The sequence below is a fragment of the Salmo trutta genome, chromosome 33 (assembly GCF_901001165.1).
Source record: "Salmo trutta chromosome 33, fSalTru1.1, whole genome shotgun sequence".
Lineage (NCBI taxonomy): Eukaryota > Metazoa > Chordata > Actinopteri > Salmoniformes > Salmonidae > Salmo > Salmo trutta.
In genome coordinates this window covers 10,528,171-10,816,528 of record NC_042989.1, presented here as the reverse complement: position 1 = coordinate 10,816,528, position 288,358 = coordinate 10,528,171, and the positions used below count along the sequence as shown (strand labels likewise).

Here is a 288,358-nt window from a genome sequence, read left to right as displayed (position 1 = left end):
CCGGGTTCGTCTCGGAATTTACACTTGAGGAGGTTGAGCCAGTCATCAACGACATGTTCAGGGGGTGAAGAACCATTGTCAAAGGGCCAATCCTGTTTGAGGAAAACATATGGTTGGTATTAGGCTCCATTAATGGATTAATTTATTAGGTAGCGTAATTGATAGGCCTAACGCTTTCATTCAACCTCCATCATTACGAAAAAGATAGACCTAGATGTCATGTAGATACAGTGAACAATTGGAACCAGAATGCTTGAAGCTCCAACCAAATCTGAAGGTCTCTGATGGGTTAACATCATGGCAGAAGAGAAAAATTACACACTCTGACTAGTGTCTGCACACCAAAAGCCTTGAGGTCTTGATTACAAATGAAGTGTTTTAGGTTAGTAATCAAGACACTGTCTGTTTTTCAGTACATTCCAATCTGGCTTGACAAAAGAATAAACTCAAAAACGCAAGCATATGGGGATATGTATTATAGGAGTTAATACTGTACCTCTATAAATTTCACCAGCTGGGAGTTGGTGGGGTTGTGGGTGATCAAAAACTTTATACACTCATAGGTGAACAACAGGGGACTGGCGATTCATCTTGACAGACAGTTGGAGAAGGCAGTCTTCCAGGAGAGGTTGAACAGTCCAGCAGTAGAGAAAAATACTACAAAATGGGTGAGTGATTGGGTATAAAGGTGGTTATTGAAAGATATAGGCTATAGAAAACGGGGTGAAAGTAAATAAAAAGTGGAATATGAAAAGGAAACAAAACATTCAGGAATGGTTTATAGTTGCTAAACGGCTGGATTAACTCAATCGAAGCCATATACTTGGGAGAAATATCAGCCTCTCTCTCTCCAGGAGTACTGGTCAACTTCAGGTGGGGTATTTCTTCATGTTTGGCTAAAGGCTGCTTACTTGTCCACAATGACCAGGTGCTGGTGCTATGCCTGGCAGAAGTCGCCACAGTTCCTCACCCTCACAAACGCCATAAATGTGCAGCCTCGAAAACACATTGATCACAGGAAGATAACAGTCACAGGGAGACATGGCTTTAGCAGCAACACAGCCCAAGTAAAACATATAGACTAGCTGTAGAACTAAATCAGATAGAATACAGCACAAGCAATTCAGGCTATATAAGTCCAACAGAAGTCATGTGTGTCACGTTGTATTACATGTGTCATGTAACATTGATTTGCAACAATAAAATAGGCCTACATGTTAAAAAAAAAACAATGAGAAAATCTATGAGTGAAACAAACCGTTGTGTGCTGAGTAACGTTGAGTTCATCCAGTGTGCACAAGGCAGTGTGACAGCTGCACACATTGATTCTTCTCTCTACGGTGGCTCAGCCTAGGGCTCCTGCTGCTCACAAAGGGCTCCTGACGTGGCTAAAACATAGCTTAAAAAAGCCCAATTAAGGAAAAATGCTGTGTAACGTTAGCCTAGTAAGAATATAATACATTTTACATTCCATGAATGTTTCATTCAGCTCATAGAAGAGGTACAATACAATTTATTTACACTGAAGAACAAAAAACGCAACATGCAACGAAAATAGTCAATTGAAATAAATTCATTCGGCCCTAATCTACGGATTTCACATGACTGGGAATACAGATACGCATCTGTTGGTCACAGACACCTTAAAAAGAAGGTAGGGGCGTGGATCAGAAAAACAGTATCTGATGTGACCACCATTTCCCTCATGCAGCACAACACATCTCCTTCGCATAGAGTTGATCAGGCTGTTGACTGTGGCCTGTGGAATGTTGTCCCACTCCTCTTCAATGGAAGTGTGAAGTTTCTGGATATTGACGGGAACTGGTACATGCTGTCGTACACGTCGTTCCAGAGCACCCCAAACGTGCTCAATGGCTGACATGTCTGGTGAGGATGCAGGCCATGAAAGAACTGGGATATTTTTAGCTTCCAGGAATTGTGTATAGATCCTTGCGACATGTGCCGTGAATTATCATGCTGAAACATGAGGTGCTGGCGGCGAAAAAAATGGCACGACAATGGGTCTCAGAATCTCATCATGGTATCTCTGCTCATTCAAATTTCCATCGATAAAATGCAATTGTGTTCATTGTCCGTAGGTTTTGCCTGCCCATACCATAACCCCACCGTCACCATGGGGCACTCTGTTCACAACGTTGACATCAGCAAACCGCTCACCCACACAACACCATACACACTGTCTGCCATCTGCCAGGTACAGTTGAAACCAGAATGAATCCGTGAAGAGCACAGTGGCCATCGAACATTTCCCACTTAAGTCAGTTACGATGCCACACTGCAGTCAGATCAAGACCCTGGTGACGATGACGAGCACTCAGATGAGCTTCCCTGAGATGGTTTTTGACAATTTATGCAGAAATTCTTCGATTGTGCAAACCCAGTTTCATCAGCTGTCCGGGTGTCTGGTCTCAGACGATCCTGTAGGTGAAGAAGCCGGATGTCGTGGTTACACGTGGTCTGCGGTTGTTAGGCCGGTTGGACGTACTACCCAAGTTCTCTAAAATGACATTGGAGGCGGCTTATGGACATGCAATTCTCTGGCACCAGCTCTGGTGGACATTCCTGCAGTCAACATGCCAATTGCACACTCCCTCAAAACTTGAGACATCTGTGGCATTGTGTTGTGACAAAACTGCACATTTTAGAGTGGCCCTTTATTGTTCCCAGCACAAGGTGCACCTGTGTAATGATCATGTGGTTTAATCAGTTTCTTGATATGCCACACCTGTCAGGTGGATTGTTTATCTGGGCAAAAGAGAAATGCTCAGTAACAGATATGAAAATGAATGTGTGCACAAAACATGAGAGAAAAGCTTTCTGTGCATATGGAACATATCTGGTACCTTTTATTACAGCTCACGAAACCAACACTTTACATGTTGTGTTTACATTTCAGTTCAGTGTACAAACATTACAGCTCTTTATCACTCTATCAGTCTGTCTCTGGGTGGGTACAATTTGTGGAACGTTCCAACAGGAATCTGTTTAAAAACTTCGTAAAGTACAACGTTGCCAACAAACGTATACAAGTAGCACGATCATCTCACCTAGCTAACTAGCTGCAGAAAAGGCATCAACTCACCACGTAGCTTATTCTTAATGTCTGTCCATAGGCTACCAGAGTGAGGACACACATTTTTAGGAATAAACGTGGTGAGTGAAAAATAATATTGAAAAAGCCCACTCCTTACCCAGTATCTTATTCTGTCGCTATACAACTTTGTATGCGTTGTTTGTTGGCAACCTTGTTATTTACGAAGTTTTTGGAACAGATTCCTGTTGGAACGTTCCACAAATTACACCCACTCTTTGTCTCTCCATGAAGTCTCTCCGTCTGTACAAACATAGCATAAATAGTACAATACAGTTCATGCAATAATATTAATATACGTAACTAACTATTGCTGATGAACTTGCATTTAACCACCGTGATTATCTAGCTATAAGCTAGCATTTGCCATACAGTATTTGGGGAGTCAAGTTAACACGTTAGAAACGCAGCAAATCTAGCTCGTAAATGTATGTGTAGTTAACTAGCTAGTTACTTACAAAAAGCTGTTAAATAAAGTATTCAATGACAATTCGGTGAAAGACAGGTTGACAAAAGCAACGTATCAGTTTGTTGACAGCAGTGCTAAAGTTTTAGCTTCTAGCGGCTTGGTGTATACCACGTGACTGACATGACGTCAATGTTTGCGCTTGAAAAACAACACAGTGAGCATTTTTATTCATATTCTCAACACCAGAGGGAGTCCTTGACCCACAGTTTAGTAACATTGATTTTGGGCGAAAATACATCGTTTTTTAAATTATTTCATGTTATTTCAATGATAGACATTGATGATGAAACATGATATTGAATGTTTGCCCAATTCTGACGGCAGACACCCATTAAAAAAAAAAAAAAAACATTTTGCCTTGACAAGAAACCTAGTAGACACATGAATTTCCATAGAGGTTATTCAGTCCTCATTCAGTGTTATATGTTAGGCCTACATAAAGTAATTGCAGTTTCATTAACATGGATACCACAGGTGTGAAATGCTACTATTACGCTTCTTCTTACAGTAAGCCTACAGCCCACAGCCATACTCTCTCATTGAGGTTGGGTGGGCTTGTAACAACATGTCTGGTCTTGTGTGGTTTCCTCATGAATAGATTAACACACACCCACACCCTCTGATCAACAGGTAGAAAAACTACACCACTGGCAATAGTATACACTCCTCATCACTCCCTCCTCACACACCTGGGGCAGGTAGGCTAGGCTGTTTGCACTCTGTAGTTTTCCAGGTGACAACAGGCTAAACCCTTGTTCAGGTTTGACAGGATTTCTGAAGTGGAACAGGGAGCTACTTGATAGAAGCTTCCAGCTGTGTTGTTCTGCTGTAATATTTCATAATATTCCAGGTAAGGTCATTTTGAGTCTACTTTAAGAAACACATGCCTTAACTATATTATCTTAGGGAAATGGAGGTAAATAAACTTTAAAATTTAGAAAACTGGAGGTAGGCCTACCACAGTATACGCTCTGTACAATATAACCACTCCTGTTTCCATACCTGTCTCTCAAATATGTTTATAATCTCTACACATGAAGTGTTCTATACTCAAGGTGCTTAACATGTCTTTAATAATACATTTTATTTGACAGACGGATACCATCCTTTAGCAGTACCTAAAATCAAATGCATCAATCAATGGTGTAATTTAAAGTAATACGGTTTTACACTCGTTAACACTTACCGTCACAAAAGTATTGTTTTAGAACCTGTTTAAAACGGATGAGGGACTAATGCATGTCTTACAAGAGTAAAAATGCTACAATAACTATGGTCGGAGCGTTAACTTGAACACTTTGTAATAAGATTTGACATTTCTTCTATTGTTACTCCTATCAAATGTGTACATCTCAATCTGCTTTTTTCAATGAGATGAACTGGTTTGTCATACTTTTATTTTAAAACATCTTTACACCGTCTGTTCAGTGAATGTTGCTTGTTTAGACTAATGTTGATTAGAGCCCGATGATGTGTTATGAATGTAGAGATAACATACTTTTGCTCTCTACAAACATAGCAATATCTCTGTACACATTTAAATGACAATTTACTGGCGAGTACTGTTGTTGCAAAGACTTCAGTAATAATAAATCATTCAATCAAATATAATCATGATCGGGAATGCTGAATACTTGTCAAATACTCTCTAACAGTTAATAGTCTGAGTGGATGTTGGAGGCATACAATACAGTGATATAGTTTTACATCATTACTGACATTATGGAAAAGTAGGCGTTCCATTTTACATTTCTCTAAGGCCTACAGTTTCAAAATTGATTGCTGTGCTTCGGAGCGCTAAAAGCATTTAGAGCTGATAAATCCTATCAGAAGGTAGATTAGTTTAATCTCCATGGACTAATTATATATGATGTAACACAAAAACGAATACACATACCGTATCCCATTTAGATCTAGTTTTATTTAGGCTTCCAATTCATGATGGATGAAATGACGAGTCAAGAATACAATTCTCTCATTTCTTTTCATCAAGAGTTTTAGAATACATATACTTCCAGTATTGTAAATGGGGTGTGGTTTCTTCATTTAGTAACCTCGTTTCCTAGACTGCTTTGTGGAAGACTCACAAAGTAGCAAGCGAGAGCTAATGCCATCATCAATGCCATCATAGTCTATTTTACAGCACTGAAAAGGATGGACGATTGGCTGTTAGTGTCTTTGTGGCCAGGTTAAGTCTATTTATTTAATTGATGACAGACTGATTGTAACCTTGTGTGTGACCATTTTGCCTTGTGACTGACTTCTGACTCTCTCTGTGTTCATGGTGCCTGTGTTGACAGTCCGCAGGGATGAACTGGTCAGCACTAGAGAGCCTCCTTAGCGGGGTCAACAAGTACTCCACAGTGTTCGGCCGTGTGTGGCTGTCCATGGTATTTGTGTTTCGTGTCATGGTGTTCGTGGTGGCCGCCCAGCCCGTGTGGGGAGACGAGAGCAAGGACTTTGTGTGCAACACCAGGCAGCCCGGCTGCACCAACGTCTGCTACGACAGCATCTTCCCCATCTCACACATCCGCCTGTGGGCCCTACAGCTCATTTTTGTCACCTGTCCCTCTCTCATGGTGGTGGCGCACGTCAAGTACCGCGAGGGGAAGGATTCAAAGTATACTGCCCAACACCAGGGCTCTCACCTGTACGCCAACCCAGGGAAGAAACGTGGAGGCCTGTGGTGGACCTACCTGGTCAGCCTGATCTTCAAGGCCGGGTTTGATGTAGCCTTCCTCTACATTCTCTACTATATCTACCACGGGTATGACATGCCACGGCTCTCCAAGTGTGCCCTGGACCCTTGCCCCAACACAGTGGACTGCTACATCTCAAGGCCCATGGAGAAGAAGATCTTCACCATCCTCATGGTGGTCTCCTCAGCCCTCTGCGTCTTCATGTGCATACTGGAGATGTTCTATCTGGTGGGCATGCGCTTACAGAAGGTGCTCAAAGTATGGCAGGCCAACAAGAGACTGCTCTTTGCTGAGCGCCATAAGGTCACCAACATTGCTCTGCCGAGGTCATCGTACATCAGGGTAGATCCAACTATTGGGAGCCAGCAGAACATCAACAGACAGAAGGCGGCAGAGGAGGCTGCTGCCACAGGCCTGTAGCCCTGATCTATATGATTTTGGTGCATATTGGGACTGTGCAAGAATCATGAAGAACAGAAGGACCTTACACAGGAATAAGAAGCTTTATAAATGGACTCCTACATGTACAGATAACTGTGGTGTGTGTCTGCTTGTGGTTCGTTGTGTTTTCTGTTTACTTTGGTTTGTTAACTTCTGTTGCCGTTTGTTTACATAGCTTACAATAGTTCATCTGTTTTTTATGTTTCAGCTCTGTAGCACTAATTATGTAGTACTTATATGATATTATTGTCATGGGTGTCGTAGGGTTTAGACCAAGACGCAGCGGGAAAATGTATACTCATCTTCTTTTATTAAAGGACGAAAAAACCAAAACGTATACAAAAAACACGACGACAAAGAACAGGCCGGTAAAGCAGAAAGCTATACACAGCAACAATCTCCCACAAAACCCCATGACAAAACACATACCTATTTATAGGACCTTCAATCAGAGGCAACAATAGACAGCTGCCTCCAACTGAAGGCCCCAACACCAATTAACTAAACATAGAAATACAAACGACTAGACTGAACATAGAACTAAACTAAAATAGAACAATAACCAAAACCCTGGACTAAAAATCACCCTTCTACATAAACAACCACCCCGAACCATATAAACCAAATACCCCCTCTACATGAACACATACACAAACACACCCTGAACCACATAAAACAAATACCCCCTGCTACATCCTGACAAAATATAAGAACTAATAACCCCTTTACTGGTCAGGACGTGACAATTATGTCATATTCATATTTTTTGTTTTAGCCATTTCATTGACTTGAAGAGTATTTCAAATCCCCAACCTAGTCAAGATAGAATTATATTACAGAACATCAACGTGCATTTTAAATAGCTTTCCCAATATTTAACATCCAGAGATTTAAGGGTTTATAGTAAAATGGCAAAAACAAATAGACTTTTTGCACAGTAATGTTTTATAAATGTTTAATATTCAAGAACCGTGTGAATTTTTGTCTTTTCTTTAAATTCTTTACAGATCACTTATACATCTTGTATTTCGGCAAGTAAAAGTCTGTATACGTGAAATAAATTACTGTATTTTTAAAGATTGAAAATCTATATTTTCAATATATTAAGGCACTGTCCAGAACCTCTATGTAGAGTGCTAGGATTAGTTTTGAGACAAGGCATTAGTAGTAGGCTAGGTCAGGTCTAGTCCCCAATGAAAATCACAGTATAGAATATCAGAATATTAATATTCAATTGAATATTTATTATGCTCATGACTCAGAGTCCGATGGCCATAACAAAAGCAACGACTCCTACTCTGTCACTCTGAAATGGGCAACACTCACCTCACTCACTCAGAAGACTATTTAAATCACTTCTAACTCTTCAACCGAACAGTATTTGCATTGCCACCACAAACAACTCAATACTACTTTTCCTACTGCATGCGTACATGATTCAAAGGCAACAACCTTTATACAATTCACAAAGCTACCACATTTTTTACACGATTCAAAGGTTACAACAACAATCATTAGAAATATAAATTCAAAAGCTCTACTTTTTCTGAAACCGTCTTTTTACTCTCTCTCTCGCAGGTTCTATCCCCCGTCTGGGTTCTGAAGCCACATCTCTCTCTCGCTCTCTCTCTCGCTCTCTCTCTCTCAGCTAAAGCACCTTTTAAAATAGCACACTCCATCCACAGTGCCCGCCTGCCCAGAACCTTAGCATTTACATAACGTTACATAAGCGACACCTCTTGAACTTTTACTTGTACTTCCCTCCTACCATTCTATCTATCCATTATCCTCAGACCCTCTCCCTCACTCTCGAGTTCTATTCTTCCCTTTGTCATCTAACCACAATAACACTTTTCCTCTTGTGCTTTCTCGTTGCCATGACTTGCACAGCTTATTGTCCCTCATTCATTTATCGTGGAATCTTTCTATTATTCAAACATCAGTTGACAGCAGCTGATAAGTAAGAGCGAGGATGTCAGATGCAGCATAATATCAGTGTTTTTTGCTTTTCATCTCAGTCAATCTGACCAGCTAGCAATGGCAGATATTCTGCTGCATGATTCACCCACTCAGCTACACCCACGCATGCAGCGTCCTAGCTGGCTACATTTCACACATACATACAGTACAATCAAGAACACAGACAGCATGCACTCCCACACACTCCCCTGTCAAACAATGCAGGGCCACATATTTTTTTGAATCCAAAATCTACAGAAAAGATAAATATGTTCAGTCTGAAATATGTTCATATCTGTATTCTCCAATGATAATAACGATGATGATACATAGGAGTGTCAGTTTGTTTGTGCTAAAATGCCAACTCCCTGTCAATCACTGTCATGCCAAACATGTTTGGCTTGACAATGACAGCAAATCAAATTGTATTGGTCGCGTACACATATTTTACAGATGTAATCGCAGGTGCAGTGAAATGCTTATGTTTGTAGCTCCAACAGTGCAGTATACACTATACAGTTGAAGTCGGAAGTTTAAATACACTTAGGTTGAAGTCATTAAAACTCGTTTTTCAACCACTCCACAAATTTCTTGTTAACGAACTATAGTTTTGGCAAGTAGGTTAGGACATCTACTATGTGCATGACACAAGTAATTTTTCTAACAATTGTTACAGACGGATTATTTCACTTATAACTCACTGTATTACAATTCCAGTGGGTCAGAAGTTTACATACACTAAGTTGACTGTGCCTTTAAACAGCTTGGAAAATTCCCGAAAATGATGTCATGCCTTTAGAAGCTTCTGATAGGTTAATTGACATCATTTGAGTCAATTGTAGGTGTACCTGTGGATGTATTTCAAGGCCTACCTTCAAACTCAGTGCCTCTTTGCTTGACATCATGGGACAATCAAAAGAAATCAGCCAAGACCTCAGAAAAAAAATCGTAGACCTCCACAAGTCTGGTTCATCCTTGGGAGCAATTTCCAAACGCCTGAAGGTACCACGTTCATCTGTGCAAACAATAGTATGCAAGTATAAACACCATGGGACCACGCAGCCATCATACCGCTCAGGAAGGAGACGTGTTCTGTCTCCTAGAGATGAATGTACTTTGGTGCAAAAAGTGCAAATCGATCCCAGAACAACAGCAAAGGACCTTGTGAAGACGTTGGAGGAAACCGGTACAAAAGTATCTATATCCACAGTAAAACGAGTCCTATATCGACATAACCTGAAAGGCTGCTCAGCAATGGATAACATGTATTTTTTTCCTCAGCAATCTACACACAATACCCCACAATGACAAAGCAAAAACAGAACAGAAATACCTTATTTACATAAGTATTCAGACACCTGTCTATATAAGGTCCCATAGTTGACAGTGCATGTCAGAGCAAAAACCAAGCCATGAGGTCGAAGGAATTGTCCGTAGAGCTCCGAGACAGGATTGTGTCAAGGCACAGATCTGGGGAAAGGTACCAAAAAATGTCTGCAGCATTGAAGTTCTCTAATAACACAGTGGCCTCCATCAATCTTAAATGAAAGAAGTTTGGAACCACCAAAACTCTTCCTTGAGCTGGCCGTCCGGCCAAACTGAGCAATCGGGGGAGAAGGGCCTTGTGCCAGCCACTCCTCAGTGACTGGCACATGACAGCCCGCTTGGAGTTTGCCAAAAGACACTTAAAGACTCTCTTTTTCAGCGGGAGGGACTGGGAGACTAGTCAGGATCGAGGGAAAGATGAATGGAGCAAATACAGAGAGATCCTTGATAAAAACCTGCTCCAGAGTGCTCAGGGCCTCAGACTGGGGCCAAGGTTCAACTTCCAACAAGACGATGCTAAGCACACAGCCAAGACAACACAGGAGTGGCTTCGGGACAAGTCTCTGAATGCCCTCGAGTGGCCCAGCCGTGGCCCGGACTTGAACCCGATCTAACATCTCTGGAGAGACCTGCAAATAGCTGTGCAGCAACTTTCTTCCCATCCAACGTGACAGAGCTTGAGAGGATCTGCAGAGAAGAATGTGAGAAACTTCCCAAATACAGGTGTGACAAATTTGTAGCGTCATACCAAGACTCGAGGCTGTAACCGCTGCCAAAGGTGCTTCAACAAAGTATTAAGTAAAGGGTCTGAATACTTTTTAATTTTTTTTAATACATTTGCAAAAAAACAAGTTTTTGCTTTGTCAACAATTTAATCTATTTTAGAATAAGGCTAATGTAACAACATGTGAAAAAGTCAAGGGGGTCTGAATACTTTCCGAATGCATTGTATACATATGAAGTGGGTAAAACAGAATGGAAACATATCAAAGTGTTCAATGACTACGTACATAGGGCAGCAGGGTAGCGTACCGGGTGGTAGCCGACTAGAAACAGTGACTAAGTTCAGGGCAGGGTACTGGGCGAAAGCCAGCTAGTGGTGACTGTTTCACAGTCTGATGGCCTGGCGATAGAAGCTGTTTATCGGTCTCTCTATCCAGGCTTTGATGCACCTGTACGGTTTCCGCCTTCTAGATGGTAGCGGGGTGAACAGGCCGTGGCTCGGGTGGCTGAGGTCCTTGATGATCTTCTAGATGGTAGCGGGGTGAACAGGACGTGGCTCGGGTGGCTGAGGTCCTTGATGATCTTCTAGATGGTAGCGGGGTGAACAGGACGTGGCTCGGGTAGCTGAGGTCCTTGATGATCTTCTAGATGGTAGCGGGGTGAACAGGACGTGGCTCGGGTGGCTGAGGTCCTTGATGATCTTCTAGATGGTAGCGGGGTGAACAGGACGTGGCTCGGGTGGCTGAGGTCCTTGATGATCGTCTTGGCCTTCCTGTGACACCGGGTTCTGTAGATGTCCTGGAGGGCGGGCAAACTTGATGATTGAGTTGGAGATTTCCGTGGCCATGCAGTCATGGGTGAACAGGGAGTACAGAATAGGGCTGAGTGCGCACCCTTGTGGGGGCAATGGAGTTGGCAAGAGCACAAACAGATCTGGGACCAGGCTAATATATAATTAATATTCACAATAATAATCTTCAGCGGAATCAATCAATTATGCAATAACCTCGTCTGGTGTGTTTGAAGTACCCCGAAGAAACAATCTACAAGCCTCTGAGAGATCGTCATAGCATGAACCAGCCGCTAAAGCAAAAGGTAGATGTCATCTGTGTCATTCAATGCTCCAGAGCTCAATATCAACTGTAACACTTACTTGGGTTAGGGTAAGCAGCGAAAATGTTTCTTTCTGCAACAACAACAAAAAAAAGTGGCACATATAGTGAGTGACACAGTAATGGTATTGGGAGATTAGTCACCCAGACACACTGTGGTGATGATGATGAAAGACCACTGATGTACTACTAACCTGGGTACTAGTCGGTTTGTGCCATCATGCTCAGACAAACACAACAGTTCGTCTGTCAGCCTCCTCAGATAATGTGTGTATTGATTCTCATGTGAAATATAGCTGACAATTACGACAGCCCCCCACCACACACACACCTACTGCCACCTCTCTGGCCTTGTTCACAATGATCTAATTAATTTGGACAGAAATAGACTGAGCCCTACATTTCTGCAAAAAAACAGTTCGGCTTTGGATGTATCTACGATGTAATACACAGAAGTCACAGTTTCTATTTTATAGGAAAATAAAAATATGAGACAGATGAAGAGCACAAGTAAAAATTTAAACAGACAAAATGCTGAAAATCTACTGTAAGGGGATGATGGCCAACACTTACAGCAGTAAAATAAAAATGTTGGAAAATAATATTGTGGGGCTTACTTTTCCCAATAGACAAAATGCAGGTGACACAGAATCACCAAGTTAAAATATTTATTTTCACATTTATGCATTTCAACAACAAGTTCTCATAATTGCACACAAAAGCTTTACAATAGATCCCTCCATACGCATCACTTAGTATTATTCACCATCAAAAACCAAGCAAGGTAGGCTACTGTAGATCAATAGTTAATTTCATCAAGACATCTTCAGGATTTCATAGCTTTACAATGCAAAATTAATTTCAGAGCACGTTATTATATATTTGGCAAAGATCAAATATACCACTTTCACTCATTTTCATACAACAACCAATCAACACTTTTCATAAATTAAATATATAACAAATGTGTCGCTTAAATTCAGAACCTTTCATTCTAACAATCAAAAGAAACAGATACTGTAGATGAAAATCCAACAGAATTTCCATATCAATCAACTTGACAAAGTATATATATGTAACTTATTTGATGCAACAAAAAAATACATTAAATAAAGAAACTAGAAGGAGAATTCTTACATTTTGCTCATATGGTAATATAAATTGATGAATTAAGCTGTTATTAAGGTAGCATTTACTGGGACTATCTTTACTGAAATTAAGCATGGATACTATAGTATATGACAGAAATTGGTAATTGTGTTAACCTAAACTCATTTGTAATTTAATCAAAACAAAGGCTGTCATAATCAATGTGAGATCAACAACTATGAAGCAGACTCCCTCTGGTTCTATCCCAAATGGCACCCTATTCCCTATGGGCCCTGGTCTAAAGTAGTGCACTATATGGGGAATAGGGCGCCATTTGAGATGCAGACAGTGTCTCTCCTCTCACACCTCTGTGTGGGTTGAGGAGTGTGAAGAGGATGAAGAGGAAGATGAAGAGGATAACGTGTCTTTTTTACTTGTCTGACGAGTGGAACCTTCAGCGGCCCTGAACTGCCAGGTAACCTTCCTCGGTTGCTCGGTTACAGGGACTGGAACTTCCTCTGTCACTGGCTCGGTCACTGGCTTCACTTCCTCACAGAATAGATAAGACAACACCTCCTGCTCTAGCTCCTTCCACAGATCCCATGTTGGTTGTTTGATTGGTTTAGATTTAGCCTTAGGACCAGACTCGGACTCATCAGAATCCCAGTCACTGTCTCCAACCATGGAGCCGAGTACAAAGTCCACTCCGGACCCGCTGTCATCAGAGGAGTCAGACTCCTTGGAACTACCAAGGAAAGAAGAGTGGCCTTCTGTTGCGAGCCGGTGACACTCAGGACCTGCTAGGTAAACAAAGCTATCTGTTGAGAGGAAGTCACTTTCCTCAACGTTGGGGCAGAGGTGTTTGGAGAGGGAGGTTGGGGGTGTAGACTCAGTCAGAGAAGGGAGAGAGGGGTGCTCCTCCTGTGCTGATGAGACAGCAGGGGGCACAGACACAGCCAGGTATACAAAACTATCTGTAGTAACGAACGGATCCAGGTCACTGCTGTCCAGGCCTGATTTATTCTGTGGTATCTCATGTCTGGAGGGGGATAAGGGGAGTGGGGAGTCAATGCCAGAAATGATTTGAACACTCTTGTTCCTCGGTTTCAATTCTGCCTGGTTGACAGGGGTGGAACTATCATATAGATCTGGATTATCAGGCCCTTCATTGCTGGTGGACTGCAGCTCACCCATTTCGGGTTTTTTCATCAAAGGTGATTCTTCCTCAAACCCATGCCCCTCACAGTGAGAGGAGCTCTTTAAGAGTGATGGGTAGCACCACTGGAGCTCTGTGCTCTCCTCCCTCCCCCAGTCTTTAAATGCCACCTCGTCTTTATCCTGGTCCAAAGACGTGTTGCTCCCCAAGTCTGACTCAGTCAAGGGTCTGTCACTACCATCTGAGGCGTTGTCTTCCTGGCTGGTCTGACTGGGGTTCGACATGAAGACTCCACTTGAGTCTGACTCCAAGGTCAGGTTGGAATCAGGCGAACCGTCTTCCTTGAGATTCTTTGTCGTCCCTGTTGAACACCCCATGGCAAGGAGTTCCAGGCTGGGTTGGGTACTGATCTGCTTAGGTTCAGAGACCCTTACAGAAACAACAGATTGCTCTGCTGTGAGCTGTGAAACTTTCTTTCTCAGAGAATCTGTCAGACATTGTTGTGCCACAAGTTCACTCTCTACTTCCTTGGCCCTTCTCTCCAGCTCCAGGAGAGAGAGTTCAGAAGCAGCACTAGAGGGTGGGTGAGATCCTCCAAACCCAGAAGGGGGTTTGAGCAGAGGCCAGTGCCTCAGAGAGCCAGTGTAAGACTCTGTGTCCCCCCAGCCTTCATCCCACAGTGTGTTCACCATACCGAGCACTACGTCCCACTCTTCCACCTCCTCCCCCTCTGCACCACCACCTCCTGCTCCACCCTCCTGCTCCTTGCTTTCTGGATCTCCCTCCTTCACACTTGACTCAGCACCATCGCTGCTTTTACATTCTGGCTCCTCTCCTTCTTCCCCTTCCTTCTCTGGTTTCTGGAGAGTTTTTTTTGCAGAGTAGACCCTCCAATTTTCCAGGTTTTGCTCCTTCAAGGAGTAACCCACCCTACCTACCAACCCTACCAATTTACCCTGGTGCTCAGAAAAAGGGGTGAGGCGAGGAAGATTTTTTCTCTCCATGGCACTAAGAACCACCAGGGAGGGCAGAGGGGGAAGGATAGGGAGGTTATGGAGTGCACCGCCTTGTCTAACAGTTCTCTTCCTTACAATCAGTCTGCGAGGCCAGGTGGATTCCATAGGCTGGGGGCTCACAGCACGAGCAGGAGCAGGTCCTGGGGAAATCTGATCGAGCATGAGGGGGGTAGTGTCACGGGTTGGCTCTGGGGAGAAGGGAGAATCATTGTCAATGGCTGAGTCCAGTGCCTTGGTCCTGGGCGTAAACCCAAAAACCCCAACATTCTCCTCTTGAGACATTGAGCCCACTGAGTGGGATACCTCCCTTTTTTTCTCAATCTCTACGCCTTTCTCTGTCGTTCTTTCTCTTTCTCGATCTCTTTCTCCTATCCTTCTGAGATCCTCTTGAACACATTGGAGGGCCGTCACAGAGAGCTGGGAGAGAGGGGGTTTGGGAGGCGGATGACGAGGCTGAGAGGGGGGTGATTCTTCGAAGATGAAGCTATGCTGCTGAAACGGCAGGGGTTTGGCTGGGGATAAGAACACAGGGGTGTGACAGCCTGAGGAGAGGGGTGACCCGGAGAAGGGTGAGATGAGAGGGGAGGTCATGCTGTGTTGTAGGTAGAGCGGATTTAAGAAATTCTTCTCCATTACATCACCAGATGATAGTTCTAGATGCTCAAGATTCTTGGGGGGTGTCAGGACTTTCCAGGACTGCCGGCAGTTGTCCCCTCTCTTGCCGCTATCATGCTGGTGTTGATGTCTCTTGCCACTGGAAGAGGAAGTTCCCTCAGGGGCTGACATCAAGGAGACACTGGGGGACACTGACCTGCCCCCAAACCCCCCTGGGGACCGGCTGCTCTGGCCAGCTTCAACCAGCTTTAGCTGGTCAAAGATCACCCTTTCATCCAGCCTTCTACCTACGGAAGGTATGGGAGTCGTGGATCGTGCCTCGAATGTGATCATGTCCACGCAGGCACCTGCTCCCACCCCTAGGTTGCCATTGCTGGAGAAGTTGTTGTCCTGGCCTCCCCTGGAGGTTATGGTGTTCTGAGCAGAGCCATGGTCAATGTGTTCATTGATACACATTGTGTCGTAGATGGAGCGCTGGGGGATGTAACCGTCCTCATTATAGCCATCCCCGTCTACACTCTTCTCCAGGCAGCAGGAGCTCTGCCTGCAGCAACCCGGTCGACTGAGAGGCTTCCCCATAGTGTCCTTTCCACTACCAGCAAAATGTTTTTTTTCTTCTTAATAGTCCAAAAAGAGATCGTAATTAAAATATACTAGATACACGAGAGGTGCAGGGAGACAACTTAAAAATGTCTAAGATGCAAATTAGCTTATTCCTTTTGATCATGCAATAGTCAACTATAAATATGAGAAATATTCAGATTGAGGAGTGCCATCTGTAAAATCTGTCAACACAGTCTCCTCTCAATAATAACAGTAGAGGAGCTTGGGAATTTATTTTTAGTCATACATACAGGAATATTAAAGAACAATTTTGCTCGCTTCCTCTGACTGCAGCCAACACAAAAACAGAGGAATTTAATAGTTGCAGCTTCAAAAAATAACATGACTTCAACAACATGATTCCGGGTAACTCACTGCTCTCTGTGCTGGTCCATTCAGAACCCCCAAAGCATTTCTCATCGTCTATCTCTGCATTAGTTTCTCCTCATACTTGTCTCTGCTGTCATCAACTTCCATTGTGCCCATCAATAAAGAAGTCAGATGCCAAACACTTGCTATTGCCATAGCAGCTGATCAATACATCCCCTTTCTTGCTTGCGCTCCAGAATAAAGCATTTCTGAAATGAAGAAATTCAGGTTTAGGAAACCATGTAAATCATCCTTGTCTGCTCACAGGCACAGATTATTTGACAAATATTTCAACACCAACGCAAACCGCCCCCCTCCTCTCTCTCGCGCTCTCCATCTCTCACACACACACACAATTAGATTCCCCTCCCCCATGTTTCTAAGGCTGCTTCAGGGTTTAAGAGGTTTGGAGCTGTTAAAGACTAACTTTTCCTCTTCTTTCTTTCTCTCCATCCCCTATTGTCTCCATTTAGGTTTGACTGCCATGGGCTTTGATTTCCTCTCCAGACATAAATCAGCAGGGGAAAAAATCTGACGTTTCTAAAGAGGTGAAAAGGACAGTCACAGCTTTGCGATCTCCATCTTATGTGACACTGACAGAATATCCTTGAAATTACATCATTCGAGACAAATCAGAAAATGGTATAGAAAACAAAACACGTTGTTATACAACCAGTTTCAATGTGCTTGGCTGAGAGATGCAGGAGGATAAAAATTCAGCCTGCAGTTTGATCTTTTATCCATCTGCCTCCTCTCTCCCACACAAACTCTTCTTCGCTCAACACACTCAATCCCTCAGTACCACTTCTCTCAGTACAGTCCCCTTTCCTCCCACTCATGCCCTTTCGCACATGCAACGACAACGTGGTCTGACTATCTTTTCTATTTGTCCATCAATACATCACGTACCGTACTACAACATGACTCTGCACTGCTAAAGCGGGAGCATCACAACACAGATACATAACCCCACCTTGAACCATCAGTCAGTAAATCATACACTGAAGCAGATGAAAGCAACTCTTCAGCTCCACTCAGATTTGCATACAAGACCAGGTGCAATTTACCATATCATTATTCATATCTAAATGCTGATGACTTTCACAGTGAAGGAACATTTTCAATCGGTTTCTGAGTTTTATTCTCAGAGTCAGAGGTTCTTTTAATCCCTTCAGAGAACAAACAGCAGAGCAGACAGAAATGTCCTTTGCATAATCATGTTGCTTATTCAAGTCCATAACAGATGGATCCATACAAAAAAAAAAAAAAAACTATGTACAATAATTACGTGATCACCTTGGTTTAGTTAGTAGTGTGGATGATCGAGACTGGAATTAGTTGTGTGGGCCCTTAGAATAAAAGGCAGATTAGTAGAAAGTAACAATAAAATGTTCAGCTATAGTAACAACTTAGAAAAAAACGGACACTAATGTAACATTAACAGTATTTTTATGTTTTGTTAACAATGATTCCATTCATCCTCTAAAACTAGAATCTAGAAACAAAGACATTATGAAAGACTAAATGAAGTATCTTATTGTAGTGTCTTTACATGATTGTGGATGTTTTGCAACATGTCCATGTTGGTCTGAAATGGCACCCTATCCCCTATATATAGTGCACTACTTTTGACCAGAGCCCTATGGGCCCTGTTCAAAAGTAGTGCACTGCACTATATAGGGAATAGGGTGCCATTCCATGAGTCTGTTATATCCACTACGAGCTATCATCGTTGTCGTCTGTGGAGGCTGATGAAGCTTCAGTAGAGTGATGATGTAGTGGAGGCTCATCCAGATGGACCTCTCGTACAGCCAGGATGCGTGTTAGCATGCTCTCCAGTGCAGCGCCTTCTAGTTGCTGGCCAGAATACCACAGCGAACTGTTGGAGAGGCATGAAAGCTCTGGCTGCAAGTAGAACAGGCCCGGCCTATTCTTCACAGACTCTGAGCTGGAGGAAAAAGAGGATTATATAATGAATCGATAGGCAGCCATTACAGAAATATTCTCCATTTCTCTTTTTCAGACTGCAAAACATTGAGGCATTAAAATGTTGTCAATATATAAAACAAGTCATATGTACAGTAAGAGTGAAATATAACAGGAATAAACATTTATGTAATCTCACCATTTGGAGATGTAGAACTCGTAGAGTCTGACAGGGCAGCGTAGTGGGTTCTCAGTGTTCTCAGGCATCTCCATGTCACCATCCTGTTCATCCAGCTTCCTCTTGGCAGGCAAAGCTAGAAGCTCTGGATACACACACACAAATCAACCTACAACCTAGCGCATTATGGAGCTTGTGGAGGATGTTATTGCTTGGGATACGGCAATGCATTTCTTAATTGCTACTAATGGGATAAATAAAGTATAATATAATGTGATAGCCTTCAACACCATTGAGGTCGGATCTCACCGGTGGTGTCCTGACAAGGCCTAAACCTCAGGAAGGCGCTCTTGCCGTTCTTAGTGACCCTGGTACAGTGGGTGAAGTTGACAAAGGACAAACGTCTGTGTTGGCTCTGGGTCTTGAACTGGAACAGCTTGGTTCCAAAGAAGAGCAAGGTGTTGAGCAGCACAAAGGGGGAGTGGGCCCCCAGCTGCTTACAGTCCCACAGGTATTCCTCCTCCACACGGGAATGCAGGTAGCCTAGAGACAGACAGAGGAGGAAGGGTCAGAGGTATGGGTCATCATTTTTTATGCGTTTCAAATGTCCCAGTGATATTAAAGGGATACAACAGGCATATAAGAAGACACGTTGGGATGGCCCTTTTTTTCTTTCAATTTTCGCCTAAAATGACATACCCAAATCTAACTGCCTGTAGCTCAGGCCCTGAAGCAAGGATATGAATATTCTTGGTACCATTTGAAAGGAAACACTTTGAAGTTTGTGGAAATGTGAATTGAATGTATGGGAATATAACATAATAGATCTGGTAGAAGAAAATACAAAGGAAAAAAACTTTTTTTATTTTTCTACCATCATCTTTGAAATGCAACAGAAAGGTCCCAAATCTAGCCATCACTGGTTGTAATTCCGATGGTGTCCACAAGATAGCAGCAGTGTATGTGCAAAGTTTCAGACGGATAACTTGAAGTATGAGCAAACTACATGACATTTAGTGTGAAGTCACCCAGGTACATTTGGGCAAATCGTGAAGGAGACATTTACATTACATTTTTCTGCAAGAATATCGTCAAATCTGTATACTTGGACTTTGATTTAGCTTTTCTAGTATTAGTAGCCATATTATAAGTCCAACATTTGCAAAACACTCAGTTTTCATAACACTCCATATTCTTGTAATTTTTGTCCAAAAGGAAAAGGCTTGCTGTCGCACAAGATTAGCAGCAACATTTTGCGACAGATACAGGGTTTCCGCATACTCACGTAAAGCCCAGCTCATTGGCTATCTAGCTAGCTTTGTTTGACAAAGTTACAGTCAATCAAGTGAAGACCGCCCACGTCATCGGCGCACCATGAAGGCGTCACTCTCTGACCAAATCTGGTGTCCTATAGGATATACTACACTCCTAATAATATAGTGAAGTCTGGTTACGTTCTAGGATCTCTGAGGAATAAATATGAACGTGATTTGACTGGTTGAAACAACTTTTAGGGTTAGATTTTCACAGATTCCTTTCTTTGCAAATTGAACGAGTGGAAATACAAAATCGATCGTGCATGCTATATGGACCTTTTTAGGATATGAAAAAGGATTTTATCTAACAAAACAAGACTTCATGTTATCTCTGGGACCCTTTGGATGATAAATCAGAGCAATATTTCAGAATGTAAGTACACATTTCACCGTCAGTTGAATTTATCAAACCTTTCGCAGTGAAAAGTGTTTAGCTGTTAGGAGCTCTCCTCAAACAATAGAATGGCATTTTTTCGCAGTAATAGCTACTGTAAATTGGACAGTGCAGTTATATTAACAAGAATTTAAGCTTTCAGCCGATATAAGACTTATGTAGCGACATTTGTTGTTTCTCTAAAATCTGCGATCGTGACACATGGCGCTGCATGATTTACAACTGCCCCGTTGACGGGACGCTTATTCCTAAGACGTTTTAAAGGGATACGACAGGCGTAGAAGAAACTTATAGAAGACTAGAAATATTCTTACCGCTGGGCAGCAGGGTAGGTCTCCAGAAATGCAGCATCATAGTAATCTCCATGGTGAACTTGTGATAGAGCACGTCAGTGAAGATATTCTCTATCCTTCCATTCTCAAATAGATACTGGTGAACCAAATGAGAGATGGTGAGGGAGAGAGGCATTAGGCACTGTATATCATATTTGGCAGAGGGGCAAGTACAATTGATGTTGCTGCCCCTGGGGAAGTTGCTATAGGAAAAGTCCAGATAATATTGATGGTAATAGTCTGCAAACAGTATTAGCTGCCATCACATCAGTATAACTGGGGCTTTAGACTGAACCGTATTTTAAGTATGGCCACTGACAGACAGAAAAGGTGGTACCACAGTGAATAACATAGTACGGAATAAGATAAACATGGAGGTTCAATACCTGCTGTATGCCCAGACAGAGGTAGAAGATGCTGTCAGCAGGGTAGGCCTGACCGTTGGGGCGACGGACCTCACTGATGAAGCGACAGAGGCCATAACTAAGCTCAGAGGAGTTACACTGCAACACGTCCTCCTTCAAAACCATGGACTTAGCTGCCGTAGGAGAGACAAGGGCACAGAAAACCAGATCAGAGAACCATGGATTTAGCTGCCATAGTGAGAAAGATGGCCACTGAACACCACATGAATACCGCTAGCATATTTTAAACTCATCTGGGCATGGCATCTAAGATGTTGCAAGGCACTTCAATTAACAAATCAATTAATCTACATGACAAGCAAAGACCTAAACAATTGCGTATGCAGTTAGGATTGACTCACAGGGATCTTTGGCAAATTCACAGTCAAACCGCTTGTTCCTCTGCAGGACCCAATTCTTCCAGGCTTTCACCCCGTACTCGTGGTGGAGTTTTGATCTGGCAGGAGGGAGTGAAACAGTTTGCGCCACCATGTCCATAGTCCCACTTTGCTTACGACTCTGCAATACAGAAAGGGAAAGGGAAAAAGGTTTGGACCAACAACGTAGTAGGAGGAGAAACGACTTGCTTTAACTATAATATCTCTGATATCATTATCTAATAATGAAACCCTATTGCAGTCAATAGTAATAATGGTGCTGATGTGACCTAACTAGTTATGTTACCTATAGCGTTAGACCAGTGACCCCACTATAAAATAAATAGGGTACCGTTTGGGACGCAGACTACAGTATAGACATACCCGTTTTCTGGGAGGGAAGCCATCTTTGGGTCTCTTGTGTCTTGTGGCCTGTACAGTCAGCCTCTGTCCCTTCACTGCCGCATGATCAAACGACTCTGAAACAGCATTGAATACACAGTTACACAGGGGATACAAATGTGATTTGTGGGAATTGGCAAGTTCATCGTTAACCACGTTTCCATCTACAGTTTTTATGTGAGTATCGTATAAAAATAAATCACGACAGCTGTGACGGAAACAGGAAGTGCTGATGTAATTTTAGAAATGCCGACAATTTGTTCGTTCGACATGGTGTGATCTTTTTGTGTCTGTTATATTAATTGACGGGGAATGTTGGTGGAAACGCCATTATGCGCAAATATTGATATAATAACCATCATATCGAAGTAAACTTGGAGTCACGCCATGATATGGTGTGGGGTCCTCCCACTACGACTCGGGAAACCATGCAGTTAGGCTACAGATGAAATAAGTTGTGAACTTCACAGGGTGGTGAAGATACACGGTGATGAGCTTGACGCTGCTTTCCAATAAATATTGAGGGTTTTATTCTGGTGACATGATGATCGATGCTTGACTGCAGTTTATCCATAATAATCTCTTGTAGACTAGACAACCTGCACAGCCTACCCGCACTGTATCTGAGAGATGTTGGCTAGAGAGCAGGTGCCAAGACCAGAGTAGACACATTTGCAATTTAACGCAACAATTTGTGACAAAACTATCGGTAGAGTTGAAAATGGGATGAAAAACAACTTTAGATTTTTATTCGGTACATGAAAACTTAAGCGAAAAATACATTTTGTGTGCACTACATCATCACGCACTAATTGTTTCCACAACAAGTCAACTTGGTAGAAACATACAACTGGTGGGAAAATGGGCATATTTTCTATAAGCAGTTTCTAGAATATTCGCATGAAAATCTGTCGCAAATTGGATGGAAACCTAGCTAGTGCAAATATAATTTATTCTTAACTGGATAAATAAAGGTTGGATAAATAACATTGGAACATAAATGTAGCTATGTTGTTTTTCTCAGAGCCTTTCTCACCAGGGGGGTAGTCAGCCTCCAGGTCCAACATGCTGGGGGAGGATGTTGTGCTGGGGGGTTCGACAGGACCCTCTGCCCCTCTCTGGGGGTTGGATGTGGACTCATCCTCTCCACCCCAGCTGTGGGGGGTGGACACAGCCTCAGACTCCAGGTCTCCACTGTAGGCGCTTCCTTGGTCTGTGGATAAACACCACACAGACAGACACCATGTTATCGAACCCTTCAGTAATATAACCCTAACCCTCCACCAGAGTGATTTTCATTTAAAAAGGTTGCTTTTCTAACAGTGTTTATCTATTAATACAGGTTAGTCTAAATATTGAGATAAATGCAAGGTTGATCTGTTCAAGAAAGCAGCAGCCAGCTGATGTGCCAAGCAACAAAGTTAGACAGTAACGTTCTCATATATACACAGCCACAGCTCAGAGTACAAACTTTTCTCTTCACCTCCATGGGAGACAGGTTTGTCTTTCTCCTCTTCCTCCTGCTCGGTCATGGTTTGAGATGCGACACCATCTTTCCTGTCCTTGAGCTCTGAACGGCTTAATGAGGAGGGTATTACCATGGGCACTGGCACCTGGACAGAGGGCACAGAGAACAGAACATGGTTTAACCAGCCAAGTTAACCAACCATTAACAGAACACACAATGAAACATGGTGGCGGTATTAGTAGGGTCCTCAGAAGAATAACAATCCAAGACACGAGGGTGTGTGGGGGGGGCATGTGAGTTTTTAGGCCACCAGGGATGGGTACTTCCTGGTAATTCCCTTTGAAAAGTGGAAAATAAAGTATATATTAAAGGCACATAAAGAGAAAGTGGATGTAGGCATGAGAAGAGGACGCAGAGCAAACGTACAGGCACGGGGATACCCATGGGCACAGGAGTGTACTGGGTGTACAGGTTCATGGGCACTGGGATGAAGACTGGCACTGGAACGGGCATCACAACCACCCGCACTTTCTCCCCGTTCTCTGTGTACGTGAACCCAGTCTCTGTGAACCCTACAACAACGAGAGAGAGAGAGAGAGACTTATTTAACCTTTTATTAAAGTCAGTTAAGAACAAATTCTTATTTACAATGACTGCCTACAATCAGAGACCCTTACTAACCCTTTAAACCAAGTGGTCGTACTATGAACATGTAGTGGAAGGTCGGATTTACAAATTCAGTGGAAGGGTGGGGCCATAGAAATATAATGAAGATATTATTAATACCTTTATGGACGGGACATCTTAAAAAGTAGCTAGTTTGTTCCAAAAATATGAAAATAATTTAATGAATTAAGATATAAAAGTTTTAGAGTAGGCATCAGCGACTAGGTTAGCATTTCTGATGTTAGTTTGTTGTTTTACCCATGGGTGCCATTGGTTTCTCTGCTGTCTGCATCTGAATCGGGCAGCTGGTTTCCTGGTCCAGCATGAGGGGTTTACAGATGATGGCCTTGTTCTTCATGATCCGACGGCGGGCTGAGATCCTCGTGGCGTCCGTCTGGGTGCTGGCATCGCCGAGGCTCTTGCCGTGAGAGTTAGACGTCGGAAGAGCTCCTACAAGCAAAACAAAAAAATAGTCTGAACTACAAAAGCTTATATTAGTCGACCACTTCTTCACAAATGTCTTAATCGTGCTCGGTGTTAGCCAGTGTTCTCGATGAGTGTACTAGCTACCAGTCAGGGCAGTGGCAGCCGTAGCATGGGGCTGGCCAGCAGGAGAGGTGGCCAACGAGACAACATCAGCAATGACAGGAGCCGGCTTGGAGAGGGAGAACAGAGGTTGGGACGGACCTACAGGGGGAGAAAGAAGGGAAGGAAAGAGGGGAGACATGTTGAGTAGTAGGCCTAAGGCAGTCATTAAACTGAGATGCAGCGATAGGTCATCCAACCAGGTAGTTATTTTCAAGAGAAACGTGTATATAATTTAGTAGTACCCTGTGTAGTAGTGGTGCCGTTGCTAGTCCGAGGGTGCAGCTGGAAGGTCTGATAGCAGTACTGAATAACACACTCCAGGTTACAGAAGTGCCTAATTGCCCCAAAACACTTCAGTTGCTCTCTCATCTTCCCTTGACGTCTGCAGCACTCACACTTAGCCATCTGGGTAGAGGAAGGACAACAAACAGTTCAGCAATTCAAAGGGCCATTTGTGGACTACATAGATATGTCCCAGGAAGTGGTTGTAAGGTAATCAAATCAAGAGAGTGAGAGATCAGGGCATGTATTCATAAAGCGACTCAGAGTAAGAGTCCTGATCTGGAATCGGGTCCCTGCAGTCTTATTCATTGTCGTCTTAAGGCAAAACTGATCCCAAATCAGCACTCCTACTCAGATGCATGCTACAGACAGCCCCAGAGGTCAACATGCATAAAGATTATTCTGGCTCTGACCTCATAGAAGAGAACAGTGTAGTTGGACATGCACGCGTCCCTGCAGAACTCTTGCATCCTGCCACCAAAGTGGTTGTGGATCATCTTGGGGCTGATGTCGGCACAATAGGCACACGTCCGCCATGGCCCCTTCATGTCGTGCTTGAAGAGCAGCTTACAGCCTGTTACAACACCCACACACAGACAGGTTAATGTACAATATTATACTCAAAAACAAATTATTACATCATTGTTATATTTATGGCATAAATTGTCAAAAAGGACTAGGAGAAAAGGAGAAAGGGTCTTTGGTACTGACTCTCACTGCAGAAGGGCCGGTCGATGAGGTCATATCTGATGACTTCTTTGACCACCTTCTCCAGTTTGCAGTATTCACACCTCACTTTGATATTACTCCGTTTCTTAAACTCAACACAGCACAGTTTGCAACAGAACTGCATGGTGCGACCCTGAAGGAACACAACACAAGCCCAGGAGGACAAAGAGCATTAGAGATAAAACTACAACCCCCATCGCAAAAGCATTATTAGACAAAACTACAATACCTATCACAAAACGACCATTCCCATAACACTTCAAATGTAATAAACAAGGTACAGGATCAAGAGAGAGGTACTTACATTGTACTCATAGAGCTCAGGTTTCCAGCGGAACTGCTGAGGACACTGATGGCAGGAGAGTTTCACAGGTCCACTGGGGGCGGAGGTAAAGGAGGAGGAGGGGGCCATGGGCGGCCCTGGTTGATGTTGCCCCACCCCGTAGGCCCTAGCCAGGCCTGGGGCGGCTCGATAGGGTAGAGGTGGAGCAGAGGTCTGGGTTGGGGCGTATGGGCGGCCAGTGGTGGGGACCCAGGACGGGGGGTAAGGATGGGAGTAGCCCTGGGGTGGTGCTGGAGGGGTCTGGAGGTACGGAGACACCATGGGAGGCGCAGTGGATGAGGAGCCGTTCATCTGGCCCAGTTGGGGGGGAAGCTGGCTGCCTTCAGCCTCCTACCACATTACATCAAAGGAGAACGCATTCAAAAACATGATGTATTCTGTACAATCCATTATATATAGGCTGATTGGTATCTTTTCAATTTGACCTGTATTGTATGCATTGCGTTTTATGTTTGGTACAATTGTCAAATAAACCTGAACCTAAATGCAGGCTGAAAAACACATAAAATCCCTCTCAAATCTACCTAACAGACTGAACAGTCTCTAATATGAACACACAGAAAGCACAGATCATATGTAGCATAGTCTGTTTTGATCCATTTAGCCAATTAATCAACGAATACCCGGAAAGTCTTGACGCAGGTGTAAGAGCAGAAGTTGCGGATGCTGCCGTCTACCATGGCCAGGTGGTACTGAGAGACAGCCTTCACTTTGCAGTAGGTACAAGGGAATGCCGTTCCTGTGTGTGACAACTTTTTTTAATACCACTGCAAATAAAATGTAAAACCAATTTCATGGCAAAATATTGGTTGAAACACAAAATTGTTTGCTGGCTAGCGGAAAATACATCCTGACCGAATCCACTGCAGGGTTTTTTCCACTCTCTGAGTAATAATTACTGGACTAAATCGACATGCAGATGCATCCCAGAAAAAATGATACCAGTCAAAAACAGATTTCAGACTATTTCAGACAACATATGGCCTACAATATTGATAAATGAAAAAACATTTGTAGACTTCCGCTTATACAATGGTAAAGTCAATGCTACCTGACAGGTCGTTCTTAGGCCAGCTGTTATTGACACAGATGGAATTGCAGAAGAGCTCCACCTTGCCATCCGTATCGGTGCTCTCCACCATGTCAGACATGAGTCTCAGATCACGACAGTGACCGCACGGCATCACCTTGGTGGTCGTCTGTCATACAGGAACAATGGGAAAGAGTTGATAAGAAGAAGAGATTTGATGATGGCGGAGGTGGGACAGGGGGACTCAGTGAGACAAATGTGTATAATATCAATAATGTATTCATAGAGACTCATTGAGAGAAACCAGACTCGGAAGGGAGGCCCATCCTCCACTGAATATACCTGATAGAAGTTAAGAGTACATATGACCATCAAGGCCAGACCGTTTTTAAAAGTGGACTCCAGTTTCTATGTCTGTGTGTACTACCTGCATGTGCGTACTTACCCGTTTAAAAGAGCTAATGCAGGTTCGACTGCAGAACTTCATGGTGACGCCCTCTACTCGGAGCGACCGGCAGTTCCTGTCAGTACTGGCGCAGTACTCGCCACAGCTCTCACACACATTTATGACCAGGTTGTGGGAGGAGCGGAAGCGCATGAAACACTCATCGCTACACAGTTTGTGCAAGGAGCCCTGGTGAGTCACTTCGTGCTGAATCTGAGATGGCAGGGGAGGGGGGGTTATCAAATCAGGCAGGATGATCAAGTCAAATCAAACATTTCCTCATGTAACCTCACCTGAAGTTGACTTAGAAATGAGAGTGAACTAGTCAAACCAGTGGTTGTCTGTTTTGTCCCTTACCGTGTCGCTCTTCTTGCACATACTGCACGTCGGGGCGGTGGGCTCTTGGAAAGAAGGCATGGAAATAGTCCCTGGTTTCCTCTTGCGGTTGAACACAGAGAGGCAGAACTGGCTACAGAAATCCTTCAGGTTATTGTCTGTAATCACACTGATTACATCCTTGGGGTCCTCGATCTCCCTGAAGAAGTTAAAAGTTATAAACGAGTTATAGACAGATATAATAGTTCTAAACAGCAATACAGCTATGAGCAACGGGGGAAGTTATTTGGTGCACCCCCACAGTAACTCCGGGAATCGGATGATAGCAGAACGATTGAAAGTTGGAGTTGAGGTGAGTCAGTAGCCGAGTGACTCACTTTAGGCACTGGTAGCAGGTTCTCAGTTTGATGGGAGGCAGGGTGAACCCAGTGAGGCAGACAGTGGAGCAGAAGAGCTGGGTGGACCCTTTCCGTTGGAAGGCAGTCTGACCGCGCAGCAGGATCTTAGAGCAGCCTGAGCAGGACACACGCACTGCGTTGGCTGGGTTGGAGCCACTAGGGGGCTGGGGCTGGGGAGGGGGTGGCTGGGGCACTGGAGCCAGGCTCCTGAGGGTCATCGTTGGCCCCTGTGGAACTAGACTTCTTCCTGGTCCAAATATGGAGGTGGGGGTCTGGGAAGCAGCAGTGGGCGAGCCATACGCATTTCCTCCACCAACAGAAAAGACAGAACTGATCCTCAGCACCTCCTGTAACATACAACAAATAAGAACAAAGAATTAATAATGATAATAATAATATAGCAGAAATAATATAGCATAACAGAATCATCATATCCATATGTTGTAAAAGGGGACATCTAAGGCAGGGCATGGGAGCCTTTGCTGACCTCAGGAGCTGTGTTGTCCAGCTCCTCCTTGATACTCCGTGTTGAGGGTAGAAGGGCGCAGTCATATCCTTCATCTATGGGCTCATCCTTGATGTTCATGAGGGGAGAGATGGGTGGCTCTTCTCTGTCCCCTACCACTGGGTTCTGGAACACACTCTCTGACCTCTGAAGGTCAGGGCAAAGGGACGAAATAGATGAATGAAGGCGACACAAAAAATAAATAATGTTCATAACAGCATTCCGCAAAAGGGAATTATCCTGAAATCTCTCACGCTCTCTGCCAGTTCTTTTTTGCTGCCCCTCTCCACTTACACTACTGGTATACTAAAGTCATACACTATACAGACCTCTTGACAGCTGGATCCCCCAGCAATAGACCGATTCTGTCTTAGTCCATCTGACAGAAATGGAGAAAAGGCCATTTAATGGAATCATCACAGCTCTAATAATGTGCATACCATGTGCATGAAGTGTAAAAATGTCCTAAATCATGTTCTTTATTGAAACTATAGTTATAACTAGCAGGGCAAGTTTGCTTGCAGTCTTACCAAAGCTGTTATCTGGTGAAGGGGACTGAGATAGGTTAGTTGAAAGATGGCTTTCTCCTTGCATTTGACTAGCCACCTCAGAAGCTGCCAAAAGAATGACTGTTGTTAAGCAATGCACAAGAAGTAGGCCTAAGTACAAGGAAAATGCCACAAAAAAAACACTATATTTTTGTTATTTACTTCATTAGTCCACTGTTGATCCAGTTTGCATAAAACATTTTGCTAATGTATCAACAGTGGACTAATTTTCCTTTAAGTAGTAAGAAATATAAGTAAGAAAAGTTATATTGGTGATGAGAAGTAATAAATGCATGAGGAGTAACGTCACAGGCCAACTCAGACTAGGCATAATGTTTTCATTCTAACCTGTTCTAATATTGGAAAGTGAGACTGCATCAAGGAATCTGTCAGTGGAATTTTGATCATCCTGAGTCTCTGCACGTCGTGTGTCAGGCGATCCAGCCGGCCGTCCGCCTGACTCTCTGTCAGACTCCACATCCCCCAGTGCCACCTTGGGCAGGGCTATGTCCCACTCCTCCTCCTCATCTGCCCCAAACACAGGAACCCCATCCAACTCATCCTCTGGCTGGCCCACCCCCAGACCAGCCAGGGAGAAGGTGGTACTGGTAGGATGAGAGATGTGAGGGAATACATTCCCCTCATCGTCACTGCTAAAATCATGGTCGACGTCAGGCCGTCCGTCTGGTTCTGGTGCTCCAAAGACTGGTCCGGTTGAGATGCTGCTCCAAAGAGATCTTGTTGACAGGGGAGTGTGTTGTCGCTGGGACTCACCAGCCGTGGGGGCTGAGAGCTTCACCGCCTCATCAAAAGCCTTGGACAGCCGGAGTTCATGCTGTGGGAGGAGACAACTGGTTAAAAAGTGTGGTCTTGGTGCCTCCCGAGAGGCACAGTGGTCTAAGGCAGTGCAGCTGTGCCATTAGAGATCCTGGTTCGAGTCCAGGCTCTGATGTAGCCGGCCGCGACCAGGAGACTCATGGGATGGCGCACAATTGGCCTATCGTCGCCGGTGTTAGGGGAGGGTTTGGCCAGCAGGGATGTTCTTGTTCAATCGCGCAATAGCGACTCCTGTGGCGGGCCTGGCGCAATGCACACTTGCCAGGTGTACTGTGTTTCCTCCGACACATTGGTGCGGCCGGCTTGCGGGTTAAGGGGCGTTGTGTCAAGAAGCAGTGCGGCTTAGCTGGGTTGTGTTTTGGAGGACGCACGGCTCTCAACCTTCGCCTCTCCCGAGTCCGTACGGGAGTTGCAGCGATGGGACAAGACTAACTACCAATTGGATACCACGAAATTGGTGAGAAAATAGAGTATAAAAAAATACAAATTAAAAAGTGTGGTCTTCTCTAGCCCAGTTGGTAGAGCATGGTGCTTGCAACGCCAGGATAGCATGTTAGATTCCTGGGACCAGCCATAAGGGAAAAAATGATGCATGCATGACAGTCACTTTGGATAAAAGCTTCTGCTAAATAGCATATATTCAAGCAATATGGCCCAAGGGGGTGTGGTATATGGCCAATATACTACAGCTAATGGCTGTTCTTAGCCACGACTGAACGCAGAGTGCCTGGATACAGCCCTTAGCCGTGGTATTTGGCCATATTCCACAACCCCTCGAGGTTCCTTATTGCTATTATACATCGGTTACCAACGTAATTATAACACTAAACAGAAATGTTTTGTCATACCCGTGGTTAGTCAATCAGCATTTAAGTCTCGAACCACCCAGTTAATAATTACATTTTAACCAGCGTAGAAAGCTATGACATTATTCGTACTAGTGCAGCAATAGAGGGGGAATCGTCTGGTTGGGTTTTGAACAAGAAACCATATTTCACACAGAGCAAGCACACTTAAGCCTGGACATGAGGGCCCAGACCTCTGGACAGTGGTGTAGTAGCTATACAAACAGCCGCAATGGGCCTTGGTTGAACCAGCGACCCTGGCCTGCCATACCGTTTCGGACCTCATGACATAAGCCGTTACACTCACACAGGGATGCAAACTCATAATACTTTTGACAGAACTGTGATATATCAATAAGGGGCTCCAGTAAAAATAATATGAGGGTTGATTATTCTACGAACACTACTAGCTAGCTAGCATAAAATAGCTAACCTAGCTACATGGCTTGCTAGCTCTAACTACTGTAACGTTAAGCTACATAGTCATGCACTTGAGGAAAATCTAGCAAGATAACCAGGAAGCTAGCTGCAACAAGGCTGAGCAGAAACAGATGGGTAGCTAGTTAATAAGATAATAATGCCTTCATTATTTCAAACATATTTTCACCTGAGATTTTTGTTTAGCCTCCTCTGACTCCGCCATGTTTTGGTCGCGCGCTGTTCTTCTCGGAAGGGGGGGTGGGTTTCTTTTGCAACTAACGTTAGCTAGCTAGATAACTAGCTAGGATGCACTGCACACAATGTTATTGTTAAAGACAGTGCAAAAGCGACTTCACGATGTGCATGAAAATATATGATTTGCAGAATGTGTATGAAATAATTGTCATTGAGGGGGCATTCTAATTTGTGTTTAAGTAGTTGCTAGCTTTTCAATGGGAAATTGCATGCACATCGAACTATCCCTTTCTGCTGGTATGGCTGTACCGTAAAGTTCCATAGATAGGCGCATTCTCTGTCTGTGTTCGTGGGTAATTTGATTCAGTAACGCAATACATTAAATGTAACAAATCAGAATATACACATTGTACATATTATCTGAATTCGTTCTCTTTTCTACAGGTAGATACCCAATGTTGACACCTCATTACATTTTCCCAGTTAAAATAAATTCTAATCTCTCGCACATATTTGGATTAGTTCGGTACCCTTCTAGCTTGAACGTTGCAGATAGAAATGTACAGTAGATTGGCAAACCCAGTGGGTCTGGGTTGTGATGGGCATTCCGAGTATTTTTGTCTCTCAAATGGCTCATCGTTCAAAATGCTTAAAAATCGACATAAAACCATGAACATTTTTCTAATATCCAGTGTAAAACCCAAAAGAGAGGCTGCCATTATGTCAGATTGTGAAATAATTGTAGACCAGATTGACGTGCAATGTTTATTGTTTCTGCAGTGAGGATTCGCCCTGTCATTTATTTGCTGAAAAACTTTAAACTCAAAAAGCAGTAGAAGCACTATGCAAATCAGGGAGACAAATGAACGGCTCTTTCGCCGATGCGATTCGGTTCCCAATGTTCACCAAAAATTTACGTTCAAAAAGAGCCGTTCGTTCGCGAACGATCCATCACTGGGGCCGGGGTTTATGCGTGTCAGTTGAAGTATGTTGTTTATTTCTAGCTGCATCGTTCAACGTTTCATACAGGTCAAATGACAAGGATCAAATAGTCAAGAAGAATCCAGAAAGGAGACTCGACATTGTCAAAGATTTTCTGTGATATTAACAATGTATTTGAGCTAATGCTCTAACAATGGAAAAACATGTCATCAAATATGGAACGCAGGAGGGAGGAGGAGAGATCAGGTGGGACCATTCTAGCCAATGAGATGGCAGATACGGGCGTGACCAACAGGCCATAGAGATATATAGAGGACTCAACTTTGTATCTGCATTATACCGTCTGTGGCAGCATGGGCAGCGTCATTGTGGCGCATCTCCATTTTAAAGTAGTACATTTTCTCCTTCTTCGTCGGCTGATTGCCCCACCCAGTGACTATTTTAAAATGGGGAAGCCCCCAATGGCCACGTCCATAAGAGCTTTGGATTGGGGGTGGATTGAATCCCGGAGCTGACAAGGTAAATATCTGTAGTTCTGACTCTGACCAAGGCAGTTATCCCACAGTTCCCCGGGCGCTGAAGATGTGGATGTCGATTAAGGCAGTCTCCGCACCTCTGATTCAGAGGGGTTGGGTTAAATGCGGAAGACACATTTCAGTTGAATACATTCAGTTTGACAACTGACTAGGTATTCCCTCCCTTTCCATGCTAAAACAGGGTATATCCATGATGAGTGCTCTGTCTATCTCTATCACAACAGGCACAACTCCGATATAAAGTCGTTTTTTGTAAAGTTGACGAAATTGCACGTGTCCACTTATATCAGTACATTTGTAACAATCTAACCGTTACAAAATATATATTAGATCAAATAAGCCTCACAATTAGCAATATTATAATTGCAAACCAACATGAAGTTAAGGCCACCAAAAGTAGAGAAGACATGATGAGGAATAAAGTTCCACATAGAAGTGTGTCTTCTTAGCAATTGTTTTATCCAATTGATCTTAAAAGTATTATTTAAGGTAGTAAAGTCCAGAAAATTCAGCCCACCATACTCATAAGTAATCATTACAACAGTTTTCCTAATGTAATGGGTACGGTTTCTCCACAGAAAGTTGAAAAGCACCTGGTCTATCTCTTTGCTTATTTTACCGTCAAGATATAAAGATAGAGCGGCATATGTTAGTCGAGAGATACCTTCAGCCTTGGTTACTAGGATTCTTCCTAATAAAGATAAGTCCCTCTGTAGCCATTGATTTAGCTTCTTCTGGGGTTTTTTAATATGAGGGTTAAAATTTAGTAAGCCTCTAGACTTCTGATCCTTAGTAATGGTTATGCATAAATATGTACGTTCTTCTTTCACTGGAAAATCATAATATGAGGGTGTCACACAATCGTTGACAGCCATGAGTTCACATTTATTAATGTTAAGACATTGACCAGATGCTTTGGAAAAGGATTCTATCACATTGATCGATATGGGAATCTGATTAGCGTCTTTCAGAAAAAGTATAGTATCGTCAGCCAGCTGGCTTATAATAATTTCTTTACCAGCTATGGAAATACCTTGTACAGGACTATTATTTAAATAATTTGTAAGAAATTGGGTGATTAATAAAAATAGATACGGTGAGATAGGACAACCTTGCCTAATTCCTCTCTTCAACTCAAATCTAGGTGAGGTGCCATGTTTCAGTTTGATAGAGCTGTTACCATTCGTATAGTTTTAATAGCCTTACAGAAAAATCCCCAATGCCACATTTATCAAAGGAGTGGAAGAGGAACTGATATTCCACTGTGTCAAATGCTTTATAAAAATAAAAAAATAATATGAAGCTATCCACGGTTATTAGGTCTGAGTAGTGAAGTATGTCTAATACTAGTCTGATATTGTTAGAAATATGTCTGTTCCTCATAAAGCCAGACTGTGTTTCATCAATGATTGCGTCCAGGACTTCTTTATTTATTTTTGCAAGTAGTAAGTAATATCTTATAGTCATTATTAAGAAGACGCATTGGACACCAGTTATCGATGAGCAGCACCTCTTTTTTAGGCTTAGGTATCAATGTTATTAACCCCGACTCATTGTAAGAGGGAGAACATTGTTTTTAATACTCTCTAAAAATACTTCAAGTAGGAATGGAGCTACTTTTTAAGAAAATAACTTGTACAATTCTGCCGTAATTCCATCAATACTTTACATTTTTTTTTACCTTTATTTAACTAGACACCTGGTGATTTATTGTTCTTTAGATGTTTGATAGACTCAATAATCTCTTCAACTATGATGGGTTCATCACACTGTTTAGATTCTATATCACTGATAGAGTGAACATTATTCAGTGAGTCAAAAAACATATCTGTCGTTTCCTGAGAGTAGGTAGATCTATACAATTTCCTGTAAAAATTGCTACAGTAGTTAGCGATTCATTTTTGGTCATCTGTAATAACACCATCAATGTTTATATTATGGAAAGTGTTATTTGTAGAGCGACATTTGTGTTTTAAAGTGACTTGGAAATACAATGATATTCAAAAGGAGGCAAATAACTAGTAGGAAGTTCTTTTGTCATCATTTTGATGTTGCCACATTGACTTTAGATGCATTATACGTTACCTAGCTAAAATTGAGGGGAGGCCACCGGACTTTAGCTAGATAACGTTAGCATTGCTAGCAATTTTTGATGAACTTTCTAGCTAATGACAACATTGCCATTGTAGTGGTCTGGGTGTAGCTGGAGTCAGGCGCAGGACAGCAGAGATGAGTAACGCAAGTAACTTTACTCAAATATTCCAATAACATGTCGTAATACCGAACCCACAATAACGGACCGAACATACATAAAACATTCAAGCACAAAAACCATGGGGAAAACAGAGGGTTAAATAATGAACATGTAATTGGGGAATTGAAACCAGGTGTGTAAAACAAAGACAAAACAAATGGAAAATGAAAAGTGGATCGGCGATGGCTAGAAGGCCGGTGACGTCGACCGCCGAACGCCGCCCGAACAAGGAGAGGGACCGACTTCGGCTGAAGTCGTGACAGCCATCTGTCTAAAGTAACTTTGATGACATGATAATGCTGGCAAAGTTGTTTCATACTAAATATTTGACTACTTTAGCAATGTAATCGTATTTCCAGGCAATATATTGTAATTTAGACTAAAAAGTAGTTAGCCTCTGATCAGAATGACTGGGTTTATCACCACTAGTATGGCGCCGCCGGTAGAGGGCGGCTTGAGAACGTTCATAACAATATTAATAATTTATTTTATTTTTATTTCACCTTTATTTAACCAGGTAGGCTAGTTGAGAACAAATTCTCATTTGCAACTGCGACCTGGCCAAGATAAAGCAAAGCAGTTTGACACATACAACAACACAGAGTTACACATGGAATAAACAAACATACAATCAATAGTACAGTAGAAATATCTATATACGGCATGTGTAAATGAGGTAGGATGAGAGAGGTAAGGCAATAAATAGGCCATGGTGGCGAAGTAATTACAATATAGCAATTAAACACTGAAATGGTAGAATGTGCAGAAGATGAATGTGCAAGTTGAGATACTGGGGTGCAAAGGAGCAAGATAAATAAATACAGTATGGGGATGAGGTAGATTGGATGGGTAATTTACAGATGAGCTTTGTACAGGTGCAGTGATCTGTTAGCTGCTCTGACAGCTGGTGCTTAAAGCTAGTGAGGGAGGTAAGAGTCTCCAGCTTTAGTGATTTTTGCAGTTCGTTCCAGTCATTGGCAGCAGAGAACTGGAAGGAGAGGCGGCCAAAGGAAGAATTGGCTTTGGGGGTGACCAGTGAGATATACCTGCTGGAGCACGTGCTACGGGTGGGTGCTGCTATGGTGACCAGTGAGCTGAGATAAGGCGGGGCTTTACCTAGCAATGACTTGTAGATGACCTGGAGCCAGTGGGTTTGGCGACGAGTATGAAGCGATGGCCAGCCAACGAGAGTGTACAGGTCGCAGTGGTGGGTAGTATATGGGGCTTTGGTGACAAAACGGATGGCACTGTGATAGACTGCATCCAATAAGTCACCTTGTCCTAGAGATTTACAGGGTTATCGCAAAGTCACGCCAGGGTAAGCCTACACGAAACACAGACCTTATTTGAAGTGTTTCTCAAATCCGCTATTGGGGAAATTGAATGATGGAAAAAATGATTGGAACCATTTCACTGTTTTACCGCTGGGTTTTATGGGTATTATTCATACTGTGGTACCAAAGATTTTTATAACTAAACCAATGTAAACCACAGCCTGTCGTTTCAAATGGGAACAAATGAAGCCATAGTGGCAGAACAAGCAAGAAGGAGGACAGAGCCAAGCATGAGCTAGCGAGATCCTGTTGGCCCATTGCAACATACATTTGAATATTTCCGTTAGGGAACGCCTACTCTGTGAAGTGCGCGTGTGCAATAACTCAATTCGCCTTTGCACTCCTGCACAATGCACTTTTTTTTTACTTTAGCAAAGGATAAAGTCTACAAAACTTAGTTCACTCTGTTCGTAACATAGTTTTGGGAACAAAAAACGGTATTAATATTAACTGTTTAATCGATGAGAAAATTAGCAGAATGTTGGCCAAAATCCATCTCGTTCCATCTTCTCACACTGCCAGGCACTTGGATTATTTGGTAGTGAGTGGAAATGCCAAGCGGATGCTTCACATTTATACATCCGGTGAAATATCGGTCTCATTGTTCTATCTGTGGAAAGAGAAATAGTGATGGTGTCTTTTTGTAGGCACTAACTCCTCCATTGTTTGTTGGACAAAGCCTATGAGGAAAATGTATGTCGTTTTTGTAGGGTTTTTGGATAAACGTCGACAATGAGGTCTGTGGTAAACACAGGCTTAGGAGAGCGTATACATTTTGTTTTATGAGATAATCTTCATCAGCAAAAGTAACTTTTTGTGAATTTTGAAAAATACATGTAATAATAAAAAAACAAATCAAATAAAGGCTTCATATTTCATAAAGTCGTTAACTGACTGCTATTATCTCACAGAACAAACCGTATAAGATCTAAGCCTGTGAAATGATCAGATTTTATTTTCTGCGTTTATTCCAAAATGGTATTCTTTCCCCATTCATTTTTTACAAGCTGGTGAGTTCTTAGCTACTGCACATGCAGCAGCTACTCTTCCTGGGGTCCACATAAATCATACAAATATACTGAACAAAAATATAAACAAAACATGTAACCATTTCAACGATTTTACTGAGTTACAATTCATAGAAGGAAATTATTCAATTGAAATAAATTAATTAGGGCCTAATCTATGGATTTCACATGACTGGGCAGGGGTGAAGCCATGGGTGGGGCTGGGAGGGCATATACATCCACTCACAGGGGAGCCAGGCCCACCCACTGGGGAGCCAGGACCAGCCAATAAGAATGAGTTTTTACCCACAAAAGGGCTTTAATACAGACCGAAATACTCCTCAGTTTCATCAGCTATCCGGGTGGCTGGTCTCAGACAATCCCGCAGGTGAAGAATCCGGAAGTGGAGGTCCTGGGCTGGCGTGGTTACACATGGTCTGTTGCTGTGTGGCCGGTTGGACGTACTACCATAATCTCTAAAACGACGTTAGAGGTGGCTTATGGTAGAGAAACGAACATGAAATTATCTAGCAACAGCTCTGACGGACATTCCTGCAGTCAACATGCCAATTGCACGCTCCCTCAAAACTTTAGACATCTGTGGTATTGTGTTGTGTGACAAAACTGCCCATTTTATTGGCCTTTTATTGTCCCCAGCAAAATGTGAGAGTAGAGTATTACTTTATTAATCACAGTTTGGGAATTGTTTTATCACAGCATGAACATCAATGTCTTGCAATGACAGAACACGCAACAATGACCAACACATGATAAAAATAAGAAAAATGAATAAATAAAATAACACATTAAGACAAAGGCACATGCACCAACCATAGTATCCATAAAATAATAGTCTTGTTCAAGTGCTGTTTTCTATCCTACTCTTGGGAAAACAGGCAACAACATTTTCCAATAGAATGACCTTATAACACAGTTAATTAATTACGCTCATTAAAAAGCCTCATGGCTGTGGGTAAAAATGACCGTCTAAACCTCTCTGTGGAACATTTGGGCAGGATGAACCTGCTGCCGAAGCTGCTCTTGTGTTGCATTAGAGTGCTGTGGAGTGTGTGTGTGTGTGTGTGTCATTGTCCATGATCGTGTGTTTTTACTTGCAGCCTTTTTATGAACATGTCCTGTATTGATTCCAGGCTGCAGCCAATTGTAGCACTGGCTTTATTAATGATTTTGTCAAGCTTGTTTAAGTCTTCCTTAGCTAAATTTCCTTTTCAGCACACAATGGCATAGGTCACTACACTCGCCACTACACTGCTATAGAACATACGAAGCATTTTGTCACATATATTAAAAGATCTAAGCTTCCGTAAAAAGTACAGTCTGGATTGGGCTTTTTTGTAGAGAATTATCCTTTCAGTTCAGTTTGTTGTCCACTATTACACCCAAGTTGTCACATCTGCTCTCACTACGCCCTCTGGTGTTCATCCGGTGTCATCTTAACCTGCAGTTCTCCCCCTGTACTCTCTCACTCTCCCTCTCTCTGTCTCTGTCTCTGTCTCTGTGTTTGTGTGGTTGGAGACAGGTGTGCTGGAGTCAGAGCAGATCCCTACCAGCTGCAAATCGTCCCATAAATCAAGACCTCTACAAATACTCATTCCTGCCACTTCCACTCTGCCAGATCGTAATCTCTGCTCATTACCGCTGGCTCCTGTACCACATCTCACCACCCAACCACCTTGCTCTGGACTTCACTCACCACCACTGCCTTGGATTCCCCTCTGGACCTGTTTACCCTGTTCAACTCAGTCAACTCCAACCTCACTCTACACTTCTGGGTTTTCTGCAACTTAACTGAGTTACCCCGGTTCTGCACTCCACATCTCTCTGTGTACAATAAACATTTTGGTTCATTCATCCCTGCATCTGAGTCCGCTCTTGGGTTCCCTTGTGTTTTCTCCGCGAAACACAAGTACTTAGAGTCAACAGGGCCAATCTCTGCACAATTAATAGAAATGGGATTAAAAACATATTTGTGTAAGTGGCTCAGTTCATTCTTGTGTGTGAAGTCATTTGTGTAAACAGAAAAGGTGACAGGACCGTCCCCTGCGGTGCCGTGTTTTTATATATCCGATCTGATACTGCCTGGTTCAGTCTTACTGTGGTCTATTGGTCAAGTAGTTCACAATCCATTTGATTGTGTGTGGATTTACGTGAATGTCCTTGTAGTGATCGTGCTGTGTAATGATGCACCTGTGTAATGATCATGCTGTTCACGAAACATGTATTTACCATACCAAAATCTTAATATTTTACATTACTTTAGAAATTACCTTAAGAACCAGTATATAAGGTTCAGATTTGGCTAAAATCATCAATATCAATTGTAATTTAATACACCTCTGCCTTAAAAATATGTACCATGATGGTAATAACTTAGCGTTGTGGTAATGACAGAGTGTGGTGGAAATGACATTTCAAATAAAACTGATGAAAAATACCATTAAACATTTTAATGTCACAGTAGTAGTTACTTGAACTCTGTGAATAATTTTTTGGGCCTGCAATTTCTGAGGCTGGTAACTCTAATGAACTTATCCTCTGCAGCAGAGGTAACTCTGGGTCTTCCGTTCCTGTGGCTGTAATGAACACGACGGGAGACAGAGAGCTGGTTTCAAGAGCAGGGCACAGCAGGTGTTTAAATGTAAAGGACCACAGGAGGAGGCTGGTAGCTGGGTCCAGGGGCAGGCACAAGGTCATACACAGGGGGTCCAAAAAGGCAACAGTACAGGCAGGGAAAGGGCTAGTAACTTCATCCGGGAGATCAGGCAATAGGTAGATAACAGGAAATCCGATAGGCTAAAGTACAGGCAGGGAATAGGCAAAATGCGTCATTAGTGAGGCACACAAAAACTATCATACACGGGTGGATTAAATTACAGGAACAACAGCGCTCTGAATAGAAGTGTGTCACAAAACAAACAATACCTCACAATGATGGGGTGCAAAGACCTGAACTAAATAGGGTGTAATAATGACATACAGGTGTGTGAACAGGTGATCAGAATTCAGGCGATTGGAATCTGGAGAGTGAGTTGCATTCAGGGGATCTGTGTGTTTGAGAGTGTGAGCTGGAAAGTGAGCTGCGTTCAGGGGATCTACGTGTTTGAGAGTGTAAGTCGGAAGCAGACGTTACAGTGGCGGTCCTCATGAGAGCCAGTTTCATCGTAGCGCTTGTTGGGTTTTGCGGCTGCACTTGAAGAAACTTTTAAAGTTCTTGAAATTTTCCATATTGACTGACCTTCATGTCTTAAGGTAATGATGGACTGTCGTTTCTCTTTGCTTATTTGAGCTGTTCTTGCCATAATATGGACTTGGTATTTAACCAAATAAGGCTATCTTCTGTATACCCCCCGTACCTTGTCACAACACAACTGACTGGCTCAAATGCATTAAGAAGGCAAGAAATTCCACAAATTAAGAAGGCACACCTTGTCATGCCTGCTCCCGCTCCCCTCGAGCGCCAGGTTCCGCAGCATTACGCACTCCTGCCACCATCAGTACTCCAGGCCCTCACGGTCCACCTGTGCTTACAGGGGCTTTGGAACTGCCACATGTTTATTAACAAACTCATGTTATAGATGGAGGAGGTGGAAGGAGAAGATGCTGCTCACAGTGACGCCAGAGTGTAAGTACTTACTGTCACACCCTGATCTGTATCACCTGTCTTTGTGTTTGTCTCCACCCTCCTCCAGGTGTCGGCCATCTTCCTCATTATCCCCAGTGTATTTATACCTGTGTTCTCTGTTTGTCTGTTGCCAGTTCGTCTTGTCAGGTCTTATCAGCGTGTTTTCCCGTCTCCCTGCTTTCTCAAGTTCTGTTTCCTAGTTTCGCCGGTTCTGACCATTCTGCCTCCCCTGACCCTTAGCCTGCCTGCCGTTCTGTACCTGCCTGACTCTGACTCGTTTACAAACCTCTGCCTGTCCTGAACTGAGCTTGCCTGCTGTTCTGTACCTTATTGACTCTGCCCTGGATTACGGAACTCTGCCTGCCTTTGACCTATCTTTTACCTGCCCCCTGTTGGGGTCAATAAACATCTGTGACTCTAGCTGTCTGCATCTGGGTCTTATCCTGAGTTCTGATAGTACGAACTGGCCATGACTGACCTAGCAGACTCAGACCAGCTCCACAATGCTGTTTGATTCTCCGTTGTCCAGGAGAGAGGCTGCTCGTAAGCTGCTCCAGCTAACTCAAGAATCCCGTAGTGTGGCAGACTACGCGGTGGATTTTCGCATGTTGGTGGCTGAGAGTGCCTGGAACCCGGAAGCATTGTTCGACATGTTCCTTCATGGATTATTGGAGGTGATCAAAGATGAGCTAGCAGCCCGAGAGCTGCCCATGGACCTTGACTCCCTCATAGACTTGACCATCCGGATCTATTGGCGGCTTCGAGAGCGTAGGAGGGAGAGGGAATCTGTGCCCTGTCGCCCTCGTTCACCCTCAATTCCAACCTCGCCCCCGCTCTATAGGCCGGGTCACTTACAATACCACCCCCATCAATCTACGAGTGTCAGGGAACCACAGCGAGGCAATCAAATTTTTGCTGATTAAGTCTCAGATTCCCGTGGTATTGGGATTATCTTGGCTCCAGCGACACAATCCCCTCATAGACTGGACTGCTGGTGCCATTATGGGCTGGAGCCCCGCCCATTGTCTGAAGTCAGCGCAGCCTGGGCTCGGAAGTTGCCCCGGACCTCTCTGCCATTCTCGCGGAGTACCAGGACCTCCGGGAGGTTTTCAGTAAGGCCCAGGTCACTTCACTTCCTCCGCACCGACCCTATGACTGCGGGATCGACCTTCTCCCAGGCACCACACTACCCCGGGGACGACTGTACTCTCTGTTGGGTCCAGAGACCAAGGCCATGGAGACCTATATCGAGGACTCCCTAGCTGCCGGGTGTATCCGTTCTTCTGCCTCCCCCACCGGCGCAGTGTTCTTCTTTGTTATATTATTTGTTATATTAAATTTACCACCTGCTTCTTGACTCCCAACGTCTACGTTACAGATAGCTATTTCATACATCCTCTTATTTCGTGGTCCTCCTTTTGCCATCTGTTGAACAATTAACGTAAACTCACTCACTTTTGTACATCGCGTACAATTGACCTTATTTTAGCGCCCAAAAAAACGTTAAACTTCCAGATCAACTGTAATATCAATACCAATGTAAAGCACAATTTCTCCCCTTTCCAACAAAATCAATGACGAGACCTTCATGATGCCCATCTCTGCATGATTCAAGAAGGCAATGAGCTCCGTCGGGTCTTTCTAAAAATGGCGGGTGGGGAAGCTAAACCTATTGCTTGATAGTGAGAAGGAGAGATGTCATGTGAGGAAACGGCTTTTTTCACCCGATCTGTCCAACTTATCAGCTTATCGCCTCTAAAATGTAAATAAAACACTATAAAGAGTTTATATAATGTGTCATTACATACCTATTTGAAGGTTTGTGTCGAATTTGAAATGGGTTTTTAGGGCGGTGCTAAAATGATCTTCAGAAGTAAACAGCACAAGAAGCACCTAATATCGCACAATATCACACAGATAATTAGATATTCCTCTTCTAACAATCCTCAGGAGTCGATGGACAGTGAACTTTCAGAAATTGATACAGGCTGACCACAACACTTGTCGCATGCGTTGCAAAATAAATTTAGAAATCGTGTAACACGGAAGCAAAACCGGCTGCTCGCGTGTGCCATCGTGCATAAATGTATTTTGTCCGCCCACACCAAACGCGATCACGACACGCAGGTTAAAATATCAAAACAAACTCTGAACCAATTATATTAATTTGGGGACAGGTCGAAAAGCATTAATCATTTATGGAAATGTAGCTAGTTAGCTTGTACTTGCTAGCTAATTTGTCCTATTTAGCTTGCTTGTTGTTGCTAGCTAATTTGTCTTGGGATATAAACATTGAGTTGTTATTTTACCTGAAATGCACAAGGACCTCTACTCCACCAATTAATCCACAAATAAAACAGTCAACCGAATCGTTTCTAGTCATCTCACCTCCTCCCAGGCTTTTTCTTCTCTTGACTATATTGCGATTGGCAACTTTCATAAATTAGGTGCATTACTGCCACTGACCTCGTTCGTCGAGATGGGAGAGGCAGGACTTGCAGCGCGATCTGCGTCAGAAATAGACCTGATATCTTTTTTACACACGTGAGCAGTGTGGGTGCAATAATTGAATAACAGATTTCTAAATGTATTTTGACCTGTGCTGTGTTAAAATACCCATACTATATACTGTTAGTTCATTTTATTAAACGAACGGTATCCTTTCAGTTGAGCGTACTAGCGCTTCACCTGTCTACCGGAAGTTGATGGTAAAAAAAAAACGGAAGTTGATGCTGTTGCAATGCAACCTCTAGCTAGCTTGTTAGCATAACAAATTACTAGCTAGACTTTGGGTGTGTTGCTAAATTCAATCTGGAGTGCCAGAGTGCGTTTCGCTCTCAGAGCGTTCAGTGCGCACACTGGATTCTCTGGTTGAGTAGGGTTGATCCAAGCGTTCTGACCTCACAACTGCAGTCAAGCACCTAAGCTAACTGGCTAACTTGCTAGTTGTTTCCAGTCACAAATGAGAGAACACCTCACTCTGACCATTTTACCCGCCCTAGCAGAGCTGGTTAGGCAGTTTTCATGTTATCCAGTGTTGGTGACTGTAACTGTGTTGCTGTCAACAATTTAATTACACTTTTCTGATACTGTTTACTGATACTGGCCACATTCAACGGGTGTTGAGCGTTCGTAAATTCATCACTTATTCTGCGCTCTGCCTCTGGCAGTCAGACGAGTGCTCTGAAATCGGTGATGCAGCCAAACAAGATGCTCTCAATGGTGCAGCTGTAGAACCTTTTGAGGATCTGAGGGCCAATGCAAATATTTTCAGCCTCTTGAGGTGGAAAAGGCGTTATCGTGCCTTCTTTACAACTGTGCTGATGTGTGTGGACCATGTTAATTCCTTAGTGATGTGGACACTGAGGAACTTGAAGCTCTCGACCCACTCCGCTCCATCCACGTCGATGTGGATGGGGGCGTGCTCGGCCCTTCGTACCTGTAGTCCAGGATCAGCTCCTTTGTATTGCTGACATTGAGGGAAAGGTTGTTGTCATGGCACCACACTGCCAGGTCACTGACCTCATACCTATAGGCTGTCTCATCGTCATCGGTGATCAGACCTCCCACATCGTGTCATCAGCAAACCTAATGAGGGTGTTGGAGTCATGCGTGGCCACGCAGTTGTGGGCCAAGTTTCAGGTGGCAAGTTCATGGTCATTTTGCACCAGTATGTAGGAGGGAGATTCCAACATGTGAGAAGAAGGTATGGGACAAAGGAGTGTGTAGTTTCAGTGGAATAAGTGTTTCATTTGTGGGGGTGGCCATATAGCTGGGGATCAGAAATGTCCTGTACGAGTGAGACAGTCTGAAGTTTCCAGGAATTCATGGGCCCATGTCAGGGCTGCACCGGTCATCGGAGGTAGCAGCAGACAGGTCCGGTGCTGCTGGAGGGTCCCCCAGTGCAGGGACAGGCAGGGAGTCGGAGGCAGGCAGGGTCGCTGGCGACAGCTCACCAAATAGCTCTAGCTGGTGCTGATCTGGTGACGGTGAGGAACAGGGTCTGATAAGCAACATAGGCTCACTACCGTTTGGCGATGCTGGGGAAACCCTCTCCCCGGCTCAGGCAGCCAATGCCGACTCCAGCAGCATCGGCACGCGATAGTGAGCACCAGAAATGCACCATAAACCGGTGCTTGTAGCAGTTGAATTCCTATATCTGGCGGCTGGTCATCTGTCGCTGGCTCCCTGAATAGGCCTCGTCTCGCCAGACTCTCAGTGCTTTCCTGAACAGACACTCTTTTGGCACATCTTTCCGTTCTAACTAGAATTTGCTCTTTCCCTCACAAAACAGACAATTCTTTCCACGTCATTGGCACTTCTTTTATATTTGAAAACCCATCACTCAGCGTGACAGGTCCCGTTATTTCTTCTAAAGCCAGTGTGTAGTCCAATCGCAATGAAGACGATTTACCTTGTAGAAGGTTGTGTTTGTCCCTGTTAGTCGTACGGTTTACCACAAACACAGCATACATGAACATATTTTGATGGGGTTTTAATCAGTGGTTTCACGGCCATCCTCACGCACTGTTGCACCTACAACACTAATCTAGTGAGTCCACCCAAGCAAGGCATTTGATTGGTTTGACGTGTTGCGAGTCGTCACTGATTTACACCGGGTTCTTACCCCCTTTTTAGCAGATTTTGTGCCATTGACTTCCCGTTTAGGAAAGCTTGGTTCTCAACGAGGCTACTGATGAGCTAGCAAACTAGCTACTAGCTCTGGTCCAGCTTCAAATGACATCATTGACTAGAGGTCGCTAGCTACATCCAGAGCCATATATTTCTAAATATATGGCTCTGGCTATACATCAATAGAACCAAAATGATAGCTAGTAAAAAAGCCGTCCTATGTCAGCTGGAGAATAATTTGCTGTTTTATTGCATCCTTTATCTATCTTAATATAAAATACTAATCTACTATCCATTACCTGGTTGTTAATAAACTACCACTTCCCATATATTTGGCCACACCAGACGCATACTAGTAGGCAGGCACACTCTTTGGCCAAACATAAAAATGTATTTTCCCCAGTACAAGGATCTGAGATGACCACTCCTGGCAAAAAGTCTCAGTCTACAGTGACTGGAAGTGCAAGAAAAGTTTAAGACAATGTAGCTGACTGGCACAATCTGATTCTGAAATGGGACCGACTGAATGATGAAGGATCCACCATTCCAAATAAAATGGTCAATCTAAGGTTGAATAAAGAGTAAAAACCCATGTTTTGCGATGTCTTGCTTGACAATAAATGGAATTGGGAGGAAAGTCATGCTAATGTTAAGCGGCAATCTTCCTCATCACTTAAAAAAAATCTGTTTACATAAAGAGATGGAAGTCATGATGGAGGATCAGGACACCTCCGCCACCTCTAATTCAGAGAATGTATTTGGAAACAGTAGTGAACTACAAGACGAGTTGCTAAGTGTCATGGACAAAATGGTGAGTCCATCATTTGTGCCATAATTGAACAGAACAATCAGCCAAATCTTGATTAAGGATTGTTCCACCTTTCTCCCTGGCAACACTAACAATTGTAGCCTGATTCCAGATCTGTTTGTACTGTCTTGCCAACTTAATGTTGTCACAACAACAAAAACTGATCTGAGACCAGTATACAATTGTGCTGTCAGTGTCATTACTGACCATTTTCTCTTTCCATTAGACACGTATTGTATACAAAATGAAGTTAGTTTAATCTGAGAAGGGGATCATCGACCTGGAGAAATTCCAATATGGAACAGGAAGAAGACAAACTCCTTTGTTTCAGACCTGGCCTATATCAGTTTGGTGAGACTTTCCATCAATTTAAGATACCTTGTGCTTTGAAAATACATGTATGACCCAGAATACACATAATTCTGGACTAAAAAAACGTTATGAATTGCTTTTTAGTTCAGGTGTAGGCTTACGTTTTTTCTGGGAAAACGATCCCTGAGGTGTTTTTATTATAAATCATGTAGTGCCTTCATACCCCTTAACTTTAATCTATTTTGAATTCAGGCTGTAACACAACAAAATGTGGAATAAGTCAAGGCACTGCATGTTCCATGACAAGTAGGTTTTGTGAAATGTCACCATTTTCATTGCAGCTGAGGTCTCCTCCAAGCTCTACGAAGCCTACAAGCGTGACCGGACTCTGAAGCGGGCCATTCTTCAGGAACTAGCTCACACAACAAACACAGACCTCTCAATGGTGCACCTCTCCTGCAGGCTGTATCAGTCGTACATAGAGAACAGTGCAAAGCTACTGTTAGAGGGTCTTCTTTTAGAGACAGGGCATAGACCAATCTAACAAACATAAATTGGAAGAAAAAAATCATATTTGAATGGGATTATATTCTGTGTATGGACTTGTAAGTCCAGTAGCCATACAACTACTGTATGGATGTTACAAAGGAACTCCCATGCACTGAATGAAGCACAGCAATGCTGCTGGTTTCAACTCTCCATTAAATAAAATGATTTGTTCTCACATCCTTTATTAAGAGGAAAATGAGCTAAACTGTACAGTATATGAAATGGTTGTACTGCAACAATGAATCACAAATGAAACATGGAAATGAATAAAACCACAACTTTTACGATTTCTTTTAAAGTTTCCCCTCCATTGAATAAATGTCCCATGGTATTACAAACCTATTTTATGTTTGGAAAATGTTACACCCAAATATATAAAAAGTAATAAAATAGTGCAACTTTTTTTAAACTGCTTTTGATATTTATCTACATATAAACATATAACAAACAACTAAACACTTTTAAGGAAGGGCTATTAATTTGTCTAAATATGAAAACACCACATCGAAAATAATGTTTACAAATTCATAAAGAACACTTGGAATACAATAAAATCCACCAGAAGTAAGAAATCAATATGGGTGAAGTTGAGGGGGTCGAATATGGAGAAACAACATCACTGCTGTGTTTTCCCCTCAGCCTCAATACCAAGCAGGGCATGGACTGCTTCCAGAGGGACTCCTTCAGGGGCGCGGATGTGCATGGTGGTGCCGTCAGGCCCGTTGACGATGACGATGCGCTCAGAGGCCATGTCGCCCTCCTGGCCCTCTGCTAGGTGCATGGTGAGCCCCTCGGTCTGGATGTAGATCTCCTGGCCTTCCTGGGTCTCCTGAACCACTACCTGGCCTCCACTGGAGGTGGAGACAGCCTGGGTCAGGCCACTCTGCTGGACCAGGGTACGGTTGGGCTGATGAGGCTGAGTGCTACTACTCCTGGGCTGCTGATCTACTGGAACTGGGTCTGTGGCCAAGGCCTTCTCTAACTCTTTCATCTGATCTGCTATGTCAGTGGTGCTCAGGACCTCAGTTGGTTCTGTACCAGACGCACCCTGACAAGTCTCCATGGCCTCTCCTCCCGCTGAGTCAACAGTCTCTGTCATGCTGTTGGATAAGTGATCCTGGATCAGTTCCATGGGTGTTACGTTCGTCTCTGGGTTAGATGAGACAACCTGTGGTTTGACAATAGCAGTCTGAGTGGCTTGAGGGCCCATGTCACTGGTGCTCAGGACCTCGGTTGGTTCCGTACCAGACGCACCCTGACCTGTCTCCATGGTCTCCTCTCCTCCTGCTGAATCAATCGACTCTGTCATGCTGTTGGATAAGTGATCCTGGATCAGTTCCATGGGTGTTACGTTCGTCTCTGGGTTAGATGAGACAACCTGTGGTTTGACAATAGCAGCCTGAGTGGCTTGAGGGCCCGCGGGGCTCTTGGTGGGTGCCTGAGTTTGTGGTGAATTGTCCTTCATGCTTGTTGATGCGGTGTTCTCTACTTTGGCCTCACTGGATTCTGAGAGTATACAGGGAAATGAAAGCAGAAAAAAAAAGTGTGTGATCTTCCATGAGTTCTTCCATGTTTTGGTTAGGACATATAGCAAATATCTATCCACAGGTTGTTAGTAGGTAAAATATACAACATACCTATTTTGGAAGTCTCAATGCCGTTCTGATGGATTTGAACACCAACCCGGTTTTCCATTTTAAATCTCTTCGTTGGAGGTAACATTTTAGAATTCTGGGTAAAAAAAAATATATATATAAAAAAAATAAGACTTTCATCAACCTAAGAATTACCTTTACATTTTTGCATCTCATAACAATTCATTACTATGAAAAAAATATATAATTCCATAACAGCAAGAGTAGAGTTAAAGTGTGCAGTCTAAATTAAATGGTGCTTACCTCCATGTAGCGGACATTCTTGGTTGCCATGTTAGTGACATTCTGCTGCGTTGGAGGGTTGAGGACTTTCAACCGGTTCACCTCATCGACGATGCCAAGAGATTTGGCAACCTAAGCAACAGGATGTACATTATGAACAATTTTACTCTGCACATTTTGTTTCCGAGACAGAATAAATGTGTTCAATGCATTTGAATACATTTCAACTCCCAGTGTAGTGATACTAATAACGAGATGTCTGTATAGTATTTTATGCATGTAGGTTCTTTAGTTGGAATCTGGCTATGACGTTATTAATTCCCCCCAAATGTATAGTTTTATTGAATTGAATAATATAGCTGTACTTCTTACATCTACATTGTGGACCTCCAAGGCCGTGTGGACACCCTGCTGAGGGTTACTGATATAGTCCTGGGCCATCTTCTTCACCTGGCTGTGGAGCTGCTCAAACTCCCGGTAGACATCCGAGAACTGGGCTTTGGGTTGCCGCCCCTTCTCCACCTGAGGGTGAATGGAATACAATTATTCAGTAAACAACAAACTACAACTGTGTCTTATTCTATATTTGCCTGTTGCTAAAATGTATGTTAAAGTGCATTCAAACATTATGTAGCAAAAACGATGTATTGTGTAAATAGTTTTATTGGCGTGCAACTGTTTGTTCAGTTGGTTAGCGTGGTGACCTTACCTTCATCAAGAGGAACTCCCAGACAGTCATGACCTTAGCCAGACGAGGGAGCACAGTCTCCATCAGTTCTTCATTATCACACTCGTGTGTCACCTAGCAAGGGAACAAGTGACATAAACAGTCAAACAACTTATGGTGTTCAGAGATTCATGTTATACTCACAGCATTGCTAAATACTCATGTGTTTTGCATTATAACAACTACATTTTGTTTGTATATTTAACACTTGTTTTTAACTTCATGTAGAAACATTCCTAGCAGCAACCGTTTGTTGAAAGTGTTCTGACTCCTAATTTGATGTACCTCTTTCAGCCGTGCTTTCCTTCTCTGGGCCTGCTGCTCCACACTGGCTACTCCCCCTCCTAGCTTTGGGGGTCGGCCCCGTCGCCCCCGTCTCACTGCTGGGTGTGCTGCAACCGTCGGCAGGCCTTTGGTAGGTGGTCTGCCCCGTCCTCTGGGCCTCCCTGGTCCCCGAGCCTGGACCACTACCTGGCCCACTGCCTGTCTGGTAGAAGCTGCTACTCCTTGGGCTGCCGTGGTATCCACCTGTGAAGGTGCAATCCGTAAAAACATTCTGGACTGGTTTCCCAGACACAGATTAAGCCTAGTCATGGGCTAAAAAGCCAGTTCAATGGAGATTCTCCATTGTGCTTGATTTTTTTGTCCTGGACAAGGTTTAATCTGTGTCCGGAAAAAACCAGCACTATAACAGACAGACATCACCATAATATTAGCTTTCGGCTAAATTAGCTGCAGGTTGTCAACATTCCAATGGTATTTGTTTGTTAACATTTGATTATACACAAGGTAACTCTCTAGCGACTTACTTTTTGTTGAGTGGTTGACGTTGCAGCAGCTGTTTTCTCTGTGGCATCACTTTTCTCAGGAACTGATGTATTTTTAACACTGTGGGCATTACTCTCTTCAGTCGGCTTCTTATGTTCGGCCCCAGCACCTGCTCTCTTACCAGGGCTGTCCGTTTTAGGGGTCCCTTCAGGAGGGGACTTCAGTTCACCGTGAGAGGGATTCAGCCTGTAGTGTCTGGACAGACCTCCGTGGCCTATGTAAGCTTTATCGCACGTTTCACATTGAAAGGCCTTCCGCTTGTGACTGTAACTCATAGATGCTGCTCCCTTTTTACTATCCTCGCCATCCTCATCTTCCTCCACACTGATCTCAGAGTAATCATCAGAATCTGACTGATGGCCCTCGGCCAAATCCTCTGTCTTGATGAACTTATAGTCCTTCACCTTGTACTTGGGCGGTCGGGACACCCTCCCGGAACGCGTTTTGATATTCGGTGCCTTCTTCACTCTGGCTTTGACCCTTTTAACTTTTTCCACTGTGGAGGCTGGGACAGAGACAGACGTGGTGGCAGCAGCAGTGGCAGGTTTAACTGCTGTGCCATTGACCGGGGCCTTACCAGAAGGCTGCTGGACTGGGGTCTGAACAGGTATGGGCAGTTTATGCACAATGGGAACCAGGCTGCCAACCACAGGGGTTGAACTCTGCAGAAGCAGCTGAATGGGAGGGTCTCCAGGGTTCTGCTGTAGGAAGTACTGTTGCTGTCCAACCATGGGTGTGATGTGGATGATCTGGGGGCTGCTGCTCACACTGCCATTTGTAGACACTTTGACCTGCTGGCCTTGACTCGTCAAAGCCAAGTTCTTCGGTTGGGGGATTGAAATGGTAGCCTGCGTAGGTCCTTTCACCTCCTGCTTTCCAGAGGGCATCTGGACTTGGATTCTGATGGTTTCCTGCTGGTAAAATATAAACAATACTAACGTCTGGATAGATTTCATAGCATCTGATTAAAGTGCTATGATCAAATGTTAGCTTTTCAAACAGAATTTGACAATTGAGCACATTAAATATCAGTGTAAGTCGCATGTGCAATCATTTAATAGAATAAACTAATCCAAAAACGAGTTACCTTTTTCGGGACCAGGCGCGTACCATTGTGGGACTGAAGTGCCACTTGTTTCGCAACCTTCTTCAGCTGCTGTGATGCATTCTGCATAGTGACCAGTGGATGTGGGGTTCCTACTGTAATCTCTGAAGCTGCAACAGTCGTGAACAAGCCAGTTGTGGGGTCCAGAGTGGTCACAACCTGCTCCGATTCCTTGGGTGTCTGGGCCATGGATTGCTGAGATTTGATCACTTGCTCTAGCACTTGTTGCAGCTCATTGGGAGCCAGTGCTGTATTTGGAATAGTATACTGTGTCTGTGATGAAGTAGTAGGGAGTGTTTTGATGACTTGATTTTGTTCAAACAGGCGAACAGCCTCACTCTCTGTCACTGTGACAAGCTGCTGTTTGGCCAACTGCTCCACTAGCTGTTGCTGCTCCTCTGCAGTCAGACCTGATCCCTCAACAAAACTACCATCCGGTTGCACATAAATAATGGTGGTTCCAGGTGCGAGAGCGTTTACAAAGTCAGCACTGACTGTAGAATACTCTGCACCATTTGCAATACCTGAAGTCTCAACAATAGACGTTATGTTTTCTTCAGGTTGTTGTTCATTTCCATCAGTTTGGCTGACAACCACTTGGGAGTCCTTTGCAACGAATGTCTCCTCTTTTGTGCAGCTTTGCAGGAAATCTGTCAAGCCCTGCGCTTCAATACATTTCTCGCCGACTTGGTTCTGGTTTTCCAATTCTGTAGAGGTTTCATTTCCAGTCAATCCAGAAACACATTGAACTTCATATATTGTACCATGATCTGCCCCTGTTGTTGTACTTGACACATCGCTCTCATCCTCGTTGTCCGCCATTTTGACTGTTGTAGCTAGCAGGCTAGCTAGCTAGCTAGATATTCATGTACAATCCCCGAAACAATCGATAGATTAGGTAACTTGAATTTCGAATATTTTTTTTTACAACGCAATGAGTTTGTAATAAAAACGACACAGAGGTTACTGCAATTGTAAAAAAGACATATATGTTCAGGATACTGTGAAACGATGCAATCATTAAACGCTACAGAAGGTAGCTAACGGCAAAGACAGACGTGAGCAGAGTGGCTGCTGGCTATAATTTTTTTTCTCTAGCGTGTGTCATTTCCGGAGCCGGTCATTTTCTTCTTCGGTGGGGTTTATCGGCAGTTGGCATCCAACGTTGTGGTGCATTACCGCCACCTACTGTAGTTGAGTGTGGGCCAGAGACACAAACTAAATCCTACCCGCCGGTTGGCGTTTCTCTTTAAAAAAGATAACAAAATATTTGAGGCTGTATGTAATGACGTTCTACTCAGTATGCTTTGAAACTCATTTCCTGTATCCCCTTCTTCCTCATACTGGATTTCAGCCTCTCTCTTTCCCTCTCATACTGCCCACACAGCATCAGTACATGCGCCACTGTTTCTGTTTCCTGGCAATAATCACACGTTCCTGTCTGATGATTTCCTATCATATTTAAAGTATTATTCAACCTTCTGTGACCCACTCTTAGTCGTGTAAAAATTGCCTCTCTTCTGTCTCTTCCTGCCGTCCTCCTCTCCCCGACTTTCCTATGTACTTGGAATAGATGCCTGCCTTTAGTGTCTCTATTCCACTGCTGCTGCCATATCAAATCAGGTGAAAAAAAACAGGTGTAGATCTTACAGTGAAATGCTTACTTACAAGCCCTTAACCAGCAATGCAGTTATAAGAAAATACCTACAAAATGTAAGATAATTATTGTTATTATTTTTTTAATAATTAAAGAGCAGCAGTAAATAACAATAGCGGGGCTATATAAAGGGGGTACTGGTACAGAGTCAATGTGCGGGGGCACCGGTGTCGAGGTAATTGAGGTAATATGTACATGTTGGTAGAGTTATTCAAGTGACTATGCATAGATAATAACAGAGAGTAGCAGCAGCATAGAAGGGGGGGGGGGGCAATGCAAATAGTCTGGGTAGCCATTTGATTAGATGTTCAGCAGTCTTATGGCTTGGGGGTAGAAGCTGTTTAGAAGCCTCTTGGACCTAGACTTGGCGCTCCAGTACCGCTTGCCGTGCGGTAGCAGAGAGAACAGTGTATGACTAGGGTGGCTGGAGTCTTTGACAATTTTTAGGGCCTTCCTCTGACACCGCCTGGTATAGAGGTCCTGGATGGCAGGAAGCTTGGCCCCGGTGATGTACTGGGCCATACACACTACCCTCTGTAGTGCCTTGCGGTCGGAGGCCGAGCAGTTGCCATACCAGGCAGTGATGCAACCCGTCAGGATACTCTCGATGGTGCAGCTGTAAAACCTTTGGAGGATCTGAGGTCCCATGCCAAATCTTTTCAGTCTCCTGAGGGGGAATAGGTTTTGTCGTGCCCTCTTCACGACTGTCTTGGTGTGCTTGGACCATGTTAGTTTGTTGGTGATGTGGACACCAAGGAACTTGAAGCTTTCAACCTGCTCCACTACAGCCCCGTCAATGAGAATGGGGGCGTGCTCGGTCCTCCTTTTCCTGTAGTCCACAATCATCTCCTTTGTCTTGATCACATTGAGGGAGAGGTTGTTGTCCTTGCACCACATGGTCAGGTCTCTGGCCTCCCCCCTATATGCTGTCTCATCGTTGTCAGTGTCATCAGCAAACTTTTTATTTTTACATTTTTTATTTAACCTTTATTAATGATGTGGTTGGAGTCGTGCCTGGCCGTGCAGTCATGAGTGAACAGGGAGTACAGTGGGGGACTGAGCACACACCCCTGAGGAGCCCCCGTGTTGAGGATCAGCATGGGGGATGTGTTGTTACCTACCCTTACCACCTGGGGGTGGCCCATTCGGAAGTAGTCAATGAATATCATTCTCACATAGATGTTCCTTTTGTCCAGGTGTGAAAGGGCAGTGTGGAGTGCAATAGAGATTGCATCATCTGTGGATCTATTGGGCGATATGCAAATGATCTGGTCTGCACCATCACTGTCCATATCAGGCTTTTGGATTTGCCTTGCTCATTGAAACTACAACATCCACATCCCACTACTAAGTGCTTGTTTAGCCAGTACATCAGCTGCCTAGTTCCCCTCCACCCCCACATGGACTGGGACCCAAGTAAATCTTGTCTGAATACCCATTTGTCTAACCATGCCATGGGTTTGTAGTACATCATACAGCTGGTCTTGTCTGCTACGTGAGCTAAAGGACTGCAGACTCATCAACACTGCACATGATTTAGAGCAAATAACTACATCTGGTTACTTTAGGAGACCATCTATGGTCGTTCCACAAAGTTTATAAACTCAAAGGCTTAACATCGCAAGATTTTTTGGGAACGCATGCGAAACAGACCAAGCAGATCAGGCTGGGGTTTGGGTTTTGAAAAGTCAATGAGAGAAGAGAAAAATTCTTCCTTAGTTGTTAATTTTCTTTAAATCTAAAAGCACAAACTAGAATCGAGGCAATGTTATTACTCCAACCTCATAAAAGTGACAAACGGACACGTTGGAATTTTTGTCAAGAACAACTTTATATCGAAGGAGTGCGTGAGACCAGATGAAGTGATTCTGCACATGCACTTAGCTAGCCAACGTCGCCATGACATTGTCTACAAGCGTTATCTGGAGAAGCAGTTTCTGCCCATCTTCCTACTGTACTGTCTTTGGTTTTTCTGTATGGAGCACCATTTGGATCTTTGTGTATGGAACGCCGTCAGGGTCTTTGCGTGTCAAAAAAGATACACATCAAATAATACTATTTGATGCATTAAATAAGCTTTTAATTTGACACGTCAAATAACATAATTCTATTATAGAAAATAAAATTTGAATTAAAAACAGGCCCAGCCCCTGGTTCGACCGTTATCTTGCAGAGTTACTCCATCTCAAGAATTGCATTTGGCGAAAGGCTCAGCACATGCACACTCAGGTTGACTGGCACTCATTCAGGCAAATTAGAAATAAGTGCACTCAGGCTATCCGGAAGGCCAAAGTTGGTTACTTTAAGGAGCAGTTCTCTCTCTGTGGGTCAAACCCCAAGAAGTTCTGGAAAACGGTTAAAGACCTGGAGAATAAACCCTCCTCCTCACAGCTGCCCATGTCCCTTAAAGTTGATGATGTGGTTGTTACTGACAAGAAGCACATGGCTGACCTCTTTAATCACCACTTTATTAAGTCAGGATTCTTATTTGACTCAGCCATGCTTCCTTGCCCATCCAACATTTCCTCATTTCCCTCCCCTTCTAATGCGACTATCCCCGATGCTTCTCCCTCTTTTTCCCATGCCCGAAGCAAAGTTTCTCCCTGCAGGCAGTCACTGAGTCCGAGGTGCTAAAGGAGCTCCTGAAACTAGACCGCAAAAAAACATCTGGGTCAGATAATTTAGACCCTTTCTTCTTTAAGGTTGCTGCCCCTATCATCGCCAAGCCTATCTCCGACCTTTTTAACCTGTCTCTCCTTTCTGGGGAGGTTCCCATTGCTTGGAAGGCAGCCACGGTTAGTCCTTTATTTAAAGGGGGAGATCAAGCTGATCCTAATTGTTATAGGCCTAGTACTATTTGGCCTGTTTATCAAAAGTGTTGGAAAAATGTGTCAATAATCAACTGACTGGCTTTCTTGATATCTATAGTAATCTCTCTGGTATGCAATCTGGTTTCCGCTCTGGTTATGGATGTGTCACTGCAACCTTAAAGGTCCTCAATGACGTCACCATCGCCCTTGATTCTAAGCAATGTTGTGCTGCTATTTTTTATTGACTTGGCCAAAGCTTTTCATACGGTAGACCATTCCATTCTTGTGGGCCGGCTAAGGAGTATTGGTGTCTCTGAGGGGTCTTTGGCCTGGTTTGCTAACTACCTCCCTCAAAGAGTGCAGTGTATAAAGTCAGAAAATCTGCTGTCTCAGCCACTGCCTATCACCAAGGGAGTACCCCAAAGCTCAATCCTAGGCCCCACGCTCTTCTCAATTTACATCAACAACATAGCTCAGGCAGTAGGAAGCTCTCTCATCCATTTATATGCAGATGATACAGTCTTATACTCAGCTGGCCCCTCCCCGGATTGTGTTAAATGCTCTACAACAAAGCTTTCTTAGTGTCCAACTAGCTTTCTCTACCCTTAACCTTGTTCTTAACACCTCCAAAACAAAGGTCATGTGGTTTGGTAAGAAGAAGGCCCCTCTCCCCACAGGTGTGATTACTACCTCTGCGGCTTTAGAGCTTGAGGTAGTCACCTCATACAAGTACTTGGGAGTATGGCTAAATGGAACACTGTCCTTGTCACGGTTGTCGTAGGGTAAAGACCAAGGCGCAGCGGGTTGCATGCTCATCATTATTTTATTTATAGGTGAACACGAAAAAACAATAAACAACAGTATAACAGTTTCACAGGCTGTACACAGCAGTGCAAAAACAATCTCCCACAAAGGGACAGGTGGAAAACAGGCTCCCTAAGTATGACTCTTAATCAGAAACGATGTACAGCTGTTCCTGATTGAGAGCCACACCAGGCCAACAAAGAAATACACAACATAGAAACCCTAGAATACAAAACAAGAACATAAACCAAAAACCCCGGTACACATAAATCCAACACCCCTCTACATAAAGACACACCGTGAACCATATAAAACAAATACCCCTGTACCTAAATACATAGCCCAAACCACATGAAACAAACACCCCCTGCCACGTCCTGACCAAACTATAATAACAAATAACCCCTATTACTGGTCAGGACGGTGACAGTCCTTCTCTCAGCACATATCAAAGCTGCAGGCTAAAGTTAAATCTAGACTTGGTTTCCTCTATCGTAATAACTCCTCTTTCACCCGAGCTGCCAAACTAACCCTGATTCAGATGACCATCCTACCCATGCTAGATTACGGGGACATAATTTATAGAGCGGCAGGTAATGGTGCTCTCGAGCGGCTAGATGTTCTTTACCATTCGGCAATCATATTTGCCACCAATGCTCCTTATAGGACACATCACTGCACTCTATGCTCCTCTGTAAACTTGTCATCTCTGTATACCCGTCGCAAGACCCACTGGTTGATGCTTATTTATAAAACCCTCTTAGGCCTCACTCCCCACTATCTGAGATATCTACTGCAGCCCTCATCCTCCACATACAACACCTGTTCTGCCAGTCACATTCTGTTAAAGGTCCCGAAAGAACACACATCCCTGGGTTGCTCGTCTTTTCAGTTCGCTGCAGCTAACGACTGGAACAAGCTGCAACAAACACTCAAACTGGACAGTTTCATCTCAATCTCTTAATTCAAAGACTTACTCATGGACACTCTTACTGATAGTTGTGGCTGCTTTGCGTGATGTATTGTTGTCTCTACCTTCTTGCCCTTTGTGCTGCTGTCTGTGCCCAATAAAGTTTGTACCATGTTTTGTGTTGCCACCATGTTGTTGTCATGTTGTGTTGCTACCATGCTGTGTTGTCATGTGTTGTTGCCTTGCTATGTTGTCTTAGGTCTCTATTTATGTAACGTGTTGTCTCGTCATGATGTGTGTTTTGTCCTATATTATACTTCATTTTTTATCCTAGCCCCCAACCCCGCAAGAGGCCTTTTGGTAGGCCGTCATTGTAAGTAAGAATTTGTTCTTAACTGACTTGCCTAGTTAAATAAAGGTTACAAAAAAAATAATATATATATATAGAATGTTGTGTGTGATGAATTTGCACGTGCAAGCCAAGCGCCACCATTACGATCATTGTCAAAGCTGTAACATTACAATACTGTTGGTAATAAGGCATTATTTGTTCGACCAAATAGTAAAACGTCTGTGTGAGCATTTAAAATTAGATCAGGATCAAACGAACAGGATCAAAAATGTATGCAAATATCTTTGATACAGATGTAATTATCAACTTCTGGGTTAGCTAGCTATCTCTCTAGCTTGGTACCTAGCTAGCACCAATGCAACTAGTCTGAAAACAATGACCAGTTGATACTGCAGTCATTTTCAATATTCTTAACAATGATTTAGGAATCCATGTAAGTATTAGCTAGGTAGCCACTTGTTGTTCTTCTATTGAGATAACTATCTAGCCAACCACTTCACCGTGTTGCCCAAAACTACCGTTATAAGCAGCCAGCTAGTGTCATCTGGCTAGTATAGCTTCACCGGACCGTTATGTGTTGTGAAGCTAACCACAATAAGGATGAGCCACAATAGTGGAATTTGCGTTTTGCCTTCAAAAGAAAAGTCCATCTTTGAAAGTGATGCAGAAGGTAAATTGGTGGAATCATGCCATATTTAGACTAGATAATGTTAAACAAGGTTGGAGTGTTGGAATGTGGAGCTATGAACTGGGGTATCAGTCTACTCGGTGACACCCAAAGAACACAATTGTGAAGAGTTTACGCAAATATTAGCGTCATAGCTCTTATTGTGGGACTCTGACTGTGGGAAATCACCACCCCAGTCATCCTATTGTGTGTATTGACATTCATATTGCACTGTACAGCCTGACAGTGCAATGCAATGGGGTATTAGCCTACTCAGTACCCAAGTGCTTTTTCCCCAAAGTCCTTCTCAGGAGTTATCAGGCTCCAAAACATCCACGTTGTATTGTTTTTCCTCTGGAATAGTGTTCAATATACATAGTAGGTTGACTGGTACAATAAATGTGTCTCAATTCACAGTGGTTTCAGAGTCCTGCAATAAGAGCTACGATGCTAATGTTCTCTGGGTGTCACTGAGTAGACTGATACACCATGTCATTGATCCACAATCCATAAGGCTGTACAGTGAAATAAGTATGCCCCCAATGCAATTCTAATACATCCAGTGGGATTTCAACAGATTTAACACATTGTCTTTTGTTGGATTTATATAAGAACATTCCAAACTCGTTTAGCATGATCTATTCCATTATGGCATGATTCAACTTTTTCTATTCATTTGCATCACTTTCTGTTAAGACTTTTATTTTAAAGGCGAACCGCAAATTGCACTAATGTGGCTAATCCTTATTATGGCTAGCTTCGCATAGGTGGGTCGACCACCATTTATCAAATAAGAACTGTCTTATAAATTAGGGGTATTTTAGATGATGACACCCAGCTAGATAGTTAGCTAGCTAACTATAGCTACTGAAACAGATTATATCGTTTTGCTATGCTTTTGGGGAAGGAAATTGTTTGCATCCATCAGCTAGCTAGCTTGTTCATGACCTGCTGTCCAGAGCTTGGGAAGTGTTCCTGCAGTCGTCTGGCAGCGGCAGGTGCGGGAAACAAAACTTGACCAGCATCATAGCATAAGTATCGGTGAATCGTGGTGACATGTGAAATACGAGTGACAGTGTAATCAAACTGTAATAACTACGTAAAAATGTAAGAACATGTTAAATTATTATGTGACGTGCAGTCATATTCAGGTCCTGATTGGTCAACAAGCTTATTTGATGTGTTATTTGATGTGTATCTTTTTGACACGAAAAGACCCAAACTGTGTTCGATATTTCTGTGTATTTGCAAAAATCTACTCAGAAGTGCATTTCATGCATTGAAATATGCTCAGCAATGCTAGAGGTGTACTGTAGGCATAGATTTCAATAACAACTTATTATGAGTTGACAGCTAAAAACCTGGGCAACCAGAGGCTTGTGCTCAAAAGCCAGTTTTAGCATGGGCAGCGTCAGTGAGGACTTTCACCATTTTGAAGTAGTCAACTGGGTGGGACATGGTTTAAGGAAGAGTCACATAATTTCATCCAGGTCACAAGGACGGATCATCAAATGAATTATACTCGTGAGGATTTTTTTCGTGATGATACATTCCACAACTGCAAGTGGCAGTAAATCGCAAACACTGGCTTTGTACCTATACAAACAGGCAGTGTGCACCCTTACAGTTATTTTGCCAACTCATAGAAGTTGCAGAAGAAGAAAATTGAATACTTCAAAATGGGAATCCCAAAAAACACGTCACTTCAATAGAAGTGCCTTTTCGTTGCATGATAGGAGACAATTTTCACTAACCGTAACCGAATTCTCCTAACCTGTTACGAAAAAGTCATAACTGTATAGAAGTGGTGTGTTTTTATGGAATCTCACGTAAAAATGGATATGGGGCACAATGGCGCTGCCCATGCTCTCACGGACGCCATAATGGGACAGCTACAAATAATATGATAATTGTGAATAGTCAGATTAATATAATAGTTAGATTTCAACGTTTACATGCTTTGCAAGAAAAATGATTTCCCTAATAACCCTGTTTACATGGACACATCTGAAATCAGGCTACCTGATGGGACATTGATAAATGCTGAAAATCGTAAATCAAAATAAAGTTTCCAACATTCTGAGTTCGGACATATAACGCTTTTATGTGATTTTTTTTCTTCAAACGCATACGTTCAGTTTTTCCGAACTCACTTCACTCGCGCAAAAGAAAGAAGCTCGCGTTGCTTGTGCTAGAACATGCGAAGATACACCGCTATAACTGTACAAATCCTAATAATTCGAAAAATTCGAAAGCAAGCATATGCTTAATTCGATTTTTACCTTAAGCCAATTAACATAAACGGAGTAAGGTGTTTCCATGACTACTACCATAGGTTTAATATCGAATTATTAGCGTGTATGTACACGTACAAGGCGATGTGTATCTAACGTTAAGTCTATGGATCCAACATATCTTTGCTTCATGTATTCTATTGAAATTCAACAATGTCCCCTTGCACATACAAATATGGATGCTGTTCACAGACTGTCCATGAATACACAAATATTGGTAATAATAAAGGTGCCTTTGACACAACAACAGAGAAAATAAACAATATTGATAAACCTGTCAATAAACTTCTCATCTGCCACAGCAGGCAACAGTCGTGCTTAATTGTGTTTTCCCGCGAGACACGGAAGTGATGTGGTGGGGTTTGTTGACGTTCATACTCCATAGCCCGAGACGGAAACATCTGCATGATAAGAGATGTTCTCGAATGATAATTCATAGAAGTGTGCGACAGCAATGTCGTCAGCTCTCTCTTTTATACATGCTTTTAGCGTAACGTATTTGCCATCTATATGATAATAGGATATAGGGACATAATCGAATGTAAGTCTGTAAACAAGTCTTGTATTTTGTTTTTGTAGCTAGCTAACGTTAGCTAGGCTAGCTAACGTCAGCTAGCTAGCTTGTCATGTCCGAAACGTCAACATTACTGAAACTGCTGTTAGCCTGGTTGTGCCTTAGTCCAAGATCGTTAGCTACCTAATATTTTTGGTTTCATGCGATTTCGTCTTGGACCTCCAAGTAATGTCACTGTATCTAGTTACTATAGTTAGCTAGCTATTTAGGGCCACTATGGAGAGATATTTGGTAAGGTTAGTTTCAGTTGATGTGGAGTTAGCGCTAACTGTGTTTGTGCTAGTTAGAAGTAGAAGCAAGGTGTGAAAATTGGACCATTGAGGATAACCCCACAGTAGCGACTAGCTAGGTACCTACCTTGCCTGGTCTCACACTGTATTTACCGTAGCCAAATATTCTATAATCATTGTATGCCATACATGTCGGCAGGTAGCCTAGATTTTATTTGATTTATTTCACCTTTATTTAACCAGGTAGGCCAGTTGAGAACAGGTTCTCATTTACAACTGTGACCTGGCCAAGATGAAGCAAAGCAGTGCGACAAAAAACAACAACACAGAGTTACACAAGACATAAACAAAAGTACAGTCAATAACACAATAGAAAAATCTATATACAGTGTGTGCAAATGGAGTAAGGAGGTAAGGCAATAAATAGGCCATAGTAGTGAAGTAATTACAATTTAGCAAATTAACACTGAAGTGATAGATGTGCAGATGATGATGTGCAAGTAGAAATATTGGTGTGCAAAAAAGTAAATAAAAACAATATCGGGATGAGGTAGGTAGTTGGATGGGCTATTTACAGATGGGCTATGTACAGCTGCAGCGATTGGTAAGATGCTCAGATAGCTAGTGGTTAGAGCGTTGGAGTAGTAACCGAAAGGTTGCAAGATCAAATCCCTGAGCTGACAAGGTAAAAATCTGTCGTTCTGCCCCTGAACAAGGCAGTTAACCCACTGTTCCTAGACCATCATTGAAAATACGATTTTTTTCTTAACTGACTTGCTTAGTTAAATAAAGGTGAAAAAAAGTAATGTCTATCATTCATGTGTTCCCATGTTTATGATTGCCATGCCTTCTTTTCCTATTCCACAGAGAGCAGAACATTGCCTGTCAACCATGGCAGCCCAAACCCCTCCACAGAGCGCCTTGAGGGAGTTCTGTCCCCTGTACTACCTTCTCAATGCAATACCTGCCAAGGTTCAGAAAGGCTTCCGCTCTGTAGTGGTCTACCTGACTGCTCTGGACACCAACAGCGATTACATTGCTGTGGGGAGCAGTATTGGGATGCTCTACCTGTACTGCAGGCGGATCTGCCAGATGAACAAGTACAACATAGAGGTGAGTATGCCACTGTTTCATGTATTGCTTATTTTATTCAATTATTTTGCACTTTCACCCTAAACCAAGTTTGTTAACAAACATCCAATTATTAGTGATTCTATGAACCACGTTTTTTCCCCCCAGTAAGTAAGTTTGTCATTATGTTTAACTGTTAATTCAGAAGGTTAAACCCTTAGGTTTTAGGCCTGCAGTAGGTTATGAAAACATTGTTTTCAAGTCCTAACCCTGGAATGGGTAGCACCATAGAAAGAAGTTGGCTTGATGAAATCTATGTCCATTTAATCTGTTCTAGGTAACTGTGTTAACATGTTACTGTATCTTCCCAGGGGAAATCCGAAGCGATCACAACAGTGAAGCTGCTCAGTTGTTTTGATGACTTGGTGGCAGTGGGCACAGCGTCTGGTCGGGTTGCTCTCTTTCAACTGGTGTCTCAACTTCCAGGCAGGAATAAACAGGTATGCCAACCAACCAATCAAATGATCTGTTGATACGAGTAAAGATAGTGTCATGTTTTGAACTTTTGTTGTTGTTGTTGTATTTTATTCCCTTTTAAAATGGAAAGGTGCAAGCTTAGCACATGCACTGCTCCAGCCTCGTGTGTGTGTGTGTGTGTGTGTGTGTGTGTGTGTGTGTGTGTGTGTGTGTGTGTGTGTGTGTGTGTGTGTGTGTGTGTGTGTGTGTGTGTGTGTGTGTGTGTGTGTGTGTGTGTATATTGGAGGGGTTCGAGAGGAAAAAAATCACAAGACAAATTTCCATCTCATATGGATTAAAGTATATTTTATCATATTATCTGCTTAGTAAATGTATCCCTTTGTGTAGCGAAACACTGAGGTCTCTCTCTTTTCTGTAGCTAAGGCGATTCGATGTGGTCGGTTTGCATAAAAGCACAGTCACTGCTTTGGCCTGGAGTGCCAATGGAATGAAGCTTTTCTCTGGTGATGACAAAGGAAAGGTTGTGTACTCTGCTGTGGACCTGGATCAGGTATAGCAACTTTCATTCTTTCAGTTATGTGCTGTTTGTTTTCTAACCAACTTCTCTCACATATTTGTTGTATCCTTATACACTCAGGTTGTATGTAACCCAGTATTGCGGTTGGAGCTTTGACCTGTGTTGTATGCTCATATCCTTAGGGTGTGTGTAACCCAGTGCTGCTGTTTGAGGAGCCCTCAGCCATAGTCCAGCTGGAGTACAGTCAGAAAGTCCTGCTCATCTCCTCTCATCAGAGATCCTTGCTCTTCTACACCCAGGAGCAGGCCCTGCAACAGCTGGGCACCAAGCCTAGGAAGAGGTAACCTACATGTTGTACTTATTAATTAAAAGTACCACAACTTCTACATCAGTGACTTTTCAGCAACAAATCAAGTATGCCCCTTCAGACAATTTATTGAGACATTTACATTTTCTCAGCTAAGCATCTTCATATTTTGATGATGTATTAAACCAGAGAGGAATAGACGGTGCAACAATCTAAGCTCTGAAGCTATGTGTATATCTTATATATGTCTCTTGCATTATTCTTTTCCTCGAAGCAATGGGAAGTTTGGTGCGTGCTTCCAGCCAGGCCTTTGTAAGCAGAGTGGCCTGCTGGTCTATGCAGCGAGGCCTGGCCTTAGGTTGTGGCGGACGGACGTGCGAGGACTGGTGGAGGACACGCGGGTCCTGAAGCCTCTGTTCAACCAGCAGGTGCCCCAGTTTGAGCTGTTCCCCAGGCCAGCCCCCACAGGGGGTTACCGGCCCCAGGAGAGGCAGCTGGGCCTGGTGAGCTGCTTCCTCAGAGAGGGCTGGGTCCTCAGCTGGAACGAATACAGTGTCTACGTGTTGGACTGCCTCAACCAGGTAAAGATGTCCTCAGGCAGGAATGGATACTAAACTAATAATACATGGATTTTATTTAGCACTTGTTACAATGTTTTGTTAGAGAGTAATAGCGAGAGGTGGTTAGAAGTGGATCAGTTGAGACTGCAAAGAATGTAGTAATTTAAGCCATCTTAAATTAGATTTCCTCAACCACAAGGTAATCAAGTGTGAATTGCATGTGTTACAAATTATATTTTGATGGAGAATAATGAAAGATAGTCAGGTAAGTGAATCAGCTGAGAGAATACAGGTACCGGTAATTGAAGCCATCTTTGTGTCCTGTCAGAGTGCTATCTTAAACGTCGCACACATCGCACCTAATGTGGATCTCCTGTTGACATCTGACTGCTGACATTTTCGTGCGATTCTACATTTAAAATAGTTTTTCACTCGGTTCGCAAGTACTCTCGGCAGGCAAACGCTATTGGTGTGTTCGAGCCCTTACAGGAAGTCGATCTGTCAATGTTATTTTGTCTTTGACTTTCAAGGTGATCATCGGTGCACTGGAAAGCTGCGGGGACATTGTCTCTGTATCATGCACTGAAAATGAGATCTTCATCTTGAAAGGAGATCGAGACATCGTTCGCATCTCCAATACTCCCGAGGGCCTGGCTTCCAACAGTAAGATGTCATATTGTATTTTGTTTGCTTGAATACATTGAAACCACTTTGGACTACAGTTCAAACCAACCAGATGGTGGAAAGAGAGACAGTCACGATCTACAGATAACTTTCTATAGTCCTTTAATTTCTTCTATCTCTATAGTCATTCCCTGAAAAGTCTTCTCTTAACCTTCTTCCCGTCCAGTTTCTGAGTTGTCCCTCCGTCTGACCTCTCCCCTGACCACTCCCACCATCCTGCTCCCGCCCACCGGCTCCGTGGAGACAGCCCAGCCTATCAGGACCATGGCCATCATCACAGAGCACGGGGAGAAGCTGGTGGATGAGGAGGAGGTGGAAGAGGTAGAGGAAGTGCTAGAGCAGGACCAGCTGAGTGACAACCCAGAGGCGGGGGAGGCCATAGCCCTGGTGGAGAGGCCTGAGGTGGGGGAGCGACTGAGCCACCAGAGAGGGGCCAGTGTAGGGGGCACCAGTGAGTCTCGTAGCCGCAGCAGCTCCATCACGTCCTGGGATAGCGTTCAGGGCACGATGCTCTCCACCCCCACCACCATGGAGCAGTCGGACCTCTCCTCCAGCCGCTACAGTGCCATCAACCAGGAGGACTTCCAGCAGGAGCTGGTGGTCAAGGCCATCAAAGTCAAGAAGAAGGCCAAGAGGAGGAGACAAGGTGAGTGGCAGTACTGACCAATTTGGTAAGGCTCTGATTTTCAACCAAGAAAACTTTGAGGTCTAGTGTTCTTTGCTCTGGTTGATCACAAAATGTTCCAAAACGGCTCCAAGTAGCATTTTAATAGCTTTAAAAAAGTGAATTGCTTGTCTTATATGGCTCTCCTTTCCCATATGAGTCTTGATTCAATACATTAATGTTGAAACTTAATTGCTGCTATGTTCTCTCTCTCTTTTTCTCTCTACAGAAAGTGGAAACCGCATCTGTGAGCAGCACAACAGCTGGTCTGAGAGCATTTGCAGTCAGGATGGAGGAGGGGGCAGTGACGGGGGGGCCAGCACCCCTATGAGTGAGCCTCCATCCGCCTCCGACCACACCAGTCTCATGTGCAGCAGTCTGGACCTACAGAGCAGGAGCAGTGGATCCCCAGACCAGGAGGAATCCATCAGTGGAGGTTCCCCAGAACTAAATAACTCTGGAGCTCAGAGCCAGGGTGGTGGCCAGGGACAGGACCCTCAGACTCAAACCCCTGGGACTCAGCCTCCCTCCTGCCCCACGTCCCTGCCTTTCCAGGACATGGAGTGTCAGTCCTACCCAGAGAATGGCAATGGCCCTTTGGCCACGAACAAACAGGGAGAGGCCCCTACCCCAGACGTAGACCTTCTACTGGAGTGCACCTTTGCCTACATGCAGACCTCAGAGGACCAGGACCCCATTGAGGAGCAGGAGGATGACTTCCTGAGCCCCCTCATTGGACCGGATGACTCTGAGGACCAGGACGACCCGTACCATCTGGAGCCTCCTAGCTGTGCTGATCAGATGTGTTATTCCCGGGAGCCTGAGCAGTGCCCCTCCAGTGACGAGGAGGACATCTACGCTGCCCATGGAGTCCCGTACTCAGCCTCCAGTGTCAGCCTTGGAGACGGCCTCAACGCCCTAAACCTCCAGGGCTCCAACATCGGCCAGCAGGACCAAGACAAGACAGTAATAGAACACACAACATGTTGTGTGATGTTTCGGCTTCCTTCCTCAGTGTGTGTGCTGCTACAGTACATTGCATTCAGTTTCGTTCTGACACTATATGACTAGTAGTGTCACATCAAAATAGAAGCATTGACTCATTTGATTGTTGTTACACGGTTGGATAGTTTTCACCATAGAATGTTATTCATCACCAGTACCAACAGTTCTGTCCCTGGTTGAACCCTCTCTCCTCTCGTCTCCTCTGTAGTTGGCAGAGAGCTGGATGGGCTACACAGGGCCAGGCTGTGGCATCCTGAACCTGGTGGTGACTGACCGATACATCTGGTGCCTGGACTTTAAGGGAGGCCTGTACTGCAGTGCTCTCCCAGATGGGGGGCTGAGCTGGCAGAAGTTTGAGGAGAACGTGCAGCAGGTGGCACTGTCACCTTCAGGTGAGGATGTCTAAAATATGATAATTTTGCGCCAGACGCTTTTATTCACAGTAACTCTGTCTATTATGCGTTATAGATAGAAGGTACTGTGGTACCTGGTCTACATCGTTGTTGCCTCTATTTGAGATGAGCATTCAATGTGTTGGTACTTTTGGGAGTTGGTAAGTTCATTACCCAAGATATCTCCTTTGGATGTAAATACTAGTGGTTTGTCCTGGCTGTTACATTGAAGTCTGATTTCATTTCAGGGTCCCTGCTATGGAAGGTGGAACAGAAGACCATGACGGCGTATGCATGTGGTAAAGTCACCATCAAAGGCAAGAGGCACTGGTACAAAGCCCTGGAGGATTCTGCCTTTGTGGCGCTTAGTGAAGACACAGCCTGGATCATCCATACCAGTGGAGACCTCTACCTGCAGACAGGTACAGGGAAGTAGTTTGTGACTATTCTCATGATGCTTGTTCTTCTTTACTATCTGCTTTAAGAATTAGATCACTTTATTGGTCAAACCACATTACAGGGTTCAACTGAAATTTGACTTCCTCTTTTAACCCAGCCCCTCCGAAAGACACGCATACATTTTTTTGGAGAGGTGCGGGGAGCTACCACGCTGGGCGCCAGGGGGGGTTACAATGGCAGACAATGGCATTTAGGGTTTGATACCAGAAACCCTTCAGTTGCCAGCTCACCTCCCGACAGACTTTTCCAATCGAAACCGGGATTCGAACTTGCAATCCTCCACTTGCTGTCTTGCATCTCTAACCGCTAGGCTACCTGACACCCCCTTGCTCATTCCACTATGGAGTAGGGATGAAGAGATCTGCCACTACATTTAACAAATTCGTTGCATAGAAAAGGTGCTCACAGGAAGTTTCTAAAATATGTTTTTTGTGACAAACCATTTTACTTTATTTTAAATGTAAGATTTGTTCATGTAAGCTATTTGGACTATTCAATTCACTCCTCCATTTAAAACAAGACTTCAGGGTTTCAGCAGCAGGTGGCCTCAGGGCATTAAGAATATTACATCATGACCCTGTTTATTGGCAGTCTCAAGCCGGCAAATAAGTTCCTGAAATTAACCAATCGGCCATTAGATGGAGCTGTTCAGGCTCCATAATAAATAGTATCATCAGTCACCGGTGAATTTGTTTCGAGGGAATCATAGTGCTGTATAGATGCCATATTTGGGATGAGAATAATGAAGGCGAATAAATCCCTAACATTCCAAAATAATATCTGTCCCTTGTATTATGATGGCTTGTGAACGACACCACTAACCCTGCTGGTCAAGACGAGTCATATGAATTCCCTGGTTGTGTAAGGATGTCAGTTGTATATGAAGCATGACTCTAGCAGCTGTTCTGACACATCCAGAGCCAACAGACACAGAGGCGTGTTCATGAAATTACATGCTGTGTCTGTCTGCCTCTGTCTAGCCTCAGAGAAACCCTCTGAAATTGGCAGGATTTGTCACAGAAATTGGGTGGTGGCAATGAGATAAATATACACTTTGGAGACCGACATCAAAGAAATTGAAGATTAGGGATTGGTGGGCATAGTGTTGCTGCAGGCTTGTAATTTCTAGTGGCACATTTAATTTCAATTTGATATGATAAACTAAGAAACTAATGGGAGACTGCTAGTATGGCTAGATGTTCTTTACTATTCGGCCATCAGATTTGCCACCAATGCTCCTTATAGAACACATCACTGCACTCTATGCTCCTCTGTAAACTGGTCACCTCTGTATACCTGTTGCAAGACTCACTGGTTGATGCTTATTTATAAAACCCTCTTAGGCCTCACTCCCCCCTATCTGAGATCTACTGCAGCCCTCATCCTCTACATACAACACCCGTTTTGCCAGTCACATTCTGTTAAAGGTCCCCAAAGCGCACACATCCCTGGGTCGCTCGTCTTTTCAGTTCGCTGCAGCTAGCGACTGGAATGAGCTGCAACAAACACTCAAACTGGACAGTTTGATCTCAATTTCTTCATTCAAAGATTCAATCATGGACACTCTTACTGACAGTTGTGGCTGCTTCACGTGATGTATTGTTGTCTCAACCTTCTTGCCCTTTGTGCTGTTGTCTGTGCCCAATATTGTTTGTACCATGTTTTGTGCTGCTGCCATGTTGTGTTGCTACCATCCTGTGTTATCTTGTGTTGCTGCCTTGCTATGTTGTTGTCTTAGGTGTCTCTTTATGTAGTGTTGTCTCGTCGTGATGTGTGTTTTGTCCTATATTTATATATATTTATTTTTAATCCCAGCACCCGTCCCCGCAGGAGGCCTTTTGTCATTGTAAATAAGAATTTGTTCTTACCTGACTTGCCTAGTTAAATAAAGGTTAAATAAAATAAAAAATATAAATAATAGTCTAGACTTGGCATGATTACCATTCTGTTTACATACAGACATGCACTCCCTCACTCACTCACTCACTCACTCACTCACTCACTCACTCACTCACTCACAAAAACATAAGAAATGCACAAAAACACAAGAAACTCACAGACTAATCCCTGACTGTGGTCGTGGTCCCGTCCTGCAGGTTTGAGTGTGGACCGTCCGTGTGCGCGGGCTGTGAAGGTGGACTGCCCGTGCCCAATGACCCAGATCGCAGCACGGGGCGGGGTGGTGTGGGCCCTCAGTGAACACAGGGCCGTCTTCTACAGAGAAGGCCTCAGCAGCTACTGCTCTGAGGGGGAAATGTGGAAGTACGACAAAATCAGGTAGAACCTTTTCTGTGTGTCATAGACGCCAGTAACAGTGATAGTTGAGTTAGCTATGCTTGCTTCTCGTGAAACTCCTACGGGTTGTCATGTGTTTGTTCTATTGAATTGTAATCCAACAATGACTCTTTCACCTCTTTTGAAAAGAGGAAGGAAGATGTGTCATACAGGCCTAGTAACAGTGAAAGTTGAGTTAGTATGACCAAGCTGGGTTAAAATCCAGCACTCCTGCACACCACAAGACTGTGTTAGCCTGCTGAACTAAAGGGAGCTAATGCACATCTTCAGGACTCACTCAGGCAATGTTGGTTATGCTTTCTTTGCTAATCATCACATATTTGTGTGTGTGTTTTTCCTCCTTCCAAAGTGAGAGTCAAGGTCTGGAGCCCATCTGTATAGCCCTGGGAGAGAACAACACGGCCTGGGCTCTGGACACCGGTGGAAGTCTGTGGTTCAGGACTGGAGTCACTGCCAAAAAGCCCCAGGGGGACGATGACCACTGGTGGCAGGTTGGTATCCTATTGGATTTGTGTTCAATGTTACTCACGGTGCTAGGGCTGTGGCGGTCACAAAATTCCATCAGCCGGTGATTGTCAAGCAAATAACTGTCGGTCTCACGGTAATTGACCGTTAGTTAACATAAACACATTTAGCATCTCCTGGCTTCCACACATAGCCTACAAGCCATTTAAAAAAACGTCTAATAAATCCATGTAATATAGCCTATACCTTCACAATAAATCCATTATTTATTGTAGACAGGTCTAAAGAAGCATGATATGAAAATGTAGTCTATTTCAGAAGAAAAGAATAGCATACTCTGAGTTGTCCTTATGATGTGGCTATGCCAAATGGCTGTGGACTTCGCTAGTTTATTTAGCAGACAAGATTTGCTTATAATTCCGTGGCATTGTTTTATAGTATGAAGAATTCAATTAAACAAAGCTGAATAAAATATAAATATTTTCCCCAAACGATTTGAGGGAGTGCGCACATGCGGCTATTCTGTGTTGAGCGATTAACAAAGAAATATGCTTACTTTAGAGTTATTAATGTAACTTTAGTTGACCTACACATGTTGGGCTATATGTTTTGATTTTTAATACATTCTAAGGCTGCGTGATGAGACTAATGATGATTTGAAAAAAGTTGCTTGAAAGGCATGAGCTCTGCTTTGTTTTTTGCACAGGTTGTACACACTCCAAAAGTCTTTCATTCACCATTTGACAAGCACTTGATAATGCCTCGAATTTCACAGCGGCATCACTTTGTGACCGTAATGCACCCTAAATAAAAAACTCCATGCCTTTTGCGGCCGGGAGTGCTGTGTTGTGCTGTTCTCCCTGAGTGTGCTGCGCAATCGGAAGCGCCTCTCACTCACATGGCTCGCCGTCACGTGATTGGGTCTTTCTCACAGGCTACAAGTGAAGACACACATCGGGGACGCAACTGCTCGCGTCCTTATCCAATTCCGAGGTGCATATTGAAGATAATGGAAGAACTGTCCACATTTACTTTTTGTCAGCCAACAAGATGAGTAGGCCTAACGAACAGCAAAAGCACTAGCCTATGTCAATCTACTGTCCCCCATAGTACAAAAGTCAACCTATTCTGTGCGAGAAATAAATATTCCAAACATAGTCTGGGACAGTTGTGGGATGCGATAGATCCCAAATGAATACAGCCACTAGCATCAAAAATATATTTTTTTATGCAATGTGGCTGACGCAACAGATCAGAACGTTTAGCTTAAAATGTTGACAAACTATTACATGCTACGCCACCGCACGCATGTTGATTTTGTCCCCCCCACACCAGACGCGATCAGGACATGCAGGTTGAAATATCAAAACAAACTCTGAACCAACTATATTAATTTGGTTACAGGTCGAAAAGCATTACATATTTATGGCAATTTAGCTAGCTAGCTTTCTGTTGCTAGCTAATTTGTCCATGGATACAAACATTGGGTTGTTATTTTACCTGAAATGCACAAGGTTCTCTACTCTGACAATTAGTCCACGGATAAAAGGGTAAAAGTTTGTTTTCTAGTAATCTCTCCTTCTTCAAGCTTCTTCTTCTTCTTTGGACTTTATATGGCAGTTGGCAACCAACTTTAAGGTGTGTTACCACTACCGACTTGCCGGGAGTGTGGACCTCAGTTCATCTTTCAATCACACACGTGGGTATATGCTCCTAAAAACCAATGAGGAGATGGCACGTGGGTATATGCTCCTAAAAACCAATGAGGAGATGGGAGAGGTGGGACTTGCAGCGTGTTAAGCATCACAAATAGAACCAAGTTCTATTTTAGCGCCTGGCTATGCAGACACTCGCGAGCAGTGTGTGTGTGCGCAATAATTGAATAACATGTATTTGTACATTTATTTTGCAACGCATGTTAGGCTATTTCTTCACATTATAAGCGCAGCAATGCGCACATGGTAGTAGGCTATAATGCTTTTATTATAAAGCTGCATTTTTATGGTGAAAATGATTTTCCCCAATCTTGAAACTCACGCGCTGCTTATATATGCCGGTTAGGGTCTACACCCCTTGTAAAGCAGATCAATGTGCTTAATTGGCCACTTTAGTTGTGATACAAACCTTTTAAAACATATAGGCCTATGGGCTAGGCTACATGAGGTGTGCTACTATGATTCAAACAAGTCGCAAAAAAAGCATTGTTTCTATGCTGGGCATTATTCACAAGTGATAATATATAATTCACAAGTGGTAGGCTAATATTGTCATCCATCAGACTATTATTGATTTAATCTTGTCTTTACATATACTAAATAATATACAGTTGAAGTCGGAAGTTTACATACACTTAGGTTGGAGTCATTAAAACTCGTTTTTCAACCACTCCACACATTTCTTGTCAACAAACTATAATTTTGGCAAGTCGGTTAGGACATCTACTTTGTGCATGACACAAGTAATTTTTCCAACAATTGTTTACAGACAGATTATTTCACGTATAATTCACTGTATCACTATTCCAGTGGGTCAGAAGTTTGCATACACTAAGTTGACTGTGCCTTTAAACAGCTTGGAAAATTCCAGAAAATTATGTAATGGCTTGAGAAGCTTCTGATAGGCTAATTGACATGATTCGAGTCAATTGGAGGTGTACCTGTAGATGTATTTCAAGGCCTATCTTCAAACTCAGTGCCTCTTTGCTTGACATCGTGGGAAAATCAAAAGAAATCAGCCAAGACCTCAGAAAAAAAATTGTAGACCTCCACAAGTCTGGTTCATCCTTGGGAGCAATTTCCAAACGCCTGAAGGTACCACATTCATCTGTACAAACAATAGTATGCAAGTATAAACACCATGGGACCACACAGCCATCATACTGCTCAGGAAGGAGACGCGTTCTGTCTCCTAGAGATTAACGTACTTTGGTGTGAAAAGTGTAAATCAATCCCAGAACAAACGCAAAGGACCTTGTGAAGATGCTGGAGGAAACGGGTACAAAAGTATCTATATCCACAGTAAAATGAGTCCTATATCGACAACTTGAAAGGCCACTCAGCAAGGAAGAAGCCACTGCTCCAAAACTGCCATAAAAAAGCCAGACTATGGTTTGCAACTACACATGGGGACAAAGATCATACTTTTTGGAGAAATGTCCTCTGGTCTGATGAAACAAAAATAGAACCGTTTGGCCATAATGACCATTGTTATGTTTGGAGGAAAAAGGGGGAGGCTTCCAAGCCGAGGTACATCATCCCAACCGTGAAGCACGGGGGTGGCAGCATCATCTTGTGGGGGTGCTTTGCTGCAGGAGGGACTAGTGCACTTCACAAAATAGATGACATCATGGGGAAAGAAAATTATGTGGATATATTGAAGCAACATCTCAAGACATCAGTCAGGAAGTTAAAGCTTGGTTGCAAATGGGTCTTCCAAATGGACAATGACCCCAAGCCTACTTCCAAAGTTGTGGCAAAATGGCTTAAGGACAACGAAGTCAAGGTATTGGAGTGGCCATCACAAAGCCCTGAACTCAATCTTATAGAAAATTTGTGGGCAGAACTGAAAAGCGTGTGCCAGCAAGGAGGCCTATAAACCTGACTAGTTACACCAGCTCTGTCAGGAGGAATGGGCCAAAATTCACCCAACTTATTGTGGGAAGGTTGTGGAAGGCTACCCGAAACGTTTATCCCAAGTTAAACAATTTAAAGGCAAAGCTACCAAATACTAATTGACTGTAAGTAAACTGGGAATGTGGGAAAGAAATAAAAGCTGAAATAATTAATTCTCTCTACTATTATTCTGACATTTCACATTCTGAAAATACACTGGTGATCCTAACTGACCTAAGACAGGGAATGTTTACTAGGATTAAATGTCAGGAATTGTGAAAAACTGAGTTGAAATGTATTTGGCTAAGGTGTATATAAACATCCGACTTCAACTGTATGTGTGACATTTGTTTTGATTTAGAATGGACCATTATCATGTACCTGTCTCGAAACAAGGGCAGCGGGAAAAAATGTATGTACTTAAATAGAGAATGGAGGATGCTTTTCCCCGTGGTTTATTTTCATGCCACCCAGGTAGGCTATACACCTGTTGTAAATATAAGCAATGTGCTTTATATTAGGAAAGTTGAGAAATAAATATTGGAGGCCTAGCCTATAGAAAGCTGATCCTGCTATTTTTAGTAGAGGCCATCATTCTGTTTTCTTGCACAGTTGCATAACCTATTGAAATGAGCTCAAGGGCTCTTATGAAGTGTGTTTGTTTAGATTATCAAATGCATTTGCATTGATGTCAGAGTGATTACAGGGACAATAAAGTGCTGAGTACCAGGCAGTTAGCAACTTTGGTAGGCTACTAATGACCAGCAGCCTCATCAGAGCTTGGAGAAGCCTAATTACGCGACTAAATGGTCATGTGGAATTTGACTGCCTTCATGACTCGTGACCGCCGGTGTGGCGGTAATACTGTCACCGCAACAGCCCTACTCACACCCATAATTTCCATCAGTCCTCTATTTTTCACTTCGATCGTTTTTTAAGAATGTCTATTTTTTAAGTCAAAGGGTTTGCATTACAGACTTCACCCTTCTAATGCTTATATATTTCTGGCCTTTTGTTCCCTCCCTCAGGTGAGCATCACAGACTATGTGGTGTTTGACCAGGGCAGTCTGTTCCAGACTCTGATCCAGGCCACTCAAAACGTGGCCACGGCCACCAAGGCCCCGGTGGAGCGGGTGGCAGAGTGCCTCCGCGTGGCCTTCCTCTCCCAGCAGTCCCAGTGCCAGCCCAGCCTGGTCTCTTCCAACACCACTGGCGTCTGGATTGCATCTGGCAGGAACGACTTCCATGTCGCCAAGGGCAGCCTCAGCGGTATGTTATTAGACCTCAATACTTTTTTGTTAGCTCACCAAGCTAATGCCTTGGCTTAAGCTTGGTGAGTTAACACAGATGTTCAGTCAGGAGCCATTTTTTAATTGTTGTTTTCTGCATTGGAATGCCATTTATGTAGTGCCCTTGATGACATAACCACTTCCCATAGAAACACAGAACTTCATCAGCTAAGCCTTCAGCCCAGTTCAGATACAACAGCCAGTCAAGATGAGACTAGATGGTTTTAAGCAGTTCTAGAACAACTTCTTTTTTTTTTATCTGAGTGGTGTAGTTTTAGAATGTCTCATGTTGGCTGCTGGAGTTTTCAATATTCAACATGTCAAATCTTAGCAAAAGACTTGAAACGAGACGGGTCCGTTTAAATAAGAACTCAATCAAATGTTATTGGTCACATACACATGGTTAGCAGATGTTAATGCGAGTGTAGCGAAATGCTTGTGTTTCTAGTTCCGACCGTGCAGTAATATCTAACAAGTAATCTAACAATTTCACAACAACTACCTTATACACACAAGTGTAAGGGAATGAATAAGAATATGTACATATAAATATATGTACAGTGGGCTGATGTTCTGTGTTTAGCCAAGCAGGTTAGCTAGCTATTTTGCTGCAGTTAGATACCCTAGCTTGCTGATATTTCTCTGACAAGTTGCAAAGTGTGCCCGGTTTCTGGTGCATGTATTTCATAGTACTCGTTTTCTACAGCACCGTTCCTACAGCACCATTCTACAGCACCATTTTCTTCAACACTGTTTTTTAAATACATGTTCTATTTAACCTTTATTTAACGAGGCAAGTCAGTTAAGAACAAATTCATTTGCTACAACAAGCGTCAACTTTTTCTCAAAGTTTCATCACATCCTTGTAAAGAGGCACCTTTACCGTGGAAACGGTCTCAACCGTGCATCCTATATTTTTGGTCTGAATGCCCCGTCTTTGGTCAGCTGTTATACAACACAAATGTCGTCTTTTCTCTCCTTATGTCGGCTGTTCTATCTGAACGGGCTTTAAGGCAAAAACTATTTGCATTTCTTTACTGACACCTTCTCAAAGGTCAAAGTGTGTTAAAGCAGTGTGATGGACAGTGACTTTTGTGATAATACTGCAGGGTGTTTAGTGTGACAGTGATGTTTTGTGACCCCACAGGCACGTTCTGGCAGGGTGTTGTACCCAGAGGAACCGTCTCTGCCACGAAGTGGGCCTTCGTCTACTCCTCGGCTTTACTCAGTAAAGAAGGTAGATTGGTGACCACTCTTTGTAAACACATAACATTATTACTACCACTCTCCACCTTATGGCAACAACCCATCTCAAATAAATGTACAGAAATAAAGAAGCCCACTCCTTTGACATTACATTTACATTACATGTTATCTGTGTCGCTCTGTGTTTTACATCACCAACATGTGACTGTGTTTGTATCTCTCTGTCTCTGCAGGGAGCTTCCTGTGGCTGGGCCAGAGCAGGAAAGACCTGTTCTGTGTTTGGGACCAGGATGGTCAGATGCACCCCACCACGGTCCAACTGCCCCAGGACATAGAGATGGTGCAGCTCACTGCCTGCCGCGATGCCCTGTGGGGACTGGACCACCACGGCCGTGTCCACATCCGCACCCTCTCCACCAGCTGCCCCACTGGCATGCACTGGAATCTGCTGGACCTCAGCCAGCTCGGTAAGACCATACTGTTCACACATAGAAATAACATTGGTTGCCTCATCAGACAGATCACAAGCTAGGGTAGCTAAGTTTTGGCTAGATGCTAAATGCAAAAATAACTTTGTGATTTTGTTTGCTAAATTGGTGATTTAGTGGCCTCACGGGGAGATTGATTGCAGTAGTTTTGTGGTATTTCCTCTCTGTTTTGTATGAAAACGATACTGAACAAAAATATAAACGCAACATGTAAAGTGTTGGTCCCATGTTTCATGAGCTTAAATAAAAGATCCCTGAAATTTTCCATATGCACAAAAAGCGTATTTCTCTCAAATGTTGTGCACAAATTTGTTTACATCCCTGTTCGTGAGCATTTCTCCTTTGCCAAGATAATCCATCCACCTGACAGGTGTGGCATATCAAGAAGCTAATTAAATGGCATGATCATTACACAGGCGCACCTTGTGCTGTGGACAATAAAAGGCCACTCTAAAATGTGCAATTTTGTCACACAACACAATGCTACAGATGTCTCAAGTTTTGAGGGAGCATGCAATTGGTATGCTGTCTGCAGGACTGTCCACCAGAGCTCTTTCCAGAGATTTGAATGTTCATCCAGAGGCGGCGCTCCTAGTGACCGGGGACTTTAATGGAGCAAAAACTTAAATCAGTTTGAACTAATTTCTATCAGCATGTTAAATGTGCAACCAGAGGGGAAAAAATTCTAGACCACCTTTACTCCACACACCAAGACGCGTACAAAGCTTTCCCTCGCCCTCCATTTGGCAAATATGACCATAATTCTATCCTCCAGATTCCTGCTTTCAAGCAAAAATTAAAGCAGGAAGCACCAGTGACTCGGGTCTATAAAAAAAGTGGTCAGATGAAGCAGATGCTAAACAAGACTGTTTTGCTAGCACAGACTGGGCTATGTTCAGGGATTCTTCTGACGGCATTGAGGAGTACACCACATCAGTCACTGGCTTTATCAATAAGTGCATCGAGGACATCGTCCCCACAGTGACTGTACATACATACCCCAACCAAAAGCCAGAAATTATAGGCAATATTTTCACTGAGCTATAGGCTAGAGCTGCCACTTTCAAGGAGTGGGACTCTAACCCGGAAGCTTATAAGAAATCCCGCTATGCCCTCCGACAAACCATCACACAGGCAAAGCGTCAATACAGGACTAAGATTGAATCGTACTACATCTGCTCCGACGCTCATCGGATGTGGCAGGTCCTGCAAACTATTACAGACTACAAAGCGAAGCACAGCCAAGAGCTGCCCAGTGACACGAGCCTTCCAGATGAGCTAAATAACTTCTATGCTCGCTTCGAGGCAAGTAACACTAAAACATGCATGAGAGCATCAGCTGTTCCGGACGACTGTGTGATCACACTCTCCGCAGCCGATGTGAGTAAGACCTTTAAACAGGTCAATATTCACAAGGCTGCAGAGCCAGATGGATTACCAGGACGTGTACTCCGAGCATGCGCTGACCAACTGGCAAGTATCTTCACTGACATTTTCAACCTCTCCCTGTCTGAGTCTGTAATACCAACATGTTTCAAGCAGACCATTATAGTACCTGTGCCCAAGAACACTAAGGTAACCTGCCTAAATGACTACCGACCTGTAGCACTCTGCGTCTGTAGCCATGAAGTGCTTTGAAAGGCTGGTCATGGCTCACATCCACACCATTATCCCAGAAACCCTAGAACCACTCCAATTTGCGTACCGCACTAACAGATCCACAGATGATGCAATCTGTATTGCGCTCCACACTGCCCTTTCACACCTGGACAAAAGGAACACCTATGTGAGAATGCTATTCATTGACTACAGCTCAGCGTTCAACACTATAGTGCCCTCAAAGCTCATCACTAACGTAAGAACCCTGGGACTAAACACCTCCCTCTGCAACTGGATCATGGACTTCCTGAAGGGCCGCCCCCAGGTGGTAACGTAGGTAACAAAACATCCGCCACTCTGATCTTCAACACGGGGGCCCCTCAGGGGTGCGTGCTCATTCCCCTCCTGTACTCCCTGTTCACTTATGACTGCACGCTCAGGCACGACACCAACACCATCATTAAGTTTGCTGATGACAGAACAATGGTAGGCCTGATCACCAACAACAATGAGACAGCCTATAGGGAGGTCAGAGACCTGACCGTGTGGTGCAAGGACAACAACCTCTCCCTCAACATGATCAAGACTAAGGAGAGGATTGTTGACTACAGGAAAAGGAGGACCGGGCACACCCCCATTCTCATTGATGGGGCTATAGTGGAGCAGTTTGAGAGCTTCAAGTTCCTTGGCGTCCACATCACCAACAAACTAACATGGTCCAAGCACACCAAGACAGTCGTGAAGAGGGCACGACAAAACCTAATCCCCCTCAGGAGATTGAACAGATTTGGCATGGCAGATCCTCAAAAAAGGTTTTACAGCTGCACCTTCGAGAGTATCCTGACGGGTTGCATCACTGCCTGGTATGGCAACTGCTCGGCCTCCGACCGCAAGGCACTACAGAGGGTAGTGTGTATGGCCCAGTACATCTCCGGGGCCAAGCTTCCTGCCATCCAGGACCTCTATACCAGGCGGTGTCAGAGGAAGGCCCTAAAAATTGTCAAAGACTCCAGCCACCCTAGTCATAGATTGTTCTCTCTGCTACTGCATTGCAAGCGGTACCGGAGCGCTAAGTCTAGGTCCAAGAGGCTCCTAAATAGCTTCTACCCCCAAGCCATAAGACTCCTGAACATCTAATCAAATGGCTACCCAGACTATTTGCATTGTCCCCCATGCACATTGAGTCTGTACCAGTACCCCCTGTATATAGCCCCGCTATTGTTATTTACTGCTGCTCTTTAATCATTTGTTATTCTTATCTCTCACTTTTTGGAGGGATATTTTCTTATCTGCATTGTTTGTTAAGGGCTTGTAAGTAAGCATTTCACTGTAAGATTTACACATGTTGTATTCCGCGCATGTGACAAATACAATTTGATTTGATTTAATTAGTCTACTATAAGCCACCTGAAACGTAGTTTTAGAGAATTTTGGCAGTACGTCCAACCGGCCTCATAATCGCAGATCACGTGTAACCACGCCAGCCAGGACCTCCACATCCGGCTTCTTCACCTGCGGGATCATCTGAGACCAGCCACCCATACAGGTGATGAAACTGTGGGTTTGCACAACCAAAGAATTTCTGTACAAACTGTCAGAAACCGTCACAGAAAAGCTCATCTGCATGCTCATCGTCCTCACTAGGGTCTTGACCTGCTTGCAGTTCGGCATCGTAACCGACATCAGTGGGTTAATGTTCACCTTCAATGGCCACTAGCATGCTGAAAAAGTTTGGTGTTCACGGATGAATCACGGTTTCAACTGTACTGATGTATGGTGTCTTGTGGGCTAGCGGTTTGCTGATGTCAGCTTTGTGAACAGAGTGCCCCATGGTGGGGTTATGGTATGGGCAGACATAAGCTACAGACAACAAACACAATTGCATTTTATCGATGGCAATGTTAATGCACAGAGATCAAGAGGCCATTGTCGTGCCATTCATCCGCCGCCATCACCTCATGTTTCAGCATGATAATGTACCGTCCCTTGTTGCAAAGGATCTGTACACAATTCCTGGAAGCCAAAAAATGTCCCAGCTCTTGCATGGCCTGTATATACACCAGACACACCCATTGGGCATGTTTGGGATGCTCTGGATCAATGTTTATGACAGCATTTTCCACTTCCCACCAATATCCAGCAACTTCACACAGCCATTGAAAAGGAGTGGGACAACATTCCAGAGGCCACAATCAACAGCCTGATCAACTCTATGCAAAGGAGATGTGTCGCGCTGCATGATGCAAATAGTGGTCACACCAGATACTGACTTGTTTTTCCGACAGTTAAAAAAAATAATAAAGATATCTGTGACGAACAGATGCAAATCTGTATTCCATTCATGTGAAATCCATAGATTAGGGCCTAATTAAGTTATTTCAACTGACTGATTTCCTTATATGAACTGTAACTGTATGAAATTGTTGCATTATGCATATATATTTTTGTTCAGTGTAAATGTTTTCCACATTTCATTATACAGTAGTAACTAAGCCATTTTGTTTGCAGATATTAAAGGAACATTTTATATATAGGCAATAAGTGTTCTTAAAAATTAAATGGCCATTTCATAACTGATCAGAGCTGAACATTTTATTCCCAGTGTGACATACATATCTAGCACATGCTGTATGTCTAGTCTGTCAAATGTCAGCCTGTCTTTTGGTGTCAGTTCCGTATAGCTGCATACTTTCACACGCCCATCGTAGTGTCCCCAACAGCTTACGTTTCGTGTCCCAGTGGTCGGCAATGGTACCCGCACCTCCAAACTGCAGTCTGACTCTGACCTAGTTCATGTCTCTATATGAGGTTGTCTCTCTAGTCCTAGTTACGCCCCTCAGGAATACAGGGAGAGCAATAAACTAGCAGTCCTGAAACAGAAGATCTGGATCTAGAGGCATTGTCTTGAGTTGGCTGCTGACACAGATTCAGCATGCAGGGGCTGCTGGTAGTCTCAGACATCACTCGCTTCCCCAGTTTTACTAGGGAGTTTTTTACTTATGTACAGGCAGGTGGTACTTACATAAGACTTTTTTGTAATAAGGTCCTCCTTGAGCAAGGTGTCAAAGTTCATGCCAGGCAGGGTAATTATCAGAGCAGTTCCTCCTACTACAAGTCAAGACCTTTCAATACTCCATGCTGAAGGAGTGTCTGCTAAGTTTACTAAAGAAATCCTTGTATTTTTTGAGGTGAAATGTTTACATTGCCTTTTAGACTTTTTTGGGATGTACCACGTCTCAAGCAGTAAGCTGACATGTCTGCAGAAAACACATGATTCTAAAGAGATAATAGACCTATGTATTACCGTCATTTGGCAATGAGTCCCTACCCTCCATTCCAAGAGGTTGGTGTCATTTACAATTCATGGAAAGTAAGTTATCTAACAGCAAATAGATTTCAACCCTTCGATAGCTGCACCAGGGTCTTGATAGAAGCTTCAGTGTTTGTTTATTGAAGAGGTTCAGGTTGTATATGTTCTGCTGCTGGAAAGTGGCTGGATGCAAATAGACAGCCATGTGACGACAGCAGACAGCTGTAGCCAGGCCGTATTGGGCTGTGTGTGCATCACAATGTAACATGAGAGGGGAGGGAGCTGAGAGTACACACATTTTTAGCCGTGTTCTGTTAGATCATGTGGTCATTGACACTAAGTCTCCGTGCTAGAACACTGCACATGAATCAGGACAGGGACAGAGTGTTTGACACCTTTCACAGTTCATTATAGTTCATGAAGTAAGTTTTGTTAGTTATCGCATAATGAAAAGACATTTGTAAGTGAAACTTATTTCATGTAAGACGCTCATTTGGTGTCGAACATTTAGGTTATTTGTTATAAAAGATTGATTTACTATATAATAAAATGATATTTTTGGAAGGGAAATAATCAAGACTGGGGAAATAAATCACAAAGCATTGGTCTGCCTTGTGTGGGTTCTCCATGTTTGACAAAGAAACATTTAACAATGTTTTATCATTTGTTTCTCAATTGGCATCTTGTCCCTGATAAAACTACTAGTACGCTTAGGGCTGTGGTGGTCATGAAATGTTGTCAGCCAGTTGTTGTCATGCAAAAGACTTCCAGGCTCATAGTAATTGAAAGTTAATTAACATCAATATGTTTCGCATCTCCAGGCCTCCACACATACAAGTCGCTGATGCGCCACTTTGGAACATCGACATTTAAAAAAGTATAATAAATCAATTTAATGTACACCATCACAATAAACCCATTATTTATTTTTAGTCGGGTCTAAAGAAACATTATTATATGAAGAAAATGTATTTCAGAAGAACAGAATATGAATTGGCCTACTGTAGGCCGATGTTATCTGGCTATGCGCCATGCCATAGGCTGTAGGCTTGTTTATTTAGCTGACAAAATAATACCATATAGTCCTGTGGTATTATTTTATATGATCTTATAGTAAAAATAATATAATTGGACTTAGCCTCTTCATATCCTTTCTATTTTACTCAGCTATGTTGAGTGTAAAAGTGAACATTTTGAAACAGGTCAGATACACTAGATTTGGAGTTATTTGGGAACTTTAGTTGTGAATGATACAAACCTTAGAATGTCTTAGAAATCAAGACATACGGTATATGGGCTGCAGGGTGCGACTATAGGCTATTGATGATTTGAGAAAGTAGCAAAAAAGGCTTGTGCTCTGTTCCTTGCCTCAGGCTGCACAGCTGTTCTCTCATCAAGTGATCATATTTTCACCCATCACACTACATTCAATTTAATCTTGTCTTGACTAATATGAAAATAGGCAGGAACAGGGGGAAAAAAGACATGTCATCTGTATGCACTCAAATAGCGAATGGAGGCCTCGCGCTTTTCCACGTGTCAGTTTTGTAGGCTACTTCGGGTTTATATCGGAGCATGTGCTTAATATGAGCTGCTGAGAAATATAAGAACACTTATTTCACTCCAAGCATCAACCACTGCTTGATGAGCACGCTCTTGCTGCCCTGTAGGTAATATTCTGCCCAAACTCTGTATGCCTTGGGCTGTCCCAGCTACCTAGTGCTTAATTTGGGAAACCAAGTGAAATCTGTTCCGGAACATCGATAGTGACATGTTTTCGCAAAACAAATCATATTTCACTAAACTGTTGACAGCCCGTCTCGAAAAAGGAATAAAGGAGAGAGAGGAGATGGAAACGCATGGTGGTGAGATATTCTGTATAGCTAAATGTAATGTATAACCCAATTAATTGTGAAAATATAAAACAATCCCAATTACTAGGCTATTCAAATACAAATGCACTGATTGTAAGCTAACTGTAAGCCACCCTGCACAATCAATGAATCAACAGCATCAGCTAGGGCTATACGTTCTCTCCCAGGCTCATGGATAGACATTTTGGAGCGTAGCATAAGGTAACCAGTCCATTCTGTATGCATTATAATACTGTCTACACTCAAAGGCCGTTACTCACATTTGTTTAATTTTGGAGTATAGGCTAGACCAATTATGTACCGAAGACATATCAGTTTTATTTAATGTTTTTCTACCATGCGTTATATGCCGTAGGCTATGTATTGTATTACAGCACAATCATAATTTTAATTCGGGTTTTTTGTTCCGGGCCTGGGCTCATAAGCTTATGCATATGCATAAGCTTTAATATGCTTATGGGAGTTTTGAATTAATCATCACCTTAGAAAGCGATGTCACGTAAATGTCGTGTTAGTCTTTGAAACAAAGACTAACTACACTGTTTCAACCTGCAGTTGAAGTTCTTTCTTCAAATTGATCATCACAGTGAGGTGAGTTTTAAAAGTAAGGTAGGCCTTCTGTTTTGATGATAAGTGTTTGGCTTACATAATCACATCAATGTCAATTGTCTGTATGAACACATATTTTCTCCACTTTCATGTGAGAATCAGTTGCTGCTTGAAGGCATAGTACACTAGTAATGTGTGCTCGTGTCTTACTGCTTGCCCTGTGACCATCTTTGGTCCTAGAGTAGGCCTAAATAGGGCTTTTAGTGTATTTTTCCTGGCCTGGTGACCTTGCCAGGAAAATTGTTTGGCTCATAGATCACCCGTGTCCAAACTTTTGACTGGTACTGTATTAGCCTATTATCAAAGTTCAAGGGTTTTTCTTTATTTTTACTATATTCTACATCGTAAAATAATAGTGAAGACATCAAAACTATGAAATAACACATATGGAATGATGTAGTAACCAAAAAAAGTGTTAATTAAATCAAAATATATTTTAGATTTGAGATTCTTCAAAGTAGCCACCGTTTGCCTTGATGACAGCTTTGCACACTCTTGGCATTCTCTCAACCATATTCATGAGCTAGTCACCTGGAATGCATTTCAATTAACAGGTGTGCCTTGTTGAAAGTTAATTTGTGGAATTTCTTTCCTTCTTAATGCGTTTGAGCCAATCAGTTGTGTTGTGACAAGGTAGGGGTGGTATACAGAAGATAGCCCTATTTGGTAAAAGACCAAGTCCATATTATGGCAAGAAAAGCTCAAATAAGCAAAGAGAAACGACAGTCCATCATTACTTTAAAACATGAAGGTCAGACAATCCAGAAAATGTCAATAACTTTTAACGTTTCTTCAAGTGCAGTCGCAAAAACCATCAAGCATTATGAAGAAACTGGCTCTCATGAGGACCACCACAAGAAAGGAAGACCCAGAGTTACCTCTGCTGCAGAGGATAAGTTCATTAGAGTTACCAGCCTCAGAAATTGCAGCTCGAATAAATGCAGACACATATCAACATCAACTGTTCAGAGGAGACTGCGTGAATCAGGCCTTCATGGTCAAATTGCTGCAAAGAAACTACTACCAAAGGACACCAATAAGAAGAAGAGACTTGCTTGAAACACGAGCAATGTACATTAGACTGGTGGAAATCTGACCTTTTGGTCTGATGAGTCCAAATGTGAGTTTTTTTGTTCCAACCGCCGTGTCTTTGTGAGATGCAGAGTAGGTGAATGGATGATCTCTGCATGTGTGATTACCACCATGAAGGAGGAGGTGTGATGGTGTGTGGGGTGCTTTGCTGGTGACACTGTCTGTGATTTATTTATAATTCAAGGCACAATTAACCAGCATGGCTACCACAGCATTCTGTTTGCACTTAGTGGGACTATTATTTGTTTTTCAACAGGACAATGATCCAACACACATCCAGGCTGTGTAAGGGCTTTTTGACCAAGAAGGAGAGTGATGGAGTGCTGCATCAGATGACCTGGCCTCGACAATCACCCGGCCTCAACTCAATTGAGATGGTTTGGGATGAGTTGGACCGCAGAATGAAGGAAAAGCAGCCAACAAGTGCTCAGCATATGTGGGAAGTCCTTCAAGACTGTTGGAAAAGTATTCCTCATGAAGCTGGTTGAGAGAATGCCAAGAGTGTGGAAAGCTGTCATTAAGGCAAAGGGTGGCTACTTTGAAGGGGGCATGACGTCACGTGATAGTTGCTAGTCACGTTTACCACCAGAGGATTCCCCAGTGAGGTCAGAGGTGAAAGGGTGATGTCAAAGGGTTAAAACATGAGCTTTGAAGCTTCAAATACAGTATATCCAATGTCTCTGAACACCAATGCATGTTGTCTGTAGTACCATATACGCTATTCAGAAAAATAAATACAAATACTTGTTTAGGCTAGACATGGCTGTAGACCCCTATGGCGTCAATGGGCTCCACATCCAAGTCTCAGGCAACATTTAGGACTAGGCTAATCTTTTCTTAGAATGTATCTTGCCCAGAAACTCCAGGAGTAATCTTGAATTGCAACCAATCCCTTTAGCGATCCCTATAGATTATAGGTTATTCATATAGAGGTCCGGGTTTTCATTTTTTAGGGATAGGTGGAATTCCTCAAGTAGCTATGTTCCAGATTTTTACCTTGTCAGCTTGGGAATTCAATCCAGCAACCTTTCAGTGACTGGCCCAGTGCTCCTACCCGCCAGGCTACAATGACAGCCACCTTATCAACAGTAGGGAGGTTTCCCTGACCCTGTCTCTCCCCACACAAAGTTTGTTACAGAATGTCAATAGCTTAATCTAATAGTGATAATGTGATGAATAAAGAGAGCAGTGATTCTGGAAGGGTTGACCATTAAAGGGACGCTCCCAAGCTTTTGTATAATTTCAGCCAGTAGTTTTAAAAGTAGTGCTCACGAGCAAAAAAACAGTTCCTTGAAAATGTTGCACAATTGTGTACCACGCCATCCATTTCATATAATATGTTACACCCTGCAACAAAAAAACATACATTTGTACAATCTGTTACGAAATTGTAAGTACTTAAGATCCCAGACTGCATCTTTAACCCTTTGACAAGAAAATACTAAGTAATACGTTATGTTTTGGTGTGTCGGTCCTCATATTTCATAAAAGTATTCACGTCATTCAGTCGGAAACCTCTTCTAAAGACTGAAATAAGTATTTGTTTTTAAGTGATGAAGCCTTTGAAAACACTGTAAGTGTTGTAATGTTTCACATTAAATAATAACTTGTCTTTTTTGCCTTATTGGCTTACAACCCCTTGGCCTTCATTAATTTGTTAAACAGAAGCTCAGAGAACCTTTTGCATCATCAACATTTTTATTTTATTTTATTTTCATTTAACCTTTTATTTAAACGTGCCATCTCCTGTTCTGGGCAATGTGCTTTTCCTTATCTGGCTTCGATTAAAGGGACTGTCATCACATCAATGCAATCATTGGATAGAGGAGCATCAAGGTTAGCAGGACAAACCAGTTCACTTTATCAACACCTTGCCCTGATGTGTCTGTGAGGACATCCAGGCATTTCAACTTATCCTCTCCCGGTGGTCGTTGTCCATCCGTATTCTCTGTCCTGATATCACATGCCCTATGGTTTAGTTTGGGAAAGGTATAACATACCAAGCTTCTACAGTGTCAGTTTTTTTACGCACGTACGAGACCATGCATACGTCACTCACTGAACATTTGAAGTGGACGTATATGTATGCAGTCTTTATTAGAATAGATTGACTTAATTTTTCCCTGAGCGAACTTGCAATTGTGTCATTTGGATTAGATAATAAACACAACAGCACAAGAAACAGGTGACAGATATACAAATAATACAAAGTCATTAACACAAAGTCAAGAATATTGCGGGCGAATGGGATTGCTTTATTTGGAGGTCATTGTTTGTTTAGAGGTCAGCCAACCCAATAGTCAGATTATATAATGTGTGAGATTACTGTGACATAATAGTGTTTTGTCACATGGGCCTCTAGTGTGCTGTGTTATATTGTGCCGCACAAAGCAATATCCATGTCTGTGGTTTCAGTTTTTCTTACTAAACAATGGTAAGAGAAAGTCGTACATACATATACTCCCAGTTAAAATTTGCCTATTATCAAAGTCTGTTACAATATTATGTAAACAATCTCTGCTATTATTAGGCCTATATGTCTGAACCAATGTTCCTGCACAATCGTTTCTTCAGTGTCATGAAGAAAGACTTCACAGAAGCTGAAGAACTGACATTGGTTTGGTTTGCTTTGTCTTGCAGGTCAGGTAAGGCTGATCAGCATATCATGTGGCAGTCAGAATGTGTGGGCGTGTGATGGCTATGGGATGGTCTATTTCCGCGTGGGCACGCAACCCCTCAACCCCAGCATGATGCTTCCTGCCTGGATCTGCATTGAACCACCAGAGCAGGTAAATCCACACAGTGCATCTGCTTAGATTATGAATACCATTTGATTGATACAGTGATAGTTGCTTATACGGTGGAGTCCGAAATTATTGACACCCTTGATGAAGATGAGCAAAAATGACTATAAAATAAGGAATTAAAATACGGAGCTATATTATATGCTCCAAAAAATTGGGAAATTATATTATTTTATACTAATACAATTGCTAAGAGAAAGATATATTTTTTTGACAAGTAATACTTTTTTTTCTCAACGGTAGGGGTTATAATTATTGGACACCCCTGTTTTCAATACCTCACCTTGCGAGGATAACGGAATTGAGCCTTTTCTAAAAGGTTTTATAAGTTGGAGAACACTTTGGGAGGGATCTTAGACCATTCCTCCATACAGAATCTTTCCAGATCCTTAATATCCTTCGTCTGCACTTATGGACTGCCCTCTTCAATTCAAACCACAGGTTTTCAATGGGTTTCATTTCCGGAGACTGAGATGGACATTACAAAATGTTGGTTTTGTGGCCATTTAACCATTTCTTTGTGGATTTTAATTTGTGCTTGGGGTTATTGTCTTGCTGGAAGATCCACTTGCAGCCAAGTTTCAGCCTCCTCGCAGAGGCAACCAGGTTTTTGGCTAAAATGTCCTTGTACTGGGTAAAGCTCATGATGCTGTTGACCTTAACTAGGGCCCCAGGACCAGTGGAAGCAAAATAGCCCCATAACATCAAAGATCCACCCCCATATATTACAGTAGGCATGGGGCTCTTTTCTGCTTATGTATTCTCATTTCGACACCAAACACACCACTGGTGTGTGTGACCAAACAGCTCTATTAACATGTCATCTGACCATAGCACTGGTTCGAATCCAAGTGCCAATGCCGTTTAGCAAACTCCAGACGTTCACATTTGTTGGATGACATAAAATAAAGCTCTTTGGCCACGCACACCAGTGGTGGGTTTGGTGTCAAAATGAGAATGTATGAGGGGGAAAAAAACATACCTACTGTAAAATATGGTGGTGGATCTCAGTTATGGGGCTATTTTGCCTCCGCTGGTCCTGGGGCCCTTGTTCAGCACATTATATTTCCAGTTGTGCTGTGTTGTTCACATCGTCATGGTTTCCTGCTCCATCAGCCAGTAGGAGTGCACTTGATAAGGATCCACACCAGTCCCAACGACCGCATGCTGTGGGCCATGGACAACAGAGGGAACGTACATGTCCGCACAGGAATCACAGACGAGATGCCTGTCGGCACAGACTGGGAACACATTCCAGGTAAATGACCTGATGATTGACCGTCAGTCAGACACCCAATGATATAACACCTTTTGTTCCCTATCCCTACACCTGTCATCCATTTTCGATTTTTACCCAGTGCGTCATTGTCTCTTTGTTTAAGTTAGACAACCACGTCTCCATAAGCGGAAGATCAGACACCCATTCATAAAACCTTCGTCCAAAGACGAGACAATCAACTTCAGTGTTCTATATCCAATGTGTTCCCAGGCCTTCAGGCCAGTCAGCTGGTGCTGAGTGTGAAGACAGTTTGGGTGCGCTGCCCCAACGGGGAGGTGGCGAGGCGCTACGGTATCACTGACAAGAACCCAGCAGGGGACTACTGGAAGAAGATACCAGGCCTGCTCAACTGGCTGACAGGTGAGTGATGAGATGGAGACTAAGAGAGAGAGAGTGTTCCAGTTGTGGAACAACACGTTTCAAGTTTTAATGTCAAATGCACAAGTACAGTGAAATGCCTTTCTTGCTAACTCTAACCCCAACAATACAGTAATCAATAACAAGGTAGAACAAGATATACAAATAGAAAATAAGAAGAACATGATACAGTAAGAACACAACTGTGTTCTAGTACGATAGCAACACCAAAGTGTTGGCTTCTGCTCATTCCCACATATCTTGGCCCACAATTCAAGCATGTTTTATACACAGGTCAGGGGCTTACTGTAGCTTAGAGTTAATACATTCTCAGGCATTGTTAATGTTTGGCTTGCTGTTCCTTTGTGCATGTTTGAGATCGACTCCACAGCCAGAATCACTGATCTACAAATCACCTTGCGTCCCAAATAAGTCCTCAATAAGTGATCAAGATTAGCGATTCTGCGCCTTGCTTTGCTCAATCTGATCCCTCCAACCTGCTGATTGTCCCACAGTGACACCCATGGACGAACTGTGGGCTGTGAGTTTGTCTGGAGGTCTGAGTCACCGGCTCACCAAGACCATGGTGCACACCGTTGTCAAGTGCCACGTCAACACAGGCTCCCTGAGCGGAGAGGACCTGGAGGAAGAGTGGGAGGTCATCTAAAGAAGACAGAATTAGCATTCTATTCTCTATATAGTGCACTACTTTTGACTAGGAACTACAGGGCGCATAGGGCTCTGGTCAAAAGTAGTGCGCTATGTAGGGAATAGGGTGCCATTTGCCATGTCTCTTCCCAACCGAAACAACCACTATTATTATTCTCTTTCACTACTGAAATGGGCTGCATTTCATTTATTAGTCTGTACTTTACTTACTGTGTATTTTTTATGTTAACCTCCTATGTACATAATATCTAAGATTTTATGGCAACTGCTATATAGTTATGAATCAGAACTGAGTGCACAATGGCTCTGGAGACAGACGGGACGGGATGATTTTGTGTTACCAAGGGAATGGGGTGTGTCGCCCAGCCCTCCTTATGCTGTGTTCAAGCATTATTAAGTGTCCAACCAGTGTTTACGTTTAACCTAACCCAACCAATCCCTATTGAATTTCAGTGAACTCATTTATTGATATATTAGTTATTTTATTATTTATTTTTATCTGATGACATTGTAGGAAGGCGATTTTGTTATATTTTTTCATTTTAGTTAGTTTGCACTTTAGTTGTAAGTGAGAAGGTAACCCCACTCAAGTACACAGCACTAGTCTAGACTTGCTGCCCTGAGACAGTTTATTTTTGTTTTCTTAGGAAACACCCTCTCCCAAAGGAACTTACTGTAGCTCTGGTGTTGTTTTTTACACATTGATCAATTCCGTTGAATACTGTATTTACCACAGCACACTCAAGAGCCTTCCAATAGGGTACTTTCGATTAGACTTCAAACTGTTAGACCTTTAGTCCAGTTTAACCATTGTCACCCAACTCAATGCCACAGGAGTTAGATAGGGCCATGGTCTGTGAAATTATGTTTGTATATTGTTTTAAAGGGAACTACGATGGTAGTAGGAAGGAGATCCATTATTTATTGTTATTTTTACTGTATATAATAACACAGGTGTAACATGTGAATGTAAGTACTTGAATGGAGAAATTGATTACGTTAGTCACCTTGCAAGGGTACCATAAGTTCATCTCTGTAGGTGCTTACTGTGCACAGATTGATTGATGCTTCCTTTTTTACTGTGGAATGCTGTGTGCCCACTAAGGAAGGGATATTACTTTGCAGGATTTTGAGCTGGGAAATTTCTAACGTGTATTTTGTATAACTACCAGAAAGGGAAACTAACCAATTAATTTATCCAGTCTTAATACAGCTACTGTATAAATATGGGAATCATGCATTTAATGGTTGACAGATACTTTAATCAAACATATTAACAACAGCTAAACAGCTTTGGAAATATAACTCAATCACTGACTAGTACATCTCATAGCTTTGTGAATAAGTTGGTTGTGTTTGTGAAAAGCTATTAGTGTGGCTTAACTAGTACTGTAGTACAATGCTGAATTATCTAGCTATTATATTAACATATAGAAACCAGGGTTACACATTGACATTAGGCACACTACATGGTATCATAATGCTGCTTCTGAATACTGTACTCTACATCAGTGCTACTTAATCATTAGGGGCTTGCCAGTTCAATTCACTTTGACAAAGGGTGCATCCCAAATGGCAACCTATTATTCCCTTTGTAGTGCACTACTTTGTTTCAACAGTGGGGGATCCTTAATAAAAAGTAGTAAATACTTTTTGACCAGAGCCTGCACCCTGGTCAGAAGTAGTGCACTTTGTAGGGGAATAGGGTGCCATTTGAAATGTAAAGAAAATCTGATGGGTCATCAAATGACCAATGTTTTGGAATATACTGGACAAGTTGAAGTACTGTAGCCCCTCTGTGTGTCTTTCATGGGATGCACAGTTCTGTAAGTCCACTGTATGAATCCATGCCTCTCAGTATGACTTCCTTAATAAAGATGTTTACAGTTAGTGACTCTATGTGATGATACTGTATGACCACCATAAAGCAGCGTTTCTCAACTCTATAGGACTGCACATTTTTGCTGAGCTGGAACAAAAATGTGGGCGCCCTAGGACTGGAGTTGAGAATGTTCTCCTTCGGACCACGAGCCAAGCATTTGTCAGAGAAAACAAAACCATGAATGTGTGTAAAGAGCTCATTCAAACCATTGTGCCATTTTATGGGTGGGTGATACCATGATGTAAAACACATGTTCATGCTGTCATATAGTTTTGGACCTATTCTATAGTTTATTCTGTTGTTCTGTAACTACATTGTCGTTCCATTGCCTGTGTAGTAACTGGGTAATTACTGTAGTATTAACATGTTCTCTGCACCCCTTCAACCCACAACTTCCAGATAATGGCCCTATAGGTGAAGCACGTTATAGATAAAAAAAAAAACAACAGGTTAATATATTTTATAGACAATAATAGTATTTTATTTACACATTGCAACATTAACACCATTAAATTCACTCTTTAGTGTCAAATATGACAAGTCGACATTTATTCTAAAGTGCATTGTTTTTAAACATCAAAATGTAAAGAACATTTTGAGTTGCTATTTACAAAGCCACATGCTGCATTTAATTCACTTTTATTGACACTGTTGTCAGTGTTCACACCATAGCCAAAAATAAATATTTGATTCCAGAAGTCAGTACAGTAGTTTGATCTGAGAGGTCTGAGAGAGTGTTCAACTGGCATACTGGTGTAGCCTGAAGTCCAGTGGTTTCAAAAAGTCTGGCAGAGGGTCCAGCTGTTCAACAGGTATGGACTGGGTCATCTTCTGCATAGCCTGAACAAAGAGAGAGGGGGGAGATAGTCCTGATAGCCACTGGAACGCCTGCTCTCCAATAAGACCCTGCCACAGCCCTGGATTCTTCTCCAACTTTCCCTTCATTTGAAAATGCAATTTTGGCATGAAGAGAATGAGATAACCAAGGCAGACGTGCTTGCGGCGCATGTCAGGTTCACCCTGGCGTATCTGATTTAAGAGGCAGTCCAAGGGGGTGTTCCCATCTCGATCTGTGACATAAGGACATGCACCGTGTCCTAGTAACAGGATCAAACACTCAGGGCGAACCAGTTCGCACGCCAGATGCAATGCGCCTTTGCCTCCCTCCATGTGAAAACATCCACGACTGTTAAAGTAGCTCACGCGCTCGCTATCGGAGAAGTCTTTCAGAGAGTCCAGAATCATTTTCAGGATAGTAATACGGTTATAGCGGACAGCTACTGTGAGATGCGGTGTTGCAGATGCTTGGCAGCAGCAGAAGCTTCGACTGGGCATCTCCAGTGCGCCGACAGAGTATCTGTTGAGCAGGTATCTGGCGTATTGTTGATGATCGTGCACAAGTGCATACAGAAAAGCCTCGGATGGAGTAAAAGCGCACGCCCGCCCGTCATCTTCCCAGTGAAACACCTCCATTGTCCGCATGTCCTCGAGTACCCATACTGGTAGCAGGTCCCGCACTGCTTGGTAGAAGGCAAATGAGGTTCTTTGGCACTGTTTCTCGGATTTATAATCCGCCCGGTTGTCAAACACACCCGCTAGATCGTAAGGCATGGTCACTTTGTTCTGCAGATACGTTTAATTTCGGAATATACCCTTTTTTTGTAAGGTATAAGCACCTCTGTGCCAGGTCTGTTTACATCAAGACAGGATGTCAACAGAAGTGATTTTTTTAGAAGATAAAAATAATCAATAGCTGAATGTAGAAAAGTTGCATGACACACTGGAAAATGTGTTTCAAAATAATAAATAAAAGCCGATAGCAATCGAAAACGTTTAGAGCTCTTCGGTCTCGCTGCTCTCTGAGTCTGTGTTCAGTAGCAAGGACCCTGCCTGAGTCTGTTCAGTACCGCTATTCGTGATTTGCTTCAAACCCCTTTTCGAACTCCATCGGCAGTTTATATATCCTAGCTGGTGGCGAACGATAGTGGAACTCCCTTCACGACTGCCCTCGTTGGTCGCTGACTGCGTCAACAAATATCCCCATTGGCTGATGACGACTTCAAGGTGAGATTAAATGTGACGTCAGTTCAAAGTGCCCTAACTTTTCCATATTTGTTGTGTGCCATGTGAGCGATTTGTTTGGGAGACGCGCTATCGCCCCCCTATCGAGTGTCACCACTGCATACAGTACATTCAGAACAGTCCGGTGTAGAGGATGTGTGTTGGGTTGTGGGTCGCCAGTGCATGTTATATAATTGCGCGTCTGGTGCAACGTGCTGCTACCAACACTCCCCACTGCTAAATTCTGACAGACATATCTGTTTTACGCGTTATAATTGTTTCTCGTTTGGGTCGTGATGTCTCATCAGGATTAGGCTAAGCCTATCAAGTGTAAGATCTATTGTAAGGATAGAATAAAAACCTATATTTACACCACATTACAATGGTCAGGCAACTATAGGCATTTGAAAGTGTTTTTGCAATGCATATGTCACAGCCTAACTTTAACATTAAAATTAACCTCAAATTAAGAAACAGCTTGTGAGTTCATGCAAAGTCAAATGTAGGCTATTGGTTTTAGTAGCTTCAGTATAGGACAGACCATAGGAGGCTTTTAGATAGTGGACCACGCCATCTGTTTGGTGAATATGTGTCATTACATGTCATGCATAACCTTGAATTGACAAAGTAGCCTATCTTCATCTTCTCCACTCATTTTCAAACTTACAGCAAACAGTATGTCCCCACATCATGATCAAACCTGATGTATTGAAATGATTTCTTATGAGCCATGAAGAAGTGGAAATGCAGTGTGAAATGGGTATAGAAGTGGGAGTTCAATGTAAAATGGTTAGGAATCTGCTAATTAAAAATGTCTAGTTAGGAAAAAAAGGACTGGTATCAATAAAACATTTTGGGGAAAGTGACATCCTGGTATGGAGTTGCATGGGCTTATACATATCCTCATTGAGCATGGTTGTGAGTAATAGCAATTGAGAGAAGCATGATCCAGCTGCAGGTGGCACTCTCATGTCCCAGTGACTATGATGCAAACAGACACTGATGTTTCACAATCATAAACCCCAACCCTAACCCTGCATTATGGCCTGGGTAATCTGTGTAGCCTATGTCATGAGAAATTGATGATCACAAAAGATAATATTTAGATTTAGTGTATATCAACATGACGTGAGCATGCCTGCTGCAGCTAGATAGGTAGGGTGGGACTATACTGTATAAAATAGGCCACTTTACAGTTCAAAAGAAGCATGATGGATGAGTCTTTTAGATTAAATGAATGTTAAGTGGAGAATGAAATCCATCACAATCTGTAACAACCACATCTCTGTAGGAACGACAATGGAAAAAGGAATAATAATTTTGTATCTTATTCATGTATCTGCACAGATACAGTGCCTTCCAGATGTATTTTGCCAGTGTAGTAAAAAGACCAGATACATTAACATCAGGCAATAGTAGCCTATAGAAAGTATTCCCAATGCCTATGGGAGGACCCCCATTTAGCAAGAAATGAGTCTAACTCAAGTGCAGTTCTTTGGGGGTATGATCTTTGTGCCTCTGTAAGCTTCTCACTCATCATTCATGATTATCCCTAATCATGGTAGCATCCACATTTAATGTAGAGGTGTTCAGAAACATCTTCTATTCCTATTTACAATAAAAGTAACTCAAATGACAAAATACATTATTCACCCTTCAGTTCCTATTGGTCAAAACAAACCGAAACACAACCAAAACAAACTGCAAATGCATCCAGAAAGTTTGTAGAGTCACAAGCTTGATTTAATCATTTTGTGCTAGGCATATGGAACCAAATAATACACTTTTGACTACTTTCATACAACCTCGGGAGGCTGAATAAATGTGGCTTGTCACCTAAAACCCTCACAAACCTTTACAGATGCACAATTGAGAGCATCTTATCGGGCTTTATCACCACATGGTATGGCAACTGCACCGCCCACAACCACAGGGTAGTCTACCAGGGGCAAACTACCTGCCCTCCTGGACACCTACAGAACCAGATGTCACAGGAAGGCCAAAAAGATCACCAAGGACAACAACCAGGAGCCGCTGCCTGTTCACCCCGTTACCATCCAGAAGGCGAGGTCAGTACAGGTGGATCGAATCTGGGGCCGAGAAAAAGAAAAACAGCTTCTATCTCAAGGCCATCAGACTGTTAGCCATCACTAACACAGAGAGGCTGCTGCCTACATACAGACCTGAAATCATTGGCCACTCTAACAAATGGATCGCTAGTCACTTTATTAATGCCACTTTAATGATGATGTTTACATATCTTGCATTACTCATCCCATATGTAAATACTGCTTTTATACCATCTATTGCATCTTGCCTATGCCGCTCAGTCATTGCTCTTCCATATATTTATATGTACATATTCTTATACCATCCCTTTACTTAGATTTGTGTGTATTAGGTAGTTGTTGTGGAATTGTTAGATTACTTGTTGATATTGCTGCACTGTCAGAACTAGTAGCACAAGCATTTCGCTACACTGGCAATAACATCTGCTAACCATGTGTATTTGACCAATAAAATTTGATTTGATTTATAAGTGAATTTGTCCAAATGGGGGGGACTAGCAGTGGTGGAAAAAGTACTCAATTGTCATACTTGAGTAAAAGTAAAGATACCTTAATAGAAAATGACTTAACTAAAAGTGAAAGTCACCCAGTAAAATACTACTTGAGTAAAAGTCTAAAAGTATTTGGTTTTACATATACTTAAGTATCAAAAGTAAATGGAGTTGCTAAAATGTACTTAAGTATTAAAAAGTAAAAGTATGATAATTTCAAGTTCCTTATATTAAGCAAACCAGATGGCACAATTTTCTTTTTTTCTTTTTATTGACGGATAGCCAGGGGCACACTCCAACACTCAGACATAATTTACAAACTAAGCATTTGTGTTTAGTGAGTCAGTCAGATGTTCTCTTGATGAGGGATGTTCTCTTGATAAGTGTGTGAATTGGACCATTTTCCTGTCAAAATGTAATGAGTACTTTTGGGTGTCAGGGAAAATGTATGGAGTAAAAAGTACATTATTTTCTTTAGAAATGTAGTAAAGTAAAGTTGGCAAAAATATAAATAGTAAAGTAAAGTACAGATACCCCCAAAAAACTACTTAGGTAGTACTTTAAAGTATTTTTACTTAAGTACTTTACACCACTGGGGACTAGACACATAAAGTGCCTTTTGTTCTAAAACAGATATGTATGAAAATACCCTCAAATAAAAGGTGACATTCTGTACTGTCGTCTCATATGAAACATTTCAAAATCCAAACTGCTGGAGTATAGAGACAAATTAAAATGTTTTAGCTTCACTCCAAATAAATACAGAGAGGAGTTTATATACTGTAGTCTACTCATTTTCAAGGAGCCCAGAAGTACCTTGATTGTGACAGTGCGAATGACACTGCTCCCTTATACGGCTTCTAAGGTTGGGGGCTTCTAAGGTTGGGGAACACGGGCCTGAGGTTGGGCCATGGGGGCACACATTTAGGATACTCTGATAGGCCTATGTATAATTTGTACATGGTCCCTGACATATAAAGAAAAAAGAAATTAAATGCAGTCCATATGATTTGAGGAATGTGTCCATTGTTGAATTAGATTATTTTAATTCGCCTTTTTGAATGTAAATTAATTCCATTAATTGGCTGTAGAACGTAGAACAACTTATTTAGTTTAATTGCATAAGTTCCCATCTACCTAATTAATTCATTAATTGTAGCCTCTAGTTTCCAGGCAAGAAGAGAGTTGGTCCACTCATCATTATTAGCTTGAGGGAGGCCTCTTCAGGGCAAACCTTGAAACATTCAGTTCCATCTGATGCAGCCAGGCACTTTATCAAGACCCCGTGGAGTGTCAACTAGCAACCGACCCACCTGGCAAGATTCTCGACACCTAGCTAGTAACGATTGTAATGGACAAAAGTAGCCAGCTAACTAGTCAAACTCTGTAGAATATCGTCGACAAATGCGTGTGTTAAAGCCACGTAGCTCTAGCTATGCTAATTGATTTCATAAATCAAGCTAGCTAGCTAGTTGCTACCGCAACTTTTATCCAAGTAGCAGCGAGCTAGCAGTCAAGCATCCTCGCGAACTTGGGGTATTTTTGCTAGCTAACTGGGGTGGCTGGTTAATATTGAAAGACCCATACAACACAGTTATTTGGCCACCCGTTATATTTTTGGAGCCAGCTATCTTAACAACTTTTATAACATAGCCGTCTTAATTGAGATTGCTGGCTAGTTGAACAGTTTAATCAGTTGGTCATCGCTTCGTCTAGCTAGCCACAGTAGCTTTTCTAGCCAACCTGCTAACGTTACTTTGTTCGCTAGCTAGCAAACTAGCGCCAGGCATCTAGCAAGGTGCTGCTGACTACAGACAGCCAGTAACGTTACAGTAGCTAGCTAGCCAAAATCCGAGTAGTTTTGTTGCTCTTTCTCCGTTAAAAAATCCCCGCAATGATGGAAAAGAGTGGTTCGGAAATGTCAGGGAAAAGAAGGGGTAGGAATACAGTTAATAATCCTAACAAAAGTTTAGCTACGAATGGAAATAGCAACAATTCATGGGAGGAAGGAAGTTCGGGCTCCTCCAGTGATGATGAGCATGGTAGGTCAACACGACGGTGGTAGCCTCGGTCACTCTAAACTAGTTCATACACTTGTACAGTGATAAAAAAAATGTAAATCCTGTGTTTGTTATATGTTCAGGTAGTGGTGGTATGAGAGTTGGGACTCAGTATCAAGCCCTCGTGCCAGACTATGATCCAGGTGAGTCATTTTACTGTTCAGACAGTCAAGAAGATGGAACAGGTTACCAGACATGATAGCCTCGAACAATTCCTGGTCGTCTATTCCACGAGCCTTGACTAAGCGGGCTACAGCTAACTACATCTTTATTATTTTGACATTCAGACTCCTGTCCACGGCTACATTGTTTCATGTTTGAACCGATTTAACTGCAGAACTATTGTCAATGTATCCAATATATTTCAGCATATTTAGCATATAACAAATCTGAGATGAGCCAATTAAAAAGTTTGTAATTTACATCTGTTATAGCTAGGCCCTAATTGTTGGTCGAACGACCATGGTTATAAACGCTTAATTTAACTATCTGGAGTGAGAACGGTTTTGATTGTTTCCCTTTAAGTAATGAATCATTATGAAATGAATTATTTGTAACATGAACTGTATTAATTGTAGCTGCTTTCACTAGCCTATATGATTAAGTCCTGACTTCTAATGGTCCATATTTTTTTTATTTTCAATTTGGTCTCCATGCAAGAATTGATAGGCTTGTGCTGCTAATAATACATGTTGTATTTTCCAATGGAACATGGAATTTCATTCTCGCTAAACTTGTATTGTTGGAAGTTGGTTTCACTTTCAACAGAGTTTCACTTTCAACATAAAAGCATTTAGGATAAAGGCCATGAGTAATTAAGTCACTGGTCCTCATTCGATCCTTTATCCCCGTGACAGAGATTGCCAAGGCGGCCGAGGAGAGAGACAACCTGGGCATGCTGGTGTGGCTCCCCAGCCCGAACCTGGCTGAAGCTAAATGTGAGAGCCATTCAAGCCATTTTCCTCATTATGTTCCAAATGTAAACTACTTGCCAAGTTTACATTTACAAATCTTACGTTCATCTGAAGCAAATTATTTAGTTAATGTAATAACTATGCAATAATAACAGAAATGGGTAGCTGAGTGTTGTGCAAGTGAGTGTTATGCCAGTCTTTCGGATCTATATATTTAGATGCACACACACACAGAACCAGTCAAAAGTTTGGACACACCTACTCATTCAAGGGTTTTTCTTTATTTCTACTATTTTCTACATTGTAGAATAATAGTGAAGACATAAACTATGAAATAGCTCATATGGGATCGTGTAGTAACCAAAAAAGTGTTAAACAAATCAAAATATATTTTACATTTGAGATTCTTCAAAGTAGCCACTCTTTGCTTTGATGACAGATTGGCACACTCTTGGCATTATCTCAACCATCTTCATGAGGTAGTCACCTGGAATGCATTTCAATTAACAGGTGTGCCTTGTTAAAATTACTGGAATTAATTTGTGGAACAATTTGTGGAATTTCTTTCCTTCCTAATGCGTTTGAACCAATCAGTTGTGTTGTGACAAGGTAGGGGTGGTATACAGAAAATAACAAGTCCCATATTATGGCAAGAACAGCTCAAATAAAGGGAAACGACAGTCAATCATTACTTTAAGACATGAAGGTCAGTCAATCCGGAAAATTTCATGAGGACCGCCACAGGAAAGGAAGACCCAGATATACCTCTGCAGAGGGTAAGTTCATTAGAGTTACCAGCCTCAGAAATTGCAGCCCAAATAAATGCTTTAGAGTTCAAGTAACAGACACATCTCAACATCAACTGTTCAGAGGAGACTGCAGCAATTTGACCATGAATTTGACCTGATTCATGCAAAGAAACCCCTACTAAAGGACATAAGAAGAGACTTGCTTGGGCCAAGAAACATAAGCAATGGCATTAGACCGGTGGAAATCTGTCCTTTGGTTGGATGAGTCCAAATGTGAGATTTTTGGTTCCAACCGCAGTGTCTTTGTGCAGAGAAGGTGAATGGATGATCTCTGCATGTGTGGTTCCCACCGTGAAGTGTAGAGGAGGTGTGGTGGTGCTTTGCTGGTGACACTGTCAGTGATTTATTTAGAATTCAAGGCACACTTAACCAGCATGGCTACCACAGCATTCTGCAGCAATATGCCATCCCATCTGATTTGTGCTTAGTGGGACTATCATGTTTTTCAACAGGACAATGACCCAACACACCTCCAGGCTGTGTAAGGGTTATTTGACCAAGGAGGAGAGTGATGGAGTGCTGCATCAGATGACCTGTCCTCCACAATCACCCAACCTCAACCCAATTGAGATGAGTTGGACCGCAGAGTGAAGGAAAAGCAGCCAACAAGTGCTCAGCATATTTGGGAACTCCTTCAAGATTGTTGGAACAGCATTCCAGGTGAAGCTGGTTGAGAGAATGCCAAGCGTGTGCAAAGCTGTCATCAAGGCAAAGGGTGGCTACTTTGAATAATCTCAAATATAAAATATATTTTGATTTAACACTTTTGGTTACTACTTGATTTCATGTGTTTCATATTTGAGGTCTTCACTATTATTCTACAATGTAAAAATAAAGAAACCCTTGTCCAAACTTGAGACTGGTACTGTATATTTAGATACAATGCATTTGGAAAGTATTCAGACCCCTTGACTTTTTCCACATTGTTACGTTAAAGCATTATTTAAAAATAGATTGATGACAGCTTTGCACACTCATGGCATTCTCTCGACCAGCTTCATGAGGAATACTTTTTCAACCGTCTTGTTGAGCTGTCGGCTGCTTTTCTTTCACCCTGCGGTCCATCTCATCCCAAACCATGTCAATTGCGTTGAGATCGTCTGATTGTCGAGGCCAGGTCATCTGATGCAGCACTCCATCACTCTCCTTCTTGGTCAAATAGCCCTTACACAGCCTGGAAGTGTCTTGGGTCATTGTCCTGTTGAAAAACATGATAGTCCCACTAAGCGCAAACCAGATGGGATGGCGTATTGCTGCAGAATGCTGTAGTAGCCATGCTGGTTAAGTGTACCTTGAATTCTAAATAAATCAGACGGTGTCATCGGCAAAGCACCATTACGCCACCACCTCCATGCTTCACCGTGGGAACCACACATGCAGAGATCATCCGTTCACCTACTCTGTGTCTCTCAAAGACACGGCGTTTGGAATCAAAAATCTCAAATTTGGAATCATCCGACCAAAGGACAAATTTCCACCGGTCTAATGTTCATTGCTTGCGTTGCTTGGCCCAAGAAAGTGGCTTCTTCTTATTGGTGTCCTTTGGTAGTGGTTTCTTTGCAGCAATTCGACCATGAAGGCCTGATTCACACAGTCTCCTCTGAACAATTGATGTTGAGATGTGTCTGTTACTTGAACTCTGTGAAGCATTTATTTGGGCTGCCGTTTCTGAGGCTGGTAACTCTAATGAACTTATCCTCTGCAGCAGAGGTAACTTTGGGTCTTTCCTGTGGCGGTCCTCATGAGAGCCAGTTTCATCATAGCGCTTGATGGTTTTTGCGACTGCACTTGGAAGAAACTTTCAAAGTTCTTAATGTTCTGTATTCACTGACCTTCATGTCATAAAGTAATGAAGGACTGTTGTTTCTCTTTGCTTATTTGAGCTGTTCTTGTCATAATATGGACTTGGTCTTTTACCAAATAGGGCTATCTTCTGTATACCACCCCTACCTTGTCACAACACAACTGATTGGCTCAAACGCGTTAAGAAGGAAAGAAATTCCACAAATTAACTTTTAACAAGGCACACCTGTTAATTGAAATGCATTTTTGTTACTGCATTATTCCATATGTGTTATTTCATGGTGTTGATGTCTTCCCTATTATTCTACAATGTAGAAATAAAGAAAAACCCTTGAATGAGTAGGTGTGTCCAAACATTTGACTGGTACTGTATGTAAATAAGGTATTTATTTTTAATATATTAGCCAAATTTCTTTACCAAATTTTTCTTTTGTCATTATGGGGTATTGTGTGTAGATTGATGAAAAATATTTCATTTAATCAATTTTAGAATAAGGCTATAACAAAACGTGGAACAGGTCTGAATACTTTCTGAATGCTGTGTGTGTGTGTAAATATATTTTTGTACAGTGGATGAATACATTGCAATTGCCAAAGAGAAGCATGGGTACAACATGGAGCAGGCACTGGGGATGCTCTTCTGGCACAAGCACAACATTGAGAAGTCCCTGGCAGATTTGCCCAACTTCACACCTTTCCCAGATGAGTGGACAGTGGAGGACAAGGTCCTGTTTGAACAGGGCTTCAGCTTCCATGGAAAAACGTTCCACCGTATACAGCAGATGGTGAGACTAACGCCTCCGAATTGTATCATTTTTGTCCGTTAACAGCAGACTACTCCATTGCCAAACATGGAACACACGATGAATTGAGACACTGAATTCTAATTTGGGGTGTTCATTGTGTGACGTCTCTAAACCACAAATAATGCACAAGACTGTGCTTTCGTTTGTTATTTACAAGTTCTTCTTGTTCTTGTGCTAGCTACCAGACAAGTCCATTGCTAGCTTGGTTAGATTCTACTATTCATGGAAGAAGACACGGAGCAAAACCAGTGTCATGGATCGCCACGCACGCAAGCAGAAGAGAGAACGAGAGCAGAGGTATGAAGTGTGTGCTTTTGTTTAAAATGCATGAACCACATTCTCTCAACTTTCACTCCACTTTGGAAAAACTAGTCCTGGGTGGTTTCAACCATTCCAAATTAGACAAAAACATTTTTATTATTGGAAAGTCAGGCCAAGAATACCATATTTTTTTCTATGTATTAAGTTTTTGCTTTATGTTTCAGTGAGGATGAGGCTGAGGAGACCAATGGAAATGCTCCAAGCGATGTAGAGTACGACCCAAATAAGGAGGAGAAGAAAGAGGTGGGTCTGTTCAGAGGCTCTTATCAGTTTTAATAAATGTTGTTTATTGAAGCCAACTAACATGGTCCTTTTGTGTTTTAGCTGGGCGCAGCACCTGAGAAACAGGAGCCAAAACCACTAGCAGTGGTACAGAAGGTAGCTTTCCAATTCCAAATATTTTCATTACCATTTCAATAGAAACCTACAACATTCATATTAAATAGACACTACTTTTGATGGTTCGACCTTTTAACCTAAATCTATTCCTTCACGTCTAGCCGACTACTGGCGTGGCAGAGAAACTGACCCACGTCAAAAAAGAACCACAGGGTCCTCCAGGGAAGAACCTGCACCGTGCTAAGAAGAAGCCTCCTAAAGGAATGCATCTGAGCCAGGGAGACGTAGCTGCAATGTCCACCAGCACCCCCGCTGCAGTCGGTGTGCTGCGGCAAATGGACATGGAGCTGGTTGGTATCAAACGCCAGGTTAGTGGACTGTCTTAACATTAATACATGCATCTCCTGTGACAGCATTTCCTATCCATTGATGAGTCAATTTTGTGTCAATCATGTATTGATGTCAATGGGAGATTTGTGTGGAAATTAAGAACTAAGCCTGTGTACCTAGAGTGTCTTTAGGGTGACGAGTTAACCTGGACATTTTTCCTTAATGAGTTTTATCCCCTTCTAGATCCAGAGCATCAAACAGAATAACAGTGCCCTGAAAGAGAAGCTTGATGTGGGAGTGGACAACTTCAGAGTACCTGAGGTAATGCTATTGCTGACCTAAAGTTCTGAGCATCTCATTTTACTGTCTCCATAGAATTAAAGGTGCATTATGCAGAAATGGCTCGTAACAGTTAGCCTAATTTCAGTTTGTGACAAAACAAGCAAGTATAGTGTGGAGAACCATTGTACCATCTAAACTGCTGTGAAATATATTTTTCAGAACCAAAAATATTGTATTTTTAGCTGTTTGAAGCTAGTGTGCAAAACCGCAAGTAAAAGACGCAATAACGGAAAATAAGAACGGGAAGCATAGAAATAGTGCATGCACATAGAAACATATCTACTACTTCTTAGACTTGCTTTCAATGACATCGCCCAAAAATGTACATATTGCAGCTTAAATGTTACTATTGTTTTGTATAGTGACGGGGAAAACAAATCTTTCTGAAGCATGGACGCTTTCCAGCCAATTGTCGAAAAATAGGTTTATTGCGCAAAGCGTTGATCACCCTAGTGGCATCTGCTGGTCAAAAGAATTTAGAGCTGCCAAATGATTATAGATTTCGTCACACATGCCGTAGCGCATAGACAGCGCTGAGATGTCTAGCAGTTGTAATGTTTTCAAATACTATGTATTTTAAATCTACATTATTCATTATGTTTGAAATTGGGTCCCATTTCCCAGCTCAATAGACGCTAGCGGCTCTCAAAATCCACCTACACACAACTTTCGGCAACCAACTCTCGAAATGAAAGGGGTTTCGCTTCCTTTTGTCTTCAACCAATGCCAAACCAATCAGGTGGTTTGCGACAAAACAACGTTTCGGATGTCGTTGGTGACATGCTTCGGATAAAGTGATATGGATATCGGCACACTGCTTTGACGTAAACTGCTTTGCGGTTTCAATGCATGCTCCGGTGTCAAACGTAACATCACTAGTTTTGTAATACATTTTGACCTGTCATGTTGCTTGTATGTTTGACCATTTTTATGTCTCAGGTGAACCAGAAGTTTAACACTCGCTGGACAACAGAGGAGCAACTGCTTGCTGTACAAGGTAATAGATTGCAAGTGCAACAGATGGGTTGGGATTTGAGAAAGGGTAGAAAATGGAACCAACTGAAGTCGGGCCCATGTGACAAGTCAGATGATAAAAAAAAAAATATATATCTTGAGTTCTGTTTCACTGGGGGGGCCTGGCACATAACAATCTCAATTTGTTCAAAATGTATTTTCACTCCATTGTAACCTCTTCCAGCCATCAGAAAATATGGACGGGACTTCCAGGCTATCTCGGATGTGATCGGCAACAAGTCTGTGGTGCAGGTGAAGAACTTCTTTGTAAACTACCGCCGACGCTTCAACTTGGATGAGGTGCTGCAGGAATGGGAGGCCGAGCACGGGATGGAGGGAGCAGCCAAGGGAGGAGAGGAGAAAATGGACACATCACCATCTCCCACTGAGGATGGAGCCACCAACCCTGTGCCGCCAGAGGACCAAAAAGAGGTATGTGACTGTCCACTCTTTGTATTGCAAATCGTAATTACAGATGTATTCTAATAACTCGAGACCCACCTCTCACATGCCCAGGTTCGGACCCATAATTTTTAAGAAACCCTGCTTTAAAGATCCTTAATAGAAACAATAGCAAGGCGGTCACCCTGCCTGTGTTTTGGTAAAAAGCTGAGGGGTGGGCCTTGACAAATGTAACCACTCTCAAAATCATAGACTAGCTATGGATGCAAGGACTGACCATCCATGATATAAAAATGATAGTTTTAACTGTGTTTTGAGGCTATACAATGTTTGTTTACATTTACGTTGTTTACAAACGTTGGAGTAAAACGAGCTTCTATTGTGGGTCTTGATGGGGTATGACAGTTGAACTTAGCTCATGAGGAATTTAGAAGTTATATTTAAGCAATAAGGCCTGAGGGGGTGTGGTATATTGCCAATATACCACGGCTAAGGGCTGTTCTTAGCAACACAACGCCGAGTGCCTGGTACAGCCCTTAGCTGTGGTACAGTATAGTGGCCATATACAACAAACCCCCAAGGTGCCTTATTGCTATTATAAACTGGTTACCAATGTAATTAGAGCAGTAAAAATGTTTTAGGTTTTGTCATACCTGTGGTATACGGCCTGATATGCTACGGCTGTCAGCCAATCAGCTTTCAGGGCTCGAACCACCAATTTATAATCTTTATGCATCAATGGTTCAATATCATTAAGTCTCTATAAGCAATTAAGGATTCCAGTCTTTAATTTGAGTTTTTTTGCAGATGTATTAAGTGCAAATACTCCCCAATGTTGTCTCTACAGGAATCCTCACTAGTGGAAGCACAACAACCTCTAGCATCCTGAGTGGCCAGCCATTTTGGATAATTCTGTTGGCAGAACTCCTCCCTCTGAGATTGTACGTCTGTTCTGAAGAGGCGATGATGAATCTGCACAGGTTACTTCCTGTCTTTGCGGGCCTGTTCAAGAAGGTCATTCCTGTTACCTCATCCCCGGTTCAAGGATGTTTTGCAGCTGCCCACCAATTAACTTACAGCACCAGTCTTCAGCCTGACTGACAGTCAAAGTAACCAGAATTATCTGACTGCACTTTATCCCATCCCAGAAAAATCTTCTGTATCAAATGTAACTTGTTTATGCATCTGGCGCCTTTTACCCTGCCTCGGTCACTCTCAACATTACAGATGATCCCTGTTACCCAGCCCACAATATCCGTTTGTCATTTTATCCTTCTGCAACCCTCTTTACTTTGTAAAGGCTGGTTTTTGTTGTGTAGTATTTAATCGCAGTAGGTCTCAGGTATGAACTGACCCTGTGGACTACAATTATTTAGAAAATATAAAGAAAAACAACCCAAGGAAATGCCATTGCAGTGTTGGAGATGGAGAAAAGGTGAGTCAGGTGATTTGCCCCCTGATACACACAGTGCAGAACAAGATGATGGCATTTCCACAGGGCCATTTCATACTGAGACCCAATGCAAGTTAATACTACACAACTAAAACTATTTATATTCTTCCTTCCAAAACTCTTGTCTTTACCCTTTACCCCCTAACTAACTTCATCCCCTAACGGGCACTTGTCCCCCCCATGGATTTACAAGGAACAGACTGGTGTATGAAGGCTTTAAATCCAGGAGAGGGAGTTAGTGAGACGGGTGCACAGTGTGGGAGTGAAATAGGAAATCAGAATGCAGAAATTGCCTTGCAGTATTCTACAAACTCCAATCACCATTGGGTACAAAGTAAACACTACAATCTCCCTTCCCTCTGCTTCTTTGCGTTACTTACGGCTGAACCTCAGCCCTCCCCTACTGATATACACGCAATGTTTGTCATAAAAGGTTGCTCTTACGGAATGGATGTGCCTCCAGCATAGTGCAAGTAGGATTCTGGGATCTTGAATTTGCCATATCCATGGCATGATGAATGTTGTGTCCCGTCCCGTCCTCCCCCCCCCCCCCCCCCCCACCGTACTGAAAAGACTGTACAGACTTATCAAAAACTGACATTACATATAGTAAGTGTAGAACTTAGAATCCCAACAGGCGCTTCCATTGAAGAAATAAACTAGGTGTTGAATTTTAAACGGTAGTGCACTTTTGGTGTTCAGTGTTCAATATTACTCAATTTAAACTAAAGTTAACATGTTCTGGTGCATATTTATAAATAATGCATTAGTTGTTCGGATGACAGGTTAAAGAGACATGTACAAATAATGTAAAACTTTAAATAGGAGCTGTTCATCATTGAGGGATGTCCATTTTCAGTTTACTAGTAACCTCAGGACACACAATAGGGTCAACACAATCATGTTAAGAATGCTTTTCAGTTGGAAGGAGAGTTGAGTGAGAAGTTCCTTAAGTTGATGAATAGGGAACAAGGCTAGAGTAAACATGTCCCCCCCCCCCCCCCCGGGCCAAATGAGATTGCTGTGACTAACAAATTTCAGTTAATTACTATAGCTCCCGCCTTGGGCCAATCAGTGTAATTTTGTAAATGCCAGGTATCTATGGCAAGACTCATCATTCGCCCAAGTTTCGTCAAAATCGGACCAGTGCTGTCCGATATATTGCGTGTGACTAACGGACAGACTGAGAGAGAGCCACAGTCCCTTCTCCGATTTTTCATCTTGGGGAACAATTTTTACATTTTAATTTAAACCTTTTTGAGTTCTGAAGTGTTTTTATTTGTCATTTCAAACCCTGTCCCTTTCACAACAACTGGCCTATGCTATTCTACCGTTTTTACTGTACTGGTACCATGATTTAGCATACTGTTTTGAAATCTTTTTATATATTTATGAAGAAATTGTGAATGCCTGAGGTGGGGTTTTAATGAGGTTGTGTGTATTGCTGTCATTTACCATTGTGTATTCAATTTGCGCATCAATTAACTAGACAATAAATTTGAAGGATTTATAGGGACATTTACTGGATGCTCATTTGTCTTTTCCTGCTATTTATTTTTAGCCTGTTTCCAGAACTGTTTTGTGCTCTTGCCAACTCTATTGCTCATTGTCAAGTCCAACATTCAATTTGGCATAATAGCACAAACAGACAGGCACTCTTGTTCTGTCTTTCAGCACACATTTTGTCATAAATATTTCAATTGTGTGGTTTAAGCTGTTTCAATATTGTGCCTGATGTGGGGTTATGCACCATACTATAAAAGACCAACAGTGAAAACCTTGTTGATTTTGTGATTTACAGTTCAAGGAATGGGGCTCCCCAGTGGTGCAGCGGTGTAAGGCACTGCATCTCAGTGTTAGAGGTGTAACCCTGGTTCGATTCCAGGCTGTGATTGGGAGTCCCATAGGGCGGCGCACGATTGGCCCAGCATAGTTAGGGTTTGGCCGGGGTAGGTCGTCATCGTAAATAAGAATTTGTGCTTAACTGACTTGGTTAAATAATGGTTATTTTTAAATAAATGCCTTTTCTGAAGAAGGATCGAGTATTGTTTCAGGACTGGAGGAGAAAATAAATATTTTACTGAATAGGAGGATATGACTCATGTGCAGTAAGTGATGGGTACAGACCATTACAAACAGTAAAATGTCCCACGTTTGTATATCTGACAGCAATTCCCGTAGTACACTTCACACTTGATGGTGATGACGACACTGCCATCTAGCGGAAATACCATACAACACATCATGGCCTACCACTGGCTGACTACAATTTTTTTCTTCTTGACGGGGATTTCCTGAGGAAGTAAGGCCAAAGCAAAGGGGGCTTTCCAACCACTAGACATCAAGACAAGAGCAAGTCAGCAGCGGCTGCTTTTTCTGCTATATTCCCGTATGGATTTTAGTACATTACCTTTTAACATTCTGTTTTTAAAATGTCAGCTACCGATCAAAAGCCTCTAGCTGCATGTTTTAAAACCGGCAGTGTTTGGTCGTTTTCATTGTAAGCGGTTACGTTGTGGTGTTCACGTTCATGAACGTGCCATTCATCGAAGCTCCATTTGTAACATTGTAGCTCCTGGAAAACGGCGTTGCGTTGGCCAACGTTATATCTGATTCATGTAAGTATTGTTGCTAGACGGGAAAGCTAATTATAATGTAGTGAATTTGACTTTTATGTAGCTATGTCTGTCTAGATTGCAACATGTTGAGTAGCCATGCAGTTGTGAGCCAAAACATGTGTGGAGCTAGGGAGGCTTCAAATTGGGGTATGATGTAATTTAAAACATCCATTGTGGTGCACTGAATTACCTACACTCAGCCATCTAAACCATGGTGAAAATATACCAGTAATGGCATATTCTAAAAATGTATTATTCCACATGATCACCTTGTCATGTCGTTTTACGTTGACATGACATATTATAAGATCTTCAGTTTTACACCAATGCATGTGCAATACATTAATTGCAGTTATGACAAATTGGTTGTCCAAAAATCTACCTCAAGTAATTTGCATGAATTTCTATTTTGGAGTGTGGTTTCTATTATCAGACATGGTGAACAGTCTGGTAATAGTAAATATTGGGTGCAAAAATATATTTGTATTGCAATATATGCTTATCATATGTCAATAATGCCTTCGAGACATGCCAAACGGTATGTCTGTATGCATATGAAACATTGAAAACATTATTTTAACAGAATCACATTACTGATTGGCCAGGTCTGAGATCACTGATCAGAAAAACATGAATCTGTTCTGGGAAGATTCACCTGTTTCCAAGTTCTCTTGCTTTCAGGTTATAGTGTTCCATGTAGCTAGAAACACGAGCATTTCGCTGCACCTACGATAACATCTGCAAATATGTGTATGTGACCAATACACTTTGATCTGATTTAGAGCAATTAGAGCTGTGACGGTCATGGAATTTTGGATGACGGTAATTGGTCAGCCAAGTGATCGCGGTTACTGTTATAACAGTTAGACGCACATTTTTTCTCATCCTCCGCTCCTGACTGCATGTGTTGCTGCTGGGAGGGAGGCATTGCTTAGACAACTGAAGACTCATTTGCTACAACACTTTGCTTGTTTCAGCAAAGAGCAACAATGTTTAATCATGTTGTGTAGTCCATGTTATAGCAGAAACAGACTCAACTGCCTGAATGCCCGGCCATCCCGTCTTCAGTCAGCTGTTCATTCCACACAATTAAAACAAATATATTTATATATGGTCATGATGACTGTTATTTTATTTTCATGATGGTCTTTATCCATACCAGTAGTTACATGGTTATGGTAATTGTGCCAAACCTAAGTGCAATGAAAGGTCACTCAGAGAATTCCCCTACTTGTTTCGTTTTTGTTTTGTGATGTCATGTTACTCAACCAGCATAACAAGACTTGGCTACATCTGTATAATGGGAGTGGAGAGACTGCCCTCTGTACCGATGTTGTCTGAGTAGAATAGATAGCTGGTGCATTTCATGGCCGTATGAGAGCTTCTCAGGCGAGATCCTATGACGTGTGACTAATTTCCCTCCTCTTTTCTTCATCCACTCACTGTTAGACACAATGTGTCCTTTCAGCATCGAGCATTATGACCAGGTTTAAATACTGTAAATACTACTGTTAAATACTATTGGGCCTCTTTCTCAAAAGATGTTGGACATTCTCCATGTAAACTTATCAGTGAGTGTATTTAACAGGGGAAATACCCAATTTTACATAATGCTCAGCGTTTCATCAGAAACAAATTTCCTGTCAAGGAAGATAGACCTGACTAATCTCGTCCCTGGCCCAAATGTACCCGAAACAATCTCAAATTTACTAGTGTGTGTAGGAGATAACGAAGATATCAATCTAGCCTAACCAATCTACATTTCTAACTTTTGCTGACAGCTTCTATCCAGCTGGTTCTGGAGTTTGTGTAGGCTTACACCTGTGTGTGTGTGTGTGTGTGTGTGTGTGTGTGTGTGTGTGTGTGTGAGTGACTACTAAGTTGTGTGTGTGTGTGTGACTACGAAGTTGTGTGTGTGTGTGTGTGTGTGTGTGTGTAGTCAGTCAGTGGTGATAGACAGGGACAGGCATGTGGAAAAGCCCCTTGAATATCCCAGGAAGTCCCTTGCGAGCCACATGAACTGGTCAGCGAATAGCCTAGGCCAAGTCCATTTGCTCATCCAGTGATGATGGTTGGATGGACTTTCAACGTTGAGGGCAGAGTTGTAGAAGTGGCCAGTCTTGATATCCTAACCAGTGTCAGTCTGAATGGGTTCAGTTGTACTATATGAATGAGCCAGTTGAACCATGTGTAACAGGATGTAGAGCTGATGGTTCAGTCATTAGGTCAGAGTTGATCTCTAGCTTCTTGGGAACCTTTCTCAGTTCTCCATTTTAACTAGAACCTACTAGTAGAAGTTCATGTTTTTCATGTGTATGCTATATTTACATGGGATTTTAGTCAAATTAAAGGATGTTCTAGCCGAGATTGCTTGGCCTCCTATGGCTTGCACTCCGAAAGTGAATAATGTTTTGGCAAGTCAATAATAAAGGCTTGGGTCAGTCTAGATTAAGTTTTGTCCTCTATCTAATTTTGGATATGTTTTATTCCAGTCCCAGGCCTTCCTGCTTGTGCACTCTGCTCCGAGTCAGAGCGGAGATAAAATTAGCCCCAGTTAGCTATGCCTGTTATAAAGGGGTTTCCCAAGGCTTGGCCTGCCAGTCGTGAGCTGTTGATGTGGCAATGAATGCTCAGCATTAACACACACACACACACACAGCCTCAGCTGAAACACCATGTTGTGTTTGTCCTGTATGTTGCAACTGTACATTTTATTAAACATCTCTGACCTCATGTCTCTCTGTCTGTGTGTGTGTGTGTGCCCTCCCCAGGTCATGTCAGCAGGGCGGAATGCGGACGGGCGGGAGCTGCAGATCCCCCTCCAGCAATGCGCTCTCTCCCTGGCCGCTCTCTCCCTGGCCCAGCGCCCCTGGCCCAGCGACCACGTGGCAGGCTTCCTACCCCAGCACGGGGGCTTCAGGGACCACTTCGTAGCCACCCCGGAACCCAAGTACTGCTGTGAGTCCTGCAAGCTGGTGCTCTGCAACCCCAGGCAGACAGAATGCGGACACAGGTTCTGTGAAACCTGTATCTCTGAGCAGCTAAGGTGAGGAGAAGAGATTTGATATTCATGCTGAGTGTGAGAATGAATGGGTATGTTTATTTTTTAGGAAATTACAGTTGAGAAATTACAGAAATTCTTGTCAGTGTGTTTGATATGTCAGCTGTCTTTCTGGTAAGATTGGTTTGTCATTCAATGATCATGTGATGATCATGTGATGATGATGATTGAGGAATAATGAAGTCATTGGCCACTAGTTGTTAATAGGATCCTTGATGGACATAAATTATTAGTTAAATCTACTTTACAGCAAACCGAATCCAGTATGTCCTGAAGATAAGGAACCTCTGTTCAAAGACAAGGTAAGACTATGAAAATGATTTGCATCACTATCATCATCCCTATATACCAGCCCCAATGATACAATTTTTTATAAAAAAATACGTATTTTTTAACTCAGTCAGGGTCTCAACTAACTGTTGAGAGTTAAAATAGTAGAATACACAAGGTACATTTCAAAATTTGGTTGTGCACTCAATTAACCCATATCAGCTAACGTTTTTTCGATTGATAAGTTAGTTTAGCGAGCGATCTAAACCCATTCAGTTCATTAGTTACTCATTCAGATATCAATTCAAATCTGCAAACATTTCTCTCCACCCTATGAGAGAATTTGTAGAATTGCAGGAAATTAGCTGTAAAACTGAAAATGTTTCTGTCTGGGCCTTGGAAAAATCAGTAGAATTGCATGAAATGAGTTATAAAATTGCAAGATCTTCTCTACGCCCATGGTGAAATTGCTTTAAAACAGCAACATTTTCTCTATGCTCCATGGCAGAATGTGTAGAATTGCACTAAATAACATTTAAAACATCATCAGACTGCATGTGTGGGTATGGATGTGGCTACGCAGACCCGTGAGCCACTGAGGCCCCTCATGATGAGTTCAGATTTTTGGTGGCCTCCATCCCCATCAAAGTTGCCCATCCCTGCTATATACCCATTCTAAATGGCCTTGAACACAATCAGTGACAATAGTGTTGTGTGTGTTTTGTCAGGTCTTCCGTGACGTATGCTGCAATAGAGAGATCATGGCTCTGAGAGTGTACTGCAGGAGTGAGAAGAACGGCTGTAAGGAGCAGATAAGTTTACAGCAGGTCATGGTAAGTGTCTGACTGGGGAAAATAAAAAGTCCCATTGTTGCACAGTGCACACCGTCGTTATTCAAACTCTGAACTGCAAAAGATCCACCCATTTTGAATGACCGTTTTAGAAAAGTGTTTTCTACAATTCTCCTTGATGTTCGTCACATTGGTTGAACATTTCCCATCAACTGTTATGAATTACTATAATAATATGTAACATTTTCTTTACACTCATGATTCCTTTTCCTTAAATGTTTTTTTTTTTTTTTTACCAGGATCATTTAAATGTGTGTCCGTATTTTGAGGTGCCATGCCCTTTGGGAAAGTGCAAAGAGAAGATGATGCGCAAAGACATTCCTGAACATTTGAGTTGGAAATGTAAACACAGGGAGACCACCTGTGAATTCTGCATGCAGAAGATGGCCATGACTGAATTACAGGTAACTAGAACCACTACTTGAGTTGGGCCGGTGCTCACCAAACCTGCACCTCCTATAAAATATTTTCTCTTTAAAGGGGCAGTTTAAACGTGAGTTTCCTGTTTTTTTTTTAATGATATGTACATACTACGAGGTCGAAATAACACCCTGACATTGTGAAAATGACTGAATAATGATAATGCCCTTTCTGTGTAAATAAAATGCCTGGAATTTAAGGCTGTTCAGGTGGTATGGAACTTTTGGCCCACATCGTGACATCACAATGTGATCTGTTTATAATAGAGCTCATCAGATTGTAGTCCTGAAACCCGGAAATGAGTTACCTCTGGTTTGTTCAGCCATCCCTATGGGAAATATGAATGGCGAAAGAATAGGGTTTTGGAATAATCGCCGAAAATGAGGTCTGAGGTTAACACAGGCTTTGGAGATCTTATACATTTTTTTATATGAGATTATAGCAGTCCGTTAACATGACCTTTTATCAATTATGAAGCCTTTATGTGATTACATAAATTATTCAAAATTCACAAAAAGTGGCGTTAGCTGATGAAGTTTATCTCCTAGAACAAACCATATAAGATCTTCTAAGCCTGTGTTTACCACAGGCTAGAGGTTGACACGGGAGTGAAAATTCATTCTCGCAACAGTTCTATAACCTCGGCAACTTTCTTGTCCCTTCCCGATTTAAAAATCACTCCTGCTAATTTTTGTGCACAGAAATATAGGCTATTGTGTTGGTTTAGGAAGTATTGAAAATCATTTCAGCAATATGCGACTGATATGTGGTTGTCTTACCTATTGTTGGCCTAAGTCGCTCTGGATAAGCGTATTCTAAATTACATAAATGTATATCGACTAAGGCTGAATAATGAGGACAGAGACCCCAGCAGGATGGTCTGCACATAACAGCACCAGCATAAATTTGAGGCCTACAGCTGAGCACTGCGCACATATGAACATTTACAACACATTGTCATTTACAACATGAACATGATTATTTATTTTTTTACCTGAGTGGCAGTACTGCATAAATCAATATTTTTCTTTCACTCTTTAAATAGAATGAGTACTGGCACCTAATTGTATTTTTATTTAACAAGGCAAGTCAGTTAAGTACAAGTTCTTATTTTCAATGACGGCCTACCAAAAGGCAAAAGACCTTCTGCGGGGACGGGGGCTGGGATTAAAAAAGAAATAACATATAAATATAGGCCAAAACACACATCACGAGAAGAGAGACAACACTACATAAAGAGAGACCTAAAACGACAACATACTGTATAAAAGGATATAAAGAGGACCGGCAGCCAAAATGAGTACTGCAGCGTTTCCCCTATATTCATTTAGCAGAGGCAGCCCAAAAATATGACTGCAGTTTGAAAGAAGTTGCTGACTAGCGTTTGCGCAATTACTAACTAGCATTAGCGCAATGACTGGAAGTCTATGGGAACAGCTAGCATGCTAGTGAAACTATCTCCGCTCAAACTGCACGCAGAGACATACACATGGTATCCATGAGTTCATCGGACTCTGGGTAAGTAGAAAAGGGGCTTAATTGCCAAATCTTGCACTGTCCCTTTAAGATCACGTTACAAGGTATATTTGAAGCAAACAGTGGCGTGAATGAGAGCCATGAGCGCACAGCCACTACTTGCTCCTCATCTTCCTACAGTGCAGCGGTGCACATCAGTTATATTTCAGATGTCAACGTCATTTACATTTTCATGAATTTTGGAGTAGAATGTATTTTTAAAAAGTCACCAGAAGTGACCTTCTCACTGTCGTTCTGGTACCGGCATGTATTTAAGTCCACCTTAATCACTGACTATAACAACACTGTTACTTCCCTAAACAATATCATTGATTGATGTTGTAGAGCCAGTTCAGTGTTTGCGTTCAATGTTTTTTGTGTGAATATTTACTAGGTGTATTTGCTTTCCATAGTGCCAATTTCTCTTTACTTGATAACTTTTTCAGAAACACAAAGACACCGTTTGTCCTTCATTTCCGGTGGCTTGCCCCAATCATTGTACTTTCCCCTCCATCTTACGGAGCAAAGTAAGGAGTTTATTTTAATGTTCGTAATATAAATTGTATTCATGCAAAACAAAAATGGTCATCTTTCCACTTATCAGATGGATAAACATAGTTTTAGATTTTGTGATGCAATGGTTGCTCATTTCATTGAGACCACATTGTACTGCAAATGCTTGATATAGAAGGAAATGATTGAACCTAAATGTGTGTTTCTATTCTCAGCTGACAAGTCATCAACATGAGTGTCCAAAGGCTCAGGTCACCTGCTCCTTTATCCGCTTTGGATGCAATTTCAAGGTCAGTCTTCATGTTACTATGACTGTTAAACGTTATTAATAATAATATGTTTAATATAAGTTGTAATAACATGGCCACTATGAACTCCTCGTGATGGCTCTCCTGCTCCTTTGTCTTGCTATTGTTATCATAAGAAAGTGGTGCTATTGTCCCACTGAACACCAACTCAGCCACATTTAGGAGAGCATACCGTAGTTTTAAGCTGGTATGTTACTGATATGATATTCCCTGTTACTCCTCTGTAGGGTCTCAACCAAGACATGAGGGACCATGAATCTAGCTTTGCCTCTGAACACCTGCGGTTGATGGCAACCAGGAACACTACACTGGAGGCCAAGGTACTGCAATTAACTTCATTTTTTTATAAACATTTGCCCTGCGTACAATTTAGAGGAAACATTTTATACAATCAGCATAATGAAAATGTTGATTCACACATTTATATGTAACACACTAACAACCAAATATATTTTGGGAAGTACCTGAAAGAAATCAATTGGGAGAAATGAAACTTAATGAACCACACAGCTAACGTCATAACAACAACTAACCCTAGAGCTGACTGGTTACTGTAGTTCAGGGTAACGAAGCAGTAATAACAACAACAGATATTGTTTATCGTCCGTCTAGGTGGAGGATGTTAAAGGAGAGCTTCTGGAGCGGTACAAGGTTCTGCCAGGCCTGAGCAGCCGTCTGTCTGAAACATTGTCTCAGTACGAGGAGATGAGGGAGAAGAATAGACAGCTGGACCAGAAGCTCAATACCATGCAGGTAAAGGTCCAATTCTGTGTCATTATCTAACCTTATAATAAAGACGTAATACTCGCCTTTGGCATACATAATAATACTTGTCTTTGACATGCATCATAACATAATGCACTGTCCTTCAGTCCCATTTACTGATTTCTCAGTTGGAGGTAAAGTCCTGTCATGTATGGAAGTAGGGCGGCACAATATATGCAAAACATTAATTATGATTTTTGTACCAACTATTGCAATTGCGATTTTACTTGCGATTATAGATCAAAACACTTGGGTGAACTGTTGGAAACGTAAAATTAGAATGATCATTCTATTGCTATGGTTGGAATACAGTGGGCACATGGAATGCAGTTTTGTTTGGCATGACAACGGAAGTAAGGGAGGAGATAGTTGTGACAGAGTAGGAACCAAAGTGTTGGTCAGTGTTTCCCAGGGGACCCTAATTCGATTTAAATAGATGGGTACATTCAGACAAATATTTTAGAATATTCTTTGCATTTTCTTCTCTGATTTTAAGAACAAGCAATTGCACAAACAATGGCTGATATACTCCACCACTGGTACGGGCCTGTATATTAGCAAAAGTTTGCTAGCAATATTTGCCCTATCTCAGTGGATTTAGCCAGAGATTTTAGAGAAAGGAGGAGATAAGAATCCTGGCGGAAAATGAATGGAGAAACGTATAACGCTTCGCCCAGCAGGCTCACGACCAATCATCAGCGCTATATTCGCACAATCGCGAAGATTCGTTTTTTGGTTGAGTGTTGACCGACATAGAGACCAGACCGTCTGATCAACAGAAACATAGCAATCAAATTGTAGAAATATGTTGTTAATTTGAACAATGATGAGTTTCTGAGTCGTAATTTGATTAAAAAAAAGGAGAGATGTTGAAGTTTGTCATCTATTTCGCAAAAGCAGTCAATTGTGTTAGTTGTGTGTTCGTATCGAAATGAGTTAGCTAGCTGGAAATGTAAATAAAACAGACGTGAGGAAGATCATGTAACATTATTTTTTTTAGTTATTCAGGTGTCATTGTTCTTGGTTTGGCAAAGCCAACATGGTTGGGTAATATTAGAAGGATGAGGTATGCAGTGGAAGGATTAAGGAACCGTACCTGCTTAGCAGTAGCTAAATCACCAGCAAATCATCACATTCTTTCTCAGTGGACACAACTATCTAAACATAGTAAGTACCAATGTAGTACTACATTTAAAGAAAACTGCAGAACTCTGATACTATGATAGGAGACCAGGTGATTAGGTTGGTGTGGGTGACGAGACATTACATTGTTCTTATAATATGTAACCTGTAATATGTTGAGCCCAAAGTCTCTTTGAGACCAATGACATCAGCAATAGTGCTGCTGCTGCAGATACAAAGTACCGTGCATGATAAGGAACCAGTGACTCTAGCTACAACAAACAAGGCAGGAGCATGAGAAATACAACAACACCAAAATATAAAGGATAGTCTATGTAATAAGAATGCTTATCAAGAGAACATACAATATGAGTATAATACAATATGAGTGATGCAGCTGATATGGTACGATGTCCCTGTCTAAATCCAGATCCGTACTAGGCATCAAGGTTGGAAGTTCATCAATGTTTCTAGCTTTTAAGCTACAATGTTAAACATTTCAGTTTTAGTTTTTCTTGGCTGCCTTTTGTCCTATGAATTGTTTCGGGTTGTCTGCGCAGCTCTGCACTGATTCGACAAATGGTGTACTACTGCTCTGAAAGCAGGATGTTATGCTTTGGCTGGTCTGTGTGTTGTGCAGTGAATGAGTCTGTGTGATTTTGTAAGTGTGCTTTTTATTATTTTATGTTTTTCTCTGCCAAATGTGTGTGATTGACTTGAAGGGATTTTCTATTTTATTTATAGTACCCAATAACACATTTGAAAGCCTGGTTTGCTGTGTCTGTGAATCGTTTGTGCTGTATGGATGTGCTCCTTGCTGGGCTGCATAGGAGACTAGGTCACCACGCCTGTCACAATTCCCTAGGTCTCGATCCAGGGACAGCTTCCGGGCCGCCCAACCAGCCACATACGCTTGCATCTCTGCCTCGACGCTGTCACTGATCTCTTCCTTTTAGAAGAGTGACATCAACCATATTCATAACATTCATTTTTCTCAATTGCTTTGGTATATTGTGGGGATAAAGGATCATATTCTCTAAATTAATCACTTTTTTTTATTTGACTTAGATTTATGTAGTTATTCATATAGAATTATTCATAGTCATATGAGTACAACATTACACAACAAAATTTGGTCAATCATTGCGTTTCTCGTTATCAACTATGTCACTAAATGATGTTTTAAGAGTAGTGTACTTTGTTTAACACAGAGTGAAATTAATTGTGTGTATCCTGCGCTATAAACTACTTTTACACACCTGTTCAAGTGGTGGTGTCAAGGGGTCGATGGGGGACAGTATGGGTTGTAGGTCACAGATGTTTAAAGTTTTGAGGGAGCGTGGAATTGGCATGCTGACTGCAAGAATGTCCAGAGAATATCATTTTAATTTCACTACCATAAACCGCCTCATGTCGATTTAAGGCAGCCCCCCCCCCCCCCCCCCCCCCCCCCCGCACCTCTCTGATTCAGAGGGGTTGGGTTAAATGCGGAAGACACATTTCAGTTGAATGCATTCAGTTGTACAACTGAGTAGTTATCCCCCTTTCCAACGTCATTTTAGAGAATTTGGCAGTACGTCCAACCGGCCTCACAACCGCAAACCACATGTAACCATGCCAGCCCAGGACCTCCACATCCGGGTTCTTCACCTGCGGGAATATCTGAGACCAGCCACCCGGAGAGCTGATGAAACTGTGGATTTGCACAACCGAAGAATTTCTGCACAAACTGTCTGTGAAGCTCATCTGCATGCTCGTTGTCCTCACCAGGGTCTTGACCTGACTGCAGATCGGCATCGTAACTGACTTCATTGGGCAAATGCTCACCTTCAATGGCAACTAGCACGTTGGAGAAGTGTGCTCTTCACGGATTAATCCCGGTTTCAACTGATCCGGGCAGATGTCATCGTGTGGGAGAGTGTTTTGATGATGTCAACGTTGTGAACGGAGTGCCCCATGGTCGCGGTAGAGTTATGATATGGGCAGGCATAAGCTATAGACAACAAACACAACTGCATTTTATTGATGGCCATTTGAATGCACAGAGATGACGTGATCCTGATGCCCGTTGTCGTGTCATTCATCCGCCGTCGCCACCTCATGTTTCAGCATGATAATGCACGGCCTCATGTCACAAGGGTCTGTACATAATTCATAGGATCTGAAAATGTCCCAGTTCTGCATACTTACCAGACATGTCACCCATTGAGCATGTTTGGGATGCTCTGGATTGACGTGTACAACAGCGTGTTCCAGTTCCCCCCAATATCCAGCAACTTCACACACTTCCATTGAAGAGGTGTGGGACAACATTCCACAGGCCACAATCAACAGCCTGATCAACTCTATGCGAAGGAGATGTGTCGCTCAGCATGAGGCAAATGGTGGTTACACCAGATACTGACTGGTTTTCTGATCCACGCCCCCTTTTTAAAAAAGTTATCTAAGACCAACAGATCCATATCTGTATTCCCAGTCAAGTGAAATCCATAGATTAGGGCCTAATGATATATGTGACTGAAACTCAGCAAAATGTTTGAAAATGTTGCATTTATATTTTAGTTCAGTGTAGATTGGTAGGTTATGCAGATGATCCAGTCAGCAACATTATGCATTACATTGACAGTGTGCATTGGCATTGTTTGATAAAAGAGATATGTGAAGGCCGACCTGCAGTAACAGAAAGGCTGAAGATTTGAGTTGCCAGTCCGAACCCTCATGTTGGCAGGTGGATGTGTCGGTCTGTTAGCTTAGGAGCTAGCTTCAAGCTGTTTGTTTTATCAATGTTAAAACATTCTGATGTGCCGCCACAAAATCTGATGACCAGACTCCTATTGAGACAGAAATATAGGGACAGAAGAATAGTGATTAGCCGTATTGAACAATTGAATCTCAATAAGCGATAATATAATTTAGTATTTCGTAATTTGCAATCATCTATTATATGAACTAAGCTGTATTTACTTCTAGTCCATGCTTTTTAAGTTTTTCTGGCATATTTAAAGAGATGAGGTACATCAAAGATGATGGGGATGAGTCGACCAATGTCTATGCAGTGGGCTGTGTGACAGCTGTCCTTGTGTTCTAGGGAAGCACCAAGATCCTTCATGGCCTTCACATTGTTGGACCCCTGATCACAAGTTACTGCTTTCACTGAAATTATTCCTGAATATTCATTAAGGTGTGATTAACAAGTGTCAAAAACAGAGGATCAAACAAGAGCTTTAGGCTATAGAGAAAGTGTTCCTTCCAGTCAGTCCAACTTCATCAAGGTGATGAACTGCCTTCTCCTATAAGGAGACTATACAGTCACTGGGCATGGTAGATTTTGTATTGATGATAGATAAGTAAAGAAGACATGATATAGGCCTACCTGTTTCCATTTTTCCGTTAGGCTTCTGATCTTTGAACACTAGCCTGTCTGGCAGGCTTTTTGTCTTAACAGACACCATCAACTCTTGTTGTAGTCAAGATGATCTTTAACTGTTATCTCATCAAAGGCAAGTATGCACATTCTTTCTTCAGTGGTCATGCCATGTGCTCCTCTTCATTTGGCTGAGGACACAAACACAAAATAATAATACAATTCCTAATAGCCGGCCTAGACTATGCATATAAGCACTGAAAAGTCTGTCTGAAACATTTGCACTTGACACACTTCAAAATAACTTCTCCAGGTCTTTGTTTAGTCTTTGGTGTTGCTAGGGAGAATGTCTTCCTCAGCTCTTTGAAGCACTTTGGGCTGTGGTGTAGTAATTGCAGGGAAAACTCCTTTATCTCTTTTGTGAATCTTCTCCCTCTTGTTTTTGAGCAATGCATGTCTCACTTGAGTCCTGCAGAACGCCTTTGCCTCAGGGCTCAACTGTTCGAAGGAGTCCCGCATTCCTGCCTCTTTAATAGACTCCTTCAACTTCTGCATCCTTGAAAGAAGTAATATATTAAATAATATATCACTCAGTTCAGTTTCTGAAAGTAGGTCTATAGGCTACGCCTAATAGTACTGAGTGTACAAAACATTAAGGACACCTGCTCTTTCCATGACAGACTGACCAGGTGAAAGCTATGATCCCTTATTGATGTCACTTGTTAAATTCACTTCAGTCAGTGTAGATGAAGGGGAGGGGATTTTTTAAAGCCTTGAGACAATTGACACATGGGTTGTGTATGTGTGCCATTCAGAGGGTGAATGGGCAAGACAAAATATTTGAAGTGTGTTTTGAACGGGGTATGGTAGTAGGTACCAGGCGTACCGGTTTGTGTCAAGAACTGCAACGCTGCTGGGTTTTTCCCGCTCAACAGTTTCCCATGTGTATCAAGAATGGTCCACCACCCAAAGGACATCCAGCCAACTTGACACAACTGTGTGAAGCATTGGAGTCAACATGGGCCAGCATTGCTGTGGAAAGCTTTTGACACCTTGTAGAGTCCATGTCCCGACGAATTGAGACTGTTCTGAGGGCGCAACTTAATATTAGGAAGTTGTTCCTAATGTTTTGTACACAGTGTATATTAAGCAACATATTTGTCTTCCATCGTGTTTATCCTCTTCCTCATTAGAAACGTAATTTGCCTCTTCCCTCTCTCTTGTTCAAACTCCTTTATTCTCTGAAATATTGTATTGCTGTATACATTTTTAGTATAGAATTCACTGTTGGGGGGTCAAGACGTAGTGGACCTAGGTTGAAATATATCCTTAAGTTGATCTAATTATTACAGGGTCATAATTGCCCAATCAGAGCCACGTCTGCATCTCCATAATCCCTCCCACTTGCACTTGAAAGTCAAGTTATCCTTCCTCTGTAGATTTAGCAATTGCGTGACAGCATGACAAAGTGAACGCTATTGGTCGACAGTCTGCTGGGTGGAGCGTTATGTTTCTCCATTTCCCGCAGTGATTCTTACCTCCTTTTCTAATATCTCTAGCAGAGTGCATCTCGAGCTTGAGGAACTCTGCCTGCTTGAGTGACAGGGGGCGGGGCTTGGTGTGTGTGTGTGGGATTGGGATTGGGAAGCGGACCAAAGAGGAGAGACTGCGAGAGAAATCTTTTTTTTTTTTTAATTGGCTTTACGGATGGCTATGTGGCGCTTTCTAAATATCGAAGCCTCGTGCGATATGGATATTGCACATGTCAACATCGCAGTTTTGATTAAAATTCGATTGATCGTGCACCCCTATATGGAAGTGTGTGTAACTGCATGTGTGTGTGATTGTTCCTCCATGTAGGAGTTGATGAGTTCCCACTCTGAGAAGCTTCTGGAGATGGAGCTGGAGCTGAGGTCTCTGAGGTCTGTCCGAGAGGAGGTAGAGACCCTCCGAGGAACTGTGGAGAGCATCCGCTCCAGAGTCGCCACTCTAGAAGGAGGACGGGGCGGGGCCAATCCAGCCACACACACACTAGGTGAGTTACCTTGAATTCTCTCGCAACACTTGTCTTGTGAATGCTCTTATTCTTTACCACTTCACTTCACTGCCACTAAAACCTGCAATCCTGTATAACTCTTTTAGGAGTTTCTCAAAGTGTAAAGTGACATTGGACCAATCTGATATGATCAAAGTCTGAAACGACATTATGAGCAAAGTAATGATTGAAAAAACTTGATCTCCACTGAAATAGCTTTTTAGTCCAGAGTGGTGCAGACAATACAGGGCTCTTATTTCATTGGCTTGCTTTTGTTTCTCTGCATGTTATTTAGAGACACAGCTCTCCCGTCACGATGACATGCTGAGCGTCCATGAGATCCGCCTAGCAGACATGGACCTGCGCTTCCAGGTCCTAGAGACGGCCTCCTTCAATGGGATGCTCATCTGGAAGATCCGTGACTACAAGCGGCGGAAACAAGAAGCCGTGGCGTCAAAGACCCTGTCTCTCTACAGCCAGCCTTTCTACACTGGCTACTTTGGCTACAAGATGTGTGCCCGGGTCTACCTGAACGGTGACGGCATGGGGAAAGGAACCCACCTGTCTCTGTTCTTCGTGGTGATGCGTGGCGAGTACGACGCCCTGCTGCCCTGGCCCTTTAAGCAGAAGGTGACCTTGATGCTGATGGATCAGGGCCCAGCCAGGAAGCACTTAGGGGATGCCTTTAAACCAGACCCCAATAGCAGCAGCTTCAGACGGCCCACGGCAGAGATGAACATAGCCTCGGGCTGCCCGCTGTTCGTGGCCCAGACTGTGCTGGAGAACGGTACTTACATCAAGGACGATACCATCTTCATTAAGGTCACAGTAGATACGTCTGACCTCCCTGACCCCTGACCTATGGTCTGTAGAGAACAGCAGATGTATCCAGATCAGTTTTATCTATCAGAGGGAGAGGTTCCCTTGTGTGAGAGAGATTGCAAGATGAAATGGAGTAAAAAAGAAGGAAGCAGAACGAGAAAACGAACAGAACAAGAAAGTTAGCAGAATAAGGTTTCTTTGCAGATCTCAGTGTGTAGCCTAAGCCTGCAGAAAGAGCTGAGTGGACCTCACAGCAGTAGCCTTTGGTCCCTGTGTTGCTCACCAGAGAGGTGAGGATTATTTTTCAACAAGGGAGATATGTCACAAGCAGGGTTGGGTAGGTTACTTTCTAAATATCATCCGTTACAGTAACTTTTGGATTACCCAAACTCCGTAACATAATCTGATTACATTCAGTTACTTTTAGATTATTTTCCCCTTAAGAGGCATTAGAAGAAGACAAAAATGTTGCAGGATAAATCAATGTTAAAGTTTACATAGCTGGCCATATATGGATGTTACTTTTTACTTTATGGGTTGGTTATGTAGGCTTCTTCTAACCCATCGCTTTCTACTACATATAATAATACGATTTAAATTATATCTTTACATTAAAAACCTAACTCTGTCAGATTTCCAGTCATTCCAATAAATGTTATACCCTTTGATCTTCAAGAATAGGACTTGGAAATATGGAATTATAGATTAGCCAAATAGTTTTTTCCTGAGCATAACCCCAAAACCAAGGACTTATTAGCCAGCCCTACTCTGTTGTTTGATTTTGTTATTGGGCTCATTGATTCGAGTTCAAAAATAAATGCTGCACTCATGGAATGGTATGCTTTGAGCACTACTGAAAAGTGCTATTTACATGTTAAAAATGAATGCCATTTGCTGTAGGCCAATTGTTTACCTTTTTGTTGGTGACACTTTAATATCTTGATAATATGCAGCTGTTTAAAGGGCACATCCACAGATGAATCAATAACAAAACGCTCACCCCGCCTCTGTTTTGGTAAAAAGCTGAGGGATGGGCCTGGAGAAATGTAACCACTCTCAGATTAATAGACAGAGCTATTGATGCAAGGACTGATCATCCATGATATGAAAATTGTTTTAACCATGTTATGAGGCTATACAGTGTTTGTTTACATTTATGAGGCATTTATAAGTTATATTCCTCAAGAATCAATGGATATTTTTTTTATCAGCATGAATTAGATTGAGCAATAAAAGACCCACTTTTATTCCATAGGCTGGGAACCGCACTAAGCAGCTGTTGCAAGAGTGCATTTTTCACTGGCTGTCCACTGGTTTCAAAAGCAATGATTGATATGCAGCTTAAACTTTTTGAATTCAACCATTATTGGGTTCAAATACCCATTTATATTTGTGAACAGCCATCCACAATCCATAAGTCGCAAATAGCTAAATGAGAGTGCAGCAGTGTGATTCACATCAATGCGCTACGTAGATATCAATTACAAGTGATATCCATATTGCTATTGACTACACCACTGCTGTCATCCTTACTTCCAAGCGTTTATTCAAGTTGGATAATCTTTGGATGCCGACAGCAGTTGCACCATTGGAAGACATAGCTTGGACTGTAGCATACAAAAGCCTATTCCTGTTCTTTTCCCGCGATCCATCAAACACATTTGGTGTGTCATCATAGTGGTCTCTGACTTGTGGTCAGACTCGATCAGGTGGAACAAACTTAAACTTGCACCTGTTAACTCAATGACATTCAAATCAGCATTGAAAAAATAAGTGTCAAAGATTTCTTTTCGCAAACATCCTTTCTGAATTTGTAAGTAATCCTCGAAATAATCATAGCGTTTTTCAAAAGTATCTGTAATCTGATTACAATATTTTTGCTGGTAATGGATTACAGTTACTGTTTTTTTTGCTAATCCCTTACATGTAACAGATTGCATGTAATCCATTACTCCCCAACCCCGGTCACCAGTGGCAGCCAGGCTGAACGTTAAATAGCGCAGTGGGCACGGTGGTTTAATTAAGTGCTAATACCCTCGAAGCCAGTGTTTGGAAGATATATTTGCATGGGTGTTGTTAGGCAAACCGTACCAATATGTCCTCCAAACACCGTCTTCGAGGGCCTTATCACTTTTATACAACGGGTTACCAACATATTCAAATAAGGATTGACATATTTTCATTAAAAACGTTATTTTGATTAATTTATTCATATTGTTTCCTCCTTCCACGAGATATTGTCCCGACAGAAATCTAGGGTTGCTACCCAAGCCAGCTGGTCCTTCGTTCTATTGGTTCGGTTGCCAGAGGCACGACCCAGTTAAGTATTTTTGTTCTAAATCTATGGATTTCGTTGATGGCTGGCAACTTTCTTATCCCTTGCTAGCTAGCCAACTTTAGCTAACACAGTCACGTCAAACAGTGCATCTAGAATAACATCAATGTAGCTGCATTTGCATTTGTTTAAGCTGTTTTCTAGTGACGTTATTTGGATACATCCATAACAATGAGCTAATGATGCTCAATTTCAACTGGCATAGAAAACGTGCTCTCTCGTCAGGGCACTTGTTCAGAGGAGCTAGCCAACAACACAACTAACCCAGTCACTTCAAACTGGAAAGACTGAACTAGCAGCCTTTTGTTTGACCTGTTTTCTATTGACATTTCTTTGTATATATCCATAAAAAATATGGTGGTTCATGATTTCGGCTTGCTGATAACAGCTGTCTGCCTGTTTGTCTCATCCCGACCCTACATGTTCATTGCTATGGGACAGCTGGAGATCGAATTTCAATATTGAAACAATGTTGCAAATGTCAGAGAGACAGACAGCAAGGTTTATACAAATCTCTGCTATTGAAAACCATTTGCTAGTCTAAAAGAAATGGGAGATAATGTCTAGATGCTTTTTACAGTGGAGAACAAGTTAATAAATTGTCTGGCAGGGCTGATGAGACAGTGGATGGCGCAGTGAGATGGAACTGAGTAAATAGGCATTTTAACATCACAGTTTTAGCCGGTGGTAACTTGTGGGATAGACACCGGCTTGAATGTGGTTTTAACCAATCAGTGTCCAGGATTAGACCCACCCGTTGTATAAGTCTAAAGAATGTCTATATTACTCAGAGCAGGGATAGGTATAAATGGCATGGAGAGTGGATCATTCTAAGCCAAGTTATCAGGATGTAACCATCATCAAACTACATGGACCCAATATATATGTATGTATGTATGTATGTATGTATGTATGGCAATCTACCAAAACTAAAGATCATATACAATGGAGATAGTGAATACATTTACTTTGACATTAATCATTTCTGCCTTGAAGAACATGAGTGGGACAGCGCATCATCCAACGCAAGTCGAGGTACAGACAAATATTACAGGAGACATCAAATATCACCGAGGAGAACTCCGACTTGACTTTGTTTGATGAAACGTTTCTAAATTAAAGCCGGAAGAGACAATCCCACGTGACATGTTGGATAAGGAGATACAATACTTTACGTTGTTGTGTTTGCATTGCTGGTGAAGTTTGGTCGTATTATTGCATTGTTAAAGTACAGAATGTAACGTGTTTCCGGTGTTGTGATGGTGTTGGAGAACGTTGTTGATCAACAAGCTTTTATTAACAGGCGTTGTGTGAGTAGTAGTGTTTTGTGTGCGGGCTCTTATTTCAGATTTGGTTTTAGTGGACCTGGTACTTAGGCAGTGTGCAAAGTCTGCATCTGAAACGGCACCCTATTCCCTATATAGTGCACTACTTTTGGCCAGAGCTGGACAAAAGTAGTGCACTACATAGGGATTCAGGTGCTATTTCAGACACAAATATGGCACAAAGGAATGGATACACAATGGTATAGAAATGCCACTGCTTCGTGGAGTTAACAGGAATAGCCTTTCATTTCTGAAGATCTATATAGATCTGTAAATTACTTCTATACCGCTTTTTGTACCAATACCTTACACATTGTTTTTGTAATGTTCAAAACGGATGCTGTGCATCATGCTAATTATTATTTTTTAACAGTTGGGAAAGCAAAATGCCTCAAACTCCAACCATGTTGATTGAGCTGAGACATAAAGTGACAAAGTGGACTTGTTTTTGTGATGGTTGGTGGAGAATGTTATTTGCACAAGTTGTTTTGAATGTGTAATATTAAAATTGTTAAAAAGAACTTGAATTTGTCTCTTGGCTGTGATGTTTGGTTCCTGTGGAGAAGGAGATGGATTGGCCACACACTGAAAGCCTCCTCCAACATCACCAGGCAAGCTCTATCCTGGAACCCACACTGGAAACTGAAAAGTGGGCACCAGAGAAACACCTTGTGGTGGAAGCTTGAAGCAGACCCCAAAAGATCAGGCACGGGATGGAACGAGATTGACAAGACAGCCCAGGACAAAGTGCGTTGGAGAGGTGTCGTCAATAGCTTAAAGAGTTGGGGTGGGAGATGATCCCGAGTGAGTTGTAAAGGCATAGGCAATGGGAGCTAAAATGTTGTGAGCGGACCAAGTCATTTGGTGTCACTCTAAAGTGGAAAGGTGGAATAAACGAGTCCAGAGTAGGTTTTCTTGATTCAACACAGTTCTCTATTGAGGGATTTCTGACAATACAAACACTCCAACACAGTCAATGAGAATCTCCAAAGGAACAAGATACATCTTCTTTAGATGACACAGGATCACATTACGATTATCTTCAAACTATAACAACAATCACATATTCATCACCGTCTTAATGGCTCTTCATGGATAGCACCTCTCTCTCCGTAGCCATTCCCCAACGATAGTTTATCTTCCTCCCCTCTTGCTAGTTCCATCCTCTCTCTTGTAGGGGAAAGAGAATATCTCATTAGTACCGTCAGCTGTGCTTAATTGACTCTGGTTACCTGGTCTCACATGCTTTGTTGGGCTACTATCCGTGAGCCCAGCCTGCCCTCTGGTGGTCCTTCCACAATGTGGATGTGTAGATGGAATGACTGCTTAAAGTTCTAATCACTATATATATATATATATATATATATATATATATATATATATATATATATATATATTGTGTGTGGGTTTTTTTCTATTTTTTTAATGTAACCTTTATTTAACTAGACAAGTCAGTTAAGAACAAATTATTATTTACAATGACTGTCTACACTGGCCAAACCCTAACCAGGACGACCCTGGGCCAATTGTGCGCCGCCCTATGAGACTCCCAATCACGGCCGGTTGTGATACAGCCCGGGATTGAACCAAGGTCTGTATTGACGCCTCTAGCACTGTGGTACAGTGCCTTAGCCCACTGTGTAATACCTACTTTGTCTAATTTTATTATATGACTGACACTGGTCTGCCACACTTGCCTCTTGAATCAAGAAAACTACAGTGAAGTTGGTTAATTGATATCTTGATGATATGTTTAGTGATGGGCGGGGAAAAGGTCTGTGCAGACTGTAGCTAGCTCTCCAGGATATGGTGACCACTGCTTCATTGGAAAAAAGGCTATCTTCTCCTTCCACTAGATGTCAGGATAGTACAGAAGCATAGGTCTACTACTGTATATTTTCCACCAAGGGTAGGCGACAACCTCCATGTGACTTTTCAAGAAAACCTGACAACGCAGTTACGAGACCAGACACCCTCAGTGAACTGTAGTGTTTAGATAGTTGCAGGTAGAAATATGTCATGTAGACACAATTCCACATGACCGGTCTGATAGAGTACATTCAGGTCATGCATTATGTAACCTTAATTTAACTAGGCAAGTCAGTTAAGAACAATGTTTTATTTACAATGACGGCCTACACCGGCCAAACCCGGACAACGCAATCACGGCCGGTTGTGATACAGCCATGATTCGAACCAGGGTGTCTGTAGTGACGTGTCTCAAGCACTGAGTTGCAGTGTCTTAGACTGCTGCGCCACTCGGGAGCCATTTCTGTTAAGTTGCACCCACCTGGATACTAAACCCCTGGCATTAGCCGCTGTCTGGTCATGTTATTCAGTGTATACATACAGTGAGCTCCGAAAGTATTGGGACAGTGACACAATTTTTGTTGTTTTGTCTCTGTACTCCAGCACTTTGAATTTGAAATGATCCAATGACTAAGTTTAAAGTGCAGACTGTGCTATGCTACCATGATTACGGCTATTCCTGAATGAATCGTGAATAATGATGAGTGAGAAAGTCAGACACATTTCAAACCCCCAAGACATGCTAACCCCTCAGACATTACAATTTTTGGGGGGGTATGATATTTATGCCCCTAACTTTCTCACTCATTATTCACAATTCATTCAGGATGATCTGTAATCATGGTAGCATCCACATTAATGTAGAGGTGTTTAGAAACATTATATTCTTATTTACAATAAGCGACTCCAAAATGACACAATACATTATTTAGCATTCATTTCTATTGGGGACAAAATAATTTGAAACAAAACCAAAATAAACAGCAAAAGCATCTCACAAGTTTGTAGTGACACAAGTTTGATGTAATCATTGCGTCCTAGGAATGTGACCAAATACTAAACTTTTGACAACTTTGATACACATAAGTGAGTTTGTCCCAATACTTTTGGTCCCCTAAAATAGGGGGACTATGGAAAGTGCTGTAACTTCTAAACGGTTTACCTGATATGGATGAAAATACCCTCAAATTAAAGCTGACAGTCTGCACTTTAATCTTAGTCATTGTGTCATTTCAAATCCAAAGCGCTGTCACTGTCCCAATACTTTTGGGGCTCACTGTATAAATCATGTTCGTATGTGAAGATATTGTATGATACCACACTTCTTTCTGATATTTGCATCTAAGCAACATAAATGTAGATGCCTACATACTGTATGTAGTACATGTATACATACTGTATGTAGTACATGTATTCTCATCAGACCTGGGTTGAAATACTATTTAGTATTTTACTTTCGAAGACATTTGGAAGTAAGGATTTTGATATTTTTTCTTTGAAAATACAAGTAAACTATTGGAATGTATTAGGAAATACACTTGGAAAGTATAGGCAAGTATTTGAAAATACTCATATACACAGACAAGTGTATTTTCAAATACAAATATTGAAATACTCCCATGCATGTGAACCCAGGGCCCATATCCACAAAGCATCTCATTGACCAACTTATCGATCAGTACTCCTACTCTGAGATGCTTTGTGGATACAGGGGTCTATTTGGTATTTGAAATAATGAAAATACTTTAGAATACATCCAAAGGAAGTAGTTGATTCAGGCTACATCATTTGAAAATACTCAAACAGAAAATAAGTATTTAAATAACAAATAATGAAATGCACATGTATTTGTTTAATCCAGGTCTGATTGCCATTGTCACTAAATATCGATTAAATTGTGTGTGTAAAAATTTGACAATATAAAACTCCTGTATTGTCCAACACGTTTGCATTGAAGACTTGGAAAACTACATTTCCCTGCTTAGGGTAGAGCAGGGCTGCCAAATCCTGATCATGAGATTCAGTCAAAACACGCCACTTTTTGTTCGTAGCAAGTTAGGAGAAAGGGTAATTAAATAAGGTTAGGGTTTAGCGAAAATGCTCTCCTAACCTGATACAAAAAGTCACTGCCGGTCGAAGCTGTATCGAAGTGTGATTTTTTTTTAGGGAGTTCCGAAACATTTCTGGTGTTCATCTTCTAATCAGGGACTAATTCAGTCCTGGGACACCAGGTGAGTAAAATGAACTACCAGGTAGAAACAGAAATGATTTTACCCTCCAAGACCAGGATTGTGAAGCCCTATGCTAGAGTAATTTTCGCTGTTGAATTCTCAGTCATGCCCATATGTCATTTACAGGAAGGGCGGTGCCGTTCAGGTAAGGCAGAGTCAACACTGAACCACTGCGCCGCGCAGAGGAGCTACTGTGAGGGACCAGTAATCCGTTGGAAAACAACCGTGGAATGCAGGTGCCAAAGAAGAACATATTTTATTGAAAGTAACAAGTGAGATATTCGGGTGCAAAGTGGATCGTTGCGCAAATCTTAAAAGCTGTGGAAAATAAGGAAGTCAAACGTTAGTTCTTGGTTTGGGAACATAGAAGAACAGCAGCATCATGTTTAGTTGGGTGAATAATGAACAAGGAGGCAGAAACAAGGACGGCGAGATGTACCAAACTGTGACGGAGGGTCTTCAACAACTTTACACCAAAAAAATATTACCATTGGAAGAAACGTACCTTTTTCATGATTTCCATTCTCCGGCGTTGGAGGCAGCAGATTTTCAGAGCAAGCCAATGGTTCTGCTGGTTGGACAGTATTCTACAGGGAAGACGACGTTCATAAGGTAGTCCACCCAGACATCTGCAACAGTTATGCGGCCTCGTTTTTTTGTGACAACTGTATTTTACCTACAGGGCCTGCATGTCAAATTATTGAGTTGATAAATAATCCCTAGGCAAGTACTTTGACAAGTTGAGCTGTCAAAATGTGTGTGTGGGGGGGAATTTATGTCAAAATGTAAATGAAGAAACAACCTAATGTGTAGTGCTAGAAAATGGTCTAACATAATGTTGAGGTTATAGATGGTTTGTTTATACATTTTTCTTTTTACCAATATTCCATATTCACATTCAATACAACATGAATTAGACTTCCCTTTGTCCTTAGATCAGGGGAGGGAGGTGCCACACTAACTGCTTCTTAGATATGTTTTTTTTTTAAATGTCACAAGGTAGTGACATTAAATGTGTGCTGTTGGGTGTACTCAAGGACTGGAGTTGGAAAACATTGCTTAGAGAGAACAAGTTAATCCACCAGCCTGTTCTTGATTGGTTGCTTTCGAGTTTCCGCCATTAATATCAATGACATGTCTGGTGACCATTGAAACTTAAGTCTTTTGTGCACTCCAGGTCTCTGAACAACCAACCGCAATAGGTGAGAAAGAATAGAACCATTATAAAAGTCCAACTTCTCAGTTTCAATGGCAATTTTGAACACATCATTTTTGACTCATCAGGCCTAGAGCGAACACTGTCAGTTTAGTAGCTTTGTGAACGGCATGTTCTGCATCAAGATGGGACATGCAGCTTCACTATCTTTAGGAACGGAGCCTCTGGTAGGCTAGCTGCTGAAAGTAGATGCACAATACTGAGAATTAGGTCAACACACCCCTTTTTGTCCCAGGGGTATCATCTCACATTGCAGATTATGTGCACACAAGAAGAAAAATGGTTTCAATTTAGTCAAATCCCTTTATCACTTGACCTTCAAGTTAAAAAAAAAAAAAAAAAGTTGCAAAAATTTTACTTTAGTGAAAACAGTTTCTTATCCTAAGCAGACTACACAATTACTTGGTGTTTGTACTGCTCCTAAACAATAGCTGATTTCATTCTTGCAGCGCTCAGTTACATCAGACAGAATCCCACCCAATTCTAAGGAATGTATTGATGAATCAGGGGAGTTGATCATTGCCTGGTCCTAGAACTGTTTGTGCTGTCTTGTCAACTCCTATGGTCATTGTCAAGCTGAACGTGATGTGTTTGGCGGAACAATGACCACAGGAGTTGGCAAGACTGCGCACAACGATATGGGACTAGACTAGGGTAGAAAGCCAGTAACAGTCCTCCTAAAGACATGTCTTCTCCTTTGAGTGGATGTGGCCAAGGCAAGCTGGCGTTCCTCTGTTTGAAGACCTTTGACACAATGTCATCCTCTCACAGGAAGGGCTGAGTACCTATAGCATGGCCAGAACTTTGTTTTTCCTGCAATGTTACTGTTTTTTTTTTGTCTTGGGGGGCATATATCAAGCACTCCGCCAGACTTTGAAGTGTCTTGTCTTGGGGGTTGAAAATGTGCCATCCAGTTAAGCCCATATCAAACGAAAAGTGTTTTTTTTTAACACGCTTGTACACGCTGAATTTGGAATGCACAGGAGCGAATGAGAGAACAGATGGGACGCGAGCATCTACGGCTTCATAGCGCGTCAAATTAGAAAACACGTCTATTTTTCTGGTGTCTATGCAGAGCAATGCTGGTAAAATAAGCAGATAAATTGCGTGGGTCGTTTTGTAGAAAAGGAATTCGAGGAATTATGATCTTCCCTATGCTAGACTAAAGATGTAGTTTAAATGTATGTAGCTTCAAATAAAAATCTTTAAAAGATGTAGCTTCAATGCCATACAACTCCCCTTCCGTGGCCTCCAACTGCTCTTAAATACAAGTAAAACTAAACGCATGTTCTTCAACCGATCGCTGCTCGCACCTGCCCACCCGTCCAGCATCACTACTCTGGACGGCTCTGATTTAGGTATTTGTAGTTGTCCACATATTCTAAGTGTCTGGTTAGACTGTAAACTCTCCTTCCAGACTCACATAAAACATCTCCAATCCAAAGTTAAATCTAGAATTGGCTTCCTATTTCGCAACAAAGCATCCTTCACTCATGCCGCCAAACATACCCTCGTAAAACTGACCATCTTACCGATCCTACAAAATAGCCTCCAACACCCTACTCAACAAATTGGATGCAGTCTATCACAGTGCCATCCGTTTTGTCACCAAAGCCCCATATACTACCCACCACTGCGACCTGTACGTTTTCGTTGGCTGGGCCTCGCTTCATACTCGTCGCCAAACCCACTGGCTCCAGGTCATCTACAAGACCCTGCTAGGTAAAGTCCCGCCTTATCTCTGCTCGCTGGTCACCATAGCTGCACCCACCCGTAGCACGCGTTCCAGCAAGTATATCTCACTTGTCACTCCCAAAGCCAATTCCTCCTTCGGCCACCTCTCCTTCCAGTTCTCTGCTGCCAATGACTGGAACGAACTACAAAAATCTCTGAAACTGGAAACACTTATTTCCCTCACCAGCTTTAAGCACCAGCTGTCAGAGCAGCTAACAGATCACTACACCTGTACATAGCCCATCTATAAATAGCCCAAACAACTACCTCTTCCCCTACTGTATTTATTTATTTATTTTGCTCCTTTGCACCCCAGTATTTCTACTTTGCACACTCATCTACTGTCAAATCTACCATTCCAGTGTTTTAATTGCTATATTGTATTTACTTCGCCACCATGGCCTATTTATTGCCTTTACCTCCCTTATCTCACCTCATTTGCTCACTTTGTATATAGACTTATTTTTCTACTATATTATTGACTGTATGTTTGTTTTACTGCATGTGTAACTCTGTGTTGTTGTATGTGTCGAACTGCTTTGCTTTATCTTGGCCAGGTCGCAGTTGTAAATGAGAACTTGTTCTCAACTTGCCTACCTGGTTAAATAAAGGTCAAATATAATCAGTCAAATAGGCTACATATTTGAAAACAATTGCAGGTTACCTGTGTTGATTTTGATCATAGGCATATAGCCTAGGCAGGCTACGGCTGGGAAACTCGAGGAACCCCGATTTCAAGAGAATACTGTTATGTAGACGAACGAGAATAGCTAAATTCTTTCTAAACTGCTCGGGTTTGCTAGCTACAACTCTCCTCACGTTCACCGAGGTAAAGACAGATTCAGGTTGGATATTCACCTGTAGTTTTCCTTATGTCCACCAACAGCTGTTAGGGACTGTCAACATAGTGACAAATCACATTTTTTAAATTTCAATAGCTCTTTAAGCATTACTCCTAAAACTTTAAAAACTGGTTCTAGCTAACCCGATGGCATAGATGCACATTGCGCACACTTTTTTTTTTTTTTTTCGGTTTACATCTCACAGTATTTTACATTTTATTTATTGTGATTTTTGAAATTCAATAGCGCCCTGGTCATGTGACCCACACCTCAAACAAGGTTCATAATGTACACTCAGTGGGCCTAGACATTGCACACCCTTTTGTTTGCTCATTTGTATGTCATGAGATTTTATGAGAATTTGTAAAAGATTTACATTTCAATAGCACCTTTTGTCTTATGACCTTATAACTTATAACTACTTTCAGTATATCCACTGATTAGCCTTATATGTAGCACAACCTTTTGTTTGTCCATCTTCATCTCACACAATTTTACATGAATTGCCTGCTCCGCTCCCCTGAAGTACAGTGTCACTCACACACCTATTCACTTGGCCTTCTCCCTGGGGCCCAGGCAGTCCCCCAGTGACCTCTGACTCCAGGCCTCTAGCCGTACACTCCCTGCCCGCCTGCCTGCCCTCTCCCTGGGCCTGAGAGTGTATAGCTTACTCCCTGGAACTATAGACCTCCAGGCCTCCACACCTACTCTCCCTACCCGGTCAACACTCCTCTCCCTTGGCCTTAGAGCAGGGTTGGGCAAACTTTTTTTGGCTCAAGGGCCACGTCGGGATTTTGAAATTCAATGGAGGGACGCATTTTTAGGGGACCAATTGTTTGGTAAAATCAATTTGCGGGGGCTTCCCGAGTGGTGCAGCGGTCTAAGGCACTGCATCGCAGTGCTTGAGGCGTCACTACAGACCTGGGTTCAATCCCAGGTTGTGTCACAGCTGGCCGTGACTGGGAGACCCATGAGGCGGCGCACAATTTGCCCAGAGTTGTCCGGGTTAGTAGAGGGTTTGGCAGGCCAAGATGACATTGTCCCATCGCGCTCTAGCGACTCCTGTGGCGGGCCGGGTGCATGCACGCAGACACGGTCGCCAGGTGTACGGTGTTTCCTCCAAAACATTGGTGCGGCTGGCTTCCGGGTTAAGTGGGCATTGTGTCAAGAAGCAGTGTGGCTCGGCTGGGTCGTGTTTCGGAGGACGCACGGCTCTCGACCTTTGCCTCTCCCGAGTCCGTACGAGAGTTGCAACGATGGGACAAGACTGTAACTACCAATTTGGATATCACAAAATTGGGGAGAAAAAAGGGCTAAAAAAAATAAGTACATGTAAGGTGAGTTAAAAGGAACACACAACAATAATTCACAAGGGGTGCATAGTGAACATATCAAATACAACTCTTTTCTTATGGATTCTCATGGCAATGAAGTTGGCATACGCTGTGCTGTGTATGTGAATTGACAGTTTCCTCGCACGTAAATTTTGATGCCGTTGATGGCGTCTCTGTGTGATTTCGACTTTAGGCAGATGGCCTAGCACTCCCATAGTAGTGTAGTATAGTATGTGGTATTTGCTCATGTGGCATTCACATAAATGTGCATATGCAAGTATTCTTTAGTAGTTCTGCCTAAACAGAAAGGCCTAGTAATATTAGACGTTGGCCTGGTGTTTGTGCAGATGTTTCAGTCAACAGTCAGAGAGCTTTGTAATCATGTTGGAGTCAGATGATCATTACTGCTGTTATATTACTTCATCAACCATCATGCCAAGTCCTGTGTTGTATTGATGTAACGTTTTGCTGATCTCAAAATATAAATGTCCACAGTGGTGATTTACTCTTACTCTGTTCTGTTCCAGGTACCTGCTGGAGCAGGACTTCCCGGGCATGCGGATTGGCCCAGAGCCCACAACGGATGGCTTCATCGCTGTCATGTATGGGGAGAACGAGGGAGTTGTCCCTGGTAACGCTCTGGTGGTCGACCCCAAGAAACCCTTCCGTAAACTCAACGCCTTTGGTAACTCCTTCCTCAATAGGTAAAGTGGACAGTTTTTTTTGGGGGGGGGGGGGGTTTATTACTGCTAACACTTTACATTAAAGGGGAACTGCACCCGCTGATTTGGCCTCGTTTTTTGGCTTGCTCGAGAAATGCTTGCGGCCATGCCTGAAGCCAAACGTGAGTTGGTTTGGGGGTGTGGTTTGATGTGGGTGTTTTTTGGGTGTGTCCTTGCCACCACCAAGACACACCCATTGTCAGAATTTTGCTCTCCGCTGTTTCCCACCATTCAATCACAACAAACAAACCTCCTGCAGGTTGAGTTCAATAACTATAGGCAAATGTATGTGAGATGCTAGAAGAATCTTTAAATAGGTCAGTAGCCTACAGATTAATATGAGAAGAATGCAATTGCTGATTTTATGTAGATATTCTAAACTTGTTTTTGTTACATTTTAAATGTAGTAACAGGTCCATGTAGAATAAACAAAACTTTACATAATACCATAGAAGCAGTGTTCTGCTAATATAACTAACAATGTGCACCTTTCATTGTCATTCCCAGCCGATACAGATACTGTGCCTATCTGCATTTTGTCTGGTGGTAATGGTACACTTGGCAAACAATTTGTTGGTCATACCTTCCTGTGCAGTGTCCCGTATACAACAGGAGTTCCCTGATCCTGGTGCAGAATACACAGGGTTTCTCCCTCCCCATATTGACTGAAGCCATTCAATTCAATAATAAAAACAAAACAATACAAGTAAAATTTGTCTAGTAAACTTTTAATGCCGAGTTCCAGGTCTCTTCATCCAGAGACATCAGTATCAAGCCTGTATGTCAGTCTGGACTTCATCACATCATTTTGCAAGTCTCCATGTGCTGGCTCCATACATGTTTCTGTGAACACATACACACATAGTCACTGTTCTAATACCAATGGCAGTTAGGATAGGTGATATCTGACAAACAAACATACTATGTTGAAGTTTGAACAGGTCAGACTAAACCTACTTAATTTTGGTCTACCCATCAACAACTGTTGGTGAGCAGCCGAGGTGGCTGGAGGTAAGGTCTTTGCCAGCTCCACATTGATGGGCATGGCAGCGTAGATCAGCTCCTGGCCCCTCATCAAATATACTGGTTGCACACACACACGATTACATTATCAATGGTTGTTATGATTAGCCTGATGCAACCAACCTGATCGCTGTGTTCACCTTTCTATTTCACTTCGGATATCATATGATGCGAAATGGAATAGTGAATACAGTGATCAGTTTAAGTTATGCCCTAGACATTATATGGATCTAGAAAGTAGAAAATAAACAACAAATAATATCAGTTTAAATAAATTATGTTTCACAATTGAGTTATCAAATGTGTCAAAATAATAAAGTGGGTTACCTTCTGTATTTGTACAAATGATGAGCCTGTGAACGCTGTTGCCGCTGACAGGTGAAGGTTGATGGCCGGATACTTACCAACATGTGTCTGACTGTTCCATTCATAGGAATGCTCAAAGCGAGAGCATGTCTGCATGATGCTGATGAGGGCCTCCTTGCTGGTCTTCTCTATGCTGCGTGTTTGGCTGCAAGCTGGACATCTCTCAAGCAGCTGCAGCAGGCAATCTTATGAGGTGGTGTTGACGGGGAAGGCCTGTGACAGGGTGATATAATAGACAGCCAAGTGGTAATTAGCATTTTCTTCTAAAGAAAGGACAAAGCTTTTTGCTAGTGCACTTCATGACCAAATTGACGACTAGTTATAACTGCTTGGCTGGGGAATAAGCCTACTAGTTTATTAAGCCAGGTATTTTTCTATACTACAATTCGCAACACACCTTACCTGTCATTGTTAATGGAGCCATCTTTGTCATCAGGGCAGTAACTCGGGTCACTATCAGAGGCCTCGTGATGGCGTGTCCTTTTCATAAGAGTCGAGGGAGATTTTGGCAACAATGGAGGAGGTGTCACAAGGGTAATTGTCTCATGACGCACATTTATTCTGAGGTCTTCCCTGACAAGCTGTAAAAATAGTTAGTGAACAGTGAATGAAATGATTTTTGGATGTCACTAAACAATTGCAATCATATTTCTGGACATGTTAATATACCCACCTTTGCTCCTTCTGGTAGGTCCTGGCATCCGTTCATAACCAGGGGATCAGTCTGGCACTGCACTTTGTCTAACAGAAAAACAGGGTCAACGATCGTGATCATCCCTCACTTATGCACATAGTTAGAGAAATAACGTGATCTCGTTTGGAAGCTAATTCTATGCTTTACCGATGTAGACTGACTGGCTCCAAGTTGGATTCAGGCCGGTGACGCCGTTACAGTATGCAACCAACTGTGACATGTTTTGTTATGGCCCTGGGTTGGTTTGAGTTTGTTGCTGCTAGTTCGAACACTGTTGTAGTCACACGGAGCGGCAGGTAGTGGTTAAAGCGTTGGGCCAGTAACCGAAAGGTTGCTGGATCGAATCCCCGAGCTGACATGGTAAAAATCTGTCGTTCTGACCCTGAACAAGGCAGTTAACCCACTATTCCCCGGTAGGCCGTCATTGTAAATTAAAAACAAATTCTAACTGACTTGCCTAGTAAAATAAAATAAACACATGCGTTAGCTAGTACCACCCTAGCTGCATCCAATATTTATTTGTGCCCTAGACATGGGCTGCACATTGTAGGCTTATTTGACTGTAAAAATAACTAATTGAATGACATTGCTCAAGTAGGCAAATATCTGTTGCCATTACTGTTAGCTAGCTAATATACGCTGGTCCCCTCAATCTTAGTTAGCTGGCTAAAGTTATAGCTACTGCATCTTAAGTCAATCTGGCGACATCACAATCATGACAAAAGGTTTTCCTACTAATTATTTGCCTACTTCTGTAAGGTTATCTTGTTTTCAAGCCAAATCCGATTTGTATTGAGGTAGGCTAACATTAGCCAGCTAGCTGGGTAGCTGTACTAGTGACCATTAGGGACCAACAAACTCCAACCACGTATTCCGTACGGTAGGGTCCTTCAGCAGGGCATGCAAACCATAGTTGGCTGTGCATCCTGCTGGAAGCATGCATTGCCGAGCCAGAGGCATGGTCATTCCATATAGGGCTTTTCAGTCTCAATGGCCATGATCCTTTGAACCCGTTGGGGGAGACGAATCAACGGAGCCCCATTTAATGAAGGGGGGCAAAGTGGGTGGAGGGGTGATTTTGTACGTGTAGCTTAGCAAAAGGGGGCATGAATTATTGACATTGTAATCTAAACCCAACCTTCATTTACTTGTGACGCATTCAGGTTTAAAACACAGTTTTAGACGAGGCTGAATTTATGACGACAAATTCCTATTTACACTTTGTAGTCAATTTTGACACTAAAATATATGTTGCTGACTCATATCGATGTGACAGGCCTTTTTCAAAGAGATTAGTTCAGGGGTGGGCAAACTTTTTGGCTCGAGGGCCACATCGGGATATTGAAATTCAACGGAGGGACGCATTTTTTCGGGGACCAATTGTTTGTTAAAATCAATTTGTGGGGGCCTCCCGAGTGGCGCAGCGGTCTAAGGCACTGCATTGCAGTGCATGAGGCTTCACTACAGACCTGGGTTCGATCCCAGGCTGTGTCACAGCTGGCCGTGACTGGGAGACCCATGACGCGGCGCACAATTTGGCCCAGCGTCGTCCGGGTTAGTAGAGGGTTTGGCTGGCCGAGATTTCCTTGTCCCATCGCGCTCTAGCGACTCCTGGAGCGGGCCGGGCGAATGCATGCTGACACGGTCGCCAGGTGTACGGTGTTTCCTCCGACACATTGGTGCAGCTGGCTTCCGGGTTAAGCAGACATTGTGTCAAGAAGCAGTGCGGCTTGGCTGGGTCGTGTTTCAGAGGATGCACAGCTCTCGACCTTCGCCTCTCCCGAGTCCGTACGGGAGTTGCAGCGATGTGACAAGACTATAACTACTAATTGGGGAGAAAATAAATTGTAAAATAAAAATGTCTTTAAATATTTGTTTAAAATGTCTCGCAGGCTGGATTTAGGGGCAGCCGTTTTTTAAGTTGCTTTCACAAAGCTGTTACAAGCTATGTAACAACAATATTGTAACAAGTACTACACAGGTATAAGCATAGAATTACATTACTTTCATTTGAAGGATCTATGGGTATAAGAGCAACTCCACATAGTGACAATTATTACTGAAATGCTGTGGCATGTGGAACTTTCCGTTACATAAATAGGCAGCTGAGCCTTGGGAGAGGCTTTGAGCAGAGATATGTGGAATTGCTAACAGCCCCCCTAGCCCCCCTAGCTGATAACTCAAGGTGAACACATTTTCTTTGATATGAGGATTGATTACAACCAGACACCACTGCCCCGTGATCTATTATCTTCTCTACGTTTACCTCCCTCTCTCACTTTGTCCTAATAAATCAGACATTAGTGACATGGGGGTCCCTGTTCATTATAACATCCTGTATAAGTCATTCTTGTGCAACGAGAAAACAACATATTTGAAATGTAATTTTTTTTCACATTCTAAACATGTTTTGTTGAGTACATTTGTCCAATCCTGCGTTCCTGCAGTGCAAACAAACAAAAAAAGATTTGGCTTTTCTCTCCCTGTGGTAGTCATGTTCTAAAAAAGCAGAAGTTAGCGATTTATTTTGGTATTGTCGTCCCATTTCTTCCTGTCAGCCCAGACCTTTTGGCATAGCTGTCATTTTTTTCCGAAAACAGTTAGGAGAGGGAAGTGACTGTTACTTTTCATTTAGTGTGTGCTACAACTACAATATCTTGGAAATCTGTTGTTGGCTCAGTCAAGAGGTTCTTTTAGCTTTAATTTTAGCCAAACGACACTTGTCTGAAGCATGTTTCCTATTTCCAGATATTTGTAATCCATGGGAAATGGTTAAGTACTTATATGACAGTTGGCCAAGTTAAGGTCAAAGACATTCCTGACAGGACAGAGGACATCTCCTCCTTTCCAGAGGAACTTCTGACAATGCACATTGTTTCCAGTGGACGTTAATGTGCGTCACACAAGATGTCACTTGGAGTATGTCGTCCCCCCCCCCCCCCAAACTCAGTTATTTTACATAGTGGAATTTATAGCTTTTAAGAAGGCGTAATGGTTGCATACTAGGCCTACATCATGTTTTTATTTTTGCAGTTGAATCCTTCCTGCCCAAGTGCCCAGACAAAAATAATAGACATTTTTTATTTATTTAACCGGGTAGGCTAGTTGAGAACAAGTTCTCATTTGCAACTGCGACCTGGCCAAGATGAAGCATAGCAATTCGACACATACAACAACACAGAGTTACAAATGGAATAAACAAACATACAGTCAATAATACAGTAGAACAATAGAAAACAAAAAGTCTATATACAGTGAGTGCAAATGAGGTAAGTTAAGGCAATAAATAGGCCATGGTGGCGAAGTAATTACAATATAGCAATTAAACACTGGAATGGTAGACGCACATTCATCTTCTGAACAAGTAGAGATACTGGGGTGCAAAGGAGCAAGATAAATACAGTATGGGGATGAGGTAGGTAGTTGGATGTGCTGTTTACAGATGGGCTATGTACAGGTGCAGTGATCTGTGAGCTGCTCTGACAGCTGGTGCTTAAAGCTAGTGAGGGAGATATGAGTCTCCAGCTTCAGAGATTTTTGCAGTTCGTTCCAGTCATTGGCAGCAGAGAACTGGAAGGAAAGACGACCAAAGGACGAATTGGCTTTGGGAGTGACCAGTGAGATATACCTGCTGGAGCGTGTGCTACGAGTGGGTGTTGCTATGGTGACCAGTGAGCTGAGATAAGGCAGGGCTTCACATCACTGGTGTTGGCCTGAATCTGCCAACAAGCCAGATTTACAGTTATCACTAATGCTATCTCTGTTACCATCACACGTGATCTGAATGGCTGAATCACTGCCCTTCCAAAGCAGAAACATACCAGCTTAGAAATGGGAAAAGATGGGTTAAAAAAGAGGAAGAAAACATCCTGAGTATGTTTTGACAACATGAGTTTAGCAGGGGTTTTTCTGGAGCTGCTCTTCAATTCATGTCTGTAACATGCATTGTGTTTTCTCTTCTCCTGTAGGTTAATCTGTTCCCAGATCCCTAACCAGGTCCTCCGGGGTATTAGTATTATTGACACACCAGGAATCCTGTCTGGAGAGAAGCAACGCATTAGCCGAGGTCAGTAGCTAGCTATCGAGCTGAGATGTGACATTGCTTGATACAAGAGGAAGGCCTGTATCAATCAAACTGCCCAACTTGGTAGTACTTTGCTTTAAGAAATAATAGTTATTTTGTTTATGATGAATCAATTTAACAAGTCTATGCTTGTTTGTATACATTTCACAGGTGCAGATATTTCACATACTGGCTTTGTATTCTAAAGTGCACTAATTTGATAAACTAATGGTAAATGGGTAGCTATCAAGTGTGATTTTAAAGTGTCAGAACTGTGTTAAGTGTGTTGTGTAGTTGTTGTCAACGGATAGGTCACTCTATGCCAGCTGTTTGTCCTAATTGTACCAATATTACATCTGATAATATCACAACATGATGCAATGCCTCCAGTGCCATAGTTATGTTTTCTCCATAATAGCCTCCACTGGAGACCCTGAGATATGAAGTCATACTGAAGTAAGTCTTACGACTCTGCTACATTGCAACCATTGGGCAACTGGCGTTGCAGTCAGACATCAGCCGTTGAGGGAATGCTTCCTTTAAAAATCAATGAAAGTTGCTCTGCTGCCCATGTTGCGCTCGTGTTGCGTCGCATCCAATTACAGCATCCAAGCTCAAGAATCGCAGAGGTTCAGTTCTTGATGCCTGCATTCGTTCTATCTTGTGAATTGAAATTGTGAAAAAAAACTTGATTTTGACTGCTTATTTTATTAGGATATCCATTAGCTGTTGCGAAAGCAGCAGCTACTCTTCCTGGGGTCCACACAAAACAGGAAACATGACAATACAGAACATTAATAGACAAGAACAGCTCAAGGACAGAAGTACATAAATGTAAAAATGACACACATAGCCTACATATTAATACAGACACACAAAATATCTAGGTCAGGTAGGGGAGAGCTGTTGTGCTGTGAGGTGTTGCTTTTAGGGCTGTCCCCGACTAAATTAAATCTTGGTCGACTTAGATTCGTCCTGTTTCAACCAATCGATTGGTGGAAATGTTTTTACTTATTTTTCCATATATAGACAAAATAAAATCAACTGCATATCCACTGAGCTTGTGTGATGCTTTAAGCACACTGTTTTAAATAATTAAGACATGTAAATTACTCAAAAGAGCCCGATGGTCACACTGTGTTAAAAGAAATGACAGCGAGTGCCTGTGTGACTGGCGCAAGTTGTGGCTCTCCTCCCTGCTGCGGTGAAAAGGCACCACAGCACAGCAAGTTTTTATCACACTGTCCGTGCTGAAGCTGTAACATAATTACAGCCATTTTAGTATCTTTCTTGTTTGTGACTGAAAAGTTCTGTTACCGAAATCACTTTGTTTAAGAAAGACATTCCCTATTTCCTCAACCCTTGCTCTCTTTATGTGAAACATGTAAGCATCGCATGCATGTGACCAATAGTCCTGCCCTATGGCCTATCATAATCACATCAATAAATTGGTTAAAACAAAATGGATGCGGTTGTTGAGTATCATAGTATCATTAAATGTGAAGACTGTTATTTTATCAAATAAATTCTCTATTATTCTGTTATTAAACTAAATCATGTAAATTGAATTAACTAGGATGTCGGGGCACCACGGAAAATGTTCAGATTACAAAGGTATAATTTTCCGAATATAACTCTTCAGGTATTTTAATATCTGATCAATTAGTCTTCTATTAATGAATTATTGTTATTATTACCTTCATCAGTCTCATCTGAATGTCGTAAATTGTTGGTTATCTGCACAAACCCAGCCTCTACTATGAATCATCCATACACCAATTGTCTTAATGTTTAGTTAGTTAGTCAATAAATAAATCACAGAAATACATAAGCAAACCGTAGATATTGGTTACTAACAATGATAGGAAAGAGTCCCTAGTGGGCTAAGCCGATATGACGGCTTGGTGGACAAAGGGAAAGGGGTGGGACTGAGAGAGAGCGAGAAAGACAAATGGATTCATTACACACAGTCGATAATTATATACATTGAAATGCTAATCCTTCGCACATGAATGGCTGCTCATTCGAGAATAATTGCAAGTATATATTTACGCCCAAATGTCATTGTTGTCTTCTCTGTTGGAATCCGGTCCATCTGCTGGAGCGTTCATCAGATTCTCTCTAGTTGCGTTTCCCCGAAGATCAAAGTATTTGGTAGTTAAAATGGATATTTCAGAGTACCATTCAGAAATGTTCTCATAGAATAGATTAGAGGTCGACCGATTTATGATTTTTCAACGTCGATACCGATTTATTGGAGGACCAAAAAAATCCGATGCCGATTTTTATATATATTTGTAATAATGACAATTACAACAATACTAAATTAACACTTATTTTAACTTAATATAATACATAAATAAAAATCTATTTAGTCTCCAATAAATAATGAAACATGTTCAATTTGGTTTAAATAATGCAAAAACAGTGTTGGAGAAGAAACTAAAAGTGCAATATGTGCCATGTAAAAAAACCTAACATTTAAGTTCCTTGCTCAGAACATGAGAACATATGAAAGCTGGTGGTTCCTTAACATGAGTCTTCAATATTCCCAGTTAAGAAGTTTTAGTTTGTAGTTATTATAGGACTATTTATTATAGGACTATTTCTCTCTATACCATTTTGTATTTCATATTCCTTTGACTATTGGATGTTCTTATAGGCACTATAAGAGTCAATTGGTGGATGTATTTCAAGGCCTGCCTTCATCTGTACAAACAATAGTACGCAAGTATAAACACCATGGGACCACGCAGCCGTCATACCGCTCAGGAAGGAGACGCATTCTGTCTCCTAGAAATGAATGTACTTTGGTGCGAAAAGTGCAAATCAATCCCAGAACAACAGCAAAGGACCTTGTGAAGATGCTGGAGGAAACAGGTACATAAGTATCTATATCCACAGTAAAACGAGTCCTATATCGACATAACCTGAAAGGCCGCTCAGCAAGGAAGAAGCCACTGCTCCAAAACCGCCATAAAAAAGCCATGCTACGGTTTGAAACTGCACATGGGGACAAAGATTGTACTTTTTGGAGAAATGTCCTTTGGTCTGATGAAACAAAAATAGAACCGTTTGGCCATAATGACCATCGTTATGTTTGGAAGATAAAGGCTTGCAAGCCGAAAAACACCATCCCAACCGTGAAGCACGGGGGTGGCAGCATCATCATGTTGTGGGGGTCCTTTGCTGCAGGAGGGACTGGTGCACTTCACAAAATAGATGGCATCATGAGGAAAGAAAATTATGTGGATATATTGAAGCAACATCTCAAGACATCAGTCAGGAAGTTAAAGCTTGGTTGCAAATGGGTCTTCCAAATGGACAATGACCCCAAGCATACTTCCAAAATTCTGGCCAAATGGCTTAAGGACAACAAAGTCAAGGTATTGGAGTGGCCATCACAAAGCCCTGACCTCAATCCTATATAAAATGTGTGGGCAGAACTGAAAAGCGTGTGCGAGCAAGGAGGCCTTACAAACCTGACTCAGTTACACCAGCTCTGTCAGGAGGAATGGGCCAAAATTCCCCCAACTTATTGTGGAAAGCTTGTGGAAGGCTACCCAAAACGTTTGACCCAAGTTAAACAACTTAAAGGCAATGCTACCAAATACTAATTGAGTGTATGTAAACTTCTGACCCACTGGGAATGTGATGAAAGAAATAAAAGCTGAAATAAATCACTCTCTACTATTATTCTGACATTTCACATTCTTAAAATAAAGTGTTGATCCTAACTGACCTAAAACAGGGAATTTTTACTAGTGTTGAATGTCAGGAATTGTGAGTTTAAATGTATTGGGCTAAGGTGTATGTAAACTTCCGACTTCAACTGTAATTAAGTTGGTTTCCTCTCACCTCAATTTTCTCAGACAATTAGGCTAAGGCAAGGGCTGTTTCCTTGTCTCTGCTGCAGCTGCCTCCGTCGCATTGTTCTCAATCCCAATATGCTGGTTAACTTTGCTATTATGCACATAGCAACATAGGGAAAGGCACCAATTCTATGGCACACTGAAGATTGTTTCAGATCCGTGGACAGCGACCATATCAACATGAAAGAAAGCACATTTTGTTTTAATATTAGATTTATTAGTTTTGCACCATTGTTTTAACCATGTGTGTGACTGCTTGACTAAAGAAATGTTGGTCGTCCAAACAATCGACCAGTGGGCTAAATGGGGTCAGCCCTAGTTGCTTTTTCTGTTTTTTTTAAAGCAGGTTTGATGTTCTTTTTTTCTTTTTTTACCTTTATTTATCTTGGCAAGCAGTTAAGAACCAATTCCTATTGTCAATGACGGCCTAGGAACAGTGGGTTAACTGCCTTGTTCAGGGGCAGAATGACAGAATTTGACCTTGTCAGCTTGGGGATTCGTGTGTGTGTGTGTGTGTGTGTGTGTGTGTGTGTGTGTAAGTTTACTAGGCAAGCGATTTAGAATTTTCAAAACATTGTTCCTTATAAAAGAAGTAATGCAGTCAGTCTCTCCTCAACTCTTAGCCAAGAGAGACTGGCATGCATAGTATTTATATCAGCCGTTTGATTACAATTCTGGGCCAGCTGCAGCTTAAATAGTTATTTCTTTGCAGCACTTGACCACATGACTGGACAATAATCAAGATAAGACAAACTAGAGCCCACAGGACTTTCTTTTTGGAGTGTGGTGTCAAAAAAGAAGAGCATCTCTTTACTATGGACAGACTTCTCCCCATCTTTACAACCTTTGAATCTGTGTTTTTACTGTGATGGTGTTACCCTAGATTGTAAACAAAGTCATTTAGTCTCAACTTGTTTAGCAGCAACACCATTCATTACCAGATTCAGCTTAGGGAATGATTTGTACCAAATACAATGCTCTTAGTTTTAGAGATGTTCAGGACCAGTTTATTACTGGCCATCCATTCCAAAACAGACTGCAACTCTTTGTTAAGGGTTTCAGTGACTTCATTAGCTGTGGTTGCTGACACGTATGCTGCGATTGAAATATATACATGGACACAAAGGCTTTGTTTAAAGCCAGTGGCATGTCATTGGTAAAAAATAAATAGAAGGCCTAGAGAGCTGCCCTGCAGTACACCACACCCTACATGTTTGACATTAGAGGCTTCCATTAAAGAAAACCCTTTTGAGTTCTTTTAGATAGCTCTGAATCCACAATATGGCAGTCTGAGGTTGAAAAGCCATAAATGTTTTATCAACATCCGGTTATGGTCAATAAAATCAAAGGCTGCACTGAAATATAGCAATACTGCTATATTCTCACAACTTATTATCAATTTATTTCAACCAATCATCCGTCATTTGTGTCAGTGTAGTACATGTTGAGTACCCTTCTCAATAAGCATGCTGAAAGTCTGTTGTAAATTTGTTTATAGAGGAAATAGCACATGTCCTCGACTATACATCACTAGTTATTTTTGAAGTCAAGACGCGAGCTAGCTACATTGACTATCTAGGTTCACAATGTAAACAAAAGCAACTTGTGTAACTAGAGGATCATTTAGTAAAACCACTATTTAATGAGTACTTGCAAGAGTCTGCTCCTCTCCGCTCTCAAAACTATGCAGTTTGTGTAGCAGGTAGAAACATCACATTGACACAATGCTGATGGCAAAGAAACGTGACACTTATAGAGGAGCTGAAAGTGTCAGGTATTAGCAGCCCAGCTCCAGTTTCCTCTGTCTTGAAGGAACGATAGTAACCTCAACCCTGTTTTAGATATCAGTCCGGAAGTTAAAGCTTGGTAGCAAATGGGTCTTCCAAATGGACAATGACTCCAAGCTTACTTCCAAAGTTGTGGCAAAATGGCTTAAGGACAACAAAGTCAAGGTATTGGAGTGGCCATCACAAAGCCCTGACCTCAATCCTATAGAAAACTTGTGGGCAGAACTGAAAAAGTGTGTGTGAGCAAGGAGGCCTACAAACCTGACTCAGTTACACTAGCTCTGTCAGGAGGAGTGGGCCAAAATTCACCCAACTTATTGTGGGAAGCTTGTGGAAGGCTACCCAAAACGTTTGACCCAAGTTAAACAATTTAAAGGCAATGCTACCAAATACTAATTGAGTGTATGTAAACTTCTGGGAATGTGATGAAAGAAAAAAAAGCTGAAATAAATCATTCTCTACTATTATTCTGACATTTTACATTCTTAAAATAAAGTGTTGATCCTAACTGACCTAAGACAGGGAATTTTTACTAGGATTAAATGTTTGGAATTGTGAAAAACTGAGTTTAAATGCATTTGGCTAAGGTGTATGTTATCTTCTGACTTCTACTGTATGTTGTACACTACTTTTGACCAGGGCCCATAGTGCTCTGGTCAATAGTAGTGCACTATGTAGCAAACAGGGTGCCATTTGGGACAAATACCATGGAGATATGGGCGTTCTTCTACATCTGTTGTTGGTTGCTCTCTGTGTACAGCTGAGGTTGCATTCCTCAAGCTCTAGCCATTTAAACATTCTTTCAATGACTCATCATTGCATCACGACATCGGTAGTTTTCATGTTGAATTATATTGTACATTTTTAAAGGCCCACTCCTCAAAATGAGTGGGCGTTTTTGAATATGACAAAAACATCATGGCCAAATGAAGTCATTCATGATTACTGGACTTGGTGAACTCGGAGTAGTTATCAGAATAAGAAGTGCTATTGATATATTTCCAAGTTCCAATTGATTCAAATTAGTCATACAGATTAAGTTTGTTTCATGAGTGTCTGTCTATACCGACGTCCTCGGAGTACTCTCTCTCACATCATTACAGCATTGACAATTCTCACACTATCCTCTCTCAGAACTCCTCCTAAATGGCTTGGCCATTTTTTAGGCTGCTCTCATTTTTTTATAGCCTTGTAATCCCTGCCATTTGTTTGTGTTAGCAACACACCATTAAAGGGAAATCGATTGCTGCTCGAAGGCAACTTTACATTTTCCTTTTGAAATTGAAGCACAATTATTTCAGAGGATTATTGCTCATTCAAGAAAATCACAATATGCCTCGTCTTCCAGGCAATCATTTGATTGTAATGTCCTTTGCACATGCATGTATGCACACTTTTTTTTTTTTTTTTACTGGCGACCGTCTACAATACTTGTCAATGGGCCAACACATGATACGCCTCCTGAAATCTACCAGACGATCTAGGTGTCTGTCTTTGTGGACCTGTTTTCATTACAACCTGACATGGTTCATTTAGGAAAGGAGTGCCACAGCTGCCACCTGCACATTTTTTTTTTAGCTGTACCTGTAGGCTAGTGTTTGAACCTCGATAGGGTGTATTTTGTCTACAGAAACATAAAGGATATATCTGTCATTCATATGTCAACCCTCATCCTATTTCAGGAGGCCCAGAGTGTAGTCACTGGTTGGCTGTTGGCTGTTGTATAAACATTAGTGGTGACTTTCAAGAGATGGTGCGCTCTTTTTCTACTTACCCAGTCAGATTAACTCGTGGATACTATTTGTATGGCTCAGTGTCCGGTATGAAAGAAGTTGAAGGTAGTTTCGCGAGCAAATGCTAACTAGCATTTAGCCCAATGACTGGAAGTCTACCGGAACAGCTCGCATGGTAGCGGAGACATACAATTGGTATCTATGAGTTCATCTGACTCATAGAAGTAGAAAAAGAGCTTAATTGACAAAATCTCGCACTATTCCTTTTAAGATGGTGCTTTCACCCTTGGGCCACTGTAGAGATCTTAGTTAGAGGATGTATACAAATCGGACTAGGTGTTGGATTTGTGTTTGATTATTTGTTTGTTCCATCTATGTTTTCAAGTGCAGGAAATCGTCACATTGCAATAGATTGTAAATCAGGTGTTCTGCAGACAAAAGACTATAAACAATAGCAGTACAGCTATATCAGTTATGATTGATGTTTATCGAGAGTGATACTTCTTCAATGTTGGCTGAGCGTCATGATTGTATTTTTTTTTTTAATCATTTTTTTTCACTCAACAGGCTATGATTTCTCAGAGGTGCTGCGATGGTTCGGGGAGCGGGTGGACCGCATCATCCTCCTCTTTGACGCCCACAAACTGGACATATCAGACGAGTTCTCTGAGGCCATCAAGGCCTTCCGTGGCCAGGACGACAAGATCCGCGTGGTGCTGAACAAGGCTGACCAGGTGGACAGCCAGCAGCTGATGAGGGTCTACGGAGCTCTGATGTGGTCCCTGGGGAAGGTGATCAACACACCCGAGGTGGTGAGGGTCTACCTGGGCTCGTTCTGGTCCAAACCCCTGCGGAACACAGAAAACCGTAGGCTCTTTGAGGCAGAGACGCAAGACCTCTTCAAGGACATTCAGGGCCTGCCTCGGAATGCTGCCTTACGCAAACTCAATGACCTCATCAAACGGGCTCGACTTGCTAAGGTAATAAGCTGCTACGGTAACGCTTACTCTTCTCCCCACTCTGCCCTGCCAAATCCTGTGCTTTCTGCCCTGCCAAATCCTGTGCTTTCTGCCCTGCCTAATCAGCTGCTTCTGCAAAAGCTAACAAGGATCTAAATAAACAAACAAACAAAAACAGGAATCCGGCAGCTCTCTGTATTCCTTCCTTCTATGCTGAGAGTGTGTGAGACCATGTGATGTAGTAAAGCACTCTACCCCCAGGTTGGCCCTGTCATTTTCGGTTGCCCCTTTCCCTGGTCAGTGGGGAATGTATGACGTCATAACCAAAAACTAAGACCCTGCTTACACACCCTCTCAACCTCTCCCACCCTGTCCCTGCCAGTCTGTCTGCCATGTTTACGCCAACCTTGTCTGTCTTTGTCCATCTGTTTGTCCATCCCACAATGCCTGTCTGCTTCCAAGAGGAATAAACATCATATGGGAACTAAAGGCAAAACCTTACCTTGTCCCCTGGAGCGAACTTCCTTCCCTTTATTGAGGACATGTTAGTGTAAACACTGGTGTGAATGTTCCCCTGGCAAGGACATCTTAAAAGGTGGAGTCGCACTTGCGAACACATTGATAACCCTGCTAGTCCAACAATGCTTGGAGAGGTTGAAGGACCCTGCTGAATGAATGCAATCAGCTTCTTTCTGATGTGTTCTATTTTTAACCCACCTTGTCATTTCCCCTCATACAATTTCAGTTCACACATACTGTGCAAGTCTCATTATGAAATCAGATGAAAATATCAAGCATGGAGGAAGGGAACCACACAGATGTAGACCAAGTTTGCTCGACAGCAGCATGACCCCATACCTACAGTGTAATAGGACCTTATTTGAATATGTGGAAAGCTGAAATCTGCAAATGAATTCAAAAGACAAGTGGTTCATGCTAAAACCTACTAATACTTTACCTCTCTCTCTCTCTCTCATAGGTGCATGCTTACATCATCAGCTACCTGAAGAAAGAGATGCCGTCGTTGTTTGGGAAGGAGAAGAAGAAGGAGGAACTGATCATGCGACTTCCTGAGATCTACACCATACTGCAGAGAGAGCACCACATATCCGCTGGAGACTTCCCCAACGTCGTCAAGATGCAGGTCAGCTGGGTTATACCATGGCTCCTGAGGATCATGAATGTGGCTGTGTCCCAACTGGCACCTTATTTCCTATATAGTGCACTACTTTTGACCAGCGCTATCTGTGCCCTAGTCAAAAGTAGTGCACTATGAAGGGAATAGCGTGCCATTTGGGACGCATCATAGGTTATCATCTAGGTGCAACTCAATGGCTCATCTGAAAATGCAGAGTATTGTCAAATATTTACCCATAATCAGTTTAGTTATCTTGAACACCTCAAGGGAGTTGTGAGACCGTACGTGTCGATTCAAGTAAAGGGGCAGATCATCAACAATGAATCAGAATGTCATCATTGCCGTCCAGTTGAAAGCGAGAGACGGCCACACCCCTAGCACCTCCCCAGCTCTTTGTGAACGCAGCTGTTTTCTGTCAGCTACACAGAAGAGAGAGAGCTAGGCCTTAGAGGTAGACTGAGCCTGCCTTTGGAAGGGAGTAGCTCAACTCGTTGAACCTAGAGAATCATCACAACACTTGGACGTGAGAGCATTGCAGCTGGTTATGAGACATTGTCTAGAGAGAATGCTCCACATTGAGCATGTTCTGGTATGTATGGGTCCCAGAGGAGCAGTGTTATGCCCGGTCCTGTTATTGTGTGTTGAGGAGAGGGACCACCCGCCATAGTCTCAAATTCCTCTGCATTTTAGTCATGGGAGATTTACTTAACAAAATGTTCTACACAGCACCTCAGAGACCTGTCAATCAGAAACAGTCAAACAATGAAATGTAACCGTAACATACCCTTTGGTCATCCCACCGTAATCTTAACCCTGATATGATTTTAGGGTCCATTAGACATAGGCAGCCAAATTCCCCATAATTTTCCAATAATTGGTGTTTTGACCGATCAGATCTTTTGCCCAAGTCTCTCTGGGTCAATATATCTATTGCCAAGAGTCTTTGTATGGTTTAAGATCTTACCTGCACCCTACTTATTGGTTGTGTGTAGGAAGCCTGTAATGTGTGATTTTGTGCCGCAACAAATTACATTGATCTCTGAACGTTCTTTGTGTCTTTTTGTTTTTACAGGAGCAGCTCCAGCACTATGACTTCAGCAAGTTCCCCTCCCTGAAGATGAAGCTGATCGAGTCTGTGGACAAGATGCTGGCCAACAAGATCTCCGGCCTGATGACCATGATCCGCGACGAGGAGAGCAAGGCGCCACCAGCCATGGTGAGCGGCGGGGCCTTTGAGGGCTCCCAGGATGGGCCCTTCGGCCAGGGCTACGGAGAGGGCATCAGCGCCGGGTCTGACTGTGACGACTGGATCGTGAGCCATGACAAGCACAAGTACGACGAGATCTTCTACTCCTTGAATCCCATCAACGGGAAAATTAGTGGAGTCAACGCCAAGAAGGAGATGATGAGCTCCCGTCTGCCCAACACAGTCCTGGGGAAGATCTGGAAGCTGGCGGACTGTGATAAAGACGGCATGCTGGATGACGAGGAGTTTGCCCTGGCACAGCACCTGATCAAGGTGAAGCTGGAGGGGTACGAGCTGCCCACTGAGCTACCTCAGCACCTGGTGCCTCCCGCTCACAGGAAGAACGAGGTCGCTGACATCCTCTACAACCACGACGCGGACTAAGGACGAGCCAAAGAAACAGCAGTGGAGGACACTCCAACTCTGTTGTGTCCCAATGCCCAAACTCATGCATTATGTAATATGACGTGATGTTTTGGCCATGCATACTAAGTAGTGTGCTAGTGTGAATATTGGGAAATAGGCAGTGAGCCAGTCTTAACAGGAAACAAAGCGGGGAAAAATATGACTCAAAAACAAGCAGTGACCTTACTAAAGTTGGAATTAAAAAGGTATTTTTTTGACCCAAAGCTTTTATTTTCATCAATGAAGGATTTATTTCAAAGATTGACACTGCACTTGAGTTAACATTAGTGAAGGTTAGTTGTATCAGTATCCAGGAACAGTGCTTACCATACAGTGCCTACAGTACCATTCTGCCACACAATTTCACAATTGCCTTAAGTATGTTTAGTCTGTAGTCAGAATGTAGAGGAAGAAAATATGCGGAATTGTTTTCTTAAACAAATACATCCTGGGAAGCTGTCTGGGTGAGATACAGAGGAAGTTTTCACATGGAGAGGTTGATGTGATAGACTGAACAAAGGTTAGAGTGCATCTCCTCATGTTTTAAGTGGCTTGGCCATTTTACCTACCGGAAAGAGATTTCTATTTTCAGAGAGCACAGTCTGGTTTTGAAAAATCAAGCATTGAGGCAGTGGCGATCTTTTTGCAGCAAAATAAAAAGTTTGGGTAACAAAATACATTTTGTCCCATGTTTGTGTGCTGATGACAGGAGTGGATTCCTTGAGGACACATCATTGATACTCACAACAAGCTTATGATTGTGCCTTTCCTATAAGTTCTTGTCTGTATAGTTAAGTTAAAAATGGTGCACTGTCTTCTTACCTGGCCAGCTTGTAGACGGCATATAGAGAAACTCAAACATTTTAAATGTAATAAAAAGTTAAAATGTGTTTTTGTAACGTAGTTATTTGAATAGTGTAAGTGATAGGCATGTTCATCTCTTCAGCCTTAAAGCGATAGTCTGACATTTAGGCAATTTAAGCCCTTATTTTCTACTTACCCAGAGTCCGATGAACTTATGGATACAATTTGTATGTCTCTGTGTGCAGTTTGAAGGAAGTTGAAGGTAGTTTCTGGAGCCATTGCTAACTAGTGTTAGTGCTATGCCTGGAAGTCTACAGGAACAGCTTGCTCGCTACCTTCAGCTTCCTTCTTTCTGTAAGTAGAAAAAATGTTGCGCTGTCCCTTTAAAACTTCTATGCAAATCATGTTTTATTTCACTTTATCCAGGTATTTATGATCAGAGATTTCTGCATTATTCAGCCACTAACCTATGTGTTCATTGTACACCACACAAAACAGACCTGTCCTGAGGCAGGATTCATGTTTTCAGAACATAGTTTGCGGAGCAGTGCAAAATAGTAAACCTAAGATCTCATGCATACAACACTGTCTGTGGCTCTTGGGAGATGTGCTTGAGTGTAAATTCCTGCCTGTCAACATTGAGTCTACAGTGAAAAAAAACTGTAGACAGAGATATTGTATAATTTCCTCTCTTGGGAGGTGGAGGCTCTGTTTGCTTTTGTTGTAAAAATATGTTGCGCATTCTAGTGATTTACTAATTCTAATGATTTATTTTTGGCTCACAAAAAATTTGCAATTAGCTGGAAAGGGAGGTGAGTTATGAATATACAGGAAACTCTGTCATATGGCTTTCTGTCAAACCACATGTGATGCACTGAAACCCATCTGAAACATTTAGAGTTCTCCTTTGTCAAGATAATCCATCCACCTGACAGGTTTGGCATATCAAGAAGCTGATTAAACAGCATGATCATAACACAGGTGCACCTTGTGCTGGGGACAATAAAAGGCCACTCTAAAATGTGGAGTTTTGTCACTCAACACTATGCCACAGATGTCCCAAGTTTTTGAGAGCACGTGCAATTGGCATGCTGACTGCAGGAATGTCCACCAGAGCTGTTACCAGAGAATTTAATGTTCATTTCTCTATCATAAGCCACCTCCAGTGTTGTTTTTAAGAATTTGGCAGTACGTCCAACCAGCCTCACAACGGCAGACCACGTGTATGGCGTTGTGTTGGCGAGCAGTTTGCTGACGTCAACGTTGTGAACAAAGTGCCCCATGGTGGCGGTGGGGTTCTGGTATGGGCAGGCATAAGCTATGGACAACTAACACATTTGCTTTTTTATCGATGGACATTTTTATGCACAGCGATACCGTGATGAGATCCTGAGGTCCATTGTCGTGCCATTTATCCGCCGCCATCACCTCATGTTTCAGCATGATAATGCACGACCCCATGTCGCAAGGATCTGTACACAATTCCTGGAAGCTGAGCATGTCCCAGTTCTTCCCTGGCCTGCATTCTCACCAGACATTTCACCCGTTGAGCATGTTAGGGATGCTCTGGATCAACGTGTACGACTGCAGTGTTCCATTTTCCGCCAATATACATTAACTTCGCACAGCCATTGAAAAGGACTGGGACCACATTCCACAGGCCACAATCATCAGCCTGAAACTCTATGCAAAGGAGATGTCGCGCTGCATGAGGCAAATGGGGGTCATACAATATTCTGACTGGTTTTCTGATCCACATCTCTTACTTTTTTTTTTAAGGTATCCCAGTCATGTGAAATCCATAGATTAAGGCCTAATGAATTTATTTCAATTGACTGATTTCCTTATAGGAACTGTAACTCAGTAAAATCATTACATTTTTTACATGTTACATTTATATTTTTATTCAGTGTACAGTGTATATATAGCCTTCCTGTATTTTGTTTCAATCAAAGCACATTCTGCCTAGTGGTACGTGTTGAGTTTTGGCTGCATTCATTTTTTTTGTGGGAATTTTCAGTTAACCAATCCAAAAATCTTAAAGAATAAGGTGGTGTTTTTGGTGTAGCAGTAAAATTTGATAATCCAGAAACGAGAGAGCCCATGTGTGGCTGTTTTTATGAAAATCTGTGAATATTTGGCCAAGGAAACATTTCTGGTTGGTCTCAGGGAATGTGAAACCATTAGGAAAGGAGACTTCTAAAACAGGGGTTGGGTGAAGTTGGAGCAAATATGTGGAATGAGCGTGGAGAGCCTCACAAATTTGTTGAAATGACCTTATCGTTCAGTCTAATACAGCTATTTATTTTTGAAGCTCTTCATCAGAAGCACGTTTTTGTAAGTTGTTTGGCCTAACTGTCCTCTCCAAGTTTAGCTGGAACTTAGCCCGAAAGGATTTGAGAAATATGATTGTTTGACCGATAGGCCTATGACATTGGCCTACGTCTCGTCTTCCACTGTGCAGATATAAGATCGCAACAACGATTGGAGAGACTGGTTCAAATGTCTGACTGAAATACGAGACAAATCTACTTTTTTTCTAAATTAGTGGCGTTTGAATTTGTTGTTACAATGCAGGACCTGATTGTTTGGTTCTGGGACAAGGGTCAAAATGCGGGATTGTCCCGCACAATCCGGGACATGTGGTCCCAACTACCAGGGGCCCCCCACCCAGAATTATTATTTTTGGGAAACCTGCTAAACTTCCTGTTATTCTACACATTTTGCCATGAGCTTGAGACAAAAGGTTGCAGTTTCAAAGCTAATTTCCTGCAATTCTACACATTTTGCCATGGATTATTACATGTTCATATGCTATCTGGGGGGGCCACGATCCTAAAATCCTACAAAAGCGCGGTCGGTAATCCTGCCCCGACTGTGCTTTAGATCAAATCAGATTCCACATCCACTTCCTTCTCACGCCCCCTTTCTGCAATGTAAGTTGCCTATTCAGCATATTACCAAATTGCCCTATAACGCTAGCCCTTTGCCTCCCATGCAGTCAGGTGAGTCAAGTGTTCATGCTGTAAATCCCTTACTCCAATGGTTTCAAAGTTCACTTCTGCATTACTGGACAGGAGAAGGATCCCCCCCCTAAAATCTGCGAGATGGGTAGAGGAGAGTCTCTGAGATTTATTCACATTGTGCATCAAAATCTCAATTGATAAGGATACTTTAGAAGGAAGGTAAGCCAAGAAGCCATATCTTTCTTCCTATGAGCTTACGATTCTCTCATGTTAACTGTATAACTCCAGATTTGTCTTCCGTGATTTATTTACATTATTCAAGAGATAATGCTTATTATACTCTATCTACTGTATGTGTTGACAACAGGTTCATGATAAACACTTGTTTACCTTACAAAAGCTTTCTTTTCCAAAACAAGGCCACATAATACTGCTACATTACTGATACTGTGTGATACCTAAAGTCTTATCATGCCAGTATTTAGTACGTCCTGTGTACTTCACAGTATGTATATTGTTTTTAACTTTGTTGCATGTTCAATATATATATTTTATGAGGTACTGCTCATTGTTGTAACTACAGTTAGTTAGTATGACCAGACACCAGTGTCTTAGCTAGTTACTGAGTAAGGTTTCTTTTTTTCATTATAACGGCTGTCACATGACTTGGCTCAGATGAAGGATTCCAATGTTGAGTTGAGACAGTTTTAACACTGAAATGTATTCTTCTCAGAGGACGGAGAGAAGGAAAGGTTTGTCCGGTATAGTGTCCAGTTTGAATGTATGTGGGAATAATAGCCTGTATTGTTACTGTAAAGTATAAGTAAGCACCAGCTAAAACCTACTACATAAAATGATGGATTTAGTTTATCTTAGTCCAAAAAGTACAGTTGAAGTCGGAAGTTTACATACACCTTAGCCAAATACATTTAAACTCAATTTCACAATTCCTGACATTTAATCCTAGTTAGGATCACCACTTTATTTTAAGAATGTGAAATGTCAGAATAATAATAGAGTGATTTATTTCAGCTTTTATTTCTTTCATCACATTCCCAGTGGGTCAGAAGTTTACATACACTCAATTAGTATTTGGTAGCATTGCCTATAAATTGTTTCATTTGGGTAAAACGTTCTGGGTAGCCTTCCACAACCTTCCCACAATAAGTTGGGTGAATTTTGGCCCATTCCTCCTGACAGAGCTGGTGTAACTGAGTCAGGTTTGTAGGCCTCCTTGCTCGCACACACTTTTCAGTTCTGCCCTCACATTTTCTATGGGATTGAGGTCAGGGCTTTGTGATGGCCACTCCAATACCTTGACTTTGTTGTCCTTAAGCCATTTTGCCACAACTTTGGAAGTATGCTTGGGGTCATTGTCCATTTGGAAGACCCATTTGCAACCAAGCTTTAACTTCCTGACTGATGTCTTGAGATGTTGCTTCAATATATCCACATAATTTTCTTTCCTCATGATGCCAACTATTTTGTGAAGTGCACCAGTCCCTCCTGCAGTAAAGCACCCCCACAACATGATGCTGCCACCCCCGTGCTTCACGGCCAGGGTGGTGTTCTTCGGCCTGCAAGCCTTCCCCTTTTTCCTCCAAACATAATGATGGTCATTATGTCCAAGCAGTTCTATTTTTGTTTCATCAGACCAGAGGACATTTCTCCAAAAAGTATGATCTTTGTCCCCATGTGCAGTTGCAAACCGTAGTCTGGCTTTTTTATGGCGGTTTTGGAGCAGTGGCTTCTTCCTTGCTTAGCGGCCTTTCAGGTTATGTCGATATAGGACTCGTTTCACTGTGGATATAGATACTTTTGTACCCGTTTCCTCCAGCATCTTTACAAGATCCTTTGCTGTTGTTCTGCAATTGATTTTCACTTTTTGCACCATAGTACGTTCATCTCTAGGAGACAGAACGTGTCTCCTTCCTGAGCGGTATGACGGCTGCGTGGTCCCATGGTGTTTATGCTTGCGTACTATGATTTGTACAGATGAACGTGGTACCTTCAGGCGTTTGTAAATTGCTCCCAAGGATGAACCAGACAATTTGTTTTCTGAGTTCTTGGCTGATTTCTTTTGATTTTCCCATGATGTCAAGCAAAGAGGCACTGAGTTGGAAGGTAGGCCTTGAAATACATCCACAGGTACACCTCCAAGTGAAATAATCTGTCTGTAAACAATTGTTGGAGAAATTACTTGTCTTAAACGACTACAGTTTGTTAACAAGAAATGTGTGGAGTGGTTGAAAAACAAGTTTTTATGAATCCAACCTAAGTGTATGTACATTTACGACTTCAACTGTAAATATGTTGGCAATAGCAGACTTCAAACACAGTTCCCAGTCCAGAATATGAGCTGGCATTGCCCTGTGGATACAAAGAGCATGCCATGATCCGGATTATATTATCTATAAAGCCAAGAATTTTTACAGTCCTGTTGAATGGGCCAGTAAAAGAAATGAGGCGGTATAAAACTATATGATCAGCAGGGTTAGGTTGGACCAACTGTGATAATCTCTTCAGATTCACCGAATTGACACAGTCCAAAGACAGAACTATTTCACTCTGGACTCAAACCATGGGGATCGGGAAAATCATGTTCAGCCACCTGACATAGACGTTGCTTTTCAGGCTGATTTACAAACGGACTACCTTACAGCAATTGCGAGTACTGTTTAGTGTTCCAACCAACAAATAGTTTGTTTTGAAGTGACACAAAATATGGAGATTGGAACGAATACTCAAAACTTTGCATTGAGCGGTGTACTGTAGGCTGATTTGACAAGGAATGGTAGTGAGGTTGATATTGCTCTCTCCCTACAGGTGAATATATATATGTGTGAATAGATATATATATAACCGTCAGGATGGACGGGGAGGAGTTCGAGACAGGCCGTATTCAGGTTCTTCAGGAGCAGCGTATGGCTGTCCAGAAGAAGACCTACACCAAATGGATGAACAGTGTCTTCACCAAGAACGGGGTAAGATGAATGGATGAAAGCAAATGGCCCTCTGAGACTATAGTGGGTGTCAACACCCACTGCTTCTCCCTCAACTGTTTAGGGTTTAAACAACGGCCTGGCTCACTGCCTAGTCCTGCTGCTTTTGTGGAAAACGCCTTTTGTAGTTGTTTTGGGGTAAATATTTTGCTGTCATTGTTCTTCATGCGTATCAGCTTTTTAACTGTCATGCCTTTTAAGTACCGTGCTTATCAAGTGTCTAAAAGTAATGTTATACACTAATCACATACTCTTGGTGCTGGTCAAAAGGTTCAACTTACCAAAGACCACACTTCACAAGTGTGCCTGATAACCTCTCCTTAGCAGCTGGCTGACCTCCGAGTCAGCCCTTACAAAAAATATTAGTTTTTAAACTGCAGTAAAAGTGCACTAACTGCAATCGACTCTGGTATTTTAAAGGCAGTAATTGCAGAATAACCTAAGTGTACTGAAGTTGAACTGCACTGTAACTGCAGTTAAACTGTAAAATTACTGCAGTAAAAAAAGTGTCATTTTGGATGCAGTATTTGCAGCATACTGCAGGTATTCTGCACTCTGTCTGCAATCTTCTTTCATAAAGGAGACCTCAAAGTGTCTGATTAGCCACTATCTGTGAAAGCTGTAACAACATGTTGAAGCTTAACAAAATCATAATTATCTCACAGACACTAATCAGCTGTTGGCTCTGAGGTAATATTGACTAATAGCAATGTAATAAGGAAATAGATCTGTGGTAGATCAGTGCCAGCAATATTTGATTAATCCAAAATTTGATTGAGATTTAACTGTGAAATTTGTTCCAATTCGCTACATTACATTCTATCCATTCCTCTGAGATGTACTCAATGTGAGCCTGATGGTGCAAAACTGAATGTAATTGGCAAGAAACTCAAGTTATTCAATTCAATACACCTTTATTCATCCCCTCAGGGGCAATTTAGATGGGTAGGGCTATGGCTTCTTATCGCCAAAACTGAGGATTGAACTAGCTGAGGGGACCGTCATGCTTTATGGACTCCAGACGGGTAACAGTGCTGATGCTTGGTTAATATGTAACCTCACTTTATCATCTATGGCAGGGAGGGGGGAGGGAGGGAGGGATGGGGAGAGACAGAGAGAATCCAAGATCTGGCATAAATATTGCACCAGCCAGACACACAGGAAGGAAAGAGACTCTTTTTATAGCATTAGCTTTGTTTAATGTTCCATTTCTAGGGTAAGATAACATTGTTATTCAGATCCCATCAAGTCAGATCTCTTCGAGGAACTGAAGGTAACATAATTGGTCAGAATATGGGCACTGTTCTTTCTTCTATGTCCCTCTTTTTCCTACATGGGAACAAGGCATATAAAGGTTGTTCACACCCACACCATGTGAGTCAGATGCATGGTTCACCACATGTATTTGAAATGCTTCCTCTTCCCTTTCCTCCTCTCTCTGTCTCTCTCCCCCTGAGTGTTGTTCTGTCGAAATCAGCCCATAAGCAACATTTGCCTTGCATATCACGGTAGTGGAAATGTTGCATGGCAGGCAGAGGCCTATAGATAAGCCTTTGACTGGACACCACTTTTCTGGAATTACCCATACATAAGCATTTCACTGTAAGGTCTACCTACACCTGTTGTATTCGGAGCATGTAACTACAAAGAGAACCGGATCACAAACACACCAAGTCAACCTGAATCTGTATTTACAGTACAGCATCATGTATTGCCAACTACTATGGTCATTGTCATGACATGGCCATAGGTATTTTGGTATTTTATTAGGATCCCCATTAGATGTTGCAAAAGCAGCAGCTACTCTTCCTGGGGTCCACACAAAACACTAATCATAATACAGAACATCATTAGACAAGGACAGAACTACATGCATTTTTAAAAAGGCACACGTAGCCTACATTTTTTATTTTTTTTATTTAACCTTTATTTAACTAGGTAGGCAAGTTGAGAACAAGTTCTCATTTACAATTGCAACCTGGCCAAGATAAAGCAAAGCAGTTTGACACATTCAACAACAAAGAGTTACACATGGAGTAAAACAAACATACAGTCAATAATATAGTAGAAAAATAAGTCTATATACAAAGTGAGCAAATGAGGTGAGATAAGGGAGGTAAAGGCAAAAAAGGCCATGATGGCGAGGTAAATACAATATTGCAAGTAAAACACTGGAATGGTAGATTTGCAGTGGAAGAAATTAGAAATAATGGGGTGCAAAGGAGCAAAATAAATACAGTAGGGGAAGAGGTAGTTGTTTGGGCTAAATTATAGATGGGCTATGTACAGGTGCAGTAATCTGTGAGCTGCTCTGACAGCTGGTGCTTAAAGCTGGTGAGGGAAATAAGTGTTTCCAGTTTTAGAGATTTTTGTAGTTCGTTCCAGTCATTGGCAGCAGAGAACTGGAAGGAGAGGTGGCCGAAGGAGGAATTGGCTTTGGGGGTGACCAGAGAGATATACCTGCTGGAGCGCGTGCTACAGGTGGGTGCTGCTATGGTGACCAGCGAGCTGAGATAAGGGGGAACTTTACCTAGCAGGGTCTTGTAGATGACCTGGAGCCAGTGGGTTTGGTGACGAGTATGACGCGAGGGTCAGCCAACGAGAGCGTACAGGTCGCAGTGGTGGGTAGTATATGGGGCTTTGGTGACAAAACGGATGGCACTGTGATAGACTGCATCCAATTTATTGAGTAGGGTATTGGAGGCTATTTTGTTAATGACATTGCCGAAGTCGAGGATCGGTAGGATGGTCAGTTTTACGAGGGCATGTTTGGCAGCATGAGTGAAAGATGCTTTGTTGCGAAATAGGAAGCCAATTCTAGATTTAACTTTGGATTGGAGATGTTTGATGTGAGTCTGGAAGGAGCGTTTACAGTCTAACCAGACACCTAGGTATTTGTAGTTGTCCACATATTCTTAGTCAGAACCGTCCAGAGTAGTGATGCTGGACTGGCGGGCAGGTGCGGGCAGCGATCGGTAGAAGAGCATGCATTTAGTTTTACTTGTATTTAAGAGCAGTTGGAGGCCACGGAAGGAGAGTTGTATGGCATTGAAGCTCATCTGGAGGTTAGTTAACACAGTGTCCAAAGAAGGGCCGGAAGTATACAGAATGCTGTCGTCTGCGTAGAGGTGGATCAGAGAATCACCAGCAGCAAGAGCGACATATCAATGCAGTCACAAACTATCTAATAGGTCAAATAGGGGAGAGGCGTTGTGCCGTGAGGTGTTGCTTTATCTGTTTTTTGAAACCAGGTTTGCTGTTTATTTGAGCAATATGAGATGGAATGAAGTTCCATGCAATAAGGGCTCTATATAATACTGTACGCTTTCTTTGAATTTGTTCTGGATTTGGGGACAATGAAAAGACTCCTGGTGGCATGTCTGGTGGGATAAGTGTGTGTGCCAGAGCTGTGTGTAAGTTAACTATGCAAATAATTTGGGATTTTCAACACATTGTTTCTTAAATAAAAAAAAGAGGAGTTGGCTATAAAGCACCAACAGATCTGGGAACAGGCTAAAGTGCTCTATGCTGTACTGTAAAAATCGACAAAGACCTGAGCCAGCAGGCGTGCATACTGTAACAGTGATGTATAATAACCAGTGTAATGACATAATGGATGAGCCCTGGCCTGGTACCCCTCCCAGCCTCCCACCACCTTGGATCCAGAAAGACCAGGGCAGACCAGGCCTACTTAGGCGCTCCGATAATTACCCCTCGAGGAGAGGCAGTCAGCAGACCTGAGTTCAAATACTATTTGAAATCTTTCAAATACTTTGAGCAATTGTTCTTGCCTGCCTGGAGTGGTGGGTTTTGCCGTTTTGGGACTAATGTATTGGTCCATTAAGCCAGGCAAGCTCAATCAATCACAGAAAGTATTTGAAATGAATTAGAATAGTATTTGAACCCAGGTGTGGCTGTCAGGAGGTAAAGCAATCTGTTCTGAGACATATGATTTCCCTGGCGTCTGGATTAGGGAGTGGCTGTCACACTGGTCCAAGAGGATAGGTTCAGGAAAGGGCGGGAAGGAGACAAGAGAGGTCGGGGGGAGGGAGGGAGCGAGGGGAAGGGTGCTTGTCTGAGTCACACTTTAATGGAGCACAGTGGCAGCAGGCCTAACTAACAGGCCCCAATGTCAGAGCAGAGCCTCATAGCCCTGGCTGCAGCTGGCTGACTGGGCTGGAGCCAAGCTAACATTTCCTGCACCTCCTAACCCAATGTCTTAAATTTACACAAGTCAGTGAAAATAGACACCCCAGTATGTATGAGAAAGTGAATTGGATTTTTGCAGAAGTGAAGGTGATGACGATTTGATCATAGTTTCCTTCCTGACTTGCACAATCTGTGAATAAAATGTTTCATCACATCCACTAATCATATTTCTAAGAAAGAGATGAGCAGGTTTAGAGCTTTACTCTAACTAGAGCTGGGTGATCAGGTGACGTCACAGAGGTGCAGTCTCATGACAAGTTTCGTAACACGGGTCATAAAGGTGTTCTGATAAACAGGAAGTGATTGTTCATCACCTATGTCAGTACATCTTCTATCATGTTACAAATCATGTTACAAATCTTCTATCGTGCTATGCTTCCAACTGAAACTACTACTACAATAGCAGGAAATTGGCTGGCTGGACTAAGCATGAATCATTTTACATTTACATTTAAGTCATTTAGCAGACGCTCTTATCCAGAGCGAGGGATGGGGAGAGACAGAGAGAATCCAAGATCTGGCATATTCAACAGTCCAGTATAGCCATTCTGTGCTGTCAACTAAAACTAATAGTATGGAATTGCTTGGCTGGAACATGTGACTGAATTGAAGAAACTATGCACACATATCATGTTTCCAAGTGCATGCAGAAAACAAATAACGAAAAAGGAAGAACCTCCAGCACTCTGGGGATCATGGATGCTCCACATACAGTACCAGTCAAATGTTTTAACACACCTACTCATTCAAGGGTTTTTCTTTATTTTTACTATTTTCTACATTGTAGAATAATAGTGAAGACATCAAAACTATGAAATGACACATGGAATCATGTAGTAACCAAAAAGTGTTAACAAATCAAAATATATTTATATTTGAGATTCTTCAAATAGCCACCCTTTACCTTGAGGAGCGCTTTGCACACACTTGGCATTCTCTCAACCAGCTTCACCTGGAATGCTTTTCCAGCCTTGAAGGAGTTCCCACATATGCTGAATATTTGTTGGTTTAGCAACCAATATTTTTTGGTTGTTAAATTATTCCATATGTGTTATTTCATAGTGTTGATGTCGTCACTGTTATTCTACAATGTGGAAAATAGTAAAAATAAAAGTTAAAATGGAAAAGCCCTTGAATGAGTAGGTGTCAGAGGAAGGCCCTAAAAATGTACGCTGCTGCTTTACGCTGCTGCTACTCTGTTATTATCTATGCATAGTCACTCTAATAACTCTACCTACATGTACATATTACCTCGACTAACCGGTGCCCCTGCACATTGACTCTGTACCGGTACCCCCTGTATATACAGTAGTCTCGCTATTGTTATTTTACTGCTGCTCTTTTAATTTATTTTTAATATATTTTTTCTTAACTGCATTGTTGGTTAAGGGCTTGTAAGTAAACATTTCACTGTAAGGTCTACCTACACCTGTTGTATTCGGCGCATGTGACAAATAAGATTTGATTTGTGTCCAAACTTTTGACTGGTACTGTACATACAGTATACAACAACTTAATGGACCTCACACCAATGTCCTTTTTTAATAGACATTCATCAGTTTGACAACCCCACCCCCATTTAGACACACATGTTGTCTGTCCCTCTCCAGGAGAAGCTGTCCCTTAGTGATGTGTACACAGAGCTGAAGACAGGGGTCCCCCTTGTCCGTCTGTTAGAGTTAATCTCCAGGGAGAAGCTGCCCAACCCCAGCCGACGCACCCTACGGGTCCACTGCCTGGAGAACAACAGCATCGCTATCAACTTCCTCAAGACTAAGGTACATTCACGATACAGAGTTTAGTGAACTGAAGGATTTAGAAATCCACAAAAATATCTTACACCAGGACACTTCGCATGATAACTAATTCTGCAAGGATCTTTGAGGTTCATTTTTAGGGAAACAGGCCTATGTTTCATGTGAGGTGTCATGGGGTAAGATGTTTTTTTGGTTTTACAGTTCTGTGGTTGTTTCTGAATTGTTGGGGGTATTGTTTTGCCTCTAACAGTAGTTCACATGAACAAGTATGCTTGCTTTTGTTTTGCAATATCAGAAACTAAAATTGGAATATTCCTTCTAGACTAGTCGCTAGCCATATTTATTTGATGTACTCTTGTACCCCTTTTACGATTGTACGTTTTGGATTTCTCCTGAGTAGTTATCAACCAGTACCTGCTGACCTTTCAGATTCGTGTGGATCTGATTGGCCCTGAGAACGTTGTGGATGGAGATCGGACCCTGATCTTGGGCCTGCTGTGGATCATAATCCTACGCTTCCAGATCGGAGCCATCAATCTCGATGAGGTATTTCCCATATAATTTTAAAGAGTAGAACAGGCTTGGAACCTCTGGCCAGAATAGTTACATTTCTATAATACACTACATGACCAAAAGTATGTGGATACCCGCTCGTCGAACATCTCATTCCAAATCATAGGCATTAATATGGAGTTGGTTCCCCCCTTTGCTGATATAACAGACTCTACTCTTCTGGGAAGGCTTTCCGCTAGATGTTGGAACATTGCTGCAGGGACTTGCTTCCATTCAGCCACGAGCATTAGTGAGGTCGGGCACTGATGTTTGGCGATTTAGGCCTGGCTCGAAGTCGGCGTTCCAATTCATCCCAAAGGTGTTCCATGGAGTTGAGGTCAGGGCTCTGTGCAGGCCAGTCAAGTTCTTCCACACCGATCTCGACAAACCATTTATGTTTCAACCTCGCTTTGTGCATGGGGGCATTGTCATGCTGAAACAGCAACGGGCCTTCCCCAAACTGTTGCTGCAAAGTCGGAAGCACAGAATTGTCTAGAATGTCATTGTATGCTGTAGCGTTTAGATTTCCCTTCACTGGAACTAAGGGGCCTAGCCCAAACCATGAAAAACGGCCCCAGACCATTATTCCTCCACCAAACTTTACAGTTGGCACTATGCATTGGTGCAGGTAGCGTTCTCCTGGCATCCGCCAAACCCAGATTCATCCGTCGGACTGCCAGATGGTGAAGCGTGATTCATCACTCCAGAGAACGTGTTTCCACTGCTCCAGAGTCCAATGGCGGCGAGCTTTACACCACTCCAATTGATGCATGACATTGCATGGGGATCTACAGTGGGGGAAAAAAGTATTTGATCCCCTGCTGATTTTGTACGTTTGCCCACTGACAAAGAAAGGATCTGTGTATAATTTTAATGGTAGGTTTATTTGACCAGTGAGAGACAGAATAACAACAAAAGTATCCTGAAAAACGCATGTCAAAAATGTTATAAATTGATTTGCATTTTAATGAGGGAAATAAGTATTTGACCCCCTCTCAATCAGAAAGATTTCTGGCTCCCAGGTGTCTTTTATACAGGTAACGAGCTGAGATTAGGAGCACACTCTTAAAGGGAGTGCTCCTAATCTCAGCTTGTTACCTGTATAAAAGACACCTGTCCACAGAAGCAATCAATCAATCAGATTACAAACTCTCCACCATGGCCAAGACCAAAGAGCTCTCCAAGGATGTCAGGGACAAGATTGTAGACCTACACAAGGCTGGAATGGGCTACAAGACCATCTCCAAGCAGCTTGGTGAGAAGGTGACAACATTTGGTGCGATTATTCGCAAATGGAAGAAACACAAAAGAACTGTCAATATACCTCGGCCTGGGGCTCCATGCAAGATCTCACCTCGTGGAGTTGCAATGATCATGAGAACGGTGAGGAATCAGCCCAGAACTATACAGGAGGATCTTGTCAATCATCTCAAGGCAGCTGGGACCATAGTCACCAAGAAAACAATTGGTAACACACTACGCCGTGAAGGACTGAAATCCTGCAGCGCCCGCAAGGTCTCCCTGCTCAAGAATACATATACATGCCCGTCTGAAGTTTGCAAATTAACATCTGAATGACTCAGAGGACAACTGGTGAAAGTGTTGTGGTCAGTTGGTATTGTACGGTCCCGTGTGGCTCAGTTGGTAGAGCGTGGTGTTTGCAACGCCAGGGTTGTGGGTTCGATTCCCATGGGGGACCAGTACGGGAAAAAAATGTTTATGAAATGTATGCATTCACTACTGTAAGTCGCTCTGGATAAGAGCGTCTGCTAAAATTACTAAAATGTAAAAATGTCAGATAAGACCAAAATGGAGCTCTTTGGCATCAACTCAACTCGCCGTGTTTGGAGGAGGAGAAATGCTGCCTATGACCCCAAGGACACCATCTCCACTGTCAAACATGGAGGTGGAAACATTATGCTTTGGGGGTGTTTTTCTGCTAAGGGAACAGGACAACTTCACCGCATCAAAGGGACGATGGACGGGGCCATGTGCCGTCAAATCTTGAGTGAGAACCTCCTTCCCTCAGCCAGGGCATTGAAAATGGGTCATGGATGGGTATTCCAGCATGACAATGAACCAAAACACACGGCCAAGGCAACAAAGGAGTGGCTCAAGAAGAAGCACATTAAGGTCCTCGAGTGGCCTAGCCAGTCTCCAGACCTTAATCCCATAGAAAATCTGTGGAGGGAGCTGAAGGTTCGAGTTGCCAAACGTCAGCCTCGAAACCTTAATGACTTGGAGAAGATCTGCAAAGAGGAGTGGGACAAAATCTCTCCTGAGATGTGTGCAAACCTGGTGGCCAACTACAAGAAATGTCTGACCTCTGTGATTGCCAACAAGGGTTTTGCCACCAAGTACTAAGTCATGTTTTGCAGAAGGGTCAAATACTTATTTCCCTCATTAAAATGCAAATAATTTTATAACATTTTTGACATGCGTTTTTCTGGATTCTTTTGTTGTTATTCTGTCTCTCACTGTTCAAATAAACCTACCATTAAAAGTATAGACTGATCATTTCTTTGTAAGTGGGAAAACGTACAAAATCAGCAGGGGATCAAATACTTTTTTTCCCACTGTAAGGCTTGTGTTGGGCAGCTCGGCGATGGAAACCCATTTCATGAAGCTCTAAGCGAACAGTTATTGTGCTGACGTTGCTTCCAGAGGCAGTTTGGAACTCGGTAGTGAGTGTTGCAACCGAGGACAGACGATTTTTACGCGCTGTGTGCTTCAACACTTTGCAGTCTCAGTCTGTGACCTTGTTTGGCCTACCACAATAACAGCACTTACAGTTAACCGGCGCAGCTCTAGCAGGACAGACATTTGACGAACTGACTGGTTGGAAAGGTGGCATTCTATGACGGTGCCACGTTGAAAGTCACTGAGCTCTTCAGTAAGGCCATTCTACTGCCAATATTTGTCTATGGAGATTGCATGTCTGTGTGCTTTATTTTATACACCTGTCGGCAACGGGTGTGGCTGAAATAGCCAAATCCACTATTTGAATGGGTGTCCACATACTTTTGTATATATAGTGTATATATAGCCTCTGTTCTGGGCGTGACCTGGGATACACCTCACTGAATGAATAGAGATTATACACTGAGTGTACAGAACATTAAGGACACCTGATCTTTCCATGACATAGACTGACCAGATGAATTTAGGCGAATCCAGGTGAAAGCTATGATCCCTTATTGATGTCACTTGTTAAATCCACTTCAATCCGTGTAGATGAAGGGGAGGGGATAAGTTAAACAATTCTTTTTAAGCCTTGAGACAATTGAGATATGGAATGTGTATGTGCCATTCAGAGGGTGAATGGACAAGACAGAAGATTTAAGTGCCTTTGAACAGGGTATGGTAGTAGGTACCAGTTGCAGTAGTTTGTTTCAAGAACTTCAACGCTGCTGGGTTTTTCACGCTCAACAGTTTCCCGTGCGTATCAAGAATGGTCCACCACCCAAAGGACATCCAGCCAACTTGACACAACTGTGGGAAGCATTGGAGTCAACATGGGCCAGCATCCCTGTGGAATGCTTTCGACACCTTGTAGAGTCCATGTCCCAACGAATTGAGGTTGTTCAGAAGGCAAAAGGGGGTGGGTACAATTCAATATTAGGAAGGTGTCCTTAATGTTTTGTACACTCAGTGTATACTGTATTATATGTCATACTATATTTGAAATCTGAACTTCATGTGGCTCAAAGAAATGTGAAAATGTTAATTAAAATTACAAGATGTGATACAGTGTATATTGTTCTCATCAAGTAAGTGCCAAAGGTCAAGCATAACCTCTTGGATTAAAAAACAAGAAGTAATACAGAGTTTTCTTTAAAGTAAGTGCCAGAAGTGCAGACTGCATACTATGTCTGGTCTACCGGTTTCAGGCAAGTGGTGGTGCCAGCAACGCCCGTCGTTCTGCCAGGGAAGCTCTTCTGATCTGGTGCCAGCGTAAGACAGCAGGATACTCCAACGTCAATGTGCAGGACTTCTCAGGAAGCTGGAGGAATGGGCTGGCATTCAACGCCCTCATTCATGCCCACCGGTACAGAGCAGCAAGGGGAAAATGGCAGGATAGTTCCCGAGGGGCAGTTTCTTAGATTCAGATTAAGCCTATTTTAATGGAGAATCTCCATTTTAAAAGTGATTTCTAATCATCCAGAAGTACATTTGCTTAATCTGGGTCTGAGAACCCCCCCTAGGAGTTTACAGATGTATAGTTTTTGTTCATGAATTTACTGTACCCATCATATTTTTTGAATGGAAAAACATTTTGTCGCAGACCTGACCTGTTTGATTATAATCGTCTGCGTGAGGAGGACCCTAAGAGGAACCTGGGCCATGCCTTCTCTCTGGCCGAGAATGAGTTTGGCATCCTCCAGCTGCTGGATGTGGAGGACATCGATGTTAAACACCCAGATGAGAAGTCTGTCATGACCTACGTCTCGCTCTACTACCACTACTTCTCTAAGATGAAGCAGGGACAGACCATCCAGAAGAGACTGGCCAAGGTCAGTAGAATCAGAATTCAAAAACTTTGTTACTAGGAATTTCTCTTGATGATGTACTTAGAAGCATCCATAGTCCTAATCCATCCTGTCTATGGTTATCTATAGTAAGATGTGTGAGGAAAGCATATCCTTGTCTCATATCCACGTCAGATCTAGTCAGGGATGGGCCCGCCTGGCCTGGTGGCTCAGTTGGGATGAAGATAACATCCATTCTCTCTTCAATGTTGACAAAACAATAGGCGAAGCCACTGTGCAGTGTACACAACACGCGCACACAACACGCGCACACACACACCACATTAACATATCCAGACCTAGGATTCAGGTGCCCTCTGTAGGCCATTAGTTGAACTGCACCTCTCCTAATCTTGAATGTACTGTCATTTCTAAATAAAGGCAACGCCTCCTCTGACTGACCTGTGGATTAGGCCGGGGATTTCGCTGTGGAGCAATGGGAGGACGGGTGGTGCTACTGCTAGAGCTAATCAGATCAGTACAAACACCGATCCTGTAATGCAGACCAATGACTGTCCGTTGTGGGGAGAAAGACACTGAGACGCACTGTAGCCGGAAGCTAGGGGCATAACCTGAGTTTAACCTACTACTCACTGACTGACAACTCCTGCAAGATTGGGCCCAGCCAGCAGGACTGACAAAGTGGAAGGAAGGGCTTAATCTGACCCAGTCAGTGAGAGAGACCGTGCAGTTAGTTACTCTGTAGTGGATCTGAGGTAGAGAGAGAGAGAGAGAGACAGGGAGCTCTGTCGGAAGGACAGTACGCTAGCGTCGGTTATGTTAGCACAGTGGCCAGAGTGACCTGAGCCACATGGAGAGCTGCAGCAGGACTAAGTGGAGAGCTGTTTGTTTTGAATGTACTGAGCCTGAGGACTGAGCCAAGCTGGGTGACACATCATCATCCTCTCATCGCCGCCACCATGCGAACACGTGGAAACAGACACAGCAACGTGTTTCTGCAGTGCTGAGGGGGAGAGTGAGAGTCTCTGTGGTGTGATCATAAAGGTGTATTACAGTACAGTAAATGATGACTGGCAGGTTGCGTGGGGGATAAGGCGGCAGTGAGAACTAGACACTATGATAATTTACAAAGAGCAGTGGGGCTGACAGGCATAACATGTCCTTCGGTGGCAGTTTGAGTAACCAATGGTTTAGATGGCAACACAGGAGGGAGTCCACCATTGGACTCCAAATGGGGAAACTGAGCAAGGTGTGTACTGGTCTAGTGTGTATGTACAGGTGTAGTGCGTGTGTATGTAGCCCACCGGTGTAATGTGTATGTACTGGTGTAGTGAGCAAGGTGTGTAGCTATGCCTGGACTTAGTTTGGCTTAGAGATCTAGCCATCTGCACTGTCGGTTTCCCACAAAGACAAAAATGTGTTTGAGAAAGCCCTCACTGCTGAATTTCTGAATGCCAATAAATGGCTATATGACAATAAACTTTCTCTTCACCTTGGAAAAACAGAGTCCATCTTGTTCGGATCCAAAGTGAAACTGAGGAAATCCCCAGATTTTAAGGTGGTAGTAGGTGACATAGTAGTCGCAGAAAAATACTCGTTTAAGTACCTTGGATGTGTGCTAGATAACCATCTGACAAGGGAGAGCTTGGCACAAAATGTTATCGCCAAAGTGAACCATAAAATTAGGTTCCTGGCTAGAACCTCCAAATATCTGGATAAGAATGCAATGGGGGCATTGTCAGGGGCTCGTGTTCAGTGCCACTTTGACCATGCGTGCTCTTCCTGGTACAATAGTGCCCCCAAAATAATACAAAATAAATGACAGACATCTCAGAACAAATTAGGATTATTCTTAAACTTCCAGCAGTTAAGCATCTTGACCATTCCCACTTTGAAAGTGGTAGGGGGAAAGAAACTTTTTTTTATACTCCGCTGCCTTTCTTTGGAATATTCTTCTGAAAAATGTGAAATTTATAACCCCCATAGGTAGTTTCAAGTTCTCACTGAAAAGAATAATTAAATAGTAGCATGTCTCAAAAGTGGGTCATAAGATTATAGTATGTGGCTGAGAAGGGAAATGCCCGGGATAGCATTTGGTCTGCCTTTTGGTGCCTGTTGTTTATCATATTGTGATTGTCTTGAATATATTAGGGATTGATTGTTTTATATATTAATGGTGTGTGAGACAAGGGAGATGTACCTGTCCATAGTTGTTTATTAGGAAAGGGAATTGTACTAATTATCTGATGTTATGAATCAAACAACAATTTGGTCTGTCATTGTCTGTTGCCACTACTATTGCCACTTAACTTAGTTGCATTTCCCCTTCCCTCTTCAAAAGGACCACAATTGAAATAAGCTTTTAAGCTTTATTGTGTTATCTTGATGATTTTTCTTAAATTGTATGTGGAGGCGTCACAGGCGAGCGCCCTTATGTATGAATTGTTTTATTTTTTGTTGTAAAATAAATTCAATCAACCTTAACCCTTTAAAACTCTGTTTGCAACTGCAGTGTATGTAGTAAACATTGTTTGACATCATTGAATAGAGAATAAAGAATGACTGATTGCTCCCAAGCAGCCACAAACTCTAAATTATGCAGAATGCACAGTACCCTCTAGCCTTCAGATTGAATGAAATTATATGAACTTTATTTCAATATGTCTTCATTATCTATAGGAGGTTCTACTGTATGTTTCATCTGTATCTTTCTGATTTGTTAGTTTAATAACTCCCTCTCTTCTTCCAGATCGTGGGTCTCCTGAAGGAGCTAGATGATCAGAAGATCCTGTATGAGAGAATGGTGTCTGACCTCCTGCGGTGGATCAAGACCAAAGTGGTGGAGCTCAACGATCGCTCCTTTCCCAACTCCCTGAGGGACATGCAGCAGCTGGTGGCCTCCTTCAAGACCTACCGCACCATGGAGAAACCCCCCAAGTACCAGGAGCGAGGGGCCATCGAGGAAAACTTCTTCAGCCTGCGCACCAAGCTCATAGCCAACAACCAGTGGGCCTATGTTCCCCCAGAAGGAAAGACCCTGGGGGACATCGAGAAGAACTGGGCCTTACTAGAGCGGGCGGAGCATGAGAGAGAGGACGCCCTCCAGAGGGCGCTGCTAAGGCTGGAGCAACTGGAGCAGCTGGCCCAGAAGTTTGGCAGGAAGGTAATGTTTTTTGTTTTGTAACTTATTTTTTATTATTAGGTGTTATTAGGTTTATCATTGAGGCCCACTTCGGAAATAAGTGTTTTATTTAATAATAATGCTTGCATGTCTTGGTCTTTGGTTACACTTTCTATAAAGCACATGCATATAATGCTCTATAACATCCTTTATAATGCCTTATAGTACACTTATAATGGGTTATGACACTGACTAAAATTAAATTCCATCCATTCAGGCAGGGCTGAGGGAGGGCTATCTGGAGGACACAGCCCAGCTGATCAGCAGACAGGACCTGAGGGGGTTAAACAGCTTGGAGGAGGCCCAGGCTGCAGCCCGGAGACTGGAGGCCCTGGGGACAGACACCCTGGCTAGGGAGCCTCGCTTCAGAGCCATCAGCGACATGGCAGCTGTCATCGAGAAAGGGAACTACCACAGCAAGGCCCAAGTCATCCGGAGGTAAGGCTTATAACTAAATGACCACGGCAAGGCCCAAGTCATCCGGAGGTAAGGCTTATAACTAAATGACCACGGCAAGGCCCAAGTCATCCGGAGGTAAGGCTTATAACTAAATGACCACGGCAAGGCCCAAGTCACCTGGAGACTAGCAGTTGGCGTTGGCTAATGGGGATCCTAATAAATCAAATCAAAGTCACCTGGAGGTAAGGCTTAGAACTAAATGACTACAGCAAGACTCAAGTCATCCGGAAGTACAGTAAGATTCAGTGCTGTAAGACAGTGAATGTAAATACTTAGTAAATACACCAACAATCAGTATGTTTGTTTCCCATTGGTCCAAATAATTAATCAAAACTGAAATAAAGCCTACATGATTGAATAGGAACAGAGAGCATGTAGGAAGCATACCTGCACTGGTGTTTTCCGTCCGTTGTTTCAGAGAGGTGAGCATCACAAAGCGCTGGAAAGACATCCTGGTTCAGTTGCAGCAGAAGAGAGAGCAGCTGGGGGACATTGTGAACACACTGAGTGTCCTCAGGGACATCGAACTGGTTGCCCAGGAGCTCCGAGATCTACAGGTACACAACTAATGGGCAGCAAACAACACAGTATAATGTGTAACAGTATTACGCTTAATGCTTCATCCTTCAATTTTCATACTTAATGTAGGTTTTAGCAGGGTCCTCTGACATTGGGAAGCAGCTCCCGGAGGTGGAGGCCCTGCTTCAGAAACAGGACCTGCTGGAAACCCAGATCTCTGCTCATGGAGAGACTCTGAGTGCCATCAGTAACAATGCCTTAAAGGGGACACACCGAGTTGCACAGCAGATCCAGACCAGGGTCAAATCACTCAATGCTCAGTACAACTCTCTGGTGGCCCTTAGTAAGAACAGGTGAGCACACACAGGACAACTTAGGCCCACATTTAATACATTATAGATAACGGCAAACCCCAGGTTTATTTATACAACTATTTTAAGTATAAGTGTGGTTGTACCTTAGTAATGACAATATTTGTGTGAGAAACGGCTTCATGGTGTGTTTGTGCCGGTGTTGTGCCGAAAATCTCCCCCCTGACAGAATTCCCCCACCCCCTTCGCGTTCTTCATTGCTGCGACTTGCTTGCGAGTTGAGATTTCTGCTCTTCACTCCGTTGTCAATTTAGCCTACATTCCACTGATCTAAGTAGCAGAAAGCATTTTTCGGTTTGGCTATTTGTTTCAAGTGTATGTGGTGGTTGTAGCTTGTATGGCGCCCTGGGCGAACCCCCCCTTCAGCGCCCGCCCCCGGCAAGATGACGCCCTGGGGGAACCCCCCCTTCAGCGCCCGCCCCCGGCAAGGTGACGCCCTGGGCGAACCCCCCCTTCAGCGCCCGCCACCCCGGCAAGGTGACGCCCTGGGCGAACCCCCCCTTCAGCGCCCGCCCCCGGCAAGGTGACGCCCTGGGCGAACCCCCCCTTCAGCGCCCGCCCCCGGCAAGATGACGCCCTGGGCGAACCCCCCTTTCTGCGCCCGCCCCCGGCAAGATGACGCCCTGGGCAAACCCCCCCCCCTTCAGCGCCCGCCCCCGGCAAGATGACGCCCTGGGCGAACCCCCCCCCCTTCAGCGCCCGCCCCCGGCAAGATGACGCCCTGGGCGAACCCCCCCTTCTGCGCCCGCCCCCGGCAAGATGACGCCCTGGGCGAACCCCCCCTTCAGCGCCCGCCCCCGGCAAGGTGACGCCCTGGGCGAACCCCCCTTCAGCGCCCGCCACCCCGGCAAGGTGACGCCCTGGGCGAACCCCCCCTTCAGCGCCCGCCACCCCGGCAAGGTGACGCCCTGGGCGAACCCCCCCTTCAGCGCCCGCCCCCGGCAAGATGACACCCTGGGCGAACCCCCCCCCTTCAGCGCCCGCCCCCGGCAAGATGACGCCCTGGGCGGCTGCCCATGTCGCACGTACCTAAATCCGCTACTGATTTTGTATTAGTCTATAAATAAATCTCTTTGCCAAAATTTGTCATCTCTCCCATGTCTTATTCAACTAGTATTTTTGAAAGTGTAAGGATAATAATTCAGCCATAGTTGTTCTGAAATGTTTATTGCTTGCCAACGTTTTTATTTATTTTTTCTAATCAAATTTTATTAGTCACATGCGCCAAATACAACAGGTGTAGACCTACCAGTGAAATGCTTACTTAAGAGCTCCTAACCAACAGTGCAGTTTCAAAAAATACGGATAAGATTAAGAGATAAAAGTATCATGTAATTAAAGCGCATCAGTAAAAAATAACAATATATACAGGGGGGTGCCGGTTAGTTGAGATTTTACTCCCTCTATGTTTAATATAACACACATACATGAATTATTCATTTCGGCTGCCTATCCTGATGTGAAGTTTGTTCTATAGAAAGTATCTGACTCTGATGTGTGTCACAAAGTATTTGACTCTTGCCACAAAATTAAGGAAATTAGAAGGGGGGGATTCTGACCACTAGCGGTTCTGGGGGGGTAACTGGCCCCTCTAACAGTACAACTGGCCCCAGCTTGGCCCCCCCAGTTGAAATGGTCTAGAACCGCCATTGATTCTGACGGGGAGATTTTCGGCACAACAACGGCAAACCGTGCCAATATATCCGCCAAACATTGGTTTCGAGGGCATTATAATTTTTATACAACGGGTTACCAACATATTCAAATAATGATTGACATATTTTCATTAAAAACGTTATTTTGATTAATTTATTCATATTATTTAATCCTTCCACAAGATAGTCCCTAAACAAATCTAGGGTTGCTACCCAAGCCAGCTATTCGTTGGTTCGGTTGCCAGAGAAGCGACTCGGTCTTTCAGTCTTTTTATTCTGTATCTATGGACGCGACCTAGTCGTTTTGTTCTAAATGTTCCATTGATAAAATCAACGTTCTTATCCCTTGCTTGCTAGCTAGCCAACCACGGCTAACTTACAGTCACATCAAACAGTGCAGACAGAATAACAACAGTAGCTGCATTTGTTTAAGTTGTTTTCTAGTGACATTTATCTGGATACATGCATAACAATGAGTTAAAGAGGCACTCTTGTTGGAGATCGAATTTGAATATTGAAACAATGTTGCGAATGTCAGACAGACAGCAAGGTTTATACAAGTCTCCGCTGTTGAAAACGAAATGTTAGTCTAAAAGAAATGTGAGATAATGTCTAGATGCTTTTTATAGTGGAGATCAAGTTTATAACTTCCCTGGCTGGGCTGATGAGACAGTGGATTGCGCAATCAGATGGAACAGAGTCAATAGGCATTTTAACTTAATAGATTTAGCAAATTGTCATTTGTGGAATAGGCTGGAATGCGCTTCTAACCAATCAGCATTCAGGATTAGACCCACCCGTTGTACAATTAAGCAATAAGGCCTGAGAGGGTGTGGTATATGGCATGTATACAACGGCTTAAAGGCCGCTCTATTGTGCATAAATGTATTTTGTCCCCCCACACAAATGCGATCTCGACACGCAGGTTAAAATATGAAAACAACTCTGAACCAATTATATTAATTTGGGGACAGGTCGAAAAGCATGAAACACAAACAGCCTTCCCCGTAGCTCAGTTGGTAGAGCATGGTGTTTGCAACACCAGGGTTGTGGGTTCGATTCCCACGGGGGGCCAAGTACGAAGAAAAAAAAATGTATGAAATGTATGCATTCACTACTGTAAGTCGCTCTGGATAAGAGCGTCTGCTAAATGACTAAAATGTAAATGTAAAATGTGAATTTATGGCAATTTAGCTAGCTAGTTTGCACTTGCTAGCTAATTTGTCCTATTTAGCTTGCTTGTTGTTGCTAGATAATTTGTCCTGGGATATAAACATTGAGTTGTTATTTTACCTGAAATGCACAAGGTCCTCTACTCCGACAATTAATCCACACATAAAACGGTCAATCGAATCGTTTCTAGTCATCTCACCTCCTCCCAGGCTTTTTCTTCTCTTGACTATATTGCGATTGGCAACTTTCATAAATTAGGTGCATTACTGCCACTGGCCTCGTTCGTCGAGATGGGAGAGGCAGGACTTGCAGCGCGATCTGCGTCAGAAATAGAACTGACTTCTATTTTAGCCCTTGGCAACGCAGACTCTTTTTGTAACAGTATTTTTTATTTGAGTTTCACAATTTTCACCCATATTAAGAGATACAACAACAAAGACAAGGCAAAAAAAAACAGCACTCGCTTACACATATCCGTATGTATGCACGCACGTACACACACACCCACCGTTTCCCTCTCCCCGCTTCTCTCACCCCATCCCCCTCATTGCATCCCTCAATACATACATTTTAAACAAACATAAACAGAAAAAATAACAATAAAGACATAATAAATAAATAAAATAAAATGCTCAGTTTAAACCAAGAAGTTGAGTTCCTCACACGGACCGTACAGTGTAATTCTGGAATACATAGATCACAATTCTAAGAGAATCCTTGCAGCATAATAGCTGATACTTCAGGTTCTAGGTAATTTAGGTAAGGTTCCCATACTTTGTAGAACTGATCTGTCTTGGAGTGCAATGTACATGTCAGATATTCCAGCGGCACCCATTGAAATAGTATCTTATGCCAATCTTTAATAGAGGGAACCTTATCACTAATCCACTGTAAAAGTATGTTTTTCCTCGCTGCGAAGGTGAGGATGTTGTAAAGCCTCCTCTTACCCACAGAAGTTACATGCCTACTAGGGAGACCTAACAGTAGAGAAACTGGGTCCAATTCTAGATCGACCCCTAGGATCTTTTCAATCTCTTGCAGAACACCAGACCAGCAACGCAGACTCTTGTTGGTGCGCGCGAGCAGTGTGGGTGCAATAATTTAATAATATAGATTTCTAAATTTATTTTGCAACGCTCACGCATGCGACACGAGCGATGTAGTCAGCCTGTTAACCGTATATTGGCCATACACCACAAACCCCCGAGGTGCCTTATTGGCATTATAAACTGGTTACCAACATAATTAGAGCATTACAAATAGATCTTACCTGTGGTATACGGTCTGATATACCATGGCTGTCAGCAACTCAGCATTTAAGGCTCAAACCACCCAGTTTATTATGTTGGTTATTGTCTTAATGAATCAACAGGAGGAAAATGCTGGAGGGCCAGTTGAAGCTGTTTGAGTTTTTCCACGACTGTGAGGAGGTGGAGGCGTGGATCTATGAGAGGTGGCTTCCCCTTCAGTCTGCCAGTCTGGGCAGAGATCTCAGCCAGATCCAGCTGGCAATTCAGAAACACAAGGTCAGACCTTGGTTACATCACAAATGACACCCTATTCCCTGTAGTGCACTACTTTTGACCAGGGTCTCGTCCAAGTAGTGCACTATATAGGGAACAGGGTGCTATTTTGGTCAGGCCTTCTTCAGTCACACAAAAGTGATTATTCCATTTCAAGTTTAATTAAGCTTACATAGCAGTCAATATAAACTTAAACCCATGACATGATAAATACTTTGGAATAAGCCTATCTGAATACACTGGCATTTAAACAAATGAAAATACGTAATGTCATAATGTGAACCAAACCCTCACTTTTATGTGTTTGTTGACCCGTCGCTGTTTTGGCAGGTTCTTGAAGCCGAGGTGCAGTCTCATGAGTCTCTGTGCTCAGGGGTCGTGAGTAGAGGTCAGGAGATGTGCAGAGGGAAACACCCCAGTGAGGAGGACATCCAGAAGTCGGTCCGGACGCTGAAGAAACAGTGGGAGCACGTGAAGGATGAAGTGGTCAATCGCAAAAACAGACTGCATGCAGCCATCGTTATCAAACAGGTTACAACTATTAAAACAATGCAGAAATAAAAGTCAGAGAAATAGATGGTTTGACAGAGGAATTACATTTAGGAGTATGTACGTAATAGGCTGGAGAAAGCTACCATAGCTAGTTCATTGACATTCTCTATTTATTTTATAGACCGTGATAATTGGAATGTAGAGGGGAGACAGAGAGGAAGGACTGATTCGTACCCACGTCACTATGTGTTTCGGAGTCTGGGGGGCTAACCACTACGCCAGACTCTGGCATGCGATATTCTCCTTTCCACAGAATTAGATGGAACACTAGAATGGACTTTAGCATCCTGGCAACATAACTACAGGACAGACATCTTGGTCAGGGAAACTTTTGTTTAAATTGTATTATATTATTTATTATCTGTTATTTTCCTCTTCAGTACTTTGCTGATGTGACCGAGGCCAACTCGTGGCTGAGCGACAGGAAGCCCCTCCTGATCAGCGAGGATTATGGGAAGGATGAGTCCTCCACCAGCGCCCTGCTGCAGCGCCACCTACGGCTGGAAAAGGAGATGGGAGCGTACGTTGTGGAGGTGAAACGTTTGGGAGAACAGGCCAAGGGAGCCTCCCAGCTGGCCCCGCTCACAGTAAGTTCCCCATCAATCACTGTGCCTTCAGAAAGTATTCACAACCCTTGACTTTTTCCTAATTGTGTTGTGTTACAGCCTGAAATTAAAATGGATTAAATATAGATTTTCTTTCACTGGCATACACACAATACCCCATAATGTCAAAGTGGAATTATGTTTTGACATTTTTACAAATTCATTAAAAATGAAAAGCTAAATGTCTTGAGTCAATAAATATTCAACCCCTTTGTTATGGCAAGACTAAATTAATTAATTAATGTGCTTGACAAGTAACATAATAAGTTGCAAAGTCTCTGTACTCCACACATACAATACTGTATCTGTAAGGTCCCTTATATTTAAAAAAAAATGCTATGTTTTTTTGTGAAATCTTTCAGTATTTTGTGAAGATCGTTGACAAAAAAATGACATTTAAATCCATTTTAATCCCACTCTGTAACAACAAAATGTGGAAAAAGTAAATGGGTGTGAATACTTTCTGAAGACGCTGTAACTACACCACAGTCTTTAAATGTCATTGTATCATGAATACATCCTCAAACACATTGGTTTTAATAATAAAGAAGTAGCTTACTATAAAATCCACCCCCATTGACTTCCAAGAGTTGCTGAGGACTTTCGTATTTTTCCACAGGCTGAGGCCCAGCAGAACAAGATGCCCCAGTACAGTGATTCCTCTGGTGACGAGGGGGGATTGACCACACCTGGGAGAGTGACCTCCCTCAGAGGAGCGAAGATCACTCAGACATCTACCCAGACCCATACACAGGAGGCTAATGCCAAGATCAGGTTTAAATACACAAGAGGTACAGATTCTCAACTTCAATAGAATATGGATTATTTATAGAAACAATGTTACTTTTCCACCAATAGGCTTAGTCCGGTTTCTAAGGTAAATAGTCTCTGTTTTCCAGGTGTGACGGTGTGGGACCGTGGGGAAATTGTGACTATCCTCAACAGAGACAATGAGGATATGTTTCTAGTGAGGGACAGCAAAGGCAACGAACAGCTGGTGCCAAAGACGTACCTCACAGAGCTCCCATCATCTACAGTAAGGCTCACTATTAGCTGTCTCTATGGCCTAGTAAAGAGCTTTATGGCACTTAACCCATTTGAGTCATCGCAAGTATAATTGTGTGCCCACATTAACTCATTAACCGGCCCGCAAATCTGGACCTCAAAGCCAGTTCCACTGTTTTTCCCCCTGTATTATTCTCCTCTAGTCAGGGACTGATTTAGACCTGGGACACCAGGTGTGGGAAATTAATTATCAGTTAGAACATAACACCAGCAGTACTCCGGACCTTGTAGGGTAAGATTTGAATACCCCTGGTCTACACAGTTTAAACTTCATAATTTTCCATTTTAAATAGAACACTCCCTCTACACCACCTCCATCCACCAATGGGGTTACTGAAAGCCCCACTAAGAGGGTGAACCGGGCGCGTCGCAGACGTTCCATGCGCCGGGGGACCGCTGAGATCCAGTCCTCTTCGATTCCTGATCCACATTACCAGAGAGAAACCATAGAGAGCACCCAGAGCAGTCTAGACCGGGACTTCAACAGCCTGCACAACCTGGCTATGGTGAGAAATAAGACCTGGGGTTTCAGATTCTCCTCTACATTTTTGGGGTGAAAAATGGTTTCCCATTGCATCACATAAGCAGTACAGCAATACAAATCATTACACTACATCTAAGTTATAACACTACATTTTGTTTTATGCTTTGACATTTTTGTGAAGACATCTTTGATGATGTAGTGGCAGCGCCCAGTACAGAGAATAGGACCCAGAGGGATCATCCTGTAGCACACGTGTAAGTTGTCACATACTGGCACCCAAATAGTGTATTTGTGTCAAATTTCTCCACCATACAGTCCAGGAGGAAAACTCTGGAGGAGACGGTTCGGTTGCACCGCTTCTACAACACCTGTGAGGAGTTTGAGTCCTGGATGGAGGACAAGGAGAACATCCTTAACACCTTCACTCCTAACTCCGACAACGTGGGAGTGGTGCAGGCCAAATATGAGGTAACAATCCAGCCTCATCACTGAGATTATTCCGTAACAATTTATTTGAAGGCCACCTACATAAGGACTTCATTACACATTCATAACACATACTTAACTCAATAATTAGCAGTACATCAGCGTTTGTCTCTAGTGCTATTATTTAATTGATATAAGAGTTGGAACTCCCCTTCTCATGAACTCCCCATGTTCCAGAACTTTCTGACAGAGCTGGCAAGCGGGAAGGGCCAGCTCGATGACATCACCAGACTGGGGGAGGAGCTTGTGAAGAGCAGACACAGTAAACACAGAGAGATACAGGCCAAGCAAGGACAAGTCACACGCAGGTAGGTGTACTAGCAGAAAACTATTTTGGAATAGTACTACTGACATCTACTAAGAATAACATGATAAACACAGTTTTTCAGATTAGATAGTTCTTTATTGTATGTTGTTCACAGAAATGTTTATTACGTACAGAGAATGCACTGCGTTTTACTGAGACGCACACACAATGTTTAATCATTGAAGAGAGCTGTTCATGTTGTTATTGTTGTTGTCACTGATGTTGGTGATGATATTGTTGTTCTTGCTAGGTGGGAGCGCATGCAGAAGCTGAAAGATGAGAAGGGCCATGAGCTGCTGAGCACGGCGGATGTGCAATCCTTCCTCCAGAGCTGTGAGGAGGCCCGGGCCCAGCTCATGGAGCAGTTCACCCAGCTGGACACTGTGGATGGTGTGGGTACTACCTCCACAGCCCTGGACACTGAGGAGAGGGCCCAGGCTCAGGCACAAAGAGACATACAGGCCCTGGAGAGGAAGATAGCATACCTCAAGAGTGTGGCTAAAATGTAAGGCACAATTGTAAACCTCTACATGTGTCAGACAACCACCACTAGTCCAAGACTTTATACTGTTTGAGTTTTGAGTTTGAGTTTATTTTATTTTTACAGGGACAGTGCACATTAATCAACGTTTCAGTAAAAGTGACGGTTTTAGCCAGCCGGCTAATTTTCAACCGCAGTCCCTGGGCAGGTTATTAAAAACAATTACAATATAGACAATCATTGAGCAGTGAGCACACGCAGAGCAACATAGGACAAGCAAGACGTAGCATACATACAGAGCAACATAGAATAAAAAGCAACAACTGTTGATGGTTTTGAATGTAATGCCAGATAGTTATTCATCCATCCATTCATTCACGTTCTACATATGTGTGTGAACCAGGAAGCAGGACTGCAGCCCAGCAGAGGCCGCAGCCATCATGGAGGAGGTGCGGGGCCTGGAGGTTCTGCTGGAGCAGGTGAAGGGCCAGGCATCAGAGAGACAGAGGCTTCTGGAGGAGGCCAAGCGGCTGCAGCTGTTTCAGCAGGAGACCAGGGACCTGCTGTTGTGGGCCGGGGCCGCCCAGGACCGCCTACTGGAGGACGACACAGCCTCGGACGTGACCTCCGCTCAGACCCTCCTGAATGACAACCAGGATCTTAGGATAGAGATTGACGCGCAAAGGGAGAGGTGAAACAGAATTTTGGGTTCTTTCCTTTCTGGAAAGTTTACTTATGTTTATACTAATATGATTTCCACCGGTCTAATGTACATTGCTCTTGTTACTTGGCCCAAACAAGTCTCTTCTTATTATTGGTGTCCATCTGAGGTGCAGTTAACTCTAATGAACTTATCCTCTGCAGCAGAGGTAACTCTGGTCTTCCTTTCCTGTAGTGGTCCTCATGAGAGCCAGTTTCATCATAGCGCTCGATGGTTTTTCAAATCAAATTGTATTTGTCACATGCACCAAATACAACACCTTACAGTGAAATGTTTACTTACAAGCCCTTAAACAACAATGCTTTAAGAGGTAAAAAATTGAAAATAAAAAATCTAAGTAACAAATAATTAAACAGCCGCAGTTAGAAGCTGTTAAGAAGCCAATTGGACCTAGACTCGGCGCTCCGGTACCGCTTGCCGTGCAGTAGCAGAGAGAACAGTCTATGACTAGGGTGGCTGGAGTCTTTGACAATTTTTAGGGCCTTCCTCTGACACCACCTGGTACTGAGGTCCTGCATGGCAGGAAGTTTGGCCGTAGCACTACCCTCTGTAGTGCCTTGTGCTCGGAGGCCGAGCAGTTGCCATACCAGGCAGTGATGCAACCAGTCAGGATGCTCTTGATGGTGCAGCTGTAAAACCTTTTGAGGATCTGAGGACCCATGCCAAATCTTTTCAGTCTCCTGAGGGAATAGGTTTTGTCGTGCCCTCTTCACGACTGTCTTAGTGTGTTTGGACCATGATAGTTTGTTGGTGATGTGGACACCAAGGAACTTGAGGCTCTCAACCTGCTCCACTACAGCCTCGTCGATGAGAATGGTGGTGTGCTCGGTCCTCCTTTTCCTGTAGTCCACAATCATCTTCTTTTTCTTGATCACGTTGAGGGCGAGGTTGTTGTCCTTGCACTACACGGCTAGGTCTCTGACCACCTCCCTATAGTCTCATCGTTGTCAGTGATCAGGCCTACCACTGTTGTGTCATCGGCAAACTTGATGATGGTGTTGGAGTCGTGCCTGACCATGCAGTCATGAGTGATCAGGGAGTACAGGAGGGAACTAAGCACGCACCCCTGAGGGGCCCCCGTGTTGAGGATCAGCATGTTGGATGTGTTGTTACCTACCCTTAACTCCTGGGGGCGGCCCGTCAGGAAATCCAGGATCCAGTTGCAGAGGGAGGTGTTTAGTCCCCGGGTCCTTAGCTTAGTGATGAGCTTTGAGGGCACTATGGTGTTCAACGCTGAGCTGTAGTCAATGAATAGCATTCTCACATGGGTAGTTCCTTTTTTCTAGGTGGGAAAGGTCACTGTTAAGTGCAATAGAGATTGCATCATCTGTGGATCTGTTGGGGTAGTATGCAAATTGGAGTGGGTCTAGGGTTTCTGGGATAATGGTGTTGATGTGAGCCATGACCAGCCTTTCAAAGCACTTCATGGCTGCAGACGTGAGTGCTACGGGTCGGTAGTCATTTAGGCAGGTTACCTTAGTGTTCTTTGGCACAGGGACTATGGTGGTATGCTTGAAGCATGTTGGTATTACAGATTCAGTTAGGGACAGGTTGAAAATGTCAGTGGAGACACTTGCCAGTTGGTCAGTGCATGCTCGGAGTACACGTCCTGGTAATCCATCTGGCTCTGCGGCCTTGTGAATATTGGCCTGTTTTAAGGTCTTACTCACATCGGCTACGGAGAGTGTGATCACACAGTCGTCCAGAACAGCTGATGCTCTCATGCATGTTTCAGTGTTACTTGCCTCGAAGCGAGCATAGAAATAATTTAGCTCATCTGGTAGGCTTGTGTCACTGGGCAGCTCGCGGCTGTGCTTCCCTTTGTAGTCTGTAATAGTTTGCAGGCCCTGCCACATCCGACGAGCGTTGGAGCCGGTGTAGTGCGATTCAATCTCAGTCCTGTATTGACGCTTTGCCTGTTTGATGGTTCGTCGGAGGGCATAGCGGGATTTCTTATAAGCTTCTGGGTTAGAGTCCTGCTCCTTGAAAGTGGCAGCTCTACCCTTTAGCTCAGTGCGGATTTTGCCTGTAATCCATGGCTTCAGGTTAGGGTATGTACGTACGGTCACTGTGGGGACGACGTCATCGATGCACTTATTGTTGAAGCCAGTGACTGATGTGGTGTACTCCTCAATGCCATCGGAGGAATCCCAGAACATATTCCAGTCTAGAAAAATAGTCCTGTAGCTTAGCATCTGATTTATCTGACCACTTTCTTATTGACCGAGTCACTGGTTCTTTCTGCTTTAGTTTTTGCTTGTAAGCAGGAATCAGGAGGATAGAATTATGGTCAGATTTGCCAAATAGAAGGCGAGGGAGAGCTTTATATGCTTCTCTGTGTGTGGAGTAAAGGTGGTCTAGAGGTTTTTTCCCTCTGGTTGCACAATTAACATTCTGGTAGAAATTAAGTAAAACTGATTTAAGTTTCCCTGCATTTAAGTCCCCGGCCACTAGGAGAGCCGCCTCTGGATGAGCGTTTTCCTGTTTGCTTATGGCCGTATACAACTCATTAAGTGCGGTCTTAGTGCCAGCATCGGTTTGCGGTGGTAAATAGACAGCTACAAAGAATATAGATGAAAACTCTCTAGGTAAATAGTGTGGTCTACAACTTATCACTCTACCTCAGGCGAGCATAACCTTGAGACTTCATTAGATTTCGTGTACCGGCTGTTGTTTACAAATATACATAGACCAGAGGCCGCTGTTCTATCCTGCCGAAAAAGCTTAAAACCCATCAGCTGTATGTTATTCATGTCGTCATTCAGCCATGACTCGGTGAAACATAAGATATTACAGTTTTAATGTCCCGTTGGTAGGATATACGCGATCGTAGTTCGTCTATTTTATTTTCCATTGATTGAATGTTGGCTAATAGGACCGATGGTAAAGGGGAGATTACCCACTCGGCGTCGGATCCTTACAAGGCACCCAGATCGTTGTCCCTGATATCGCCGTTTCTTTCTCCTGCAAATGACGGGGATGAGGGCCTTGTCGGGCGTCTGACGTAAATCCTTCCCATCCGACTCGTTGAAGAATAAGTATTCCTCCAGTATGGGGTGAGTAATCGCTGTCCTGATATCTAGAAGGTCTTTTCGGTCATAACACACGGTGGCAGAAACATTATGTACAAAGCATTTGCAAATAACGCAAAAAAACACACAATAGCACAATTGGTTAGGAGATCGTAAAATGGCAGCCATGTCCTCCAGCACCATTTTTGCGACTGCACTTGGAGAAACTTTCAAAGTTCTTGAAATTTTCCACATTGACTGACCTTCATGTCTTAAAGTAATGATGGACTGTTATTTCTCTCTACTTATTTGAGCTGTTCTTGCCATAATATGGACTTGGTCTTTTACCAAATAGGGCAATCTTCTGTGTACCTCCTCTACCTTGTCACAACACAACTGATTGGCTCAAACAAATTAAATTAACTTTTAACAAGGCACACCTGTTAATTGAAATGCATTCCAGGTGACTATCTCATGAAGCTGGTTGAGAGAATGCCAAGAGTGTGCAAAGCTGTCATCAAGGTGGTTACTTTGAAGAATCTCAAATATATAAAATATATTTTGATTTGTCGAACACTTTTTAGGTTACTACATGATTCCATATGTGTTATTTCATAGTTGTGATGTCTTCACTATTATTCTACAATGTAGAAAATAGTAAAAATAAAGAAAAACCCTGGAATGAGTAGGTGTGTCCAAACTTTTGAATGGTAATGTATGTATGTATGTATGTATGTATGTATGTATGTATGTATGTATGTATGTATGTATGTATGTATGTATGTATGTATGTATGTATGTATGTATGGATGTATGTATGTACACTGCTCAAAAAAATAAAGGGAACACTTAAACAACACAATGTACCTCCAAGTCAATCACACTTCTGTGAAATCAAACTGTCCACTTAGGAAGCAACACTGATTGACAATAAATTGCACATGCTGTTGTGCAAATGGAATAGACAACAGGTGGAAATTATAGGCAATTAGCAAGACACCCCCAATAAAGGAGTGGTTCTGCAGGTGGTGACCACAGACCACTTCTCAGTTCCTATGCTTCCTGGCTAAAGTTTTGGTCACTTTTGAATGCTGGCGGTGCTTTCACTCTAGTGGTAGCATGAGACGGAGTCTACAACCCACACAAGTGGCTCAGGTAGTGCAGCTCATCCAGGATGGCACATCAATGCGAGCTGTGGCAAGAAGGTTTGCTGTGTCTGTCAGCGTAGTGTCCAGAGCATGGAGGCGCTACCAGGAGACAGGCCAGTACATCAGGAGACGTGGAGGAGGCCGTAGGAGGGCAACAACCCAGCAGCAGGACCGCTACCTCCGCCTTTGTGCAAGGAGGAGCAGGAGAAGCACTGCCAGAGCCCTGCAAAATGACCTCCAGCAGGCCACAAATGTGCATGTGTCTGCTCAAACGGTCAGAAACAGACTCCACGAGGGTGGTATGAGGGCCCGACGTCCACAGGTGGGGGTTGTGCTTACAGCCCAACACCGTGCAGGACGTTTGGCATTTGCCAGAGAACACCAAGATTGGCAAATTCGCCACTGGCGCCCTGTGCTCTTCACAGATGAAAGCAGGTTCACACTGAGCACATGTGACAGAGTCTGGAGACGCCGTGGAGAACGTTCTGCTGCCTGCAACATCCTCCAGCATGACCGGTTTGGCGGTGGGTCAGTCATGGTGTGGGGTGGCATTTCTTCGCCAGAGGTAGCCTGACTGCCATTAGGTACCGAGATGAGATCCTCAGACCCCTTGTGAGACCATATGCTGGTGCGGTTGGCCCTGGGTTCCTCCTAATGCTAGACCTCATGTGGCTGGAGTGTGTCAGCAGTTCCTGCAAGAGGAAGGCATTGATGCTATGGACTGGCCCGCCCGTTCCCCAGACCTGAATCCAATTGAGCACATCTGGGACATCATGTCTCGCTCCATCCACCAACGCCACGTTGCACCACAGACTGTCCAGGAGTTGGCGGATGCTTTAGTCCAGGTCTGGGAGGAGATCCCTCAGGAGACCATCCGCCACCTCATCAGGAGCATGCCCAGGCGTTGTAGGGAGGTCATACAGGCACGTGGAGGCCACACACACTACTGAGCCTCATCTTGACTTGTTTTAAGGACATTACATCAACGTTGGATCAGCCTGTAGTGTGGTTTTCCACTTTAATTTTGAGCGTGACTCCAAATCCAGACCTCCATGGGTTGATAAATTGGATTTCCATTGATTATTTTTGTGTGATTTTGTTGTCAGCACATTCAACTATGTAAAGAAAAAAGTATTTAATAAGATTATTTCATTCATTCAGATCTAGGATGTGTTGTTTTAGTGTTCCCTTTATTTTTTTGAAAAAAAGAATCAATGTATATATATATATATGTGTATGTGTGTGTGTATATATATGTATGTATGTCTGTCTATGTATGTATGTATGTATGTATGTCTGTATGTATGTGTATGTATATTGTAAATGACTATTGTAGCTGGAAACGGCAGATTTTTTATGGAATATCTACATAGGCGTACAGAGGCCTATTTTCAGTAACCATCACTTCTGTGTTCCAATGGCACGTTGTGTTAGCTAATCGAAGTTTATCATTTTAAAAGGCTAATTGATCATTAGAAAACCCTTTTGCTATTATGTTAGCACAGCTGAAAACTGTTGTGCTGATTAAAGATGCAATAAAACTGGCCTTCTTTAGACTAGTTGAGTATCTGGAGCATCAGCATTTCTGGGTTCGATTACAGGCTCAAAATGGCCAGTTGCCAAGAAACTAAGGATCTCGTACAACGCTGTGTACTACTCCCTTCACAGAACAGCGCAACCTGGCTCTAACCAGAATAGAAAGGAGTGGGAGGCCCTGGTGCACAACTGAGCAAGATGACAAGTACATTAGTGTGTCTAGTTTGAGAAACAGACGCCTCACAAGTACTCAACTGGCAGCTTCATTAAATAGCACCCGCAAAACACCAGTCTCAACGTCAACAGTGAAGAGGCGACTCCTGGATCCTGGCCTTCTAGGCAGAGTTCCTCTGTCCAGTGTCTGTGTTCTTTTGCCCATCTTAATCTTTTCTTTTTATTGGCAAGTCTGAGAGATGGCTTTTTCTTTGCAACTCTGCCTAGAAGTCCAGCATCCTGGAGTTGCCTCTTCACTGTTGACGTTGAGACTGTTGTTTTGCGGGTACTATTTAATGAAGTTGCCAGTTGAGGACTTGTGAGGTGTCTGTTTCTCAAACCCGGAATCCCCACCGGCTAGGTACAAGGTCATCAAGGTTCTTGTTAGCAGCTTTGAGAAATTCCTTGTATATTATGCTCACCCATCTGGGGGCTCTGCCAGGCAGGCTCAGAATCTTGAAGGGCCGGTGCTGCTTTAGTAGGTCTCTGATCGCATTTATCTTTCTGTTTTGGCTGCCTATCAGCTACTTACAGTTGGCCCATAAAACAGATTAGGACTTCTCCTTAGTGTATGGGTCGTTCAGATCGGTGTCTAGGGTATAGGGTTGGAGACTGTTCCAGCATGATAGGACAATAAATAAATCAACTAATATTTATAATTTATTTTAAAATGTATATCCCATATCTGCACAAAATTGAAAGCTCTCTCTTATAACCCCTGCTATCAGACACACACAAGTCTCTTAACTTTGCACACAGTGATGGAGCACTGTGTTTTGGATCATTGTCATGTTGAATGACCAACTTCTTTTGCAGTTAGATTTTTGTGGTAGAGGGGCGCAGGTTTTTATCTAGTATGTCTCTGTATTGTGCGCCATTCATCCTCCCATCACTCCTGACAATATTGCCAGTCCCTGCTGCTGAAAAGCATGCCAGTAACATGCCGCTTCCACCACCATACTTTACGGTGGGGATGGTGTTACCTGGCTGGTGTGCAGTGTTTGACTTGTGCCACACATACCGCTTAGCGTTCAGGACAAAAAAGTCCACTTTAGTCTCTCTTTCTTTTGAAAGTCTCTACCATACTTTGGGACCATACAGAGAGAGCAGTATTTATCCTCACACTGCTCAAAAAAATAAAGGGAACACTTAAACAACACAATGTAACTCCAAGTCAATCACACTTCTGTGAAATCAAACTGTCCACTTAGGAAGCAACACTGATTGACAATACATTTCACATGCTGTTGTGCAAATGGAATAGACAACAGGTGGAAATTATAGGCAATGAGCAAGACACCCCCAATAAAGGAGTGGTTCTGCAGGTGGTGACCACAGACCACTTCTCAGTTCCTATGCTTCCTGGCTGATGTTTTGGTCACTTTTGAATGCTGGCGGTGCTTTCACTCTAGTGGTAGCATGAGACGAAGTCTACAACCCACACAAGTGGCTCAGGTAGTGCAGCTCATCCAGGATGGCACATCAATGCGAGCTGTGGCAAGAAGGTTTGCTGTGTCTGTCAGCGTAGTGTCCAGAGCATGGAGGCGCTACCAGGAGACAGGCCAGTACATCAGGAGACGTGGAGGAGGCCGTAGGAGGGCAACAACCCGGCAGCAGGACCGCTACCGCCGCCTTTGTGCAAGGAGGAGCAGGAGAAGCACTGCCAGAGCCCTGCAAAATGACCTCTAGCAGGCCACAAATGTGCATGTGTCTGCTCAAACGGTCAGAAACAGACTCCATGAGGGTGGTATGAGGGCCCGACGTCCACAGGTGGGGGTTGTGCGTACAGCCCAACACCGTGCAGGACGTTTGGCATTTGCCAGAGAACACCAAGATTGGCAAATTCGCCACTGGCGCCCTGTGCTCTTCACAGATGCAAGCAGGTTCACACTGAGCACGTGACAGACGTGACAGAGTCTGGAGACGCCGTGGAGAATGTTCTGCTGCCTGCAACATCCTCCAGCAGGACCAGTTTGGCGGTGGGTCAGTCATGGTGTGGGGTGGCATTTCTTTGGGGGGCCGCACAGCCCTCCATGTGCTCGCCAGAGGTAGCCTGACTGCCATTAGGTACCGAGATGAGATCCTCAGACCCCTTGTGAGACCATATGCTGGTGCGGTTGGCCCTGGGTTCCTCCTAATGCAAGACAATGCTAGACCTCATGTGGCTGGAGTGTGTCAGCAGTTCCTGCAAGAGGAAGACATTGATGCTATGGACTGGCCTGCCCGTTCCCCAGACCTGAATCCAATTGAGCACATCTGGGACATCATGTCTCGCTCCATCCACCAACGCCACGTTGCACCACAGACTGTCCAGGAGTTGGCGGATGCTTTAGTCCAGGTCTGGGAGGAAATCCCTCAGGAGACCATCCGCCACCTCATCAGGAGCATGCCCAGGCGTTGTAGGGAGGTAATACAGGTACGTGAAGGCCACACACACTACTGAGCCTCATTTTGACTTGTTTTAAGGACATTACATCAAAGTTGGATCAGCCTGTAGTGTGTTTTTCCACTTTAATTTTGAGTGTGACTCCAAATCCAGACCTCCATGGGTTGATAAATTGGATTTCCATTGATTATTTTTGTGTGATTTTGTTGTCAGCACATTCAACTATGTAAAGAAAAAAGTATTTAATAAGATTATTTCATTCATTCAGATCTAGGATGTGTTGTTTAAGTGTTCCCTTTATTTTTTGAGCAGTATATTACACCTGAGCAAATTTAGACTTGCAATTACAAAGGGTATGAATACCTTTTTAATCTGATCATTTCTGTTTTTCATTTTTAGTACATTGTTGAAAGCTTTTGGAATTTTTCTTTTGATTTGACATGGTGCTCTAGGTTTTGTGGATCAGTTGTGAAAAAATCTGAGACAACAAAATGTGGTAAAAGTGTTGTGGGGGTGAATACTTTTTTTTAAGGTGCTGTATGTGCAACACATTTTTTTTGTAAATCTCTCTGTAATGTACTTGTATTCTTCTAACTAAAAGGGTGAAAGACATGGAGAAACTTGGAAAGTCTCTTGAGGAACAATCAAGGGGAAACCGAGGTGTGAAGGACATCCAGCAGACGCTGGGAAAGCTGAGCCAGGAGTGGACCAAGCTGGACAAACTGTGGGGCAGTAGGAACAGGAGGCTGGAACAGGGGGTGGAGCTACAGAAGCTGAATCAGGAGGCTGACCGTATCGAGGCAGCCCTGTCTGGGCATGAGGCCAGGCTGAAGGTCAAAGACCTGGGGGTAAGATACAATATACTGTACACTGTTATACAATTAATGAAAGGGTGATAATAATAAGCCTTATGGCATGTGGCGATGGATGTGTATGTGTGTTTGTTCAGGTAAGACCACTTCTGTTCTCATCCAGTGTGTTTGTCTCGCCCTCTCTGTGCTCAGGACTCTGTAGACAATGTCCACAGTCTGTTGGGCAGACAGGAGGAACTGGAGGGCCTACTGAATTCTCTGGACCAACAGATCAGCCTCTTCCAAGACAAGAGCAAGGAACTCGTCAACAAACGACACTTTGCTGCCAAACAGTAAGGCTTATGTTGATGACCAGTTTGGAGACATTTCCCCCAAATGCATAGGAAATATGTAGCAGTGAACAGTGTATTGTTCAAATGATTCAAAAAAACATTGAAATGACGAAATCATTTTTTTTTATGACTTTTTAGAATACAGGAGAGGTCACAGAATATTCAAGAGCGCAATAAGAAGCTTGGAGAGAGCTGCAAACGAAGACGGACCCTCCTGCTTGATTCACATAAGTATCAGGTACACTTGATATAGAAACCCACATTTTGTGTACCTTTTACAATGGCAGTTAAGCGCTTGAACATTTTTTATGTGTTTGTCATCAGGAGTTCCAGAGAGATGCTGAAGAAATGCTGTTGTGGATGGAGGAGAAGTTCAAGATAGCTGAAGACGAGTCGTACCGGGACCCTACCAATATCCTCCGCAAGCTGAAGAGACATGAAGCAGCTGAGAAAGAGATGCAAGCTAACCAAGTGTGGCTAGACAGACTCACAAAGGTATCACAGGGCTTTCACCATTCTATCCTTTCTATACCTAATGGCTCATAATGACACCTTCTCTCATCTGTTCGAATCGTGGCAAAACTACAACAAAAAAAGCACTATAAAGAAGAAAAAAAAGTCTGTTCACTGTTTGTTGCTCCCACTTCTTAATAATGCTATTGGTGATACAGACGCAAAGTTTCAACCAACGTGATGGTAAACTTGACAAACATTCAGTAAAACTGGACCACTAAACCAGTTGGGGGAGGAGATGCTTGTGGATGAGCACTACCAGAGCCAAAGCTTTAGGATGAAGGCCTCCTACTGTACTGTTAAATATTGTATGGTAAGCCTAATCGCTTTCCATTCGTTTGGGGAGCAAATGCTACTGTTACTGTACTGCTATATTGTACTGTAAGTTAACCTGTTGTCTGGTTCCATCAGTTGGGAGAGGAGATGCTGTCGGAGGAGCACTACGAGAGCCAGAATATCAGGAGGAAGTCGACCCAGGTTAACAGTCGCTGGGTCAGGCTCCAGGGGAAGATGACTGAGAGAGGAGACAAGCTGAGACAGGCTGGACAGCAGGAGCAGCTCATGGAGCTACTGCAGGTAACACACTAACAACCTCAGTCTATACTACCTGGAACTACAGGTAACACACTAACAACCTCAGTCTATACTACCTGGAACTACAGGTAACACACTAACAACCTCTACACTACCTACCTGGATCTAGTTTGGCTATCGATTTGTGGGAAAGAATGCTGTAGATAAATGTGGGTAGCACGCTTCATTTTACGGTACTGTTTCCACTGGTATAAAACAAATAGGTCAATCAGGTTATTATTAGGATGTTATTATTATTTTACAAAGTCATTTTTCAGTATATACCTAGTTATTTCTTTACCATAAATTGAAATGTGTAGATGATGCTTATGATGCCTATCATAATTTGGTCTCGTCCACCAGCCAGCTCTCTCTCTCTGTCTATATGAGGTAGCAATTGAACCTGAGGACGAGGTAAATTGTAATCACATTGTTCCCAGGATGCCAAGCTGAAAATCGAGGCCATCCAGAGGATGTTGCAGAACGCAGCCAAAGGGCACGACCTTCGCTCCAGCCGCCAGCTTTTGAAGGAGCACCAGCAGCTAGAGGCCGAGGCCCAGGAACTGGCTGACAAGATCAACACCATCGTGACCCGGGCCAAGCACTTGGCCACTAACCACTTTGACTCCCAGAGGATCCTTCAGGAGACAGATACGTACATGAAGCTGTAAGTAGTAAGGACTGATTAATATGATCTGTAAATAGTAGCGTAAAGCAATCCACTGATCGATCCATTGATTGATCGATTCATTTATGCATTGAATTAGCTTACCTAGTTCTCTATCTAGGGCCCAGAGTTTTTCCAGTTCAGGTGACATGGTCAGAAAAAACATCTGTCCCCTGTTCAAAATCAGTGTGGATATTTTTGAGACATCATCTCTGTATGCAGGTTCAAGTCGCTGCAGAAGCCTCTGGATCGTCGCAGGGCCCAGCTGGAGGCGTCCGTGGCTCTGTTTGGCTTCTATCATGATGTAGACATAGAACTCTCCTGGATAACCGAACACTACCCATCCACTGGCTCCACCAACTATGACAAGTCCCTGGCAGGGGCTATCAACCTCATGCAGAAACATAAGGTATCAGTCTGGTAACAAGATAATAATGACAAAGTTTGATTTACATTTTATTTTATATCTAGTCATTTTGTTGCCTCTCTTATCCAGAGTGACTCTCATCCAGTCTTTTTGGTTAGTTTGTTTCCTGCCCAGGGTGGACAGATGTAAATGAGTTAAAGCTGGTGCAATATATGTGTTGTGCATAGTCCCTGACAAAAATCAAATGTGTGTTCTGTGATCAGGAGCTGCAGGCAGAAGTGAACGCCCACTGTAAACACTTGAACCGGGTCCTGGAGAAGGGGCAGAGCTTGGAGAAGTCCAGCCAATATGATGGAGAGGAAGTCCAGCAGAGGAATACACACCTGGCCACAGAGTGGGAGGAGCTAGAGGCAGCCTGTGACAAGAGGGCCATCCACCTGAACAGGGCCATCACTAGAGAACAGGTAGGGCCAACAGGAAAAGCACAATCCTGATTGTGATGGATCCAAAGAGGTTTTATTCATGATTATACAACAGGTGGTTCTAATCCTGAATGCTGATTGGTTAAAACCGCATTCCAGCCGGTGTCTATTTCACAAGTTACCACCGGCTAAATCTATGACGTTAAAATACCTATTTACTCTGTTCCATCTGACTGTGCAATCCACTGTCTCATCAGTCCAGCCAGGCAATTTATAATCATGATCTCCACTATCAAAAGCATCTAGACATTATCTCACATTTCTTTTAGACTGTACCTCTGAAGGACAATAATCATTATACCTCATCACTGTACTCCTTTGCTCCTAGATCTTGCTTGACTGTGCGGAGCTGGAAACCCGTCTCTCTGAGACTCTAGCTTTGGTCAGCACTGATGAGTATGGCAAGAACGATCTAGCCACCCAGAGCCTTATCAAGCAACATCAGGTACTGCAACCCCATTCTCCTGTTGTCTTGCGTTTGACTAGCCGTATTCAAACTATACGTCACTGTCAGAAGTTCTGTTGTTTGGATATATATGTTTTGGATAAAGCCATCTGCTGAATGGCCATAGTATGCCGTGATAATCAGAGGAGTTGGTTAAAGCATCTACAGATCTAGGGACCACTGTCTAATGCAGCTGCACGGTGAGGAGCATGGTGTCTAATGCAGCTGCACGGTGAGGAGCATGGTGTCTAATGCAGCTGCACGGTGAGGAGCATAGTGTCTAATGCAGCTGCACGGTGAGGAGCATAGTGTCTAATGCAGCTGCACGGTGAGGAGCATGGTGTCTAATGCAGCTGCAAGGTGAGGAGCATGGTGTCTAATGCAGCTGCACGGTGAGGAGCATGGTGTCTAATGCAGCTGCACGGTGAGGAGCATGGTGTCTAATGCAGCTGCACGGTGAGGAGCATGGTGTCTAATGCAGCTGCACGGTGAGGAGCATGGTGTCCAATGCAGCTGCACGGTGAGGAGCATGGTGTCTAATGCAGCTGCACAGTGAGGAGCATGGTGTCCAATGCAGCTGCACAGTGAGGAGCATGGATTGTGTAATGCTGCTGTCTCTGTTGTGTGTCCTGCAGGCGGTGGAGGGGCAGATGGAGGTGCTGGAGGCCCAGGTGGAGGAGCTGGGGGATAGCGTGGAGTCAGCTGTCCATGAGTGGAACCTGGACGAGGTCAACAGACCATACAGCCGCATCAGCAGTCAGATGAGCCAGCTGCAACACCAAGCCCAAGTCAGGTGAGCTCAAGCAATCAAACACATGACATTTGATACAAAGATGCCATGAGATCATGGTTTGATGCCCCCCCAAACAACAGGCACCACGAGGAGACATATATGTTATGGGTGAGTGTCTTGTGTGTAACAGAGGAGTTGTCTACCTTCTCTTAGGGGCCAAAAGCTGAGGGAGGCTCTCCACCTCCATGAGTTCAGACGGGAGTCTTCAGAGCTGGACGACTGGATCACACAGCAGAGACAGATAGCCTCCTCTGAGGACTACGGAAATGACTATGAACATGTAGTGGTGAGAAGTACCATCTACCACTACTGTCTATATATATTTGCACAGATATCCAAAATATTCAGTTGGAAAATATTATCCAGATTGTGAGCGTGAGTCATGCCTATTTCTTCCAAAATGTGGCATTTGTAATTGAAAACGTAAATTTAAACAAATGTTCTTGATTTCCCATGATAGCTACTGAATGGTAAATTTGAGGCCTTCCTGAAGCATTTGGACGTGGGTTTTGATAGGATGCGGAGCTGCAAAGAGCTTGCTGATAGGCTCATTCAACATAAGCATCCTCAGGCTTCCACCATCAGGGACACACAACATCAACTCAGGTATGGGCACCTAATCGATATTCTTTATTGCTCACACTACCAGTCCACTGTACAAATTAACAATGCATGTATCCACATTCAAATGACGAAATACAACTCAAATCTGGTTGAAATGACATCATTACATGCTTGTTAACTTGTTGCAATGATGATGTCATTTCAAGCAGCTATGTCTACTGGGATGAAAGTCATGTTAAAGAGATCTTACCTGATGACCTGAGTCGGTTGTTTTTGTCTTGTTTCCCTCCTGTTTGATAGATTGTCATGGGAGGAACTGCAGGACTTGGCCAAAGACCGCAAAGACCATTTACTCAAAGCCGAGGAGTGTCACAGGTTTTACAGAGATCTCACCGATGCCTTAGGACATATTCAGGTACAGTTTAAGCATAAATAAGTATATTTTGGATGAATTAGAGATTGCCTTGAAAGTAGGGCTCCCGAGTGGCGCGGGGGTCTAAGGCATTGCATCTCAGTGCTAGAGGCATCACTACAGACACGCTGGTTCGAATCCAGGCTGTATCACAACCGGCCGTGATTGGTAGTCCCATAGGGACTAGCGTCGTCCGGGTTTGGCCGGTGTAGGCCGTTATTGTAAATAAGAATTTGTTCTTAACTGACTTGTCTATTTAAATAAAGGTTAAATCAAATAAATACACTACCGTTCAAAAATGTATGGTCACTTAGTAATGTCCTTGTTTTCCATGAAAACATACATGAAATGAGTTGCAAAATGAATAGGAAATATAGTCAAGACTTTGACAAGGTTATAAATAATGATTTTTCATTCAAATAATAATTGTGTCCTTCAAACTTTGCTTTCGTCAAAGAATCCTCCACTTGCAGCAATTACAGCCTTGCAGACCTTTTGGCATTCTAGTTGTCAATTTGTTGAGGTAATCTGAAGAGATTTCACCCCATGCTTCCTGAAGCACCTCCCACAAGTTGGATTGGCTTGATGGGCACTTCTTACGTACCATACGTTCAAGCTGCTCCCACAACAGCTCAATACGGTTGAGATCCGGTGACTGTGCTGGCCACTCCATTATAGACAGAATACCAGCTGACTGCTTCTTCCCTAAATAGTTGCATAGTTTGGAGCTGTGCTTTGGGACATTGTCCTGTTGTAGGAGGAAATTGGCTCCAATTAAGTGCCGTCCATAGGGTATGGCATGGCGTTGCAAAATGGAGTGATAGCCTTCCTTCTTCAAGATCCCTTTTACCCTGTACAAATCTCCCACTTTACCACCACCAAAACACCCCCAGACCATCACATTGCCTCCACCGTGCTTGACAGATGGCGTCAAGCACTCCTCCAGCATCTTTTAATTTTTTTCTGCATCTCACAAATGATGTTCTTTGTGATCTGAACACCTCAAACTTAGATTTGTATGTCCATAACACTTTTTCCAATCTGTGTTCTTTTGCCCATCTTAATCTTTTGTTTTTATTGGCAAGTCTGAGATATGGCTTTTTCTTTGCAACTCTGTCTAGAAGGCCAGTATCCTGGAGTCACCTCTTCACTGTTGACGTTGAGACTGGTGTTTTGCTGGTACTATTTAATGAAGCTGCCAGTTGAGGACTTGTGAGGCATCTGTTTCGCAAACTAGACACACTAATGTACTTGTCCTTTTGCTCAGTTGTGCACCGTGGCCTCCCACTCCTGTTTCTATTCTGGTTAGAGCCAATTTGCGCTGTTCTGTGAAGGGAGTAGTACGCAGCGTTGTACAAGATCTTCAGTTTCTTGGCAATTTCTCACATGGAATAGCCTTCGTTTCGCAGAACAAGAATAGACTGACGAGTTTCAGGAGAAAATTATTTGTTTCTGGCCATTTTGAGCCTGTAGTCGAACCCGCAAATGCTGATGCTCCAGATACTCAACTAGTCTAAAGAAGGCCAGTTTTATTGCTTCTTTAATCAGAACAACAGTTTTCAGCTGTGCTAACATAACTGCAAAAGGGTTTTCTAATGATCACATAGCCTTTTTAAAATGATAAACTTGGATTAGCTAACACAACGTGCCATTGGAATACAGGAGTGACGGTTGCTGATAATGGGCTTCTGTACGCCTATGTAGATATTCCATAAAACATCTGCCAATTCCAGCTACAATAGTAATTTTCAACATTAACAATGTCTACACTGTATTTCTGAACAATTTAATGGACAAAAAAAATTGCTTTTCTTTCAAAAACAAGGACATTTCTGTGACCCCAAACTTTTGAACGATAGTGTATAATAGCTCAGTGCCTTGCAGAGAGGCTCAGCGTTGCTCAGAGTTCATATAGAGTTCATATAAAATGATCAGTCTTGACCTACAATGTTTACTGTGCTGCTTATCAATGTGGTGTCAGGACATCAACTTAATTTAAGGCACTGATCTGACTCATACAACCAGTCAGCTGTGTAATGCTCACTGAAAGAACACCATGTAAATTAAGTGTGAGGGTAAAATTGAATTATGTCTAATGCAAATAAATGTCACTACTGCTTAGCAAATGCATGCTGATAAATTATTATTGAGTTTGTGTGATTCATGCTCTGTCTGTGTCCTCTCTGTCTTCATCCATTCATCCACTCCACCCCCCCCCCCCTCACTCTCTCTCCAACCACTTCAGGAGAGGTACAAGAGCATTCCTGATGACATCGCCAGGGACCTGCGAGGGGTGCTGTTGCAGCTTCGTAAACACGAGGCTCTAGTCCACGTGCTTGCAGGGAACGAGCAGCAGGTACTGAACACAACACATCAATAGTTTACCCACAACTTTTGTGAACAAATGTTTTTATTGTTTTATTGACTCGCTTTCACAACAATACAATCAATGATAATCCGTTAACCCAGAATTTAGATGGGTTTTTTTGCCCTATATATTATACATTTTACATTTTAGTCATTTAGCAGACGCTCTTATCCAGAGCGACTTACATACATGAATGCATACATTTCATACATTTTTTCTCCGTACTGGTCCCCGATGGGAATCGAACCCACAACCCTGGCGTTGCAAACACCATGAGCCACACGGGACCATAAATTGTATAAAACTGTCACATACTCTTCCATTTTCTTTCGCTAACGATTGAGCTAGGGCTTTCTAAGCTGTTTCTTTGAGGATATTCCACTCAGTGGTTCCTGTTACTGTAATGGAAGTGGTTTTGTGAGCCACGCTTGTGTGATAAGTAACCTTGCCTGAGACTTGTCTAGGTTTTAGCCCAGCGGGCTAACACAATCTTGTGGCGCACAGGTCGCTCAAATTACCATCCAGGCCAGTTGTGGGGGTTGCCTGCATGTCTTCATTGTCCATCTCCTATGAATCTTCCTATCATATGGGTTGTTCTCAGCTCCAGGAGCTGCTGGATATGGCAGACTCCACCCTGGACCTGTGCTCCCCAGAGATGAGGGTTCTCCTGCAGGATCAACAGCAGGAGGTGGTGGAGCACTGGGAGAAGCTGCGCCTCCACATGGACCAGAGGGAGGGAGACCTCAAACGGGCACGCCAACGCTACCTCTTCCTCAACACGGTAACTAACTCAATAGTTACCGTTAGAGACACCATTTCCGTTTGCAAACTCTCTCTGAGCCTTTACCGGGACTAATAAGCATTGTCAATGGCGATTCTACATTGAACGTGCTTTTTAGTCCAGGGGTAGACTTAATTTGAGTCTAGAAAATCAGCATTAAGAGTTTCCTAATTCTTGTTACACTGATTTGATTTGGATATTACACGATGTATGTATTGCATGTTGGTTTTAACGTCAATCTATTTTGGTGTTCTAGGTCCAGGACTATGCTCTGTGGTGTGCCCAGGTGCTGAGTGGGATGACAGCGGAGGAGTCTATTAGAGATGTGGCCACCTGTGACCTGCACCTGGCCCAGCACCAGCAGCTGTGGGCTGAGATCGTGGCCCGGGAGGAGACCTACGACCAGGCAGTGGCCATGGGGCAGGAGCTGCAGGAGCAGGACAGACACAACGCAAGAGAGGTATTCAATTTAATAGATCTTTGTCACAGAAACACAATTCAGTTGCAGCAGAATTACACACCCTGTATGAGCATGTACACACTCTGTATTCCAATAAATGTCTCAATGTTTGTTTTCTGTGCAAATATTTTCTACTGTCCCAGCATTCTGAGGCTTGAATACATACAAGATGAGAGAGTTGGTTTTACATAAATGGTACCTAAATAAGCTGGTAATGTGTCATGTCTTCCTCCTACCAGGTCAAGGATAAGCTAAGTGGTCTACAGGAGGAGAGGAACTCACTTCATGGCCACTGGGAGAGGAAACAGAGAGGCCTGGAGGGGACCCACCTGGAACAGGTCTTCTACAGGGACACAGAGAGCATGGAGAAGATCACCAACTCACAAGAGGTCAGAGGTCAAAGCTGGTCAATTAAAGAATATATGCTCTGTTTCAAGACTCACATTGTCAGTGCAAGCCCCTGACGGTGCAATTACATCCATTTAGAAGCAAAACAAATGTTCTCCTATGCTGCAGTACATGTTCATATTTTGAATGCCCCCAACTTCTTGTTTTTCCTTCCAGATCCTTCTGAAGAACAGTGATCTGGGGACGTCAGTTGATGAGACAGAGGGACTCATAAAACGCCATGAAGCCTTTGAGAAACTCCTTAGCACTCAGGAGGACAAGGTCTGAATTCCTTCAATCCTCCGCTGTCCGTCTTTATGAAGTGCACTATCCCATTGTCCTTAACTTTGAAAGCGCCAACATCATTTTAGCTTAAAAGCTCCAACTGGGATAATTTTTGATAATTAGTAATGATTTCAAAGAGATACAATTGGTAGTCATTTCAGAGAGATACTGTCTGTCAAGCAGTAACACTTTATTTTTAGTAAATAGTTAAAATTCCCCCAAATAAGCATTTTATTTTTTTATTACACATTTATAGTCAAAATGTGATGTATCAAAGTAGACATGTTTGTATGTTTTTCATGATTTGAACAGATATTTTGATTAATTTCATCCATGGCCACTTGTTATGAACATTTGTCTGTTATTCATTCAAAGTGTTGTTTCTGTGGTACTCGGAGGCAGAAAAAGGTGGCAATTGAGCTAATCTGACATGTACGACGTAAAATGGCCACTGATATTGGCAATATGGGCGCCGGTGCCATCACACTTTTAACTCTAACTTTGGAACATTATGGGCTGTCAACTCTGTGTCAATTGCATCTGAAAGATGATAATCACAACTTGGTTATGTAGATTGTGTTATAGTGGCTGCTACGCCCCCTAGGGGCCAAATCTGGGGTTGCTCCATATCTATAAACGCAGCATGCAACTATTTCAACGATTTTACTGAGTTACAGTTCATATAAGGAAATTAGTCAATTGAAATAAATGAATTGGGCCCTAATCTATGGATTTCATGTGACTGGGCAGGGGCACAGCCATGGGTGGGCCTGGGAGGGCATAGGCCCACCGACTGGGAAGCCAGCCAATCAGAATGAGTTTTTCTGCACAACAGGGCTTTATTATAGACAGAAATACTCCTCAGTGGCATTGTGTAATGTGACAAAACTGTACATTTTAGAGTGGCCTTTTATTGTCCCCAGCACAAGGTGCACCTGTGTAATGATCATGCTGTTTAATCAGCTTCTTGATATGCTACACCTGTCAGGTGGATGGATGATCTTGACAAAGGAGAAATGTTAAGTAACAGGGATGTAAACAAATTTGTGCACAAAATTTGAGAGAAATAAGCTTTTTGTGTATATTTCTGGGATCTTTTATTTCAGCTCATGAAACATGGGACTAACACTTTACATGTTACGTTTATATTATATATATATATATTATTTATATATATTATTTATATATATATATATATATATATATATATATATATATATATATATATATATATATATATATATATATATATATAATAATAATATATAATAATAATATATAATATCATATAATAATAATAATATATATATTTAAAAAAAATTCAGGGTACATACATCTACCTCTGTGCCAAATTTGGTTTACATAGTTTACTACTGAGTCCACATTTTCAGGTTTGCAATACACCACTAGTATACAAAAGAGAAGAGAATTTTTCATTACTCCATATTAACACAAAACTCATGGTAAAAAAAATTGTCTAACTAGTTGCTTGACAAAGTCCTAAAATTTCAGAATGATAATTTTTTGGGGAAATAAACAAACAAACAAGGGAATTTAATAGTCTATGATAAAACATACACTGTCAAGTGTTCTGTGTATGTGTCTCAGCCTGTTCAACCACAGCACTGTCATTGCTCTTTAGATATCATCGCTGAAGGACCTTGCTGAGAGACTGAAGAAGGAAGACTTCAGTCGTGAGAAAGCCGGCCACATCCACAGCAAGCTGAAGGCCCTCCTGGAGAGGCGAAGCAGGATTAAGGGACTGTCAATCAAACGCAGAGAGGAGTTGGCCATCTCCAGGCTGCTCTGCATCTTCAACCGCAATGCTGCCGAGGTACAGTACCACACATCACTTGTGGGTTCAAATCCAGGGGCCTGGGTTCCGGGCCAGAAGCACGCTTTTGACTGCACTTACAATTTTGCTTCGGTACTGCAGTTTAACTGATGTTTGGCCCAGAAAGACAATTCCCGTAGATGGCCCCATAGAAAAGTCCAATTTGAAAATTCCTAAGAAGACACTTTAGTCATCACCTTTGAGTACAAACTATCCATTGAATTATTTAAATAATTGTAGCTGAGGCCAATTATTTTTCCATCACTCAGCTAAAGATATTAACATTTTATATTCATGCTCTGACGTCATGAGCCCAGCTAGCCAGGGGAAGTGTCGGTTGGCTTGTTTAGCTGTCCACGTGCTCAGCACGCTCTGACAGAGTTCCCAGAGCATGTTCGCGCAATACTGCTGTCTGTCCAGTGTGCAGACGTGGTAAGAAAGACGTAAACAACCACGAAACGGTGTATGCGAATGTGAGTAGATTACGTTGAAAACTACGGTCGGCCATTTTGGAAGCAGTCTAGTTCTTTTATTCATCAATGATTCAAATACTATTTGTTTTCTTTCAACTACTTTCACCCATTGAGCCTGGCTGTCCTGGAGTGCCAGATGGGCTTGCACTTCGAGACTAGTCCATTAGTTCCCTTGCGCCAGAAAAGCTCAATCAAGTGTAGATGGAGTGTTTAGAGAGAAATAATTATAGAAAATAATTACTATTTGAACCATGGTCTGCCTGTGGTAGATGAAGCCATGTTGTGATGTTGTCTGTCTTTGGCCCAGGCTGAGGAGTGGGTGTCGGAGCGTATGCAGAAGATGCAGGAGGACTCCAAGGTGGACCTGAGCAACCTGCAGACCAAGATGAAGCTGCTCCAAAAACATCAAGTCTTCGAGGCAGAGATTCTCGCCCACAGCAGAATCATTGACTCGGTGCAGCTGGTATGAGCTGTTATTAAACTACACTGGGGAGGGTTTCTTGTCAGCGATAACTACAGTACATAGTTCAGTAACACTTCATCCTTATAATCCTTTAAAACTTTTTATAAGCATGTAGGAGCCTTTATAATGTCATAATATGTCGTAGAGATTCATGCATCAATTTTTGAGCTGACTCAAACTGACCCCTGTGCTGGCCTAGGCTGGTGAGGAGCTGGTGTCTCTGCATCACCCTAAGTCCCAGGAGGTTCGTCGTAGTGTTGCAGCTCTGGAGAAACACTGGGAGGAGCTGAAGCTGGCGGTGGCCGCCAGGGGGAAGGTTCTAGAAGACAACAGAGACTTCCTGGAGTTCCTGCAGAAGGTGGACCAGGTGGAGGTCTGGATCAGACAGAAGGTAAGAATGGACTAGAACAATCGATGAAGGAGTCTTAGAAGAGCTATGAAAAGAAGTCCCTGCACACTTGAATCAGATGTAAGTTTGTGTTAAATGTGTTAAGCTTCAGTCAACAACAACCTTTTGTCAGAGCACACCACCTAGAAGAGCAATGTATGAAGGAACTTTCAAGAGTAGGCAGTATGGCAACGTGAGACTTTAGATGAGAATGCAACCACAAAACTTTGGATTCCAAGAAGAATGCAGGAGCTACCACCATACCAGTAGTTGTCAGCATGTCTCGCATATTGATAATATAAAACACAAACATGGAAATAATTATTTTTCACATAGCTTTGTTGTATGTTTTCTGTTATTTCTCAGGAGGTGATGATAAACATAGGGGATGTTGGCACAGACTATGAGCATGGGCTCCAGCTGCTGAAGAAACTGAATGAGTTTAGAGGATCAGGCTCTGGGGTGAGTTTGTTTCTGAACAAACGGCATTTACAGTACTAGCGCTTTCCAACGCTGCTGGTCTTGGAACTTTGGGTGAGTTTAGTGACCCTTATCAAGAAGGAGAATTGGAAAATGTAATTGAGTGCGTTTTATTTCAGGAAGTCACAGTGGACGATGCTCACATCAAGGCCATCAACAACCTGGCTGCTCGGCTGGAGCGGCAGAACAGTGACGAACTGGCCACAGTGAAACAGCGCAGACAGCAGCTTAATGACAGGTGACACCCAACCTACTGAGAAAATTAGTTGATGATGATGACTGTGGTGATGTTTGTTCTTCAAGAGGAAAACTGTTTCTACAGCTCACAGGTTCCATTGCCTTAAATTCAACCAGAAAAGTTGTAATGTACTGTACACATACTGTAGTATAATTATATATTTTTTGAACCTGCTCTAACACCTTTTCACCTCACCTTCCATCAGATGGAGTAAGTTCCATGGCAACCTGAGCAGCTATAAGAAGAAGCTGGAAGCAGCACTGGTGATCCACTCTCTCATCAGAGAACTGGATGAAGTCCGGGAGAGAGCCAATGAGAAGGTTGGAATGGCTTCATCTTAACCCTTCTCTATAAAACCTACTTAATATTAAGTCTCTTATGTATTACTTACTGTAACAGATGTCATAAGAAGATATCACAGATCTCAGTTTCAGAGTACAGTATTTGAGTATACACCTGTCGTGTCTTTGCTATGCCGGATTAAGTGATATGACATGCTATTTTATAAAATAATTTCTCTGTAATTAATATTACCTGATTAAACTAATCATGTAAATGTAAATAACTAGAAAGTCGGGGCACCACGGAAGAATGTTTATAGAGCTGTTGTCTTCCGAATAAACTCTTAAAGACCTGGTAATCTTTTATATCAATAGCAGCCAATTATTATTTAAAATGTCTTTTTCACCCTTTTTTTCTCCCCAATTTCATGGTATCCAGTTGGTAGTAGTTACAGTCTTGTCGCTGCAACTCCCGTACGGACTCAGGAGAGGCGAAGGTCGAGAGCCATGCATCCTCCGAAACACAACCCAACCAAGCCGCACTGCTTCTTGACACAATGCCCATCCAACCTGGAAGCCAGCCGCACCAATGTGTCGGAGGAAACGCCGTACACCTGGCGACCGTGTCAGCGTGCACTGCGCCCGGCCCACCACAGGAGTTGCTAGTGCGCGATGAGACAAGGATATCCCTGCCTGCCAAACCCTCCCTAACCCGGATGACGCTGGGCCAATTGTGCGCCGCCCCATGGGCCTCCCGGTCTGGGCTCAAACCCAGAATCTCTAGTGGCACAGCTAGCACTGCGATGCAGTGCCTTAGACCACTGCGCCACTCGGGAGGCCCTAGCAGTCAATTATTAATCGTCACCTTATTCAGTCTCATCTGAACGTTGTAAAATTCTTGGTTATCAAACCCTGGCTAACAAGTTGAATCAGCAATAAAAATGTGGTTTAATTATTTATTTACTAAATACCTAAATAATCACACAGAATTACATATACACAGGATGGATCATACATTGATTACTAATTATGTCATACAAGAAAACGTCCCTAGCGGACGGAACCGAAATAACGGCTGGTTACACAAAGAAAGGGGGTTGGGTTTGAATGAAAGCGCGGGAAGACTGAGGAACAGAAGGATTGGGTCTCTATCGAACCTTATGAAGCTATGCTATCGTAAATACAGAATCTTATGCATTCTAAATAACCGCCCATTTGGAGAAGGAAAATGCAAGAAATATTTACTCTGAGCTGCGCTTCAATAGATTGGTCGTAGATGGAAGGCTGGGTTGCCCAGCAGATTGGTCGTAGATGGAAGGCTGGGTTGCCCAGCAGAGATCTCTCTTGTCCTTTGAAGAATATGTCTTGTGGTGGAACGGTCACGTTGTAGTACCATCGTCGTGTGGTAGAACGGATAAGTTGTAGTACCCTGTCTTTCTGAAAAGATTGTCCGTCCTTTCCTAGCCCACGTTTACAGCTGCTGCTGCTAACTCGACGTCTAGGATGTATCACTTCTTTAGTGAATAAGAGTTCAAAGTTCATACCAAGTTGCCATACTATAAGCTCATGCTATATTCTGTCTGGTATAGTCGAAATTCATCCTTCCAGCGTGTCGATCGTCACCTCCACGTTGAAATTTGCCCCTTTAAACGTATGGACATCAGTCCTCACGTCACCGGGAACACAATGTTAATTTCGTTAGGTTGTAGTCGTTCAACCATTCACAACCAGAGCTCACGCTGAGGTTGGCTTAGTTCTGTAATTGATATTAGCCCTTTTTAAACGTATGGACAGCAGTCCTCACATCATCGGGAACACAAGGTTGACTTTTCGTCAACAGGCTTTTGTAGTGGTGGAGAGAAGGGCGCGTTTCATAGTTTACAACCAATGTCTGTTCACATGGACGGGGCCACTGAGTTGAGCATAGTTCACTTATGAAAACAATTCTCTCATTTAGAAGCTAAAGTTACATTTAATCTTTCCACAAATAGTTTCATATTTAAACATTTAAATTGCACAACAATTCCATGTGAATCTGATAACTAGAATGTGTAGACTTTCCAAGATACAGTTTATGTCATCCTATTTTCAGTAATAATGTCTCAGACGACAACTGATCTGACATCATATTCTTTAAGTACCAACGCATATTTTCAACTGGTTGGATTACCGAAATATGGTTCTGTTCCCCACCCTTTTGACGTTACCAGACTCTCTATGTTAACAAAGGGCTTTTCCAAGAGTCAAATCTGTAGAGTAGAGAGAGGAAAGGGGGAAATGTATTTATGGGGTCATAAACCTCACCAACAGGGCAACGTCATGACACCCTTGTTGTCTTGAAAGTGTGTCCACATCACATTGTATTTAATTCCTATCTGCTGGGATTCCTATTGTAGATGCATCTGCTGCAAGGCCAGGACTGTGGCTGGGATGTGGAGAGTGTGGAGAATCTGATACGACGCCACGAGGAGACTGAACGCGAGGCTGGAGTCATACAGGAAAGAGGCAAGGTGAGAAGAAGCCACAACATGGCCTGATATACTGTAATGCGTTTTACAGTGAAACAGAAAAATATAGTTGAATTGAATCGAATATTTGAAGACCAACTAATCGCATCCTGGTCTTGTGTTGTTTTGCCAGGCACTAGAAATGGACACCGCTGACCGCCTGAAAGCTCAGTCTGTGATGGCTGACAAACTGAGCAAAAAGCAGAAAGAGGTCAAAACCGGCCTTGTGAAGCTGGAGAAGGACGTTAAACTCAGGTGTGTTGCAAATAATAACTGAAATATCCTGAAAATATGTACTCTTTCCCAATGTGATACACTACATGACCAAAAGTATGTGGACACCTGCTCGTCGAACATCTCATTCCAAAATCATGGGCATTAATATGGAGTTGGTTTCCCTTTTGCTGCTATAACAGCCTCCACTCTTCTGGGAAGGCTTTCCACTAGATGTTGGAACATTGCTGTGAGGACTTGCTTTCATTCAGCCACGAGCATTAGTGAGGTCGGGTACTGACGTGGGAGATTAGACCTGGCTCGCAGTTGGCGTTCCAATTCATCCCAAAGGTCTTCGATGGGGTTGAGGTCAGGGCTCTATGCAGGCCAATGAAGTTCTTCCACAATTATCTCACAAAGTTGTAAGCTCAGAATCGTCTAGAATGTCATTGTATGCTGTAGCGTTAAGATTTTCCTTCACTGGAACCTAGCCTGAACCATGAAAAACAGCCCCAGACAATTATTCCTCCTCCACCAAACTTTACATTTGGCACTATGTATTGGGGCAGGTAGCGTTCTCCTGGCATCTGCCAAACCCAGATTCGTCCGTGGGACTGTCAGATGGTGAAGCGTGATTCATCACTCCAGAGAACACGTTTCCATTGCTCCAGAGTCCAATGGAGGCGAGCTTTACACCACTCCAGTCGACGCTTGGCATCAACTTACAGTTGACCGTGGCAGCTCTAGCAGGGCAGAAATTTCACGAACTGACTTGTTGGAACGGTGGCATCCTATGACGGTACCATGTTGAAAGTCAATGAGCTCTTCTATAAGGCCATTCTACTGCCAATGTTTGGCTATGGAGATTGCATGGCTGTGTGCCTTATTTTATATACCTGTCAGCATTGTTTGTGGCTGAAATAGCCAAATCCACTAATTTGAAAGGGTGTTAAACATACTTTTGTGTATATATAGTGTACTTTGATCTTGCAAAAATGACACAATGGAATCATTATTCAAGTCATTATGACAGTATAGATGTGTGTGCTCTATTAGGACACCATCTATTTCCTCTTGTATTATTATGGGGTATGGGGAAGTGGCAGAGAGACTAACAGGAAGTGATGTTACAGGAAGGAGAGGCTACAGGAGGCTCACCAGCTGCAGCTTTTCAAGGCTAACCAGCGCCTCCTACTGGACTGGACCCTGAAGCAGAGCTCTGAGATGGGAGAGAAAGGCCTGCCCAAGAGCAAGAACGAGGCAGAGCGATTCATAGTAGAACATCAAGACTGGAAGGTGACGACTGATTATGATATTCAAGTTGTCTTGGCTCTCTTTCTAGGTCTCCTTGCTGTTTATCTTTCTAAGTCTCACTACGAAAGGAGGTTTTCAACCTTGTGATGTTTTAAAAAATCCCCCAAAAATGTCAACCTCCCATAAGACCCATTTTTTAAATTGCAAATGTATGTTTCCGGAAGAGATTAAATGTGTTAATGTGTTCTAGACTGAGATTGATGCACGGGGGGAGCGTATTGACTCTGTGAGAGACTTTGGCCTGAGTCTGGTAAAGTCTGGACACAGCTCATCATCAGAGATCAGTAAGTCTTTGACCAAGCTGGAAGAGGCCAAGATGGGTCTGAGCCAGACCTGGCAGAACAGGAAGAAGACTCTGGATCAGGCTCTAGGCCTACAGGTAACCCTAACTTAGAGACATTTGTACAATTTATGTTGTGAATGCAGCTCATCAAACATTAGGCATGTTTTCCAGCTTATTTAATGCTAATTGGCAGTCAACGCACCTAATAATATAAGGGTAACATACATTTTAAAAAGTTACATATCTTGTTTTCATTTCAGATATTCTTTGGCTACATGGAGCAGAGTGAGAGCTGGTTGAGTAACAAGGAGGCCTTTCTAGCCAATGAAGACCTTGGGGTAGGAACTCAATGTATTTGCTCATGAATTATGTGTGAAGAATTTATGTAGGCCTTTTAAAGGACTTATGAAGGCTGCATCAGATGTGTTGTTTAAATTGTGACATTGATTGATTATTGCAGAGTTCTCTATCTGATGTGGAGACCCTCCAGAGAAAGCAAGCCCTGTTTGAGAACACTCTGGATGCTCAGATGGAGCAGGTGGAAGGAGTGGAGCGGTTCGCCCAACAGCTGATCCAGCAGAAACACTTTGACTCGGACAATATCAAGTGCAAGAGCAAGTCTGTGCTGCTCAGGTAGAAGCCAACAATGAACTATGAGCCAAATATTTCCCTGTTTTCAAAGACTGCCCAAATACAAAGATATTGTTTGGTGTATGAAATGATTTCTTCTGCCTTTTTTTATACCTGACTCAAAAACCATGCCTCTCTCCAGAAAAGGAAAACTGTTGGAAATGAGTAAGGTTCGCCGGAAGGCTCTGGAAGAATCTCTACAACTCCAGAAGTTCCTGGGTAGCAGCTATGAGGTATGAGAGCTTGGGTCTGCTTGATGAGCCCGCTTTAACCAACTCAATGTTAGTGTGGGTCTATGAGGTTGGTATGCAAGACTAAAACATAAGTATACCCCTGAGTCAATACTTTGTAGAAGCACCTTTGGCGCCGATTACAGCTTTGAGTCGTCTTGGGTATTTCTCTATCAGATTTGCACTTCTGGATTTGCACTTCCCTGCAGATTTTCTTAAATTCTGTTAAATTAGATGGGGAGCGGCAGTGAACAGCAATCTTCAAGTCTTTCCACAGATTTTCAGTGGGATTCAAGTCTGGGCTTTGGCTGGGCCACTCAAGGATTTTTACATTCTCGTTCTGAAGCCATCCCGTTGTTGCTTTGGCTGTATGCTTGGGGTCATTGTCCTGTTGGAACGTTAATCTTCGTCCCAGTCTAAGGTTGTTTGCATTCTGAAGTAGGTTCTCATCAAGGATTTGCCTGTATTTGCCTCCTTTCATTATTCCCTCTATTCTTTCAAGTCTCTCAGTCCCTGCCGCTGAAAAGCATCCCAATAGCATGATATTCCCACCACCATGCTTTACGGTAGGGATGGTGTTAAATGGGTGACGAGCTGTGCCTGGTTCTCCAGACATAGCGCTTTGCATTCAGGCCAAAACTTTTTGTCTCGTCAGACCACTAAACCTTTTGCCTTATCATCTCAGTCTTTCACATGTCTTTTTCCAAACTCCAGGCGGGCTGGCGTGCCTTTTTCTCAGGAGTGGCTTCTGTCTGGCCACTCTCATAAAGTCCAGATTGGTGAAGTGCTGTAGAGACTGTTGTCCTTCTGGCAGGTTCTCCCATCTCAGCCAAGGAACTCTGTAGTTCTGTCAGTGTTCATTGGGTTCTTGATCATCTCCTTGACCAAGGTCTTTCTTGCCCGGTTGCTCAGTTTGGTCAGACGACCAGCTCTAGGCAGAGTCTGGGTAGTTCAATATTTTTTCCATTTCCCAATGATGAAGACCAGTGTGGTCTTGGAAACTTTAAACACTCTAGAAATTGTTTTATACCCTTCCCCAGATATATGCCTCATCACAAATCTATCTCGGAGATCTACTGACAGGTCCTTGGACTTCATAGTATATTTTCAGCTCTGACATGTTCTGTCAACTGTGGGACCTTATATAGACAGGTGTGTGTCTTTCTAAATCATGTCCAAACAGTTGAATTGGCCACAGGTGGACTCCAATCAAGATGTAGTGACATCTCAAGGATTATCAAAGAAAATTGGATGCTTCCTGAGCTTAATTTGGAGGTTCTTAGCATCAGGGTGTGTGAATACTTATGTAAATTAGATATTTCTGTGTTTCATTTTCACCTTGTCATTATGGGGTATTGTGTGTAGATGGGTGAGAACTAATCTATCTAATCAATTTTGAATTTAGGCTGTAACACAAAATGTGGTTATAAGTCAAGGGGTATGAATGCTTTCTGAAGGCACTGAAAGTAATGTGTGATAACTGAAACCTGCAGGTGTGCTCGTGGCTCAATGAGAGGAATGCAGTGGCCCTGGATGAAAGCTGGAGAGACCCCATCAACCTCCAGGCTAAACTACTGAAACACCAGAGCTTTGAGGCTGAGATCTTAGCAAACCATAACCGAGTTGACACTCTTACTAAGGTATGTGTGAGTCTGAAGAAGTGCTTTCACTGCACATTAATCACAGAGTAGTATCTCAGTACTTGCCTATGGCTTATGACAGCTCAATACACATTAAGATAGAATAACATAGCTCTCGGACCTTCATTGAATCTGCAAGGTCCTCTGTTCTGAGAACAGTGTCTCGGCAGATGTTACCCACAGTACAGTTAGTTAGCAGTGACTGGTCTAGGCAAGTGTTATTGAGTCAATGTTCACCCACAGGAGGGGGAGAGAATGATAGCAGCGGGTCACTCCACTCCTGGGAAGATCAAACCGTGGCTGAAGGACCTTAACCATGGCTGGGACCAGCTCCTCAACAACTGTAAAGAGAAGAAATCTCGTCTGCAGCAGGCCTACCAGGTATTTGCACCTCACAGATGTATTGTACTCATCTTTGATGATAGATACAGTAGATGATACTGTGTAAAAGAGAATGTAACTTTTATGGATGAAAACTAAAAATCAAATTTCATTGGTCGCCTACACATACAAAAGTATGTGGATTCGGCTATTTCGGCCACACCTGCCATTGCTGACAGGTGTATAAAATCGAGCACACAGCCATGCAATCCCCATAGGAAAAATTGGCAATAGAATGGCCTTACTGAAGAGCTCAGTGACTTTTAACGTGGCACCGTCATAGGATGTCACCTTTCCAACAAGTCAGTTTGTGAAAGTTCTGCGCTGCTAGAGCTGCCCCTGTCAAGTGTAAGTCCTGTTATTGTGAAGTGGAAATGTCTAGGAGCAACAACCCCTCAGCTTGTGGTAGGCTACACAAGCTCACAAAACGGGACCGCTGAACGAGACCACTGAGTGCTGAAGCATGTAACGCGTAAAGATCTGTCCTCGGGTTGCAACACTGCCTCTGCAAGCATTGTCAGCACAATAACTGTTTGTCGAGAGCTTCGTGAAATGGGTTTCCATGGCCGAGCAGCCCCGCACAAGCCAAAGATCACCATGCGCAATGCCAAGCGTTGGCTGGAGTGGTGTAAAGTTCGCCGCCATTGGACTCTGGAGCAGTGGACACACATTCGCTGGAGTGATGAATCACGCTTCACTGTCTGGCAATCCGACGGATGAATCTGGGTTTGGCGAATGCCAGGAGAACGCGACCAACTGCGAGCCAGGCCTAATCGCCCAACTTCAGTGCCCGACCTCACTAATGCTCTTGTGGCTGAATGGAAGCAAGTCCCTGTAGCAATGTTCCTGCAGCAATGTTGTAACATTTAGTGGAAAGCCTTCCCAGAAAAGTGGAGTTTGTTATAGCAGCAAAGGGGGGACCAACTCCATTTTAATGTCCATGATTTTGGAATGAGATGTTCAACGAGCAAGTGTCCACCTACTTTTGGTCATGTAGTGTATTTGCAGAGACAACATCCCCACCAGGTAAAATAATCAAGTAATAAAGCGTTCTGCTTTAAAGGCCCAATGCAGCAGTTTTTATCTCAATATCAAATCCTTTCTGGGCAACAATTAAATACCTTTATAGTTTTCCATTAAAATGGTTGAAAATAAACAAAAATAGCTTTTTAACGAAAACATTTCTCAAACAAGAATTTAGCTAGGACTGTCTGGGAGTGGTCTGAGTTAGACTCTCTTTGTTATTGGTCTATATTAACTTATATCGGCTGCTGATGTCACACGGCAAGCCAAAACTCCACCCATGCAAAACCTGCTGAATAGAAGGTCTTGTGTAGATTGTACCGGCAACTATTAGGAAATAACACTGATCAAATGCTTTCATACTTTTACAGTGTTAGTTTCATCAGCTGTTGTGCAATATGATATAAAACACAGGAAAAAACACATTTTGACTGCTCTTGGTCTTTAAGTAAAGTGTTAAGCTATAAATATTCTATGAATTTGTTCTTTCCTACCACCAGGCTTTACAGTTCCAACGTTCTCTGGACGACATCGAGGAGTGGCTTGAGTCCGTAGAAGTTGAAGTAACCAACGAGGACTGTGGCACTGACCTCCCATCAGTCAGCAGGCTGCTGAAGGCTCTACAGGACCTGGAGGAGGTAGTGGATGGCTATCTGGAGAGGGTCCAGGGCCTGGTGGATACAGCCAAGGACTTCAGCTCCAAGGGCAACTTCCTGGCCCGGGAGATCCAGCAACGAGTAGGCCAAACTGTCAATAGGTAAGTTGTTGTTTTTTGTCAAAGATATATAAATAATACTGGCAAAGCATATTTTGTCTTTGATTCTCCCCAACTACATTTAAATATTAGTCAGAGTACGAGACATTAACAAAACACACGTTTATTACTATGTAATAGAGCACACACACACCAATACTGCATGGCTATGAGACTGCGCTTGTGAAAGGAATTGTAAGGGTTTTGCACTGTTGTAAGTTTTGGGACTTTTTTTTTCATGGTCCTTCGAGACGGATTTTAACCAACTTTCGTTATTGTAGATATAACAGTCTGGCTGAGCCATTGCAGAACCGACGGGAGACCTTAGAATCCTGGCAGCTGTTGTTCCAGTTCTACCGTGACATGGAGGATGAGCTGGTCTGGGTCCAGGACAAACTGCCCTCTGCCTCCGCCAAAGACTGGGGAACCTCCCTACAGAGTACTCAGTCTATGGTCAAAAAACATCAGGTCAGAGACAGGGATGGTCAATGTTCCAGTTTGCATTTAAGATACTAACAACAACGTTGGGCTTGGGTTTCTGTCAAGAACTTTGTGAGAAATGTATTTGTAAAAAGTGTTATGCATGTATTGGTTGATTTGATTGAACCTGTGTGTGTGTGTGTGTGTGTGTGTGTGTGTGTGTGTGTGTGTGTGTGTGTGTGTGTGTGTGTGTGTGTGTGTGTGTGTGTGTGTGTGTGTGTGTGTGTGTTTGTGTGTGTGCAGGCTGTGGTGCAAGAGATAGCGAGCCGTACCCCTCTGGTGCAGGCTGTCCAGAACGCAGGGCAGAACCTGGTGAGGGGCAGACACTTTGCCTCGCATGAGATCAGCGAGAAGCTGGCTGAGCTCAAGAAGATTTTCGAGAGCCTGAGGAGAGAGTCAGAAAACAAGGGCCGACTGCTACAGGAGGCTCTGAAGATACAGACCTTCCTCTCTGAGGTAGATAACTGTGACCACTGACCATACTCTCTATATACATTCTCTTTGGACACAAACACAGGTTCCACAATCCACAAAAACTCCCAATACATCTTTCTACCCAACTTTCTACAGTGAGGGACTTTTATGTGCCACCCAGATATGATGAAGAACCTTTTATAAGCTTCCGTGTCTCTTTAGGTTTCAGAACTAGAACTGTGGCTGGATGAGCAGAGACCGATGTTAGAGTCCAAAGATTTTGGGAAGAGTGAGGAGGCCACCGAGGTCCTCCTGAGGAAGCTGGACTCTGTAGACCTGGACATGGAGAACCAGCGGCTGAAAGTAGAGTCTCTTCAGGAGACTGGCGCTAAACTGGAGCACTGTGGCCACCCCAACAGGTACAGTATACAAACCTTACAGTATGTACATTATTCACTTTATCTGTTATCATTGTCATGAATTAACATATGTGGTCTCACAAATATATTCTATATTCACATATTTAACTACATTCACATATTTGAAATATGTCCATTTAGTGATTTCTAAATCCATTTAGTTCATTTCTTTGTTTGTCTCTCATTCCGAATGTTGTAAGCCCATTGACATTATGCCATTTCTCTCATACCACATCAGCCATTTAGTGAGTAAGAGTCTTCCAGACGTGCTGGATGAGTATGAGAGTCTGCTGCGTGTCTCTGGCTCGCGACGGGCAGCTCTGGAGGACCAGCTGAACCTTTATGTGTTTGAGAGAGAGGCCCGGGAGCTGCAGAACTGGCTGTGCTCCCGCAAGACCCTGGCTGAGTCAGAAGACTTTGGACAAGACCTGGAGGATGTGGAGGTATAGATGCAGAGTGGACTATTCCATTGGTTCCATTATACAGAGCAAATTAGGTGCAGCTCAAGTGTTTACAATTTTTGACCCATGTCTTGGGGGATGGGAATAGGGCCAGTATGGATAAGCCAAGTACTGGACAGTTTGTATCAGGTGTTGGGTGTATGCATCGTTTATATATTGCTGTAGCGAAAAACAATCTTTGTGAGATACAGTGTTGTTAAAGTAATGATCGATATCGAATGCATTTTAGTTTAGAGGCAGGCCACGCTTTTCTTAATGAAGTGACTTTCTTCCAGATGTTGCAGAAGAAGTTTGAAGACTTTGTGGCTGAGGTGAACACGCTGGGCCAGAGTAAACTCAGCACTGTTCAACAACTACGACAGGAGGTGAAGTCTGCTGAAGGCCCGAGACGAGAGGCAGCGCTGCACAAATTATGGGACGACCTCAACCAGAATGTGAAGATTAGAGCGGAGGTAAAATTCTAAGTCCAGTTCTTCTATCAATAATAGAATAATAGAATAGAATATAAGTCACGACTTAAGTGGGACATTAAACGGTAGGGAAGAAAGGCAACATCTGCTTATAATTCTATACTGGCCCTATTTTTTTCCCCAGCTCCTGTACCAAGCTTGATGTGCGTTAAGCACTCACCTTCTGAGTATTATTTATATATTACTGTGGGTAATTGACCTGAGCCTTGGTGAGTTATCAGCCATTTTGTGTGACAGAACCTGAAGTCTGCCCGAGAGGTGCACCAGTTTGACCATGACGTGGACGAGCTGAAGGGTTGGATGAGTGAGAAGGAGGTGGTGTTGGACTCTGACGACCACGATCATGATCTACTCAGTATCCAGGCACTCATCAGACAACATGAAGGACTGGAGGTACAGTACACAACCAAAGTTTATTTAACATGTTTGACTGAGATGGTAGCAGAGCAGTTTCATTGAGGCAGACTCCAAAGATTTACCATTTCATTAGCCATCCAAGACCTGATGACTTGCTTTAGCTCCCTAAACGAATGCCTTTACCTCGGTGGGCTAACAGCCGGTTACACTAACTCACCCATCAAATAACTGTTTGTTTCCAGAGAGACTTGGCGGTCATCGAGGGAGAGGTGTCTCGGACCAAAGAGGAGGGGCGGGGCTTAACCAGGAAGTACCCCCAGGTGCAGGCCAGTCTGGGTGAGAGACTACAGGAAGTGGAGGCTAGCTGGGCTAGTCTGCATGCCAAGGCCATCCAACGCAGGAAGAGACTGGGGCAGGCTGAGGCTATGCAGAGATACCTCACAGAGTGGACAGAACTCATGTAGGTCTACTTCTTTTGATTTCATGTAATTAGGTTTAATAAGATGAGACCCAATTCTATAATGTCACATTTATGATGTGCTTATAGATGTGTAATGTATGCTTTATGAACGCATAATTATTGAGGTGTGAACTGGATCTAATTTGAACATTTTAAAGTAAATGGAAGTGCTATTATGTTTTCAATCTTGAGGTTGTTTTATTTTTCCCTGTGTTGCCCAGGGCATGGCTGAAAGAGACCCTGTCCCTGGTGAGAGGGGAGGGGTCAGGAGGGGAGGGTGCTGACCTGGAGCAGCTAATCAAAAGACACGAAGAGTACCATGTTCAGATTGACAAGCAGCTCAACAAATCACAGGCTGTGAAAGATGAGGGCAGATACCTCGTGGAGGAAGGCAACTTCATGTGCCAAGAGGTAATAGCACAGTGCTTAACAATTTAGACATGATGTCAAAGAAACCTAAACATCAATGTAATGGCAAGATACGGAAATGTTACGTTTCTCTTTTGCTATTGAATTTTCTGCATTATTTTAAGCATTATTGTCCTTGTTTCTATGACTATGTCTTGTGTCACAATGTTAAATATTGTTATAGGAACATTTAATAAAGCTATCTATTGCTGCCAAATTGCAGTTGGAGGAGCGTCTTCTGGAGCTGCAGGAGCTGGAGACGCGGGTGCAGGAGGTCTGGGAGGAGAGGAGGGTGTTGTACCAGGAGGAACTGGAGATCCTACATCTACAGAGGGAGCTGGAGCAGGCAGAGCACTGGCTCAGTACCTACGAAGCTACTCTGAGGGTAGAGGAGTACGGGGTGAGTCTTTTAACTGGTGGACAGCCCGTTTAAAAGCCTAGGGGTTAACATAGGATTGTGGCACAGGAGACCAGGGTTTGAACCTTGTCACTTATATAAGTCATCATGCTTTCTGACAATAGTATGAAATAGTGAATATTATCTTCAATTCAAGATTTTTGATGATACTGGTCATTGGTTTTAGTGCTATGTATTTTCCTTTTCGACCCACTCAGTGAACGTTGGTTAAGCCTGGTTAAGATGCTCAGTGATGTCTCCTTTCCCAGGACTCTGTGTCAGACGTTCTGGAGTTGATGAAGAAACAGGAGGACTTGGAGGCTATGATTCAAGCCCAGAGTGACAGGTTTAGCACCTTACAGAAGAAGAAAACACAGGTGAGTGAAAGATGAGAGGACGCTATTCACCTTTCCTGACAACTGATGTTATGGCTGTTGAATTTTGGCTAACTCCATTAAACCATACAACTCCTTTTGGTTTTCTTTCAACAATGACAACCCAAAAGATGGCTTTGGCATGGATACAGTAGATTACGCTCACATGTAATTTTATAATATATTTTTTAGAGAGAGCAGAGATTACAAAGCCTCCATGGTGATGATGGAGACAATTCCAGGAAGAAGCTTTCCAGGGTGACCTCCCTGAAGAGGAAACCGTCTGACCCGAAGACCCCCCGACCCACTGGCCCTAAACCCCTAAAACCCACAGACCGGGTCCGCAGAACCAGCACCGGCAAAACACCTGATCCAGATTCATCGCCCTCCATCTCCAGTAGCCCCCCTCCCAGCCCCGCCCCTAGGGCCGTGACCACCCAGAACCCTGCCTCTGTGGCCCCCTCTAGATCCCCACGCTTCGCCCCTCCAGTCAACCCTCCTCCATCCCCTCCATCCTCTCCCACTACAGAGAGCAGTAGCCACTCCTGCTACAGACCCCATAGATTGTCAGTGAAGGAAGAAGAGTTGCTTCCCACAGATAGACCATCTATCGCCCCCAAGCCAAGGCTCTCCCTCATAGAGAAGTTAGCCAGGCATGAGGAGCTGGCCCCAGAAACACCTGTGTCGGCCCCAGCCCCAACCTCACCTGAGCCAGCCTCACATGCATCTCCCCTACCCTCACCTGTATCTGCACCTGTCCTCTCTGAAAATCCTGAGCAGCCAGAAAACGAACCCACCACACCCCCTAAACTCCCTCCCCTCTCCGGAGATGTCCCTCCCCCCTCCAGAGACCTGCCCCCTTCCCCTCTACTGCTACACCACAGGAAACTAGAGGACCTACCAGAGGAGATGGCTACGCTGTCAGGCTCAACATCTGATGTGAGATCAGATCACTAACTAATTAACAAACTACACTCTGAGTCTGAGTGGATACCACATGTTTGTATATGTTTTACACTACGTCTACTGTTTTCCATCTTGAGAACTGTGTTGTTTACATCTGTGCAGGTCAGTGGTCAAGTGCCTGCCAGAATGGATGGGATGTTGGAGATCAAGGTGAAACAAAGCGGAAACAAAGTAAGACCCTGATATACTTTCTCAATGTGGAGGACCGAAACATTCTGACCTAAAACAATTGTTGATGCTAGGTCATCTCCAATGTTTTTTTTATGATCAAATGATCATTCATGATTTACAGTTAGATAAAGCAGTAAAACTGTGAAACTGTATTGGTTTTCAGGGTTTGGAGAACTGGGATGCTGTCTATGCATTACTGGAGAGGGAGACACTCAATCTTTTCAAAGACAGAGACGCAGCTACAGAGGTACTGCTTATTCATCAAGTCTACAGAAAAAGTTAAAGTTAAATTCACAGGTGCTTTTAGGGAGAACAATTACTTTTGAACGTACAGTATGTCACTGCTTTTTTTTTTTTTTTTTTTTTACAGAGGTCTTCCCTATGGCCCCCCATCAATATGGTTGGAGCAGTGTGTAAGGAAAACCCATACTATAGGAGAAAGGACCATACCTTCAAACTAACGTGAGCCTTTCACATTACTGAAAGAGAATCCATGCTTTAAGTGGAAAATTAAGCTATTTCTAAGTACTGTATAAAACATGCCATGTTAGAAGTTTGAGGACTTGTAATAAAGTATACAAAGACTGCTCCTCTGACTAAATGTATGTGACCGTCTGTTCTGCTGTCTGTGTATGTCCTTTAGTCTGGATGATGGAAGTCAGTACCTGTTCGCTGCCTTTAGCCGAGAGCAGCAGCTCAAATGGGTAGAGGAACTTCAGAACTGCACCAAGTCTAGAAGCTCCTCTGACTCTGAGGATTCTGTGTAAGACAACTATCAAACAGAAGGGCCATTTCTTAAAACGTTGTTATTATAAATTAATAACACATCTTTTACCAGTGCCTTTACCGAATAGTTTGCCAAATAAACAATTTATTTGAATCCTGGTGTTTTTGAGTGATGTTCTCATTATAAAATTGAGTGAATATAGTATCTTGCTTTTTGAAAAATGTGCCAATTCCCATTTCTTTCAGGAACTCCTCAAAGGACACAGTAGATCACCAGTACTCCAAACAGGTCAACATCAATGATGCTTCTGAGAACGAAGGGTTTCTCAGAGTTGGCTCCAGTGAAAGTGTTGGTTCCAGAGTTGGCTCCAGAGAAAGTGTGGTTTCCAATGAAAGTTTTGAGAGCGATATAGGGCCACCACCAAAGCCCCCCCATACCTATTACAACAAGCACCGCTACCCTACAGGAGGGGGGACCAAAGATGAAGGTGAGACTACACATGCATTAGTTTCCCACAACTTGAAATATTACAAAAACAACCATTTTGAAAATGAAATAAATTCCAGGAGAGACTGCATAACCAACACAATGGTTACAAACAACCATTTTTGTACAGAAAGAAATTAAATTCTTCACAAAAATGTTGGTGAATGTTAACATTGTAATATTATTAATAAATCCTTATAAAAAAAACTCTGAAATACTTTGATGCCTCATAACATAATGTGCGGTCTTGTTCCAGGGACTGTAATAACTCAGAGCCTGAGTTCCTTACAGAGGAGCCAGCCCCCCACCGCCCAACCTCCTCTACCTCCACAAAGCCTCGATGACCCTGAGACCAAAGACAAACCCAAGAACAAGAGTGTCTTCAAGAAGCTCTTCAGAAAGTGATTTGGGATATTTCCTGTGTTATTAGAATAGAGTCATCTTAACAATGTATATCTTAATATTACCTTTACAATGGTCAAATCAAATGCCACAATCTTTCTGTTGTTAACCATTAGCATTGGTTTATGATATGTTAGCAACAATTTATGTTAATTTTCTCCTTGTGTTGATCTACTCAGGATGGCTGCATGCTCATGAGATTTTATGCCAGTGCCTATATAAAAAGCGAATTTATTTATTCAATAGAAATAAGTACATTCAGTTGGCCTATTTAATTTTAAACATTTCAAACCACAATCATTTTCGAATCACCACATTTGGTAATTGAACTAATATCTCGTATAAATAGATCATCCTTACCATGCTCAAACGAAGTTTCACGTTAATTATGCATTATGCCAATGACAGATTTGCCGATATTAGAATTATACATTTGTATTTTAAGTAAATATGTCACCGATATTTAATTGTATGGATTATAGGCTGCCAATCTTGTTTTGAAAATGTGAGAATATTTTTAACAGCACATTGGGTGAGAAGGAAATACATGATATGAAGTGTATTCTTATCTTTAAATATTTTAGTCAAACGAAATGAGAGGACATTTTTCAAAGTTAGTATAATTTTTGCAATTCATTTTCATGCCATAATTTAATGACCTTGTGATTAGGATGGGTGTACTTTTACCACTTTTACATTATACATTTTGCAAAAGTCATTCGTATTTTAATTATTTTCGGTTTAGACTGCAACTAAGAATCAACAAAATGACATATTTCAGATTGAGAATGCGTTAGTATAATAAAAGCCTGCATTCAGATAAAATTAGGGGACCATTTTTGTCATCCGATATTCCACATGTATTACGCTTTTTTTGTGTAGGCCAGTAGCCAAAATACCTTCACTTTTGATCATCTGATTAAACGGTTATGTATGTTTTGCGGATTCTGTAAAAATACATGTCTTTGTTGGAAATGTTCAATTTCACTGGAATTGAGAAATGCGTAAAGAATTGGACTACAACATACAAACCTACAATAAGTGTCAGCAAAGTACATGCCACAAATGAATGATCATTCAGCATTTTCGATCCTAGGCCTTCCGGACTATGCCGGATATGCCTTCTTGAATAAGCAACATTTGCTACCGCTTGATGGCGTCAGAGACAATAAAGCAACAAGACAGTCTATTCCTTGCAGTTCAAAAGTTAATTCGAGATGTTGCCTTTGATTTAACATCTTGAGCTTTGTCTATTTGTGATTGTTGCATTTAACTTGTTAAACAATTTGGGTAATGTGCCATGATATTTCAGGGCATGCGTTTGATTACTCATTTGGTGTCATTAGGCTAGACGTGTGGGTAGAATAAAAATCAGAAAGGGATTTCATATGTGGGCTCTTTTATTGCCTCAAACACAGTGATTGTAATGTATAGAGGTTATGGGCAAGATCATTTATTTCTGGATCATTTCTGTGCGGTGGTTAGTATTTATAGTAGGTTTATTTATTACATTTACATTAGTTTGAGGTTTTCCAGTAGGCCTAATTAAAGGACATCGGGTTTTGAACTCGATAGCCTTGCGTTTGAATTGTAATTGAAAAGAAAACGAAAAAAACAGCCCAATTATATAGTAATAATAACACATTTTACATTTTCAACAATTTAAGGCATAAGAAGGCTTATACATAGATTCTTTAGAAATCATTCATAAGCAAATGTCATGCTCTACCATGTAGCAGGGTGGAAAATGGCTTATTTGTCAAAGCACCAGATGTAGCCTTACAAATTCTATTGAATATTAACGGAATATATGTGCCTGTATTTCCTCTTCTACAAAATCACATCATTCGGCTTGCTTGTAAGAATATTTCATTGTAAACTATGTTGGTAACCCCAAGCAAATAGAATTGTCTTCATTCGATAGGTTATTTGATCAGAAGCCAGTCCCTAGTTGTTATTCGGATCACGCGCCTCCCAAAGCAGCTGCAGCTTATTTAATGAATCACCACACAGCTCAAAAATTTAACAATGTTGTTCTCGGCCAGTAAAATCAGTCAAATAAATCGGAATAGATTATTCTTGAGAAACGAATTTTAAAACTCAAAATAAACGGCTTTTTCCCAAAATGACAAGATTGTAAAAGGGACACGTCTCTTGTCCTCAATTCTGTTTTGTTTCTAATTAATTCAAAAGACCTATACACGATAGTAAATTAAAACCTGTTGTGTATTAAAATTGGCTATATATTTACCGTTACTTCTCATCTTTAAGATTTGTTGCAGGATAAAACTATATGCCACACACACATACCCAATTTAAGCCTGGTTAAATTAGGCTCCCACTCCTTGATTAACCAATACGTTCATAAAATAGCCGACTGTACATTTAGGGAAAACGAAAGGCAAATAGTCTCTATTCACCTTTTGAAGTATTGTTCAAATATCCACACATTACCAGTCAAAATACTGTAGACCTGTCTATTATATAGTCATACAGATTCACAATACCGTAACACAGCAGCACCTCTAAACGACAAACAGCATTGTAAAGCCTGCCGGTAGGTTAGGTCCATAAAATGAATCCACAACCAGACCAATTTAATAATCAAATGTATGATCAAATAATATCGAATAATGATTCATTATTATTTATCAAGTTTATAAATAAATATAGACGGTTTGCTGTGACAACAGTTGTACAGATACTTTATCTTCATACCTCAATTAGCAAATGCTTCTAAGTTGCTTATAAACTGCAGGGTGAACTTGTTTTAATTTTACATTAAAACACATGCAGGCAATAGTTTGAGGTGAATTTTATTTAAAGTCCCGATCAAACATTGAATTTTCATTGAATCAATTTAATCAAAATTCCTTTCTCCAATAAACAATAAGATTCCCTGCTTTTTACGCCTGCTTTTTAAACCAAAAGCCCTTCTCTCCTCTACCGCTAGGGGGCTCTCTGCTCTCACAGATGTGCGCCGGTCTCCATCGGTTTTATAACGGAGTTTTGCGGTATGTCTGCTTGCCTATCGTCTTATTTCCACACAACACAATTTATTTGTGCCCTAAAGTGAATAATAATGTGTTTACATCAACGGCGTGTTTATAAATATTTTGCAGTAGCCTATGTGTTGAGCAGCCCTGTCATTCTATTTAAACAAATCCATGCCTACACTCAATTTATTATAAAGATTAAACTAGTACTTTCAATAAATTATGGTTGTCAGTCTGAGATTAAATTGTAAACGTTTTGTTTTAGGTGTGCATCTTTTTTTATACGTGAAACATAACATTGGAATTATTGATAGAATTCTACTTTTATGGCCGTAGTTGTGTTCTAAATCAAGGATGGGCAACTTTGGGGGCTTCAAAAAACCACACACTCAGTCAGGGCCGGCCCTAGACTTTTGGGGGCCCTAAGCCACATTTTGTTGATCATTACAAGTTTAGATAGCTGGCCGCTAGACTAATTTACCAATCTAAAAAAATCTTAGCGGACATGAGCTAATTGAGTGACTGTCAGTAACCAGGTTTACATGCAACCTTTTTATGCCTGTAAAGTAGGCTACATGTAGGATAAAACACGTCAGGACAGACCTGATGGAAATTGAAAATTTGTGCCGGTAAACTTTTAAAATGTAAAAAAAGATACTAAATACACTAGACAAGGTAGGATCTCTTTATGTCTGTACAATTAATTATATGAGAAATGCTTGGCTGCCTTTTGACAAATACAAATAATCTCGCTATTTTGCCAATAATAATCTCATGTAGGCTATACGTTCTTGGTAAACTTTCCAAATATCGACAAAACTAAATATACTAGACAAGGTGGGATCTTTTTGTGTAGGTAAAAGGAATTCTGCAAGAAAGGGCGGTGTCAACTGTTTTATGCGCAAATATTGATATAATAACAATCATATTGAAGTAAAACTTGAAGTCACACGGTGACATGTTGTGTAGTCCTCCCACTACCATTTGGGAAAGCATACCGTTTATTAGGCTACAGATTAAATAAGTGGCTAGAGCTCACGTGCCAATACCAGAGTGGGCACACTCGCTATATAAAGCAACATATTTAGTGAAAAAAACATCAGTAGAGTTGAAAATACGACGGGATTTATGTATTTTTGCTACATGGGAATTGAACAGCAAAAGTTATTTTTATGTGCACTATGTCTTCACGCATAGACATTGACCCGCAACAAGTCAATTTGATGGAAACATCTCTGGTGTATAAATATTTTATTTATGCAGATTTTTGAATATTTGCATGAAAATCTGCCGCCAATTGGATGGAAACCTAGCTACTGACTGACATAACAAGAGAAAAACTTCTGATGCACAACCAAATTGTACCTTGTGTATTCTACTATTCTAACTCTCAACAGTAATTTGAGACCCCAATTGAGTTCCTAATACAGTACATACAGTATATTATATATATTAGGAACTCTGTTGGTGTCTCAACTTACTGTTGAGAGTTGAAATAGTAGAATACATAAGGTTCAATTTCGAAATTATATGTGTGTGATATATATATATTTCTTTATTTATTTTCGTTTTTGGAAATTGATCCACTGGCCTATAAAAAGGTTCACTTGTTCTAAACCATTATTATAGTTCTACCATTTGTTTAATGTAGGTTCCCTTATGGAAATACGGTTTCTATAGTATAAGAATAACGTTTTATTTAAAATAGGCCTATATCACTGTAAACCCCAAGGCATTTTTAACTCTAATACTTCTAGTAAATTGTACTCAAAGTCAATGAAAAGTAATTATTACTAAAAATGTTAGTACCACAAACTCAAAACTAAATGAGAAGTCACACCAACATTCTTTTTTTAAAGATATAACAGCATGCTCTAATGCAGGTAGATTTTTCTGGAATTGTTTTTAATATGTGTATTTTTGCATGTACATTTAGTGATTGATTGATTAAATGTTATACTACACAAAGATAAAACAATTCTAAACTAATCCAGTCATTTCATTGTTGCGCCTGTTACTGAAATGGGTGTTCCAGTTTAAATGGCTTAGGCTATCCAACAGTTGAACTACCTAACACTGGCTAGAATCCAATAGGAATTACACATCACTTTGCAAACCAGCATAATGTGATTTACAGATTCTGGTAAATTTCCCAGGTTTTCCAGAAATCCTGGTTGGAAGATTAATATATATATTTTTTTTTTAGGAAAGTTTGTGGAATTTTGCAACCCTACTTGTAGGCCTGATGTGGCTTGTAAACTATGACTTTCAGGCCACTGTGTAAGGCCTCATGATATATGTAATGGTTCAATTATAATGATAATATTCGCCTAGGAATTCACTTGGTGAAGGCCACAGACTTGAAAATGAATTCAACAACTATGTCTCTGTTACAAACAAATACAGTAATGGGTGGTAACAATTGAATCGAAAAGGCAAGGCACACCGGGAAATTATTGGAGGCGTGGCTTAGTGGGGGCGGGAAATGTAAGAGTCCCTTACAAGTAAAATGCATTTGTATTACTCATGTGAAGCTAGTACTGCTCACGTCAGCTATTTAAGTTTCTTAACTTCATTTGTTTTAGGTAATCGGTTTCCTCAAATGTTTGTGTAGCCAGAATTTATCCGGATTTACAGTGTAGGCAACCATTGTAAATCAGAGATTAATAAAAGTATTTTATCATGCGTTAGTCGCAAGAAATGCTACTTTCCTACTCTTGGCTATTAATCCTCAATAGAGATTTGCTGTGCATCAGGCCTGTGCATGGGTTATTGTAGTATGCTAGGTTAGAATGTAATATATTTATACACCTTATTATTCACTTTCAGTTGCACTCCCAAAAGTCATCATCATCATCAGTAGCTGCAGCATTTCCAACTGTGCTAAACCCTATGATTGTGTTTATTAAAACAAATGGCCTTCAAACATACACTCAACAAGCGATTCGGCACCTAATTTGTAAAGTGTAGAATTTTCGGATGCTTGCACGTGCTTGCACACCACGGGCACAGCACATGACTATAATTGTCTTTCATCCTATATTTCAAATATATTTAAAGTATAGGCTACTACTGGTAGTTTTCTACTCATAGAAATGGCATTTATTCGTTACATTTATTAAATCATTTATTAGTGGAGTGCAAACTCCTTTGCAAGAACAAAAGAGAGGATATAAGTTGCGGAGATAATACCAGCCGCTTATGACCTTGTTTGTTAACTCGCTGAAAGAAAGCGTTGACAACCAGTCCATTCCTTTTAAGTGATGCGATAATGCTGTTCAGGAGTATCACATTCTTTGTACAACAGCTAGTCTCTGGGATAGTTGGACTCATGACCACCATGAGAATGCAAGACAAACCATCCGATTGCGCATAGATGAGATATGAGCGTTGCTAGTGCTTGTAGTCCTACACAGTTTACCTTTCTTTTGCAAACCGGAAAAGAAATTACAGGACTAAATAAATCGTTTTCACTTGACAATTATATATATCTTACCAAGGGTGTAGTTGAAATTGAACTTACCGATCATATTTGGAAGAATAGGCCTACTCAAATAAACTGCTTTGTCCCATGTTTTTGGCCAGTGTTTCTCCATTGACAAACTATTACGTCTCCAGAAATGTGATAAAAATGAAGTGCGTTACAATAACAATAACAGCATCACTATTGTTATTATTATTATTACGTAGGTTATTGTTGTGGTTATTATTATTATTATTGTGGTAATAATAGCAGCCAAAAGTATCCATGGTAGCCATTCGTCATAGCACTGTCTTGAATCATCCGTGACTAACCACAAGACGACATATTGGATATCATAACAACATAATGAAATGACCAAAATAGGCTAAATAACATGCTGTTTTTTGTTTCATTGTGTTGTTAAAGGAAAACGAACTATGACTGTTATACAACTATGTGTTATTTTTGGATATCTATGCGTATATGTAATCACTGTTTTAACATTTCTTAAAACACATGATGTTGGCTTGACATTTTTAACGAATGCCACTAATATTTACATGAGTGTGCATCAACAGTAGGTCGAGCCAACAAAAGTCACCTTGTGGGAATTCACGAGGCTCTCTGTTTGTATCTCTCCTTCCTATCAGTTATTTCTCTCCTGTGCGCTTGTGCGCTCTCTGCTTGGTGAATTTGTCTCTGCGTGTGTGTGTGTGTGTGTGTGTGTGTGTGGGTGGGTGGGTGTGTGTGTGTGTGTGCGCGCGTGTGTGTCGCCCATCCTGACAAATATCCATATGAGTTTACCTAAACACACAAATAGAACAACACAAATAGACAGCTATACTATAATGACCTGGAGCTGGTCTGAGCTGAGCTATGTGAAAACCTATGATGTCCAACATTTAGGCGACTCGTTCTCGCAAGGCTGTTACGCACCTGGACTAAAGTAATACATTTGTGTTTGAATGTAATATTTCAGATGAAGTCAATGGAGGATGGGTTATGACCATTGACTCGAAGGTGCAAAGCTTGTTTCTTGGAGCGTTATGACCACTGGGGCCACATATTTGTAGGCTAAATATACCAGTACAGTTCTCCCCTATCGATAAATTCCCACTATGACTGAGAACCCTTCGTAAACAAAAGTTTAAACCGTTTTTGTGTTTATAATCCCGGTAATAACGGCTCACCCTTGATCTCTAAATTGTAATATCCCTCGTTACCTTGTTACCCGTCATCGTGATTTACTATTATGGTGATAATTATTGTTATTATAGGCCTAGGTATTATGTAGTAGCCTACCACCAATATGAATACTAGGCCCATAGGCTACTATACTAGGCATACAACTATTAGCAGGAAAGCCTACTACAACTGCTAGGCGAGTTATAGTAAGCCGAACAATTCTACTAATAATGATATGTTTGTGATGTTTGCAACGCCGCATAGCCTATTGGATAAAATATATGGATTACTTCTCAAAACCGTAACTCCAAACCATTACGCACGAGCGCACGATGGAGATCTTGGGCTCCAAGTAGCGGTGGGCCGAGGGTTGAATTTACTTGATCTCTAGAAAGATGGATCGTAAACACACATCATTAATTATGAATTAAGTATCATCTTTAAATGCTACCTGAACATTTAATAAGGACCACCGTGCTACTGTGGAGCTCTCCATATAAAACCCCAAAATGAATGTCCATTCATTAACGTGTAATCTAATATCCACATTTTAATAGTAGGCTACTTATGCTTGAGACAAAGTAGTACCTCTCCTCGGTCGCTACATTTATGTGTCCCTCTTGTGTTTATTTCCATGGGAATGCACACAAACTTTTGAAGACGCAGAGATATGTTGAATCAGCAATCTGGAAATATCAAGAGCAGTGAAATGGATTAAGGTTAGCCATATGTGGTATATTTTCTTGGTATGATTTTTGTCCGAGAAAGAAAACCTTTGTTGATGGGGATGAGCCCATTCTGCGTTGCATTGGTGGATGTGTATCCTTGCGCACTTCAGCAACAGCTAAGAACTGCTCTGTGATTGGCTGGAAGGAGGGAGGACGCGTTAATACTTATGGTGCTGTGGTTGGCTCTCAACTGTAAAGGTTCAACCATTTTTTGTTTACATCTTAGTGTCTGTGGCTCCATAATTAATTGTAGCTATCTGTCTCCTATCGATGTGCTGTAAAGAACATGAAATAGTTGTTTTTTATTAGCAGAGTTGCAGGCGTAAGAGATTGAGACACAACTGTGCTGCTGCTTGTTGTCAATTTTACCTTGCGTGTGATGTTGGATATGGGAGAACGGAAAGAAGTGAAAATGATTCCTAAATCATCGTTCAGTATAAACAGTCTGGTGCCTGAAGCCGTCCAAAGTGACAACCACCACAGAACCGTCCACGAGGAAGAGGAGAAGATTCCTTTACCTACCCTGGTGCAGGACCCAAAGTCGGAGAACATTTGCACCAAAATCGAAAATTCGTCCAATGAAACGACTTGCACTGACGAGAAGGAAAAACAGGAAGAGAAGAAGGATAGCAAAGAGGGGGAGAGCGGTGGGAAAGATGGTGAAAAGAAAAACGGCAAGTACGAGAAACCACCATTTAGCTATAATGCTTTAATTATGATGGCTATTCGGCAGAGTCCGGAGAAACGACTAACTCTGAACGGTATTTACGAGTTCATTATGAAGAATTTCCCCTATTACCGGGAGAACAAGCAGGGTTGGCAGAATTCCATCAGGCATAACCTTAGCCTAAACAAATGTTTTGTTAAAGTCCCGCGGCACTATGATGACCCGGGTAAGGGGAACTACTGGATGCTTGACCCCTCGAGTGACGATGTGTTTATCGGTGGGACAACCGGCAAACTTCGCAGGAGATCGACCACATCCAGGGCAAAGTTGGCTTTTAAGCGAGGCGCTCGCCTTACTTCCACGGGGTTGACCTTTATGGATAGAGCCGGCTCTCTATATTGGCCAATGTCACCGTTTCTTTCGCTTCACCATCCGAGGGCCAGCAGCGCGTTGAGCTACAATGGGACATCATCGCCATACCCTAGTCATCCTATGTCCTACAGTACAATGTTGACTCAAAACAGTTTGGGGAACAACCATTCTTTCCCTTCTTCCAATGGCCTGAGTGTTGACAGACTTGTGAATGGAGACATTCCCTATGCCACTCATCACCTAACCGCGGCGGCGTTGGCGGCCTCTGTGCCATGTGGTCTATCGGTGCCCTGCTCCGGGACTTACTCTTTAAACCCATGTTCGTCCATAAACCTCCTTGCAGGACAGACAAGTTACTTTTTCCCCCATGTCCCCCATCCATCAATGACCTCCCAGAGCAGCACTTCGATGGCGGCCCGGGCTGCCTCCTCTTCCTCCTCCCCGCAGGCGCCCTCATCTCTACCCTGTGAGTCCTTAAGGTCTTCTCTACCAAGTTTCTCTTCTGGACTTTCTGGAGGACTTTCTGATTACTTCACACATCATAATCAAGGGTCAACTTCAAATCCACTTATACACTAACAAAACATCCCACGGGAGCAAGACTGTAAGTGAACATTTTACACCCATTTACATTGTAAAATATATAAAGAAAAGCGAAATGAAACAAAGAGAAAACAAAATGAAAGCAGCCCGAACTGAAGCCCAGGTATTTTTTATTAATATTCTGCATTTATTTCTCTGTACATAATGTAATGTGTCGGGGAGTTGGTTATTATTCCACTGTCAGCAACGTGCAATGTGATACGGAAAAAAACGAAGAGAAAACGTAGTTTTTGGACTGAGAGGCATTACCTTAGAATGTGTATTTAAATAGTGTCTGCAGATTTGCCTAATTTTAATATTAAGAATCTTGTGATCTAATACCATCACATGAACCACCAGTCTCCATGTTTGCAGTATTATCACGTATCATGAGTGCGCTGGTGGAATATGATTGTTGCAAAGCAATTCAACACTAATTTTAATTGTTTCTTTTCAAATAAATGTGTTTTTAAAATGCAGAATAACCATACCAACCCATGGCTCTTTGTTATTTTGTCCTCTCCCATAATGAACAAAGTAGTAGGCTACTTTATACTGACATTACATTTATATATAGGCTAATATTTTCAGAATGTTATTATACTTTATAGACCAAAGAATGGGTTTAGAAAAAATACTCGAGAATTTCACAATTCAACACCAGAACAGATTCAGAAGGGGACAAAATGAACGAATGCCTTTTAACTTGTGTTGTGCATATTGTACTGTATGTGGTCACCACCTGGTCACATCCATTTTGTAATTAGTCAAATGTCAATATACCTATTGTAATTATAGGTTAACTTTGCGAACGTGTAACCCGTGTTGAGCAAATGCCTCATAAAAATATGGAGTGATTGTTTATGTCGTCTTTAAATTTCATGGTTGTGATATTGTGGTCTTATTCCCGTGTTTGTCGCTAAAACTGTTTATCGAACAAAATAAAATAATAGGTTACGTCCATATCTGATGAAAACTTTGTCTTTTTTTCCATTCGTATTACAATAGTAGTACGTTTCGGTTGTGGTGTTGTATGTGGTTGTTAATTGGATGGCTGCGCAGGCAACATTGTGCGGGTATAGATAGGCCTTCTCGGTTCAGAGTTTGGCTTTGACAACCAACTGGCACAGAAATGTTTCAGCGTCCTTTGCCTCCCTTATTTAGACCACTTGGTACTTAGCATTTGTTAGTTAAAAACAAACCAGTCCTACCCATGTTAAATAAACTACAACCACAAATTACAAATAGTGTTCTAAAGTGATGCGTTTAAAGTTGACACATCTAGTAGTGGGCCTACATAATGCCGAGACTAATCACGGTCTCGTGCGGGCTGCTTAAGGTTTTGGATACGGTTTGAACGCTTTAACCGCTGTTGTTTGTGTGGTTTTGTATTTGGCCTCCTTCCATCTCATATCTTCTATTTGATGAGTAATGATGTATTAGCTTCGGGGGCATGAATTGTTTAAAAGTGAAGTGTTATTGATTGCAATGCAGACTAGGTCCTACATGTTTTCCTAAAGGCACTGTGTTTTAATGTAGCCTACATAAATAATAAGGAAATGCCTACTACGACCTATGGAATAATTTCCACTTCCTGGTTTCTTTTTTTTATTTTATTTTTTATTCCAAATGATAGTAAGGCCTAATACAAATGAAACACAACAGAAGCGTATAACTTTCAATACTGTGCGGTCACTAATTTGTTCATTTCCTAAAGACCATCGTGTTAAATGAGTCTGAATGTAATGCAATAACCTTACTGCTTTTCACAATGGACTAGTGCAACTCAATATCTCCTCGCTAGATGTTATCGTTCAGATGTTAAATGGGGTGACCACTCAAAAGACAAAGACTGAATGAGGTAGGGTTAAATCTTGAAGAAATATATCTTCTTAAACTACGGAAATATATACGTGCTACTAGAAATAATATGATACATTCGAAGCAGAAAATGTCGTTTCTCACCCATTTCTAAAATAGTATTTAGATGTATTCGTAGTTTAATAAGACATTTAAAACAGCGAATTCTGTTAATATTCTTATTTCAAATTTAGGCTACGCCTACAGGGAATAGAATAAAAGAAATTGCAACTGGCCAAATAATACTTGTTAGGTTTAAATTTAATATGACTATTATACTTATGATTATCACTATGATTATTATGTTTTATTTAACCTTTATTTAACTAGGCAAGTCAGTAGAGTACAGTATTTGTTTATATATCAATGTGCGAGTTTTTCGCTTGCCCCTGCCTTCAGTCTTCCTCCTGACTTTCAGCCACAACAATTAGTAATCAATATACCTGAACCATAGAGGACTCATATTTATGTATTATATTTAGAACAAAGCAACAACTGAAGGATTGCGTGCCAAGCGTTGGTCTTTTATGACTGGGTTGCTTTATGCTATACTGTGTGGATGATGTAACAGCTAATCAAGACGGAAATATAGGCTATAGGTTACTGTCTGTCAGCAAAATAGTAGCTATTTTTAAAGTGAAGAACTTCAAGGGATTGGGTAAGGGCGTGGTTGTACCTCATAGCGATAGCATAGCGATTTGAGGACATCCTCCTGCCTTGTAATCTCCCTATTTAGGCTATGGTTCAACCCAGCCACCGGCTACTGAAGAGGCCTAGGGCTACTACAAAGCATATTACCACCGGAAGTGACAAAATCGATTACATATCTAGACCAACATCTCGACCTTTAGGCCGTGTTAGACAAAATAAACATTTTGAAGTAACCCACATAGGCCTATGCCCAATCAACTCAACAGCCTACGACAAACACACATGTTTTTTTCAAATGAATGATACCACTGATTTTAGAATAACGCCATATCACACGGAATGACATGGACCTCAAGACATAGAAACCCGCCGCTTAAGGTACTTAACAAACAGACACATTTACGAATATATGCCGACGCAGTCACGTATTGATAACAATTGACAGGGCATTTTTACGCACGTTTAGGCACTGATGGGTATAGCGGGCATATCGTGTGTATTTGTTGTCCAGTAAGACGCTGCATGCACCAAATCCTGCTTTACTGCATGCAACTAACAGCTGTATGGCAGGGCACGTGCAGTTCACATACTTGATCCCAACCGGCTTCAGTATACACGTAGAGTAACAATCCTGAGGCTCAGCGCGCACGGGCCTCAACTGACAACACTCTGAACACAAACATTAACGTCATCAACATGAACAACAAGAGCAACAACAGCCACTGATAATAATAATAATACTTACTTTAATTTAATTCATTCATTGCCTGTGTGTGTGAAGAAAGCTCGCGTTGGCCATTGTCTGGAATACATTGTAGGTCTACGACTCGCAGATTGAGGGCGCTAGAATCTTTTCGAAGGCAAGAGCAGATATGATATATCATGCTTTGGGTGTCTTTTTTGATAGCCACCTTATCCCTGCATGGCTAACAATGCGTGCTGTGATGTGGAGAGAAGCGTTAGGGTTATGATAGGGAAGAGCAAGTGCAGGAAAATATATTTTCAGTTATTCTTTATCCCCTTCCAGTAATAAACAAAGTAGTAAGGTGCTGGTCAGAGGCGTTGATGTAAAAAGTCACAATATGAAGTAAACATCTGTCCATTATATGTAGGACTGTAACATACTTACAACACATTGGGGAAGTAATTAGTTGTAATAGTATTATTGTTTGTGGGGGGTGGGGTGTTTAGGTCGCGGTTAGTTTGTTCAAGCATGTCACGCCAAGGCCCACACCACACCAGCAGCGATTAAATGTTGCGGAATGCTGGTTCAACGAGGTACTTATTTTGCGGTAGTCTGGCAAACTTGTCCCCAGCTTGTGAGAAGCAACAGGCTTCTATCAGTCAACTAGCCACACAAGCAATAATAAAATATTTGTTGTAGTCTCTGACTGTATTGCTTGGCTAGAGGTTCGTGTGAACGAAGTAGAAAACATTCGACAGATCGTGAATAATCGTTTTAATGAGCGTGTAAAGCGTGCGACTTTGAGCACGGAGGTGTCGGGTTAAACAAACAGCCCCCGTACCCAGACGAAATCCGATTGTGTCATTTCAATTGACGTATTCTTTCCGTAAAACTACAGATCCTACACGGTGCTCCAGTCGTATGAAATAACAACTATTTCTGAAACCGATGTGATCTCTATTTCTTGTTATTTTTAGCCTATTCATGCTCGAGCACTTTCTTTCAATAACCTATCGATACAGAAACAAATAGCTGGCCTAGTCAAAGGGCTACTGGCCCGATTTGATTTTATAATGCATTTCATTAGGATACCATTATTCGTGTGTGCTTTGAGAGTGCATCTCTGCATTAAAAAAAACACTTGTTGTAAATCTTATTTCCGTATAGATTTTTTGTATAAGGGGATGAACTCTTCATCTTGCATATTAACTTAATAATGGGCCGTAATTAATGAAACAACTTGTGATATCCTTTTGTTCCCGCAGGCTACAAGTTAGTTATAGGTTACATCAATTGCGCTGAAACTAATTCCATAAAGTTGACTAAATAAAGGATCGTGTGTGTGTGGTTTTGCAAAGTAATTATCTGCTTGTGTAATTGACCAGTGAAATGCTGGCATAGCATATCTCAATTGCTAATATTTGTATTATTAAAAGCCGTTTTTCTTATTATCTGCCTCGAGCAAATATTAAAGTTTTAGATATAGGCCTATATAATTGCAGATGCCTACAATGATGCGAAAAATTATTTGGGATATTGATAGGTGACAGTGACAGAAAGTGGCAAAACTTCGTGTGTGTGTGAGATCACCGCCGGTAGGTTAGTATCCTGTGACCAATATGTTTGTGCACACGCCTGTATTGGTATGCACATGTTGGGGAACATAATGCCGTTGCATACAACACAGTTTTATGAATTTGTCAACAAGCAGATTCATCCACAAACAATGAATGATTGCTTCACTTCTGCCTTGTGGAAATTAGAACAACGGGAGGGTCCGTGTTTTGGCTAGGCGATATGTATCCTCGATCAAGCTTCACGTTTAGACTAGGGTCTACTTGACAGATTCATAAAGCCTACAAAGTACCAACATTCCTGTTTTATGGTAAGTTTCAAGTTGTATTTGTCACATGCACAAGTACAGTGGAATGCTTAACTTGCGAGCCCTTCCCAACAATGCAGTAGCCTATTCAATATCAAAATAACCAGAAAAATCAAATGGAAAAATGAGAAAAAAGATATAAGAAAAGAATACAAAATGTGTAGGTCTTTAGACGAATTTACTTCATTTTGATTCATGGTTGAAGGCTGTTGGAAGCGTACTTATTGACAGTGAGTTTCGATATTGAGACATTATTATGTCCTTTGATTGATCAAGCCGGGCGCTCACCTGAGGCAACTTGTCACACTCAAGCGCATGTTGCTGACCTGGTGCTCAAAGTTTATTGTTTAGCTCACATTTGGTGTTGGAGGTGCATCGTCGTAACTTTTTATATATTAAGCTATACTAACGTCCGTTGCAGGGTTGTTGCTGTTGTTTATGACGCTGTCCTATACCCAGGCATATACATAAACTAAACCTAAACATTTAGCAGTGCGACCAAATTATAACCATAGTCTGAAACGTCTGCGCTCGTCTAAGTCCCCAATTGACAGCGAATAAAATTATGGACAGATTTGAAGAACAATTAAGCCTACGAAGCGTGAGAGCTATTTTGGAGAACTATTATTTTTACAATTTGGCAAGGCTTGAGGTATAAGGCTATACATGGCCAGGTCCTTTGACATAATCCCGCAGAGTGGTGTTCATTCAATAGAGGCCCAAAGACTATTTCAAAGAGTTTTCTTTCTACACAGACGGCATGGTTAAAACCAACATTTGTCTGTTGAACGTGGTCACAGAAGGGGGCACCACCTGGGTGATGGCAACCAGGTGATGATTGTGTATAATAATAATAATCATCATTGTAATATAGCTTTTGGAATGATCAATGATCATGACAGAATATTTTTTTAAATAATCAAATATTTGTTATTATTAGGCTATTGTTTAATTTTATTTTTCAGTATTGTATTATTATTACTTCACTACTAAATATAATACTAATGTTGATAGTAGGCCATTTCTCTTCGCGCTAAATGTAACTATTATTTTGGTTTAACCCGCTGCAATAGGCTACGCGTTCACACATACATTTCCTTTGAAGACACCTGGGTATATAGCCTAACCATCAGAAGTGTAGCATATTCAAGCGATGGCTTGGATTCACACCTCTGATGGTTTCATGTATCAAACTCCATCTATACAGAGCCACAAAGCGTTGTGGTTAACATGGATGTTTCCAATGTAGGCTACAGAAAAAAACATAAAAGATATCGACGATTTATTAGAGGCAGAGTAATAGCGATAGTATGAAATATATTCACTTTATAATTCAATTTGTAGTTTTAATTTCAATATCTTAGCTTTAGTTCAATGTATATTTTATATTTTCGTTTTGTCAACTTCTGCGAGAGAGAATGATTTGCCTTGCCATGTTTATACTCTGTAGACTTTTTTAATGAATATTTAAAAAAATCTAATAATATAAAATGTTTATGATGATGATGATTATTATTAGGCCTAGTAGTAGGCTAGTAGTAGTAGTATTATTAATTTGATAAGAGCGTCTGCTAAATTACTAACAATTTAGTAGGCCTAGTAGTAGTGTAATAGTATGCCTATTCCTAGTGGTACTGGTAGTAGACTAGCCCTATACGTGTAATAGTATACAGTAGTAGTGTAATAGTATGCCTATTCCTAGTGGTACTGGTAGTAGACTAGCCCTATACGTGTAATAGTATACAGTAGTAGTGTAATAGTATGCCTATTCCTAGTGGTACTGGTAGTAGACTAGCCCTATACGTGTAATAGTATACAGTAGTAGTATAATAGTATGCCTATTCCTAGTGGTACTGGTAGTAGACTAGCCCTATACGTGTAATAGTATACAGTAGTAGTGTAATAGTATACAGTAGTAGTATCTTGACAGCAGTTGTGACTGAAGCACTCGCACGTTTTGCCTGGTTTCGGTTCTTCGTGCGCTGTAAGATGATATTTGGAAACGAAAAGCAACTAAACCGGTTCATATACTACCCCAACCACCGGATAGTTGATATGCCTACAACTTACTGACATTTCTGTCTATATATGCATTGTTATAAATGCCGGAATGAGCTCAGTACAACCACACCTTTACACAATACAACTACTACTGATGTAACCTCCTCACCTTCCGAGAACAAGAGGTCCAATTGGTGAAAATGCATCTGAAGGGTAGGTCTGCAGCAGGCTTTATAGGCCTACTTTGAACAAATATTTTATTTCATACCGTAAAATAATTTTATAAACATATTTCTGGTTTTTTTATTACGGTATTTTTAACCATTAGATCCATAGGTATTGTGTGAAAATCATAGCCTACTGACGGCATCTTCAATGGGGTAGCGGGTGTCGGTCTCTACTGCTGAACAGGCTAACTAAAACCATTCAAGTTTGAAGTGTTTCAATTCTTTGCTCTTTAAAGTAAAAATGTTTGATATATCTGACATATATATAGGACAGCGTTATATATATACAAGATGCCTTTTAAACCCAATATAACTATTGCCACTGGCCCATTATAACGACTAGGCTACTTCATGGCCTATATTCGAGTGACTGGCGCTTTGATGCATTCTCAATGAGCTACAATAAAGTTCGAATTGATATCAAGAGAGGATGTGAGAAAAGATTTTTGCTCTTCATTGTCGATATTTAAGCAAAATCAATACATTCGATTGAATTACCTCTTGTATGTGTGTTCAAAGAGATGTAATTTGTTAAACACTTCCATGATTTTGTTGGACATTTAAACAATGTCATATGAATCTACAGGAATTCAAATATAGGCCTTAGCGTTCGCACTTTTTTTGTTCAGATCGCTTGTGCTAATTAGTTGGAAATTAGATTGCATACAATTATTCATATCCCTTCCACATGTTCAGCACTGCCTAATTTCCTCCCTTGTTGCGTGTAGAGAGATAGTGGAATGGATTATTCTCCGATGACAAAACAGTCTGCGCGTAATGGCAGGGATTAAAGCCGCAAACAAACATAATTAGATTGCTGCTGTATTAAGTTCTAAAATATTTTTCACACATTGGACTCAGTTCTCAGCTTCTCACCCACTTTTCTTTTGACCCCTGAAAAAAGAATGAAGATTTTTTTTTATCCCGTCTTTTGGGGGTGAGGTAGGTTGTCTGTCAGTGAGGTGTAGGCGACAGTCTGTCTACAAGCCGTAAGCTGATCTGGAGACTGCTGGAGGAAAACGGGCAAGATTCCGGGCTTGCAAGTCGAGATATCGATCTACCTCAACCACCTAAACAAAGACTCACCTGTTTTCCTTGTCCATACTTTATTTTATGCAGTCTAATGCTTGTTTTGTTTGACTTTTCTTTTATTTCCATGGATCTGAGCTTTGATACACTTTTGGGAGTACATAAACACCGTGTTGTACCTGGACATCCCCATCTCCCGTGGAGCTCCGGTGGTTGAAAGTCAAGACCACCCCTCTCTATCTCTCTCTCTCTCTCTCTCTCTCTCTCTCTCTCTCTCTCTCTCTCTCTCTCTCTCTCTCTCTCTCTCTCTCTCTCTCTCTCTCTCTCTCTCTCTCTCTCTATCTCTCTCTCTCTCGTCTTTTCTCTCGCCAGCCTCACCCACTCATAGACCGGAACAGAAAATTACTCTTCGTTGTATTTCGAATCAGGCCGGGCATAAAAGTTTTCATTCAGCCGACTTGTGTCCAATGACAATCAACGCGAGATACAACTAATTACTCCATTATGGCCCCCCAGTTAATATTTCATAAATTGGATCCACTAAAGGGTCGTTTATTATTTATCACCCTTCTCCTTGAGCTGCCTGTTAAACATATCAAGATTAGTCTCTGGGGCTTGTATGACTATTCAGCCCCAGTAGTGGCGCGCAGATGCCTTTATTCACCATTGACCACCCCTTTAAAACAATTACAATATGACTGTGTAATGTGTTGTGGTGGGATGTTTGTTCTGAATTTTCTTTGTAAATAAATAATCAACAGTCAGTGATGCTCCACAAAGCAAGGATATTGCGTTTCCAAACCGTTAGAGGTTGAAAGATGATCAAAAACTGTTGATAGTGCATGTTTTATGAGGAGGCTGCATGCCTCTTGGTAGTATAGGCCTACCAAGACTATAAATGTGAGTCAATAGTCTCAAATATGAGTCTATACTTAAAAAAAAAAATCATAAAATATATTGGGAGATCGCATTCCCACCTGAAGCCATTACAGAAATCACGTCTATAAATTGAAATGAGAATATCCACTCTCTTACGCACCATTACGCTCGGACTCAAAGACCCACCCCAACGACCATATGATGCGGGGAGTCAAAAAATCTCGATTTCTATTTTAATTTCAGCGTTCTTATGACAAACGTTGTAATTGCATGACAGATTGAATTAACCCCTGTGTTATGCAGACCTAGCATATCCTGCTGACATTGTGCACTCCCACACCGGAGTAATAGCGGGCTAACTTATTTAGCTGCTGTGTTTTAACAGGTTGGGTCATTGCGTGCTCTGGTGATCTATAAGCCAGCATTATAGATCCGTAAAGTGGATATCACATGTAGCCTATTAGTGCCAATAGTGAGGGTAATAAGTCTAACCGTAGAATGAGGGAAAACCCTCTCCACCAAACACACTAAATTATTATTTTGTAAGTGGTTTTGAACTGTAATTAATCTTCTCATCAATACGCAGCATGAAGTATACTGATGGCTGTATCTTGATAAAGTAGTATGCACTACTAGAGTTATAGTGTGTGAGTGTGTGTGTGTGCGTGTACGTGTACGTGCGTGTAAGGGGCTGTTGTGCTGTGCATAAGTTGTGTTATGTGGAAACAGGGGTGTTTGGGGTGCCCTCTTCCTGACCTGAGCCCCTAGCGCTCTAATAGTTTGTGCATGAGCCCGTGACTCTCTGAATAGTTTTCACTACTCATCCCTCCCTGCCTGACTGAGTGCCTGCTTGAGAGAGAGAGATATTTTGGATTTCATTTTCAATTAAAAGCATAAAAGTCATACATGCACTTTAACAAACAATAAACAAGCAATTATGCAAAGAATATGGTATGATTTTCTGTACATTTGGGATGTAGGCTATAATCAAAACAAGTCACTTCATACAGCATCTATGTCGTTGATAACATTATTAGGACTTTTGTTTTGGATGAAAAAACACTGTATGAAATAAAAACATCAACTGAAAATTGTTTTGTTTTATTTTAACAAGTAATACAACAACGACAATATTGTCACCCTGTTTTCAATGCCCCAGCACTCGCCCCTATCTAGGATTACTGCATTTAACCTTTTCCCAAAATGTTTCATGAGTTGGAGAACACATTGGGAGGGATCTTAGACCATTCCTCCATACAGAATCTTTCTAGATCCTTCATATCCTTCGTCTGCGCTCATGGTCCCTCTTCAATTCAAACCACGAGTTTCCAATGGGGCTCAAGTCCGGAGACTGAGATGGCCATTGCAAAATGTTGATTTTGTAGTCAATTAAGCATTTCTTTGTGGATTTTGTTGTGTGCTTGTTGGCACCCCTAAAGAAGATCCACTTGTGGCCAAGTTTCAGCCTCCTGGCAAAGGCAACCAGGTTTTGGCTAAAATGTCCTGGTACTTGGTTGAGTTCATGATGCCGTTGACCTTAACAAGGGCCGCAGGGCCAGTGGAAGCAAATCAGAACCATAACATCAACGATCCAACACCATATTGCATAGTAGGTATGAGGTTCTATTCTGTATATGCATCCTTCTTTCGAGGCCGAACCCACCGCTGGTGTGCCTGGCCAAATAGCTCTATTATTGTCTCATCTGACCATAGCACCCAGTTCCAATACAACCTGCCAATGCCGTTTAGCAAACTCCAGTCTTTTACATTTGTTTGTTGCTCTCAATAAAGGCTTTTTTTTATGGCAACCAAGATGACCCCAAGATACAACCAAGTTCTGTAATTCTCCCACTGTGGCCCTTGGACTTTTCTTTGCCTCCTGAAACAACCATCCTCGCTATGCGTGGGGACTAGATACACTTGCGTCCAATACCACTGTTCCAGTGGTTTTAAACGTCTTAATTGTTGCCTGAATAGTGGTAAGTGCATATTTATTTTTTCAGTAGGTTTTTTTGAACCCATTGTCTGATTTATGAACGTCAACAACCATTTGTCTCTTTTTATTCGTGAGTTCTTTGCCTTTCCCCATGGTGATGGATGACAAAGGGATTTTACATGAGTGTTACCTCATTTTTATACCCCAGTGAAACAGGAAGCCGTGACAGTCCACAAGACAGTTCCCTAAGTTGAGATTCATTTTACAAAGTAGAATGTTAATGCTAATATAATTTTGTTTGATTTTATTAAGTCTTTGGAGTTCACAATAATTCCAATTTTTTGTTGCTGTTGTACTTGTTAAATAAAATATATTTCTCTGAGCTATTGTATTAGTATAAAAGGATATAATTGTTATGTCTTGTTGTTGCATATGATATAGCTTGGTATTTGTATTATTTATTTTATACAGTCTTTTTTGCTCATCTTTATCAAGGGTGCCAATATTTTTGAAGTTGACTGTACACTGAATCCCCAAATGTACAGCTTCTGTCCTATTGAGAGTCTGTATGCCCGGTTTGTAGTCTGCCTTATATGTTGTCTTGGGCATAAGAATATTTTGGCATCCACTGCATCTCTCTGACAGTCCAATCTGGTGAGACATGTTTTGCCAATATTAGTGGTAAAAATGTTTCCTGCTGCTAGCCATAATGCATGTCCGTTAACAACATTAATACATTCTCTGCAAATGACAAGTAGGTTTGTATGCCATCAGTATACTGTTAGAATGCCTTATATGGATGGTATTTTCTTCTTCTATTTCAACAGATAGTGGCCCTGTGCTCTAACAATGGCATCCCCCTGAGCTTTGTTTTAATGTTACCTTCTCCCCTGTCAGTCAGGCTAGTCGCTAACTAGATCTGCACTGTTGGGAAAATGACATAAAATCCACAGATGTGCAGGTCTGTTAGTTTTGGTAACTTTACACACATGAGGCTCCTGAGGGTATCCTAAACATACACTAATGTTACCTTGACAACAATAACAACAGAGCTAGGTTATCAGTTGGGTCCTTCCAGCCATGATTCCCACAAAATAAAGATAACCATCTCTAAAGATGTCTTTTTGTTGTTGAAAAAAAAACAAAAAAACGTTCACCTAATTCATCAAATAATGTCTTGCCAATTTGAATTACCATTCGTCCACCAACATTGTGCTGCTGGATGTGCTACTGTACTGCCCTTTACAAAACACTGCAATTCAAAGTCACTTCAACATCAACATCATCATCCCGTGATTCTATTTACCTCTCCCCTTCCAAAACAATCAAATGATGTTTTATGGTTTTGACAGTAGTCTAGTGCAGAGCCAATACAACTCCTTAGGTTTGTTATTGTCTTCCTCCCAGCCTCTCTAGCAGTGGGAGCAGCAGTAGACTGCATCCGCCCCATGATGTGTTGCTCACCCATGCTGAGAATGTTTACTGTTGTAATCAAGGTCCATGTAACTTGTTTGTGAAATGTTTTGCCTTTATGTTTTAGAGGTGCTATATAATTTGCAAATAGTGGGGCATGAAGTCACAGTTTGATTAAATTGCTGTCTGCAAAAAAACGAAAACAAAAGAAGCGTTCTACAAAGTGGAGATGTGTTTGAGAATAAAGGAATTTCCTGCTTCCGAAGACAAGCTGATCTAATATTCAGCAAATGTGAGAGTGTGAACGTGTATTTTCATAGGTGCCATTTATATTAATATTTAAAGGAACAATATGGATATATAATAAAAAGCATGATCGTTTCATGTGACTTAGTTTTAACCTTACAGATGATTTCTCTATTCTGTTTCATTTTTGATTCAAGAAGCTATCTATTCTTTACATTCATTAACATTATACGTCAGCTTCTATAAATAATTGCACATCAATAACAATATGCCAGCTTGTGACAATAATAAAATGACTAGCTATCAGAATTTGTACATTTTGTAATGATACCATGATGCATACGGAGTTTCAAACATATGTGGTGTCACTATATTGTTTTTAGACGATGATGTAACCCCTCTGAGACGTTGCATGGAGCTCCTGGGTTACTAGCTATGTTTCCCCAACTTTTCCTCAAGTTTGCTGACAGAAAAGAGACTATGGCTATAAACAGACTCCTCTGTGTGCTTAAAAGCTCTCGGCCCCTGGGATCCCCTAACAGCGGTTTGATCTATCTGAGACCTTTCCAAACATGCTCAGAGGACTAAGGGGAATAAACATTGACAAACACTTGATTATGCACGGTGTTGCTGGTATTGTAGTTCACATTTTGCATACAATCTTTTCCTAAGGTCAAGGTGGGTCTGTGGAGTTGAAGTTTGTGCGGATTCAGGTTCAAGCCCTTTGTTCTAGATGGATCTGTCTGTATTTTTTAGGGTAAAAAATCCCCTCGACTTTTTGGTATTTTAAAAGTAAAAAATTGGTTGGTGCATCTGTCTTGCTCTGTGCTTTTTGACACCTTGCCAGGACTGTCTCATTTTAAATGTTGCAAATGACAGAAATGTATTTTTTCTTCACTTGCTGATAACAAATTCAATAAACATTTAATATGCCTAATTCTCTTTTTCTTTTCTTTTTTTACAGTGGGTGAATCAAAACACACCTTTTGGTGTAATTTAATTATGTGTTTGCATTCCCAAACGTGTTTGAACTAAATACATGTGCTATGTTTCTTTCATGTTGTAATGTTTGTTTCAGTATTTATCCCATTGTGGATTATTTCAACTGTAATGCAAATTGTGCATTACTACAACATCAGATCAATAAGGCAGAATACAACGAGGCCAGGTGGTATAGTCTAAGGGTGAGAACCCCCCAGCTGCAGCTCACAACAACTAATAGCTGATTGTGAAACTGGTGAACATGTTGTGTAGAGGATGATCAAATTCACATGGGATGACATTTGCTGTTTTCCCCAATACCCAGTGCAACACATTAAACCTTGTCACTGTTGTCATGTCTGCCACTCCTCCAGTACAGCTCCCAATGTAACTTTCTTGTCAATAATGAGCTTTTCTGGAGTCCCCTCCATCTCCCCCATCTCCCTTGCTCCCCAGGTACAGCCAGGTACTGCCAGGTACTGCCAGGTACTGCCACCTGAAAACGCAACAACAGAAAACATTTTTTTTAGGGTTGGTGGTCTCGCTGTGAAGTTTTCTGAAATTTGTGAAAATCAAAAGGGATGTAGCCCCCACCAGCTGAGCTGAACATGGAACCTGGGATGCCCCTGCCACCAATTTTACAGACCAATTATCTACTTGGAATAGTGGGAGTTGAACAAACAAACAGCAGCCCTGCTGAGCGCTGGCAGGTCTCTGGCTGGTGGGAGACCTCTGTGCCTCTCACGGGGCTTTTACACCAGATCAATTCCTCATCACAAAGCAGAGGCAGCGCCAGCCATGATTCTCCCTGCTCATCCACTCACCCGGTCGCATGGGCTCCACACCAACTACCAGCCACTTTTCATTCATTGATCACCTCTGTGTCATCATCGTGAAGGAAGGAAAACCTGGGAAATCTATGCATGTATTTATTTACAGTATCACAGTTTTTAATGATATACTTACCACAAACTGGGGTTTGTAATGGTGCTCAAATAAAGTCCTGTTTTGTTTAGTCTGTGAATAAATATTTTCTCTTTTCTTTTTTGTTTGTTTTGGAGAGATAGAGGCTCTGAGTGCATCAGCAAAGCATGGTTGTAAGCTGACCGTGACAGTGACAATGGTCAATTGCAGCAGGCAGCAGCACAGACAGCTAGCTATTAGTCAGCCACAGCAGTACTACTGCAGAGTAAAATCAATGGCATCCTGATTAGACTGATGACAGCAAATTCACAGTTTCAGGCGAGAGTGTCCAGACAGAGGCGAGTTGTACAGCAAATAAGCTCTACTTGTCTGCATACAAAGAAAATCCACCCACTTTGTTTATCAGGTGTAAAGATTTGGAATGATTGCTGCGAATAGGAACATTTCAGTTGTTATTCTCCAATAGGGACATTTCAGTTGTTATTCTCCAATAGGGACATTTCAGTTGTTATTCTCCAATAGGGAAATTTCAGTTTTTTAGCTCCAACATTTCAGCACTGATCTGTTTTTCTTTTCTTGCCAGCAATTTGAATTTAATTGTGCACCATGGACTAGAGTCACACAATGCCGCTGTTATTATTATTACCTGAATATTCTGACAAACAAATTTCGATCAAAAAAGAAGGCGCAAATGGTTATAGATCTCCCATCTGTCTTAGTAAAAGGCTGGGATAATGTGATGGATAGACAATGGGTTGATTATATATTGATTACGGTGATATTGAATCTGCCGTGACCAAGTGTGCATTGTTGCTAGAATATTCATGTTAATTCCTTTTTAATCATTCATTAAACTTGCATACTAATCTCCATTTAATTGACTCTCTCTGGTCGTGAGTTTTAGTGTTTCATTGCTGACAATAAAGGCTTATTAGCGTCAGACTTAGATATAGGCCCATTTTCTACGGTGCCCATAATAGGAAGCCCATGTGTTACTGTACAGTACTCATATACTTCTAATTTATTCTCACTACCTTGCCGCCAACATAATGTTGAGATGTTTACTTTGATGCTGCTCCATTTGTTTTCAAACTCAACACTGCAACATTTCTCCAGCCTCCCACCAACCCTTTGAGTGCCGGTGCCCGCAGTCTCCTTTATATCTGAGACGAGACTGCCTTTGTGCATAAATTGCAGCAGTTACGTTTGTTGTGAGAAGCTCGGAGAAAGAGAAAGGAGAATTTTTTTTTCTTTCTACTCCACATCTCCAGATCAATCTGTGAGCAGTAAATGGATATTATTAAACAGCATGGGGCTGCATGGAGCGCTAGGTTAGAAAGAGGCTCATCTCTCTCTCTCTCTCTCTCTCTCTCTCTCTCTCTCTCTTTCTCTTTCTCTCTCTCTCTCTCTCTCTCTCTCTCTCTCTCTCTCTCTCTCTCTCTCTCTCTCGCTGCAACAGGGCAATTGTTGACACGCTTTTCCTGCCAATCTACAGCCTTCCTCCAACTGTGGCTGCCATGGCAACCTGCTCTTGCCCGTTGTGGTAGCTGGCAGCCCCACACTTACAGAGTTGTGCTGCTTCCGTGATTGACGACTCGTAAAAAAAGAGAGGGAAAAGAGAGGGGAAAACAGGTCTCTACAATACGCATGGCTACTCAGTACCCCAATGATTTGTCTTGGTCTGGCTGGAGTACAAATAGCCCTGACAAACACCATAGTGATTTGATTTCAGATCCCATACAGCGAGGAGAGGGAGAGCATGAATTTCTTTGGTCTATCAGTAGGCCTGTGTGTGTGTGTGTGTGTGTGTGTGTGTGTGTGTGTGTGTGTGTGTGTGTGTGTGTGTGTGTGTGTGTGTGTGTGTGTGTGTGTGTGTGTGTGTGTGTGTGTGTGTGTGTGTGTGTGTATGCTGTGCAGTAACACAATACTGTGATAAAAGTATGTCTCTCTTCAGCTACACTACAGGCCAACTCTGTCAAAACTTAATTCCTGTATCAACACCAAGGCCTTGATTTTATTTGACAACCATGCAGCCTTTCCCTATCTGTCACGATCTAAGATAAAAACACAAAAGGTTTTGTATTGTGCTACTATAATACATGATTCCCCCCCCCCCGTGGTACAATTATTTCCCCCCTCAAAACATGAGGCTCTTGCGGCACAGCAAGTCACACCATAGTCATCTCACTATCTTAATCTGTTCCTTTCACTTGCAGTGCAGCGCAACCTGGAATGTTCTCATATGTCAACCTCCTGGCTGCATTGAGCTATCACTTTTGACTGGGGGTAAGGCTTCCCAGTGGTTCACACAGCTAGAAGGAGGAAAGGAGAGGAGCGGGGAACAGAACAGGAAGGATCTTTATCTGAACCAGATGTGATTAGATATACAGCTCCAGCCATGTGTGTATGTTTTCAGACTAATCTGTGTTTAAAGGGAAACTCAACAGGGTCCACCTTTGAGGTCATGGAAAAGTCATTGTGTTAGAGAAGACCACCACACATGTTCTCAACAGATAGACGTGTCCCAAATGGCACCTTTTTCCCTAAAGGCCCTGGTCAGAAATAGTGCTCCGTATAGGGAATAGGGCACTATTTGTGAAGCAACCAAGATTAGGAATGATACTCACTTTCGTTTGACCTTATGTAAAATTCCTTTCTTCAATACAATGTTTGACTTTGTTTTATTGTTGAGAAGTGAGTGAGGAGCCAATGTACCAGTCTGGGACATGGACAGTATCATTATCCTTCCTCATGATTATGATGTGCATTGTAGACTTTGTATGACCCCTATCAAAAGGTCGCTTGTACAGGTAGTGTTCTTGACAGATGAGGAATAAAGAATATGTCAAATAACCTTTTTGTCTTCATGGTTTATTCTTTAGTAGAGTAACAAACAGCAATACTTCTACACAAACTACATGATTGATCAGGTGCAGAATGTCATTTTATCACAATAATACATTCCACCTACTTGGGGGGTATTAGGTATTTGTTGAAAATTCACTTGACTCTGGTAGTAGGTAACCCATACGGAGAACGCCGATGTCGTTCTGAAGGCTTTGACATCTGTGGAGATTGAACAGAGCAGTATATCTGACATGAAATATCTTTTTAAAGATAAATATGTTGTGCTATTTCAGAACGCCATTAGAGACATTTTGTATTGTTACGCTCCATTTTAAACATCTCTGTGTGAGTGAAGAGGGCAGAGTAGAGCACACATTAACATCATTTTAGGCTTTCAGCTGTCATGAAATTGCTGCAGAGAAATGTCTTACATGCCATTGTTGAAAATCTGTAATTTTATCATGTTTCAGGAGTTATCTATCCTGTGAAATTGTTAACTGGGTGCTACAATTGGCTTGTAAGTATTAGGACAATAGCAATTCCGGAACAACTGGGGACTTTGTCAAGGGATGTTGAGTAGATTTTTCCCCTCTAATTCTTTGAAGTACTTTAGGATTGTTTATAACCGGTTGAAGGGTATTTTAGCACATGGAAATGCTTTGGAGTCGACATGTTTAAAATACAAATATAGTCCCTCTGAGGAACTATGGAACTAGAAAATATGCAGGTTCGTAGTGGAATTTCATTCATGCAACGAGACAATATTCTAGTTGTAAGTGGAACTTCATTTCAATCTTGTAGTGTGTAAATTTGTTCGTGCTGCATTCACACGTTTGCCCACATTCCCAGTGATCCGGTTACTGTACCGGCTACAGCGGCTCAGCCTTTACTTTACTAAGAGGCTTTGGTGGCTGGGAGATTGACCTATGACTCTGCTCCTACTCCTCCTCTTCTCACAAATCCCTCTCTCATCCAGAGTAGGCACCAATCACGAGGGCCCTCACCATAACGGAAATACACTACATGACCAAAAGTATGTGGACACCTGCTTGTTGAAGATGTCATTCCAAAATCATGTGCATTAATATGGAGTTGGTCCCACCTTTGCTTCTATAACAGCCTTCTTCTGTGAAGGCTTTCCACTAGATGTTGGAACATTACTTTGGGGACTTGCTTCCATTCAGCCAGAAGAGCATTAGTGAGGTTGGACACTGATGTTGGGCGATAAAGATTTTTTTGCAGTCGGTGTTCCAATTCATCCCATAGGTGTTCAATGGGGTTGAGGTCAGGCTCTGTGCAGGCCAGTTCTTCCACACTGATCTCAACAAACTGTATGGACCTCACTTTGTGCACAGGGGCATTGTCATGCAGAAACAGGATAGGGCCTTCCCCAAGCTGTTGCCACCAAGTTGGAAGTATAGAATCGTCTAGAATGTTATTGTATGTTAAGATTTCCCTTCACTGGAACTAAGGGGTATAGCCCGAACCATGAAAAACGGCACTATGCATTCGGGCAGGTAGCGTTCTCCTGGCATCCCTCCAACCCATACTTGTCCGTCGGACTGCCAGATGGTGAAGCGTGATTCATCACTCCAGAGAACGCATTTACGATGCTCCAGTGTCCAATGGCTGCGAGCTTTACATCACTCCAGCCGACGCTTGGCATTGTGCATGGTGATCTTAGGTTTGTGTGCAGCTGCTCGGCCATGGAAACCCATTTCATGAAGCTCCCGACGAACAGTTCTTGTGCTGATGTTGCTTCCAGAGGCAGTTTGGAACTCGGTAGTGAGTGTTGCAACTGAGGACAGACAATTTTTACGCGCTACACGCTTCAGAACTCGGTGGTCCCGTTCTGTGAGCTTGTGTGGCCTGCCACTTCGTGGCTGAGTCGTTGTTGCTCCTCGAAGTTTCCACTTCACAATCACAGCACTTACAGTTGACCGGGGCAGCTCCAGCAGGAAGAAATTTGAAGAACTGACTTGTTGGAAAGGTGGCATCCTATGACAGTGCCACGTTGAAAGTCACTGAGCTCCTCAGTACGGCCACTCTACTGCTATTGTTTGTCTATGGAGATTGCATGACTGTGTTCTTGATTTTATACACCTATCAGCAACAGGCGTGGCTGAAATAGCCGAATCCACTAATTTGAAGGGGTGTCCACATACATTTGTATATATAGTGTACTTGTCAGTGAAAGTGTATGATGAAACTTTGAACCTGACACAAAACATCTCAAATTATTTTATCAACAGTCTTTCCCAAAATGAATCAAATTGGTTTAATTGTTGTAAATATGTAGTTTCAGTCTGTAAATATATGACAAGGCCCTTGTGAACCTCCCTGTGAAGTGTTGAAATTGCAGTTAACCAGCTGGTGTTCATTCTGACTCGAAGGCTATAGGGCCTATCCTTCCCTTCTTTAAACATGTACAGATCACAACTAGACCCTTGAAGTTAGCTAGCTGCAGAACTGATCATGTGTTGACTGGACGACTATTTTAGCATTTTCAAGGGTTAGCAACCTAAATGATGAAAGGAAGACGAAGAAGAGTTACGCAGCTAGGGAATTATTTTATTGTGAAGTGCAGAGAGTGGAGGAAGTCAAGGGGGGAGCTAATAGAGGGAGAGACAAAACCCAGCTGGGCTGTGGATAAAGACAGCACCTTTACATAGCTTTTCATTAGCCAGGCATATCCCCTTTCAGACTGACGTAAGCTAGCTACACTACAGACTGTATGTCTCATTCATTTCTCTCTACTTTATCTCACTTCCTTTACCCTTAAGTGTACTGTAAGTGTTTGCTTAGAGAGTGACTCTGGTAAAGTCACCTAAAAATGGCTGCTATACCATAACACAGGGGTGTCCCTCCCTTGTAGATATAAAGGCCTTTGTGTGAGCTACCGTGGTCCACTGAGGAGGATTGGGTCAGGGTGCATCCTGAAGCTTAGTCGAGGTAGAGGTGAAGAGGTCAGCCTAATGTCTTGACTGAGAGCTCAGAAGTCACACGCCTCGCCAGGATCTCTTTCAAGGCGGCTTAAAATGTTGTCTTCCTGACTTCAAACACTGGTGAGCATCAGGGTTGGCGTCAATTCCATTTCAGTTCAGTCAATTTAGGAAGTAAACTGAAATTCCAATTTCTTTTCAATGAGGACAACTGCTGGGCATTAGAGTTTAAACCAGCGAACAAACGTCAACCGAACCCCCAGCTCCAACAGATTTAGACTCCTCAACTTGAACTTTCCATGTATACACAGTACACAGTTGGATATTGCCAACAGGGCACACCTTAGGTCAAGCCAGGGTTTCTCTGTGTGTGTGTGTGTGTGTGTGTGTGTGTGTGTGTGTGCGTGCGTGCGTGCGTGCATGCATGCGTGCGTGCGCGTGTGTGTGTGGCAGTGCAGGGGTTGAAAGAGATGTGGGAGGCTAGGGTGCACTGAGCAATCAGTGACATATTGCTTTCTAATTGGTTGAACAAGTGGCTGTTGAGAGAAGGGAACAGAATGTTGGTAAGAGATGTGTGTTAAGAAAGAGATGAATGGGAGAGATCCCCAGGAGGAGGATACGTAAGGGACATGGTGAGGGAATCTTGCACTGGGTGAAGTGCGATACAAAACATTTGTATGTTAGAGATTAGGGAATGATAGGAGGAAAGTTCACCATACCAGGAGAGGAGTCAATTTCATGATCTGTTCTCCAGGAAGAGACAAATGTTGGTGTTGTTATTTCAGTTTTAAGAGTCAGAAGTTCGTCATTCGTAACACAATTCGTATGCAGCCAGCCATCAACTTGATATGAAACTACTATTAGCAGTTGAACATACCGTATCTTCCCTAAACACAACGTTAGTGATTCCAAACATTCCATCTAATTGGAATGTGCGAAATGGGGATCATCGAATACATTCCATCAGGACATGACGTTCCTGCTTAAACAGTAACACTGCCATAACAGGTTAGGATCAGACTGGTGTATGACAATATAAAATATATTGTATATATTTAGCACCTGTTCTCATCAACCTTTGTGTCATTTTCCCTTAGGCTTCTTTCTGTCCCCAGTGAACGATTTACATTTATACACATTTCATATCACATTTCACTTCATATTTCTCCTCAAATTTAACCCAGAATCCATCGACAGAATCAGAGTGTTTTCAATCAATCTCATTAACCAAGCTGAAATTAGAGATATGGTAAAACTCTTTATTTAACCAAACCGCACCACATACTGACACCAATTTCACAACAGACTGTTGGTTAACGTCAGTGTGAGAGTTTTAAATGTGTGGCCTATGACCTTACCGTGTGATCATCACCTCTTGGCCGTGATCCACATGAACTTTCTGTGGTTGGCAATATCAGGACTCGTTGTTCTCTTCACAGCTAGTTCACATTTGAACCCCAACCAGTAAACTGAACTTCAAATCATGATTAAATCATGATTATACATATAAAAACGTATAAATAGTTCCCTCAACTGGACAACTGTTTGCTGTTTGAATACAGTCTGATAATGCCTATGGTATTTCATTGTAGCTACAACAAAGGGGCGTTCACCACATTCAAGGATTCTTTCCTGTCGCCTGTCTGGTTTCTGGTTGTGTGTTTGGGTTAAAGTGGACATCTTCTCAATGCGCTCCTCTTCTTTTCTCACTATATTTCCGCAGCACCAATCTCCTTTATGAATTGAGGCAACAGAAGCAACGTCTGAATAAATTGACACTGGTGAACAGAGCCCCCCGTGGGAGCTGAGGATATGAGTGTGTGGTACTTTCCATTTTTGATATTTGCACACATTTTTCTCTTTGCACACAATCCCCTGTGCTTTACCCTCGTCTCCCTATCCCTCTCTCACTCTAATTTTTTAGATCACTTTCTCTCTCTGTCTCTCTGTCTCTCTCTCTCTCTCTCGCTCTCTGTCTCTCTCTCTCTATGTCTCTCTCTATGTCTCTCTCTCTGTCTCTCTCTAGTAAAACAATAATCTGCTGCTGTGATGTTGCCCACTTTAATTCAGTCTGTCTCTGTTGTGCGACGACTGAGGATCAGCCACGCTGCATATTAACAGTATGTCATGCCCTCACTGTGCCCCTCATCCTCCTACAAAATGACTGGGAACCAACAAGGTATATAATATTCTGTTGGAGATGTTTTGTTGATACTATCATTAGCCACACTATATAGGCAGACAAACTGTACTGTATGTGCTCTGACTACACACACTGGAGTGCTTATTGAGACCGAGTTGAACCGTAACAACACATTCTCAATTTCATTGAAGACCACAGACAGCGCCTACCTCTCAGTGACTCAAACACATGTTGTCTTTCAGGTCACTTAACCACACAACGTCAATTAGTCACTTGTCTCACGTGTTCGTCCTGCACTGTAGACAGGTGTTTTGGCAACATCGGTGATGCAAGCAAAGTATTGTGGAGACTGTCTCCTGGGAAATATATGACCACAATGAATCACTGAAGAACCTACCACTCTGGTAGATATTGCAAGCAGGAGCTTTGAAACCAGTGGTGGAAAAAGTCCTCAATTGTCATACTTGAGTAAAAGTATATATACCCTCATAGAAACTTACTCAAGTAAAAGTGAAAGTCAGCTAGAAAAATACTACTTGAGTAAAAGTCTAAAAGTATTTGGTTTTAAATATACTTAAGTCAAAAGTAAATGGAATTGCTAAAATATACTTAAATATCAAAAGTAAAAACACTGAAACTCAATTTGACTTGTGTGTGAGGATGGAAAAATTAACAGTGTTTGTTTTATACAGTGGTGCATGTTGTCAAACTTGTAGGTTACAATACAAAGGATTAAAGAAGCATTCTATACAATCATAGGGAATATACGCACATATGTACACAACAGAGGAGGCTGGTGGGAGGAACTATAGGAGTTTGGGCTCATTGTAATGACTGGAATGGAATAAATGGAAAGTAGTAAAACATGTGGTTTCCATATGTTTGATGTGTTTGGTACCGTTCCATGTATTCCATTCCAGCCATTACAATGAGCCTGTCCTCCTATAGTTCCGACCACCAGCCTCTTCTGGTATACAGTGCATTCGGAAAGCATTCAGACCCCTTAACTTTTTTCACATTTTGTGACGTTACAGCCTTATTCTAAAATGTATTAAATTGTTTTTTCCCCCTCATCAATCTACACACAATAGCCCATAATGACAAAGCAAAAACTGTTTTTTAGAATGTTTGCAAAGTTATAAAAAAATGTCAAACTGAAATATCACATAAGTATTCAGACCCTTTACTCAGTACTTTGTTGAAGCACCTTTGGCAGCGATTAACGTCTCAAGTCTTCTTAGGTATGACGCTACAAGCTTGGCAAACCTCAAGCTCTGTCAGGTTGGAAGGGGAGCGTTGCTGCACAGCTATTTTCAGGTCTCTCCAGAAATGTTAGATCGGGTTCAAGTCTGGGCTCTGGCTGGACCACTCATTCAGAGACTTGTCTCGAAGCCACTCCTGCGTTGTATTGGCTGTGTGCTTAGGGTTGTTGTCCTATTGGAAGGAGAATCTTCGCCCCAGTCTGAGGTCCTGAGCACTCTGGAGCAGGTTTTCATCAAGGATCTCTCTGTACTTTGCTCCGTTCATCTTTCATTCAAGCCTGACTAGTCTCCCAGTCCCTGCCGCTGAAAAACATCCCACAGCATGATGCTGCCACCACCATGCTTCACCGTACGGATGGTGCCAGGTTCCTCCGGACGTGACGCTTGGCATTCAGGCCAAAGAGTTCAATCTTAGTTTCCTCAGACTAGAGAGTCTTGTTTCTCATGGTCTGAGAGTCCTTTAGGTGCCTTTTGGCAAACTCCAAGCGGGCTGTCATGTGCCTTTTACTGAAGAGTGGCTTCTGTCTGGCCACTCTACCATAAAGGCCTTATTGGACTTTCTGAATGCACTGTACAAATAAAAGGTAAGGGACATTTAGCTTGCTAACATTCTAACTTAAAAACGAAGAATGAGCTCCAAATACAAATGAAAGCATGATGTTAGCATGAAATTACCATCCCTTGGTGTAGCAATCAATAAAAACGTATGTGCTGATCCACTGTGGGCTCTGCCGCCTCAAGCCTCGTTCACATTACCCATAATCACTCCGTTACGGTGCGCCGGATTTCATGCATTTCAATGGGGACGTCCACAACGGAGTGGAATAGCAACACCCCCTTGAAGGCCGTGTCGCGAGATGGCCCCCGTATACTTAGACATTTTCCAAACTTTGCGTCGTCTTCCATCCAGCCAGACTCCGTCGAAGAAAGTTACCAAACCACAGAAGAAGATGAAAATATCTGGTTTTCAGTGATGGTTTTATGGGATAGAGCTTGCAACTTGAAAACAATTACCAATCTTATAAGTGAGTACTATTTTAATAGTAATGTTAAATAATACACATTGGCTGTTAAAGGAATACTTCAGGTCAGATGAACTCGTGGACACCATTTTCATGTCTCTGGATGCAGTTTGAAGGAATTTGCTAACTAGGGCTAGCGCAATTGCTAACTAACGTTAGCACAATGACTGGAAGTCTATGGGTATCCTGACTAGAAGTCTATTGGGTATCCTGACTAGAAGTCTATCCTGACTAGAAGTCCACCTGTAACTTCCTTCATACTGGACACAGAGACATAAAAATGTCATTTCAATGAGTTCATCTGACTTTGGGAAAGTAAATAAAGGGCCTCAAAATCACGAAGTGTCCCTTCAAGCAAAGTGTATTATATGAGTGTTGCCTCTGATTTAAAGGTGCAATATGCAGAAAACGCTCCGCTATTGCCAGCTTGCTAAAATTCTAATAATTTACCTAATTTCAGTTAATGTGACAAAACAAGCAGTCATTGTGTAGAGAATCATTGTACCATCTAAACCGCTGTAAAATATTTTTTCCATAACCAAAAATATTGTATTTTCAGCTGTTTGAAGCTGGTGTACAAAATCAAAAGTAAAAGATGCAAAAAACTAAACTTAAGAACAGGAAGCATAGATCATAGATCAATCTGTAGAAACTATGAGAATAGAAAGGTTCAGAACTTTTGTGAAACGTTACAGCACATTTGAAAAATATATGGCAATTAGAAATAAAAACTGGATGGTTTTCAGATATAGATGTGTAGCTGAAGGGTGGGACTAACAACAAATAAAAACAAATAAAAAAAGAGAACTAATGTAAAATATACAGTGTCCGTAAAATATGTATAGTTTGTATAAGCCTAAGTATTGTTGTACATTATTTTACTCCAATTAGGGAGGGGTGGAAGGGTTAGGAAAATAATAAAGAAAACATAAACAATACTAATAATAATAATTGTAAAAAAAAATGTAATTTACCGCAGGTGGACTCCAATCAAGATGTAGAAACATCTCAAGGATGATCAATGGAAACAGGATGCACTTGAACTTAATTTCGAGTCTCATGGCAAAGGGTCTGAATACTTAAGTAAATAAGTTATTTCAGTTTATCATTTTTAATACATTTGCTACAATTCTAAAAACCCTGTTTACGCTTTGTCATTATGGACTATTATGTATAGATAGCTGAGGATTTTTATTTATTTATTCCATTTTAGATTAAGTCTGTAATGTAACAAAATGTAGAAAAAGTCAAGGGGTCTGAATTTCTTTCCGAAGGCACTGTATATATCAAATTAAATCAAATTTTATTTGTCACATGCTCAGAATACAATGAAATGCTTACTTTTGAAAAAAAATGTATTCTTTATTATTACCCCCTAACCCTACCACCACTCACCCAATTGTAGTAAAATAATGGACATATATGGGGATTGGAAATGATGCAGACAATTACATTGATAGAACCCACAATCTATCTGCAATATTAAAGCTTATCCAAAAATGCATTTAAAAAATGTACCCACATAGAACAGATCTGCCACTTCTTAGACTTGCTTTCAATGAGAATGACAGTTCTATAACTCACATTTCTATGTGAATTTGGTTGGGTCGCCCAAAACGTTGCATCGATGCAACTCCCAAATGGGCTCGGGAGAGGCGAAGGTTGAGTCATGCGTCCTCCGAAACATGACCTGCCAAATCAAGCTTCTTAACACCCGCTCTATTAATCCGGAAGCCGGCTGCACCAACGTGTAGGTGGAAACACCGTTCAACTGACGACTGGAGTCAGCCTGCAGACTCCCGGCCCATCGCAAGTAGTCCCTAGAGCGCAATGAGCCAAGTAAAGCCCCCCCCCCCGCCAAACTTTCCCCTAACCCGGATGACTCTGGGCCAATTGTACGCAGCCCGATGGGACTCCCGGTCACGGCCGGTAATGACACAGCCTGGGATCAAACCCCAGGCTGTAGTGACACCGCAATACTGCGATGCAGTGCCTTAGACCGCTGCTCTACTCGGGAGACCCAACAAAACATGCTTTATTATCACCTGAAACAATATATTTAGTATGTCTTGAATGAAAAGGTCCTATTTCGCAATTTTGCAAACACTACACTTGTTCGTTCAGTAGTGGGGAGAGACTCTGTGAAGATGACGTACGGTGTAATGAAATACGTCACGATGTGTACTGGGCATCAGCCATACTGTCAATCTATCATCAATACGTCCACTCCTATTTATAAAGTTGATATTGTGATCTTGACAAATCAATGTGTAATAACTGCGTAAAATGTTTCTGAATGTGTAAAATTATTATGTGTCGTGTAGTCATATTCAGGTCCTGATTGGTCAACAAGCTTATTTGACGAGTCAAATAGCGTCAAATAGTGTTATTTGATGTGCATCTTTTTTGACAAGCAAAGACTCAAACGGTGTTCCATACAAAACTACAAGCTGCTCTTGTAGATTTGAATGGGAGAGCTCTATATCTGCACCTGCATGGTAGGGAGCTGTACTACTGGTCATTTAGTGTGTGTGTTATGTCAAAGGCTATTTGTTCCCCCCTTCTTCCTCATTGTAAAAACGGCTAGCTGGAGCCATCTGAGCGGTTGGCTGTTGATACCCTAAGCCACCACTAACTTAAGCTGACTTTACTTGGGTCTGATCCACTACTGGTGGTCCGGCAAGAACCAGGCAGATGTGTCCATGTCCAGAGTTTCATTAGCTCTTGGTCACCACCACACATTAGAACACACAGACATCACAAAGGTGATCTTTGTGGTTATTACCGATGCACACACAACACTTCCAGAAAAACACAGATTTGTTTTATTTTACCGGGTAAGTTGACTGAGAACACATTCTCATTTACAGCAACAACCTGGGGAATAGTTACAGGGGAGATAAATGAGCCAACTGAAAGCTGGGGATGATTAGGTGGCCATAAAGGTATGAGGGCCAGATTGTGAATTTAGCCAGGACACCAGGGTTAACACACGTACTCTTACAATAAGTGCCATGGGAACTTTAGTGACCAGAGCGTCAGGACACTCGTTTAACGTCCCATCCGAAAGACAGCACCCTACACAGGGCAATGTCCCCAATCACTGCCCTGGGGCATTGGGATATTAGGATTTTTTTTTTACCAGAGGAAAGAGTGCCTCCAACATCACTTCCAGCAGCATATTTTTTTATATTTTTTTATTTTTATTTTTATTTATTTCACCTTTATTTAACCAGGTAGGCAAGTTGAGAACAAGTTCTCATTTACAATTGCGACCTGGCCAAGATAAAGCAAAGCAGTTCGACAACATACAACAACACAGAGTTACACATGGAGTAAACAACATACAGTCAATAATACAGTAGAAAAAAAAAATAAGACTATATACAATGTGAGCAAATGATGTGAGATAAGGGAGGTAAAAGCAAAAAAATGCCATGGTGGCAAAGTAAATAAAGTATAGCAAGAAAAACACTGGAATGGTAGATTTGTAGTTTGAAGAAAGTTCAAAGTTCAAATATAAATAATATGGTGCAAAGGAGCAAAATAAATAAAATAAATAAATACAGTAGGGGAAGAGGTAGTAGTTTGGGCTAAATTATAGATGGGCTATGTACAGGTGCAGTGATCTGTGAGCTGCTCTGACAGCTGGTGCTTAAAGCTAGTGAGGGAGATAAGTGTTTCCAATTTCAGAGATTTTTGTAGTTCGTTCCAGTCGTTGGCAGCAGAGAACTGGAAGGAGAGACGACCAAAGGAGGAGTTGGCTTTAGGGGTGACCAGAGAGATATACCTGCTGGAGCGCGTGCTACAGGTGGGTGCTGCTATGGTGACCAGTGAGCGGAGATAAGGGGGGACTTTACCTAGCAGGGTCTTGTAGATGACCTGGAGCCAATGTGTTTGGCGACGATTATGAAGTGAAGGCCAGCCAACGAGAGCATACAGATCGCAGTGGTGGGTTGTATATGGGGCTTTGGTGACAAAACGGATGGCACTGTGATAGACTGCATCCAGCTTGTTGAGTAGGGTATTGGAGGCTATTTTGTAAATGACATCGCCGAAGTCGAGGATTGGTAGGATGGTCAGTTTTACGAGGGTATGTTTGGCAGCATGAGTGAAGGATGCTTTGTTGCGAAATAGGAAGCCAATTCTAGATTTCACTTTGGATTGGAGATGATTGATGTGAGTCTGGAAGGAGAGTTTACAGTCTAACCAGACACCTAGGTATTTGTAATTGTCCACAAATTCTAAGTTAGAACCGTCCAGAGAAGTTATGCTGGATGGGCGGGCAGGTGCAGGCAGCGATCGGTTGAAGAGCATGCATTTAGTTTTACTTGTGTTTAGGAGCAGTTGGAGGCCACGGAAGGAGAGTTGAATGACATTGAAGCTCGTCTGGAGGGTTGTTAACTCAGTGTCCAAAGAAGGGCCAGAAGTATACAGAATGGTGTCAATATGGTCTTCCATCCAGGGACCAACCCTTCTTAGCTTCAGAGTTTAGCCAGCAGTGGGATGCAGGGTGGTATGCTGCTGGATAAACTTAGTTACCAGCCAAAATGTGCGTCCTCATCGACTGAAAACAATAAACACTCTGCACTAGAGTGGGTGGAGCTAGAGTCAGTTCAAGTCCGCTGATTGGCTGAAAGGAAGGGGCATTTTTACAGCCTCCCTTGGATTTCTTGTGGAAATCCACATATCTTATGAAAGGCCTCAATGGGGGATTTAATCCTGAAAGGGCCTAGTCCTATCCGGCAGGGCAGAGGGGCAAAGCAGTGAAGGGACCAGACTAGGTGGGGTCCAGTCCAGTCCTACTGTGCATCTGGCTGAACTCGAAGGGCAGCTAATAGCCAGTGTCTCTTTAGAGGACCATGGTGCTGGCTCTGGCGCACGTAAGGGGCTTAGGGGCCGCCTTGTGAGGAAGGTGCACAACATTGCGGGAACAGTGTCTGGCCACCCCATGGGGTGCCACAAGGGTGGAGGAGGGTCCTCTAACTCAACTGGTGCGGGGCTGCTGGGCCCATCCGTGGGCACTGAGTTACTATGCCGAAGGCTGGCCACAGCTGAAGGAGATGGCTAGCCGATTATTGGCAGAGGAATACGGCACACCGGCCACAACTGTCATTGGCAGCTCACTGACTGCGTCTGAAGTTTGTGACTCTCTCACCACTGCTGAAGGCAATGGCTCCCGTGGTGGAACAGGTGGGGACCCCTGGACGAGGCTCATCAGGGATCTGAATGCAGGTTCCGGCTGGGACCCAGAGACGAGATCAGATGGTTTTCCAGGTGCGAGAGCCTGAGGGTCTTCCAGTGCAGGAGGCGGGAACCCCCCAGAACTGGAGACAACAAGCCATTCTCATCAGGGAATGATAGATCCCCCAGGTCATGCGGGAGGAAACTCAGGACCTAACAGGGCAGGGGATTTACTACTATGGCTGGAGACTTAGAGCTAAGTATGGCAGGAGACTGATAACCAGGCTGAGCAGGGGACTTTGAGGCTGGCACTAGGAGAGGCGACTGGGCGCCGGCTTGGGGGTGCGAACTGGCTAGCGGCAGGGACAGCAGAACTAGAGGAGCAGCTAACTCAGAGCCTAGCTGAACAGGAGATGTACTGGAAGTCCCAACGGTCCCGTGGAGGTGCCTCTCAGGGGAGTAGCTGGTCTGACACAGGAGGTGGTGGCTGTGGTGGCGTTCCTGTGCTGTTGACGTCTATAGCCGGGGAGGGGGGGCTTAGAGCTGTGATGGTAAGGAGAGTAGTGGAGGTATCAGTACTCCCACGGCAGTGAATCTGGCCGGGAGGGGCTAGAGTGGTGGAGATCAGGAGTGTAGCGTCGGTACTGGTGCTCCAGTGGTGGTGACTTAGGCAGGGAGTGCCTAGAGTATGCCGTAATGAACTCTTCCCTCTCATAGAGCAGCTCCTCCTAGTCCCTCTGCAGCTCCCAACTGGAGAGGGTGCGGTCACTCCACTGAGGAAGCCTGGAGCAGGGCTTGTAGTATCTTGGATGAGAGAGGTGTGTAGGCCTGTCACTGACGGGATATTGGTTTACTTCGATAATGTTCTCACTGGTTCTTATTACCATGTTGAATGGATTCTGACTTGTGTTCCCTAGAGCAACAGCAGTGGCGTGTCCAGAACATTTTGAATGGGGTGGCCAAGGTGGGGCACAGACCCAGTTTAGGGGTTCCATAACATTTTGAACCTTAATCAATGCAAGGATTGTTTCAATATAATTATTAGGTTAGAAAAAGCATGTGAACCCCTAGGCTAATGACTTCTCCAAAAGCTAATTGGAGTCAGGATTCAGCTAACCTGGATTTCAATCAATGAGACGATATTGGAGATATTGGTTAGAGCTCACAAAATTTGAGTTTGCTATTCACAAGAACCATGCCTCAAACAAAAGAGATCTCAGAAGACCTAAAATTAAGAATTGTTGACTTGCATAATGCTCGAAAGGGATACATAAGTATCTCTAAAAGCCTTGATGTTCATCAGTCCACGGTAAGAGAAATTGTCTATAAATGGAGAGTTCAGCACTGTTGCTATTCTCCATAGGAGTGGCCATCCTGCAAAGATAACTGCAAGAGCACAGCGCAGAATGCTCAATGAGGTTAAGAAGAACCCTAGAGTGTCAGCTAAAGACTTACAGAAATCTCTGGAACATGCTAACATCTTTGTTGACGAGTCTACGATACGTAAAACACTAAACAAGAATGGTGTTCATGGGAGGACACCACAGAAGAAGCCACTGCTGTCCAAAAAAAACAGCGCTGCACGTCTGAAGTTTGCAAAAGTACACCTGGATGTTCCACAGCGCTACTGGCAAAATATTCTGTGGACAGATGAAACTACAGTTGAGTTGTTTGAAAGGAACACACAACACTATGCATGGAGAAAAAAAGGCACAGCACAGCACACCAACATCAAAACCTCATCCCTACTGTAAAGTATGGTGGAGGGAGCATCATGGTTTAGGGCTGCTTTGCTGCCTCAGGGCCTGGACAGCTTGCTATCATCGGCAGAAAAATGAATTCCCAAGTTTCTCAAGACATTTTGCAGGAGAAAGTTAGGCTATCTGTCCGCCAATTGAAGCTCAACAGATGTTGGGTGATGCAACAGGACAATGACCCAAAACACAGAAGTAAATCATCAACAGAATGGCTTCAACAGAAGAAAATACACCTTCTGGAGTGGCCCAGTCAGAGTCCTGACCTCAACCCGATTGAGATGCTGTGGAAGGACCTCAAGAGAGCAGTTCACACCAGACATCCCAAGAATATTGCTGAACTGAAACAGTTTTGAAAAGAGGAATGGTCCAAAATTCCTCCTGACCGTTGTGCAGGTCTGATCCGCAACTACAGAAAACATTTGGTTGAGGTTATTGCTGCCAGAGGGTCAACCAGTTACTAAATCCAAGGGTTCACATACTTTTTCCACCCTGCACTGTGAATGTTTACACGGTGTGTTCAATAAAGACAAGAAAACGTATAACTGTTTGTGTGTTATTAGTTTAAGCAGACTGTGTTTGTCTACTGTTGTGACCTAGATGAAGATCAGATAAAATGTTATGACCAATTTATGCAGAACTCCAGGTATTTCCGAAGGTTTTACATACTTTTTCTTGCCACTGTATATGCCTTTGTTTGACCTGTCAGTATGTCTAGATTATCATATTGTCTCTATCAGTTAACAAGGAACATATTAGCAGAACAAGTACAGTTAGTAGAAGTATCGTCAAACTCAATATCTGTAAGGTGGAAGATGATTGACAGCATATTAAGACCATGTTGGCAACACTCCTACGTTGTTGTTCAAAAGTATGGTTTGTGTAAAGTATTTCTAATCATTTTGATTATATGCTATGTCTATTTCCTTCTTGTCCTAATTGCTTCTCTATTCACTAAAGTTGAAGGTAAAACAGCTTTCAGTTTCTTCACCCCTCACCTATGGAACAATCTTTAGAATAGTCTACAGTTGGACGCATTGGTGATTCTGGGTAATTCAGAATGTTGATAGTGGACATCTTCACTGAGGAATATATATATATATATATCTTTCTTTGTGTATTTCCTAGGCTCCTGCCTTGATTGTGCAATTGTTTGGTCTTGTAATGCAGGACTCCCTCAAAAAAGATACCTTGGTCTCAATGGGACTCCCCTGACTAAATAAAGGTGAAACATGCATATATGAAACACAAATCAAACTGTTGATCAGACATTGCAAACTTTTTTTTTTCCAAAAATGATTCACTTTTTTAAGTCTCGGAAACATACACTGAACAAAAATATAAAACGCAACATGCAACAATTTCAAAGATTTTACAGAGTTACAGTTCATATAAGGAAATCATTCAATTGAAACACATTTATTAGGCCCTAATCTATAGATTTCACATGACTGGGAATACAGATATGCATCTGTTACTCATAGATAGCTTTAAAAAAAGGTAGGGGTGTGGATCAGAAATCCAGTCAGTATCTAGTGTGACCACCATTTGTCTCACGCAGCGCAACACATCTCCTTTACATCAGGCTTTTGGCCTGTAGAATGTTGTCCCACTCCTCTTCAATGGCTGTGCGAAGTTGCTGGATATTGGCAGGAACTGGAACATGTTGTCGTACACGTCAATCCAGAGCATCCCAAACATGCTCAATGGGTGGTGGCATGTCTGGTGAGTATAAAGGCAATGGAAGAACTGGGACATTTTCAGCTTCCAGGAATTGTGTACAGATCCTTGCGACATGGGGCCGTGCATTATCATGCTGAAACATGAGTTGTTTGCAGGCGGATGAATAGCACGACAATGGACCTCAGGATCTCGTCACAGTATCTCTGTGCATTGAAAATGCCATGGTGAAAATGCAATTGTGCTCGTTGTCCGTAGCTTATGCCTGCCTATACCATAACCCCACCGCCACCATACTGTAGGGATCTCTGTTCACAACGTTGACAATAGCAAACCGCTCACACACACAACGCTATATACATGGTCTGCGGTTGTGAGGCCGGTTGGACGTACTGCAAAATTCTCTAAAACAACGGAGGCGGCTTATGGTAGAGAAATTAACATTAAATTCTCTGGCAATAGTTCTGGTGGACATACCTGCAGTCAGCATTTCAATTTCACGCCCCCTCAAAACATGAGACATCTGTGGCATTGTGTTATGTGACAAAACTGTACATTTTAGAGTGGCCTACACCTGCCAGGTGGATGGATTATCTTGGCAAAGAAGAAATGGTCTCTAACAGGGATGTAAACAAATTTGTGCACAAAATATGAGAATACGCTTTTTGTGCGAATGGAACATTTCTTGGATCTTTTATGTCAGCTCATGAAACATGGGACCAACACATTACATGTTGCGTTTCAATTTTTGTTCAGTGTAAAAGGGAATTGTTTATGCATTCCCTATTTTCTATCGTTTGAGGGAACTCACCCATATATTTGACATTTAAAGGTTCTATGTTGTTTTTACGAGTCATACGGCATTAAAAAAACAAACCTATTTATTCTACGTTTGAGAGCCTTGTATAGACTAGCTCATTATCTGTAGTGTAAACTAGAAAGGTGTTCCATCGGCTTTTTGAGAAAAGCAGGGGAAAGAAGAAGAGAGCTAATTTACACTCTTCCACGACTCCAGTATTCCTTTCTCTGTCGGAGTGCAAAGCCAGCAATGGCTGTTGATTGTGTGAGCCTAACTGCTGGCCTTTCATGCTCTGTTAGGGCATTTCCTATGCGATTAATTGGTTTTGTTGGTAAATCTGTTCATTACTAGGTAATTGCTGTTAACTTCAGGGAATGAATGGCTTAGGAGGGCTTGACCTTCAAGTGGTAAAGGTTGGGACTGTGAATGCGTGACGTTTCATCTACCTGCATTGTCTGGGTCAGAGAGGGGTGGGTAGTGCAGGCGGGAGCTTTGTCTGCTTTGTCTGGGGGGGAAGGAGAGGGGAGAGGGGACTCTAGCCGTTTGGGGCACAGAGCATCCATAGCCTCAGCCTTTTCACCCTCCTCAACCCGGGAAGGTGAAAGGATAGTGTGATCTGAGGATGGATGAATTCAAATGAAAGCACACTTCCTCCAGGGTCTGAGTGAAACGGCCCGAGGGCAACAGCCCGATCTGAGATGCCTTTCTTTTATTTCTCCCTGCTCTCGCTCATTAGCAGAAACATGTAAGTCCCCACTCACGTCTCCCTCTCTCTTCCTACATAGAGAGAGGGAGCTGGTCTCAATGGAAAAGAGAGAAAGAGAAGGGGATTATAAAGAGGGGGAAAAAGTGAGTGAGAGAAAGAAGAGAGAAATAGACAGAGAGGGAGAGGTATAGACCTTGTTTTACAGTTTACAAGAAATGTTTAAATGTGTTGGTCAGTAGATGCGTAGCTGTTTTGATATGGAGAACAGTTGTGGGTGACCGGTGAAATGACACATTTCTATCAAGGCTAATTATATCCATAAGGGAGTGAACGTTATTTATAATAAGGATTACATGGAGAAAATGGAACCCCTCTGAAATGAAAATGAATGGCCCTCCCTTCAGCAAAATATATTTGACCTAAATCCTCACTGAACGCTTGAAAAAAAACAAATGACTCTCCTCTATAGCCAAAATAATAATATAAAAAAACTGGATTGCAGAGAACATGTCTACCATTTGCCCTCACTTCTTTGACAGTACAGAGCCTTAAATAAGCAGTTTTCGTAAATGTTCTTCATCCTGTAAGCATTACATAGCAATGCAGGGATTTTGATTGCGCACAGGGCTGCGGACCAGAAGGTTGTGGGTTCGCAGACCACTGTGGACAAGAGTAGGGGTGGAAAGATCTCCTTTACAGTTAAATAATTGCATGAATCTATCATCATATTTGCAGATCCAAGAAAAAAAAATTACTTTCATAAACATTTCATGTAATTCTACATCATTTTACATATTAGCAGAATATTTTTTAATAACTGTAACGATGTGCGATGAGAGTCGGGAAGCTAGTTCAGGGAGTGAGTGTTTTAATAAATAAACGTAACGCAATACAAAACAAGAAACCACGAACCACGAACGCACAGACAAGACACAGGAACAGAAACCATAACACCTGGGGAAGGAACCAAAGGGAGTGACATATATATATATATATATATATATATATATATATATATATATATATATATATATAGGGAAGGTAATCAGGGAGGTGATGGAGTCCAGGTGAGTCTGATGACGCGCAGGTGCGCGTAACGATGGTGACAGGTGTGCGCCATAACCAGCAGCCTGGTGACCTAGAGGCCAGAGAGGGAGCACACGTGACCATACCACACAAATGACCAAAATTCCAGGCTAAGAATGGACAGAGAGAGAGGCCTATGTGCTCATCTTATCATATTTCTCCAATGCCACATCACTGTGTCTTGTTTGCAACAAAACTGTCCCTGTTTGCAAATAATTAAATCTGAGACATCATTAAGAATCTGAACATGGCAGTTTTAAAAGATAGGCCTACCTTTCCACCCCAGACAGAGTAGGCCTACCGAGGCAGAAAAATTTAAGCTTTAACTTCTGGCTACTCTTCTTCCGTGGCTCACTAGTGTTTCCTTAAATGCTGTCTGGATTTAAACATATTCTATTGTACAGAAAGTGAATAGCTTAATGAATTGATAGTGACAGAATTAGATTACTTTCCAAGCAACGTCCATTTTTCCAGTCTCCTCGGTTATTGAGGTTGTAGCTCAGTCTCTGAATATCAAAGAAACAAAACAATGATATCCCCATATGCATAAGAGTCACTATTTTAACGCTTGTTTCTAGCGTAAAGCATCGTGGACGAAAATCTTAAATTAACAATGGGTAGGCCTGTGTTTTTTGCCATTTTCTTTAATGAAAGCTAGGCCTATGGCATACCCTCTCATACCCCCTCAATTCAAGTCTTGGTTTTAACTTAACAGCCCTTCACTGACATGGAGGTAGGCTATTTAAATAGTGCATGGTGGGTAGAGGAATTGACTGACAAAATCTATGGATAAAGCAGTTTATAGCCTAATTTCGTCTTTCAAACAGGTAAGCCAACCTCTTATTTCTTAAATAGGAAGAATTAGGACCCAACACAAAGCCCTCTTGTTGTTAGTAAAGTCTAATTAAAATGAAGATGGTTTAAATAAATTATGCCTACTCGAATTTGTCTGCTTTTAGCACCATGAACTGTCCTACTCATCTTCACGCTCTCCTGAAACGGATCCGAACACAGGCTATAGGCTAATCCGTCCAAGATAGGGATTTATTTTAACTAGGCCCCAATCAAAAATAATTTTACGAAGAAGCCTTTGACTCGCGTCCTGAACTGCCACAGTAGGCCTGAACAGCACAGCCATTGGTTAAGCAGCACAACATTATGGATCAGCAAGATCAGAGTAGGCCGGGGCTCAGGGTTGGAATATCCATTGCAGTGTGTAATGCAGCCTAGATATATTTACACCATCCCAGCAGCGATCTTACTTCGTAGATCATTTGATTGAGACCACACTAAGTAGCCTATACTGTCGGTGCACTTGATATTGCTCGCCCAGCGGAGAATCAGAGATGAGGGGTGGCATCGGGCACAAATCGATATATAGCCTAATAATCAACTAATTATAAAACATTGAGAAATGTTGACATTTCAACAACTAGAAATTACATGACCATCCCCAAGACGAGATTCAAAAATACTAAACCCTCCCCTTGACTGAAATTGAAAAAGCATGACCCTCCCCCATTTTCCTCCAGGTATCCATTCTGTAAATTTCGATCCATCCCTAACTGAACCCAAACCCACAATTCACATAAAAACTTGTCTGTCTTTCCAACTTTGAAAAGTGTGTATAATATGTGTCATGCAAGGTGATGTTAGATACATTAATGTGTAGGTAGTGCACAGTTAGATCTTCGCTAATTGAATTCATGGTATTTGACATCTCAACGTATTACTTATTATTCACAACACACCTACACTTTTCCATGTTATATGTTCTATATTGGTGGTTTTGGATAGATGCCTACTGCCTAGAGTAAATCCAATATTCTCTTGTTGGATGTGTATTAGCTTAGAAAAGAATCCTTAACAGTCTGTTCTCTAAAGCATTCCATTACCAGAATTTACATGACTATGCATCCCACCTGTATTGTCTAAATATTGAGTTCAGTTTCCTAGAATCGGTCATAGGATTTATTGTAAGTTGACACTACATTTCTCATGTCAAGCAGACTGTCTCCCTCGGGTACAGTGTGGGGTTTTAGAAGACACTTTTATTAGCCTTAGCCATGACTTTGATCAAACACAACGCTGAGCCTATATCACAATCTGTGGAACAAAATGGTTTCCATTAGGCTAAATCTCAGCTAATCACAGCCTTTAGGTTCTACAAGGACACACCATGCAACCTCGGGTTTCAGCTGATATGTAGCCTGCTGCTTTCTGAGGGTTTTAGCCATGGAGAGGGATGGCTAGCCTGTCTGTCCGTCTGCGTACACTGGCGGGTGTAAGAGATACTGAGATAGAGATGGGGTTGTGAGCTATAGGTGGTACAGGTAGTGGGTTATGTGGGTGGGCAGGCAGCTAGCTACATATTCCTGACAACCACTAACTGCCATTAATTACCCATCACTGTGCTAGAAGAGGTGTCTATTAGGATTGGGGTTGCAAAGCTACAGGCAATTTAGAATTGAATAATCCAAAAATATCTTTATTCATATATAGTATATAATTTTATATGTGTCCATATTGTCCATGAGTTTCTAGTGGATAGACCATATGGTTCAAGATGATTTAATAAAAGAAAATAATTAATTTAACTAGGCAAGTCAGTTAAGAACAAATTCTCTTACATGATGGCCTAGAACGGCCAAACCTGGGCCAACTGTGCACCGCCCTATGGGACTCCCAATCACGGCTGGTTGTGAGACAGCCTTAGACTGCCGCGCCACTCGGGAACCCCAAGAGAGCTCTTCCAACCATTGTCTTTTGTTCACACTGCCACCAGTTTGGGCACAAAACATTTACAACAAAGACATATTGACATAGTAAAATAAATAAAAGTGTGTAGAAAAAAATATAAAGGATATTTAATGCTGAAACCCTCATACTAAACACCAATGGTATTCACTAAATTGATGGTTTATAATTAGGATAATGTTTTACAGATGCGTCACTCTAATATATATTTTTTATAATCTTATTTGATTTAAAAATATATATTTTACATGTGATAAGGCCACACAGAGGGCCAGAGATAATTACAGACACCTGGGGTTTTCTGAAGTACCCAAATAGGCCACTAGATGTCATCTGATAAAATTCCATATATTCCTTAAAAGTTACCAAAATTCTGGTAGTTTACTGGTAAACTTAGAAAGTTTCTAGTAATATACCCTCCCTTTGCAACCCTAATTAGGATACCTGTCAATGGCTGTTAGTTATAGACTCTATATTAGACTCCTATCCTCTAAAGGGCATCAGTATCTCGTATCCTAAGCCATAAAACATATCTCGGCTGCACCTTGACTCTAGGTCAAATTGAGCACTGTTTTCCTACGGCCATAAAATCTCCCTATCATCATCTGTGTGGGTGACGGACAAGTGGTATCAGAAACTTTAGCATTGGTGCCATCAGATTATTTGACTGTTTTCAGGTGTTTGTGCTTTCTGAGTCTTAATTCTGTTCTGTTTGCCATTAAAGTATGTGCTCTTCAAGGTACAGAGACATTGGCGACACTAATCTTCAGCACCTGTGTTGGCAGCAGTCTCCATAACACCCGTTTGACCTCAGACCATACAGGGACTTATTAAAGGAGGGCTTCAATACCTGCATATGGTTATTTTCTATTGACACATGTTGTGAGACAGTTTATATTTATTTTGTAGAAGCTAAAGCGAAGACAGTATGTCTGCACAGATAGAAATAGAGCATTCATTTATGCTCTACAGTGAGGGAAAGTACTTGGAGACTTGTATGCCCATTCATATGATTTGTCAGAAACATTAAAATAGGCATCAGTTCCCAGTTAGCTGTTGCCTAATGGTTTTACAGAGAAGCAACGCGCTTTGGGAGTTATAAATTGATCTTCAACTCTGTCCCTCTCGCGAGAAGCGTTACCCTTTTTATATAAACAATGGTTTCCTGCAAAACCCTTTAAATGATTCATTTTCCTATTGAGGTGAAACTTTGAGAGGTCATTACTTAGACTAGCTAGACGATTAAGATAATCCAATACCACCCGTGAGTGTTTGAGCCACAGCCTGGCCCAGGCCTCTGACTAACCCCACTATTTAAGGAAAATAAACACTGCAGATGGTGTGGAATGTCATCACATTGAGGACATTTATTAATTTGTTTAGAGACTGCAAAGTGGCCAGTCAGTAAGTGAGTATGATATCTTGGAAAAGTAGCGGAGGGGAAAGTAACCCAAGATGCTAATGATCTTCACCATTACAAATGGCTGGGTGGGAGAGAGAGAGAGAGATCTGGGTGTAACAAGATCTGTCTAGAATCACCCCTGAAAGGTGCAACAGCCATTGTCCAAGGGGATAAAGAAGACAAGATGGCAGACCTTATGAATCATTTCTTCCCCCTGCCCCCAAAGGCACTGTAGCTGTAGACAGATTGTCATGCTTTGTAGGAATTTAGCTTGTTTTGTTGTACTGAAAGAAAAAACATGTACATATATATTGAGTATGAGTATGAGAACTGTAAAGTCTAATTAAATGTTAGATTCCATCATGGTACCTCTCCAAGGTTTTTCTACACTCAGAAAGTCAGTCCTTCAGGAAATAAGCTAACTAGCTCCCAGTAAATGTCACGACCTGACCATGGAGAGCCTTTGGTTCTCCATGATGTTTAGGTCAGAGCGTGACTAGGGGGGTGTTCTAGTCATTTTGTTTCTATGTTTTGGGATTGAGTATGTTTCCCAATTAGAGGCAGCTGATTATCGTTGTCTCTAATTGGGGATCATACTTAAAGGTTCCCTTTCCCACCTGCTTTGTGGGATATTGTTTTTGAGTGAGTGCATGTAGCACCAGTACTGCACGGTCGTTGTTTGTGTCGTGGTTTGTTTTAAGTTTCACTAAAATAAAGATGTGGAACTCCAATCACGCTGGGCCTTGGTCCGTCTCTCCACACAACCGTGACATAATATCCCACCAAACAAGGACCAAGCAGCGTGCAACGATGGGAAAAATAAGTTGGACCTGGGAGGAGATCATGGGAGGACACGAGACCCTTCCTTGGCAGGAGTCGCAGAGGACGCAGGAAGGACAGCGACGACGCTGGGGACCGCGGCCACAGAAACCCCAAGATTATTTTTTTGGGGGGGGGCACATGGAGCTGGCGGCTGAGCAGAGGGAAGAGCCAGAGACCACCTGTGAGGAGATAGAGAAGTGGTCGGTCGACCCAAGGAGAGTACCAGAGTCCGCCTGGGAGTCGATAGAACAGTGTGAGGAGGGATACCGGAGAATGGAGTTGGCTAGGAGTATGCGGCAACGCAGGCTTTTGGAGGAGCGTGTCATCAATCCGGTGAAACCTGGGCTGGCTCCACGCATCTGGCCTCCAGTGAGCCTCCCCAGTCCAGTACATCCTGTGCCTGCTCCCAGCCCTCGCCCTGAAGAGCGTGTCACCAGTCTGGTGCAACCTGTGCCGGCCCCACGCATCAGGCCTCCAGTGCACCTCCCCAGTCCAGTACGTCCTGTGCCAGCTCCCAGCCCTCGCCCTGAAGTGCGTGTCACCAGTCCGGTGCCACCTGTACCGGCTCCACGCACTAGGCCTCCAGTGCGCATTCCCAGTCCAGAGCTTCCGGCGACGGTTCCCAGTCCAGAGCTCCCGGCGACGGTTCCCAGTCCAGAGCTTCCAGCGACAGTTCCCAGTCCAGAGCTTCCGGCCACGGTTCCCAGTCCGGAACCTCCTGCGACGGTCCACAGTCCGGAACCTCCTGCGACGGTCCACAGTCCAGAACCTCCTTCGACGGTCCACATTTGATTTGTAAGGTGCTTTTCATTGAAACATTTAATCTCAATATGCTACAGTGAGTGCATTAAAATAAATAAAAACAAGACAACAGAAAGGACACAAATAGACAGTGACACTTTTTACAATGACAAGTTCATAGACGACAGATCAACATCAACAACAATTGAACAGATTTTGCAGCACAAAATGGATACACACATTTTACAAATCCTCAAAGTCTGTACAGATAGCTAATGCATGTTCAGGTTTTCCTTCTTGGTAACAATGGAAAAAGTCACCTCTCATGCCAGCAGTGCATTGTAACCAAGTATTAACGACAGAGCAATTACCATCTTATATAAAACAAAAGCAAATACAACTTTTGTCTGTGTGCCGTCCTCTTCCTTTTCCATTTTCCCTCTTCCTTCCTTACTATTAATATGAATCGTGACTAAGGTCAGTGGTGAAGGTACAGTGTGAATAAAAAAGTCTACTTCATGTCGTTAGGACTATAACATATAGCAGGGGTATTCAACTCTTACCCTACAAGGTCCAAAACCTGCTGGTTTTGTGTTCTACCTGATCATTAATAGCACACACCTGGTGTCCCAGGTCTAAATCAATCCCTGATTAGAGGGGAACAATTACAAAATGAAGTGGAACTGGCTTCAAGGTCCAGAGTTGAGTTTGAGGGACATATAGAGTCTGCTATGTAGCCTAAAAAAGTATCAGGATTGTGTTGCATGCTTTTGTTAGGGATTTAGAAATCATACAGTGCCTTCAGAAAGTATTCACACCCCTTAACTTTTTCCACATTTTGTTGTGTTACAGCATGAATTTAAAATTGATTAAATTGAGAGTTTTTGTAACTGGCCTACATAATGTAGAAGTGGAATAATGTTTTTTTACAAATGAATAAACATTTAAATCTGAAATGTCTTGAGTCAATAAGTATTCAACCCCTTCGTTATGACAAGCCTAAATAAGTTCACGAGTAAAAATGTGTTTAACAAGTCACGTATAAGTTGCATGGACTCACTCTGTGTGCAATAATAGTGTTTAACATGATTGTTGAATGACTACCTCATCACATACAATTAGCTGTAAGGTCCTTCAGTCGAGCAGTGAATTTGAAACACAGATTCAAAATGACACTTTGGATGGTGTATTAATACACCCAGTCACTACAAAGATAGAGGTGTCCTTCCTAACTCAGTAGCCGGAGAAGAAGGATAAGAGCGTCTGCTAAATGACTAAAATGTAAATGTAGATACACAACATTTGCCTTCCCTGTGGCTCAGTTGGTAGAGCATGGTGTGTGCAACGCCAGGGTTGTGGGTTTGATTCCCACGGGGGGCCAGTACAAAAAATAATAATAATAATAAATACAAATAAAAAATATGCATGAAATGAAATGTATGCATTCACTACTGTAAGTTGCTCTGGATAAGAGCGTCTGCTAAATGACTAAAATGTAAAATGTAAGGAAACCGCTCAGAGATTTCACCATCACTCTGATGGTAACCTTAAAACAGTTACAGAGTTTAATGGCTGTGATAGGAGTAAACTGAGGATGAATCAACAACATTGTAGTTACTACACAATACTAAATTAATTGACAGAGTGAAAAGAAGGAAGCCTGTACAGAATAAAAAATATTCCAAAACACGCATCCTGTTTGCAACAAGGCACTAAATTAATACTGCAAAAAAATGTGGCAACGCATTTAACTTTAAGTCCTGAATACAAAGTGTCATGTTTGGGGCAAATCCAATACAACACATTACTGAGTATCACTCTCCATATTTTCGAGCGTAGTGGTGGCTGCATCATGTTATGGGTATGCTTGTAATCATTAAGGACTAAGGGGGGTTTTCAGGATAAAACATTTACGTAAGGGAACTAAGCACATGCAAAATCCTAGAGGAAAACCTGGTTCAGTCTGCTTTCCACCAAACACTGGGAGATGAATTCACCTTTCAGCAAGACAATAACCTAAAACACAAGGCCAAATATACACTGGAGTTGCTTACCAAGAAGACAGTTAATGTTCCTGAGTGGCCGAGTTACAGTTTAGATTTAATTAGGGATAGCCCCCTTTTTTTCAATTTTCACCTAAAATGACATACCGTAATCTAACTGCCTGTAGCTCAGGCCCTGAAGCAAGGATATGCATATTCTTGGTACGATTTATATTGAATTGAAATGTGAATTGAATGTAGGAGAATATAACACAATAGATCTGGTAGAAGAAAATACAAAGAAAAAAACGTTATTTTTTCTACCACTTTCTTTGAAATGCAACAGAAAGGTCCCAAATTTAGCCATCATTCTGGTTGTAATTCCGATGGTGTCCACAAGATGGCAGCAGATTGTGTGCAAAGTTTCAGACGGATAACTTGAAATATGAGCAAACTACATGACATTTAGTGTGAAGTCACCCAGGTACATTTGGGCAAATCGTGAAGGAGACATTTACATAAAAAAATTCTGCAGGAATATCGTCAAATCTGTATATTTGGACTTTGATTTAGCTTCTCCAGTATTAGTAGCCATATTATAAGTTCAACATTTGCAAAACACTCAGTTTTCATAACTCTCCATATTCTTATAATTTTTGTCCAAAGTAAAAGGCTTGCTGTTGCACAAGGTTAGCAGCAACATTTTGCAACAGATAAAGCCCAGCTCATTGGCTATCTAGCTATCTTTGTTTGACCCCAATTGGTGCTTATTTGACAAAGTTACAGTCAATCAAGTGAAGACCACCCACGTCATCGGTGTGCCATGAAGGTGTCGCTCTCTGACCAAATTTGGTGTCCTATAGGATATACTACATTCCTAATGATATAGTGAAGTCTGGTTATGTTCTAGGATCTCTGAGGAATAAATACGAATGTGGTTTGACTGGTTGAAACAACTTTTGTTGTTGCAAATTGAACGAGCGGAAATACAAAATCGATCGTGCATGCTATATGGACCTTTTTAGGATGTGCAAAATGATTTGATCTAACAAAACGGCACTTCATGTTATCTCTGGGAACCTTTGGATGATAAATCAGAGCAAGATTTCAGAATGTATGAATTTGTGAATTTATCAAACCTATCACGGAGAAAAATGTGTTTTCTTGTTAGGAGCTCTCCTCAAACAATAGAATGTCATTTTGTCACAGTAATAGCTACTGTAAATTGGACAGTGCAGTTATATTAACAAGAATTTAAGCTTTCAGCCGATATAAGACACTTATATGTACCGACATTTGTTGTTTGTCTAAAATCTGCAATCGTGACACATGGCGCTGCATGATTTACAACAGTCCTATTGACGGCACGCCTATCCCTAAGATACTTAAAGATCTATGGCAAGACCTGAAAATGGTTGTCTAGCAATGATCAACAACCACTTTGACAGAGCTTGAAGAATTGTTAAAATAAAATTTGACAAATATTGCACAATTCAGGTATGGAAAGCTCTTAGAGACTTACACAGAAAGACTCACAGCTATAATCGCTGCCAAAGGTGCTTCTACAAAGTATTCACTTAGGGGTGTAAGTACTTGTGAATGAGGTATTTCTGTATTTAATTTTACATTTGCAACAATTTCTGAAAACATGTTTTCACTTTGTCATTATGGTGTATTGTGTATAGATGGGTGAGAGAGAAAAATATGATTTAATCAATTTTAAACTCAGGCTGTAACACAACAAAATGTGAAATAAGTCAAAGGGGTATGAATACATTCTGAAGGCACTGTACAGTATATCATCTCAGCAGCACCTCCTTTGGAATCTGTGTTCTTTTGTGATCACAAGCTTTATACAGTGCAGTACCTGTTTGCTGCTGTATTTTGAAAACCCTCTCAAAGAGCAATTGCACCAATAGTACATCTTTCAGTCAGAAACATGAATGTGTGGTGAGGTTCTCAAAGGGTTATAAGACATTTTTTCCCAACCTGTCTGTGGAAGAAGACTATGTCAGAGGTGTCTGGTCCATGAGAGGTGCTCTAGTTAGCTTCCCTCCACCTTTCCTCCAGTCTGAGTCTGGGAAACACATTTTCATGCCTGGACTAGTCCAACCCGTCAAATGCCTGTATTATGTGTGTTTCTTCCTGTTGAGGCCTACCTATCTCAGTATCCAATTTTCTCTCCGACTAAGGTGCAACATCTATCCTGATACACTTTTCCTGACCTCTCCATCACGAGCTACATCCCTCTTATATATATGACCTTTTGCACCGTTAGTTCACAGAATAATATTCTCTACCTAACTGTATGGACTGATCAATCGTTCCTTGATTTGCAGACAACCTCACACACGTCTCCATGATAAGCAGTAACCCCACTAATGATCCTTATCATTGGTTACCAAGGTTACTTGTGGACCTATGCTGCCAACGGTCTCTGTGCTACAGGTGTGAGGTGAACTCTGTCGACCCTCTTTGACAACTCTGGCTCCTTCCCAGAAATGAGGAGGATTCTAAGAACTCTCTTCGTTGTGTTCAAATTAGACTTACAAGAGATAGCACAGGTCTTGCAGCTTCGATTACAATCCAAATGATGATTCACCATTGATGAAAAAAGAAAGAAAGTAGAGGCAAATGAATCAACAATTTCTCTTCTTTAGCATTCCTCTCATGTAATTGGCTTCAGGTGTCACGACAAGCTAAGGATCTGGGTGTCTTAAGTCATGTTCACAGGGCTTTATCAAGCAGTCTGAAATGTCTGCCCACCAGCAATATTTCATTAGTGGGTGTCTGGTGAATGAGCACTGTACAAACTCTGAGGCTACCTGTGTGCTTTATTGTGACTTTTGAGGACAGGTTTTCTTTGATGTTTATGAAGAAAGGTGAGACTAGCATTAGGTAGCTACCCTGGGGCCTGACACTAGTTCTTTACATGAGGCAATGACTCCACACAGAACAATGGCTCTTTACATTTATTATTAGAAGCCATCAGTCACTTGTTTACATTGTCTCCATGCAGGTGAAACATAGCTCTTTTTGTCATAGCGGGAAAAACAAAGGCTACAACCAGGATCTGGGATCAGTTTCTCTTCTCGCTCTCTCCATGTGCACTCTCCATGCCAGCCAGAGAGACAGATCAAAATGCAACTCCAGTAGAAAACATGTCCACTTTTTTCCCTCCAAATTTACTGACTCACCCCTTTGTTGTCTAACTTTTTTTCAGATGTAGGTTCAGTCCATACAAACATGACTTGAAAACACGTCAACTTGTGGTATGATATGTAAGCTGAAAGGATATAATTACACCCAAGGTGCTAATAGCATTTTTCTAGTCTTAGAGAAAGAACACCATTGTGGGACAAAATAATGGGTAGTGTTGTCTTCCTTTGAGCAAGCTTTGTTGCTGCAGTTGAACTTGACAAAAGATTCTGGTGAATAACAGGTGCGTCGACTGTGCTTTACTGTGCATGTGACCACATCCCCGGATCAACCTAAACAAAGATTTTCCCCCCAAAAGGACAAAGGCTGCTCTCTCTTTTTTCATTTATTTGCTTTTCCTCTGTAATTTGCAGTTGGGCCCAAGTCAGAAAGTGTTTTCATTAGAGAGCGAGGAGGCATATCTTCCTTTTAGTGTGATGAAAACAGAGCACGCCCCGCCGTCCTTGTCGTCCCTGGGCCCTGGGCATGGTGATGGGATCAGATGTTTGTTTGTTGTGCCACAACCACAGCTTTTCCCAGGGTACACTGAGAGAGGCATCACATAAACAGTTTGCGTTTGTGTGTCTTTCGGAGGGGTTAGGATCAAAGCAGAAGACAGATTTGTGATACATACTGTATTCTTCTTCTAAAAGTTTTACAAGCCTTGTTTTACAGCTAACGATATTAAGAATATAGCAATAGATACATAGTTATAAATAGGTATAAAAATCATAGATGCATCAATCTTTATCTCCAAAGAACAGTCAAGCATGCATTAGTGACAAATTTAAAAGTGTGTGTATTTACAAAATAGAATAAAACATTTGGGACTTTCTGAGCCACATTCATTTCCCTTGGTCATTCAGATATTCAACTTTGACCTAAACAAAGCATTCCATTCATAAGGAGGCCTTCCTTCTTAAAGTAACAACACAGCACTCACCTGCAGAAGAAGCAGTCCCATCATCTGTAGACAGGTATTTTCTGGCAGTGTTACTCTGTACATTTTTAGGCAGACGATTACATCTAGACCTGAATGAAACATCATGTTACTGACGTTATTTCCTCTTCCTTTTGCTAAAGAAAACTGTCCATGTGTCGGCAGTACAGAGATTTGCTGTTCAGATCTGAGAGAGAGAAGAACAGGGAATATGTTGTTGGACCTGCGGAACCTTCTCGGGTTTCATGTTGTAGACCAGGGATGGGCAACTTTGATGGGGGTGGGGGCCACAAAACATCGGAACTCATCATGGGGAGTAGCAGTGGCTCGCGGGTCTGCATACGCACATCCATACCCACACATGTAGTCAGAGCTGGCCCTAGCCTTTTGGGGGCCCTAAGCAACATTTTGTTTCCCCCACCTTGCGAGCAAAACATATAGCGGTATACATTTTTGGAATTCTACACATTTTGCCATGGGGCGTAGAGAAAAATTTGCAGTTTTACAGCTAATTTCCTGCAATTCTATACATTTTGCCATAGGGTTAAGAGAAATGTTTGCATGTTTTAATATGATATTTGAGTGAGAATGACTAACAAAATCAGTGAAAGCCCCCTAGTCAGTAATCTGACCATGAATACTACTAACTTACCAATGTAAAACATTTTAGCTGGTTTAATTGAGTGACTGTCAGTGAGTGACATAACAAGAGAATACCTGCTGATGCACAATCAAAATTGCACCTTGTGTATTCTCCTATTCTAACTCTCAACAGTAAGTTGACACCCTGACTGAGTCGTCCCCCCCCCCCCCCCCAAAAAAATAATAATTCCCGTGCGTATCAAGAATGGTCCACCACCCAAAAGACATCCAGCCAACTTGACACAACTGTGGGAAGCATTGAAGTCAACATGGGCCAGCATCCCTGTGGAACGCTTTCGTCATCTTGTAGAGTCCGTGCCCCAACAAATTTAAGCTGTTCTGAGGGCAAAAGTAGGGGGTGCAACTCAATATTATGAAGGTGTTCTTAATGTTTTGTACATCCAGTGTATAAATGTGTATACGTGAAAAATCCAGCAGCGTTGCACTTCTTGACACAAACCGGTGCACCTGGAACCTACTACCATACCGCTTTCAAAGGCACTTAAATGATTTGTCTTGCCCATTCACCCTCTGAATGGCACACATACACAATCCATGTCTCAATTGTCTCAAGCCTTAAAAAACATTCTTTAACCTGTCTCCTCCCCTTCATCTACACTGGTTGAAGTGGATTTAAGTGACATCAATAAGGGATCATAGCTTTCACCTGGATTCACCTGGTCAGTTTATGTCATGGAAGAGCAGGTGTTCTTAATGTTTTGGAAATTGATCCACGGACCTAGAAAAGGTTGCCCATCCCTGTTGTAGACAATTCCTTTTATACGAACAAAGACTTTGTTTGTGTTTATTGAATAGGACCTGGTATTCCAAGTGTCAATTCAAAGTCAGTTGCTGTTGAACTTTATGCTTTGCACTGTCGGTAAAGGGGCCAAATCGATGATGTCATTCACAATACATTCTGAATAATAACACACAACTAGAGGTCATGTATCATTAACTGTTTCCTTCAATGTCTGTTTCCATGACTTTTGACTCCTTTTAAATCAAAACACAATTCTCTGTAAATGAATTAAATACAGTGTCAAATGATATTTTCCTTGACTTTTGTCTCCTGTTTTACTACTGAAAAGGACTGAATGTAACTTTGTATATTGTTTTGCATATTTACTGACTTAAACAATCCTACCATGATTCTCCTACCCCAAATGGCAATGGTGATTATTCAATAGGCCTAGCTACCACTTTCCTCTTTTCAAGAGAGGAGTCCATGTTTTTCCTAATGAGGTACCTAATTTATCTTGTCAATAAAAGCGGGACTTCTACCCAAGGTGTCAGTGAGGAATTTGGAAGTGAATACTCTCTTGCCCTTTCCCTGTAAGTAAAGCTCCTCTTCAGTTCTGTTGAGTGCTACATGATAACCCAAACTTGGCCAAAGTTTGCACACATTCCAGAGAAGCTTTTAAAAACGATGACATCGCCATTGTACACAATCAGCAAAATACCTGGTCAAATGTCAAGCTCTTCTTATGGGATGTTTTGTAAATAATGTGTGATAATGACTTTAAATACTTGCAGACAACAGTTTTACTACAAGGGTACTTTTTCCAGGACACAAGAGGCTGTCTGGAGTCGCCCGAGGGCTCCACTTGTCACACAGGAGTAATAGTTCTCTCAGTTCTGACTCCGCCACTTGACTTTGTTGCTGCTGCATTGAATTACAGCCCATGGACAAGTCCCTCTCTTTCTGTTGGATATTCAATCTTCTGATAAATTGTTTTGGAATTTGAGGCCTCAGTGAACAGGACGTGTTTTGAAGCAGGTTTCTGTTGCTTTGGTGGAGTGGAGCCGCCGGCATATGAGGTTCAGGAGTCTGACAGCCGAGCAGGACTCAAGTTAAGCCCCATTTAACAGACAGGGTTGAGCAACAGGGACTAAAGTTGACTTAATCCAAGCTCACTCCTAACAAATATGACATGTATGAAAAACAAACAGTGCTCGAACAGCTAGCGCCAGAGGCTAAGGTGTAATGAATAACACACTAATGCTGTGTCAAGACCACTACAAACTACCACAGGAGAGTAAACATGAAAATATTATTTCTGGTTGGACTTCAGCCAGACGAGTGGGGCCACAGGGTGCGTGTGTGAGTATGTGTGAACTCAAGCACCGTTATCCTTTTTCACTTTTTCTTCAAATCCTCTGTCGTGACTGACATTTCCGTGTTATGATGTATGAAATGAAGATCCCAAAGTCTACAGCTTTATAATTCATAAAGACTGCACAGTAGGTGTTCATAACCTGTCGTGACGCATCAAAGGTACTATATCATTCCTTTGACAGAATATGTGGATTTTATGTCAAACTAATAATACATTTCTCAATCTCTCTCTTGACCTTTCTCAGGAAAGACAGTATAAATCCAACTAAGTCAAATAACATTTGTAAAGCTTTTTTAATGTTTTATTAGAGTACTTTGTTACAGAACACGCAGAAAGACCCCCCCCCCTCCCGTTACTGTAAGCGCAATAGCCAGGATCATCCTGTATTATCAGAGATTGGCGTACGATAATGGGCTTGG

At 42.3% G+C, this 288,358-nt stretch overlaps 11 protein-coding genes and 1 pseudogene across 14 annotated transcripts in view; 8 read left to right on the top strand and 4 right to left on the bottom strand.

The window, feature by feature from the left end:
* LOC115172066 (protein tyrosine phosphatase type IVA 2-like) overlaps positions 1 to 586 on the bottom strand; it is a gene marked incomplete at its 5' end in the record, with an annotated part of 2,102 nt that extends 1,516 nt beyond the window's left edge. The window contains 2 exons of the mRNA XM_029729260.1: positions 1 to 92; positions 497 to 586. The exon at positions 1 to 92 is cut by the window's left edge and continues 39 nt beyond it. Coding sequence (XP_029585120.1) covers positions 1 to 92; positions 497 to 586 — 182 coding nt within the window. The remainder of the gene's footprint in view (positions 93 to 496) is intronic.
* A 3,644-nt stretch (positions 587 to 4,230) lies between these two features.
* Positions 4,231 to 7,794, top strand: LOC115172386 (gap junction beta-4 protein). The gene is made up of 2 exons (XM_029729777.1): positions 4,231 to 4,431; positions 5,882 to 7,794. Exon 2 carries the CDS (start codon positions 5,891 to 5,893, stop codon positions 6,698 to 6,700), a length of 810 nt encoding a protein of 269 aa, XP_029585637.1. The 5' UTR covers positions 4,231 to 4,431; positions 5,882 to 5,890; the 3' UTR covers positions 6,701 to 7,794.
* Positions 7,795 to 17,806: 10,012 nt separating this feature from the next.
* Positions 17,807 to 31,931, bottom strand: LOC115172385 (zinc finger MYM-type protein 4). Its single transcript, XM_029729776.1, has 26 exons — positions 31,646 to 31,931; positions 29,705 to 30,191; positions 29,339 to 29,422; positions 29,138 to 29,187; positions 28,791 to 28,955; positions 28,283 to 28,650; positions 27,927 to 28,104; positions 27,570 to 27,782; positions 27,146 to 27,293; positions 26,718 to 26,833; positions 26,056 to 26,424; positions 25,734 to 25,884; positions 25,436 to 25,596; positions 24,983 to 25,145; positions 24,723 to 24,839; positions 24,411 to 24,602; positions 23,913 to 24,058; positions 23,502 to 23,631; positions 23,055 to 23,231; positions 22,001 to 22,095; positions 21,602 to 21,758; positions 21,222 to 21,373; positions 20,818 to 20,932; positions 19,103 to 19,336; positions 18,815 to 18,938; positions 17,807 to 18,637 (listed from the first exon to the last, which is right to left on the bottom strand). The coding sequence occupies exons 1-26, from the start codon at positions 31,679 to 31,681 to the stop codon at positions 18,406 to 18,408; spliced, it is 4,560 nt and encodes a 1,519-aa protein (XP_029585636.1). The 5' UTR covers positions 31,682 to 31,931; the 3' UTR covers positions 17,807 to 18,405.
* Positions 31,932 to 46,404: 14,473 nt separating this feature from the next.
* On the top strand, positions 46,405 to 47,732 carry LOC115172065 (cyclin-dependent kinase 2-interacting protein-like; annotated as a pseudogene).
* Positions 47,733 to 47,835: 103 nt separating this feature from the next.
* On the bottom strand, positions 47,836 to 70,794 carry LOC115172383 (zinc finger protein 839). Of its 3 annotated transcripts, none has more exons than XM_029729774.1 (8): positions 70,699 to 70,794; positions 51,084 to 52,016; positions 50,560 to 50,802; positions 50,257 to 50,349; positions 49,920 to 50,069; positions 49,569 to 49,679; positions 49,308 to 49,401; positions 47,836 to 49,176 (listed from the first exon to the last, which is right to left on the bottom strand). In XM_029729774.1, exons 2-8 carry the CDS (start codon positions 51,987 to 51,989, stop codon positions 48,287 to 48,289), a joined length of 2,487 nt encoding a protein of 828 aa, XP_029585634.1. In that variant the 5' UTR covers positions 51,990 to 52,016; positions 70,699 to 70,794; the 3' UTR covers positions 47,836 to 48,286. The 3 variants fall into 3 exon arrangements, with proteins under 3 accessions (XP_029585634.1, XP_029585632.1, XP_029585633.1); XM_029729772.1 differs by lacking the exon at positions 70,699 to 70,794 and adding an exon at positions 52,190 to 53,359; XM_029729773.1 differs by lacking the exon at positions 70,699 to 70,794 and adding an exon at positions 52,190 to 53,359 and having other exon boundaries at positions 51,084 to 52,013.
* On the top strand, positions 62,062 to 93,478 carry tecpr2 (tectonin beta-propeller repeat containing 2). Its single transcript, XM_029729770.1, has 20 exons — positions 62,062 to 62,242; positions 63,373 to 63,618; positions 63,948 to 64,076; positions 64,472 to 64,603; positions 64,753 to 64,910; positions 65,152 to 65,458; positions 65,968 to 66,100; positions 66,288 to 66,767; positions 67,015 to 67,751; positions 67,999 to 68,182; positions 68,431 to 68,604; positions 70,738 to 70,918; positions 71,286 to 71,427; positions 76,041 to 76,281; positions 77,449 to 77,538; positions 77,741 to 77,974; positions 89,120 to 89,268; positions 90,400 to 90,541; positions 90,773 to 90,922; positions 91,435 to 93,478. The coding sequence occupies exons 2-20, from the start codon at positions 63,397 to 63,399 to the stop codon at positions 91,584 to 91,586; spliced, it is 4,137 nt and encodes a 1,378-aa protein (XP_029585630.1). The 5' UTR covers positions 62,062 to 62,242; positions 63,373 to 63,396; the 3' UTR covers positions 91,587 to 93,478.
* A 448-nt stretch (positions 93,479 to 93,926) lies between these two features.
* Positions 93,927 to 95,816, bottom strand: ankrd9 (ankyrin repeat domain 9). The gene has a single exon (XM_029729775.1). The coding sequence runs from the start codon at positions 95,079 to 95,081 to the stop codon at positions 94,209 to 94,211; it is 873 nt and encodes a 290-aa protein (XP_029585635.1). The 5' UTR covers positions 95,082 to 95,816; the 3' UTR covers positions 93,927 to 94,208.
* Positions 95,817 to 98,923: 3,107 nt separating this feature from the next.
* Positions 98,924 to 110,206, top strand: rcor1 (REST corepressor 1). Its single transcript, XM_029729769.1, has 12 exons — positions 98,924 to 100,133; positions 100,235 to 100,294; positions 101,009 to 101,089; positions 104,248 to 104,462; positions 104,662 to 104,780; positions 104,969 to 105,047; positions 105,129 to 105,182; positions 105,305 to 105,511; positions 105,717 to 105,794; positions 106,755 to 106,812; positions 107,014 to 107,261; positions 108,079 to 110,206. The coding sequence occupies exons 1-12, from the start codon at positions 99,986 to 99,988 to the stop codon at positions 108,118 to 108,120; spliced, it is 1,389 nt and encodes a 462-aa protein (XP_029585629.1). The 5' UTR covers positions 98,924 to 99,985; the 3' UTR covers positions 108,121 to 110,206.
* Positions 110,207 to 110,993: 787 nt separating this feature from the next.
* On the top strand, positions 110,994 to 126,510 carry traf3 (TNF receptor-associated factor 3). The gene is made up of 11 exons (XM_029729768.1): positions 110,994 to 111,302; positions 114,074 to 114,348; positions 114,614 to 114,665; positions 115,362 to 115,466; positions 115,724 to 115,888; positions 117,866 to 117,946; positions 118,148 to 118,222; positions 118,468 to 118,560; positions 118,853 to 118,993; positions 125,352 to 125,526; positions 125,822 to 126,510. The coding sequence occupies exons 2-11, from the start codon at positions 114,077 to 114,079 to the stop codon at positions 126,382 to 126,384; spliced, it is 1,722 nt and encodes a 573-aa protein (XP_029585628.1). The 5' UTR covers positions 110,994 to 111,302; positions 114,074 to 114,076; the 3' UTR covers positions 126,385 to 126,510.
* A 7,320-nt stretch (positions 126,511 to 133,830) lies between these two features.
* ehd4 (EH-domain containing 4) lies at positions 133,831 to 158,072 on the top strand. The gene is made up of 7 exons (XM_029729767.1): positions 133,831 to 134,048; positions 134,175 to 134,660; positions 139,702 to 139,878; positions 145,948 to 146,045; positions 154,002 to 154,414; positions 155,373 to 155,537; positions 156,604 to 158,072. The coding sequence occupies exons 2-7, from the start codon at positions 134,431 to 134,433 to the stop codon at positions 157,159 to 157,161; spliced, it is 1,641 nt and encodes a 546-aa protein (XP_029585627.1). The 5' UTR covers positions 133,831 to 134,048; positions 134,175 to 134,430; the 3' UTR covers positions 157,162 to 158,072.
* Positions 158,073 to 160,858: 2,786 nt separating this feature from the next.
* On the top strand, positions 160,859 to 228,590 carry sptbn5 (spectrin, beta, non-erythrocytic 5). Of its 2 annotated transcripts, XM_029729765.1 has the most exons (71): positions 160,859 to 161,171; positions 163,779 to 163,936; positions 169,774 to 169,941; positions 170,350 to 170,466; positions 174,363 to 174,520; positions 174,758 to 174,986; positions 177,712 to 178,125; positions 178,361 to 178,581; positions 179,021 to 179,159; positions 179,251 to 179,474; positions 183,693 to 183,846; positions 184,174 to 184,374; positions 184,776 to 184,982; positions 185,620 to 185,791; positions 185,900 to 186,036; positions 186,359 to 186,571; positions 186,865 to 187,017; positions 187,213 to 187,343; positions 187,593 to 187,847; positions 188,227 to 188,514; positions 197,440 to 197,686; positions 197,843 to 197,982; positions 198,121 to 198,220; positions 198,307 to 198,477; positions 198,907 to 199,071; positions 199,509 to 199,735; positions 199,958 to 200,144; positions 200,366 to 200,566; positions 200,913 to 201,029; positions 201,665 to 201,822; positions 201,976 to 202,108; positions 202,283 to 202,428; positions 202,687 to 202,801; positions 205,044 to 205,154; positions 205,768 to 205,947; positions 206,204 to 206,407; positions 206,647 to 206,796; positions 206,972 to 207,076; positions 208,722 to 208,913; positions 209,694 to 209,849; positions 210,049 to 210,240; positions 210,604 to 210,699; positions 210,837 to 210,955; positions 211,161 to 211,275; positions 213,633 to 213,746; positions 213,877 to 213,998; positions 215,090 to 215,252; positions 215,461 to 215,649; positions 215,814 to 215,891; positions 216,014 to 216,186; positions 216,326 to 216,416; positions 217,907 to 218,053; positions 218,297 to 218,434; positions 219,958 to 220,214; positions 220,493 to 220,679; positions 220,935 to 221,147; positions 221,328 to 221,524; positions 221,763 to 221,967; positions 222,261 to 222,437; positions 222,693 to 222,848; positions 223,055 to 223,272; positions 223,494 to 223,683; positions 223,904 to 224,080; positions 224,347 to 224,454; positions 224,644 to 225,390; positions 225,520 to 225,588; positions 225,752 to 225,835; positions 225,959 to 226,050; positions 226,232 to 226,351; positions 226,561 to 226,802; positions 227,058 to 228,590. In XM_029729765.1, the coding sequence occupies exons 2-71, from the start codon at positions 163,823 to 163,825 to the stop codon at positions 227,204 to 227,206; spliced, it is 12,225 nt and encodes a 4,074-aa protein (XP_029585625.1). In that variant the 5' UTR covers positions 160,859 to 161,171; positions 163,779 to 163,822; the 3' UTR covers positions 227,207 to 228,590. The 2 variants fall into 2 exon arrangements, with proteins under 2 accessions (XP_029585625.1, XP_029585626.1); XM_029729766.1 differs by lacking the exon at positions 160,859 to 161,171 and having other exon boundaries at positions 163,481 to 163,936.
* Positions 228,591 to 235,818: 7,228 nt separating this feature from the next.
* foxg1a (forkhead box G1a) lies at positions 235,819 to 238,159 on the top strand. The gene has a single exon (XM_029729764.1). It carries the CDS (start codon positions 235,955 to 235,957, stop codon positions 237,191 to 237,193), a length of 1,239 nt encoding a protein of 412 aa, XP_029585624.1. The 5' UTR covers positions 235,819 to 235,954; the 3' UTR covers positions 237,194 to 238,159.
* The last annotated feature ends 50,199 nt before the right edge of the window (positions 238,160 to 288,358 follow it).

What these genes read in the sequence shown, in the direction of transcription:
- ankrd9 (XM_029729775.1), bottom strand. Translation starts at nt 95,081, where the DNA reads ATGCCTTACGATCTAGCGGGTGTGTTTGACAACCGGGCGGATTATAAA.
- ehd4 (XM_029729767.1), top strand. Translation starts at nt 134,431, where the DNA reads ATGTTTAGTTGGGTGAATAATGAACAAGGAGGCAGAAACAAGGACGGC. An exon ending in GGGAAGACGACGTTCATAAG is followed by an intron (nt 134,661 to 139,701) that starts GTAGTCCACCCA and finishes GTTCTGTTCCAG; the next exon opens with GTACCTGCTGGAGCAGGACT. An exon ending in GAAGCAACGCATTAGCCGAG is followed by an intron (nt 146,046 to 154,001) that starts GTCAGTAGCTAG and finishes TTCACTCAACAG; the next exon opens with GCTATGATTTCTCAGAGGTG.
- LOC115172383 (XM_029729772.1), bottom strand. Translation starts at nt 53,029, where the DNA reads ATGGCGGACAACGAGGATGAGAGCGATGTGTCAAGTACAACAACAGGG. An exon ending in CGCGCCTGGTCCCGAAAAAG is followed by an intron (nt 52,017 to 52,189) that starts GTAACTCGTTTT and finishes ATATTTTACCAG; the next exon opens with CAGGAAACCATCAGAATCCA. An exon ending in TGGAGGTCCACAATGTAGAT is followed by an intron (nt 49,680 to 49,919) that starts GTAAGAAGTACA and finishes CCTGTTGCTTAG; the next exon opens with GTTGCCAAATCTCTTGGCAT.
- traf3 (XM_029729768.1), top strand. Translation starts at nt 114,077, where the DNA reads ATGTCAGCAGGGCGGAATGCGGACGGGCGGGAGCTGCAGATCCCCCTC. An exon ending in TAAGTTTACAGCAGGTCATG is followed by an intron (nt 115,467 to 115,723) that starts GTAAGTGTCTGA and finishes TTTTTTTACCAG; the next exon opens with GATCATTTAAATGTGTGTCC. An exon ending in AGAAGCTCAATACCATGCAG is followed by an intron (nt 118,994 to 125,351) that starts GTAAAGGTCCAA and finishes TCCTCCATGTAG; the next exon opens with GAGTTGATGAGTTCCCACTC.
- foxg1a (XM_029729764.1), top strand. Translation starts at nt 235,955, where the DNA reads ATGTTGGATATGGGAGAACGGAAAGAAGTGAAAATGATTCCTAAATCA.
- LOC115172386 (XM_029729777.1), top strand. Translation starts at nt 5,891, where the DNA reads ATGAACTGGTCAGCACTAGAGAGCCTCCTTAGCGGGGTCAACAAGTAC.
- tecpr2 (XM_029729770.1), top strand. Translation starts at nt 63,397, where the DNA reads ATGGCAGCCCAAACCCCTCCACAGAGCGCCTTGAGGGAGTTCTGTCCC. An exon ending in TGGAAGTACGACAAAATCAG is followed by an intron (nt 70,919 to 71,285) that starts GTAGAACCTTTT and finishes CTCCTTCCAAAG; the next exon opens with TGAGAGTCAAGGTCTGGAGC. An exon ending in GCTGGACCTCAGCCAGCTCG is followed by an intron (nt 77,975 to 89,119) that starts GTAAGACCATAC and finishes TTTGTCTTGCAG; the next exon opens with GTCAGGTAAGGCTGATCAGC.
- rcor1 (XM_029729769.1), top strand. Translation starts at nt 99,986, where the DNA reads ATGATGGAAAAGAGTGGTTCGGAAATGTCAGGGAAAAGAAGGGGTAGG. An exon ending in GAACCTGGCTGAAGCTAAAT is followed by an intron (nt 101,090 to 104,247) that starts GTGAGAGCCATT and finishes ATTTTTGTACAG; the next exon opens with TGGATGAATACATTGCAATT. An exon ending in TGGTTGGTATCAAACGCCAG is followed by an intron (nt 105,512 to 105,716) that starts GTTAGTGGACTG and finishes ATCCCCTTCTAG; the next exon opens with ATCCAGAGCATCAAACAGAA.
- sptbn5 (XM_029729765.1), top strand. Translation starts at nt 163,823, where the DNA reads ATGGACGGGGAGGAGTTCGAGACAGGCCGTATTCAGGTTCTTCAGGAG. An exon ending in GAGAAGGACGTTAAACTCAG is followed by an intron (nt 213,999 to 215,089) that starts GTGTGTTGCAAA and finishes GTGATGTTACAG; the next exon opens with GAAGGAGAGGCTACAGGAGG. An exon ending in AAGACCTGGAGGATGTGGAG is followed by an intron (nt 221,968 to 222,260) that starts GTATAGATGCAG and finishes ACTTTCTTCCAG; the next exon opens with ATGTTGCAGAAGAAGTTTGA.
- LOC115172385 (XM_029729776.1), bottom strand. Translation starts at nt 31,681, where the DNA reads ATGGCGGAGTCAGAGGAGGCTAAACAAAAATCTCAG. An exon ending in ACACTGTTCTCTTCTATGAG is followed by an intron (nt 25,146 to 25,435) that starts GTCAGAGCCAGA and finishes TCCTCTACCCAG; the next exon opens with ATGGCTAAGTGTGAGTGCTG. An exon ending in CAAACCTGTCTCCCATGGAG is followed by an intron (nt 23,232 to 23,501) that starts GTGAAGAGAAAA and finishes GTTTATCCACAG; the next exon opens with ACCAAGGAAGCGCCTACAGT.